Here is a 288,358-nt window from a genome sequence, read left to right as displayed (position 1 = left end):
GGGAAGGGATGTGGTTTCTCCTCCTAAAATCCACAACCAGCTCCTTCACCTTCCCCACATTGATGCAGAGGTTATTCTCCCTGCACCAGTCCACCAGATCTTTCACCTCCTGCTGGTATGATGAGTCGTCATTGTGGGATATCAGTCCCACTACTGCTGTGTCATCTGCAAATTTCACAATACGGCTGCCTGGGTGTTTGGCTGAGCAGTTGTATGTGAATAGCATGTACAGCAGGGGGCTCAGGACACATCCTTGGGGGGAGCCGGTGTTGAGGATGATGGGAGAGGACAAGATGCCGTGGATTTTGGCAGTCTGTGGCCGGTGTGTCAAAACGTCCAGGACCTAGTTCCAAAGGGAAGGTGTTAATCCGAACAGCAGTAGTTTATTGGCAAGAGTCTGTGAGATGATTGTATTAAACGCAGAACTGAAGTCCAGAAAAAGCAGCCTGCCATAAGAATCCCCACTCTCCAGGTGGGTGAGAGCAGTGTGGATAACTGACGACACTGCGTCTGATGTAGAGCAGTTCTTCCTGTAGGCGTACTGGTGTGGATCTATATTGAAGTCAATGTTGTTCCTTATGTGGACCATGACTAGCCGCTCCAAGCATTTCATGAGTATCGGGGTCAGAGCTACTGGGCGATAGTGTTACGGCTGAGGTTGTTTTTTGGACCCAAAAGCAGGCATGGAAAACAGATGGATGGATGAGAAAAAGATGATTTAATGAGCAACCTTTGGTTATGGAGAGTAGAAGGGAGGGAGGCTGGCACTGGCAAGGGGCAGGCAGGCTGGAGAGGGGTTGTGTGGCAGAGAGAGGCAGTTGGCTTGGTGTGCTTAGTGTGGTGTAGCTGAAGAATGGGCTTGCAGCTGAAGAACAACAGATGAGTGGGTTGACACTGGAGACCTGGGCACAGAAGAAGTTGTATTAGTGAAAGCACCAAAAAGAGAGCACATGAAAGTAACTCTACTATTGCTAATACTGAGCGGCCGAGAGTGTAGGTACCACTAAGGTGACAAGGAGAAAAACTAGAGACCCAGCCTGACAGTACCCCCCTCCCCCCTCAACGGGCCCCCTGGTGCCCTACCATCGGGTGGATCTTCAAAGGAGGAGAGAGGCAGCTTCAACCTGACAGCAGAGGGATTAATGATATTTCCAATTTCAAATGGACCAATGTAACGGGGTGTCAATTTACGGGACTCCACTTGCAGGGACAAGTCACGGGAGGAAAGCCACACTTTCTGGCCAGGTCGGTAAGTAGGCGCAGGGCTACAGTATGGGGGAGAGCTGCCCGAACCTCCCTCCAAATTCGGCGGCATCAACAGAGGTTGGTTTGGACAGAGGGGACAACAACCTTGTCCTCCTGAACAGGGAAAAGGGGAGGTTGATAGCCCAGAGATGCCATGAAAGGGGATATACCTGTAGCAGAGCTGGTTAGGGTGTTGTGGGCATATTCCACCCAGGGCAACTGTTTGCTCCAGGACGATGGGTGGCGAGCAGTGACACAATGCAGAGCTGCCTCGAGATCTTGGTTTGCTCGTTCCGTTTGCCCATTTGACTGAGGGTGGTACCCAGAGGAAAGGCTGAGAGTGGGCCCCAGAGCCCAACAGAAGGCCTTCAAGGCCTGGGAGGAGAACTGTGGGCCCTGGTCAGACACAATGTCCTGGGGTATGCCATGGAGCTTGAACACATGGAGCACAAGCAGGTTGGCAGTCTCTGTGGCTGACGGCAATTTAGAGAGAGGGACGAAATGGACAGCCTTGGAAAAACTGCCAACAATAGTCAATATTGTAGTGTTACCTTCTGAAGGGGGCAGGCTGGTGACGAAATCCAGTGCAATGTGGGACCAGGGACGGCTTGGAACCTGCAATGGGTGCAGCAGATCAGCAGGGGACTGGTGGGATGTTTTGCTGTGGGCACAGACGGAGCAGGCACACACGGAGGCTCTGGTGTCTGGGGACATGGAGGGCCACCAAAAGTGTTCCTTAATGAAGGCAAGGGTGCGATGGAAACCAGGATGGTAGGTAAGTTTAGATGAGTGCTCCCACTGTAGCACTTGGGACCTAATGGGATCAGGCACAAACAAACGGTTAGGAGGTCCATTACCTGGATCTGGATGGGAGCACTGTGCCTCTCAGACAAGGGTCTCAACCTCCCATGTTGCTGCTGTGACCACACATGAGGGAGGCAGTATGGTCTCTGACTGGGAGTCAGGTCTTTCTGGATCAACCTGATGGGAGAGGGTATCTGGCTTAGTATTATGGGATCCAGGTCGATAGGTGAGGGTGAAGTTGAATCTTCCCAGGAATAATGCCCACCAGGCTTGGAGGGAGTTGAGCTCTCTGGCAGAGCGAAGGTAGGAAAGGTTTTTATGATCTGTCCACACTACAAATGGTTGCTCCACCCCCTCCAGCCAGTGCCTCCACTCCTCCAGTGCCAGGACCACTGCCAGCAGCTCACAGTTGCCCACATCATAGTTGCGCTCAGCAGGAGAGAGGCGCTGGGAGAAAAAGGCACACGGGTGCAATTTGGAATCTTTCAGAGAGCGCTGTGAGAGAACAGCCCCCACTCCAGTGTCTGAGGTATCAACCTCCACAATAAACTGCAGCAAAGGGTCAGGGTGAGACAGAACTGGGGCTGTGGTGAATAGCTGCTTTAAAGTGGCAAAAGCAGCGTCTGCCTCAGAGGTCCAAGGGAAAGGAGTGGCAGTGGAGGTGAGTTGTGTGAGGGGGGCTGCCCCTCTGCTGTAGTCTTGGATGAACTGTCTGTAGAAGTTAGTGAACCTGAGGAACTGCTGTAACTGCTTACATGAGGTAGGTTAGGGCCACTCTGCCACTGCCTGGATTTTAGCTGGATCTGTCTTCTCTTGCCCCTGCTCTAACTAACTAACTAACCTAACGTGTTGAATGTGGTCATCCATGTGTCGGGAGAAGATTAGTATGTTGTCCAAATATGCAAAGATGAAGCGGTTGAGCATGTCTCGTAGGATGTCATTGGCCAGGGCCTGGAAAACAGCTGGAGTGTTGGTTAGGCCAAAAGGCATGACAAGGTATTCAAAATGGCCAAGGGGAGTGTTAAATGCTGTTTTCTACTCATCCCCTTCTCTGATGTGGATGAGATGGTAGGCATTGCGAAGGTCCAGTTTGGAAAACACTGTTGCTTTATTGAGAGGCTCAAAAGCAGAGTCAATGAGGGGGAGAGGATACTTGTTTTTGACAGTGATGTCATTGAGGCCACAAAAATCTATACAGGGACATAGAGTGTGATCCTTGTTTTCAACAAAAAAGAAACCTGCTCCTACAGGGGAAGATGGTCTGATTAATCGAGCAGAGGGGGAGTCATTGATGTATTTCTCCATGGCCTCCGTCTCAGGACGTGACGGGTTGTACAAATGACTGGAAGGTAAGGGGGCACCAGGGAGTAGGTCAATAGCACAGTCATAAGGTCTATGTGGAGGAGCAGGAAGGGCTTCCAGGGAGATGCCTGCTTGAGTAACGAGAGTTGAGTAAATGAAATTATCATCAGCTCCTGAATCCACCAGAGCCAAAAAGGGAATGGAGTGACGGTGCCAGAACAGCGTAGCATCAAACTGCATGCAAGAGGGAGAGGATGAATAAGAAATGGAGGTCCGGCTCATCAGGGCCCCTCCACTACCTGATGAGCCTAATCTTTTGGCTGGAGAGGATAGGTGGCGAGGTAATGGCCAGCCTGACCACAATACAGGCAGAGCCCCCTTTAATTTGGCGTTGACGCTCAGCTGGATTGAGACGGGCTTTCCCCAACTGCATGGGCTCTCCGGAGGAAGCTGGGGGTGAGGAGCTGAGGGAATGGCTGGAGGATGGCTGGCTACAAGAGCTGACTTGGGGGACTGAACTGGGCTGAAAACAAGAGATGGGAGCATGCAGGCGGGCGGCCTGCCTTCTCCCTCTGGCATTCACAAAGGTGGTTATCTAGGCGAGTAACCAGGTAAATGAGGGAGTCTAAACTACTAGTTTCATCCCTAGCTGCTAACTCATCCTTAATGTTATCATGATTAAAAACCTCCTGTAATGCAGTTTCATCCCACCCACTTTCGGCTGCAAGAATCCTAAACTCAATAGAATAATCTGTGACTGATCTAGAGCCCTGACGGAGTGGATGGTCAAACACTTTCCTTAATTCAGCAGTAAACAGAGTGTAAGAATTGCAAACGGGACACTCCCTCTCCCAAAGAGCTGTAGGCCACTGAGCAGCTCTCCCAGAAAGTAACCCCACAATGAAAGCTATAAAGGACTCATCTGTAATATATGTGGGTGGCTGCTTCTGAAACACGAGGGAACACTGCAAAAGAAACCGCGCACAAGCCCCCAGATCGCCAGAGTGGCGTTCAGGGGTCGGGATATGAGGCTCCCGGGGGAGGGGGACTGGAGCGGCCTGAGCTGGGGGAAACACAGGTGGCATGTCAGGGGGAAAAGCTGTCGCATCTGTAGCTGAAGCAGCAGAGGAGAGGGTGGAGAGCTGTTCCCATCGGCCAGAGAGCTGGGAAACGCTGGCTGTTAAGGTCTGCAGACTATCCACTACTTCCTAAAGACCTTTATCATGTTGACTGAGAAAAATGCCCTGGGAGGTTAGGGCATGGTGAACTGAATCCGTGTCTGCTGGGTCCATATTGACCAGATTGTTCTGTTATGGACCCAAAAGCAGACACGGAAAACAGATGGATAGATGGGAAAAAGATGGTTTGATGAATAAGCTTTGGTTATGGAGGGTAGAGGGGAGGGGGCTGGCACTGGCAAGGGGCAGGCAGGCTGGAGAGGGGTTGAGTGGCAGAGAGAGGCAAGTGGCTGGGTGTGCTTGGTGTGGTGTGGCTGGAGAATGGGCTTGCAGCTGAAGAACAACAGATGAGCGGATTGACACTGGACACAGGAGAAGTTGCATTAGTGAAAGAATCAAAAAGATGAATATAACTCTAGTATTGCTAATACTGAGCGGGCGAAGGTGTAGGTACCACTAAGGTGACTGAACAATCTGGCGATGAGTGGAAGGAGAGCCAGAGTATTTGAGCTGAGGCTTGACGAGCTGATTGTAGACAGGAGTGGAATTGAAGCCAGGTGCCAGGTCAGGGAAGCCACACCCACACACACAAACAGACAGGGAAAGAGGACACACAGGGCAAGACAGGGAAAAAACACAAGGAGAAAAACTAGAGACCCAGCCAGAGCCCTGATAGATAGTCATTCATGATTTTTGCTGCTGCACTTTTGGGCACCGGGATGATGGTGGAAGTCTTGAGACACACCAGCACCATAGCCTGGGAGAGTGAGATGTTAAAAATATCTGTCCATACTTCTGTGAATTCATGAGCACAGTCCCTCAACATCCTTCCCTCGATATTGTCTGGGCCTACTGCTTTCCAGGGGTTGATGTACATTCACAGCAGACATACTGAGGGGCAGCTCACCTGGTGGAACAATGAGCCTGGAGCTGGGGGAGGAGTTGGAGGCTTCAAGGCGGGCACAGAATATGTTAAGGGAATCTGGGAGAGATGGGTCCCAGGGGCATTCATCATCTCTCTTGCTGTAGTCACTGATGGTTTTTGTGCCCTTTCACATGTTTCGGAGGTCATTGGTGGAAAAATGACCCTGAATTTTAAGAGCATACTCCACCTTTGCTCTTTTAATTCCAGCCTCCACATTCCATTTCGCTGCCCTCAGTGCCGATGTGTCTCCAGATTTGAAGGCTGCATCCCGCACCTTCAGGAGACGCCGCACTTCTCCCTTCAGCCAGGGTGTCTGGTTGGGGCTGATGGTGATCTTCCTGGTGACTGTGATGTCATCAATACATTTACTGATGTAACCTCAGACGGCTGACGTCTTCCAGGTCAACCCTGCCCTCATAAGGGCCAATATGGACGGTGTGAGAATCAAGATTTGTTTTTAAGGTAGAGACTGATTGGTTCATCTATCCATCCATAAGGCCTTTCGGCCGTGATACAGTGGCTGAGATAATGTAGGGTTTATCCGACCTTGTATTTACCACTATAACCCTGCTGTAATGTACACATATCTATAATTTAAGTCTCTTTTGCTCACAAAGTAAGAGAATATTTACTAATAACATTTTTGAGATCCTATTAATATACAGATGACATAATTTTTTTGGGATGTGAATAAGTTTTTTTCATCTGAAGAGCCATTTCTAGTTTAATATGCTTTGATGACTTACATACTTTATCAGGACAGTGTTTTGACAACTGATACAAACCTTCGACCACTATACTCTACCAACATGTACTCACCACTTGGCTGAGCAGACTGATGTTATCTCTGGTATGAATTTGACAAAATTAGTTGACAAAACTATTCATTAAAGATGGTATTTTAAAGATAGTAAGTTTTATTAAATTATCTTGATTGAATTTAGATATGAATATAAATGCTTTTACAATGGCCATGTGAATAACTTGCTCAAAATGTAGTTTTTCTTCTTTGTGAGAGCAATAACCCTTTCAAGGTTGGTTCTCAATGTTTCCCTCACACTGAGGGCAGGCTTTCTCCATGATGTTTTGTCTGTTTGGCTCATGTAGCTGGATATTTCAATAGTGCCGAGCAGCACTGAAAAGAAATGTAGTTTTCATGTTTTAAAGGGCAAAATTAGCGGTAATGTTATCAACAGTCCCAACATAAACTATTGTTATTGAAAAGTGAATGTACAGAACATCCATGCACAGAAGAAATTGGCAAACAACACTCACCCCAGATATCTGAATGGAATTCTGGTTCACCACCTCAAGGACTCAATTATATTTTCAAGGTTGATGAAAGAGGAAACTTATTTTCTAAAAAGGCAATCCATTATATTGAATGTGATTGGCTCATGTGAAGGAAACTCTGCTATCATAACAGACTTTATCAGATTGTGTCATTCATATGCATATCTTTTAATGTTCTGATTGCTGCTCTGCATATTGCATCCTCTTTAATTACTTAATTTGCTTAATTTAAACTTATTAATTCAATCATCGCATCCATTTTCAATACTGCTTATCCTGTTCAGGGTCCCAGGAGTCTGGAGCACATCCCAGCATGCACTGGGCAAAAGGCAGTTCATTTAATCAGTGTTATCTAATTATTCACTATGCCTGATGATCCTGAGCGTTCCTTCCTGGCCTCTGGCCTGTCTTTAGCACCAGGGTCATACACTGTTTTATTGATTTGATGGGTTATGAAATTAATTTGGAAGAGCTGCAAAACATTAGGAGCATAATCTCTCGACAATAAAGGCTAAGTGAAAAATCTTGACGGAAAATATATAATATATTGAAACTATGCTGGCTAATTTCTAAAAGGCTGTTTATGTGTAAATGGCATCTGTGCTAGTGTCAGGTCATTTTTGTAAGGTTCACCATCTACACTGAACAAGAGGAAAACAGATAAATCTCTTGTTTGTCACCAACAAAACTGTATTTCACAGCCAATATCTGGCTGTTGATGTTGGTAGATGACTGTCTGACAATATCCATATAAATACAGGTTAATGACAATACTCTCAGTGCCTTCCATAACATTGAGGGGTTTAAAAAAGTTCTCCACTGATTTAGCATGACAATCCGATAATGCTGTCGGATTCTTGATGGACAGTTATAAAAAAGCAGAACCAGAGCTATCCTCTGTTTTATTCCACACATTACCCACAATGCAACTTCTCTGGATTCACTTGATTGTACAAATTGGAGTGTGCTAGCTTCACACCCCCAATTTTTTCTCTTTTTCAAACTTTTAGTCTTCAGCCCAGGCTGACCCTGATGATATCACTTAAGTCAATTTATCCGATCTTTCCCCAACACCTCTAAACAGACTTTGATGGTTTGAATAAATTCGGTGGAGGTTCCCTTCAGTGTCATTAAGAAGATTTTAAGTTTTAAGTAAAAAATAAATGGAAATAAAAGCTATTCAGGGTTTTCCACCAGAATTACTTGAAACATTTAGATCATCATGAGGTGGGGGGGAAATTTTGTTATTTAAAAAAATACTTGGTTATTTGCTTGTTTGGTTGATGGCTGGTGAGAAGTTTCTCATGTGAGTAGGGTTCTTCTCTGAGAATTTAGAGATTTATCATCACAAAGACAGAAGTGACAAAGTTCTGTTATACAGCCCAAAGTGTGTCTGAGCAGGCTTACAATATTGTCAGCCCACAAGCTCCATTTACTCTGGTTGCAATTAAAAATGAAATGTAAAGAAAAAGATTCATTTTCAAATGAACACTACTTAGTTTGGATGTACTCTGAGTCTCCAAACATTAGGAGGTCATACTTTATCGTACAAGTCCATGATTTTAGAATCATTTCTAAGACGTTTTTGGGAACAAAAATACACACTGTGTCAAAGGAAAGAAAATTAGACTTGACTAAAATTATTAGGATATTACACAGAAATTATGGATCCATCAAATAAAGTACTAACCATTGTGACTACTTTAGTTGCTGCAATGAACTATACTGTTGAGGTGACTTCAGGAAATTATGAAGTGCTGAATCACACCTGTGTGTTTCACACTACCACTGCAGTATGGTTAAATTTGAGATGGGTGACTCGAAACTTAAGTCACAGTGTAAAAACCGTTGTGGCTCGATTTTCAGTGGAATAAGATTTACATGCTGTGAAGGTGTCAGAAATCTGTTGTACAGCTCTAAAGAAAGGCCTGGTTAAATGGGAGAGAGCAGATGTCATTCAGGGCTATACTCCTGCCTCAGTGGGGGTATGCGGTGTGGGTCAGCATGCTGATGGCAGCTTGATTATGTTGGGACAGAGACAAAACATGCCTGCTAGCTGACACAGTGCAGCCCAGGCGGGTGAGCTTTAACCACTGGCTGAAGGTGCAGAGGTCCTATGTTCCCCCTCACTGTGCCAGCTGCTGCACCTGTCAGGTTAATTGGCTCAGGACAGGTTAAAGCTCATTCACTGACACACAGGGGCTTCATATGCATGGCTGTCCAGACTGATAACACACTTTTTTCTGTGTCAAGAAAAGGACAAAAAATGTTTGGGATTATTTAATGTTTTAGGAAACGCACTTATTTGCTTTTTGTTTGAGAGTGAGATGAAAAGATGGATATCAGGAGTCGGGATATGGTTAACCTAGCTTAGCATAAAGGTTGGGGAATACCAGTCTGGCACGGTGCAACGGTCAAATATACACCTAAAAAGCCTCCTAATGCACACAATGTATTTGTGTTTGTTTAACCTGTACAGTTAAGAAACATGTAAAAATGACAATTTGTGGTTTTGTGGATAGTTATGTGTTGGAACTATATAGAGCCAGAGTGGAAAAGTAGTAAATATGGTACACTCGTACTCTCTATCGTAAATAGGGAGGACACAGCAGGACTCTGGAAATGGCTCACTTGAATGGAATACATGTCTTCATTTTCAAATTCTATAAGTCAAATTTATTGATAAAGTCCCAAATCACAGCAGAGGTTATCTCAGGGCACTTTTCACATAGAACAGGTCTAGAATGTACTCTTTAATTTACAGAGACCCAACTTTTCCCCATGAGCAGCACTTGGTGACAGTAGCAAAGAAAAACTCCCCTTTAACGGGAAGGAACCTTGAGCAGAACTGACCTCTAGGTGGGCGGCCATCTGCCTTGACCAGTTGGACTGAGAGAGAAAGAAGGAGGGGGAGAGGGGAGAGAGACACAGAGAAGCACAATAACAACAACAATAATAATAATACAAATATAACTAATAATAATAACAGGCATTGGTGTCAAGCAGAACCACGACAGCATGTTGTCCACAGCCACAGTCCATGAAAGCCTACAATCCATAACCAGGTGGTCTGCAACCATGATCCATAGAAACCTGCAAGACGAGAGAGCCAGAAAACTCCAAGGAAGAAGCCAAGTTAGTAACATGCATTAATGGTACATGAATGGGTACAGATGGAGAGGGGGAGGAGGAGAGAGGAGCTCAGTGCATCATGGGAAGTCCCCCGGCAGTCTGTCCTGCTATGATATGTCAAAAATGTGTCATGAAAAAGGTCTATAATATAAGCTACCAAAAATTCCAGCCTTAGTAGATTGCCATTTGGTTCACTCCAATTCTCTATATAAGGTTGGTAACTTTTCAAAAAACAATCTAATATCTTGGAGAAAAACAAAAAAATTGTCACAATGAGGTTGCAAGGTTTAGTACAGAGACCAATATCAAATCCTGTGTTCTGTATCTAGCAACATGCACTGCACCTTGCATATTTTGAACTTTGGACAGAGCCTCATCCTGCCTCCGGTTTTCATGCTAAGCTAAGCTAATCATTACCTAACTCCAGCTCCACACCTAACACACAGACATGATATCCATTTCCTCATCTCACTTTAGGAAAGAAAGCAAATAAGCATGTTTCCCAAAAAGTTTAACTACTCCTTAAAGCTGCTATAATCAATGTTTTCGTAATAACTATGTATCAAATGACAATGAGTACTGTGAGAGTTGTGTCTTGCAGTGATTAACCTATAGAGAATAACCTGTTACAATTCAGCTCATTGTTTAACTGTTCGGCTGTAGCTTTACTGTTTTGGTTCACTCTCAGCACTCTTATAGTGTTGTTTTTGGCCACAGCAGGCAGCTGTTTTCAGTGAAGAAGCTCGAAAAAGCCACTGTACACTACCTGCTCAGCACCAAACAGCAAACAGACACAGTTAGCTGTAGACTAGCTGGTGAACACAGCGGAGCATAGCAGCTAAAGAGCCAGATATTTCCCTCAGGAGTTGATAGAGAGCAAAAACAGAGCTTTAAAAAGTGAATATTGGACTTAAATTCGCCAGGAGGACAGAAACATGAATCCAAATGAATGATAATGTTGCTCTGTAATTGCTGGATGTAGGAATAAGCAACTGTTACTTAACAAGTTTGCCACAATAACTTAACAGATATGTCAATGTTGTTTTCACAAATTGTTCCTTCTGCCCCAAAATAGGAAAAAAAGGAAAAAAAATAGTGATTTACTTTATTTGAAGTTAAGAAAAGAGAAACACTTTAATATCGAGCTGGACTGAGCCGCCTCAGACATTCCTGATATGCTTTATCAGTGGCTTCTGTGGACTGGTACATTCTCTGAATCGTCCTCTGGCTGTCTGTCATGCCTGCCCTTGACACGACACACAAGCTCCAACCTGCTCTCCACTCATACTTCAGATCCCTGTAAAAAGCTCTAAGAGCCTTGATGCAATTCTTGGAGAACGGAGTGTGAAATATGGATGTACATGTACAATCAACAAATGACCTTCAAAGGGTATATCAAGGCCCCTGAGAAACACTTCACACAGTTCACTCAGCAGTCACTCACAGGTTTCATTAATGTAATATCTCAATCATATCTTTGTAGTCTCACTTCAATTGTAGTGTAAATACTGATTTATTTCATGATAATATTATAAACATTGTTTATTTCATGCATGTAGGTATTACCTCCCCAAAACTATTGAAATGTTTTACTGCATTGCAGCAAAGACAGAAGCAAATGGTTGGTGACTATACATTGCTGAGATAATTAAGATAATAAGTGGGTTTTAATAAAGGTAACTCACAAAATAACATGTAATCCATCAACCTATATGACCACCAGTGATAAAATACATTTGAAAAGTAGATCTTTGCCTCAGCCCCAACATCCTTGTGGACAAAGACGTTGGAATTGGTGAACAGTGGACATGATTCTGCAGAGGTTAAATTTTTTTATTGACATAACAACAAATTGTGTTAGAATGTATCTGCAAAATGGTCACTTTCGAGGTTTTTCATTACTTTTTATGATATCCACTCCTGGCGACTAAAGCATGATTATGGTTGAAATGGTTAGGATAAAATAACTCAAACATGTGCTATGTAAGCACATCACCCACCTCAACCTTGAAACACAATTTAAAAATATGTAAGCTAGTTACATATCCTTGTACTGTAAACAAACATATTTCGTAGGAGACCGAATCAGAGAGCCCACATGATGGGGTCTAATGTTGCTTTCTTATGCTTTGAATCGTTTCATACTGAAGTCATCAGTATTAATAAAACATGTTCAAGGGGCACTTCACAAGTTTTACACAATGTCAGTTTACTTTTGAAACAGTCATATAATATCTTCTGTCACTGGAGAAACTTCGTCAAGTCCACAAAACTAACCCAGATGATGTAATAGTTTGGGCGTCTAAAAGAAATCCTGTGTTACAACTTGAAGGGGGGGGGGGGGGGGTCATGTAGTGTGTACTTATGTAGTTACGAGGCAAGGAGGGTCAAATGAAATCATGCTATTTTTTTGAATTATGGGAAATGTAGGATCCAGTGTTTTTGGAACTTGACCCATATTAGGGACTAAAAGTCGGGATATATTGGCCTCGGTTTGTTCTGGTGTTGACCATTCTTTCTTTCGTCTCATGTGAGTCTACCAACTTTATAGAAATGCAATACTAAATTGCTGGAGTACCCCTGTAGAGGAAGGTAACTGATAAGTACAAAACCAAATGTGTATGCTCACACCTATATGCTCAACACTGAGTGCTTTTAAAATGTAGATCTCCTTGGTTTAATGTTTCTGTATGGGCATATTTAGGTGTTTTTGACTTTTTTTTAGTTTTTGGATAAAATACGGCACGTTAGTCTTATAAGACAACAGTGACTACACTTTGAGAAATTAGTAACCTCCTTCTAGCTGACTAAGAATATTAAATATATGGCCATGGCGCAACTTTACCATTTGGCATTCTATGGTGCGCAACTGCACCATTTCTCCACTACCTTTCACTATGGCAATGGAGGTGATTATCAGTGCTCCAGAAATGGTGGTGGGTGGCGAGTAACTGAAGTCTGGAGTCTGGCTAACACCCATCAGGGCCTACATGGATGACATGACGACCATGACCACAACAGCACCATGCACCAGGCGCCTGCTAGGGAAGCTTCAAGAGAATATCACATGGGCCAGGATGAAGATCAATCAATCCAAATCAAGAAGTGTCTCCATCATTTAAGGGAAGCTGGCTGACAAAAGGTTCTTCATTACTAAGGAACACATACCAACTGTATCTGAGAAACCTGTCAAAAGCCTTGAAAGGTGATACGGCACATTTCTGAAGGACCGTGAACATGTCCTGGAATTGAAGCAGGATGTAGGCAGAGGCCTTGAGAACATCAATCAGTCCATACTCCCTGGCAAGCTGAAGCTGTGATGCTTGCAGTTTGCCCTGCTACCCCACTTGATATGGCCACTCAATGTATATGACATCCCCCTCACAAGAGTTGAGAATAAGGAGAGAATGATCAGCTCCTACGTGAGGAAGTGATTAGGAATTCCAAGGTGCCTGAGTAACATAGGTCTGTATGGAGCACTCAAGCTGCCTCTCTTGAGTCTTGCAGAGGAGTTTAAATGCACCGAGGCAAGGCTAGAGATGACCCTCAGAGTCTCACGACACAGCTATAGGAAATGTTGGACCATCCCTGGCAACAGGATGGAAATGGACACCAAAGGAAGCAGAACAACAGGCAAAGTCACCCCTCCAGCATGGTGATATTGCGGGCCATGTTCAACAGGGAAGAGGGACAGTGGATGAGATGGGAGATTGTTAAGAAAAGGAGGATCAGCTGGAAGGGCTTGTGGAAGATGGAGGTAGGCAGAATCAGCTTCCTGCTAAGAGCAACCTATGACATCCTTCCTTTGCCTAAGAATCTCAAACAGTGGCTGGGTGAAGATCTGTCATGCCTCCTGTTTTCAACTCCACCTACCCTCAGACCCATCCTCACTGGGTGCAAAGTGAGCTTCTCAAGTGCTGAAATGCCTGGTAGCAGCTCTTGAATCCAAGAGAACGATTACTAATGCCTTGGCCCCCAGAACATCAAGTACAGTTCTGAAAATATCATTTGTCCAAGAAGGTGAACAGGGACAGAGAAAGCTCCCTCCACTAACCAGAATCGGACAACTGGAAGCAGCCCAGGACTGGGAAATGCTGGCTGATATAGGCCAACATCCTACAGTCCTACCACCTTGATACAAGACCTGGTACACTTGTCCAACTCTCTGCTCACTGTTGTGGATATTTTGAGCGATGGTCAGCACCTCAGTGGAGAAAAGTGAACACGAGCCTTTGATGTCTTAAAGCTGAAAATGTTTATTGAAGCACTTAATCAAGGAGAACTGAAATAGCGAACATCAAAGTCATCTGCAACTCAGATGCTTTCTCTTTCCATTCTGCCCCCTGAAGGTCTGACCCTTAGTCTTTAACCTAAGCAGATCAGCCCACAATATGAAAAATTAGTCTAATTGGTTCACTAGTTTCTAAACAAGGAACTGCATTTTACCCATGTCAGTTCAGGTCATGTTGCATGGAACTTCAGGTCACTGTCTGCACATTCTGGCTATGCATTCCACCTATCTGTGTTGTCTAAGAAGGCCCTCTCCAACCTTGGTGACCATGGCAATGCTGATTTACCCTTTATCAGAAAGGTTTCTGCTTTCCCCAAAACAGACAGCTGGAGTCTCAAGGAGAGGAGAGAATGCCTCCTTCCTGCTTAAGAATTACAGTGTGACCTCAAGGCCCAGGCTTGAGCCAATGTAATCCAATTTGTAACCCCTAAAGATGGAAAATTCCATAACACTCACTGTCTACTTTGTAGAACTGTCAGTACCCTGGAAGGATGCTGTTGATGAAGCAAATGAGAAGAAGAGGCTGCAGTATGCTAAGATGGCAGCTGATGCAGAACAGCAAGGCTGGAGAGCAATAGTCCATCCAGTGGAGGTGGGTTGTTGGGGCTTTGTAACAAAATCCAAGCCCTGCACCAGACCAAACATCAGGGACTGCAGAATGCTGTAGCCAGTGGATATGGCTGAGGAGGAAAGACCCCAGCTGGACCCCAAGAGGATTGGGACACACACCTGGGTCTAATCAACCTGCAGTGGGCCTGCCTCAACAGAGGGTGCATTGTGAGCAAAAGGCTATAACACCAGATGATGCTGAGGTACTCAACTGATCATGTGTCTCAAATAACATCCGCTGGTGGTAGGCAAATCGACGATGTTAATCATGAAAGGTGCCAACTTGAAAACCCCAACGACAGACTGACTAAGTCCCTATCACTGTTTGTACACAACAGCAAGTTTCATTAGATTAGTGCAGAGGGCCTTATACAGGCACAAAGGATCAAAACATCACGTCCTATGTATTCAAATGATTCAGTCAGACGGATGGAATTATTCTTCGTGTAAAGATATCTCCTTTCATCCAGCCTCTCTGCTCCGCTTTCTATGCTTACTGCTCTGCAGTCTTCTGTCATGGACATGCATACTTGTAAAAGCTGAAACATTCTCCAGAAGAACTCTACCTGGGGAAATAAGGTTTCTCTGAAACAATAACCAGGTTTCTCATTTGCATGCCAGTATAGAAATCAGTTTACTGGAGAAGGCCAAATGTAACCTTAGTGCATGTAAACATACTGCCTGACACACACAGGAGTGACTCATTGACCTTTACTTTTTCAGACAGGAGCTCCTCCACCTCCAGCTGCTACTGTAGCGGTCTCATACAGTTACATGCTCCTTACACTGACTCCATTTTCTTTAAAAAAAAACAAACAACTGAACTAAAGTTTCATTATGAGCATCTGTGATGATAACTCCAATCTGTGAGATCTGGAAATTATATGAAAGAGATCGAAAATCAATCACTGGAGATCGTCAATGTGTAACAAATTCACTGGGCTGCAATTAACAATCTCAGACACACACACCCACACACACACACACGCACACACACATGCAGACACACACACACACACACACACACACACAGTGAGAGCACATAAATAAAGGCTGTTTCCATCTGTAGATTAACCCCTGGGCTGCCACCTCCCACAGAGCTATAGACAGCAACACCACATTTAACATGTCCTCCTGTGAGCTCTTCATTGAAAACCTCATGACAACCTATTTCTGTTTTTATCTCACTTTCTAGTGACTTCATTTCATTTCTTGTATTGTTTCTAGCTGTTCTATTCTTTAAATTAATGAACTCCCTGCTTTATTCCTGCTACATGCTGCTTTACATTCTGCTCCACGCTCTACCACTACCAAGTGCAACCATACACTGAGCGGCTCCCCTACAGCAGCTGGGGGGCCCTGTGCCTTGCTTAAGGGTACCTTGACACTGGTTGATGAGCTGCGAGTCATTTATTTTCTCTACTACGTGAGATCATTGCAACAAGGACTGAATTCATAATGAAACCTTTTATCAAGTAAAGAAGGTAAGTAAAATCCACACATTCCCTGCCCTGGGAGATGTCTAGACTCTCTGTGGAATGTGTTCTTGAGAAGCCATGCTGAGGATAGAGAGAGGGCAATAAAGGAGAAGAAAGAAGCACTCATTCACTATGCATCAGAACAGGTGGACTGACCTCTAGGAGGTAGAGCGAGACCTCAATCTCTGTGCGGAGACGTTGTCTGGCTTTGTTCGAACCAGTGCTGACTGGCATTCAGAGGCCTTCTCATCTTGAGTCTTAGAAGAACACACACACACACACTTAATGCCATTTGGCTTCAGGAACACACAGTGGACTTGAATACAGGGAACACATGTAATATTATTATTACAATTTTTTAGAACTTAGGACTCATTTTCATAGTTTGGAGTTTTAACCAGGATTTTCCAATTGCTGAGGTCATGACGACAACACTGAAAACAATGGAGGCACTCACTGACTGAAAGCACCTTTACAGTTGTACTATTTGTTAATTTCAGACACTTTTTATTAAAAAAAACATATAAATCTTACATGAAATGTGTGCATAGATGCAAACAAGTCCTTAAAACAAAGGATTCATGAGTGGCAGATATTCCCTATTTGTATGTAGCTATATGACACCGCTGCATGTACACTGCCTTTTTGGCCCTTGTGAAAGAGATTGTGGGTCTGTCTCAGTGCTCATACTTGCAGTATTTGGAAGTAGTCAAGTGCCTACTTTCATGACAAATTTTCATTTATTGCAGACAGTCTTCAAGTAAGTAAGACCATAAGACTGCAGAGGTTTTCCAGAGCTCATTGACACACTTGAATAATAATGACATCATGTCGCTCACACTAATACAAATACTGTACAAGGCACAGTCGAGTTCAGATGATTTGTTGAAAGGAATGAGTTGGATCAGCCAAACAGTATTACAGTCAAAGTTAGAGGACAGTAAAAATCACATATTCAGGATCTGAGAAGAAAAATCAATTAAATCAAGTTATATATAAGCACAAAGGTTTAGTGTACATTAAAGAGATATTTTGAATGGTTTCTGTCTGATAACATTTAAGAATGGAGGATATTTCTCAAAATCTTTGATCAAAGGATATGATTTATCTTGACAGTGTCAGATATGTGATATTTTTTTTAATCAGTCCCCTCAAGAAGAACAGATTGTTAATATTACATAATAGCCATCTGTGGAAGTTCTTCTAGACTTTAATAACATTTACACCAAATCCAACCTAAACCTCATCTTCTTCATGTCTGTAGACTATTGTTGATCCATAAATCAGCCAACAGATGCACTACTGCCAATAAGTGAACTGGTTTTGTGCAATATACCTTGTAAATTGTGGGATACACTTTGCTCTGTAGGAGAAGTGTGCATCAAGTGTGGGTTAAGCGCACTTTGTGTTGCTGTTGCATGAATATGCACTACAAGTGCGGGTATTAGGACCATGGATGTATTATAGGAACTGGATAGTGGACTCAAAGATGGCGCCCATTTGAATGAAAAATGCTTGCCTCCCACATGAGCCAAAAAAGTTTCTGGCTTCCAGGTTTGCCTCGTTTAATGGTATCAAATAAGGCACCTGTGACCACCACTGCGCACACGCGTGCACACATGCACACCCGCACACCCACACGCACGCACGCACACACACACACACACACACACACACACACACACACACACACACACACACACACACACACACACATTAAAAACACATGTTGTTATCCTGTTGTTTCATTTAGTGATGTTTTATTATACAGGTTCCTCATTTCCCAGAAATATTCTAAACTCTGTTGATTTGTGAGCATTTTGTACCTTTTAAAAACCTTTTTCAGCAATTGAAACTAGCAAGTGTTAGCAAGTCTTCCCAGGTTCACAGAAAACTAGTGATTGATCTTTCATTTTAGCATATTTTATTACAGACATGACCCCCTCACATGACCATGACCACCTAAATATGGAAGAATAAGTTCCTGCAATAGATTTTTTTCTTTAGTACTAAAGTCATTGGTTGTTTCTAGATACCAGATTTCATTAGTTGGCTTGCTCCCACCACGAGAAGACATCAAGATGTCAGAGCTTGACATCTTGACGTCAAGACACTGGAATCTTCCAAAGAAATCATCATGTTTGACGTAGTTGTGATAAGTGGATCAGGACGCAGAAGATGAAACTTTTGTTCCCTTACTCATCACAGGACCATCACCATGAGTCGTGTCAAATGTTTGCTTTAATTAGTCCCAGCCCAGCTATACATAGTGATAACAGAAGAAAATACAGTGGGGCTGTATAGGTTATGAATCAGAATGTCCCCAATTTATATCACAAAATAAATGGCAGTATTCAGTCACATTTTTGTGAATGTGTAATGAAAAAGCATGCTTCAACACTGCCCAGATGACTGTTAGTCATTACAGTCTAGACACAGACTGAAAAGCTTTTCAATTCTGTTATAGCTTCAGAGTAAACAAACTAGAAGTCTAAATTGGTTTTAGCTGCCTTGTGGACATTAATAATGCTCATTACACACTACAGGACAAAACTGTTGGATAAATGACAAATAAAGACACAACTTTGTTATTCTGACATCCTTACAACTAGTAGGGCAAAAATGTTAAAGGATAGGTTCACAACTTTTCAGGTCTGTTGTAAAACAACAGTCAGGTGTCCATATGAACAGTGAAAGAGGTTTACCTCACTGTAACCATTCCTCCTGTTCGCACTGGCTATTAAAAGATCAGATTCAAATACACTTTTAATGTAACTAGTTTGTTCCTTAGCTTCATTTTCCAGTGTCGGACAGTGTTTCCCTGTTGAGCTGCGGTGGAAGTATATAATCTTAGCACAAATAGTAAGGAAATTTGTGTTTGGTAGATTATTTCTTTGTTGTAACAATGCTTCTTGGCAATAAATCTTATACCGTTGGAAAGCCTGTTTATTTCCCTTTTAAATGGTGCCACATTTGTAAGGAACATGCATTTGTGGGATGAGTAGCAGAGCTGAGTATGTGGGCTGCGCGCATGAAAAATATGCCAAATCTTCTCTGCCAATGCCAAACAGCTTATTCTGCCATTGACTCTTGTTTGGTGGATTGGATGATTGAAGTTTGAAGAAACAAGACATTGGCAATTTAACAATTTATTTATTTAACAAACAGGAGCCTCAGTAGCATGTGGAAGAACCATACACAACCACAACAGCCTGGCACCTCCTCCTCATGCTGGTCACCAGCCTGGTCACACACTGCTGTGGGATGGCATCCCATTCTTCAACCAGCATTTGTTGCAAGTCAGCCAATGTGGTTGTGTTGGTCACTCTGGCACGAACAGCACGCCCAAGCTGAACCCTCAGGACTGCTGGCAGGCCATTCCATCCTCTCCACTGCCAAATTCTGGAGGTAGTCTCTGATAAACCCCACAAACCGACAAATGCTCCAATGCTTATGGAGAAGTAGATATCTGCTTCCATTAGCCAACACAACAGTTGGCTTGTTGTAGCAGCCCTGAAGGACTGTTAAGGACTGTTGTTAAACTAACGGGAGAATGATTCTGGACTGGGCAGCACAGCAGCAGCAAGACACTGCCAGGGAGGCTGGAGAGAGAACCAACCAGAGAAACAACCAGGAGAGTTAGCTTGTTGGTCATCGCTGTTAATGATATCAGACTGGTTAACCAGCAGCTACAAAGTTCTGTTAACTAACAAACAAACAGTGGACATGGATACTTAATCTCCATGAAAGGAAGAAGAAGTCAGATACAGCTTCTCTCTCTCTGTCTCTTTGGTCACTAATTTCATCTCTGATAGTTACATGTCTCTGTGGCTGTTGTACGAATTTATCTCCTTAACAAGAATGCAGCAAAGAGATGATATAATCTGCAGTAGGTAGTTTGCTTGTTGACGTTCCAGCAAGCTGTCTGGACTCATTCATTCATTTGGAATTGATCCAGTTTTTAATTGAGTGGTTGTTCAGTCAGCTGTTGATGTTGTGTGATTAGTGAAGCTTCATATTAGCTTCAGATAAACTTTTAAATACATTTTTACACAGAAGGAAGACTGTGGATTTTGGCTTCCATCACTTACATTGTAAGTGCATTATAAAGGGATCTTCTAATGGTCAGAATGAACAGGAGAAATGATTACGAGAAGAAGAGGATGTTTCATTGTTCATTTGGGTAAATGGTTGTTGTTTTAAGACAGACTTCAAAAATTGTGAACCTGTCCTTCAAGCTTGGCCAGAGGGTGGCTATAAAGATAAAAGATAAAAGTCATGCTATCACCTAAAAGAAACGTGTACATCATCCATACAATGGCTGTTTTGGGACATCTTAGACTCAGCTATTTTTGGACTTGACTCAGAAATCGTATTTTGTCAGCTTTAATGCCCTGACACACCAAACAACCAGTTGGGCATAAGGTGCTCTCAGGCCATGTGTGTCCAACTGTTGCCTGTTTTGCTATGTGTCCCATACCGTGGTGCTAGTTGAAAAGAGACCCATCTTGGCGTAGTCAGTGATTTCACCTGTTTAATGCACCTCCTTATTTTTTGCCTCTGCCTTTAATTTTTTTTCTGCCAAAAGCAAAAGGCTGACAGTACTGTTTCATCAGATTAACAGTGGTGTGAAAAGACAACCTCTGATTTTTTCATCAACATCCTACTCATAGTGTTATTTCCTCTCCTGCAGGTGCACAACATATGTGAATGTCAACAACCAGCTGGCTGTCAGATATAGTCTTTGTGTGTTCAAGCCCAAATTTACAGTTTTTCTCCATTGCCTACTCCAATTTGCACACCAAAAAGCACAGTTCTCTAAATACATACCTCATGTGTGTCATCTCTCAACCAGTTCTGCACTAAACACATCGAACACATTACACTCATTACAGCTAACACACACATTCATAAACTCCCAAACACTGTTTGCCAACAATTAACACAATGCATTACATTTCTTACAACAGTTGTCATCAGTTTTTACATGTTTTCAATTCAGTACCTCAGTTGGTTAAATTCTCTGCACACCCACACCACAGTGATCCTCAAATGCTGCTTAAGTGTCTGTTCTGTAAAAAGGATGCCTGGGACTCTCTCTTGACTTACACAATCTACAAAAACCAAAACCAACAATTATGTTTATGATAATGGTTGTTAGTGCAAGCATGTCTTTACATAACCCCTGCTCATCCAGCCACTGTCATTTCTACACCAGCTGAGTTGAGGGTGAACATACTTGGGTGTCTGGCCTGAACGTCACACATTCCCCAAAAATGAAGTACTGGTATCAATAAAGTAAACACCCATTTTTTAAAAAAAAAAAAACTTAAGACACAAAACTTCAGACATTTACTAATCCCAGTAACACCCTGTTACTTTTACACTTGGGTGCTCGCTGTCTTACCGGGATTAATGGAGGGTTGATATCGGTGTGGTCTCTGGTCTCAGCTGACAGATGCTCTGGAGGGAGAGAAACATGACTTGTGGTTATCCCAAAGTTGTTTTATTCACATGCTGTGTGTTCTTAGCTGGCCTGTTAATGTTAGCCAGGGGTACACCTACATTCAGGAGTCACCTGATACTAGTTTAGTTCAGAATCAAAGGGTGTGTGAATTGTGCAGCTGAGGTCAGGACTTCTAGAGTGCTGTGTGCAGTCACTGGGGCTATGCTAACGTTAGCTGTTGGATGGTCAGTTAATCCTGCCTGCATGTTCAACCACAAACTTCTCATTTTCCATTTCTACATGGATTAAATACAAAAGATGCAGCGTGTGGGTGTGGAGAATTCTGAGTTGTTTAAAGGAAACTTTGATGGAGCTGATAGCTGAGTAGCAAAAGTAAAGGAACGAGTAATGTAACATTTTACTTTTGCTGCAGAGTAATAAGTAAAGTAATGTAATTACTTTTACAGTAAGTAATATGTAATCAGTAATTAATTACAATTTTCAAGTAACTTGCCCAACATCGTTTTGCATACATCCAGAGTGGCCTCATTACTGCCAGTTGGGGAAACCAAGCAATTACCAAAACCAACTGCAATTTTAATGAGTGTTTCCCCTTTATCGGCCACATGGAGCACTGATGAGCTCATTCTAGCTTGCAGCATGGGAATGAGGTGAAGATGCAGCCCCTCAGAAGCAACTGTCTCCCACATAGTGGATGAAACAGTCCCAATCATGGGTAGTCCCGAACAGGGGTAGCTAAATGCTAAGACACATACATGTTACCATGAGTGCATTAAGGCACACATTAAACATGTGCTAAATGTTGGTGACTGACAGAAATTAATCAACCGAAGTGTTGCACAATTAAAATGTTTATCTTGTTGATGGTGCTGGATGACAAGTAAGGGGAAATCAGTCATTATAATTCATCCTCTGGGGACCATGAATGTCAGTACAAACACAATGGGCCTCATGCGAACACATTCAAACAGATTCAATTTTTCTTTTTAACATTTAGTAACATCTTTGTAAATGAAACTTCCCCATAAATGGAGTAGAAGCAGGGTTGCCTTATATGGCAATTTTAGGGGCGTTGATTATGCTAATGATGAAATCTAACAAACGTTCACCTCCTCATGAACAGGTGACATTCATCAGGCTGAAACGTGTGATTTTACTCCAAGTTTGTCCAGTTAGGAAAGTTTGTTGACTCTGACATGGAACAACTTCTTTTCTGGTTAGGTTCTATTTTTCAGTGTTAAGCATGAGGTGTGGGTTAAGGTGAACACTTCTTGAGAGACTACATGAGACAATGTTCTACGCACCACAAACAGACACAGAGCAAAGTGCTTTCCAGGAATCCAGAAACATGCTGAGCTCTAAGTATGGAACATAGCAGTTTTTTTCATTTTGGATGAGACGAGCCAGGTGTGTCATCAGTAACTGTGTTTGCATGAACTGCAACTGCCAGCTAAAACATCTGGTGGAACAGATGGTAGTCACGATGATGCAGAGAGTAGCTGTACCTCCAATCACACACACACACACACACACGTACACACACAGACCTAGTAATGAATGTTGCTGCCTCTCCATTAAGTTGTATTCCCATACTGTGTCATGCTCAGTGAAACACAGAGACAGAAGAATTGTCACAAGCATAAGGCTGTACTGTACAAACTGAAACAGAATGTCAACCCCCCCAACCCCCCAAACACACACACACACACACACACACACACACTCTGTCTTTCTCTACGTCAGTGTCTCCCATCTCTTTAATTTACTCTGGGCCTGTCTAGTCTGTCTGTTCAACTCACTTCCTCCTCTCCTTATCTGTCTGACTCTATTCAGCCCTATATATGCTCATTTAGCTGCTTCCTTCAGTGACAAACAAGTATACAATCACTGTGATGTTGACAATCTACTGTCCTGCTAACCTATCCTAATCTGTTAACCTGCTATTTAAGACAAGTTTTCCACTTTACTTTTGAAATGATATTACTGGGAGGTGTGTGTGGAGCACAGGTATTTGTGCTTTATAAATAAGTATATTAATATTATAGACTATAGCATATTACAGTGGAAACTGCTTGTAGTGATCACAGTTACAGTGATAAACCACTTATATGGATCAAAAAGCTCCGGACAGAATCATTCCTATACAAAAGCTGTTTAAATAATTAGCTTTTGAGTCTTTTCATACATGACAACATGACGACAACAAAAAATGTAAAACTACAACTTCAGGCTGGTAACCTGAGGCTGGTGCTGCGTGCACATTGAAATCATGATGGGAAAGAGAAAGTCATTTTCTCTCATGAAAAACGTTGTCTCCCTGAAGCTTATGACAATGTGCCAAAAACAAGCCAATGACATGCAGCAGCGAAACAACAAGCGTTTAAACAGCTGTACTGTACTGCAACTGTCCAGAAACCAGGATCTTTCCCTAACCCTAACCAAGGTGCTTTTATTGCCTAAACCAAACACACACAGGACTTAACACACAAACCCAAGTCCCTGGTTTTGCACGCCCACCATCATCCCAACCTCCTCCTTCCAACTTCAGTACAATACATAAATGTAGCAATTCATGTGTTCAAACACAATGCCTGAACATAATCCAGACAGCGATTACATATTGGGAAAACGATTCAGTCATATTAACGTAATTTCTGGGAGACAGGGTTGCCAGAACTGTTTGGTGTTTGCAAAGTGCACTGGAGCTGAACTCCAGTAACACAAAAGAATTGATTATCTGCTCTAAACAGGACTTTGCCACAGAGGAGGAAGGTTCTGTGTATCACAGAGGAACCTGCATGTCCTCTGGAGAAGCTAAACTCTGGTAGGAGCTACAGGTCACCTCTGGCTAGAAAGAATGTATATAAGAAGTAATTTATGACCGTGGACGTTTAGCTGCTCATCTTAGGAGCCGGCTTGCTTGCAACATCAGAGCAAAATTTCAATTTAGATAAATTGGCTACATACTCAAAATCTTAATAGTTTTTTCTCACCCAGGCAAGTCTCCAAACATAATTTGGTGACACAGAGAGAGTCGTAGAATAAACATTGTAACAGTTATGACTCAGACATGCACATGTGTAGCTCCTCTGTGTTTCAGACCAGCTACTGTGTGGTCCAGATTGTGAAGATGCTGCTCTCTCTCACTCACTGAACACGGAGATCTGTTGGTTGTTTTTTTTTTTTTTTAAATCTCTAAAGTTAGCAAATCTAGATACAGACTAGATACAGCTTAAATGGCTACTATGACTTCACTGCTTGTAATCAGGGTGCAATTTTTGATATCAGTCAATACTATAACATACTGGACAGATATGTATCAATATGAGGTAAACAAAGCTTTTGTGCAGAGATGAAACCGCATTGTAAATCATGACAAGTGATGCACAGAGGTGGCGGGGTGAAAACTAGCACAAACAGGCAGGCAGTGGTCTGATGTGAATCAAAGTGTATCATTTGGACCTCTCAGCCCTGCTGCCACTTGAATGTGAAGTGGAATGATGTTTTTGTTGTGCAAACCCATCAGCTTTCACCACTCATTGATGCCCTTCAGGAACATTATCAGCTTCACAACTTCATCAGTGCTGTGGAACAGCAAACTCGCCAAGTAGTGCCAGGAGACATTACTTCATCTCTAGCAGTTTTTATGAATCCCACAGCAAATTATGATTGCTTTTTTTCAAATAAATGGTTAATAGCCCTGCTATCAAGTGATGAAATCCAACAGACTTTTTTTTTTAACATATTACTGCTGCTTTTGCTACCGATAACAGAATTGCAGGATGTCATTTCTTGTGTCATCAGATTGCCTATGAACTTTTGAAATACTAGTTAACATGTGAAGCAGGGAATCCTGTGTGACTCTGTCAATGTGCACCACATTTAAATGATTTGAGGAAACTGTACAGGAACAGAGAAACATGCAATCTGGAAACCATTTAACATCTCTATACTGGTATCTGCATAAAAAATGTTTAAACAGAACTGAAGATCATATTTGGAATCTGCTCTGTCCTGCCCTTGTCAACCTGTGACATCATTTTTATATCTGCAGTTACAACTGAGGTATGATAAAGGTATAATTACATTAAAGCTGGAATGCAGGACTTTTGTCTTCCCCTTCTGGCAGTGAGAGTAAAAGGGGGGTGCTTGGCTGTGACTGCCTGACACAGGCGTGCAGCAGCTCTCATGTGCATCCTGAATGACAGGCACACAGAGAGGGCCAGTAAAAACAGATATGTTTTGAAGATCCACCGGCCCAAAAACGGATTTTTGACGGTCCACCGGCATTTGTCCCATTATGCCCGATTGCCAGTACACCACTGGCCGTAACCTACTGTTGTGGCTGTAAAATGGTGGATAAATTGTTTGGAGCATCACACAAGCCCTGAGAAATGACTTGTTTCACAATCAGAATTTGGTCCTATAACATTTGGTCTATATGAGCCGCACGATTAACGGCCAAACAGCTAGTGTGGGAATGTTGCACCCAACATGAGATTTAAAACTCTTTATACTGTGAAATACAGAGAGGCTTAATCAACATTGTGTGAACTCATTTGGCAAGGGCTTGAATGTAACGGACATTCATTTATATGTAAAGTACCACACCGCAGGTTTAAGGCAACTAAACTACTTGACTGGGGAAAATGTTGTCAGTGAGGGTTTGTTATGAAGCACATATGCTGCATCGCATTTCCTACCTTGGGTGGACACAACACATGCACATTTTTTTATTTATGAGAAACTCAAGCAGGTATATATCTTTCTCTTTGAAGAAGGAAGAACTTCCTGTCTGGTATTATTAGCAGGTTCACCTGAGTTGTCTCCACTGTGAAGGTACAGGTACTATACCTGTACAGTACCTGTACTATACAGGTACTATATGGGCTGAGTTTGGGTCTCAAGTTCATGCCTTTGCAGACTGCAGAACCTGTTAAAGGACGGGTTCATAACTGTTCAAGTCTGTCAGGACAGGATGAAAAATTAACCTCTTTCAGTGTTCATATGGGCACATGACTGTTGTTTTAAGATACACTTGAAATATTGTGAACCTAATCTTTAAGTATCTAGAAAGCTTTATTTTTCTTATGAGCTGGTGGACCAAACCACAGCTAAAATATGAGTGATTGGACTGAATAGTCAGGTGGCCAGAGGTACAATTCCAGTCCCTAAGAGGACAATTGTTTGCTGCCAGTTACCCATAATATGGCAGTGTATCAGGGCTGGAGTTCAATGAGACTTAGCTGGGCTCATTTCCACCATGGTCCATCCTCTCCCCTCTTCCTAACTCTCACTTTATCACAGATATTCAGTCTCAGCCTCTTCCCATTCATGAAATAAGTTTATAACTACTTTTACATTAACTACTTTTCCTCATTCTCTGTGTAACTGGTCACACCTCCACACACCTCACACCTCCAGCTCCTTCCTCCACCAGAGGACTCAAGACCCCCTTCCTGGAGCAGGCTCTACATGCCCTCCTGCAGAGTGATCTGCCAAAACCTGGGCCAAACCTACTAACTTGAATAAATTATGTACCTCATGTTAATGTGTGGTCAAATATCTTCTAATACAGTAAGACTGAGCAGACCAGCATTAGAAAATAGCAGAAAATTGCAAAAGTTCACATTTTCAGTGACGATCACTGAAGACAATGGTTATGGAGAAGGGCAAGCTGGTATATATTGCAATCTTTGTAAAAAACAAACAAACAAAATGAATTAATATCTTCTTGGTCTTTGATCTCTTATGTGTTTATATAAAAAACCACTATCAAGAACAAAGTAGAATATATACCTCAATTTTTGTTTTCCTCTATCTATGTCTGGTCTTCCTGCATTTTCAGTTTTAACTATGGTTTCTATTACAGTAATTAACCATTTAGACTGACTGTTGACCTGATTTTACCTGAGCAGTGGAATACTCCTGAAATCTATTCAACCAGGGCCCATATTCATCAACCTTCTAAGCATTATATTTAAAGAGCCAATTTAGGAGTAAAAAGGGGTGAAGAGTGAATAATACATACATACATACATACATTTATCAAAGGACTTACAGTGAAGTGTAAGAATATTGTTGAAGACATGCTTTTAAGGAAAAGTACAGTTTATTTTAGGTTGAGTCAAGAAATACAAATAATTCTTCACCAAAGTTATCTTGATATTGCATGATTTATAAACCTTTGACTTCGTGTGGTGGATTTAGATCTGTTAATTTATTGAGCTGCACAGGTGGTTGTTTGAAATTATAAGTAACTGATTCAGATTTAATTAATTTTTTCATTTACATTTTCTTAATTTGAAGATTTTTTATTAGACACAAAGAACTTACAGCTTTCAGTTGCTCTATAGAGTCAGTACAAAGATAATGTACAAAGTTGATCTCAGTGATCTTATCATACAAGTGTCAATACCAACCTTCATCATTGTTTGAATTGTTTTTGTTGCTATAAAAAGAAACAAACATGACTTATTTTAACATGTATTAAAGACAAACAGCGATTTTCCATCATGTACGCATGTTTTCTTCAAACTAAAATAGATCTCTGAAATGTTTAACTTGTCAAACAATAACATGCTGATCATGTTTCTTTAGAAACTTAATTAATGAGTTGAATGAACTCTCAGCAGTACTTTAATCCAACGAAATAAAAAATAAAATAAATATGAATCATGGTACAATAAAAAGTGTTTTTTTTAACAATTTAGTTTGATGATTAGAGAGGCTTCTTTCAGTAATTGGAAACGTTTCCATGCGTGTAGTTATGTCACTGCAGCAAATATCATGGGCATTTAAGCAGCAAAACTGAAAACTGTAATTATAAACTTGACAGGACAGAGGAAACTCTCCAGAGGAAACAGAGTTGAGACTTTTAGCTTGAAATAAAAATGTCGCGGGAGCTCTGATGAAGCTCAGGATTCATCCTGAGAGGAGGTTGTTTTATTACAAACTATTTCAATGTGTAAACCTGGAACTCCGCACCTCCTACTGAAGTCATGCTCCCATGGCTATGTAAGTGCTGAAAATGAATTTGTTGTCTTGCACTCAGAGAAAAAATCTTTCATGTAAAAATGATGTTTATCTGAAAGCTCATGAATCTTTACATCATCGTTTTGCATGAGTCCTCGTTTTCCCACAGCCTCTGCAGATTACAGCTACTAGAGATTACATGAAAGCAGCTTCTGCAAACAGTCAGATAAAGTGACTCTTATCAATTACACAAATTGCTTCAGATTACATATCGATCATCATGACCCAGACAGTCATTGTACAGTGAGTGTCTCTGCACTCTTTAAGACGAGCTACTCTTAACCAACGTCAGATACCTTTCTAATAGTTTTAAGTCCAAAGAAATTTGATAAATAGGTTTTATTCTTAATTCAGTGAGTGGGACTAAATGTAAAGAAAAATAAAAAATGAAGAAATTGAACTTAAGTCTAAAACCTCACATTAAGCGGTTTGATAAATACAGTACAGGTTGTTAGGAATCACAGAGGATGTTTGATGACTTTTTGAAAATCAGTAAATTTTGACATGTGAAGTCATAAGCTGATGAAGAAATGAGAGCAAATATCTTGTTTACTTGTTTACTAGTTCCCTGTCTTCCATACAAACTTCTTACTCTATCATCAGAGACATGTGTCTACAAACTGAGTACAAGTACACAGTCACATGTAGGGTTGAACAGGGGTATAATACTTCAAATTCAACAGCATATATGTCTGAACAATCTTAGAAACATATTTGTCTTTTTCTTCTTACTACTTTTTTCTTCTTTAAAGGCTCTGTGAGTGTAAACAGCCTCTGGTTGAGCAGCATCTGCTTCACCTGTGGAGAGTCAGTCCCTGACGTGTCCATCTGTCTCACCTTCTCTGGTTACACTGCTGCTATTGAACAGAGAATCATCTCTCACTGCAGCCATATGTCTGCTATTGATTCCTTCGGTCACTCAGTCAGTTCAGGCACTTTGGTTGGGCAGAAGGAGCTTTCGGTGTCAGCTGCTAATCAGTACCAAGTTACCCTGATTTGACCATAAGTGGCATCAATTACTCTTCAATACATGTAGTTTGCTTTAGCCACTGTCAGCAAACTGGATAGTAATTGATGAGAAGGTATTGGATACCAGGACATGTGGCACCAACATACAGAACCTCAACCACAGTAAAAAGTGTGTCTCCATCCATCTGTTTTATGTACATGTTCAGTTTGTGGATAAAAAAAAAAAAAAAAACTGATTTGAAACTGCAGAAAGAGGTTGAAATATCAAAAAGACATTTTTACACTTGGCTGTGGTGGAAAAGTTGGTGTGTGGATAAAAAGCAAAAGCAAACGTAAACAGAAGCATGTGACTGAAATGTCACTCAAGCTTCCACTGAAGAGACAAAAAAAATCAGATGTGTGTGGAGCGATGAGGAGACTGTAGCATTCCTAAAACGATTACATGAAACAAACAGAAATGTCACATTTCCATCATGTTTTAGCTTTGACTGCTGCTCTTTTAATGTTGTTTGTTGTCTCATCCTCTTCTTCTGCAATGGTTTAATGGCACTGACTGGAGAATTAGAGGCACAAACTATTTATCTCCTAATATTCATTCAACAGCAGTGGATGGACATAAATATTTCCTTTGCTGAGTTTATGGAAATTCGGTTAAATTTTGCACTAAATTTGTGTTTCATTTGACACTGTAGTTTAGGCACAAAGAGTTCCCAATTGAGCTCTATTAATTTAGCATAGAAGGATCCCTCATGAAATATGCCTAATGTGACACCACATTCAGAAAATTCAATACCGCTTCTTTAGACTGGTTCAAGTAGGCTCACAAGTAGGCCTCTTCACACTTGAGTGGGGTCCATTCAGAGCAGCAGGTGTCTGACTATAGAACAATGAGAAGAGGAAATGAAATAGAAGAAGCTCCATCCAGGCTCCTGAATTAGTGTTCACATGTTAACAACCAACTTTAATTAGATTGAAAGATTTAAACACAAAAGATGTGCAGTTTGTAGTTTTATTAAATGTTAAGCTTCCAACATTTTACACATTTGTATTATGGTTCAAATTTGATTATTATTGGGGATGTAGCATTATTGTGATTAGTTTTCATTTTAAACATAAAATCCTCAACATGCAGCCCCTTTTACAGCATTAAACTTGACATGTTTAGAGATTAAACTTGACATGTAACGTGTGTTGTGGTTAATTAGCATTTTTATAATTTGCAAAAGAATTCATACTTTGTAATACACTTCAAAATGTTATATTTAGCTACACTGCAATTCATGATCATTAAACTCCCCTCACAAATCTTGTGATTTCTGTCAGCCTTCCTTGTTTAAAGAAAAAATTGCAGCTGGTGGAATGAAAATGGATATTCTTACCAGATGTCTCAATTAAAACAAAACTTATATCAGTATCATTGTCACATTAGCAGTGTTCACCATTTATCCAGTTTACTGAATCGTTACATGAGGCGTATTATGCTACTAGTTAACCATGCTAGTGTGTTTGAGGTTTAATGTCTTTTCTGATAAGTTTTTTACTAGCAAATTTAAAGCTGCCAGACATCTTGCTGCTACTTGTTTAATGTCTGTATTATGAACACATGCTTCATGTGACCACTGGACAGATAAGTGTGTAGCCAAATTTTCAAGTGAGTGTATACTTCACAAGAAAATAATGTTTAGAAAAAATCCAATCTAAAAAGATTCCTGTATCCACATGCAGATGTACATCTAAACCAAAGTTTTATATGAATGTTTTATATTCATAAGCTTTATATGAATATACCATTTTAAGGATAATGGGAAATAATTGAAATATTGTGGATCTTTCCATTTTATTTCAACAACACCGTTGGACAGAATTCAAGGGTGAATTGATTATTTAAATTACTGACTTACTTTACATTTTTTGAGAGGCTGCTGCATCTGTTGCATCATCGCCGTAGTGATTTTCTTACCAGACCAGTTGATGCATGCAGTGCATTTGCAATTTATCCAATAAACCACAGCATTACAGCTACACTTATTTACATTTTTATGCAAAAGACTTTCATAATGTCCATGCAACAATAATATGTGGACAGCACCATATGATGCCAGCGGAACAATATGACAGTGTGAAAAAAGTACTTTAGATATCAAGATAACTACACTGACAGCACAGAGTGTCACTCATGATGTAATCAAACACTAAATTCTAATTTTTTTCAGAGAAGCGGTACAGTGTGAATGCTGTCTAAACTTTCCTGCTGCAAAAGATCAAAAGGCATACACACAAATGGAGCTTAGTGCAAGTTCAAGCAGGAAGACTATCTACTGCAAATGTATTCATTCTCACTCCTCTCTCTCCCCCCACTCCTGCTCTCATATCAGCTGATTAGGGGCGTTACTCTTAGTTAACAAATCAGATTCCACCATGATTTCCATCAGCCTACCATGTCTTAGCTGCCAAACTTTAAGTGTGTTCTTCTCTCTGACGCTGTCAGCTGTCATTTCAGTGCGAGTCGTCACAACCCTTCTCCACTCCAACCACCTCCACTTTATCACATCAGCGCCAGGTCTGAGATCACCAGAAGCCCAGAAGGCCACTCCTCTTCTCATCAACCAGATCTCAACATTCCCTTATTCATCACCACCACCAGTGTCTCCATCAGGGGGATATCCTATTCTACTATCACCTTCACTTCCCCCTTATAAATATGATGACATCATTTTTATCTTATTATGCATGCTCAAACATAGTATCGTGACTTATAAAATTGAAGTCTCTCCTGATTGAAATGACTATACGTCACTATACAAAATAATACAGGGAACCAATTGGAAAGCTTGTGCTACTCGCTATAATTAACACAAAAGATATCATGAGTAACAGGGAGCTGGAGAGTTGGAGTGTAACGCAACAGAAAAAACCAACACCCGTGATACAGTATACCTCAGCCACCTGGGGGTGGGGGTTGCTACAGCACCCTCAGCACCTCTACATCTCAGCTGTGGCTGAGGGTGATGTGTCTCACTGTGTACAGGGCTGTATGTGTATGTCACATGAATCAAACATCCCTCAATACTCACAATGACTTTTCATACATACAGATTTGGAAAAACCAAAACAGAACTGTATGACTAACAATGGATAATATCACTGGTTTTATCATGTAGGTCTTATTCTCTGTGTAAATTTTGAGTGTGATCATTATTCACCCAAACAGAAGGCTTCACAATAATGTCAGACAATTATGTTAAGTAGTGCATAACTACAGATGTTGCTTCACATAAAATGTGAGACTGTGTGTATTATAACTTTTGTAATAGCTGTAGGTTGAGCCACTGTTATATAATAGCGTGTGTGTGTGTGTCAGCGATAGAGTAGAGAGCAACAAACATGTTTTAAATGTGTGCTGGTAATCAAGTCAGACCTTCACCCCAGAGAGCAGAGAAAATGGGAGTCATAAGAGTCATTATTTCACTTTCTACTCACTGTCCATCCCCCCTCACCCACGCAAACACACAGCCCACCGCTCCTGGCTGTCAGTCAAAAGGCCACTGAGCATGCTCCGTAGCTGTTATTGTCCATGCTTTGACACCCGTGGCAGAACGCTTCATTGCAACTTGCTCGAGACTGGTGACCTGAGACCAAGTACAAACACACACATAGATCCACACACAGGCACACACTCACTCACTGCATGCACGTGCATTCCCTTACACACACACACACACACACAAACACACACAAAGGCCGGCTGAGCGTGACACAATGAGAGGGAAATTGAATCATTCAGTAGAAACTGGTGGGGATTCAGGGATTAGCAGGGATTTCTTTTCACTCTTTTGGGAGTGCTGCTTCTAGAAAACTCAAACAATCGGAATGTTTAGACCCCCGCACCCACCTCAGACCAGCCGGTCCACACCGCTGAGGTCCAGTGGTATTGGTGGGAGCTGCCCAGTCCAACCACAGAGCGGTAACCGCTGAGGGAAGTGTGTGTAAGAGTGAGTGATTGTGATATTAACTGACATTGTGCTGTGTGTTGTCATTATGAAACTCCGCAGTGACCTTAATCCAACAGCGCTAAAGGCACTTTGAAGCTTTCAGACCAACCTCTGACTCTCTCTCTCTTCTCTCTCTTAAGGTCTCTCTCTCTCTTCCTCTCTCACTGTCCATCTGTTGCCCATTTTTCAACGGACAGTTTCGAGGCCTGCTCAGCATTTCAGAGGCTTTAAACAGCTCTATTGTAACTTAGAAAGCTGGATTTAGACATTGAGAATGAGCGAGAAAGAAAGCGAGGGAGAAAGCTTGAGAAGTGTGAGAGAGAGAGAAATCATCCACATAATGCCGCAATGTTATTATGACAAAAAAGCCACTACAGCTCCCTTGGGTATTAAAATGACACAAAAGACACAAAAAAAGGAAACAAGTGGATAAACAGATTAAGATAAAGGGAAAAAGCTTTAAACCCTTAAATGACGTACCCGAATGGAGAAAACAAGTGGAGTGATAGGAAGATCAGCCATTTGGGAGATTAAAGTCTCTCCAGGTGGGATTAAATTTTTGAAGCGCCTTGTTCTATGAATGTTTTCCTGCCTGTACTGTGATGTCAGAGGACTTTACCAATTCCAGATGCCTACTTTGTCTTTCTCGTTATAATCTGCAGAGCTCTGCAGCTTAATGCCAATCCCAATGTTTTTAATTTGTCTTTTTAGAGGTACACAAAAGTATGTGGACACCCCTGCTATGTTTGTGGTTCTGCTCCATTAAAAATCTTCTCCATCAATACAGGGAGCAGGCTGCACTATAACTTTAATGTATTGCATGGGATGCTCTTGTTGAGCAGGGCTCAGATATTAATCGGCAAGTAGATGTTATATCATCATATATTAACTCATGAGTACACAGAGATACCCTCCAGGAAAATTAGACAGTAAAAAGAGGTTAATAAAGAGGTCAAGCGGGGACAAGGGACAAACATCAGCACGGGTTCAAAACGCATACGTATAGAAAATATTAGCCATAAGTCTCTGCCACATGAAGCAAATAAGGTCTTCTCCTGTTTTAACACTCAAGATTTGAGTACCCAACTTAAGGTCTTGCTTAGAATATTCACTCGATTGAAGCATTATCAGTGGTTATTAGCCTCATAGATATGGGTCAGAAGGGGCCTGCTACACCTGCTAGCAGGTTCAGAAAGGTGTTATCATCCATTGGTATGGTGGAGGTCACCTTTGAGTTACAGACGCCGTCTAGCGGCTGTAGTAATTTTGACTGAGGGAAGTGACGTAGTTCAACATACAATGACTCGATAAGATGATTTTTTCCTGACAAGGAAGATGCGGGTTGGCTCGCTTCGCCTCTGGGGGCGGCGGGCCGGGGCGCCGTTGCCGGTGAGGTGCAGCTTGGTGGATGGGAGGGGGAGATGAGTGAATGAAAACATCACCAGCCTCCCCCACCTAGACAATTCAACTTAATTATTCTTTTTAAATTCAAAAATGTCTCCATTCCTCTCCCTTTTTATTTATTTATTTTTATTTATTTACTTGTTGTTATCATTATGAATCTTTTTTTTTTTTTTTTTTTTTAACCACTGGCCCCAGTTGCTCTTGTACACTAACATACACACACAGAAATCCTGTACAATAGACTGCCCTACACCTGCCCTAACACACACATTTCATGTCATACGTACTTACATCTGAATTTTTCTTTCCTGCTGTTACCGCTCTAAGTCCACAATGCATATTTGTCTTATCACGCAAATACACGCGAATAAGAAATGTTCTGTTAACCTGAGTGATCATTGACTTTATTACTACAGCATATCTAACATTGCTGCTTGGCTATTAAGGCTATCACCAGCAGCCTCTGAATGCAAAGGCCTGCAGGGTTGAGTGGAGGTGTGTGGGGGTGTTGGTGTGTTCTAGAATGTAACCACTGTGAAACAATCAGAAAATAAAGTTTAATTTATCTGATTCACTGGCTTTCTTGCTACCACTGCTCCCTCTCTTCATTCACTCTCTAGCTCGCTCGGCCACAGCTGCTCTCGCTCTCGCTGGTGCTCTCTGCTCTCTCTTTTTCTCTTGTCTTTTTAAAAAAGAGTCGGGAAGCCGACAGCAAAATCTAACTTTACTTTTAACATTATCAAATGAAGAGAAATGTCCTCCCCTCTTCCTACTAACGTCTTTGTATTCCCTCATGGCACGCATTTTGACTGTAGCTGAAGTTATACCTTAAAAACAAGTCCAGTTCCTGGGATTCTTGGAATAGTGCGTTTCTGTTCCCAGGATAAAAAATGTCTCATTTTTGAGACAAATATTAATCCCTATTCCAGCTCCCTTTAGACTCTGGAGTTATTCCTGATGTCTGGAACGATTCTAATGTCATTCCAAATCCAAAGACCAGTAGACCTAAAATCCTGAATGACTTGCAGCTTATAGCATTAACATGACTAGTAATAAAAACTCTGGAGAAAACTGTTAAATCAGAAATTGTGGGTGTAACTGGTTCAGCTCTCAATCCTATGCATGTGTTTGCATATAAGCCTGGGAGAAGTGTTGATTATTATTTATTACATTATTTATTAGTTATTTATTTTGAACTCTGTACATGAACATTTAGAACAAACAAACACATACACAAGATTACTTTTTGTTGGTTTTTCATCAGCTTTTACTACAATGCAACCTCACATACTAGTAAAAAAGCTCATATCTTATTTGCATTTAGATCATCATCTCATCAGATGGATTATCAGTTTTCTTACTAATAGAACTCAGACAGTAGTTATGAATGGTCAACCATCTGAATCAATTTTAACTTCCACTAGCTCACTGCAGGGTTGTGTTCTTTCTCCCTTACTTTTTTATTTTGTATATAGATAACTGTCATTGGAAATATAAAAATCACCATAATAAAATTCGTTGGCAACAGTGTTATTCTGTCTCAGTCAGTCAGATCAATCACATGGACCCATAATGCAAGAGTTTGTGGAGTGGTGCGACAGATCTTTTCTAGATTTAAATATATCCAAAACTAAAGACACAATATTTTCACCAAAACACATAGACAGATGTTCCAACAATCATTCATGGCGTTCGTGTTGAAATCATCCAGACCTACAAATACTTGGAAACTGTGTTTGATGACATATTGAGATTTGGTGACAATACAGATGTTATTGTGAAAAAGGCTCAGCAGTGTCTGTACTGTCTTTGTAAACTAAACTCTTTGGAGTCGATCAAAGATTACTGACAACATCTTATTCCTCTTTTATTGAAAGTATTTTAACATTTTCACTTACCTGCTGGTTTACATCTCTTTGTCAAAAGGACAAGAACTGACTGCAAGGTGTTCTAAGCTCTAAAATTACTGGCAAAACACAAAGATCCCTAGTACAGCTTAATACTACTTAATACTATTACTCCTCTATGACTACATTAATCAATGACATCAGGAATGCCTTTTAGATTGGCTGTATGTAAAACAAACAGAAGGAAGTTCGGTTTTATTCCAGAAGCCATTAGACTTGTGAACAGCCACAGTGTGAGAAATGGTCAGTTTACCTTGTGTACAGACTGATAAATTCATGCACTTGCACTTTGACTTTTGTACCTTTGTGATCTTAGATATTGTTGGCCAGCTGTAGACCAGCCACTGCCATTAATCCTTGTATGTTTAAACACTTTTCTGACATTGCCTTGTTTGTATCTTTTAGATTTTATAAATGTGTGTGAATTAATTATATATGTGTACTTGTTTGCAAATCTGCTTGTCTCAAGTTGCCCCCTGAAGGATGAATAAAGTATTTTTTGAATTGAATTTGAATTAAACGAAAAAAAATAACTGAGTTTAAATAGTTGAAAAACTGTGTTACTGTCAAGGTCTTATCTCCATTGCTTTTATATTTTGCTAAGATTAATGTGACGTTATCTGTCTTAAGGCCTCTGGATCACAAACCTATGATGTACTGGAAACTTCATGGATGTAAAATAATGCGAGGTTCAGATGTGATAACAATTGACAACAGATCAACCTTCTGTTTAGCATCCTGTTGCCTTGCAGGTGTATCTTTTATAACATTCTATTTAACCAATACCAAAATGCTGATCCTGATCTTGGGACACGGGGATGTGGGAGATGTCTCGCTACATGATGATCTGTTGATGGCAGGACTCCTGCTACTACTTGAAGTGGATAAAAGGTTTACAGCTGATGGGATTTGTTGTTTGAAACATCAATGTTAGTTAAGGAAGTCTTACAAAAAACTTCTCTATAACCTTGTCAGACTCGGGGAAGCAGGAGTGGACCCAAACGCAGAGGCCGGAATACAGATATGATGAAAAACTCCTTTAATTGTGGATGGTCATGGACAGGCAAACAGAGCTGAACAGAACTGGCAGAAGAAACAACACAAAACGATCCAACAAGGACTGAACAGAAAACCAGAACTTAAAGAAACTGAACTAACAAGGAGATGAGGTGCAGGTGGGGAGATGGGTGGAGAACTCGAGAGGGGAATGAACATACAGGGAGCTGATTGGCTGAGGACACACAGGGAGCGGGGCAGGGCTGACGAGGCTAACACAGGGCAGGTGTGGGGAAGACAGCAGGGCAGGGCTAACGAGTCCAAATGCAGGGCAAGTGTGGAGGAGTACATGAACACACAAGGGAAACGGAACAAAAACCCAGAAAACAAACTCAATGCCATCTACACTAACCCATCCAAAACCAACCACAAACACAAACCCAAACACACAACCCAACAAACTAATGATGCAGTCCTCTAAAACCCACCACCCAAATCATACAAGAAAACCCTTATGAACCGAGGGACTAAACAGACGTGCAAAACCAGGAGACCCCACAGAACACAACATAAGACCAAAAAACACCCAAAGTCCAGGCAAGATGTGACAAACCTTATTTAAAAATTCTCCAGTATTGTACTGTTGTTCACTGTGGGCATCTCTGTCTTAATGTCAGGCTATTTTTCTATGCTGATTTGAATTTGATAAATTGAAGTGAGAGCTTGCATTAATGCACAGTGTGTGCCATGACAAAAGGGAAAAAATGCCTCAAAATGTGGAAAAAAAGACTTGCACAGAATGGACTTTCAGCAGATGTAATTGTGGTGAGCTTCAATAAAGACCAATCACGTTGGCTCATTTCACCCCCCTTTAAAAGCATCAGACAGTTTGATGGACTGCAAGGGCAGTCCAGGTCAGATTCTATGAGGAGAAGCTGTTCTTATCTTGCAGGTGCAGAATCTCAAAGCACAAATATACAGCACCACACAAGACCACTGAATGTACAAAACTACAAATAAGACAGAGCACCCCAAACAGTACCTCATATGTGTTACCGAAAACAGATGTTCCAAGTTAAATTTATGCCAGGAGACACTAAAATTAATGGCAAATGCAGATCCACTGATGTGTAAATAAAAAAGCCTAAAATAGGCACTGACTGAAAGATTTTCACTGAGCTGCCTCATGTTCCTCAGGCTGCAGTGATGGATTATGAATGCAGAAGGCTACACAAAACCAATGACTGTGTAAAAGAATTGGAGGGCAATTAATACAGTAAATTGTATTATAAAATATTTGATAAATATGGTCAACTGGCTTTGGTGCCTGCGGCTTGCTAAAATCCCTGTTTAATATATAGAATAAATATAATAAATAGCATGGAAAGCAAAGTGATGGTATGGTGTCACAATGCAAAACTGAAATCTGATTTGATCTTCTGCAGGCAGTAAGGCATAAAGTGACCATAGTGATCCACACCTGTCAAAAGTGAGATATGTTTTGAGTTTTAAAAGCTGGAATTAAACCCAAAGTGATCTATTTTACGTACATGGTTTAAGTTTGAAAAGCTGGAATTAAACCCAAAGTGATCTATTTTACGTACATGGTTTAAGTTTGAAAAGCCTGACTTAAAACCCATAGTTACTTTATTAACCCAGCTGTGTCGACTTTGAAAAGCCTGACTTACAAACCAAAGTAACCTTATTAACCCTTACCCCGTGTCCAGACCGCAAGCGTTTCAGACACGTTTTTCACGCGCATGTCACACGCAACATTGCATTGGAATCTATGCAGCTTTGTGCAGACTCACATCACTCGTGCTCAGTCAGCCGCACCTTATGGACGTAACCACAACCTGAATCGTTCATTTATGCTTCAAGTCTATTTTCCTCCATTTTAAACATGTCACTACAGTCATGTGTATTTGGCTCTGATCGCTTCCAACAAGTGCAAACCTATACTCAACACCTGAATGCCTCCAGTGTAGACACATAGATGGAGCACTAGCTGCTCCTCTGCTAACATGCTGCTCACGCTACGTTTGCTGTCTAGACACAGGGTTAGAGCCCGACAGACGCAATTCGTGTCTATATTCACATCCCTTCTTCTCGGTTGAATTGCTCATGAAGGATTCATCTCAGTAAGGTGAAGCGCATATCAAAGGAAATGGCATGACTTGAGCTTTACAACGATGCTAATTGCTTGTCTATGCAATGAAGTGCTGGTGAGAAAAATAATTTTGAATTGAAATCAAATCTAATCATAGTTACAATCTGCATACAGTTCTGCGTCCATCTCCACACCCATTACTCTTGTCTGAATTACTCATCATTGCATAGATATGGTGTCTTTGTAATGATGCTAGTCACATATTGTACATGCTGAAGTAATCACGTTATCAAGACAGATCAAATTTCTTCAAAGTAATATCTTTACTAATTTCTTCATCCATTTTCACACTCCTGCTTCTCGGTTGAATAAGTCACAAAGTCCCTATCGCTTTACAAAGTACCGTATATCAAAATAAACAGCAGAACTTAAGGCTGATTTATGGTCGGGCGCTCAACACTTTTGATAAGTGTCACTCAACAGAAATTACATATTTTCAGCAGAAAAAAGTGTTGCTCAACACTTTCCTTTCGAGTCGTTCATGATGATCCTGGAGACTGTATCCCCTTTAACATCAGCCTGGCAACAACCACCTTCAGCCCCGAGGCCATCGGCCCAGCTGCAACCACCTCCAACAACAACTCCATCTCCTTCAGCCCAGAGGCCATCAGCCTCAAAGAAGAGCTTCACTATGGTGATAGTTGACATGCTGCAAGAATCCCCATTACATACAGAAAGATTTTACCCTACAAGCATTGAAACTGGCTGTGTTTAATAGCTTAGTAGACCCTAACTGAGAGGGAGTTTGCCAAAAAAATGATAGACCATCATCACCATATATTATTCAGGTAAGATGGCTCACAAAAAGAAAATTTGAAACAGCAGAGCAGAATAAGCTACATTGTTTTTTCAGCCATAACAAGGAGCTAGCATGAATGGAAAATAAAATCAAGGAATCATGATGCCTTTACTAAAAATATGTGTGAGATGAACACTTGGGTTCCAGGCAAATCAGCAGGTGAGGGTAGATCAAGTTGACCCTGGAGAAGACTCTGGCTAAAGTGGCTATCTTGAAACACCCCTCCATCACTCTGTCTTCCATAAGCACCTATGTCCACCATTGTGAATCAGTACTGGGCGTCACACACTCCCATGTCTGAGCCTGTAATTCCCAGCAACAGTCTGTTGTGGGCCTCCGCTGGCTAAGATCCTCAGCATCATGGTGAACCTCTCTGACACACATATTGGAGTTTTGTGTGTCGGGGCATGAGCAACATAGGGCCAGAACCAGTTGAGTGCATCTCCTCGTCCATGTCCCGCATTTGTTGGACCAAAACATATTTACCCTGTAACTCCCTTGTTTCATGCAATGGATGCACTGACCACCTCCTTTTCTTATGCTCCCATTGTCTTCTCAGTAGAAGTAAGTTTAAAATCTCCTCCTCTTCAATTAACTCACTGATTTCATCAAATCAAAAGCAGGAGGATAAAAAGTAGCACAAATATATAAAACAAACAAGCTGTCAGAAGGATAGCTATATACCGATTGTAATGATATAATGTAACTAAACAAGCTGGTTGGAGGATAGTGTCTGGTTACAATGGAGACGACTGAAAAGTTGAAAGTTGAAAATGTAGCACGGTCCTCTCTTTTCTTGCGAGCGACACTTATCAAAAGTGTTGAGTGCCCTACCATAAATCCAAATCAAAAGATACAGCAAGATACAATGCAGCCAGAATCTGAAAGACCAGAACAGAAAGTTATTTAGTGGTGGACCTCTATTCTCTATTTTTATGGATCAATACAACATGAAGCTTACATAAAATAACTTAAATTCAAACTATGAAGATGAAATGTGTGCACCAGCTGCTGAAAATGAAATTGAGTTGGACTCCATCACTGGATTTACCACGACACCAAACACAACTATTTGCAAAAAAGGCTACACTGTTTGCAAATATGAATGTAAACACCCACAAACACTTTCATTTCATATGCAATGTGTTGAACAACAGAGACAACCAATAGAAAATGTCCAAATATGGCACTTGGACTACATGACATTCAGTACCAGTCAAAAGTTTAGACACATTTTCTCATTCACTTGAATGAGAAAGTGTGTCCAAACTGGTACTGTACTTCATATTGTCTTTTTGTAAATAACTGGACAGACAGATAAGACAGATAAAGACACTGGAGAATTATCAAACACAGCCAGATGGATGAATACATTTAAGGAAATAAGAGTCAGCATCATCCAGAAGGTTCAAAGAAGGTAAGAATAACACAACTCTGATGAGAGCAATATTTCCTTGCTGAGCAATTGGCAACAATGAGTGGTTCTATTGTCAAACTCAAATGACGATGACATAAATACGACTTCTAGACAATACAAATGTCTTGTTTATCTGGTTAGTAGGAAGCAGAAAGCTTCCGCCACGTCCATCTGGGCTGAGTTCTAGTGTTGTCCCTTTGTCTCCCGCAGACAAATGTTTTCAAGGTTTATTAAAGGGCAGATATACCAAGGCTAAAGCAAAAAGAACAAATAAAACTGATAACGCTCACTGGTTCTCTGAGGAAGGACCGACACAAACAAACTAGAAAGTTCATACCCTTGCCAAGACTGCACACATTTTTATTTTATTAACATAACATTTTTGATCTGCATCTGGGTCCAGCATCAAAATAGTAGACAAAGTATTGAACCAACATGTCTTAAAACAGTCAAGTACTATGGTAACAGACTTATGATTCATTTCCCAAATCTCGGATTTGTTCAGGAATTCATAAAGGTCTGGTGTTGTGCTCACTGGTTCTATTTCCACTGGTTGTGGAAACAGTTGACCAATCTGAACTTTGTAGGTGGGATTAAGAATGGGGACATCTTTCTGCATAGTTGGCTAGCTAGCCACATCCAAAACTAATAACAGAATATGGCTACAGAACAAACTTCTGTGTCAGCTGACATCAACAGACACATCACTTGCTACTCATTGGTTAGGACAAAGCTAAACAAATAGCCCTCCCTCCCAACATGTAATTGGCTAACATGAACATTGTGTCAGAATGAATGATGTAAAGTGAAATCAATCAATACTTCAAGCTAGCATTGACTGTCATGTCAGCTTTGTAATCTTTGATTAGACAGTTACTGGTATATTCCTAATTTTGCCAATTTTGAGCAGCTACCTTGGGCTGTTTTTGTTAACTGAAAAAAAGGGTTTGAAGAAAAGCATGTTTCCACAAATCCTGTCAGGGAATATTAGGGCTTTGTACAGGGATGAATTTAAGCAAATTTTTAAATGAGTTAACTCATAACCACTGAGTCATAGCCATTTAAATCTGCCATGTTCCTGTAGCACCAGCAATAGGTGAAATCTGCCACCCACACATGAAAGGCTGAGACTGTCCTCGCAAGAAAAATGACAGGATCAGTCATTCATGCTAGTGCCCCCAAACCACATATTTACATTCAATTGTCAGCGCCCTCTAGCTGCTGTAGTAATTATGAAAATAGCAAAGGAGAGTTATTGTAGAGCAATAAAGTATGTGGAGGAGGTGGAGGTGGATGGATGGGTAAACAAAATCTCAGACTTTAACATGGGTTGTTGGTGTTCACTTCCTGTTTCCAACAGTGAGTCAACATTATTTTTTTAAAAACCATGACCACGATCATCCCCTAACCTTAACCACACGGGTATTATTGTAACCAATGACAACAAAGATGCCATAACCTTAAGCAAGTAGTCATTCTAACCCAAACCATAATCTTACTCTAGACCTTATGAGGTGGTTTTTGTGCGTAAACCTAGCCAAACCTTAACTACAGCATTATCACATCATAAAACATATTTATTTTCCAACAGTGATTTGTAAGAGTTTTGGAAGGCACAGACAAACAATGTTGTCCTGCTGATCGAGGTGTCAGACGAGAAGACACTTCTATGTGTCCTTCTGGATTTCATGGACCAACCACATAGTTTGTGATATTTTGTCATTTAATTTGGAGGACTTGTTTGAAAACCGTCATCTTTGATTCCAGTTGGGCACTATTATTACATGCTATCTCCATTTGCCCCCATTTCCTGTCTGTCTTCACTGTCAACCGTCAAATTTAAGACAGAACTCTCTGAAATAACCTTCAAAGTAATAATTAAAAAACAAAACAAAAAACGCAGGGTCACAGATTTGATATGTGCTTGTCTTCTAAATTTTGATGTAATTGTTTATGTAACAGTTTACGGTGAATAAGTCATGTCTACAATCTAGCAACTCATCCTAATACACCACCAAATTTGTTCCAAATATATGCAAATTTGTACAATGCTTGCTTTGCTTGTAAGATGCTTCAGATAAAAGCATCTGACAAATGAAAAAATGTCAAATGTAAAGTTACAAATACAATGGATGACATTTTTAGGAAGATTTAAAATTTCCAGAAAATCTGTTTAGCAAATGTGCGCAGTTGATAAATACTGATGAATTTGTGTTGGACCAGGAAATGAAGGACACCCAAAAATCATTTGGCCCCACATCTAGCCCACTGACTCCACAGCTCTGTGCTCCAAAAAAACAAAAAAACAAAACTGACCCGGAGCATTGTCCTGCATAAACATTAAGTGTTTTAAAATACATGGTGGTACTTTGATTGGATCGTTTTTTGTTTTTTTTAAATCCAAATCTGCACCAAAAACTGATCAACCTGTTCCTTGGACTATAACCTAACCTTCCACTAAATCTCATTATAACCTGTTCAGTTGTTTATTTCCATATTCTAATGCTAACATGCAGGCAAACAAAAATGCAAACAAAATGTCTTTGGCGGAGGTAAAAATCAGTACCAGACACCGAATTAGAGAGTAAGTCAGTGCCATAAAATACAAGATATGAAGGCAACAGGATCACTGACTGCTGCTTATAGAGAGTGAGGCATATGGAACCATCACATTAATACACAATCTTAGAGAAATTACATTTACTCAACACTGGTGCAGAGAAAGATCTGCTGATGAGTTACTTATGATATACTTGTTAGTTGATTCACAGACAATAACTGGGCTTCTATTAAGAGAGTAACCTGGCTGCTATCTATATACACTCATAAAGGTCTGAATTTAACAGGACATGAACCTGATTGAACCATGATTTTATCTCCCAGATCGCAGATCTCAGTGCCATGTTTTTTATTCACCTTAAAATGTGTCCATAATTTCATAACTCCACATCTGACATACATTGAAAACCAAATCTGAAATTAAAATGTGTCTATGCTACACAGTAGGAAATATAATCCCTTAACCTCTTTAACCCTGCCCATCTCACCAGTGGGTCCATCCTTATAAATTCATGTTATGCCGTCAAGCATTTTCAAACCTGCAGAAGTTATTTCAGATTCTAGTCATGATATCAACATTTTCAAAAATGCCAATATGTCAAGCAGAATTTTGGAGAACTGTGTACGAAACTGCACAATATATCTAGATCTGTTGATTTCCTACAATCTAATGGAGCAACCATAAAAAGCATGGAGTTTTGGGTTTGGATACTGGATATGGTATCATAACTTTAATGAAATGTTGGAACAAGCAGATTCAAATATACAGCAGTGTTTTCCATGACTAGGCTGCAAATGTTCTAATTTTGGCTGACCGTCAAATTTAGACTTGAATTGTGATCCTATCCTTTAAATGTATGTAATATCATGTATCCTCATCAGTTTCACTGCAGTGCACTCACACTTCATAATGTTAGCTGTGTTGTAGAGACCTGTACATCACCTGACCATTGGTATTCTTTGTTAGGATCCTGCCTTTTATCAAATATTTACACCACAGTGATGATGTTGTCAGTGATAACAGCAGAGAGGGCTGAGGAAGAGGCATCAGCAGATGGGTATGGGCGGACTGAGGAGGTCATAGTGGTCCAGTAAGAAGTAGATGTTGTCAACATGGAGGTCTCAGCCATGAAAACACCCTGACACCTTGTCAAATCAACAAAAGCAGCTGTGGTGTTGCACTTGCAAGAAAAAAAGATCACCACTGACTGGGAGGGATGTATGGCAGTTTGCCCATTTCTCATGTTTACAATTTAGCAGTCAAAGTACTGTTTATCTGTTTTAATGATCTCATTTTAAAGTATATTTGCTGTGAATTTTCTGTTGTTGTTGTTGGATACATTGGACATTACATTATTATATTTAAGAGGTAAAATGAGAACCTGGAATACACCAGGCAAAGTATTAAATATTGGTCATTACTTACTGCTAAGCATATTTTCTTAAAAGTGTGTATTTTGAATGCCAGCTGCATTGCTCTGGCGATGGCAATGTGCATCAATTTGTGGGTTGGTCAACCACTTTGGTCCAAACTGAAAGATGTTGACAACTAATGGATGCATTACCATGCAATTTTGTACAAACATTCATGGTTCCCATAGGATGAATCTAATGACTTTGAAGAGCCTCTGACTTTTTTAAAAATTTTTTAAAATTTTTTTATCTTTATTTTGACACATAATGGATGAATTTCTATGAAATTTGGTACGCACATTCATGATCCCCAGAGGACAAATTGTAATAACTTTGATCTCTCCTCATTTTTAATCTAGCGCCATCATTTAGTCAATATTTCAATCAGGAGAGACTCAATTCTATGAAGTAAATGATGTTTATTTGAACAGCATGAAAGGTGAAGTAGAAAAGTCTTTGGAGATTAGACCCCATTGTGATTTAATCGGATATGAAAGGGGGAGGAGAATGCAAGAGTAGAATAGGATAACCCCCCTGATGGAGTCTAAACACTGGTGGTGGTGATGAATGGCGTGGATCTTAGTGGTGTAGGTTGCTGCTTCTGGTGAACTCAGGCCTGGTGCTGAGGTACGTGGAGGAGAAGGTGAGATGGTGATCGGGGATAAAGAGGAGAGGAGCAAGCTCCGGACACTCCGTGGAGGTGGATGGGGTGGAGGAGGGTCGCTATGGTTGCTCTGAAATGACAGCTGACAATGGCAGAGAGGGAAAGCAAATTTTGAAGTTTGACAGCTGAGCCGTGATTGGCGGTTAGAGGTGGTGGAGGAATCTGATTTGATAACTAGAAGTGACGCCCCTAAACAGCTGATTTGAAGGCGGGGCTAGCAAAGGAAAGTGAGTGAGTGGGAAATTAATGAATGGTTAAGATAGTCTTCCTGTCTGAATGTACGCTAAGCTCCATTTCATTTAGTCCAACATTAACCAAATATCTGCAAAACTAATGACATTTCTATCAGCCAGAACTGCACTTTGTGTCAAGTGCAAATGTTTGCATACTAACATGCTAAACACACACAGTAACAATGGTAAAAATAATACCTGCTGGCAATAGCATTGTGAGCATGTTAGCATGCTGGTGTGACCATTTGGCTCAAGTACAGCCTCCCAGAGCTACCAGCAGGGTTGTAGACTCAGTTTCTCATCTGCGTGCTGGAGTGCTGTGGCTTGTTGTTAGTATTTAGTTTCATTATGAGCGAGCAGTTTGTTTGCCCTCTGGCTAACAAATGAATTCCCAAAAATCAAAGCACACTGCTTCATCAAGGTGTAAAAGTTTAAAAGCCCTTATTATAGCAGCCACATGATAAAAAATAAGACCAACGCATATCAACCGCACATCAGTCCTCCTCAAGCTCAAACAATCACATACTATTACACCTATTTTGTATCACATTGTTGTCCAAGAAGTGCCTTCTCATATGTTTTTCATTAAGTTAACATATCCTAACATATTATATCCCAAGTTAACATATCCTAGATGATGAAACAGTCATCTGTAACACAGACTCCCAAGGCAGCCTGAAAAATAACATTTGCACACCCACACAGATGCTTTCCATTACCCTGGCTGATTAGAACTCTGGGAATATATATATATATATATATATATATATATATATAATGTATATATAATGTCACCAAACTTTATGGACAAACAAAAAGAGGTTTAAGTTGTCCCACCCTTATAGGTGCAACAAAACCAACCGAACGGAGAGGGAGTTTTTACATGCCCAAACAGTCCTGAAAGTGCGGTCAGACCAAATTGTGTCTGATGAAATGCACTTGTGTTTTGGGGCAAAGAGCGAGCTAACAGGCTAACAATATCATTCCACAAGTTGTAAATTCTACAGCTTTTGGTCAAATACTTTATTGTCATTATCCTCTATCATTGTCCTCTCATTCACTGACGCCAAACAGAGTCTCTCCTTCTCTGCTGCCTCTCTTATTTTGCCATGCAGTTGGATAACATTTCCTGAATGAAAAGGTCAATCCTAACCTCTCTCAGTTATTGGATAGCCTCATGATTTTGCACCTGAGATTTCAATCAAATTGAACTTGAGGTGGGTCAGTTCAAGTGAATACATCTCGCCCTGTTCCTCGTTGAGATGGGGGAGAATCCAGTGTGACCTCACCTTGACTAGAGGTCTAATCAGGCATCATAAGTGGAAAAACCTGTGCGGGTGGTCTGTGGATGTGCAGGGGCTTTAGATTAACAGTCATTTAAGTGTTTTTTTTACATTTTTATCCACCCTTAGCTGGTATCAAAAGATGTCTGTTCTTATATTTGATTGTAGCCTCTTCAATCTGTGAGTAGCCATAACATCTCCATTGTCTCCCTCAGTGTCACTGGAGCAGCCCAAAGTGTTTCTGTAATCACAGGTTTGTCTTGGATCTCTGACTCTGTTTAAGCTTAAATGTCTCAATGTTACTCATGCTGCTGCTGCTGCTGTGCCTCAGACACACCACTGTGTTGCAGCACAGAAAGCCATGAGTCACGCTCTGTAACACTTCAGTGACAATTGGAAAAGGTCATTAATGTTTTAACACAGTAATGGCCGCGCTGTCAGTTATCAAATGCCATTCGCAGCAAAAATGTCGCTTTTGTCGTCAGGAAAAGGCTGAATGGTGTCACCCAGTTTGTGTCTTTGATGAAGCGGCAAAGATCAACCTTCAGTTTCTGCCGCTCAAGGCGAGGGGGGAAGAACAAAGAGCATGTTAGATTGAGATGAACTCTAGTCAGCTGCAGCTCGCACTTCCTCCACGTGTCTGAAATGAATCATTTTACTTTGAAAAGGCAAAAATGAAATAAATATCTTATGTCAGAGTAGGCAAAGGAAATTTCAAAATCTTTCTGTCTCTTTAGTGTGTGATCAAACTACAGTTACAGTAGGCAGGATGTGGATCACATTTTCTGTTTATTGTGCCATTTCGCAGCAAAGGTTTGATCTGAAGCAGCAGATCACAGGGAGCTTCCCAGAGTCCCTGGGTACATCTGATTTGGCTGTGTTTCTATTGACAGAGCTACAAGTCTCAGTGGAGCTGCCTTTAATGGCATCAAAGAGAAAAGGCACAGGATTAAGAGGGAGGAAGGGGAGGGAGGGGAGGTAGGATCGTAAAGAGAAAAAATTAAATATACAGCTGCACTGGAGAAGAGAGATGACTAAATTGTTACTTCAGTGCCAACGCTGCAGGTCTGACTGATGTAACAGAATACAGCAGCGCAGCTCTTTTGATCTGCAGCCAATTGAATCATCACCTGAAAAGTAATCCTCAGCATGTTGTAGTTTTTCTATAATCATTTGTTGATAGAGCTGGGACACAGAAACATCCAGCTTCACTCTCACTTACACTGTTCTGCTCTGCTGAGTACTCATCAGTGTGTTGCTGAAGGGCATCAGGACTGTATTAATGCCCAGGTATGTTAGGCTATCTAGGAATTTTGAACTAACTCACTTATCTAACTATTGCTTCTAATTTGTTCGAGAATGATGCTCTGTATCTATCAAAGAGAAACAGTCTTCCTACAGCATCTCGCATGGTGTGCCGCTGTACAGCAAGCTTTCTAGCTTTTTCTTTCAAAGTTTCAATTGATAATTCTCTCTGCAGGAAGGATTTCCAGGCAGTAGCTGTGTGTTCCACTCTAAAAAAATACTTCCTACAAACACAGAAATCCATAGAATCTGGTGTAAATTGGCTCATCCTAAAATAAATGTGTTTGAAAGATTGGATACAATTTTTACAATCCAATCAGAAGATGAAAAATGTGTCATTTAAACACTCTCTCCCACCTATCCCACGTTTAATCTGGTCAAAAAGGAATGGGAAACACTCGTCTACTGAAGTCATGCTTGTTAATTTAGACTGATAAAATGGCTGAATTTGTACCAATTTGTTCCTCACTTGCAATCCGAGCAGTGGCTTTTAAAAGAATCAGACTGGGTCAGAAAATACTTTTGAAAGCTTCTAACCATGATTGTTTTGTCTTTGCAGGACTTATGGGTTATATCTTCTATTGGATGAAACAAAGGGAATAAAACATTGTCAGATATTCAGGAAAGGGATTTACACTTTAACAGTAATGCAACAAATTGTTATTTCAAGCAGCATCTTCCATTTGGCCTTTTTGTTTTTCATGTTTTCTGTAATATCCAATGCTTCTTATTCTGCACAAATCCTCCTGGGGGAAAATAAAACTCTTTAATTCTCTTCGCTGCTTTCCCCTTTCTTCACCTTTTGACTGTTTTTTTTTTTTCTCTCACTGTCATGTGTGAAGCAGTTCAAGAGATTAAAAAGGAGCTCTTTGCTTTATTTAACAGAGCAGACAAAGAATAACAAGGCAGCATCAGATTTGAAACTTTGGAAACGACACCATTTCCATAAGGAAACTTCAAATCTGCTGCAGAACAAAGGTGCCAATGAAACTCGCAAAATCCTTCACACTTGAGAGAGAAAAGGGGAAACAGAACACAAGAAGTTGAAGGCTGTTAGTGAGAAAGCTGAGCTGCTGATGGAAGATGCATAAGACTGCAGCGTTTCACTCCCATTGCTCTCAGTTTTCTCTTCTGTTTGAAAACACTGATGAGTCTGATAAGAATCTGTGAAGGGAATATCACAAGCAAGCACCAGAGGCACATAGCTAACCATATCATATAATATGAGTACATAAACACAAACACACTTGCTCTCAGTACCTGTGGACATAGCTGATTACCTCTTACTACAGCCTGCTAGAGGCAGCAAGTATGTTTTTTATCTGCTGTCTCTAATTGAAGACAAGACTTTGTCACTTATTTGTGGATCTTTGACAGAGTCGTTCAGAAATCAGCTTATGCATCTATATAAGTTAAGCAGTGGTGATGTTAATGTTGGACGTAGAGCCAGTCATATCTAATTGAAAGCAACCTTAATAATATGACAACTAATCATAACAGTGTGGGCTCATTGAGAGGAGGCCTTAAAGACACAAGAGCTAAAACAGCCTGTTTCAGACACAGAGGCTGAACTGAGCGGCTGTGTAAAGAGCCGGTATGAGATAAATAAGGACTTTTTAATTGTAAATCATGCAAAGATATTCCAGTAGAGCCCCAGAATATAAATATAGACCTGAGAATGTGCATGAGGGTCGTTAACTTGTTTCTTTTGGAGCTTTCAACCACATTTCACAGTCTTCATAAGGTTTCTCGCAGAGTTGGTTATGATTGTCTGTAGGTTTGTCATTATGGGGGATCCCTTTGACATTACACATAATTCATTTCATCCATTGTTAATATGAAAAAAATACCACATTTATGTAGCGTTCTGAGGGTGTAAGGAAGAGAGTGGGTGTACAAAATGCAAGACTTCAGATACCAGAGACCGAGGTTCACATCCTGAGTCCCTTGTGTTTAGGTTTAGACAAGAGCACGTTGGTTAAAGTTAGTGAAAGATTGTGGTTTCGGTTAAATGTCAATAAACACATCATGCTTCGAGTCACTGCAAACATTTTTCTGTATTAAACCAAGACCATCTTTACTCAACCTTATCCAAGTGCTGCCACTGTATAACCATAAAACATAACCAAAAACAGTTTAATAATGTTGCACATTTAGAAATTGTACTGCAAGATCAGATACTGTATAAAGGTTTACATTTTTAGGACACATATGTTAGAGACATGGGACATGGATTTAAGTTGGGCTGAACAATGTCGTAGCAATGAGTACCCAGATCACAGAAGTTAGTATAATGTTATAATTACTGATAGAAATGATGGACAAAACTATGAAAATAAGTTGTAAAAAATTGGAATTACAACTGATTTGTCTGACCTCTGTTGTATGTTTCCCTCATGCTTCATGCATCCATTCAGCAGAGACACCAGTGTGACATTACTGTTACTGTTTTCTGCTCCTCCCTTCAGTTTCCACATTACCCCCACCCCAACTTGATTTAGTCTTTAATTCTTCTTTTAATTGTTTTTTCCACATGCAGAATGTGATTCACGACCCAGGCTTTTAAAGCACTGTTTACTGCAGAAATACAGTACATATTGCCAAATGTGCTAAAACATCATGCATCATTACACCATGTGAAAATAACAAAACACATCAATTATTGACAGAGACTTCAGCGTAGGCACAGATGTCGGGGTTTAATTTGTTTGGATAAAGTAGCTTAGTTGTAATTACTGTTTCCTACCATCTTTAAAAGGAATTAGTGTAATGTGAAGTCTAAATCAGGGTGCACTGAGGAGTATCAAACGGCAACAACATTAAACAACATTTCAAGTTAAATGTAGTTTATGTCACAGCCTGGGTTTCTAGGGCAGTAAGCCAGGTGAGTGATATATCATTCTTTTGATCACTTTTACACCCCTGAGGATTTTGTTTTATTTTGGATTAAAGATCAGATTTCACACACACATCACATAGGATGTAGGTCAACTCCTGGTCTGTTGAAGCAGCTGGACTGACTCCAAAATTAAATATAATCCTTGACTTGGTATCAGAGTGAGTTATGAGCTGGCCTGTGTTAAAGTGAAAACACTGTCATATTTCATGGCCTGGATGTTTTTACATCAGCCAGCCTTTAATATCATTTCATTTCATCTTCAAATTCCACATCTACATGTCAACAAAGATGCATAGAAAATGTGTACTGGTATAGACATCAAAGTTCTTCTATCTCACTTATTAACATAAATCAATTTTGTATTTTTCTAGAAGTCATTATTCAGTATTAGAGTCATTATTTCCTTTAGATCAGGTATCATTTTTAAGTTATATGTATGCTTAAAAACGTAAAGGTCAGGACTAATTTTAGAAAATAAATGCGTTTCAGTAAACAAACTTGAGGATAATTTTAAATTGTGTAGTTCAATTCACAAATTCAAAAGAAAGGAATGGTCAGAAACAGTATCAGACAAATATGAAAAAATAGTTTGATATCCCATAATTCTTTGTGTACATGCTAAATCATTTTAGTAATTCTGTTCATATGATGTATTGATACAACATACCAGCGAGTATATGTGTAAATGTTTGTGTGTATATACTGTATGTTAATGTTTACATGTGCGCATGTCTTTATACATGTGAATGTGCATAATTCACAGATTTTTATTGTATTCATTTTTACATTTTTTTATACTGAGAAATCTCAACTGTCGGACAGATTACCATGAAATTTGGTACACCCGTTAATCGTCCCCAGAGGAAGAATCCTGCTGATTTTGATGGTCCCGACATTTCATCTAGTGCCATGAGGCTGACATTTGTGAAATGTCTCAACAACTAATAGAATAGATTGCCATGAAATTAGGTGAAGACATTCATGCCCCCTCAGGATGAATTATAATCACTTTGATCTCTGACTTTCCATCTTGCCATCATCAGGTCAAAATTTTATTTGTCTAATATTTTGGTTTATTACTTAATACCTGCAGAAATAATGACATTCCCATCCACATCAGTGACATTTTGTGCTTAGTGCTAATTAACAAAAGTAAGATGTTGAACATGGTAAACATTTTGCATGATCAGCATGTTCGTACCGTCACTGTGAGCATGTTAGCATGCTGATGCTAGCCCCTCTGTGCCCCAGACAGTCTTGTTATGTTGAGAGAAGAGTTGCTTTGATAACACTATGGCTTCAGCACACATCTGGTCTTGCTGGCTAAGCCCTTGGATACACTGAAAACTACTTTCAGTTTTTTCTATTATTTATTTTAACTTAAAAGTGCATTCCAGCATGCATTTCATGTTGCACTTCCATAGAGTTTGGAGACTCACAAGAGACAGCAAAAGCAAAGATATCTTGTATCCCCAGTATGGGTCAAGAATGGAAAAACATTGGATTCCAAGCCCAAGTCAAGCTAACCCAGATGACATCATTAGAGTTAGCAGACTTTAGAAAGCCCCACCCCCCCCAAAGTCATAGCAGACATCATACAACTGTTTTCTCAGGCTGAGTAGTCTTCCTGGTGACAAGTAAACTGACCGTCATGTATAAAATTGGTAGAGTGTCCTTTTTAAGGACTGAAATAATCAATTTAAAAAAGGTACACAACAGTATCAAATTCATTCTTCCCTGGGCAATACCCAGACATAAAAACAGAAATCAACTTTTGGTAGTAGAGAAAGTTCTACTTTATTCTTATTGACTGCAACATACAGTGGAAATCTAGGTATTACACACCATGTCTGGCATCCAGATTTTATAGAACCATAGTTAAATATGTGTAGACACCTGTATTGATTAAAACTAAGACAGGGGAGTGGGGTTGGACTTTGTGCTGTGGACTTGAATGCATATTTCAAGGGCGGCATCTTCAACCTACAACAGGATGTTTAATTTTTTTCTTAAAGCAAACAGTTTAATTCAAATAATTAAGATAATGCATTAACCTAAACCACATACTGTTACATTTAGACTCACTTCTGATTTCCAGAATTTCCCTCTCTCTGTGTATCCTTCCTGCTCTAATTTAATGATCTATGAACTAGCTTTTCATCTCCTTCGGGAATATGAAAGTGTAAATGTATATTCAAACATAAATAGAGGTGTTATGGAAGTTCTTCACAGCACAATGTGTGGCCCCATGTGGGTGTTGCCCCTGTAGCCTGGTGGGTGTCAGGAGGGGTGTGTTCATACACTCTGCAGCTTTATGTAAAAACAAAGAGGCAAAAAACTTTAGCTTGCGATCAGCTCGACTGCAGGATTTATTCTGCAGTGCTTGCCTCTACGCGGTTTAAGGTTCCTCTCAAGTGCTAAGCGCCCCCTAGCAACCTGTTTAAGCATCGCACTGACATGGTAACAAGTAGGGTACAATGAAATTTGGAATTTAATCACTATTTGACACAATAAAATAAAAAATATAGGGGTGTCTATTTTTAAACACATTTAACTTATTATTTTTTGCAATGAACTGTACCATAGTCCCAATTACTTTTAAAAATCTTTTTATGCCATTTTTACTTACTTTAAATACATTTTTAACCCTTTACACTCTGCATATTTATGTCTGGTATACGCAACATTTTTAACCCTTTACATGGGCAGCACTTAAACATAAAGTGCTGACAGAACATGAGAAACACAGAGTGACAGACAGACGAGAGTGGAGGCTTTGCAGTTACTCGCCGCAGCCGTCACAGGGGTAGTCATTAAGGTCCAGGGAAGACATTATCATGCATAAATAATGTCTATAAAAGAGCCAGGCTACAAGAAGAGAGATAGTTAAAGACACAGTGAAATAAAAAAAACAAAACATTTTCCTTGTTTTAATGTCTGTGGTAATTAAGTTATCTCTTGTTATATGATAAATATATGTCCAAAAATTCCTGTAAAATGTTTTCAAATGTTTGATGACTCACCTCGAACTCTGGCGCGTTTACAAAAATGGATCCAAGCAAATGTGAATTTGCGCGACTGGCTAACTGCATCCATCATATAAAACCACACTTGTTTGTCGCAGTAGCCAGCAGAGATATATCACAGTGGGAGGTGTGTGTTTGGAAATCAGTGGGAAAAAAACATTGTTTTCATATCTAAAAGAATGTGCCTGAGGTCTGACTCATTCATTCTCCCTTGTCCTCCTTCTGATCTAACAACATGGTGAGGGAGGTATATCTGGACACAAACAGTCCTCTACATCTCCCTTTCTCATTACTAAGTGCTCTGTATTGCACTGTATTTGCAAAGCCATGCAGACCAATCAAATCTGAAAGGTTTTATTTAAATGTCTCTTGTAATTGTAAACTTTCAACATATTCCATTTCACAGGGAAATACATCACAGTACAGAAACTAAAGACACTCTAACTTCCCTTTAACTGTGACTTTAAAGAAGAATGCTGTGGAATGACTGTAAACATAGATGTATAAATTATAAATGTAGGTTTCTGTGACAGAGTAAACTGTGTTGTCTTTAGCTCTAGTTTCTTCTCCAAAGCACTCTGGGGCAACGTTTGCCTTCAACTCTGAAGCTGCTATAGCAGACAGTGAAGTCAAATGTACTTAGGGTAACTGGTTTGTTCGTTCAGCCAGAATCCCCATACAGATCCATTTATTTTACACCGTGTTCAGGCCAACATTAGCACTGTGTCCAAAACACATGGCCTTTCAATTCATTTCAATGAGACCACTGTGTTAGGTCTGCAGGGGTTTTGCCAGACACACTGGCAAAATGGTTGATCCTGGCTCTTTTTTTTCCACAACACAATAGTGAAGTCATCTGGTTTCATTTTAGTTCTGATCCAGTTTGTTTTCACACTAGTATTTTAAATGAACCATGAGGTGCAAACAAGAGGTCACATGGACTGACGGGTAGCTCATTCAGTGGACAGTTTTGGTGAATCCCAAGTAGAGAAATCAAATTCCAAAAGTCAGATGGGTTTATTTATCCTCTGGTGTCACAAAGACCTCACAAAAAATAACTGATTATGAGCATTATTATTAGTCGAGACTGCAACTTTTGTATATCATAATAATGATGAACAGGTAGAAACAGGTTTAAAAAAGGCATCTTGTACTGCATGATACAAGCATGTCACACCTCTGTTTTAATATATCGGAGAAAATACATGCTGATATTTCCTATCATAGTTACCCAGAGATCTTGCATAATTGTATCAGTCACTTAAGGAATCTATTCCTTGACAGTTCCCACAGTTAAGCTTTTGAATTCATGCTAATAGCACATGTCTACAATTACGCAGTCCTGCAGTTGGTCTGCTTTGTGTTCACACCACAAATGAACCGCACCAGAACTCTATTGGAGCCAGAGTTTTTGAAATGGTCTGAAGTAGTATTATCGACTGCTTTTAGTTTTCACACCAGCCTCAACAAACCACACCAAAAGCCAACCGCACTAAAGTTAATTTGAAAACGAATGTGAGTACCCTTACTCAAACTGGACATCCTTCTTTTCTCATTGGTACCTGTACCAACACCAAAGTGTTATTTTCATTGTGTTCTAAACGGACAAGAAACCCTCACTCTTTTTTTGAGCTCTCAATCTCTCTGCCTTTGTCTTTCTTTGTCTCTCCCCCTTCTCTCTCATCCATTTAGAGGAGAATAACTTTGCAGCTTTGGTCCAGAACAGGGAAATGAGAAACATATCTGTGGGCAGAATGGCAGAATTCAAGCTTTTGCTCAGACCTAATACCAATGTACCTAATTGTTATTGATATCCTACCACTTTATTTAAGATGGCATCTTGTTAAATATACATAAATAATGTATGTTTATTATATCTATATTACATCTGAAGTGAATGACATTTTCAAACACTCATAGAAGAATGTTGACAACAAAACACACCAGGTAGTCATTTGCCGTTCAAGCCAAATTAACTGAACCATGTAGAGATCTGTAAATAAAGATATTATACATTATTAGGATTTAGATGTAACATAAGCCACTTTGAGTTTGTAAATGCACACTGATATGTCATCTATGTACATAATATTTTCCAGTTCTGTTGGATAAGTGTGAACTGAAGATGTCAGAGACACGCCGGTGCCGTCCACTGACATCATCTACCTGTTTCCACTGCTGGCTTGGCCTCCCCTCTCCCTGCTCCTCACACACTTGTTCCTGTGTCTCCTGTCTCTCCCCAAATGTCTGACATGCTCTCTGTATTTGTTTGCTCTCTCTTTTCACCCTCCTCCTCTGGTTACACCCTGTGCTGGTCTCCCTGACCACAGAGAATATATTCAATCAATACTGATACCCCACACCACAGGCTGCATGTTTGCTGTGTTAGGAGCTAGCTCTGGTGCTGGAGAGGTTGAGTTTTGGAGCACAAACAAAAATAGTGTAGCAGTGATATAAAACAAGAAAAATAACCATTTATCTACAAAACAAATATTAATTTAATGCAGTATAAGGAACAAGACCAAGAAAGTAAGTCCCATTATCCACCATATTCAATCCTTTGAACATTAGGCTTTTTATGTTCAGTGTTATGCTCAGTTTATTGTTATTTTCAGAATAAGATAGGCTACACAGAAATACCATCAATTTACATGTGAGTTGAGTCTAATCTTCATCACATCAGTGTATTCAGAATTTACTGAGTTGTAACTGAGAAAAGTTTGCTTACCAATGCAAATTGTATCCAACGGGTACAAAGGGTTCAGTTCAACTCTCACTAACCATGTCTACATCGTCCCTGGAGGGACTTGATGTGAAGACTCCAAAGATGAAATGCTGTCCCAAGAACTGTGGGATGAATCCATGTGTCCATGGTGATGAAACTCGCCCTGACCTCCCTGGTGTGTCCAGTTATTCTGGCCAACAAATTCCATCTGTTTGATTTAATGTCAATAAATAAAACCATAAAAAAACATTGCATTATCTTAGTCATATGCTGTGTCCCTATTCCATACTAACTTTATAAAGTATCAGTACACTATCTATCTATCTATCTATCTATCTATCTATCTATCTATCTATCTATCTATCTATCTATCTATCTATCTACATGTTAGATAGATATATCTCCTGTTGTACAAAATGGTTAAGTTATTGGAAAAGGACTTACCACAAAAACAGTGCACTATGACATATATATATATATATATATATATATATATATATATATATATATATATATATATATATATATATATACACACACACACACACACACACACAGTGGAAACTGCTTATAGTGATCACAGTTACAGTGATCAACCACTTATATGGCTCAAATGCTGTTTAAATAATTTACTTATAGTAATCAAGTAGTCTGTTAGTCTTACAGTGTTTATTTTGGGTCTTTTCATACATGAAAACATATGGAAAAAAATGAAACTAAGGTAATTCTATTTTCTTTTTACCTTACTCCCATGATACAAGTATGATGTGTATTTATGTGTATATATGATATGTCATATATAACTATCGTTTTGTACTAACAGGAAACAATGAAAAACACTGTCGGACATCAATCACACTGTGACTTTGGATGGTCTCTCCCTGTTCAACTTCACCAATAGAATAAAAAATGGTCAGAGATTTAATGAAGGAAAGGAAATGAGCTAGGTCAAGCACACAGGATGCCACTGCAACATACTGTAAAAGCAATGCACCTTTTCCATTTGCAGTATACTGTATACATAAACTGTCAGTGCTCTGCTCATTCTTTCGCTGCCATGCCTGTTGCCACACTGCTCACTCTGCTGCCCTGTTTTGTGACTACTGCTGCTGCTTTCAGCACCTGTCTCCTGGACAGACAACAGCGTGTGTAAAAGTGGGAAAAGCTCAATCTAAAAATTATCTCTAACAAAAGGTGTCCAACAAGGTTCCATACTTGGACCATTTAATTTTACTATTTATATTAACAATATAATTTCATCTGTAAATACTTGTAATGCATCTTTATGCAGATGACATTATTTTGTACTGTTTTGCTGAACACTAAACACTCAGAATTAAAACATCTGCAACTGTCTTTCAATACTGTGTATAATATGCACAGGCCTGTGAGCCTCTGCACCCTAAATACATTAATATTTTAGTCTTCTCAGTAGATCTGCAGGAACCTTTTTGACATCTAGAGATTGATGTCCTTCGAGCAGCTAAACAGCTAAAGTCTCCTGTTATCAGGATCTGATGAAATGTAGAGTTGAGTCATCTGCATAACTTTGATAACATCATACTCAGTCTACCACTTGGGAGTTTGAGGTATGGGTGGATCATCTCCATGAGGAAATTTATCAATAATACCAAAAATACCTCCTAACCACACATAAGCCAACACTCGACTCACTCCCAAGGATACTTTGTCCATTTGGATATCATCTTCATCCTACAGTCTTTCTGGGTAAGGAAAATTCTATATTTAAACTCTTTGCTCTCCCTGTTTTTTTTGGAGCTTCCAATATGTGAAGTTGTCCAGTTTAAAGAAAGTGGCAGGAATAGACAAAATACAAAGTGGACAAAAGAATGTAGAAGCTGCCACAAAAGCATCCTGCAACTCACAACCAACTTAAATAAATGCTCGTCAGGTATTTGTGGTCATTACTATGGGACTGTGGAATGATCAAAATTGTGTGTTCCTGCTTTATTCATTTGCTGATACTTACAAAAAGGAAGTGGGAACAGTGGAACAAGCCCCATTTGAGTATTTTTCGTTCTCTTTGGTAGATAGCAGGCAGCCAACATCCCTTGCAAGTCAACAACAAAGGAAGTGTCAAAATAAATAGCAGAATTCTGTGCTTTAAGGCTATGTAGGCAATAGCCCACTGTGTGTGCATTCAAGTGCTGCCAGTCCAAGTCCAGAGGAAACCTTTTATCAACCTGCTCCTTACACTCAAATCTTCCCCTCCTTTCTTTTTCTTCCTGCCTTTCTCTCTTCTTTCATCCCATCTCTCCTTCCCTTTGTGTCCCAGCACTCAAGCACACTCTGAGCCCTCTGGTTGAGAGCACTCTGGTGGAAAACAAAACATACAGCAGCCTTTCATGAACCTGCCCTTCAACAAGCCTTTTCTTTCTTTCCTTTTTTTTTTTTGCTTCCATGGGAAGGATTTTTATTTTATGCCTCTGAAATGGATTGGCCCACAGACTGAAGTGTATGTGTGTTTTAGTGTATTTGTGTGTGGGAGAAATCACTCTCCAGTGTGAAAATATAATTCAGATTGTGATAGAGTTTGAGGAAACAATGATGCAGTTTCAAACATATATAACATTTTTATTTTGTCAGACTGGGTTCAGGGTAGCTTGCCGAAATTCCTCTCCTCTCTCTCTTTCTCTATGTCTCTATGTTCTGTTTTATTGTTGCCTTTTTTTAATGCTAGATAAGAATAGTTCGCCCACATCAGCTGCTTAGCCCCATGTGCCACAATACCACGTGCCATCATTTTTGTTAAAATATATGAATTACTGTAATCTATAACAACCTACTTCGTTACTTTGAAAATAATAATTATTTTTATTATTTTATTATTATTTTTTGGATTATATTTATCATCAGAGAACATGTGAGAAAGTGCAATAGGATAATTATTGGTCCGATCTACTGTGCTTCTGTTTTGGAGAAGCATGTTGGCAGTGTGGGGCAGGAAGACATATTGGAGATACACACCACAGTGATGTATTGTACTTTTTAATAATATTCAAATGTGAAAGTCAGTAATTACAAGGGCTGCCCCCAAAACTTCAGTAATTCACATGATTAGTTGAGCCATCCTCAATTCAAACCTCATGTTGTCAATTGGATTTTCTGCCTATTTTTTCACTGTCATTGTACACTGAGTAACAAAGTATGGCAGGATATAAACAATACTTTGTTTCTTCTCCCTTGCTTCTGCTTGCTACTTCGATGCCCTGAGTTCCAGCACTGAAGCTAGGTTACAAATGAAATCTGCTAAACTTCAAGTGAACCAGACACTGGAACTGCTTCTTGTAGAAGAGCTGGTTCAACGTAAGCAAGAATAAGTTAATAATCCCTGTCTCCAGAGGAGAAATATATTCCACAGTTGTATCATTTACATACTGTGTCTACTTAACTGGCTAGCTAGCAACTAGTAAATGAATAGTCAGGAAACACCAGATTTTTGTGAGTTGTGAGTTTGGAGGGTGTGTGGACTAAAGATCTTTTAATCAAATCTTAATTCAATTTATCCCGACAAAGCATCAGGTTTTCGGTTTTGGGCCATTATGTAGCATAAACCCTTGGGCTCTGGGTTTTGGTTATTTTTAAAGTTAGCAAGAAATTTCTCTTATCTGACTGTGCTAATTGTCTGTGTCCATGCCTGCCATGTGTTGCAAACAGATATGCAATGCCTAGTGAGATAGAGTGTAGCCAATGTTTTGTTAATGGTCAGTAATGGATTATGTGAAGCATAAATAAACCTTTGGGTTGGACATGCGTCTCAAACTTTAGCAGTACCAGTCAGGTTCAGTCAGGTCAAGTATTGAAGATGTGTTTGAGTCTTAGTTTTGTCCATGCAGAATTCATGTGTGAACCCTGTGGCTTCACTGTGAGAACGGGACTCTTGGAGTGCTGTGTGTGGTCACCGTAGCTAAACTAGTTGTTGATGGTCAGAAAATGCCTCCAAACACTCAGCTGGCTGCTTTTGAAACCACAGTGTCTCAATTTCTATTTGTATACTTGTGAACTACTAAAGATGAAATGAGCTTTGGAGCTGTTGGAGGCAACTATGACAGAGCTGCAGAGTGACAGAGTGTAACTTAAGGAATAATGTAACTAAATCCCTGTACTAATGGGTTAGTACTTACATAATTACTCTTTCAATGAATAATGAGTACAGTACAGGTCAAAACATAAAAGTCATATATCTTCTAATGAGTTTGTGTGGTTTATGTTGCCCTGCTCACATTGCTTTAGATCATAAACTCTGAGCAGAGAGACCACAGACATTAAATGGTCGTCTTGTCAGGAGACACAGTCAGCAATACAAACAGTTAGTTGTGAGACTGTCCATTGGCCAAGCACATCAATCATCATTCCACAGGTTATTTAGTTTTCTGACCCCTGATCCATGATCTTTCATTGTGAACTCGACCCTCCACAGCTGGCACCTGGCCTTCTCTGTGCCACCCTCTCGCTCCACATACTCTCACTGTTTGCACATACACTGTAAGGGCAAAAGGTACAAAATATTTCCATCAGGAACCAATGATACAGACTTTTAAGGCTTAAATTGGCACAGTTGGCCAGTGCAGTGTTTTCATGGAGGTGCTAATGAAACATTGTGTTGGTGCAGTGAGTTGCAAGTCCGCAACCACATCATTACTGCGGGTGTGATTTTCCTGAGGTGGGTTTGGTATGAATACTTAATTCTCAGTGTGCAAGTTTTACTATTAATGCACTACTGCCCATGGCAGCCGCATCCTTCCTGTAGACACTTAAAATTTGGTTAGATTCACTAGGCTTCATTGTTATTCAGTGATAAAATACATATATTATACAAAGTTAAATGTTTGTATTGTTTTATTATAAGTCGCAATGAGAAAAATGCTAAATCAGTGTATTACGTTTTTCTAGCATACTATGAAATACGGTTCCGAGTCAATCCAAAGGATCATAACATGACTGATCCAGCCAGTTTTAGTGGAATGGTGGCTCTATAAAGCCTGATCCATGTCTGACCCAATTCATGTTGCACTCACATGCCCTCCAGACAAATAAGAGCGTTTTGTAATCTGGCGCCCCTATCAGAAGGGCAACATCTGCAACACTATGGTTAACGTCTGGTTAGGTTAAAGTACAAAAAACACTTGGTTGTTAAGGTTAGAGAAACATGTGGTGTAGGTTAAAGTTACTACTTCCTCAAAGTTAGGCCACCATCGTTGTCACAGCGACAATAATAACCACAGAGTTAAGGTTAGAGGACGATTGTAGTTACAGTTTTTAAAAAAACTGTTCTGACTGTCCTGTGGTTGGAAACAGGAAACGAACAGCAGTCTCCTGTGGCAAAGTCCACTGTGGTGTTAATGCCTTTATCCATCCCTCCAGCCTCTGAATAAGGAACATTTGTCAACTTACTGAATATAGATGTAATCTCAACTACACCACTGCTCCAGATCATAATTACTACAGCCATTAGATGGTATCTGTCATTTAAACTTAACTATAGGTTGTTTTTGGGCGACTGACATTAAGACTTGTTGTGTTGTTTTTCTTGGAAGGACAGTCTCAAATCTAAATATGTTTTGATTGCTTTACTAATAACTTTATTTCAATTATTAAATAATTAAATTATCAATTTAGTAAAGGCTTATGTTATGCTACAATGCACTGTGCAACTGTATTAATAGGAAAACATAAACAAAATATATATATATAAAAAAAAAAAAGGTGAAATTTGGCAGGTCAATACCTCCTTACTATAAAACAGGTGCCAATAGTATGGACAAGTATATGAAAAATACTTACACTAACACTTGTTGGTTTATGAAAAGGGCTGGACACCTCAGTAAGTTAGTAATATACTGTACATATATCATGTAAATTGTCAATTGTAAATGTATGAGAATATTAGGGCTGTACCCAGAGCAGAAATGAATCACCAGTTAAGCCTGAATACTCAGTTTTTTTAAAAAGCATTCTATTTTTTGCAAAATGCCAACAGCTTACATGTTTAGTGTCTTTGTTCACCATCTGTGATGTGAAAACATCGGATTAAAGTGTTAAGGCGCAACAGTGGAGAAAACTGAATTAAAAGTTCTAAACTTTGAATGAAACAAACCTTAGCGAGTTGTTTTATTTTAGTTTACTTGCAAATGAAATATGCTATATCATTAGAATTGTCTCACTTTGCCTAATATATTCATCATGTTGCAATTTTTGTAATAAACCTCTCCAGGGATTTCTACAGGTTTACTGAAATCTTTCACAGTCTGTTTACTGAAATTCTAGGAAACAGACAGGGGAACTGCTCCAATATGCTTTTCACGTATTTTAGTATTTTTCAACAGACAGAAACTAACATCAGAAGACGTTTTACAGCGGAGCAATATTAAGTGAACACGTACCTTTAATGACAACCACTCCGACTTGTCACTGCATTTGCATGAAGTTGAACTCTGCTGAACTTCTCACCGCTGACATCTCCCCACCAGCCCTCGCTCCACTCGCTGTCACTCCTCATCTCCCAGCAACCATCTGAAATGAAAGTTGGCTTTGTCTCTTTGTCACTGCTGGTGTGAATGCAGTTACCCTGCCTCTAAAGCTACTTTAATTGAATTTGATGCAGCATTTTATCATTCAGAAACCTTTTCTCCTGGAACTACTACTAAGCAGACCACAATACACTCACCTCTGGTGTCCAAATCTGTGGTTGGTCACATGTTATGAAGTCCTGCTGGTGACTGTTGACTGTAAAAGGCTTGTAGACTGCACAGAAGGAAAAGACATATGTCAGTCATGAGTGCATTTTCTTGATGTTCATGTTGACAGCATCCTTTTTATTGACTTGCAGAGTGACAACTTGTGAAAGACATGAACAGAGTGCAGTAAACAGAGTTTGGAGTCTTTATACAGTGTCAGTACTGTTGACAAGATCAGAGAGCTGCTTTCTTCCCTCTGTCTGTAAGAAAAGCAGATTTAAGTACTTGCTTCTATCACAGCAGGGTTTGGGTCACTTCAGGAGAATTGCATTAATCTATCATTTATAAGTCACTCATACAATGTGGTAAGAAATCCAGAATATAAGAAAACCCTTATCATAATACAACCCAAAGCCTCTATTCTTGTAAAAATTTAACGTGAAATACATGAAATATAATTGAGAAAACGCTCTTACCACAAAGTCCATTTAGTGTTTGGTCTGGAGCTTTCAGTCATATCACATGATCTTAATCAGCAGATGGAGTTGCCCAGGCATCATGGAATTGTTTCTGAGCATTAAAGAATAAGGCTGTTGATTTTCTGTTTTTCCTACTGTCAACAAAGCCCTATTTTCTCATTGTAAACAAGTCTCATGTCATCCTACTTAAAAGTAACTTACGAGTTTTCAAAGTCTGATATATCTTATTCCTCTGTGCCATAGACCCTCTGTTGGTGTCCAAAAACTCTCTGTAAACGGAACCGTGTTCCCACGCATGCACAGTAGCATCTGCCATACCAGGAATCTCATTCCTGAGGGTTACCATCTTATCACTGCTTCTACTCTGGAGCCGTTTCTAAACAAATTAGTAACCACACTCTTCAGGGCAAAGGAACATGTCACCCAGTGTGGTGGTGTGACTCACTGACGTTTTTAATTTTAGTTTTTAGACACCAACAGAGGTCTACAGCACAGAGGAATAAGATATATCAGGCTTTGGATACATACTCAATACTTGGCTCTGCACATGACATTAATTGATAGGAAAAATATAGAAAATCAGCTGAATCCTTTTAAGGATTTCTTGCTCACATTGGATTAATCGATCGCTGTTGGTGTCAGTGAACATGAACATTACATTCCACATTGTCAGTTGACCCTGTGTTTATATTATGTCATGACCTGGCTCAGGAAGTCACAACTGAAAAGGGAGACCATACCATGGCAAACATTTAAACAGAGAAACTTTATTGCGCAATAATAACCAAATTAGACCAAATTAAATCATAATGGAGGTGCCAATTAAATAGAAATAAAGAGGTGATGACTAATTAAAATATGAAAGTGAAATCAGTACTATGTGTGAGATTTTAATGGTGTGTGCATGTAAATGTATAGGTGTGTTTATGGGTGCGGAAAGCAGAATAACTAAACTAAATGGCATAACAAACCAAACCAAAAGGTGAAGGGAGGGCAGAGAGAGAGAGTAAATGATTACAGCTGTGGCTTAAGTAACTTCAGGACACCGGCCACTGAGTAACTGCAATTAGTCACCTACAGGGCAGAGACACAGATTAGAAACAGATACAAACTCCCAGATGACACCACAGGGGCCATCACAATAAATATACTGAAAGTTGCAGCTTTTATGCTACAAACAACCCATAATACAACAGTCTCTTGCTGGCTCAATGGTACTCATCCATCCAAAGAGAAACTCTGCTGTTGTGAATGCATAAATGTCTTGTCCTTGAGTACAACATGACTTTTTCAAATCTAATTTCCAGAAAGAATATTGTTTTATGTGTTATATCAGCTATGTTAAATTGTATGTTGGAGGAGGCCTGAGGTGTTTCAATTTTGATATCATATTTCAGTTATATAGCAGTTTTTATAAAACTTTTGACACCAAGTAAGGTCTGCTCACTGCCTCAAGACAGAACATCCATCCAACTGGTGATGTCCTGTGTCACTCCCAATGGATTGTCCTGAGAGAATCTTGAGGGAATAAAGTAGCTTAGTCTGATTCTTGAATTGTGTTAAGCTCTTGTCAAGTTGATTCTTGTCACCCCTGATCTTGACTCAGACTGCTTCTTGGACACCAGGGGCCTGTACTATAAAGCAGGATTTGGGGTTAGCGAGGTAAATTCAGGTTTAACTCTGGGTTTTCAGGGTTACAACAGTAGTTCACATTGCCATGGTAACTTATGCTGACCAGCTAACCTGCTCTGAAGCTGGTTAACTTCAGAGGATTGGATCACAACCTGTCAACACCTCGACCACTGACAAATCAGATCACTGGAAAAAAAAAAGGAGTCATCATTCCTACAGGATCCCGACATGGACAGAAGTCCTGAGTTTAAAATAAAGTGACAAGTAAAAAAGAGCGATATATTGTTATAGGTCAATAGAAACATTTTATTGTTAGCTGCATTTTAATTGTGCATACTTGATTTTATCCCCGGAGTGATAGCTGACAGTGTGGATGATTTTACGCTCTGACTCCATTCATGCATGTTGAATTAATAAATGTAATAAAAATATAAATAACTAGCTAAATGTAAGGGGTGGGGTGGTGACCAGATTGAGACGAATGGATGGAGGGCAGTAGTGAGTTCCGCAGTCTGACAGCTTCAGAGACTCCTGCTGGATGACAGAGGGACAAAAAGCAAGTGTGAGGGGTGGGAGGGGTATTCCACAATGCTTTAGGCCTTCTGAACAGAGCGTGTGTGAAAAATGTCCTGAATGGAGGGGAGAGAGACACCAATTTTCTCAGCTGCCTGTACGACTCTCTGTAGAGCCTTGCGATCAGTGGCGTGGCAGGTCCCATACCGGAGGGTGATACAGCTGGTGAGGATGCTCTCAATAGTTCCTCTGTAAAAGGTGCTGATGATGGGAGGGGGTATGTTCACCTTCTTCAGCCTCCGTAGGAAATGCAGTGGCTGCTGGGATATTTTGGCCAAAGAGTTGGTGTTCATGGTTCAGGAAAGGTCCTCTGTGATGTGTACACCAAGAAACTTGGTGCACTTTACCCTTTCCACTGTGGAGCCGATGTTCAGTGGGGAGTGTTGGGGGACCTTCTGGAGTCAACAATCATCTCCTTTGTTTTGTTAACATTTAGAGACAGATTGTTGTTCTTACACCAGTCAGACAGTTGTTTCACCTCCTCTCTGTAGGATGTTTCATTGTTGTCTCTGATGAAACACACTACTGTGGTATCATCAGTGAACTTAATGATGTGGTTTGTGCTGGATCTAGAGGTTCAGTCATGGGTCAGCAGCGTAAACAGCAGGTGGCTGAGCACACAGCATGACTGTGCTAGAACCGTTGCTGCCGATCCATACCGACTGGAGTCTGCTGTTGAGAAAATCCAAGATCGAGTCACAGAACGAGATGCTGAGTCCCAGCAGGGCTGTGTAATGATAATTGGAAATAAAAACAAAAGATTGTGTTTTATTGGGAAAATAATCCACAAACTGTTAATTGGCTCCCATAATTATAAATGCAACATTTCAGTCATTTACTACCTTTCCACCCTTTCCCATCCAACTAAATAACAAAACATACTCACCCTATAGTTAAGTCATATGTAATAATTCCTACATGTATTTTAAGCCTAAGCCTAATGTTAATATGAGGAAATTATTTCTAGTGTTTCTACATCTTATTCTGTTGTATGATTACAGGCTAATTTACATTTCACTTCACTGAGTATAACTTTTTGCTGTACCTAAAACAGAAGTTTTCTGCAGGTACTTGGTATCATTGTTTCATCGCATATCATATGAAGTACTTCATTCATGGTTCTGATGGTGTCACTCATAATTAACAACCCCGCCTCTTTCACATGAACGTGCTCGTAGCTGGAAAACCCTGGCTTGACTGAGCTAGTTGCTAACCAGCTTCGTAGTACTGGTTATCTGGAGGGCCAATGTTAGGCTCAGTGAAGCCTTATGACTAAAAGATAACCTGGGTATGCTGAACTTGCTTCGTAGTACAGGCCCCTGATGCACTTGATGATACAAACACAGGGTGAGAAGCTGCATGACAAAAAATAATTTCTAACCCCACAACCTCTAATCACTCTCTTCAGCAGATAGAGACTCAATCAGAACCCCAGAATCAAGGAAAAGGAAATCAGTGCAGCAATCCTTTAAAGGAGAGAATGAGCCAGAAGATTAATCATCTCTGATATAGGAGGACAGGCTGAGGGCAGTTTGAATGGCTGTGGCTGTGTGTGCATTTATATATACCATACTGTAGGTGGGTTTTTATAATTATCAGAAAGACTAAATCACTGGAATAGGGATACCTTGCTTTTCCTGTCAAAGTGCCAAGTTGTATAAACTAAACTTTCCTTCTTATTGAAATGTCCCCAGTCCCTATCCATTCAAAAACTGGATGGCGGTAGGACTGTGTGTGTGTGTGTGTGTGTGTCTGGAGGAAGGGAAATGCTACTGACATGTGTAAGGGGTCTTTGTCTAGTGGGCTGAAATAAAGCCTTTGAAGAAGTGGCCCCATGGCCTCAGTGGAGCCCTTTTTATTCACACACACACACTCTCTCTCTCTCTCACACACACACACACACACACACATACACACACACACACACATACATTCACAGTATGTGAATGTTGCTACAGTGCCACTACAGTGTCTTACATTGTTCACACTTGCCTTAACATAGTTGGATAGGTTGACAACTTTTGATACATTGCTGCCACAGGAGGACAAACTTGAGACTCTAGCACAGATGAAAGTCTTAACTTTTAGAAAAAAAAAACAAAAAAACTGTTTACAACAGAGCATAACATCTTTACGCCAACGTGGGAAGCCACCAATGTCCTGCATTTTATTCCCATAACTCTGTGTTACAATGGTATCATGGTGTTTATGCAATGAATTGTTAACACATCATAAAGAAAATAGTTGGCACAGAAGCGTGTGCTTTAGTGGCAGGGAACGGAATGTAGAGATAGACAGAGATAGGCTGGTGTTTTATTGATCACGTTAATGGCACCATAACAAAATGAGTTCAACTAGGATATATTTTATATAAATACTCTTCCTGGAGTCCAACAGACAGAAGGCAGTAATGTGCAGTAGCTGTTATTAAGGGAACATAAGAAGCACTAGAAAGTGCCCCTATCCCTCCAGCAATGCTGTACAATCCTCAAACTTTCTTATTTTCATAAGACATGTTAAAAAAGGACTTCACCCAAATAACAAAAAAAAACATTATCTCTCGATTTTTCTTTTAGAAAGCAATGTGAACAGCAGAGTAATCCATGTGTTTCAGTTTGGATCAATGCATTAAAAGTTCTTATTAATATCTTGCTTTGGTTGGGATGGATAAAATGAATTTGTATCCTGACCTTAGGTTTTCAACCTTTTTCAAAACTTCATGATTCAATGGTGGGCTCCGTTTTATTTTATGCTGCAGGAGTGTGGGATTTTAAGGATACCCCTGACAGTACTGCTGTTCAGAGTTGAGCAATGCATAAATTTACAACAAAGCGGGCTGTTGAAAGGGACATGGGAGTCATGATGGGAAGTCATGTCTTGTAAAGCATGGTGAGTTTGTGGAACTGACGTGTTCAGTTGCCAGAAGAAAGACTGACCACAAAGATCTTTAACTGGGATCGAGCACACAGTTACCCTCGGTCGTCGAGAGGTTGATGCAATATGTTCTCTTTCTGATTTACATTTTATTTTCAGGAATAACTTGCAAGATTTCAGAGTGTCATGCTGTACTGCGGTACGGTCTGATTCAGCAGCTTATCTGTGAATTTATGTGAAGATTATTGGGTAGCCTGTTACACACTCCTTTCAAATAGCTCACAACAAGAGCATGCTGACTCCTCACATGTTTTAAACAGAGAATACCGACTTCTGGCCTCTAACAGGTGATTTAGACTCCTGCGATTTAAATGCAACAGGCTGAATAATTCTTCTATAAGTCTATCCTTTTGGTTAACCAAGATCAGTGTGCTGCTAACTGAGATCTGAATAGGATATAATGTGATATGTGTGGTTGTCATGACTTTTAGATGTGTTTTATATGTCTTTGAAAAGTGTCATATGTGTAACTGTTTGTTTAATCTATGTGTCAACCTCTTAAATGGAGCTACCTAAGGACACAAAATTAATTTCAGTGTAAGATGACAATAAAGTGGTATCCTATCCAATCCTATCGTATCCTATCGTATAAGGGATGGGCACTGTTTGTCCAGGTTCTGAGATATCCGACTTACAACTGAGATTAATGGACTTTCATTTTTGTGATGCTCATACCACGAAAATATTACATTTCAAAAGTTCACCATCAACATGTCTTTCCAGAAATAGTGTGCCAGTTACTCTGGATACTATGAGGAGGTTTTCATGGGTACCAATACTGACTGTTCACAGTGAGGTTTGCGGATTATCTAAACCATCTTGACAGTGCTGACATTTGAGGGAAAGGAGAGCTGGACAGTCCAAACAGAGGAAGCCAAAGGTTATTAGATGTGTTGCACTATCCATTTTTATTTAATATTCATTTAATAAACTGCTCCACAAAAGAGGCATGGTTTACAGATAGTTATGAGACAAGAATCACTGGTGCAAATGTATCTCTTGAATAAACTCATTTCCCTGGTAGTGAACTACAGTGACTCATTGGCACTAGCATGTGCCTGGCTGGCTAGCATGTTAGCGTTTAGCTTGCTAGCTACAGTAGTTCATCAGCTAGCCTTGCGAGTCACTACATCACACACTTCCAGCACCTATTTTACAGGTGAATTTCACGATGTGACTTTTAAATGTGAACAGGGTATAATAACAAGAATAGTAGGGTTATAAAAATGTTTAAAAGAGAACCCCTAAAAAAAATACCTAACCACCTCTTTGCCTCTGCCTATTTCATTGACATCTATAAGTTCTTGATATATCATGCTAAATGAACACGACTGCTAACATATAGCTGCTTAACATCCAACTGTAAGTAAAATAATAATCATTTGAGGGTTTTAGAGACAACACTGACAAATGAATACTGAACTGATGCTGCCAGTAAACAGCTGAATGGTTGGTTCTGTTCAAAATTGGAGGGGAAATGGTACTTCATTACCCCCACATTTCACCATTGAAGATGAAAGCAGGATCAGATAGGTCAGTGGGGTCACTGTGGAGCTGCCTGGGGTTTCCCTCTCACCTCTGACAGATGGATGGCCTTCAGGCAGAGCATGTGAAGGGGCCCTCAGTGCTGACAATGCACACACTGCTTCCTTCCTCTGGGTGCCTCTGAACACACACACACACACACACACACACACACACACACACACACATACACACACACACACACACCACAAACACACACACACACACACATATACACACACACACACACACACACACACGACTTTGTAAACAGATTTACGTACCCACAATATGATGAATACCTGGTGCACACACACACACACACACACACACACACACACACACACACACACACACACACACACACACACACACTGAATCTTTTTCTCCCTCTTTTTTTCTTGCAGTCGAGTGTGATTGACAGATCACATTCTACCAGACACTGAATGCCAAACTGTCAAACATCTCAATGCTGCAGTTATGTCCAGTGCACTATTGTATGTGTGTGTGTGTGTGTGTATGTGTGTGTGCGTATTTGTGAATAGATTCCATTCATTCAGTTGCAAAAGTGTGTCTTTAGATTTAGATTTCTTTAACTCATGAATTGAACATATTAGTACTGTATGTTCATGGGCTGTTTTTTATTAATAGACATAAGCAATAATCGCTGATTGCCTGTAACAGTCCCTATATGGAAACTGGAGGGACTAATGCAAATGCCAGATTTTGAGTTTGAGTCTTTTTGTCATTGTGTGACCTTCTGGCAAAGAATGTCATTAAATCAAGTTGCCAATAAAAATTGAGCTGCCATAGAAGCAGTCTAGCTACACAAAGGGTATACTGTGTCCTCAACATAAATGAAATGAATCTCCATCCATCCATCCATTTTCTACTCTTGCTCTTGGGTGTGGGTGGTTGGAGCCCAGTATCTAACGATTACCAGTCTATCACTGGGATAGCACAAACAGATCAGTACATTCACACCTACAGGCAGGAGAGTTTCTTATTCACCTAAACCTACATGTTTGGACTGTGGGAGGAAACCCACACAGACACAGGGGAAACTTGCAAACTCCACACAGAAGGGCCCCAGCTGGCCACGAACAAAACCAGTTTCTTCTTACTGTTCGGTTCTAACCATTTGATAGATAAGACCTGATTCAGAACTATAAATTGATCAGATTAAAATCTTGATTTTTTGATACATAAAATCTATGAACAAGTTTAACTGGGGGATTTTTAAAATGACATGACGTGGTCAGCTAGTTTAGATCATTTCTTTAGAGATGAGTTTCCACAAACACTAAACTCAGAGAGCATATTAACCAGACAACAGCCAAACTTATTTATTTTAGCCATTATGGACATAACGTTAACTAGCTACAGCTTGTCTAATATACTGCTGATGTTTGTCATTCCTGCTTTTTGCTAATTAAAGGGAGACACACACGTACAGTACCACATAAGGGTAACGGTTTGATTCCAGCCTCAGATGCCTTTGTGTACCCCTTTCTCTACCCCGTGTCCTGTCTCTCTGCACTTTCAGCTATTGAATAAAGGCAAAAAATAATCTTTTTTAAAAAAAGATAGAAGGTTTAAAAGACATTAAGACATTAACTGTTTCTTCTAAATCATGACCTAAAGCTTTTGCAATGTTATTTTGTTAAAAATAAATAGCCATACTTAAACCTACACTCTTTCTTTTTTCGGCACATCATACCACATGATGTTTTTATGGCAAACTTGTTTGCTAATTGCCTATTTACACATCCAACAGAGCAACATTAGCATCCATTTGGAACCATGTAGTTCTTGTCCAAGAACTGTTTAGCTGCTAAATGCTCCACTATGTTAAAGCTAGTCACAACCCTCTGTCTGCAAATGTCTGTTTGTAACAACAAAACAATTAATGAGCTGAAAGACGTTAAATGTTCTGCACAGCTGAATTCCATATAAGTTTGTCATATAAACATATTACAATAAAAATATTGCTTAGTGCAGCTTTAAGTTTCAGGGGAATTATATAATGAGTGCCCTATAAGCATTCAATCTCCTATTTCACTTTGACATCTTAAATGACTAACATGTTTTGGTTCTCTTAACACACCACCATAACACTACTACATACATCTGACTTCACATAAAGGAAGTTGCTTGAATTGTGGTTGCAGGTGATTAGGATCAGGGGCTCCAAGCCATTTTGCAGTCAGGACTTCTACTTTTCTTTCATTTCAGCTATTTGCAGCATTTCTGTCTCCCCAAGATCCAGGGTGCTTAACATCCTCATCTCCCTTATCCTCCAAATGATCTTGCTGCTGTTGTGCCCATAAACTGCCTCTCCTTTGTATTTTGTTTGCATTAGGCTCTTTTTTCCTAATTAAAACTTTTGCCTTGTTGATGATGAAGCAGTTTCCTAGGGACAAAGGAATGTTTTGACTCATTCTGCTGTCTTGCTTTGTACAGGCTTTGTGCTCATTATTGAACGTCAGGAATGATGGCAACACTATTAGTTGTTGCACCAATTTAAAAGGAGCCCTATTAAAGAAATGTTTTTTGGAGACATACAGTTCAGTCCATAAGTATTAAAACAGTGTCCCATTTTCTGTTGGTTGGCTCTGAACTCCAGCACATTGGGTTTGAAATGAAACAACTATGGAGTTAAACTGCTTTAATTTGAAGGTGCTTAAATCCACATCAGACGAACTGCTTAGGAATGGAAGACTGTTTTGTACACTGTCGCCCCAGCTTTGGGAGGCAGAAAGTAATCATAAACATGAACTTAAATTAAGTCATCATATTAAATATGTGATAACAAATTCTTTCAGGTCAGTGACTGGCTGAAGTCTCTGAACCATGAAGCCAACACAACAAAAATGTGTCAATGTCACAGTTTTTACAGATTGTACTCTGTTTGTCTGCAGTAAAAAGCCTCTCGTTCACATTTGTTTTACGTTGTTTGATTAGGTGCAACCCTTTGAGCTAAGGATTGGGTATGGCAATGGGTTTACAAAAAGAATTGTCTCTAAATGTATAAAAACTTGAAAATCTTCAGACATGCTATTTTGCTCCACTCTCAATATGTAAAATGTAATTTACTGCAAGGAAATAATTTCATCCAGGCAGGAGAATAGTCTAGCACAGCAGTTCTTAACCTTTTTTTTTTTTTACTTATTTCTTAAACTCAAGTAATGTCTTAGTGTGGACATTATCCATCTTTTCGAATAGTTCCATTTGAACAATTTATGGAGGCCTGAAAAAGTGAAAGTATCCAGTATTTCCATAGAAGAATAAATATTCAGAGAGAAGTTAAAAGAAAAAAACATGTTTTTGTGTAACAGAAATATGGTTTTCCTTCTTTGTGAGATTCATTTTGGGACCCCTTGGAGGTTCCTGAACCTGAGGTTTGGAAACATTGGTGTAACACAATGAAGCATTAAGTGCAACTTGATGTAAGACAGCAGTGTATCTGATGTCCCAGTCATAGAGCAAATTCACAAAAATTGCAAAGCTAATGCATCTGACTCAAGAAAATCAACATGTATTTTACAAAATGTAAAATCTTGTGCTTTGGTGAATTTTTATTTCTTTATTTTACCATTTTTAGCAAAAAGACTCACATTGTATCTTTTGATTTATTGTCTAAATCTGCTGATAAATCTGCTGTTTCTTTGTGTATTAAAATATGACTGCAATCTGAATCAGAACCAGAATTGCTAAGCATACTAATAACTGAAATCAGATAAGATGAAGTCTAGATACAAAAATCTCGGGAGAATAAGGGTCCTGTATTGCAACAGTTTTGCCTGTGAGGACTTGGTATTTAAACAAACATCAACAGGAACATTTTTGGGCATGCTGACCTTATCTTAAAACCAAACTGTGAATAATATTGGAATTTCAGTGAGAAAGGCATAAAGTCTATAGAATGTAATGAAAAATAATGAGACATGTGAAGAGTTAGGGCCTCAATATGTTTTAAATTAAGTGCTTGTCGGAGCATCTAACAGCATCTGAAACACATCTTTTGACAGAGGGAAGAATTCTTTTGACGAGTAAAAGTCAAAGAATTCTCGTAGAGATATCACAGAGGCAATGGGATGCAGCCTAGACAGAAAGCTTTTTGCCCCATCCTCCAGAGTGGCCTCTCAGAACAGCTTGTGGTACAACCTAGTTTGCTTGAAGCACACTGAGGTCTTTAAGTCATGGGTGGGTGATGAGGGAAGACAGCCAGGATAAGGAGGAAGTAGGCGTTTCTCTCTTCATTCCATTGGCTTTCCACAATGACTGAACATTGAATGCTAACCTGCTGCTTCTTTATCTTTTCACACTGCAGAGCTCCTGCATTCTTATTCTAACCCCACCAGACAAAGGACAGGTAGGGAACATGGACAATAGATACAAAAGAATCAAACCTGTGGGTACATTGGAAAAAAAAATGTTGGAATGAATTTGAACTGTGAAAGCTTCTAATACTATATAATTATAGAGGGTAAGTGAAGGTTTAAGTGTGGTGTTTAGAAAAGAACGAGATGAAAAGGCAATATCAAACCATGTTAAGATGATGAAGTGATTCAGTCCATCACAGGGGGCAAATGCATTTCTTTATAATGGCTTTCCAAAAGAAAAAAAAACACAAAATGTCTGAAAAGGCAACTCAGCAGTGCAATCACAGTGTTTTAGTGGATTTACAACAGTATTTTATGACAGAAAGATAAGGGAATGACAAGCAGAGCTATAGATACATTTAAAAAGAAACTGTTATTTTCAACTTTTTCTTGAACTTTGTTGACATTCAGAATCTCATCTCATTAGATTTAAATTCAAAACTTTCACAATAAAATCTGTGAGATAAGCTCAAATTAATGTTCCATCAAAATGTTGTGACATTTTGGAAAAAGGTTCAACAGAATATAGATGATGGTTTGAAGATATGACTAAAATAGAGTGAGAACCCTAATGAATATTATGTGAAATACAAAAACCAATGTGGATACAAAACTGAGGAAAAAGTAGGTGGAATCTTGTGTGTAGGAGAAAATGGCAGCAAAAACAGCAGCTTTCATTATGGATGCAAGTATTAAGCATTTAAGCTTCCAAAGCCAAGTCTGCTGTCAGCTGGCGAATGCTGTACAATTGTCCTGTCAGATTGGAATCATTCATACCTTCCTATAAAACTGATTAAATGCAAACATTTCTATTCTCTTGGTCTGAATCAAATCAGAAAAAAAACCACACTGTTGGATATTTGTGCTGGTTCTGAGATCCTGAAAAGAGACTTTTCCCTGCTACTGGAAAAACTGAGTAACTGTCAACTGTGAAATTTACACACAATAGCAAATTTGAGGAAAGGAATTGAATCTTTTAGCAGACTCCTTGGCCTGAATACATGGCTGACATTGGCGTGCCTCACCCATGGGATAAATTTTATTGACAATTTCAATATCTTTTGGAACTGTAAAGATCGCTTTAAACCTGATGGGGTTCATCCAAACATCACTGGATCCAGACTCCTTGGCGCCAATCTATGTCATGCCCTTGAGATGCTAAACACAAACACAAATTTGTGCATAAGTGGGAGGAACAGTGCACATAGACAGACAGCCTGTAACCCCCTCTCTCTTAAACAATAACAGTGTTAATGAGATCAAGAGAATTTGTTGGGCAGCTGAAGGAAAATGGAGGAAAACAAGACTCACAGTTCACCGTAATATATACAAAGAAGCCATGACTGTCTATGACAAAGCAATACGTCTGGCAAGAAAGGATCACTTTTCCAAGGTTATTATAGAGAATACTAGGAACTCTAGAATATTATTCTCTACCATTGACCAGCTACTCAACACTGCCCCCACCACCCCACCTTTGCATCAAAATGTGAAGAACCTGCATTGTTTTTTAATAACAAAATAACATTTTAATTCAATTAGAGCCAGTATTGCTGCTGATGTAAACACAGATAAGCTCAGCAAATCCTGTAAAAATGATGTAACAGCTATTGTTAAACCATTACTAAAGAAACCCAACCTACATGGTAATGCACTGACCAGTTATAGCCCGATATCCAACATTCCATTCATTAGTAAGATACTAGTAAAGATTGCTTCAGTGCAAATAAACTCCTATCTTAAAGAAAACAATATCCTGGAGGAATTTCAATCAGGCTTTAGAACATACCACAACACTGAAACTGCTCTTACTAAAAAAATTGGCGACCTCAGACTAAACTGATGAAAATAAGGTCTCAATTCTCATCCTCTTAGACTCGAGCACAGCATTTGATACGATTGACCATGATATCCTAATCAATTGTCTTGAAAAGTGGGTTGGTCTTTCTGACTCTGTGTTAAACTGGTTCAGAACACTAAAACTGCTTTGGGGTTCCACAAGGGAGCTGCCTTGGCTGTTATTATTCTCATTAAACATGCTGCCACTTGGTGACATAATAAGAGAACACAATGTATGTTTCCATAGTTATGTGGATGACAAACTACTGTACATCTCTGCTTAACCAAATGATGCTGCAGCTGTAAACTTCATTACTACCTGTCTTCTGGCAATAAATAAATGGATGAGCAATAATTTCTTAAATTTAAATGGGAACAAAATTGAAGTCCTACTAGTCAGCCCCAAAACAAAAAGAGAAATGCTGTCTCCGGAAATTAACTCCCTGGATTAAATCTGAGGTTACAAGTCTTGGTGTTATCTTAGATTCAGATCTAAGCTTCAGGTCCCACATTAACAAGGTGGCAAAAACATCATTTCCCACCTTAGAAAAATAGCTGAAGTATGATCATTTATAAATAAAAAAGATGCAGTAAAACTGATTCGTGCCTTCATTTCAAGCCAACTTGATTACTGCAATACACTTTTTACTGGCCTCCCAAAAAAACCCTGACAGGCTTCAGCTCATTTCAAACTCTACAGCTCGGTTATTAACCAGAACCAAGAGGAGAGAACACATTAGTCCAGTTTTAGCTGCTCTGCACTGGCTTCATTTAACATTTAGAATTGACTTTAAGGTCTTCCTCCTTATATACAAAGCCCTAAATGAGCTAGGACCAAGCTACATCGCTAACTCCCTTGTTAACTGTCTGCCTTCAAGAACACTGTGATCATCTGCTGCTGGTTTATTGGAGATTCCAGCAACAGTCGAAAGAAAATCAGGGATGCAGCCTTTGTCAATTATACCCCAAAACTATGGAACACACTACTGAAAGATATCAGGGAAGCCAGCTCGCTAAATATTTTTTAAAAGAAAGCTCAAAACTTATCTCTTCACTCTAGCTTTTAACTAGCTTTTCTCTCAGTCTGCTTTGCACTCATGCACTACTGCACTTTTTTTAAAATGTTGAATTTTACTAATTTTATACATTCTATGTATTCTATGTTTTAACTTTGTTTTTACTTCATTATTATTATTATTATTATTATTATTATTATGTATTCTATTTTATGCGCCAGTTCCATCTTGTGTTACACATGGCAAAATACTTTCTGAGCTTTAGCTTATTGAGTCTCAAATTACCACCACTGAAGTATGCATTCTATGTATCATATTTTCACTTTACTTTATCTTATGATTATTAATATTATCACATGGGTTTTAATTTTTATCTTATGTACATTTACATGTTTTTATGTTCATTTTATGTCTTTGTTGATGTGAAGCACTTTATGAAAGGTGCTATAAAAAAAGTTATTATTATTATTATTATTATTATTATTGTTCTGTTTAAGGAGCACATTGCCTTATTACAAATGAATCAAATGTTGTGAACATCCGTCATATGGATGGACGGGTAACTCATCCATTTGACAGTTTTGTTGACTTTTAATTCTGAGATATCAGAGCTACACAGACCCACAGGGGGAAACAAAATCCATTTTCTCTGTTTACTTGACAGTAAATCATGCTGCAGTTAACTCTGATCGTATGCTTTATTGTCTCTGGTGGTGTGACTTGCCAAGAGCTCAGAACAAAATAAATAGATATTAGTTTAGACTGCATCTCCAGACTCCGCTTGATCCATCATGAAAAACAAAGAAGGCTACTACAAAAAGCCGGGAGATGATGAACCAGGTGAATTTGCATGGTTTAGATTAGTCTGTTTCTCATTACTTTTTGACTTCCCCTCCCTGTAATGTCTTAAAACCGCTGGGCACTGTAGTTTGTAGCAAAAGTTATTCAAACAAGGGTAGATGGATACGGAAGAAGAATTTCCTCTCATGAATGTGGTCACAGTGTACGGATTGAATTAACACCTGGCTGAGATCAGATCACAATGCAAGTCAGACCACGTCAAGATGTGGTCTGGTTGATCCGACTGCATTCCAATCACGGTGCATTCTGAGTGCATTTACACCTACATTAACAGGTGTTTTTACCTTATCCAGATAGCATATCCAGATATGCATTTTAAAGCCAGGTGTAAATGGGGTATTTGATTTTTGAAGATGTTTCAGAACTGAAGAAGCCTTTTGGATGAGAGGCAAAACATCTTCAAGGGTTAAGTCAAGTTGCTTTAGTCCTTCTGGATATAGTCAGTACTAAAGTTGCCAAACATATTCTTTCAAATAATTACTTTTTATACAACCTGGATCTTTTTTTTTTCTAGATTTGGCTATCATTCTTATTGATCATTATAGTATGTTACTCACCAGGTTAATTGCTGTGGAGATCTGTGGAGGATGTAATATTACTACAACACAATCCAAAGCAGTAAGCAACATGATTGAGTTTAAGCAACCTCCCAGATTAGCCACATTATATAAAGCACTTATTTGGTGGCGAAACTGAAAGTGAATACAGCCCAAACTGGTAAGTCATGGTAGATCAAAGAGGGACCAAGAACTGGAAAAATCGAATGCATGTTTACAGGGACAGAATGGGACCTAACTTAATGTGCCTTCATTTTTCTCCACTAAATACATTTCTAAGAACTGGTGGTTTGCACAACCTCACAGTTTGACTGCTCATGTTTCTTGTTGTTTTGGACTTTTAGTTCCTGTATCGATCCTTTCATGGTTAACATTCAAGACAAAGTGTTAAAAGGAGAAGAGAGACTGACATTCCCAATGTGTTAACCACAAGTCAGTTCATGGTTCCTCATGCAAGAGTAGTTTTGTCACAGTTGGAGCAAAGGTTGAATGTCGACCCGTAAGTCGTCTCACAATGCTCTGTGTTCTGTACAACAGCTGCATGCAAAAGTGATACAAACCTGCATCTCTTTTGTGTACTTTGGAAGGCAATCGACTTCACTGTGGTCAATGGAACTGAAGTGTTGACACACAGGACTCTCATTGTTGATAATGTCGAGGGATGGAGTTACTGTAGTTGAAGAAAATTAAGTTGGCAGGCACTGACGCACTAAACATTTCAAGGTGTTAACTGTCAGAATAATGAACACAATACACTCAAGACAAGACTTCAGTGGATGCAGCCCTAATCCAGGACTGTCACGCCCAGACCACAGACACTTCATTCACTCAGTGACTCATAAAATGTGTTATGAGAATGTTGAAAATACCAAAAAGAAACAAAAATTACTCTGACAGAGAAAGGTTTCATCCATTTACAGTATTTTGGATGAGACCATCAAATGTAAAATTAAAGACGAATGCTGCTTGGGGCTGCCACTGGTGGGTGGAAGCGACTATACAACAATACTACTGAATTAAACAGTAGTTCCTTTCGTATCTTCTCACCAGTTTGAGTTGCTAAGAAGATTTCTTATCATTGGGTGAGTTTATCCTTTCAACATTCTTCTGTTCTGAAAAATGTCTATCCAAGACAGTCATCCATAGTGCAACGGTTCTGGATCAGGGCTATGATGGATGGTTAATGGTTTCTTTACTGACCTGACAAAGATCCAATCAGATCAAAATATTGTCTAATTGAATAAAAAATGTGGTTTGGAGTGTAGGGGTTAATCATTTCTGCGAACAAAATATTTTATATTTTTGATTTAATTACATTTTTTATTTTGAGTATATTTTTAGAATGACTGCTGTTGACTGACTGACTTCATGAAATGACTCATAGAAAACACTGCCATTGCTACGTGACTATAAATTACTGTTACTTGCTGAAAGATTTATTAGTTTTGGCTTCTCACTTTCTTGTGCTGTTAGAAACACGATCCAGCTCTCTACTGTGTCAAGAACATGTAGAGCGAGACCCACACAAATTAGTCAGTAATTTAAAGTGTTTTAAATAAGGCACAGTGCAGATTGTAAGTGGATATAATATAAACTTAAAGCTGCAAGTTAAGGTTTGACAACAGTTGACACTTTTCATTACAGGTGGCAATTTGTTTTGGGAGGTTTTGCTGCACTAAAATAGATGTGTCTATAGGAAGTTAGACAAGCTGTGTGATTGCAAGACTGACAGGATTTACTTTTTTCTTGTTCCTGTGATGTGACATAAAATTGTTTTTAACGGTTTATTATCACCTGTACTGCAGTTGGCAAAGCTTGTTTTTTTGTATATTGTGATACATAAAGTACATTAATGCTATGCAACACTATAGCATTCAATGAAAAAATGATTGTACACTTGGATTATTGTGGTTCAATGCAAAAATCAAGACAGTAAAGAGCATTCTTCGCATACTGCTTTTAGGGGCATCACAACATGTTGTACATACAGTAATTCTATCTACAACATTTTCACTTGTAATATAGGATTTGATAGAATGACATGATAACTTCAAACATGTGAATACTGAGTAAAGAACTGAATTCTCACAAATCTGCACTTTCACAAAAAGTAAATATAACACAAATGAGGAGGAGTACTATTACAAAAGCACTGAACAGGATATAAACAACCAAAAGTTATGTTTGCATTCAGTGTTTCTCACCAAAATGCAGTGTGTGTAACATTATTCTCATAAAACATTTACAATGCTGATTTTTTTTTTTTAATTTAAACCTTGAATTGTTTATCCATGTTTGCTAGCACTTTCTTCTCTGCCTTTGGTGGCACATTGGTGCATGTTACAGTCAACTGTCAATCAGTGGAATATTGTGAAACCACTGGCAGGAATGTTTCTCATGTCGCCCACATGCGTACTCATGCACGTGCACAATACAAACAATACAGGGACCCACTTGTAAAAACATTGCTCCATAGCACTCCTAGTTGTCAAAAACTCCACAGTGTATCTTTAAAGATAAATCTACTTAGATTCAGAAAATAACTTTAAAAAACTGGAGAGTTCTGAATTGCTCATCAATTTTATACTGCTTCTGCCACATCTAAATCTAGTTTTTGGAGTGAGAACATCATGCACATACTTGTTTCATCAGCTTTTATAGTTGGTGCTCTGAAGCCCAGGTGTGGTATATGCACCCGTTGCTCTGATACACATAATACAAAGTCTCTTAATCATCTACAAATGGAATTTCAATATACCATCAGAGATTTCTTTAACTGTAATTTAACTCTTGTGATCTCTTGTGTGGTCATTATACCATATATTAAATGATTATGGACTTTGAATATAATAACTGAAACCACAAGAAGGCTGTATAAAGAGAACATTGAGTTGAAGGTAGCACAAGGGGTCAGACTGTGCTTAGGAACCATGAAGACATAGCAACAGCAAGGAGTACATGTGCTGTGTAATAGACGGGGTGAACAGCCCAGATTCCCATACACCTTATATACTAACCTCAGCATGACTCAGTGGCATGACAGGGGCATTGGTTCCTCATCTCCTGTTTTGTTTCCTATGAATACTTTTAATGCCTGCTACTGCATTTAGACGTGTACATTAGAGTCATATAATACTGTGTTATGCTTTTATGAGTAATATTTTAAGTAACAGGGGGAAAAATAGTTTTTCTCAGGTAGAGTTGAACCATGGTTTAAGTGAATATTTTAGAATCAAGATCAAAACTGTACGTTTACACTATTTTCTGAGCTTGGTGATGATATGGAAACTGTAGAAGCAGGATGGGGGTATGTAAATTGTGATGTAAACTGTGTAAAATGGATTTTTATAAGCAGTTAGTAATTAGTAGTTTGTGATGTGCAGCTTTAACACCTTTGCACTCCACAAAGTTTATCATTTTATATAACTTACTAAAACAGGTTGTTAGATCATCTCCTATCTGATTTTCCTATGGTACTGTAGACATAACTAATCAACCCTATCAACCTGTAATCGGTGTTTCTCTGTGAATCATCTGTTTTTTTGTTTTTTTTTAGCAAATGTTGGTGCAATATGACATTTAAGTGTCTTTAAATAATCACTTCACAGCTCTGTGGTTTTGTTGGACAATAGCCTTTTTAAATATAATTTGTAATATTTTTTTAAAGCATTTTTAGCATGTCCGACTCTCATGCTGTAGAGTGAGTTTTGCCAATGTGGAATGCATTTATTGTTAACAGTCATATTTCACACACACACACACACACACACACACACACACACACACATCCACACACACACACACACACACACGCACACACAGGTTTGTATTGGACAAAGCGGCAAGACAGTGTGAAAACAAATGAAGAGTTCCAGAAAGATTTCTCATGCCATCTCCCATCATGCCTACATGACACATACATGCACAGACACCCAGACGCGTGCGCACACACTCACACACATGCGTGCGCACACATACAGACACACACACACACACACACATACAGGGCCTCAGGCATGGTCTCAGTCCTGGGAAGCCAGTCCCAATTAGTCAAAACCAGAGTAAGTAAGAACATGAAATTAGAATTATGTGTGTCTGAAGTATTTGCATGTGTCCTCTTCACATCTCTGTTATGTTGCCACAACAGCTACATCTTGAATATGCTGTCATATTTTTGCCATAAGGAATTTTCTCTTCAGCCAACATGTCCTTGACAAAAATAAAGCAAGTAAAAGTAGATCAAGTCGTCAGCTGTGTAGCTGAGCTGTTCAGCATGTGACAGCAGTGTTGTTCAGAACTGTAGGTGTAAAACTTTGATATTCTACAAATATGGATCCATTTAGCTTTACTGACAGTTGAGTGTGAACTGAACGGTGACCTCATATGCTAATGATATACAGCCTTATCAGACATTTAATAACCTCTTCCAAGAATTCCCATTACAGAAACTGAATGACTTCAACTTCCTATGAACATGCACTATTATTAATGTCTGCAGAGTTCTCTTCACAGCTGAGGCTGAGATACACCTTTACAGCTGTAAAAAACAGACAACAACCTGCAACCCGAAATTACATTAACACATTGCATGACAAATAAATTAAACTCAGTGGGAGGTGAGGCTTTTTCATGTCTCTTAGCTGTGTCATCTCTTACGAGCACACGGAAGTTACACCTGCACAGTAACAAAGCTACAAGGTTCTCTTCAGACAGCAACAATATGATGCATTTCTACAATTTAAACTCGCCAATATAAAGCAGCAGCCCTAACCGGCACTACCAGGACCAGTTACAACCCTGAAATACTGCTGTTAAAGACATTTGACTGCACTTCAACTTCTGTTACATGACTCACATTAAGTAACACATGAGTACCTCTGCTATATTGAGTGATAAGTACTCAGAACTGTTTAATTGCAATGCTGTGCATGGGCAAGAACCCCTGATATTTGTGGTACAAATACACACACACACATACACACACACACACACACACACACACAGTGATTAATGGTTTTGCTTGTGTACCCCAGTGTGACTCTGTCTTGACTCTGCTACTTTATTGCGAGCGGTGGTCCACTAATAGCTTTCGGCAGCAAATGAACACTGGCTGCACGGCATCCATGTTTAATGTGACAACTACTGTCAGGGTTCATCAGCAGGCTGACACACACATGCACACACACACACTCACACACTGGCATGCAGATATACGCATGCACACAATACACACGACATGACACACATCAGCAGAGTACATGAACACTGAAATACACTCGCAGATGCATGCAGACACGTTTGCACATGCATAAACACATGTAAACACACACAGAGCACACTTTCACTCCCACTGTCTTCTATTAAATGCTCACATGGATCGTAAAATTTACTACATGGCTATTTTTCGATTGCTTCCGTTTTCACTGTAGTCTAATTGGAAGATTACATTTTCTGGGGGTTTCTTGTGTTTTTACATTTCAAACATGTTTGAGCAAGTGGTAAACTTGACTTCCTGTTACAGTTTTTTTTATGATTGCTTTTCATGCATGGTTCAATACTGAGTCTGCATCTTCAAAATATTTCTCAGTCAATTTTACCAACACACCGCTGGACACAGCAGTTCATTGTATGCACTAAGGCAAATCCTTCCAACAGACACTAACACAACAACTCATGTGTTAATCAGAACACACTGAGTTAAAAACACTAACAACAGGCAACTCATGATGATCTTTTTATGGCAGTCTGTGAAGTTAAATCACTTTTTTATTGCGTATATGTTGCTTTTTAATTGTCGTATAAGAAATGTGTATATTGTGTAAACAAACTTTATAACAAAATACAGATTTTTAGCTCTAGCTCTGTAGAAATGCAGCAGGAAAGCTTTCAGTGGGCTTTATTTTTGACAACAAACAGGTGTATTTTAATGTGATTATGATTTGGCAAATTGCTATCATAAATACATGTTTATGAACAGAAGGTGAAAAGAATTGAAGTGAGTACGTAAGCATCTGTTTTGCTGGTTGTTTGTGTTTGAGTGAGGAAAGTATTCAGAAAGTTTGAAGGCTATAGTCACTGAATGTTTTTTTGTGTAAAAGGAATGCAAATGTCATCACAGTTTGGTCCATAATTGTTGCTGTTGTGTTGACTGTGTGAGGAGTTTTGAAAATGCATACTCTGTATTGAACCATTCAGGTTATTATTCATATAAAACTGTGTTAAATCTATAACACTGGATTGATTATGTTTGATAATGCAATGGTCCAGTTGCTCTGCTCCCTATCATAGATTCTACAAGTGTGTGGAACTCTACCGGAGGGATGAACAACATTCTTCCAAAACATATTCTCTGATTTTATTCACATTTTTCCTGTAATTTAATTCCAATCTATATACCATAGCTATACTGATAAATGCAGAAACAATACACAGCAACCACAGATTGCAGACAGTCTTGCATATTTCAAGTTTTTTTTCCGTCCCATAAAGCTGATCATCACAACACATCATTAAATGTGAACTCTACAGTATACTTTATATCAGACTTTTATTTCCTGTCATTGAAATTGTCTGAAAACACTAAACACAATCCCACTGAAAAGATTATTTCTGGCATCATTTAACCATTCATCTATTAAATATAATATATTACAACCCCCCCACCCCTCCCCCCTAAAATCTGTGAGTGGGCTGAGATCATTTCCTTCTTGTCCAGTGCAGTTGTATTTAAAAAATACCCTTTTACCTAGTGTAATGAGACAGAGAGCTGTTTAACTGTTTCACATAATTCTAGAAAAGCCTTGAGAAAAGTTGCTTTACTTTAGAAAAAAAGTACATTTTTAAGTGGGTAGCAATTTTGTCATTTATTATATATCAAGAAAAAGAAGTTTAAGGTTAATGAATTTTACAACGTCTGCTTGCCTTGACTTCTCTTCACTTTCTATTGAGTAAAACATAGAAAGTATTAAATAAAAAAGTATAAATAAGTATTTTTATGTTCTATTATGTAAAAGGTATTTTTTGCTTTCTTTTTAGAAGGTTAGAACCAGAAGTTATAAAATTCACTAACCTATCTTCAGGTTCTTGATACATAATAAATAACAGTATTATTACCAACTTAGACAAACAAAATGAGTTTTATTTATTTGATCTGTGAGTCTGGAAAATATCCTGATAACTGATTTGGCCCAGCAGATATTTGTGGGACTAATCAGAGAACTGTGGGGAATGTTTGGATGACATGACTCACTGCCTTTTAGAAAGTGATTTTGCTGGATGGTTTTAGAGAAATGAGTTTGAAATAGTGTTGTGTTGATGCCACAAACTCCACATGATTCCAGACTTGCAGACAGTGCCTTTACATGGGTGATTTATGCAAGATATGTGCATCAGCATTAGCTGCTTTAAATAGTGTCACAGAGATAGAGGTTTAAAGGTGCACTATATGAGATTGGGCCACCTACACCAAAGAAATAGGGGGCAGCATATCACCAGAAAGCACATTCTCTCCCTAAAATTCTGGCAAAATATTTCATAGTGCACCTTTAAGGATAAAAGACAGGACAAAGGTTAATATGCACAGTAAAACCTTCCAATTACTTTGATTATCTGAGCATAAACACTGCTAATATTATTCACAGCAAATCCTCAGCTGAGGATCCTTAGATAATAGGTTGTCCCATTTTCTTTATTAGTTGGATGAAAATCAACCTTTGCCTGTCTAACTAATCTAATTACTCAGCCTACACATTTTCTGTATGTGTGAAATACCAAAGTGCACTACATAAACATCTAAACATTAATAAGTTAGAAAAACAGATCAGAATATGTGTTTAGTAGAACTTATAAATGATGTTCAATGTACAAAGGAGGGCTGGTTGTTGATTGGTCAGTTCACTACTTTGTCCATTACTATTACTATTGGATGGATTACCATGGAATTTTGTACAGACATTCATAGTCCCCAGAGAATGCATCCTAATGACTTTGGTGATCCACCATAACACTCTCATTTGTGGTTTTTAGTGCAATGTCATCAATGTTGGATGGATTTCCATGAAATTTTGTACACAGATTCATGTTACCTTTTTGGATGAACTGAAACAATTTTGGTGATCCCTTGACTTCTCATATAGTGCCACCATTAGATCAAAATTTCACTTTGTCCAATACTAATAACATTGTCATCAGCCTCAGCTGTTCTGTATTTGGAGCTAATCAGCAAATTATACCATTCTAATATGCTAAACTAAGATGGTGAACATATGTTGTGTACTTACTAAACATCAGCATGTCAGAATTGTTGTTGTGAATATGTTAGCATGCAGGCATTTTAGCTCAAAACACAGTTGTGCTTAAGTGCAGCCTCAAAGAGCTGCTAGCATGGATGTGGACCCTGAAGCTTTGTCCAGACATCAATACAGACGCTGGCTTGCACACACACAGTGGACAGGCACCCTTCCATACACACTACAATCAGGGGTCTACGCACGCAGACCAAGGATGGGGAGTACAGCATATACATACAGTACAAAGAACAAGCACTCAGTTTGCTTTTGTAGCACATGTGTAGTTGGGCAATTTTGGACTACTTCGTGGACATGGGCAGATGTTGAAATATATGTCATGTAGACACACAAGGATACTCGCAGCCATGCAGATGCAGCAACAATTAGCCTTTAGGTTTCCTCTTTGTCTTCTTCTTCCTTTCGTTTCCATTGTCTCATCAATTATGAGTAATCTTTTGAGTAAAGTCTGGTCAAGTCTACACCCCAAGCAGACTCTTTGGAAGTCAGCAAACATTTTGCTTGAGGTCCAATGTTAACATGATGAATTGTAGGTTTGGACAGCTCTAGATACTCATGGACTTTCTGTGAATGTGCCTGGTAAGTCTGGACATTTGGATTCAGCCTTGGTCATCTATTGTACAACCTACTTGAAATAATCTTACAATGATAAAAGCTGGCACTGCGAGGGTAATTTAGGCTGAAATTTACAACAGTCTCACCCTCAGGTCTTTACCTGCCCTCCAACCCTTCAAACTGACCCAGAACAGGGCTCCATTGATGCTACAGATTCTTGTCATGTTGTCTGCCTGAGAATGGACAATTTCTTCAACTATGAAGAATGGGAACTTTAGCAAAGCTCAACATCTGCTGTCCAACACACTCCATGGAGATCCTCACCAACCTCAATCCCCCTCCCCCCTCCCCTTCCACCCCATCCCCCGTCCCACTATACACTCCCTCTCCCCTAAAGGGCCTCAGGGATTTAGCACCATATGGATCAAATCCATTAGCAGGCACTTTCAGGCCCATTTATGTTAATGTTGATGTGATCAATGTTTCAGTCTGTGATTCATTTTAAACGGTTTCTTAATTAGACCTTGACATTGGAGTCAAGTACATCAGGGATGAAATCTGTTAAAACAGTAATGCTTTGGAATTAAAAGAGGAACCGTCAGGAGATAATGGCCTTTAACAGAAGTCAATAATGAAATTCTGCTATACATCCTGCCAATGTAGTGTTTATATATCTTTGGTTGTAGTGGTTTCCTTTTTCAAACACACAGCAGCTGCCTAACACCTACAAAAGTATACATGTGCTCAGATTAAACTTCATTTGTTTGTTGACATGTATTTGCATGAAGCATAAAGTAAAATTATGAGGCTGGCATTATTCTAGATTTAGTTAGTGACAAATAAGCCCATGAAAAGACCAAAAACAGCAATGCATTAGTTTATCTCTCAATGCTTTCTGACTTCCCTACCTTGTCTGTGGCTCTTAGCCCCAGGCACAATCTGTTTAAAACAGATCACAAAACATATAGTTTCATTTTTTCAAAAAGGTTCAGTAATTTCCTTTAAACAGCTTGTCACTGTAATTTTTAGCAAACATTATTCAAACAAGAGGATGCATTTGTTGGGGACTGAATTCAATAGCGAATTAATCCACATTTGGTGTCCTACTGAGTATTTCTGGCAGCAGGATGGTGTTTGTTGGATTGAGTTAAAACTACAGTTTGTGTATTCATGGTAATGAATGAACATACTACGTTCCCATCCGCCTCAGCTGTACTTTCTGTTAAGTGCTTATGAACTAATGTTAGCATGCTAACACTGTAAACTGTAAAATGTTAACATGGTAGCCTGAACAGTATACTAAAATGTCAGCATTGTTATTGTGTGCATGTTAGTATGATGACCTTAGCATGCTGCCTAGAGCACTGCTATGTCTAAGTACAGCATCACAGAGCTGCTAGCATGGCTGTAGACTCATAAGAGTTTTGAATAACAGAGGAGCACTATGGCACAGAGGAGGTCTGTGGATTATCCAGAATTACCAGGACGTTGTTTCTGGAGAGAAACTTGTCTGTTAAGTCTCTGCTCAAATCACTGAAATGCACTTTTTCAATGCTATGAGTACACCAAACAAAATTCCATTCACCTTCATTTTACTGGGGTGGTGACAGACATCTTAGTGAGAGATCTCAAAACCAACACTTCCTGCATAGATGTTCTTTTTTAAATCTGTTATTGTAATTTGTGTGAACTGACCATAATCAAACTACTCACCATAGACACGGTTAAGATTACTTTTGACTCTACCACCTAAACTCTTAATTTAAACTGGGAAAAAAAATCCTCCCTGATGACTGTTTTTTATATTGTGGTGATTTCAGTGCTCATTTTCATCCCAGCAATCATTTTCAAAATTTAAAACCATGAAAAGGGAATTATTTTGAGATAAAATTGACAGTTATGCTATAAGTGGGGTGAAAAAAACAATTGTGGCTAATGGAAAAATGTGTGTGTGCATGTGTGTGTAGGGGCAGATTACTATTAAAAACTAGTAATGTGCCTATCTATCCCCCTGTGTGCCGCCCCACCGCACTTATTGCATTACACATGTGAAAGAGCAGGAGTGTGTCTGCAATCCATCCTCAATTGGTTCACATCTGTTGACTTTGGAAATGGTTGATCTTAAATCTGATAGCCATTTGGAGTGTGTGTGTGTGTGTGTGTGTGTGTGTGTGTGTGTGTGTGTGTCTGTGTGCGTGGGTACATGCCAGAGGGGTGAAACAGCAGGGAAAGAGAGCCCCTAGAGAGGAAGAAAGACCACTTAGTTAGCCTGCAGGGGATGCTGTGTGTGTATGTGTGTGTGTGTGTATGTGTGTGTGTGTGTGCACGAGTGTGTGTGGCGTCTGTTTTAAGGCTTTCTGCAGTTTAGCTGTCCGTCTGTTGCCTTGTATGTGACCTCAGGGCTTAGCTTCTCAAATAGACAGTTTCATCAAACAGCTAGTGGGAATTGAGTTTGGACTATCACCGCTCTTATCTGAAAACCTCATAAGTTTAAGGTTGACATGGCTGTGTGGTGAGTTTCATCATTCTGTGACCTGTCAAAGCTGCTTGGATAAAATTGTATGTTTTCACAAATATTGCAGCTGATTTATACATGGAAATATATTAAGGCATTGCTGCGCTGCAGGCTGTTTTTAAAGATAACAGGTTGCTATGTATCTATACATAACATACATGATAAGTAGCAGAACAGTGAAACATTTTCACTGGCTCTTTGGTCTAAAGAATAAGTCTGGTGATATACTATATTTTTCTTATTGTCAGCAAATTCCATGAAAATATCAAACCAAAAAAGAATGAATCTACTAACAGGTATTGTGTGTGTATCAAAGCCTAATATATCATATTCCTCTGTGCCATAGAGTATATTTGTAATTATAAACACAAACTATTGCACTGGGTGACATGTCCTTTCATTACCATGAATACACACACTGTAGTTTATTTTGACTGAATCTCACAGATGTTTTAGAATTAAAAAAAAAAATGAAAACATATATTTAAAGATTTATTTCAAGGAACCAATGGGTTTGGAGCTGAGAGCCACAAACGAGGTAGGGAAGCCAGAGAGTATTGAGAGACAGACTAACACATTGTTGGTTTTCATCTTTTCATGGGGTTTGTTGTCAATAACCAAACATAGAATAATGCCAGCATCATCCTTTTATGTCAAAAAAGAAATAAACATGTTGTTGGTTTTGGTCTTTTGATGCTAAATATAGAATAATGTCATGCTTATTCTTTAATGACAAATGTAAAATGAATGTAAATACATTTAAAGAAAACAACATTTTCATGTAAGAAAGAGCCTTTCACGCATATGTTGGACTAATGTTTGACGGTTCAGTGGAAACTGCTTATAGTGATCACGGTTACAGTGATCAACCGCTTATATGGATCAAAAAGCTCAGGATAGAATCATTCCTGTACAAATGCTGCTTAAATAATTTGCTTATAGTAATCAAGTAGTCTGCTTACAGTGTTTATTTGGGGTCTTTTCATACATGACAACATATGGAAAAAAAATGTAAAACTAGGGTTATTCTAATTTTTTACTTTACTCCCATGATTCACGTATGATATGTTCATAGCGGCTACTTGCACCATTATTGCTTCGCAGTAACCTGTCTGCTTCTGGCTGGTGACCTGAGGCTCTTGCTGTGTGCACATTGAAAGTATTCAGATCCTTTACTTAAATACAAGTACCGATACAGTGCTTGAGTAAATGTACTTAGCTACTTTCCACCACTGGATGAAAGACAGAAGTTAAGGAGGAATTCCAAGAAAACTGCTGAATGTGTAGAAAGTGGAGAAGAAGAACTGATTCAAGATCAAAGACAGAGATAAGAGGAAAGAAGGAAGAAATAGACTCATACATGGGAGTGGAGTCATGGAGAAGCATAAATTCTGAGAAAGCAGATACAGAGGGAAAAGAAAAAAGAGAATTTAGACAGGATAAGGAGCAGCCTAAACGCCACCCCTCCAGTTGGAGAGAGAAACTAAATAAAAAAGAAAGTCTATTGAGTTTCCTTTCAAAAGTGGTGACAGAGCGAGAGAGCTTCTATTTCAAGTACAAGTGTGAGGGAGGAATTCTGGTGTAGTTACCCAAATATTACAGAAAAGGGCCATACTTTGTGTGTGGCACTGCTTCAATCCAAGAGGTGGTTGTTAGAAGTGAAACAGTTCAGTATGAATCATTTCATTGCTTTAGTAAGAAAAGTATAAAAACACAGATTAGGCCAAGATGGACTCATTGGAGTTTCTATGTGATTTGTCTGCAATGATACTGTATCAATGCTCGGTGAGAGGGGGCAATTCAGTAGTAAACAGTATAGAGTTTCATGGCATCAGGCTGTCCAGCATCCAGTGGCGCCTTAATGCATGGGCTTACCAGAGCCTCCAGGGGCCTCACGAGACATGAGCTAAAAAAAAAAAAACCCAAAAAACCACAGTACCCAGGATGTAGGAAAGTAAGCTACCTGTGATGCTGCGGCAGATGTGATGAGGAGTGAATCCTCTCACTGTGCTTCAGCACTCTTTGTAAAAACATGATTTACATCATTATGTCATGTTTGAATGAGGCAGCGCAGTTTGGCAGCAAGAGTTTTCATCCAACTCAATGGCTAGCTGTGTTTCCTTGTCAAAGTAAGGACATTGAAAAGGACAACAAAAATATCACATTGGACTTGGAGAAGTGGATCACATTGGACTTGGGAGACTTGGGAGTTTGTGTGCGTTGAGATGAACATATCGGCAGTTGAACTGATCATGTTAATTGGCGACTTTCAGCTGAGTGTGTTGTGGTTGCTCGTAGTGATGGCAACTGTTGAAAACACAAACACATAGGTGTCCTCGCAAATTCCTTATTAATTTTACTTTATGTACAAGTTTAATAAATATTCATTAGATTATTTTTATAATCTTAATAAGTTTGTAAATGAAGGAACAACAACAACAACAAGAAGGATTTCACATTACTGTCAGTAAAAAATGGCCGAGCCACTAACCCGATTTGATTATGGATGTATGATAAGATCTTATCATACATCCATGGTTTCGATACTTTAGAGTCATACGTTCTGGGAGCTGTTCACAGATTACATGGTCAGTGTAAATTTAGGCTACTATCCGTTATGGAGTATCAATCAGTCAGATACCCTATATTTAATACACAATTTGTCAAACTGTGTTATTGTGTTATCATTGTCTTCTATATGTTGCATTCATCACTCTTATTTCTGAAATTAATCTCTTTAAATGTTTGCTTGTTTGAGAGGAAACACTGCATCTCGCTGCAGTATCCTACTGATGATGCTCACAGGTTAAACAGATGAGACTGCTCAAAGCTGGTGACTAATGGAAGTGCATCCACCACACAGTTTGTACACAATATATTTTCCTGCACGGTGTGAGTCCACAGTGACAGAGCAGATTAAGTTTACTGTGAATATGGGTCATTTTTCCAACTGAAAAAGCACTGCACTGTTACTCTATATGTTTTGTTTCCCACATTAAAAATAAAGAGAGGTGAATGCTTCTTACTCAGCACACAATTTCACTTATGTAAATTGTTAACTAAGAAAAACACAGATTAGTATGTGTTGAAATCTCAGTAGGGAAAAGTTAAGGTATTGACAAGGACGCTACATGTTTTCTTGGTGTTTTCAACAGCTGCCGTCACTACAAGGAACCACAATGTATTCGGCCAAAAGTTGCCAGTTAACACGGTCACTAGTAGACACCGGCCTACTCGTCTGATAACCTAGCTTTGTCTTGACTTATTATTTACATATCGTCTTATTTTGGTGAGTTTCATATTCTGTTTGCTGATTAGGAGGGCACATCATTCACTGTTTGTCCATTGATGCTGCATGCTAAATTAATGTTGCCTTGGCATATTGTGAAGGGAGGCATGCACTTGGAACATGGGGGGTCCTCCAAAATGTCCGTAGGCCGGGGGCCTATAGTAATGTTGAAGGAACCCTGCCGGATAAAGATTTATACAACAATGTTCTAGCATTCACTCATTGAAAATCTGCAGGATCAAGAACAGGACAGGGTGAAGTAGATATTTATGTGCATCAGCAGTAAACACTTCAGAACGCTGGAGTGGCCACATCTTTGTGTGGACCGGTTTCTGCTTGACCTGAATTTTCTGCTAGGCCTCAGGAATATCAGAGGATAGAAGGACCATACTAAAAGACTTGAAATGAATAAAATACAATGTGTCTCATTTCTTACAATCACTGAGGACAAAGCACAATAAAATCTAATGCCGTCTGTCTTTATGATCCCCTAACATGCACCAAACAATACAGACAAAAACAAGAACAACGCACATATGCAAAAGCAGAGTGACACTGCTCACATGTTCTACGCTTGCTTCACAATATAAAACAGACTATAACTGACCGAGGAACCATCTTTTCAAGTCGATTTCAATTTTCTCTCTTAAAGCAAATTTAAACACAAAGGATTATTTTACTATACTCAAATAGAATAGAGAAATTTGTTTTTGCTCTTCAAACTCTTCAAGCTGAAAAATGTAACCTGTATTTTACTTTAACCCTTTGCAACGGAAGGATGCAATTTGCGTCATGATTTGTACCCTTAACTCTCAAAATCATATGTCAGTTCAGGACACACAGACATTATACACACACCATAAAAATCTAAAGAACCTCCTCTTTACAAAAATGTCTGTTTCTGTTCAGGATCAGCATCAGTAAATCCACTTTGAAATCAGAGAAAAAAAAGATACTTACCCAGGTAATCTTTTTACAGCCTCTGTGTAAACCAGAAGTGTTGAGAAACAAATGCAGGATGTAACTCTGCAGAGTCATGTTAAAAAAATTTCCTGAATGTAGCCAGTCATGTCCCTCCTGAGCTACTGTAGGTTTAGACAGGCCTCAGCCCCTCTTACTTCCGGCTTTTCGATTTGTTTGGTTTAATACATAAGCTGTACTGATGAGTTCTGGTACGCTGCTTTTCCTCTCTATCCCTGGTGCGACAGGTCATGATTGTTATGTGCAATACTCTGGTAGGTAGTAATTTCAGTTTTTTAAGGCAGTGCTGCTATGTGTTTTACCCTCTGCTTTATATTTCCTTTTTTAGCTGTTTTATTATGTGATTTTTGTTAGTGTTAGTTTCTTTTGTTACATTCTGCCAGCTCTTCGTGGCGCTTATTGCTTTCCCCCAAGAAATTAATAACGTAACGTGCTGCCACACGGTGCTAATATTGTGAGTTTAACATGTTTTCTGTCTATGTGTGGGTGCTGTAGGACCGGTGGTGAGTGTGGCTGCCTGGACGATGGGAGGTTTGGTGATAGAGTTTTCTCACCTGTGCTTCTCACCCCCATAATTGTGTGGTTGGTGGTAATTTTTGCACTTCCTTCACAATTTATTCTTTCCCTTTTGGTTTGCTTTGCGGCAGCGTGGTGAGTACTCCGTCCCAGCATAACTTTCTCCTCTCACTGTCGGCAGCTACAGCCAACCATCCTCTAGCACTCTCATTTTTGATAGCCTGTTACCTTGTTAGCCTATAGACAGTAGACTTTGCTTGTTATCCTGTTAGCTTGTTAGCCTGTTAGCCTGGAGACAGTAGAGTCGGTGCTTGTTAGAGTGTTAGCTTGTTGCCTGATGGAGGTTTGAGAGCGTCTGTCACAGCCATCAATCATGACATCACACCCCATTTTTACATCGTTGAATAACTATGTAAAAACAAATCTATCAGAAAAATGAGCACTTGGACAAAGATTAGCATGATAAGAATGACCTAAAATGACAGAAACCATCTCTGGGTCAAATGTATTTGACTTTACATTTGTTCTTTGATTTTTTCTTTTGGCTTATGTCCCATCCGCTAACATGAAGTAGGCGGGATTTATGACCTAGCCAGCCACCAGGGGGCGATTGAGATGTTTTGGCTTCAATTTCTGGGAACTATCCATATTTATATACAGTCAATGCTTAATATCTGTATCTGTATAGAGTGCCCTGCAATAGATTGGCCTGACTGGTGCAACAACCAGTACTGCAATATTTGAAACACTTCAAATACTTGATACATTTATGAGTCCAGACTTGAGTGTACTGAGACAACTCAAACATGAACTTCCCAGCACTAATTAAAAGTTGGCAGAATAAAGGATTTGTTACAGCATTTTTCATGTCTAAGCCAATATTGTGAGCCACTCTGGGGCCCTGGAACATGGTTTAGTCCACCTCTGCAAAATGATTTGTCTCCAACCACTGATAATGGAGACTTTAAAACAGTTCCCGATGACCGTGTCCTTCAAAAAAAGTGACACCAAGCAGCCAAAAGAGAAAATCAAGACAGAAACCAAAAAGAAAACGATCAAAAAAGAGATTGTGAGTGAAAAGAACTTGCAACAGTGTCTATATAATGTTGAAGGTGGCAGAAAGTTCATTACTGATTACCTCATTTACCACTAAAATGCATGTATTAAGTGCATTTTGCTCCAGGGCCCAGAGTTTGAAGCTATGCCCCTGGCTGTATGTAGCAGAAAGTTTAACAAAAGGGATGATGGGGATTTGGACACATGATCAAAAAGCTTCAATACTGGATATCATTTGGGGATATCAGAGAGGATGTCTCCCTTAAATTCTACCCCTGGCTGCATCAGATAAAAAGATTAGTAACTGAACTGACTAAATCAATCAGTAACACCATTTGGGTAAAAGACATGGCACATCCCCTCTTATTTTTAGCCCAAAGTGATGTTGGCTACAAATAGTACTACTGTTAGATGTCCTTAAGTATTGAAATAAAAGAATTATTCTTCCAACCATTGAGAATACAAAAGGGAAAACAATGTTAGAAATAAGGTATATGAAAACTCATCCACACATTCTATCTTATCTGGCCTATCCACAGTGGAAGCTGAGATCAATGTGTTTGATGAATCATCTGTTACAGGAGGGAATCCATATACAGATAAACATGAAAGTAAATCCAACCTCTGTCTCCTAAGTATTGACTAGAGATGAAATCCAGATAGATAACTAACCTTAGACACACACACATGTACGCACACACACACACAGACACACACAATCACAATACTAATCCATGCTATTAATATTTAAACACTGGTTTGGGTATCAGATCAGCTTTCATGTCTGAAGAGCAGTGTTGCAGGTAACAATTTATCCTGTAATGTGTAGTCAAACCACTTTTTGTTGTAAGTTAGTCAAAGGTTGGTCACTTTCATTTTCTATGCAAATGACTCAGGCCTATTTTGACACTAGCTTCAATTGAAGTCAATTGTCTCCCCACCTCATAACTTCACTGGACTGTTTTAAAACCTGTAGACTGTTGTTTCAATTCTTGTTACATTTGCATAATGCTTTCTTCATCGAAGTTCAGGGGCAAGATGCATAAACGATACATATGCACAAAAACCATGCATACGCCATATCCCGCACATAAACTGGTATTTATAACCACAGAATGTGCAGTGAGAATGTGCACACATCAGGCATACTTTAGACCAGGTGTACACATGTTTTTTCTTAGTGATCTGAGGGTGATGTGATGAGGTGGAGATGAAATATAAGGTGGGAGATGCAATCTTTTAGTAAAATATTGTTTGTTTAGGTTGATAACCAGCTGCACTGATTGTGTGATTTTTAAAAAGAATTTTTATTGGCATTTACCCAGGTATTTGTAAAATGCATTCATTTATGGTTAACTGTGGGAGTGGAAATGAGTCTTGTGCATGTGCGCCCAGTTCCCCAGTGAATGAGATTTATAAAACAGAACCATGTGTACACACAGCTTTATAAATCTGATGAAAAGAATGTGTATGCACATTTCTGGCTTTGTGCGTACACACAATTTTACTCATGACTCTACACAGAGTTTTATGCATCTGGCCCCAAGTGTTTAGTGGTGTTTGCAGGAAACAATGTCAACACCTGTTTTGATACACAGAGGAAAAATGTAGAACGATGTATAACCTTCAAGATGGACTTGAAGGTTATTCTTTACTCTTATTGTGGGATACATGAATTGTACCACAGTTTGGCTGGAACTGAGTACAGTTTCTTGGTTAACATCTGAGAACTCTGTTTGTTCAATGAATTGGATTATGAAATGGCATCAGAATAATAATTCTAAGTGTGACACATAGTCCAAGAATCACTGGAATCAAATACTCAACAAGACTTGAGATTTAGACAGGTTCAGCTGTATAAGTCAAATAACAATAATAATAATAAAGAGCAAGAAGAACATAGATGGGATTACAGGCAAAGAAGACATCAACAACAGTCAACCAGGTGGGAAAACAGACAACATAGAACACAGCTAGAATCAGTGCAAAGGGAAAGCTGGACTAAATACTTACAGTAGCTTGGGCTGTTAAGGGCCATCTTCCACTCATCCCATCACATGTGCATCAGATGGCAAATGAAGCTTAGTGAAAATGGTGACTCCCTGCAGCATCTCATAGGTGAAGGAAATACTACGCGCTCTTAACTGTGATATCAGTCAAGCCATGAGACACTAGAAGACAAATTGTGAATAATGCAAGTGATCCTCAAAGTACTGCTCTAAAGCTTTGGTTTTAAGCACACTCCCACATGGCAGTGAGGTTTCCGAGCAATAATTGCTGAAGACATACTAATCCTAAACTCAGGTGGCACCTGGAAACTCCTTTGGGGAAGAAGACACAATTACCCAGTGTTTTTCAGCAAACTGGCTGGTCCTCCTGTAATTGAAATCCTGTCTGGAGTGAACTTCTTGTATTTTAAAGTGGATCTCTGAGTATTTTCTGCTAGCAGAGCTGCTTTTCCTTTTATTGCATTTTATCAGCTCAGTGTGGAATTTGACTTGAAAATTATGGGAGTCAAAAATGTTTTGTAAATCTGATAGACGGCAACATGCTAACACCAACACAATTGTCCAACATAGTGTATATACCCTGTATCATTATCAAATAAGATGTAATATGAACAACAGCTATGTAAGTACCAGTAGTCTCCTGTCTATGTCCATGTCTACAGACATTCTATAATTTCACAATGGTTAAAACGTTGTCTAGAACCATGAGATAAATTAGAGGAGAACAGTGAATATTTTGTTCCGTACCTCCCTTGTTAATGTTCGTTCTGTCCAAATGGGGCCTATGTAGGAGTTATATTTCTTTAGCAAGAAGGGAATAAAGCAGGTGAAATTCAATCATCTCATGGTGGCTCTCAGAAATCATCTGTCTGACCTCAGCTGTCTTGTAATGTAATATGAGTCATCCTGCCAAAGAGATGTCCATTGAGGACAGTGGCCTCTATTAGGAAAGCCAAGAGGCTCTATGGAGATGCTGGTGTCCTTTAAACATACAGTACCAATCAAAAGTTTCTCATTCAAGTGAATGGGACACACCTTCCCATTCACTTGAGTGTGTCCAAACTTTTGACTGGTACTGTATGTCAGCCTTAAAATCAACAGATGAGAGGGTGTTAGTTCTGCTGACCAGCATCTTCTAGTGGTGAGCCTTGTCATGTCTTTCACCAATCCTGCCACTAGACAAGATGAATCCTGCAGAATCCTAGAATATATTGAATGCGTCAAATGTCAATGCTTTTTAAATTATCGCTCTCTACACTATTTGCACACAGCAACTATGGTATGGTATTAGGAAGTGAAAGTGATTGTGGTTACAGAAAATAAATAATGGTTAGGCTATATTAAAGGTGACTAAAACACTTAAGGTCAAGGTTTATGAAAGACCGTGGTTACGGTTTATTAAAATGCATGCATTACTTGCAGGTCAGTGACGGGACGTCAAGTACAGTCAGATGTGCTACATGCCCATTTGCCTCCACTACTCACCCTTATTTTCTATCTCACCACATGAAGGGCACACTAATCCCTGCATTGGCACTGAACATTGGCACTGGACATAAATTTCAAGGTGCTGAATGTACATAATTTCTAAGGATAATGGGCTGATTGTACAGGAAGATACATAATAGATGCACTGCTTGAAATAAAAGAAGATGCAGCATTTTTCTTCAGTTGCTTGTGATGCCCCTCTGATCATAACCTCATTCTTCCCAGCAGTGCAGGTTCTGGCAGGGCATTCTCATCGGGTTTATCAAATGTAAAGGGTGAAGGTAGACCTGTAAGGTAATGAGATCGGTCAGACTGACTGGGTTGCTTAGAGGTGGAATTCTCCTTACAGAAAGTAGCTGGATGTCTCTTTGTGTCTTTTTTGTGTTCTCTCTTGAAATTGTCAGCTCAAACAATTACAGTGGTAAGAGAATCAAGATCAGACAGCACCACAAGGGAGGCAAGCTCAGCTTTTACGAGATCAGACACACCATAGTGATAGGCATCAAAGAACAAAGATTCAGGGGTTTGGAAGTCAATTGAGCAATTAGATTCAACAGCCTTCATGTGTCCTTTCTTCCTGTCATCTCCCTCATCTCTGAGGTTAATCATTTAACATTTGGAAACACTGAAGATTGTTTCTAAAATTAGCACTCACCTGGGTTCAACTAGCAGAGTTATGATACAAGCAGCATGGGAGCACTTGTTGCTTATAGTGATTCCAAACTATTTTACTACTGAAAATTACCTTCACTTTTAACAAAAATGTTTCGTACCACTGAATAAACTATAAATATTTTCCTAAAGGCACAATATGACGGATGTAAGGTCAATCCATATCTCTGATTGGCTATTCTTTTATGCGATCAATCATGAGATGACTGGAGAGTTGCTCTTAAGGTATAGTTTTACACTTGGCTGTAAGTAGTGTGATTGTGGGCTGTCTGAGGCAAAAATTGACAATTGTGATAGAAACGTGGTAAAATCTTTGGTCATCAATCTAAAACGGTGGTCCTAGACGTCACTATGGGACTCGTCCACCAATGGCTGATGTGGAGCTTTGCCGACCAAAGACCGTCTGAGGCAAAGCTCTGACAGTGTCTGAAATTTAAGACCAAATTCTCACAATGGGCCTCTTTCACTAATATGTGCATAGAAATGTTCTTAATTGGCCTACAAAATAACTGCACACGCAAAATTACCATCCGATTCATGACGTGTACACCGGCCAATATTGTTGTTACCACCATGCATATGTAAGTGAATCAGAATCATTCTAAATTGACAGGCCCGTGCCTGCTATCAGTAATTATACAACAGGTAGTTCCGACCAAGCAATCTGATTGGTCAACTAGACATTTAGAACATGCAGCACACTTAGCTGTGCTCAAATGAAAAAAGCCTCATCGCTAAAAATATTACTCCACCATTCATTAGAACTACAAACCGTGATGTTTGCATACCTGTTGCAACACTACGTCCATAACAAAATAAAAAGTTGGTAAATGTGTAGATCTGTGGAACTGATCTAAATAAATCTCTACTGCTGCACCAGATGTGCATCATGTTTCGTCTCTGTCCACAACAGGCTGTGATGTAGCGACAGCAGAGCGTCCCTCCTTGTACCACTACTGAACTGTCAGGCTGTGAGGACACTGAATAGGCTGCTGGTTAACTAGCTGCATATATCACGGCCAAATCTGATGCTGCACATTCCAATATGGAAACTCTGATATGTAAGCTATTGTCATCTAAAACTGGGAACAGGACAATTTTAATATATTAATAATTTCACTACATTTATTATGATGGTTTATGGAACGTTTTAAATATTAATTTTGTAATTAGTAAATAAGTTGTGTATTATTAGCAATTTCACACTGTTAAATGTATATTAAGGCCCAATCATTTTTTAAATAATAGACCGTGGGATGTTTATGATTTATGTGCACGCATGGTCTAAGGCAGTTCTAAATTTGTTCGCAGGATAAGCACAAATTCAGGTAAGAACATGATGAATCCTGGATTTGTGCTTAAAACATTCATACGCAAGGTTTGAGCAGAGATTTGTGCGTACAAACTGTTTGTGAATGAGACCCAAAGTGACTACTGCTATGACCCATGTCTACAAACCAACCAATCAGACTACAACATGAAATGACAGAAAACACTGGCCGGCATGACATTTCATAAGTGCAGTTTTTTGAAAAAAGTTCACGGGAGAAAACACACTTGTTCTCCTTAATGCGTTCATGATACACACAAACCAAAATGATGGAGGTGAAATGAAAAAGAACTTTGTGTGACTTTGCTACATTTTCAAACCATCAGAGTAGCACAGATGGATGACATGTCTCTGCTTTCATATACTATTTTCTACTGACATCATAGCCCTAAGATTCACCACACATTCAGCACACAATCTGACAGCCTCAAATTGATATCATAGTCTGACACAGATTACTACCAAGATTTTATCATAGGCATCTGGCACAATGTGACATGCAATAACGTGATTGTTGTTGTCGCATAGTCTAAAGGCACCTTAAGTCACTTGATAAATATGTCATATTGCTCACACTCAGCCAAGAGCCCATTTCCATCTAGCCTCTTACTATCCATCTCACATTACAGTAATGAGGTCTTCCAGGGTTCTTTTTTACAATAAAATATTCTCCACCACATGGAAAGTAGTAGAAATCCTGACCATCACAATCATTGCATCATTGCAGTTGTAACAATATTTACTTTTCTCCATCAGAACCCTGTTCTGGTTTTCTAGACAAACACTGTTTGAATTGATTCAGTTACTTATATGCGTTCCCACACTGTTATTAACCCTGAATAAAAACTAGGTATTGACTTGACCTTTTAGTTACCTGTAATAATCATGCCAATACACTGGGTTGCATGCTCCTTCTCACCCAACGAAAAGAATAGCTATGCTTGCTGCATCATGATAGAATATATAACCTATAGTATAAGTATTGTGTCTGTCTTCTGGGAAGGATATTTCTATATAAGAGGTCTCCAAGGTGGCTGCGAGCTATTACTATAATGAATATTGTTGTCTTTATTAGTTAGTTAGATCATAATAGATTGTGCACTTTAATGATTTCTACACAACAAATATGATGACATAACTAGAGAAAACAATTTAAAAGATATGTTGTGACTTGAAAATTCTATAAAAATTATTATTATTATTAATAATAATAATAATATAACTAATATTAAAATATTAGTATTTAGTAAAGTAACTAGAAACTTTTTAAGGAAAATAATAGTAAAGTGTGTCATCTGAAAAGCAACATCCACTGCCTTACCTTTAAACAGAACCTCCTTAAAACAAAGGTATTATGTTCAGGTTATTAATGGAAAGTAGTACAGAATGTTAATTCTACCCTGAAATGAAACTTATCTAAATCATGTGCGAATAATATCTTTAGATGACCTGTTCTCAGAGACCTAGACCAAGGCTCCTGTGTTGACAGGCCAGAGAGAAAATATAGTGTGAAAAATAGATTTTTAAATTATATTCCGTGACTCATCTGAGGCCACAGCAAGGTCCTAGTCTCCTCTAATACATACAGAGAGAGGTACACTTGGACAGAGAGAGGGCGGCAACAGTATATGATAATGAGTATTGTTTATGAGAATATGAATTTAATTAGCAATTGATTTCATTTACAATGTTATGCAAATGTGTGAAATCACTAACTGAAGCAGAAGTAGGCAAGAAAGTAATTTAGACTCAGAAAAGGAAAAATATGCATTGAAAAACTTCCTCACTACCTACCTCTTGGAATGCACTGAACACAACAGGTTAGTGACATCTAAAATGTTGGAGCACTGAAAGGAAGATTGTTCCTTCCACTCAGTTATCAGTCCATGGGTTTACAGGCTACCTTTTTTGAATACTGATCAGCCTTGATTGCTGGTGTTCTTAGTGTTTGTGTGGTGTCATGGCTACCCAGGAACAAGGGGATGAATGTTAATTGAAGGAAAAGCACAATGAAATTTGACACAGAACAAAATAAGAGTTGAAATGCCTGAGGGTGGGTTTTTGGTTGTGCTCAATAATGCAATTTACACCGTGTGGTTGTTCCTTATGCAATGTATGTATGGGATGTATATATGGTTCTTGCGTTTCTTTTATTCCACTCTTTTTTTTGACCAATTGTTTCTTTTCATCAAAAGTTACACACTGTATATATAATCCATGTATTTGACAAGTTCTTCCATTTGTATTATTTTGAGACAACCCAGTCTCCTGATAGTTACATTCATATTTGGTTAAGTTGCACTGGCTAACACATTTTGGAGGATGAGGTAATGTCACCCACGATATGATTTTGTGTCCTTCTTACTCAGTGTTTTAAAGGTCAGAGATTTCACCCATTTTGAAATGTCTTGGTATCTCGGTATCACTTTCAGAGCTGTGACCGGTCAGGCTTCCACTTATGCCTTTTACAACATTTGCAGGTTGATAATGGCTTCACTCAACAGATATCGGGCATCTAGAACGAAAATTGGATGCAACAATTGCTTTATCTCACGTAGTCTGTCATAGTCAAAGACAACTGACGCAGCATCTGCAAAAGACTAGCATGTCAGAATTTTGTTGCCCTCTCTCGTTTGACCTCTACAATTATGTTTTACACTTCTACAATATGTTTTGTGACTTTGACCCATCACATAACTTCATATGCGAGTTGTGAAAGACAACAAGCTATGATCAGGGTCAGAGTCCAACATGTAGTCTGCTTTGTTTGTCTAGCGAGTCACAGCAAAAATGTACAGCTTTAAGATTGCCTAAACTGAAAACTTTATTACTGTTAGTCATTAGATCTACCTGACTTCAGGCTTAAAACCAAGGGCTTTGAGTTTGCACCTTTAGACCTCACTTCCACTGGACTGGATCTGTGGACACAAGGCAGCTCAGGAACCACAGGTGCCTTGCTTAGTTTTTTTGCCAATTTAGTCAGTTCAGCTGGTCGGTCAGCCCACCACTTTGGTCCAGATTGCAACATCTCGACTAATTTTGGATGGATTGCCATTAACTTCTTGAGCCTGGCATCATCATCTTATTTACAGCACTTTATGCAAATCAGAACCGAATTGCAGCTGCGCTCATTTACATTAGTAGTCTTAGTAAATACCCCACCACTTAAAAATTGTGGTGACGCAAAAGTTTTCACCCCTGACAGTAATTTGCGACAGGCTTAATAAATATCCTCCACAGTCTTGTTAGATATAGCATATGTAGCAAACACTGCAAGCTCAGTCAGCCCAATTCCACTGGTATACACCTCTGACTGCAGCATACTATATATGGCGATGTACTTATTATCATGTTTTTTGTGTATTATTGCTTTATAACACTTTATGTCTACTCTTGAAAGGTGTTGTATAAGAAAATGTACTTACATCCTCACTCATGCACTGCCTTCAGTTTATGATGCCAATGTTGAACCACCACATTGTGGACTGATTATGGGGCTCATCCCCATAATCAGGCATTAACCCAAGATGGTGTCTACACCAAAAAATCTAAATTTATGTTTTATCAACAAGGCTTTTTATCTGTAAGCAAGTCTCTGCTGACCGAAATATTTTTTTCTTTTTTTTTGCATTTGAGTGAAGCACAAGCATCCTGTTGTCAGGGGAGTAGTGGTACAACAGGATAGTGTCTTGGAGTTTTCCTTTACTCTTCAACACCCAGCACTCTTCTCCGAAAGCTTGTACACACAAATTCACACCATCCAGCTCAACAATCCAAAACTCAACCCCTTTAGGATTTCAGCCCCTACATATTTATTTTCCTTGTTTACTGAATGCTGTTCCATCGCTTTCTAGGTGTTTTTGATTGTAATTAATTCTGGTTGATCTGCCTTTTTTTGTCTGTTGTGTGATATTTAATGAGTTTGGTTAGACTACCAGTCCTGATTTGTAGCTGGGTTACAATGAAATAATGAAGCAGTGCTCACATGAAACATCCCTGGTTTAGTTGTGCAGCCCACCAGGCATGGAGATCAAATAGCTGCGTTGCCCTGGTCATATTATTTGATCTTGCTCACATGCATGCTCACAGAAACACATGCACATACGAGAGGGATACGTGTGCCCAAACTGCCCACCACTCCACCCCCTCCCCCCTCCCTTCCCAACCACCACACACACACACACACAGAATATGACTGAATAGGAAGAGGGGTTGATGTTGGCAGCTGTGGTTTTTTCCTGGAAATTCATAATATTTTCATTTTTTTATGAAAGTCACAGATAGCAGGGATCATTATACTTTATATATAGGGTGCATGAAATGTATAGATCTCTGGCTCTGCAGAGCAAGTTTGCCCCATAGTGACTTTGCCACTGTTCAGTCATATCCTATAATCCACTTAATGGCTGAAAGATTTACAGTTATAGGACTTGTAACTCTAAGATAATATCCATATATCTATATCACTGAAAATAATTAACTCATACCACCTATGTGAAAATATCACCTGTTGGTTTTTAGGTAGAGAACCCAGCAGCTGTCAGGAATATTCAGCTGATGCACACAAATGAGTAATTTCTGCTCTTTAATTATTTAAAAGAATACTTCCGGTTTAGAACAATTTAGGCTTTATATTCATAGATGAGGCTACAACAAAGGGTGATGGATCAGGACACATGAGCAGTCAGACAATCAGACAAGGTAAACAAATCAGTTTATCCAAGTGATCTGAACCACTTAATTTGGAGGTCAAACTGAAAGTGAGCGCACCTGAAATGTTGCTAACAATCCCTCATTGAACAGGAAAACTGTGTGTAAGCACAACTATGGTATTGAAGCACGAAGTCAGTCTGTAAACTTTGAGATGTTTTTACGTTGGACAGATTGGGTAATAATTTCACAGTTTTTTTTCTCTTCTAAATATATTTGGCTGCTCAACTTTTTCCAGCTCCTAGTGTTAACCTCATCACCTCTCTTTCAGCGTCATCACTGTGTTCCCAGATCTCAGCATTTGGCTTGGCAAAAATCTAAATGATTTTTATTTTATTTGTGCACACAATTTAGTAATTTGTTGTTGCTGAGTGTTAGCAGCTGTGTTTTGGTATGGAGATGCCTACAAATAATGGATTCATTCCTTCATATTAAAGTTGTTAGGTTATCACATTCAATCCATTTGTCTGTGACCATTAACATTTTATAAGGTAGAGTTTAATACGTTTTAGTTTAGAGTTTTGGATGGAGGTGCCTAGCTATACTTTACTACTACTACTTTACTACCAGCTATACTACTATTTTGCCTGTTAAACATTCCATTTCTTTTATGTGCCTTAAACGTATGTTACAATAAAATGTAAACAGTATTGTTGAACTTAATATTCTGTTAATTAATGCACACAAGTAATTTGACAAATTCTCCCAGAGGCCAAAATGTAATTTATTATCAAATTGTTACTTATCTAATTTCCTCATTTTATCTAAACAACAAGCAAGCGAATTCTTACATTTCAGAAGCTGTAACAGCAAAGGTTTGGCACGTTTACATTGATTTAACAGATTAATTGATTATCATAATTAAAAATCTTAAAATTCTCGGCATGAATGGGCTTGGTGGTACAGATGACAAGGAAAGGTTCTGCCTTTAGTTACATATTGTTCATCATAACTGGTTGCCATTATGGGCTGACTGAAAGCAATACTCCACTCCAGAGAGTTTGGGACATATGTATGAATGGGCAGTGTAGAAGCAGACCATGCTGCAGGAACAATTTGAGAAGTTTTGGATGCTTTTTCTTCTGTTTGTAATATTCTCTGAAGAATGCCCTTTAGAGTCTTTATTCAAGTCTACAGGAAACAAGTGATACTAAGATTCTGACACCATAAGAAGGTTTTAGGTGGAGTATCACCAAAGTAGATTCACATCCACAAGTGAGTGCGATTATTAAGCCAACCTGAAATTCAACAGCGGGCAGAACTTGTTTGGCTGGGTCTACTTTATCATGGGTCAGTGCATAAGCAGAGCAAAAGTGGGAGCAAAGGGGGCGGCCACTCCAGGGCCCATGCTCAGTAGGGGCCCCGCTAGGCATGTAGTGAACAACTACGTGGGCACATCAAAAAAAGGAGAACTTAACCTTCTCAGCTTCCTCTATGGTAGTTCTCTATGGTAGGTCTTATCACTATGGGTGTAATCCCCCCTCCGACCACAATGTGGATTGCAATGGCAGAGTGGCGCTGTCTGTATTTCTGCTCGTTTTAGAAAACTTCTCTGAAAACTTTATCCAAAATATGAAATATTCACGTCTTTTTATGTTTGTGGTGAATGAAACTTGCCAGACAAAGTTTCAGCTGTCTGAGGCTCATGAAGAGCTATTTGTGCTCATGCATGGATGAAGCCAGACTGTCCAACCTCACTTTGCTGTGTGTTGAGCGGGACATAAACACTGATAAGGACAAAGTGGTTGGCAGGTTTGCCACCATGAAGGAGAGGAGGATGAAGTTTTAAAAGGGGACTGTGATATGTACAAAGTTGTCAGACTCGGGGAAGCAGGAGTGGACCCAAACGCAGAGGCCGGAATGCAGATATGATGAAAAACTCCTTTAATTGTGGATGGTCATGGACAGGCAAACAGAGCTGAACAGAACTAGCAGAACTTAAAGAAACTGAACTAACAAGGAGATGAGGTGCAGGTGGGGAGATGGGTGGAGAACTCGAGAGGGGAATGAACATACAGGGAGCTGATTGGCTGAGGACACACAGGGAGCGGGGCAGGGCTGACGAGGCTAACACAGGGCAGGTGTGGGGAAGACAGCAGGGCAGGGCTAACGAGTCCAAATGCAGGGCAGGTGTGGAGTACATGAACACACAAGGGAAACAGAACAAAAACCCAGAAAACAAACTCAATGTCATCTACACTAACCCATCCAAAACCAACCACAAACACAAACCCAAACACACAACCCAACAAACTAATGATGCAGTCCTCTAAAACCCACCACCCAAATCATACAAGAAAACCCTTATGAACCGAGGGACTAAAGAGACGTGCAAAACCAGGAGACCCCACAGAACACAACATAAGACCAAAAAACACCCAAAGTCCAGGCAAGGTGTGACAAAAGTTTGTTAAACTGTTCAGAGTATTTTGTTCTATGGAGGATGGTAGAATACACAAATGGACTAACGTTACACTAAACTACAGCAGTCTGAGCAGGGACAACAACTGGTGAGTGAAACATCCATAATTAGTCTTTATTAACTTTAATTTTGGTTATGAAGAAATAAATCAGAATATTATATGAATCTGTTGTTTAACTCCATGCTTACTGAATCTTGGCACCTGTCTCTGTCACTGCACGTGACTTGTTGCTGTCTATTGGCGGTTGTGCTGAACTGTTCGTCAATCCGTGTATGTAGAGTACCATGTTCTGTCCTCAGTACTGAAACATTTGAATGCAACTGGCAACGTGTTTTCTTTCTTGTTCTTCAGAACAAGCTTGTCTCAAAGTGGCTTCACTGTATGTTTTCTTAGACATAGGCTTGCTTGGATCAGTAACAATTTGTGATTATGGATAGGATATAAATATATAATAACTTTATTAGAAGGGCCCTTTGAGAATGCTTCGCCCCTTGTCACTCACAATGAAGAAGTCACTCATGCAAAATTTGCAGCCTAATGCTGTAAAATGTTACACAGAAAACCTGTAAACTACAGCATTTTTTTTATTTAATAGACAAATGCTTCTACTAGCATTTCGAGGTCATATGTGAAATGGAAAAATCAATATTGCAGCATACATTGAACTTACAGTTCAACAGCTGTTGTATAAATATTACCACAAGACATTTCAGATACGGTAGTTCAACAAAGACGTAATGAAAACCTTGAAGGCTCTTAAACGCACATGAAGACAGTTGACCGTGTGGAGTGCTGAAAAATGTAGTACTTAGCTGCATGTATTTGCCAGCACAAAGGCCAGCAGTACAGGAGAGCTGTGTGTAACCCCGATCACTAATGAGTTAAATGTAAAAATTGTAAGAGGGCAGAAGCTTGTAATTCTCTCGGTGTAAACTTGTGGTGCAACTAGCAGCCAGTCAGAATGGACTCTGTGTTACATACAGGTAGCAGAGGCTACACAGTCAGATGAATGGTGCTATTGCAGGGGGAAGAGCTGCTGCAGGTCATTATAGGAAAAGTTTATTTTAACAACTGCATTCAACCTCAGATCTTTCAAACATGAGGTGTAATGCGTTGTGCTTTGTTAATGACTTGTATATGTCCACCAAGCTGACGTTAATCATGAAAACCTGTTGAATGAAAGCTCTGAATGCCTGAATTGGTGAATCGCGCTGCAAGCCATTAATGTGTGTGTTTGTTTTCCAGGTGCTAAGGTGGCTGATATTATGGAAAAATGCACCAGCCTCCTTGGCAAATATCCCAGTGCATGCAACATTAACATCCATGTTGGTTGCAACGACGTCTCTGAACAGAGGTCTGACATCTTAAAACAAGATTTTATCAAGCTTCTTGACTCTCCTAAAGACTGTGGCAGAAGAATTTTTATTTCCAGACCCCTTCTTCCTTTTAAACAAGGCATCAGTTGCTTCAGCAGGACTCTTGCCCTCCACACCTGGCTTCAGTATTCATGCCAATCACAGCACAGCGACAGCCCTTATAAACGTTTTTAATGATATTCATTTTAGTAGTGACTAAGGCAAGACATCAGTTTTAGTGCTTCTAGACCCTAGTGCAGCCTCTGACACCGTCGAGCACAGTATACTTTTACACAGACTGGAAAACTGGGTTGGTTTTTCTGGAACAATCTTAAAATGGCTGAAATCATACTTGGAGGGCAGGGATTATTTTGTTGCTATTGGGAACCATAATTCAAAACACATGCCCTTGACCTGCAGTGTACCTCAAGGGAAAATTCTCAGCCCCCTTCTGTTTAACCTACACATGCTCCCACTCGGTCACATCCTTCAGAACAACAACCTTGCCTATCATAGTTATGCAGATGAGACTCAAATTTACTTAGCTCTTTCACCCAATGACTACAGTCCTATAGAGTCATTATGCAAATGCATTGTGCAAATAAATACTGTAAGATGATGTCTCAAAACTTCTTGCAATTAAACAAAGAAAACACAGGTCATTTTATTTGGCAGCAAAGATGAGAGGTTCAGAGTTGCTGCTTACTTAAAGGACAAGGCACTAAAAAACTAAAGAGCAGGTTAAGAACCTTGGTGTTTTAACTGACTCTGACCTAAGTTTTAACAGTCATGTAAAAGCAATAACAAAATCTGCATTTTAACACCTTAAAAAACATAGCCAAAGTCAAAAATATAACACTGTGAGGCCTCTTAGATCATTAGGGAGTGGACTGCTAGTGGTGCTCATGGCAAAATCTAAACAAGGAAAAGCAGCTTTTAGTCATTATGCAGCACAGTGATGGAACCAACTGCCTGATGGTCTCAAGAATGCCCCAACCCTCACAGCTTTTAAATCCAGGTGAAAACCTTATTGTTCTCAAGTGCTTTTAATTTAATGTTGTAACTCAAGGTCTTCTTATTATTGTATTATTATTATTTTAATTTTTTATTTATTTTTATTCTTTGGCTCCTTTATTTTTTCTTAATTATTTTTTATTTCCATATAGATTTTATCTCTTTTATTTTGTTCTTTTCCAGTTGTTTTAACTTTGTATTGTGTTGCTTTAACTTCTCTGTACAGCATGTTGAATCTGCCTCTGTGTATGAAAGATGCTTTATAAATAAAACAGCCTTGCCTTTCAATATAAGCAAATTGTATTAAAACACATTCTGTATTCTTTTAAATACAGACTAATCTTTCAAAGCAAAGTGCATTCAAATCACTTCCATTACTTTAACATTCATGAAGAACCAGAACTAATTTCAAAGTCATGTTTGAACTTCACACAGCCATCTGAATGAAATTCCAATTTCTTAGCAATAGTTTTGTTTAAAGGTGTACTACCTAATTTTTTATAGGCCCAACAGTGGCAAAATGTTTTCCCAGATCAACTGTGAACTGCATCAAGTTTAAATCAAGTGTGAGGAAATTCTGGGATATGGGGGAATTACTGAGCACCAAATCAAAACAAAGAAACTATCTTCAAAGGAATAGTTCACCACTCTGAGAAATATGCTTATTTTATTTCTTGTTAAATAAGATCATCTCAGAGCTCACAGACTTTAGCTTTGCACAGACACGCTCGCACAAAACAGTCTCCCCAATCAACTGTGATTAAGCAAGAAATTTGCGTTATTGTCTACAGCTACACTTTTTTTTTCCATTTGCTTAAACATACACCAGGCTATCTACCCAAGCATTTCTCTGCATTTCTCCCACTCCATGTGTTTCTCGCTCTTTCCTGGTGTCTCTGCCATTTTTTTCTAATTCAACCCTCTACGGTTTTCTTCCTTACCTATGCCCAATTAACACAGATGGCACTGACTGATACCTTCAGTAACCAATCCAACAAGAAAACCAAACTAGAAGGCACAATCTGTTATGTTTTTTGTTTTTTTTTAGTTTGCCCCACTGTTTGCCTTCGATGTTGTTTAGAATTGGTTATTGTAACTACTTAATGAACCCTTGAACTATTTACATCCTACCTTAGTTATGATTAAATTGTCTTAATCTCAGTTAACTATTTTTCTTTTATTAAAACTAAATTACTTTCAGTTTAATGGTCTTACTAAATTTTCCCACCTGACTTTATTAGGAGCTAACTTGTTTTAATCCCTTCCTTTTACACCACGCTACACTTATTTTGTTAAAAAAAAAAAAAAAAAAAACTGACAGAGAATGTGTCACTGTCTGCTCTTTAGCCAGCAGCCTGCGCTTGTGCAAACTGACAAATACCTTGGTAGATTTTGAGAGACAAAACATAATTTTTCATCTGCTGAGGTTCTGTCCATGGTGTTGAAAGGTAGGCTTGATAGGTGTGCTAAACGCTAAAATAACTGTCCCCCATCCTGATGAAAATGCGTCTGGTGCGTGTATAAGTGCATACATATCCGCTTGCATGAACGTGTTGTACACTTAAGGGTCCCAGTTTGGGGGTTTGAAAATATGGTCATCCTAGCCCACAATCAACAATAATCCAGCACATAAATCCCCGTAAAACGAAAACTGGTCATCTTTAAACTTAGGTTTTTATACAGATTAAACAAAGACTAAACAAGACATAGTGTTAATAAGTCAGTTTTAGAGGTGCTGGTAAGCAGGATTTTTTTGGACAGAGCCAGCTGTTTTCCCTGTTTCCACTCTTTACACAAAGCTAGCTCACCATCTGCTGGCTGTAGCACCATATTTTATGGACGGATGTGAGATCGGTATCGATCTCTTCACCTAACTATTGGCAAAACACTGCAAAAAGCTATGTTTTATGTTGGTGTGCTACAAATTAGAATGTTTGGTAGCTGAGTGTGCTCAAATCTACTGCGGGTTCTGGTGATGAAGCTAACATATTCTAAAAGCTAACAAAACCCAAAATCATCAAAGTTTTCAAACTTGTGGAACACCAAAAATGCTGTGCAGACATTTGTGACTTTCTATCTCCCTTATTTCTTTCCCTAACTATAATCTCTGTAGTCCCTTGCCTTAATTAAAAAAAAATTCCATTACAGAAAATCTTCTCTCAGTTTCACAGGACATTTATGCAAACATTTAGCGTTTATGTCACTGCTGTACTCTGATTCCCACAGAACAGAGAGAAAGAGCAAACATGGAGGACAGAGATGTAAAATGAATGCTGACCTCATTCCTTCAGACAGAAATGATGAAAAGCTTCATCAGTGTCCTACTTCTGGGGTTTAGGTGTTACACTGTCATATTTACACACACACACACACACACACACACACACACACAGTCTTCCTTTATACTCATGAGGTCATTTAGTCGTCTCATTCTTCCTAAAGAACAGCCTGTGGAGCCTTACAAATGCATTAGAGCTGCAGTTGGTAACTTTGATCCACCAAAGGGGCGCAATTATTATAATTTTTAAGTATGAATGAACTTTTTCTATTAATTTTCTATAAATTACATTTTCCAGTCACTGAGTTCAGTGATCCGACTTATTGTATGATGAAAGGGCTCACATTGTTTCTTTTTTAGTTTAGAAGGCGGTGAGGGGTATTCAGCTGTTTGTAATCTGCAACCTCACAGCTAGATGGCACTAAATTCTACACACCAGTCCTTTAATGTACTAGCTGCATCTGTTCTCCTGAGCAAGATCATGGCAAGATCTTGACGGGGTGAAAGTTAAATGAATCAAATTCTACAATTCTACATGTAAGTGAAGACTGAAATATCACATATAACAACTGTGTGATGGATTGTTACATTTTGTACAGACATTCGTGATCTCCAGGGGATGAAGTCTAAAATTTTAGTTAGACTTTTTTTTACCAGCAGATAAAAAATACAGTAATATCGACTTTCGTACAAAATTTAATACAGATGTTCAAAGTTCCCACATGATGTATCTTACAGACTTTGGCGATCCCCTGACTTCCTGCAAGTTGTCATTTTTGGGATGTGAAATGCTATTGGATGTATTACCACAAAAAATTGGTAGGCTACAGAAATTCATGCTCTACACAAGATGTCTGGTAATAATTTGTTATCTTTTCTTTCAGGACTATCATCAGGTCAAAAATCCAATTTGTCCAATACTTTGGTTTATGACTAAAATCAGCATGTTAACATTGCCATTGTTAGCATGTTAGCATGATGACTACAATCATACCAACCTCTACCATTTTTACATTCCTCAGTCAACACTGTAACTAAGGATCAGACTAATCTTTGGACCTCAGCACTGCAGCCTCACAGAGCAGATGATGTGTAGAGTATTTTTGTCTTAAAACATGTCTGGAGGGGTCTTTAATGAGCCAAGTTTGTAAGTTGTATGTTTTCACTTTTGATAAACACTTCCTCCATGCTTCCAGTCTAAACCAGGCTATAGATGTCCTGGATCTATAAGATTTCTGTACTGGACAACAGAAATAAAACTGATATTGATCCTCTTATCTGACTCAGGGTAAGACAGCAAAATCCATCCAACTGCAGCAGACTAGGACTTTTAACTCTGACAAGCCTGTATGTTGCTTAGTTCAGGGAGGTTTGGTGATGTCATAATTTAATTCTCATCTAAACTATTTTTGAATACTGAGCATGCCTTGTAAAATTCAACCCTCTTTTACCTTTTCTGAAACATTCTGTAACATAACCGCAGGTAAAACTAGTCCAGTGAAATCTGACATCCCTGAGATTGCGGGTGAATGTACTTTTCTCCGAGAGCCACACACACACACACCACAGAAGTCATCAGTTGAAGTATAAGTGGCTGATCCACAGAGACATCCAGATGTTTCTAATATCTAATGTAGACAGATCAATCTCTGCATCTATATTCCATAACCGCACACCTCAGCCCCTCTGTCTTCTTGAAGCCCGTAAATCCTTTCGACCCGCAACTGCCACTCAGGTTTAGAGCCAGAGCAGGCAAATATTCTTTATAAATCTTTTATCGTTTCTTCTCAGCAGATATACTGGCAGTTCAGAAGCAGATCGCCTAATCCTGCCTCTGCTTGAAAGTTTGGGGTTAGCATGATTTTGGTCCACAGTTTACTGAATATGTGTGGAGGTTTGTGTGTGTGTGTGTGTGTGTGTGTCATGACAAAAGAGCCTGAGAATAGGCCACTGTATCTGTGGGATCGTACTGTATGAGCCATAAAGCCCAGTTAATACATAAATCCTGCTGATATTAAGTACTACACTGTGCTGTTGAGAGAGGGCCAGCTCAGCTCATATTTATCTTTACATAGACAGATACAGTGTTAGCTGCACTATATTGATGCTTCTGACCAAATACCCTCTAGGTTTGGTTTGGATATGAAATAATAAAACTGGAAACATTGCACTGCACTACAAGTATATAAAAAGGCTGTTTTTCTATTACTCTTTCAATTAACTTGAGTCTGTTATAATATAAAATGATAAAATGATCGTGCCAGGAACAATGATGTTTTTATTAGGGTTTTGAAACATTTCTGTTTTGTGGACTTATTTTTAGGTCTCCAAGTTCTCTGCAGTTCCAAGCAATTAGTTGTCAAGCTGTCACTTGACTCAGAGTACACTCTTAGAAGAAATGTGTTGAAAATGTTGACACTTACTGTTTAGTACTTTTTTTTTTTTAAATGTTGAGTCAGTTAAAATCAAACTGTTGGATAAAGTGAACTGATTTACACGCAGTTCCAGTATGTGTATATTTAAAATGAACAGTGTGTGTGTTTGCTCTTTCCACTCAACAAAAGATGTGTTACACTGGTCTGCTGAACATATTATGTGTATGTCTGTGTGACAGCTATTCAGTCTGTCATCTGATGCTAACTTAGCTGTCAGACTTGTCCAAGTAGGGTCACATGACTTTCAAACAGTCTACCTGTACCTGTGGTGCCAGGTTGCTTGTTGAAGTAGAAGAAAAAATTACCTGTTTTTATAATTTATGCATTTCATTTGTCTTTGATCGTCTTGAACTAATTTTGTGTTAAATAATGACACATTGGGTGCCCTGGTGGCACTAATGATTAAGTCGAGTCAAATTTATTTATAGAGCACATTTAAAAACAACAGGAGTTGACCAAAGTGCTTTATAGAAAAATGTAAAATACAGTTCAATAATTAAAACAAAACAAAATAAATAGATAAATAACTGTAGATTTTGAATTTTATCATGCTATTAAAAACTAAGGGGACTCAAAAGCGATTTTATAAAGGTGCATCTTTAGCTGGGATATAAAAGTGGTGATAGGTGGGAGGATCTGACAGCAAACTGTTCCACAGTCTGGGAGCAGCAACGGAAAAAGCTTGGTTACCTTTTGATTTTAACCAGAAACATGGAACAGAGAGAAGTAACTGATCAGAGGATCTGAGGGTCTGGATGTAGAGATGGACTGAGGAGACCAGAGATGTAGGCTGGTGCCAAACCATTCAGAGCTTTCAAAAGAAATAAAAGAATCTTAAAATCAGTTGTGTTTTTCACCGGTAACCGGAGGAGGAGGCCAGTACAGGGATGATGTGTTTTTTTTTTTTTTTGGTGCCATTTTGAACCACTTGCAGACGAGGACTGACTGCCTCCCACATGAAGGGAGTTGCAGTAGTTGAGATGTGAGATGAGAAAAGCATGTAAAACTGTCTCCAGATTTCCAAAAGAATGAAAAGGTTTTATTTTTGCTATTAACCTCGTAAAAAAGCTACTGCCAATGACTTTGAAAAACTTTTTCAAATTTTAAAGCAGGGTCAAATGCAGATTAGGGCATATGCCACATAACCACAATATCTGAAAGTTCAATTCCCATCCAGTCATCCCCCCCCCTCTCTCCCCACATTTTCCTGTCTATATCTCCACTACCACCATCAAAGGCTAAAATATCAATACATTTAGTTTGGGGCGGCTGAGGCTCAGGAGGTAGAGTGGTTCGATCCCCGTCTGCATGTCCAAGTGTCCTTGGTCAAGATACTGAACCCCAAATTGCTTCCAATGAGTGTGTGTGAAAGGGTGAGTGAGTATTAGAAACATTGTAAAGCATTATATTGCGCCTGATGAGCAGGTTGGCACCTTGCATGGCAGCCTCTGCCATCAGTGTGTGAATGGGTGAATGTTGTGTGTGTTGTAAAGCACTTTGAATGGTGAGTAGGCTAGCAAAGCTCTATTTCAATGTAGTCCATTTACTATTTAGTTTTTACAAGTAAAAGTCCTGCATCAAAAATCCTGCTTAAAGGTGAAAGTACATAAGTACTGTCAGCTTGATGTAGTTAAAGTATTGCAGTAAAAGTAGTGGTTTGGTCCCTCTGACTGATATATTATTATATATGACATCATTAGATTATTAATAGTGAAGCATCAGTGTTAGAGCAGCATGTTACTGCTGTAGCTGCTGGAAATGGAGCTAGTTTCAACTACATTGGAAACCACTTATATGGATCAAACAGCTCGGGACAGAATCATTCCTGTACAAATGCTGTTTAAATAATTCGCTTATAGAAATCAAGTAGTCTGCTTACAGTGTTCATTCAAAAAATTAAAATTATGGTAATTCTATTTATCTATTTTATCTTACTCCCATTATGCATGTATGATATGTACTTAGCGGCTGTGGCACCATTATGTTGCAGGGTGTGGGTGTGTTTATTTGTCACCACTGTGAAACAATCGGAAAATAACATTTTATTTCTCTCAGTCACCGGCTTTCTCGCTACCACTGCTCGCTCTCCTCATCCACTCTCCAGCTCTCTCGACCACTGCTTCTCTCTCTCTCTCTCTGTCTCTGTCTCAGCTCGCTCGGGCACATTCTCTCTTTCTCTTGTCTTTTTTATTCAAATGATTCAGGAAGCCATCAGCAGAGAAACTGCAGCGAGATGCAGCAGCAAAACAACAAGCGTTTGAAACAGCTGTTCTGTATTTTGAAACAGTCATTAAAATTCAGTAAATAGCGAAGCTGCCCATTTCATTACTTTATAGGTATGTAATTAATATACAAATGTCAATTAGATGGTAATCTGCATGAGAAATACAGATAAAGAAAAAAAAAAACAGTTAAAATAATCATTTGCTTATCGTGATCAATTTGACTCAGACAGACATGATCACTTTAAGCGGTTTCCACTGTACTTTATATACAGTTAGTTAGTTTAGCCCAGTGGTTCCCAACCTAGAGGTCGGGCCCCTCCAAAGGGTCAGCAGATTGCACTGACCTTTCAGTCAGTTTTTGGACTTTTTCTCTAATATTTGATTTTTGCTGAAATATTGGATCATTTCAACATTTACTGAAATGAAAGCATGTGAGAAGTTTAGAGGGAAAAATTTATTTTCCCTATTCCCTACTATTTGGTGGAGCTGTTAACAACTCATAGACATGTGAAATGTGACTCTGGCTACACACTGCTTTTTGTAAGACGTCAAAAGCCAAAAAGGTTGGAAACCACTGGTTTCATCATTAACAATGGCCCTGTTTACACCTGACATTAACATGCGTTCCGGGTGATCCAATCACAAATGGACAGCTCTAAGTACAGGTGTGAACGCACCCAGGACGCATTGAGATCCGATTATTAAGACCACATTCGTAGGTGGTCTGGGCCACATGTGGCCACATTTCATTCAGTAGTGTAAACACAATGTGTCCTGGGCCACACTGAAGGACCACCTACTCAACTGATGTCCTCTATTCTCCTGCAGACTAGGCACAGGAATTGAATTGCTGCCGCCTGTGTTCAACTTGTTTGATGACAGGATAAAAAAATGCATTATTTTGTTTTTCCGTTTTTTATGTGAATTAAAAAAACGTAATCCACCTCACGTTTCTTCCTCTTTAAATCAACAATTGGAATAGAAATTAAAAAACAGAACCAAAAAATAACTTGTTTTTCGCTTGTCTGTGTAAAAGAATATTTCAAATTTGATTTTCGTGAGGGGGCATACAATGCATTGTATATTTCTTTATCCTGTTATCAAACAAGTTGAGCACAGCTTTGGACGGAGAGTACACTCGCGCCGGTTAATGATGAACAAATTTGGTCTTTGCAAATGGAAATGATGTATGTGTTTATTTGCATATAGAGCGGGGAATTGAGATCTGATTACAAGTGGTCACTCAAGACGTATGTGGAGACGCATGTTAATGGCAGGTGGGTGTGAACAGACATACTTAGAGCTGTCCACTTGTGATCGGATCACCCACGATGCATGTAAATGCGTGTTGTATTTTAAAAGCTTGTTATATTATCCATTGTGTCAAATCTTCATCTGAAAAGTAACTTAAACTGTCAAATAAATGTAGCGGAGTAGAAAGTACTCTGAAATGTAGTGGAGTGGAGGTATAAAGTTGTATCAAATTGAAATACTCAGTAAAGTACAAGAACCTCAAAATTGTACTTAAGTACAGTACTTGAATAAACATACTTAGAATACTTTCCACCACTGCCTACTGTCCCGCACAGTTTATACAACTTTTTTCACATTTCACCTAAGCAGTAGTCACAGGCGTCGTGCCATCAACTTGAGGGCATGCCCCCTCAAATATTTGACACTAGATGGCTTTAGTTTCAATTCTATTTTCAGAGTTTTTAATTAGCCTTAATAATATAGATAAAATTTGCTTTTCTGTGTTTCAAAAGATCATGCCAAACGTGGACATGCTGTTTAACCAACTGCAGAAGAGGAATATCAACTCTGTCTACATCACAGGAATCATCCAGAGGTTCACTAACAGCATGCATGGTCAGGTGAATAATTATTTATCATTGGCTGAAGAAATGCTTATTATGAGAAAAATGTTTCAATCTTAAACAGTCTGTAAAAACATAAATATGCATGGCTGAACAAATGAGAGCACAATGACACAGTACACAATGACAGACTGATTTTATCTCTCCAGTAGGTTAGTTTCTGAAACAGTAATTGTGGATGGTAACTTGTGTTTTGGAGAAGGGATCATTCCTTCTCTGCATGGGGAATACAGTGGATCTGTGCAGCAGCAGCCCACAAAGAGACAGAGGACACTGGGACAAGGAGAACAACAGTGGCTGGCTACAGAGGTAAGCTGTTCTGTTTACAAGACACTCAATTAGGTGTTTTTACTTATTTAATTATTTATTAATGTGTAAAGATGTGTGAAATTATCCTCTGCTATGTTTCACTGTCTGCCTTCTTCAATTCCTGTGTAATAATGAGTTGGTTTTTTTTTATTCTGCCATGTGATAGGTGTGAGAGGAGTTCAAGGCTTGCAGTGGTGCACTGACTCTGTTCCAGTTTTTCATGGAGAACCTTCAGGGCACATTCACTGAGACTGTCAGTCTCCTCAAGATTCTCATCACCACACCCATGACAACAGAAGAATCAGAGAGGTGCCTTTCTACTTTAAAGAAGATCAAGATCTTCCCCAGGAATACCATGACACAGGATCGCCTGAATGCTCTGGCTATGGTCTCCATGCAGAAAAACTATCAGAAACATTCCTGACTTCAATAATAGGGTTATTGAGAGGTTTGCCACTCAGAAGGACTGAAGGGCAAAATTCCTGTACAAATAAGATGTCAGACACACACACACACACACACACACACACACACACACACACACACACACACACACACACACACACACACACAAACAAAAGTTCCCCTGACGCTATTTTTCTTTGTACATAGTTGACTTTAGCATAAGACATCATCCAGCTAAATATGTCACTCTAGAAATTCCTTATATTTTGTCTTAATAGTGTGTTTGCTAATATTACTGTATATGTTTCTGGAATGTGCACCAAACAAACACTAACCAGACTCAGTCTATAATCTAACGATGCATACTGTGCCTTCTATCTGAGCACATTAAGTCTGCAACTAATGATAATTTTCATTATCTATTATCTTATTTTCTTGATTGTTTTGTCTATAAAATGATTAAAAATGTGAAAAAGCCCCTTGCAATTTCTTAGAGCCTACAGTGACATCTTCAAAGTGCTTGTTTTCTCTAACCAACAGTTCACTACCCAAAGATATTTCATTGACTATCATATTAGACAAATAAAAGGAGCAACTCTTCACATTTGGGAAACAGAAACCAACAAATGTTTGGAATTTGTGCTTGAAAAATGAAAAATGAATTGAAAAATCACTCAAATGATGAAACTATTCAGTTCCAACAACATTATGTATAAAAATAAATACTGTAAATACTGTATTTCCTCAAATAGTGGCCGGGGCCTTTCTTTATCTCAACTGCAGAGTGTACCAGGCCTTTATTGGAAGCAGGCTTGTATAAGAGAGAGGCCTTTATTTCTAACTCCCTCTGTTTGATATGTTTGCTCATATTTTAGTACAAAGCCTCCTTGTTTTCTAATCTGCTTCCATTTGCTCTGTACAATGCTGTAGAAAATTCAGTCACTTGCACAGGTCCCGTATGGTACTTCAAATGTAGCTACTGCCATCTGGTGCCACTTGTACGTTCCTACAAACCACAGTTGACTGAGATATTAACACATTCATATAATTATAATAATATAATAATGACAAACTCTTCCTCTATAGTGCCTTTCAAAACCAGAGTTACAAGGTGCTTCACAAAATACAATATCATACAATATAGGTTTAGGGGAGGCTTTTCTAGAGTGGAGGTTAGTCGTTAGCTCCGCTAGCTGTGTTGTGGCGGCTGTCAGCAACTCCAACTGCTGGAATCGGCCCAGCAAGTCAAAGAGTAATGCTGAACTGTAGATTAAGTTAAAAAGACTCCAAAGTCATTAAGAACCAGCATTCATCTTCAATGTTCAGTGGGGAAACTATTTAATATCAAGAATTATAAATGGAGTTTGGCATGTTTGTCAAAGCGATAGCACTTCTGGAAGGTCATGACCATGAGGAGTGCCTCAACTCTTTAATACTGGCTTTAATAGTCACTGACTATTTCACAGAGCACTGGTATCCTGCAGTTTGTGTTAAATTATATTGGGATGGTTACTGAAACTGACTGAATATGGCACAGCCCCACCTAGAATATTTTTTAGCAGCTGCCACTGATTTTAATTATGAATACTGCTGAGTTATTGACAATTATTGATTATACCATGGTCTGGCTGAATACTCTTGTCTGATTGGCTGACAGATGTGTGTTAAAACCATTTAATGCATGCATAGTTCGACTCAAGTTTAATGACTGTTTGAAATTCAGCCGCTACCCAACTTGTAACCATAGCAACATTAAAGAGCACAGCTGTCAAAGCTTACTCCTTATGAAGTTTTGTAGAATGGGACGCAGCAGAGGAAACAGAGATGGGGGAGAAAGAAAGAAACCGAGTGAAAAACAGCACAAGGAAGTGACACCTGAAGAGCTTAAAATGATAGAGGAAGAGAAGGATGAGATTAATACAAAAAAGGCAACAAAATGGGCAGGTAATATACTGAGAGACTTTCTCTACCAAAAACAAAGGAACACTGATTTGGAGACATACTCTGTGGTTATGATTTATGACACATTACATGAATTTTATGCCTCTGTTCAAGCTGGCGGCGAGTACAGTGTGGCAAGTTGTCATGACAACAGTAAACTCTTGCTTCATAACCTTTTGATTCTGAGTGCAAAACTTTCAACAAAAATTTGCAAATGTTTTTTTTTCATATTGTTGGCAAATGTTGGACCATGGTATAAGCAGGATAATCCACTTGTAGGTGGGAGTTAAACAGTTTTAAGGCACTTCATGGAGGCAAACCTTCACGGAAGTTCTTCGCCTCTATGTTTTGCCTTAAAACCGTTTAACACACCCCTACTCATTGATTATCCCTCACTTAATCAACAATTAGTCCCAGCCCTAGTATTGATAAATTAAAAGATGTGTATCAATTTATTATAATATACATTTGCATGAAAATTATGCAATTAGTGTGCCAATGTGTCATTCAATGTGCTGAAGAATAATTATTTTTTATCATTGTGTCCTTAAATGATCAATTACTAATGCAATTCTTAAATCAAAATTGTGTTTAAAAAGACATTAACACTTTACTTTGTTTACTTTGTTACTGATGCAATTGTAATTATATATCTTTCAATTCATTTTTCCACATTTGCAGTTTCCTTTTAAGACTTTTAGCTATTGTCCAACCCAATGTCAAGTCATATTAAATGTTTTGTTTTTTTAGTTCTGATTCGGCAATTGCTTTTTATCTCCCAAAGTCAAATGATCCTTCTGACAATCCTTTGGACTTGAATTTCCAACAGAGCTGCCTGTTCAGCATCCAGTTAATGTATTTTTACTGCTGATGATATGACAATAGTGTAGCTTTTAGTACAAAAATGTAATTAAACTGTGCCCTCAAATTTCAAAGTGCAATCCAGCTGCAAAATGTGATAATCATTACACCCCTACAGGTTTAAAATGAAAAATTACTGAGTGCCATTAGCAGCTTGTTAGAGACAATTAACAATCCACTACAGTGGATGAGTTAAACCTGGTTGATTTTCAGATCTGACGTAAAAGAGAGATGTGTGAAAGTAAGAAATGTGACCTACTGGCTTTTAATGAGGAAATACACAGTATTTGACTTTGTCCTTGACAGATAAGCGCATCAGATTCTTCCAATGGCATATGTCGAGATTAAAAAAAGAGATCCGGAATTTTATAAAGTTGCACACAATGTGAGTCATGAAGCAATCACTTGCGCATACTTTCATCTTATTTACTACCTCTCCACAAATCAGATAACCTCTGGATCCTCAGTAAGCCTGCAGCAGATGGTTTATTTGGTACAAAGAGTGGGGGGCAAGAGCAAACACAGATGCAACCATTCTGTCAAAAACATTCTGCTATTTGAAGCTATTTAAACACCTTATGTCTAAAATGTAATTAAGAGGTATATACTATATGTATGAGCTGAATTCTTTAAAGAATAAAAAAATAAAAAATGACTGAAGATGTGATGAATTTCCTGCGTAATGACATTGTGGGTGTATGTGATGTGCTGTTGTGTGTAGCTTTGTATTTTGTATGGTGTGTTCTGTGTGTTTTTTTTTGCTTTGTACTGTTTGTTGTTGTGCTGTTGTATGTTTGTCTATGGATGCAAATTAGCTTTGAGCTAACTCTGGTGCAGTGCATCTTTAATGTTTAAAACTGCGCACTGTCCCAATCAATAAATCAAATCAAATCAATGTACTCAAAGACTTGTGTTTCAACAAATTCCACATAATAATAGCAAACTTCCAGGATTAAGATATTACCTGGGCACCGGTCAGACTTGAGTTATGAATTTAAATTCTCCAAACTCAACTTGATAAACAAAAATAAGAATAAATATTGGAGTTTTTACTGGATTTGTTGACATCAATGACTGCTGGCTTTCCAATATTACTATAATAATATAACTATATTCTTGCTGGAAATTCAGCAACATTTTTTGAATACATTTTTTGAGCAGTCTAATCTTACTGGAGATTTTTTACTTACAGTACATTATAATTAGGCTATTCAGAAATACTGTAATTCTGCATGTGAGTAGTACTATGCATGCTCTATGTCCAGAAGGTTTCAATCTAGCACAAATACCCATATATGAATGGATAGATTGTCAGGATTCCAGGGATATAAAAACCATGTTGATGGCACATTCTGAGCCTCAGTAATGTCAAAAAATGTATTAGAATTAGTATTTTGCATGAAAAAGTTAGACCATCTTCATGACAACGGAGCAAACGTTCTGCTCATCTGCTGATGAAGACTGTGAGATGTGTTTGAAAACAGTGGGAAAACCTTTTAAATTTGATGATGCTGTTCCAAAATACACCCAAAACCTTTTAATGGGCAAAAACTTCTTTTCACTGAATAAGACAACCGAAGGCTGGTCTGAGACAATGCAGCCCTGAAACAGCGGAGCAGAGCTTCACCAGGGAGGATTCCAGCATGGAGAATAAACTGCTGAATTAAGAGAAACATTCACAGAAGGTGGCTCACAGTCATGGAGTAGTTCATGGAGAAGGCCTTAGAGAATACAAATGACACCAAGAAGAGCTTGACACATGACAACATGAAGAAGGCTCCAATGATGACAAATTAAATTACTTCCCCTTGTGAAGCCGTATGATTGGAAGATGGAGAGTCATGAGCTATGAGCTGTGTGTGAAAGATGTCTACAAAGAGCGCAAGGACACAGCTGAGAGAAGCAAGAAGCTGAGATAAGAGAAGCAAATCCTTTGCCTCAGGTCAGTCTCTGCTGTCAGAAGGAGAATGGGAGGATCACAGCAACAAGGACATAGAATGAGAGCAAGGTTTGAAAAAGAGGTTAAGGCAGAGTGGGCTACTAAGTTAAAGAGAGGTGGCAAAAGAAGATGAGACAGTTTGAAGAGGAAGTGAAAGAGAAGGAGAATGAGATCAGCAGGGTCACTCAAACGAGGGAAGGCCCTGCTGAGTGTAAAGCAGAAATAGCTGATCTAGAGCAAAAAACTATTGTCACACTCTTGACGGGAGCTCCAGTGAGGAGATGGCTCGCAGGTGAGTTTGAAGAACGCATAAATTGGAAAAAGAAAAGCACAAGCTGGACCATAGACTGTACTGTATATAAAGATAGAAGTAGCGAGGTGTGACGTCACCCGTTGGTTTCATTGGAATCAGTTAGAAGCCCAGAGTTACAGCTTATGGTCAGTGCGATCTTTTCCGTTTGAAGTCAGGACCTTCAAATATTGAGTGCAGGGTGTCTCCTTTCACACTCTGGAAACACGCCCCACTACCTTGGACCAAAGCTAACACTAGCTTACTGGGAACATGGAGCAGTGCACCCTTGGGCTAACGTTAGCTACTTAAACTGAATTGTGCAGGTATCATAATCAGGTAACATTAAACTTAGCGAAATATTGAGACAATGGTCCGACTTAGTGTGAGTCTCGGAGCCAGGGAGAGCAGCAGGTGAGCCAAATATCAATCAACGCCAACGTGGCAGACATCAAAGCTACTATAAGTCTTTGAATCTTATTAACAGAGCAATAATTTACAAAATGACCACCAGAACACTTACTAGAGGGGCAAAATTTAGCGACTGAGACCATAATGTCTCGCTGAAAAAAAAATTTGATTTAGTATTTCTAGAGAGAAGTTGACGAATTTTGAATGTCAAATGGAGTCAAGAAATTATTGGAGCCATCATCTAGTGACCGTTGGTGGTCTTGCATGTCTCAAGCTGTGATAGCTGCTGCTTGAGCTAGAGGCCACATGGTCAGAAAATAAGGGGTTTGAAGAGAATGCAAGGAAAACAGAGGAATCTGATGAATCAGAGATCTTCTTGATTGAGCACACAGACCTACCTCAGCTACACTGCACTTGATTCTTTTTCTAGTAAAAATCACTTGCTGGATTTTAAGTTTCAGATTACCTCAATAGATGAAATAGCTCAATTCTAGCGAGGATACAGAGACGGAAAAGACTGAGTGCTTTTAGTCTTGGGCCACAAGCAGAAAAAATGTGACAATAAGATTCAAGGCTGCTTCTGCTTCTCAGGCCAGAAAGAAAGAGAAGAAGAAGAAGGCGGAGGATCTCTTGGGAAGAAGTAAAAGAGTAAGAAGCCAAGGTCAAGACCCATCCACCACTGCTGTCCTTCATCTCCCACTCCCTCTCTCTCATGGGCAGCACGGTGGCTCAGTGATCAACATTGTGGCCTCACTGAAAGAAGGTCCTGGTTTCCAACCTGGCTGAGACCTTCTCTGTGTGGAGTTTGCATAGTCTCACCGCCTCTGCATGGATTTCCCCAGTGTCCTCCCACACTCCAAAGACAAAGAAGTTGAATAAGACATCCTCGTAAATACTGTAAATAGTCCAATAAAGCCAAATAAAGAACTTAATCACATTCACCATTGTCTCTGTTTCAGAATATACAACAATATACTTATATGAAATAGCACTGTAGTTAGGGCCATTATGTAGTAATATAATGTAGTACTAGTAGTATCACTTGTTGTGTTGGAAAGAAAGCATTAGAATGGAACTGCTTTTAACTTGATGAGGGGTAAGGTACAAGCAAGCTAAGCTGCTGCTTAGGGTCCCAAATGGGCTTGGGTCTAGCCCTACTAGACTCATTAGGGACATTGTAACTGCATGTGAATGACTTTTTACTTTTATATTACAGATGTATTTATTGTTTTTTGTTTCAATTCAGTGTTTACTTGTGGATGTTGGAGTTGGATAAAGTCACTGCTATGTTTACACCCACCTGAACACACACTAATGGCTTGATCCCAGCGGTCGCGTCTGCGTCACGTTCTGACTCCAATGCGGCTGACAGAGCTGATTGCAGCCACTCTAGTCAATGCTTGTGATCCCACCTGATGCCCTACAGCTCGTTTCAGAAGCATCCCAGAAACGTCCCAGAAGCATCCCATACGCACCCAGTCTATTTTTGACGGAAGCCGCGTTAGATCAAGCTGGGCAGGAAGTCAGAAACAGAGACAGCACAGAGCGTCAGGTCACTTTTCAAAATAAAACACCCCATGCAGACTCCCAATCATATATCAGCAATAAACACAATTAAAACAAACAAATAAAGAAACCATTTATCTACATATCCTATTTACCCATAGTAGAAGCACAAAAATCAAGGAAAATAACCAAATCAACAAAATCTGAGCAAGTCAACAAAATTGGGCAGTTTATTTGTGTTGCTAGTGCAGTAATTATAGTAGCTTAAAGGTGCTCATTCGGCTTTGACTAGGCTGCCGTAATTACTATATTAGCAGTGCAACTGAATTTAAAAGGCGGATGGCTTGACCGCAGTCAAAACGCTCTGTTTCTGAATTGCTCCAGGTGGGGACAGGGCACCATGTGGAGGACAGAACAAAACTATGTCAATGCGTCTGGTGGGATCCTGGCCAATAACTTCTGAAAATGACGTCAGATAGGAAAGCACTTCTATGTATTGTTTTGGAGTACATTGTCCTACTATGTATTTTTCCCTTTAATTTGGAGGACTTGTTGAATGCAGCTTTAAAAGTCCCTAATCAGCCAGTTCTAATTTTAAGGCCAGTGAACTGGTAAAGGGCAGTTGTAGCAGTAACTTTATCAACCACAAAGCATACTGGCTTGAGTGTGATTCTTTTAGTTAAGAGGCAGCAGTTGAGCTGAGCTACAATACATAAATAGTAGAACATTTATTTGCTTTGAAAAGTCTAAAAGAAGTCTAAAAAAGAGCAGCAACCAACTTCATGTACAATGTTACAGTGTAAAATCATTTTGCTTTCTTTGAACTCAGGATGGTACTACAGAACAGGTCAAGGAACAACTCACTTCAAAAGCCACTTTGTCATTGCAGTATGAATGTACAGTACCCCAACCAAACAGTGGTAGTGGTGGAGAGTGTCACCCCCTCTGCAGTATTGCCACTGCAAGCCAGTAACATATCTTGTCAAGATGCAAGACTTTACTGTCTCAAGGGTCCTACAGATGGGGATGTGACCAGGTACTGAAGAAACTGGGCAAGATACTAGGTAGAACATTACAAACCATTCTTTGGCAAAAGGTCTTGTCCATTTGTCTCCCAACAGGGAGCATTAAAAAACCCACTGAGACTCTTCTCCCCTAGCAAAGAATGGAATACTGGGGTTAACTTTTGGTAGGAAGCTCCAGTTCCCCAGGAGTTCACCATTGCATCTCTTTGCCATGACATAGTGGTGGCCATGGCCATGAAGATTGTCCTCCACATCTAGCTCAACATCCCAGGAAAGGAAGTAGAGGCTGCCTACAAGGGGAACTGGCAAGTGAGTGCAAGGAATCAGATTTAAAAATCATGTAGTTATTCTTTAGAACCATTTTGGCCAAGAGGTTTGGGAATTAGAGCTCAATCCCGTCTGGTCTAAATGACATTTGATATCCTCTAATGATCCGTCATGAGGAACATCACTACAAAGGCTTTCAATATCCAAAGTGGCCATTGAATCAATATGATCCCTGTCCTCTATTCTCATTAGAGTTTTAATCATATCTGCTGTGTCCAGGATGAATGAAGGTAATTCATATAATTCTATGAATTTAGAAAAAATTGTCAGGCACTGAGCCTATGGCTGACACTGTGGGTCTTCCTTTTGGATTAAGTGGGTCTTTATGAATTTTGGACAACATGTAGAAAACTGGAATTCTAAGATCCTCTAATTTCAAATATTTCACCTCTTTTTTCGAAATCTTATGTTCTACCAACAAATATACCTCTACACTTGATAAAGAGCCAATCTGTGCTTGAAACATTGAACCTTTTCTGAATATAATTCCATAGTGTTGCAACTCCTTGAAAAGCAGTGATAACCAATTAGTAAATGTCCAATTGACCAGCAGTGGCTTTAAGTTTTCATACAGAGAGGCATGATGCAGAGGTAACATGCAAAGCACCAAGTGTGGCATTTATTATCTTCCATACAGACACCATGAGACACCATCACCAACTTACATCAAAAGCAGCTAGCTGCCTTATATACCCTGTAGGTAATTAGGCAGATCAGACCACTTAGAGGGGACCACAATCATATGAAATAATACATATTTACATAACATCATATAAAAATAGAATACAAAAAATAAATATTTACATAAATACAAAATCCTATCACTAAGCCAATAACACATACACTCAAGTAATCACATAAATCAGCATTGTTTGCATCTACTCCCACCCTCTCATCTCAATGGTTTGTTCCTGGAGCTCTTAAGCAGGTGCTTGGGCCTGCCCTGCCCTATTGCCTCCACCCCCTGCTGAGGAGACAACCAGGAACAGGTGAGTACTACCATTGTTCAAATTGACTGTTTGAGCTTAATAACTATAGATGACAGAGTATAGAAACATAAAATACTATGCCCTGAACGATGACTTTAACTGATTGAGGTTTCTTTTTTACACAGGCAGGATGGCCAGTCCCCCTTTGCTACCTCAACCACCTTTTTGAGCTTCCACAGCACAGAAAGTAACAAATGTTTGACTAACTAAATAAAGAATCCTAATCACTATGTGTGTGACTATCAGTTCATCTACTGTTCTTCCACATAAATCCTAATGAACCATTTAAGGTAATGGAACCCCTGGTCTCCATTACAGTAATCTAGTGCATGAAGTTGATAATTGGGCCTGAGGGTGGTACTAAATGAATGTCCAATACTAAAGTAGAATTTGGGGAGTGGAAACTCATTATGTTTAGGAAGAGTACATGCTTATAGACAAGAAACTCCTAAGGCTTACCTTGCAGAGCAGGTGGCTGAGTCTACCATTTTAGGCAATATTTCATCATGTGTAACCTAAGCTGTTTGGTTCCATGTGTGTAAGATGTCACTTTTGCCTGAGTTAATAAGACTATAAATATATGCTATTAAATGAAGGCCAGTTTGCAGGCAGTTTGACAGGCAACAAGGTAACTGCATGTCAACAAGGAAGCATAGCCTGCTGTTTCACAATATCATGTCAGCTTGACATGTAAATTAAAAACAGAAAGCAGTTCATTGAAAATTAAATACTGGTTGACTGCTGATTGCCTCCATTATCGTAGACAGTTTGTTGCCGAGAGTAAATAATCCATTTGTGATGATGAATTGGGTTTCTAAATAAATTAGGTACTCTGACAACATACCAGCTCAATCACTGCCTCAGTTTAGTTTTAGGTATGGGGTATCCAAACAGAAAACTCATTGTTGGACTGATCATAGTGTATGTTTTACAGGTCATTATAGAACTCAACTCCAAATTATACCTAATCAAGTTTATTTGTATAACATAATATCATACAAAAGATATTCAAATTGCTTTACATAGTGATAGAATGGTAGAAAATCACTACCATGTTAGATTTTGTTTTCACTGTTACACTAAAGCATATCATTAGGGTTAGGATTAGTGTTAGTAATCAATTCTGTGGTAGTCTTGTGTAAGCATTTACCTTGGAGCAGCTTAAAGAACAACATATTTTCTGTTGTTATTCTGACAGTAGCTTTATAGTGCCAGAGTCAACAGTGTTCAATCCAGCGTTGGATCCACATGGAGAGCCGGGGCTAACGTTAGCTGAGAGGCTAGCGGAGCGTTAGCCGCAGCATGGCCGGAGGGAAGCACATCCAGCTAGCCTCTGCTAGCCTCCCAGCTAACGTTAGCCCTGGTTCTGCATGTGGATTCAACCAGAGCACTGAGACCCGGTTTGTTCTTCAAGATAAAGTGGGAAGAAGAAGCGGGTCTGATGGGCAGCTTGAGTGAAGTGGAGCTTGCGGAGGAAGCACTAGGACCGTCAGGATGAAACAGTCCGTGGAGGGAAGCACAGTCAGGCGGCAGAGGAGATGGCAACAAATCGGCCTCTCATAATCGGCAGAAATGGCCGATGCCGATATTTCATTTTAGAGCTTTTATCGGCCGATACTGATGACATGCCGATAATATCATGCATGCCTTATTTGCAGTTATTTGTTCAGTGATCAGTTAGAAATAATGAAGGGAGGAATATTACAGGCAGAAACAGCCACAGTGATGATGATGTTTAATGAAGAGCTGCAGACAACCAGCATACCTCCAAAAGGTAAACTTCATATTTTACTTCGCCCTGCTGTGTAATGAAAAAACACTCAGCTTGCCATCTTGACTTGAGTCATGGCTCGGCATGAGTACCCCCAAATCAATGGAAAAATGCCATAGTGTTAGAGCAACAGAGCAGTGAGCTCCCACTGTGCGTGGAGCTGATGACCATATAAAGAAATCCGTCATAAGCCAACGTCAGCTCGGGCTGAAAGTAGAAAAAAACATTGGAAACCGAGCGTTCAGAGCAGTCTTCTACATACATTTACCTCATTATTTGACTTTTAGCCACGTTTAATATAAACATCCCGCATTGAAACATTATAAATATATAACTGAAAATAAGGAAAAGCACAATAGGTCACCATTAAAGGATTTAATCTCACCAGATTTTTCATAATGATGACTTCAGTTACATTGTACTGCAATAAGAGAACGGAGTGGAATTGTTTCAAGTTTCCATAGTAAAACTGTCAATTTTAATGTGGAAACCTGTGTGTATAGATTTATTCACCACCTTCATCTTCTCCAGTCCACCTCCTTATTCTATGATGTTAAGAAGAGCTGACTTTAATTTGGTGTGTGTAAATCTTATGATTGCACTGCAGGCAGAACATTTGATCTCCCTACTATTGGAAGGAGAGGAAAGTGGATTTAAACAGGAACAGAAAGTCTAACTCAAATGCTTTGTGTTCATACTCATATGTTCATGTATATACAGGAAGAAAAATCACAATCCCATGTGGCTTACATTGCCACAATATAGGGAATATCTGCACGGATCTAAATGCATTCTTACTTAACATTTATGTACTATGAAGCAATCCTTTGAACTGATGTAACTTAAACTCTGCTAGTTGAAACATGCAAATCAGCTTAAGATCATAATCGTCCGATTAAAGAATAACATGTCAATGAAACACTGAACAGTTATGACAATTTAGGACCCAAGGGATGAAATATTTTGACATCTTACTGCACATGTGCAGCACCGCACTATCTGATAACATGTTACCTATCAAGCCATAACTCTGCTGTCCCATCTGGGCCACATTAGAAGGTTTGGCCCACTTTTGGCTGTAAATGAGGTGAAAATTGAAACCTAGAGGAGGACATTATGCTTTGAGCCGGCGGACAGCGTCATACTGGAGGGGTTTGGTCATAGCTGTGCATCTCAGATGTCTCACGCCCAGTGACAAGTTGATTGTTTGGGTTTTAATCAAAAAAGCTTTTAAATGATTTTTATCTCAGAGGCTGGGATTATATATAACCACCCACAACTCAAGCACATTAGAACGATACAGCTGTTCTAACTTACAGGACTTGTTTTTCCTCTTAAGTGTGTGTGAGAAGGACATGCAGAAACACAATGTGAGATAATGAAAGACACATGACGACAGAAAGAGAAACAATAAATATGCAGAGAAATAATATGCAGAGACCTTTCTCTATTAATACCATGTACGGTACAGTTTGCTCTTAACACCTACTGAGTTACCACTTTAAGCACCATTGAACTGCTTGTACAGCCTGTTCTGAATAAGTGGTCGTTATGTTGGTGGGTTTTATAACTTCAAGCCTTGCATGACTTATCACCCAAAGGTATGAAAGATTATACTGTTTATTTAGCTAAGGCTCTTGTAAGATAAATGATAAATGGTTAGATCTCTGTAAATGCTACAGAATTCCATACGTGCTAAGTTTACATGTGGGATTTTTCTATTATCTTCATTATACTTGCATGACGCTGGCTGTGCCCCATTTCCTGGGACTTGTATAGTGCAGTGTCTGAGTTTTTGCGGTCTTGAAAAACTGATAAATAACAATTAAGATTTCATTTAAATGTGTGTGTGCTTCAATGTAAGCAATGGTGGCCAAAATCCACAGTGTGTCCACACAGTCATTTAAAAGTTGATGTGAAGCTTATATGAGGCTTCAGCAGTCTGAGTTAGTCATATCAAGTAGATATCTGACACATTAACAGTCTTTTTAGCGTCAAATTCCCTTTTTCTGTTTCCTCGGACAGTGTTTCCCTGCGGAGGAAGTATAGTAACAAAAAGAGTGTCCCCTCTGTCTGTCAGAATGCAGTGAAAACTTTACTGTCCTTCCAGATCACACACGTTGGTGAAGCTTTCTTTTTCATGTCAGACACAAAAACAAAATTTTGAAGAGGAATGGAAGGAGAAAACTCCCTCCCATAGCCATTGTTCCTCACAATAAAAAATTAGTCATAGTAACAGGCCCAAGTGTCTCACTAGGTGGTGAGTTGTTTTTATCCCTTTGTAATATTTGGTATTAGAGGCAGTGATAGCTTAATAAAACTCTCGCCTTGCCTCTGCAGCATGCAAAAAGCAACAAATTAAACACACAAATATCTTGGGAGGACTGTCCTCCTGTTTTTATTGGAAGGACAGTTTCATGAAAAGAGACCGCCCTCCCAAAAGCCACGGTGTAATTGGAACACTGGTATGTTGATTGTAATGTTGTGTGGATGACCAGTGTAAATTTCTATATGCTATATTGCAAACTTAAATAATACTGTAATACAGTGTAGAAAGTAGTGTAAATGGACTGTACTTGTGTAGCGCCTTTCTAGTCTTCCGACCACTCAAAGTGCTTTTACACTACGACCACATTCACCCATTCACACGGTACAGGTACCATGCAAGGTCCCAACCTGCCTATCAGAGAAAATCTAATCATTCACACACATTCTCACACTGATGGCAACAGGAGTAATTAGGGGTTAAGTGTCATGCCCAAGGACACATCGACATGCAGACTGGAGGAGCCGGGAATCGAACCGCCCATCTTCCGATTAGTGGACAACCCACTCTACCTCCTGAGCCACAGCCCCCCCTGTGGATGGCTTTGTCCAAACGATTGTCTCTAAACAAGATTCTTCATGTAGCTGAAGAATCTTCATGCATCATGAATTCTGCAGACTGGGCAGATGAGCATAATGAACTATAGTGTCCATGTTTAATGCTTTTATTGGCAGTATATAAGCATTTCATAAATGCTTTATAACACACTATAATGTAGTTGTATATATATATATATATATATATATATATATATATATATTTTTTTTTTTTTTTTTTTTTTTTTTAACTTTTATTTAAACAGGACTTCTGTCTAGATACATTATCTCTTTTACAAGAGACCTGGCCAAAATGGCAGCACAAGATATCGCATAGTTGCATAAGAACACACATGAGAGGTAAAACCTAACTATTTAAAACAATTATGCCATGAAACATGTTTTCATGTGATGCTTGAATGTCTGACATGAAGGCAGCATTTCCAGAATCAGAAACATCCAGTTAACATGTATAAATAACGGTGATGAGTTCTTGTTCCACGGTTAAGACGGAGTGTCAGCAAAATCTAAAACAATTATAAATGTGGACTGAACTAAATTTTTACTTGCTTTAAGGGGAAAGCATTTCTCAAGACAAAAAATCTAATCTGGTTTTAAAGTTATACATTTGAGTATGGTCACAACAACTGAAAATGCTCGATCACCTTTTGTTTTTAACAACTGGGAGCATGGAATGAAGAGCAGTGACTGATCAGCGGATCTGAGGGGTCTGGTGGTGGAATAGGGGATGAGCAGTTCAGACACGTAACCTGGTGCAAGTCCATGCAGTGCTTTTAAAAAGAAAAAAAAAGAATCTTAAAATCAATTCGCTACTCCACTGGTAACCAGTGCAGGCTGCAGGCGAGATAGGGCTGACTGACTGATTCCTTTATAGAGAGAACTGCAGTAGTCGATGCGAGAGGAAATAAAAGCGTGAACTATAGTCTCCAAATCTTTAACGGACAGGAATGATTTTAACTTTGCAAGTGATCCAAGATGGAAGAAACCAGTGCTGACAACTGAGTTGATTTGTTTATCAAATTTTAAACCAGAATCAAAGATAACACTGAGATTTCATATTGCATAGGACTTTACATTCAAGAGGCCTGAGAGCATTGATTGTGGTTGCGGAGTTGTTTGCAAGGCTGAAGATTAGGACCTAACTTTTATTCTGGTTTAGCTGAAGGAAGCTTTTTGCCATCCAGGATTTTATGCCTTCAATGCAGTTTAGAAGGGAGTTAATACTGCATGAATCACAAGGTTTCAGTGGGAGGTATCGTCCACATAACAATGGTAGGAGATATTATATTTTCTTAAAGTAGACCCCAAAGGAAGCATATGTAGGGAAAATAAAATAGAGCTTAATATGGAGCCTTGTGATTGCTATTATAATGGCTATTATATTTTTTTTAAAAAGAGGGATGGTTTTATTCTGCAAGAATAAGTGAAAACAAATGGTGATTTTGCTGGTCTTCAGTAGCTTTACTCTGGGTGTAACTGCCAACTGATCTGGCTTCGAACAATGTACAATATAGGGCAACGATCACAGTATTGTATAAAATCACAAAACTCATTAATTGATCTACAATTCTTATGACTAGTATATTTTAAAGAAAACAATATATGAACCCAAAGATTACAATAAATTAAATCATAGTACAAATTACTCTTTTCTAAAAGTTTACTAACTACTAAATCCCACAAGCTGTGCTAAATACAATGTATCTTAACTATATTAATAATGAAGCTTGATTCTGCACTCCCACATCCTATTAGCCCATGTGAATGTTTACCGTTGCTATGGCAACAAGTGACAGCTGACGTTAGCGTTAGTTAGCTTAGCTCAATCGTCCGACAAACAATAACATATAAAATTACAATTCAACATATTTAAACAAAGTCAACAACAGCTACCAACAACTATAGTCCCTACAATCTTAACTAATGTGTTGTCACAGGTTAGATTGTCAAAATTAGAATAATAACAGCTTTAATCCCTGATACACTAGCATTAGTGACAGTTGCATCCACTCGTATGCAGTTATCTAATGTTACAGTTCACTCAAACAATATCACGAAGCATAATTCAAACTATATAAACAAATTAACTATAAAGGGTAGACTACTGATAAAATCTGAACCACCTGCAAGAATAAATGAAAACAAACGGTGATTTTGCTGGTCTTCAGTAGCTTTTACTCTAGGTGTAACTGCCAACTGACGAACGCAGTGCCAACCAACTGTTTATTTACCCAGATTTGCTCTCGTGCCTTTACTCAAATCAGTTATGCCTTAAATTGAATGGGGGGTATCTGTATGGTATCTGTAAAGATTCAAAATCAATATCGTATGCATAAAATAATGTCACAATTGAGTGGGCAGAAACGCATAAATACCCTATATGTCACATCGGTGCATATTACTAAATACCCTATATGTCACATAGGTGCATATTACTATCTTGATAATGTGCCCTTAAAATAACAGTGAAACACTATGCCATGGACCTCAGACCATGTTTTTGTTGGTCAATTGTGCAATTGCTTTCTGCTGCTGCTTCTCCTTATTTTCAGACATATATATAATGTCACAATGTTGGATATTCATGTTAAAAGTGGCCAACGTGTCAAATAACGAGGTAAACATATGTAGCAGTAATCCCTGTGAGCAAAAAGCAGCAGCTTCAGACTGCTCTGAACGCTCGGTCTCCAGCGTTTTTTTCTACTTTCAGCCCGAGCTGACGTCAGTTTGTGACGGATTTTTTAGCGCTGCTAACGAAGCTCTGCTAATTCAGTGAGGAACACATTTTTACTTCCTGTAAATTCTTCACAATAATAGTTTCCCATTAGTCAGTCATTTAAAAGCTTTTAATTTGAAGCAGCAAAGCAGGAAATGTTTGGTTTGCATTGACGGTAAAGTCACACAACTCTGATACATAAAGCTGGCCAATCAGAACAGAGTGGGCTCATCAGGAGGGGGGCGTTAAAGAGACAGGAGCTAAAACGGAGTGTAAGAGAAACTGTGTATATTGAGGGGCTGCATAAAGGGCCAGTATGAGATAAATAAGGAGTTTTTTGAACTTTGAATCATGCAGAGCTACTCTTGTGGAGTCCACAAATAAAAATTTAGAGCTGAAATGAGCATAATAGGTCCTCTTTAAACGAGCAAAGATACTTGCGTTGTGCTTGGCGCTGCTTTGCGCCGTTTGCGCCGCTTTGCACCGGGCGTAAGATACGGCCCTTGGAGTTCATTCTTTTTACATTACACTGCATTCCTGCCTAACTGCACGAGTTATGGAGTTAAACCAGGCCTGACCTTTGATTTTTGCTATTCTAACTTTGTAAGGGGCAATTGAGTCGAGATTATCAGTGGAAGTGCAATTGAATACTGTGACCAGTTGATCTGTGCCCAGACCAGCAGGGGGAGCTTTAATGAGAGCAGTGTCTGAGAACTGCCTGGCAGTGAGAGGGGTAAGAGACCTGGAATAGTTTCCTTTCAGACTGGTTTTAGGAGTCTGGGAGTGAAGTGGAAAACATAATGGGCCAATGGTCAGATAAACTGACCTCATTTATCTGGACACTGCGGACCAGAATGCCAAAAGTTAAAATGAGTATGACCATGTATGTGAGTAGGACCCAGGACTTAACTGGGTAAGACTAAAAGAGTCAATTAAATATAGAAAATCCTGAGAAAGTGGGTTAGATGGACAGCAAATGTAAATGTTAGAATCACCTAAAATGAAAACGTTATCAGATTTAGTAACCATGAGAGACAAAACGTTAGAGAATTCATCAATAAAAAACTTTTTGAATTTAGGGGGTCTGTATATAGGTGTGAAAAGTAATGGAATTGACTGTTCAATCTTACACAGCAGTAATTCAAAACTTGTATATTCATCAGTCGACATGGGTTTACCGGTAAAAAGTCATTAAAAACAATAGCCAGGCTCCCATCATGGCCAGTAAGCCACAGAGAGTTAAGATATTTGTATTGTGGAGGACACAAAGAGCTGATTTCACCAGGTCTTTGCGAGGTCTCAGTGAGAAATAAAAAATTCATTTAATTCATTTAAAATGAAGGACTTGTTGGAGAGTGATCTGACATTTAAAAGCACCATTTTTGTGAGAGTTGTTGCCTGCACTCTAAAAAGTAATTCAGAGGACCTTTTCCCACTACTTAATTAAATGCATAGTTGCAAGATACAAATTCTAATTGAATGATTTAGATAAGCTTTTTAAATTGCAAACATTATTTTAATGAGCTGTATTGACATAATAATGGTCGTAATTAGATCAACTTCATATAAGTGTGTGTAATTTCAACTCAAATTCCTGCATTTAGTGCATGGCATATGGCACAGGGATACAGAGGACCATTTTAAGGTGAGTATAATTTCATTTCCAAACATCTCAATTGTGATAAGACCAATAGTGGACTTGTATACAGATGTTAGGCTGCAACTGCCAACACACAACTTGTTGGAATCTGTTACTACTACACATACCTAAGGCTCATATTTAGCAGTGTAAAGCTGGCCATCATACCCTTTAGCATAGCAGTGGATTAGAATGATAAAGTTTTATTTGTGAAATCTGCTCAGCTAGAAACTATTTGATTGGTCTACCCCAGGATCTGACTGCATGTATGTTCAGTATTCAATAGCCCAGTTTGTTTGGGTGAATTCCATCTCTCTTAAAAAGAGATAGTCAATCCCATGAAAGATTAAAATTGTCAATAAAACCCACAAGTGGACTGAAGCCAGTTGTGAAGGCCAAGGACTGTGCTGAAATGACCAGTACCACAGCACTGTGTGGGAATGGTACCTGAGATAAAAACAGATCTGCCACATTGTTTAGTAAGTTAAATCGGTGGTTAAAATCAGTTTTGGTCAGCTCAGATTGACGGACTGTGTCATTTGTTCCCATATGAACAATTATTCTTTTAATGGAGATCAGGAGTCAAGGCAGTAGACCCTGGAGCTTTTCCAGGATGACAGGGGCTGTGACCCCAGGGAGGCAGTGTGCGGGTGCATTGAAGAAACGTACACTCCTGATTATGGAATCGCCGGCTGTCAGTGTAGTAGGGGAGAAGAGCAGATGAAGGCCGGCTGCTTGTGATCGGTTAACTTTATGGGGGCAAAACAAAATAAACAATTTTTTTTAAAAAAATCATTGTGATACCCTCAGCGGATTGGCTACCTGGCCCTTCTTTCTGTGCATGGTACCAGCTTATACTGTAAGTGTAATGGCCTCTAACAAGAGACTTTCCTCTACGCTTACTACATATATATAAATATATATAAATAGCCCTAAAAATGTTGTCTCCTTTTTCTATTTTATTTAATTTTTGATGTGCTTGCTGGTTCTTCATAAAAAATAATTTTACTAGGTAAAAACTATTAACTACAGTTTTTAATACAACGTAAAGTAAATATACACTATTTATCTCTGAAATGTAGTGGAGTAGAAGTGTAAAGTAGCTTAAGATGAAAACACTTGTAAAGTACGAGTACCTCAAAATAATCCTTGAGTAAATATAATTAGTTACTTTCCACCACACAGTCATGGCCTGATCTGCTGATTAGGTCAAGCTGTTTTCGGTTAAGTAAATGGGTATATAGTCTATCCACTGAAATATGTAAAAGACGTATAAAGGCCACTGAAAAAGAGTGAACTACCAAATAAAGATCTTTCACCTTTTTAATGTGGAAAACAGGAGTTGCTTAGTTGCTTTAACACTGCATGGTTACAACATAACAACCAAACCCATCATGACACTTTTATGAGTTTACACTCACTCAGTTGACAGGTTTTAATTATGGGAGAAGGGTAAGTATAAATTCATAGAAAAATGTTTTTCAGTGGAAAAAACTAAGGTCTGAAAGACCAAACTTTTTTATTTTTACAATCAAAATCTTTATACATAAAATCCTTATAAAGGATTGCCAAAATTAATGCTGTTTTGTGGTTATGGCAACAGGAGTGATAAAAACAGTTGATAGTCACCGGTTCTACAAGTATATATATATATATATATATATATATATATATATATATATATATATATATATATATATATATATGGATTCAGTTCAGTTCAAAGAGCTGTAACACAGACGCAGCCAGTCATCTTTTCTGAATTTCATTTAACACACAGTATCCCACTGGGTGTTTGACTTGCATGGAGACGGGCATTATGTGGTATGCTGCCAGCTGATCCTACAGTCTGAATGATGCATTGGTCTGTCAACAGCATTATCTCCTTCATCAGTATGGTTCACTGCTGCACCACAGGCACTGGGAGATGGAAAGATTCCAGCAGGCCCATTCAAATCTTGCCAAGTGCACTGACAGTCTAACATCAATGAGACCGACGCAGCAAAGTGTTTATTGATAAAAGCTGTGTTCACCTCCAACTTTTTGCCACTGCCACAGGAAAGAACTGCCAAAAGTTATGGGTTTATAGATAAGTTTGCTTTTTCTGTTGCTTGAGGTGAGGAATGTTTATTCACTGAGATGAATTCTATACAAAAGATTGAAGATTAAGTCCCCATAACACATACCTTCTGGTATGTTGTGAGGGTGATGTGAATCTCACTGCATACATAAATATGTATGATAGAAAATTGGAATACTGTTAAATTTTTATTTTTAACTGATAAATTTGAAATTGAATAGTTCAACATTTTGGGAAATATGTGTACTTGCTTGCTTTCCAAGAGTGAAATAAGACAATTGATATCAATCTCATGTCTGTGTGTTAAGTACGAAGCTTGAGTCAGGACTTGGTTATCTTAGCTTAATACTGTATGCAAAAAATACACCTACACACACAACTCTAAAGCTGACAAATTAATGTTTTTTTATGTTTATCTGACTTGTACAGAAAGAAAAAAAAAAAAGATCTGTGGTTTCAAGGGGAGTTATGTTCAGGAACTATTACTTCGTGAACTATTTATTTGCCAATTTTATTGTGAAGTAACCACAAGAAATGCATTGTCTTTGTCAGATAGCATCACTGCTGTTGTCAGCTAGAACTTCACATTCACACTTTTAAATATTTCAAGGAGGAAAATTACAAAAAGAATCTGGCATCCCGTGCTGTAGCTCCTGATGCTGGGCAGAACATTTATTTGTCAAGACATGATCCCTAAAGTCACAAATTTTCAGCCATACATTTCAGTTTCCTCCTGCTTCCAGTCTTTATGGTACACTAGGCTAACCACATCTTGACTCCAGCTCCATACTTACACTCAGACACGAGGTTTATATAGATCCTCTCACTTCACTCTCAGAAAGAAAGAGAATAAGTGCATTTTCCACAATGTTGAACTATTCCTTTAAAACGCAGTGATGCTTTTGACAGATGTAAGATGTAAGAATATTGTGTCAATTAAGGGTAAAGAAGCAGCAGCTAGATCCTGGCCACGGAATAACCCCAAACACTTGTGTGCCAGCTTCACTTTGTCTTAAATTATTACCAGGGCAAAGGATTATTGGAACAACAAATGAATAAAACAGGGGACTACCCTTTAATGTGCAGACATGTATGCATGCATGCATTACAAGATGCAATTAAATGCAACAGAATGGAGGAATGCTGTTAATTCAAACCATTCAGTCAAGCAAAACTTGAATTTGAAAGTCATATGGGCAGGATGTCATAGCTTCTGATGTAAGATGAGGAAAATAGTGGGAGGAATGACACGGATCGTGCATCATCCCTCGCTCCCATTCGAGCTGTCTCCCTCATCATGCTCGACTGATCTCACCTTTTCAATCTCTTCTTCTCTTAAGATATAAATCCCTGGGAGGATGGCAGTTGCAGATGAGTTACGATGTGTGTGTGTGTGTGTGTGTGTGTGTGTGTGTGTGTTTGTGTGTGTCTGTATAGCGATAAACTGTATGACTAAGTGAAGTAAAGAAGAAAGAAATTGTGGAAATGGTAAATCTGGTTTAGGTGTGTCTGTCCAAACGTGTGGTTTGTGCATCACAAAGATGTGTGAGAATAATGTGAAACTTTTTTGAGATGAGGACAAAGCCTGACTACTGACACCTCATACACCAGAGGTGTTAAAAAGGTCACTTTTAACCTTTAACTAGTAATTAAAAATTCATTAAGTTCAGATGAAAGGTATTACACTACTCAGAATTTGCAGAGCTGCAGTTTAATGAATCGTGAAGTTACTGTGGGGTGATTAGCGCGGCAGCTTTACCATCACCGTCGTGTTAATATCACCTGTCCCCAGGTGAAAGCCCATGAAAACCTGTTAATGAGGTGCAACTTATCCAAAGTAAAACGTCACGATCAGCCATGTGTGCAGCCACCATTATTATTGTCACCATTCATTCAGTGCGCTAATTATGAGAAACAACACCTTAAGTGAACTACTTTTACTGAACCTAAAGTTGAGTGATGGATGGTTTTACAGGGCCGGAACTGGACTGGTGACAGTGTTACTTGTCTACAGTTTACAATAAAAAAGTTTCTCTGTAACATTCTTTCCCTTCTTTATTGGTGTATATGAATATGCATGTATGTCTACTAGTGTTTGTGGAAGACAGAGCTTTTTAGTTTTGGCTCTATTTGTCCGCTTATGATCAAAGTGTATGTCAGTTTGTGATAGTTGTTGACATGCTTGCAAAAGGTTATGTTTTTTCTTTTTTTTTTTCCTATGACATGAGCACAAATAATTTTAGAAATAACGTCTGAGTCATTTTCCACCCTGATCATTCCCTCAGGCAGACTTCTGAGGAGTGAGAGCTTAGTTGAATCCAGCCTATTAGCTCATTAGTTAAGGTAGAAGTCTACCCACGGAGTGCTATTGATCCCTTTTCCACCTGGTATTAACATGTGCTCTGTATATGGATGCCTTATCTTCTCACCCCACTTACGTGGGCAGCCACTCTGAGAAGGTAAGCACAATCTGGCTTCTGCAAAGTGGTGGTATGACAACAAGTGGTACAAAATAGTTCTGAGAGAGCATAAGCTAACACATAAGCTAGCAGCTGAAGGGCCTTAAAGGAATACTCCACTGAAAGTCTACTTTTTGAGTATTAAATATGCCTCACATTCCCCACATCTATGGTAAGTAGTAAAAGCACAATTTTTTCCTCACTTTCCTCATATGCACTGGTAATTGATTGTGTACAATTTTAGCACAACAGGACACACTATTAACATACTGCTACATAATACTTGGAGAGATCTCCATAATAATAAGAAAATGTTACGTTTGAGTTCAACACTTAGAGGTGTAGAAATGTCTCTGATGAATTTGAGCCAGACAAAGGCCTATTGCAACGTAGTTATTGAGATGATTAAACAGTCCTGGTATGTACTGTTCTCTAGACTTTAATGAAAATTCCTCTCTCCTCTCTCCCGCCTGCCTCATATTTACTCTATTACTGTCTGTCTCCTCCTCCTCTATCCTGTGCTCTGATCAGTGGGTTGAGGTGAAGCCATTCTTTCTTATCTGTAAAGGCCAGTGTGTCATATAAGCTGGGGTCATGCACGGCTGCATGCACCCACACATACACAATAACTGAAAAGCAGGGAGAAAATGCAGGGAAGGGTGAGGATAAGAAACCTTGTGATCAAATCAAATCTGTGTGTTGCATTACAATACTGCTTGTGCAAACATATGTGATAACTTCCAAGATGATTTGGAGTAAAGCACTGGAATTCCACCAGTATGTAAAATGGATTTTCATTACTGTTAAAGAATACAATATGTTGAATTTGCACTCGGCTATAAAATGATAGATACAGATGGATTAGGTGGCTATTTATGTAGAGGTCACAGTCTGAGGGTCCTCAACTGCAGTAAGGCCATACCAGCTGGGGCATGTAGTAGGGGTGTGCCCAAATACAAATACATTATTTGGCAGGGCACAAATAGTTTTTTTTTATGAATATTTGGTTCATACAAATATTTTTAAAATTATTTGTTTTTGTGAAGAAAAAAAGAAAAACATGTCAAATACCAGAGCGCAGATCAGTTACATCACTATCTCAGTCTCACTCCTCTGCTCCACTGTTACGTCTATTAGCAGGTCTCAACAAGGGGAGTCACATCCACCTAATACATGATGCACATTTCCTAATTTGGACATCACTCTCGGAGTTGGGAGTGTTCCCCAGAGATAAAGCTGAGCTACTGACACACGCAAAGTGTTCCCAAGGGACTCTCCATAACCTGTTGTTCCCCTTCTCCTTTCCACAAAGTTAGGTTGTAAAAAATAGGCAATAAATGAAAAGTGCAAAGTAAGAATTGCCTTTGAAGTTCCTCTCAACTCGTTATATGCTGTGCTGTCTCTGTGTTATGGGTGTATAAATAGGTAGAGGTCTGTCTGCAATGAGGTAATGAGTACAATTTTAACTCAGTACTCAGCGCGGTCGTCTATGATCTGGGAGACTCCAGTTCAAGACCTGGCATTGGTACCTCCTGCATAAGGTAGTTTATTCATGAACACTTACTGTAACAATAATTTTTAAAATTAAAAGCATAATAAAAACAAAAACAGGATTTTTAAGCCTCTTTTCACTTTTATTCATTGCTGCTGAGAGGTTTGGTGTGCAGAAGGGTGGAATCCTGGAAGTGCCAGGATGCCTTGAACACAGTGGTCATGCAGCTGATCAAGGATACCTTGAGGTGCTATGGCTGAACCACACTAATGCATATGGATCCATACCCCACAAGCTAGTGGAGGCAGCAATGGAGCAGCACCACATACTGGACTCATTTTGGATTATTACCACAGTTTCAATCAGAGAGTCACCTCTGGGGCAGTCACATCTGAGTAGCAATGGCTGGAAAAAAGGGATCATCACTGGATGTACTATTTCAGTGACCCTTTTTGCCTTGGCCATGAACATGCTGGTCAAGTCAGCCAACGTGGAGAGAAGAGCTCCAGTGACCAAGTTCAGAGTCCGGCAGCACCCCATCACAGCCTTTATGGGTGATCTGACAATAACAATAACACCAATGCCACGGTGTCCAGTAGATGGATGCCCCTGGGCTTGGAGAAGCTAATCACTTGTGGCTCTGATGAGTTTCAAACTGACTAAAACCAGGTCCTTGGTATTAAAGAGAGTAGAGGTACCATTACCCATAATGTAACTTGTCTTTACAAATGCGGGTGTGTTATGCTAGTGGCGGCTAATGCAGCTTCCAGCGGCTAGCCTCAAGCACAGATGAGGAGCGGGCTGCAGAAGTCTGGTAACTTCACTTCTTTCTTACTCCACACCCCCAGATTGTTTTCATTTTCAAACTTGTAGTCTTCAGCCCCAACCAACCCTGACTCAAGTGACATCACTTGGGGCAAATTATCAGATTTCCCTCTGGAGCCGCAAAAGGCTTTATACTAGGGGAGGGCCGGGACGAAAGTATCGGGGGGAGGTTGCAACACAGAAGTCAAGGACATGATGTGAAGTCCACATGAGGTACATCCCACTATTTAGTCTGCATCTGAAAATCAACCGAATCCTATCAGTTTTGCTAGAGTTACAGTTGAAAAACTGATATTTCACTCGGTAAGTAAAAAAATACAAAACGAAATGTTTTCTGTTTTCAAGCTAATGTTCACTTGTTGAAGATTGTAAATGTATATCATCTGTTAGACCTATATGTAGGCTAAGTATCAGTGAAGGTTTAATTTATCATGCAAGCCTATCTTTGGTGCTAGCCAGGGTAAAGTTGATAGAGACAAGGGAGAGACAAAAGTAACATAGTGTTACTTCTGTACAGATATTATTAAATATGTATTTCTTTGCTCTTTATGTTTGCAGGAAATGCCCAGGGTTAGGGTGAGGAAGACCGACAGAGGTCTCACCAGTCCAGATGTGACCTGAAAACAAACAACAAAAACACACACACACAAAACAATAAAATGTTTGTGCACCATCCATTGTTCAAGGCTACTTTGTATTATTTTTAGGCTGATGTTCTAAACAAGTGACTGGATGAAAATGCCCTTGATCAGTTTTACTTAATTGTTTCCTTTGTGTCTATACAACAGACATTTATAGGTTAATGGTAAAAAAAAAAAAAAAAAACTTGCCATGAGTGAAGCTTTCCATTTATTTAACTGATTATCTCTGCTTGATAACACACACATGATTTGAAGATGGGCTGCATATGATGGGTAAGGATTTGTGATGGTTTAAACATCTTAAATTCCAACCCAATATTATCCATAAATGAAAATGGTGATGATGCACTAAGGTGAGTTTGATGCATTGGACCAATTTCATACAATTTTGACATTTAAGATAAATTGATTTGAGAGTAGCATGGTCATTTGGAGGACTAACTATTAAGTACTTACTTGTTTTGTGGTCGCTTTATCCAATCTTTACTTTTGTCCAACGCTTGTGTTTCTTTCGTCCGACAGAGAACGAAAGTACAATGCGCAATGTCAATTTCCTGATTGTGTCCGACTTGTTTATCCATAATTTTAAAAAAAGTTTGGTATTGATAGAGGACATGTTTATGTTGTTCACAATAAAAATATGGTTACTCTAAACAAATGCACCTATGTGCAAAGAGGGAAATACAAAAAAGTTATACTTTCCTCCTAGTCCTCCCCTACTTTTTTCACATAGAGCACTTGGAAAGATATGCTGAGGTGTAAAATTGATGGATTTCCCCTTTAACTATAATTCAGTCGTGGAATGGATTATCATGCGATTGTAAAATATTTACAAAACAGTTTTGCGTATAGGATTTGACTCATCAGTCCCTACAAGGAAACACCAAGTTTATCACAGCACATAGACTCAGAGCCTGCAGCAAGTGACAGCAAAAAGAAATACACCACCATGATTAAAAGGGTGTCTTACATACTGTATATTGAAGTGAGAGGAGTATACCATATATGTTATTTTTAAAACAGTAATTTTTCCCCACGGGCAGTTTCTCCCATGCACTATTGATGGTATCTTCCCTTAAGATTGGCTGTGAGGTGACAGTGAACTGCAATCTTCACATCTCTCCACATGCACTCAGTTGGCCTCTGTAGCAGGTTTTAGCCCATCCACTTACTGACACTCAGAGACTTGACATTGCGCTGAAAGGATATTTTTCTATTTCCCACAAGTGACCTCAGAAACCACTCTGAGGTGGCTGATGTCACATATACTATGTCCATGTTCCTCTACAGACTGTTGGCTTCAGCCTTGCACTATGGTGAACAGCAATGAGTTCACCTTTGGGTTTGCATGAATACAATAAGATATTTTACATTTCCTCTGGTCAGGTAACTAGGGTTATTGTCAACCTCTTTTCTTGTGAAGGGTACTCAACAAATCCAGTTCTGGCCTTCCTGTGTTTCAGTGTAATGCTTATGCCTCCCTGTATTCCAAGCATTTTAATTATCATTTTCATGTAGTAATCACTCTGTGGTCCATTTTACTCTGCCATAATTCTGGGTTTGTCCACCAGGAACACACCAAATACTCACAAACACACAAAGGAGAGCCACATGTGGTGCATGACTAAAATGATTGCCCAGCAGAGGAGGGAATAACTTGTGCAAGTTATCAGAGAATTTAAGACTCAAGACTCACACACACACACACACACAGACCATCATCCCCACCATACTGTCCAGTAGGTCTATCCATCTTCCCCATATATTGCACTCACCTGACAATCTTCAGCTGATAAGGAAGCTGTTTTTCTCCAGAGAGAAATCCTCATACATCTCATCAGTCAGGACTGTGTGTGGGAGAGAGACACAGAGAGCAGAGGAAGATATTTAGTACTGGCACGAGTAAAAGATGAATTAGATACTGCAAAACTAGGTGTCCGTACCCAAGGAACCAAAAGACAACAGAAAGTGGAACATTTTTGTTTTATGATCTGTTTATTTTATAAGATTTAATTGCAACACATTACATAATCAATCAAAACACAGCTGGTAATTCAAATTTGAAGCAGAACAAGAAAATACAGCAATTACAATGGTATCATATAACACCTGCAATTGGTGCTGTTGTTTGTTTTAGCCGCTTTGGTAACTGGCACAATGTTGCAGTGATGCAGTTAACATGGCAGCCCAACACATGATGTCAGGCCATTCTCTGCAGGTGCTGGGTAGCAATTATCTGACAGATTTTTGTTCCATGAAGACATGGCTGCTTTCTACAGGTCATGCAGAAGGATTGTTGGTCATGGAAAAATAAAATTAGGGGGTTAGCAAAAGTCAGCTCTGTCAGGCTTTCAGAGGAAATTTGAGCTAAATTCTAAATGCTGACAGGCTCATAATAGCAATGCTAACATGCTGATGTTTAGAGGCTAATATTGTCTCATAAGCTAAGGCTGTCAAAGAATGTCAAATCAAATTTGATAGCAATCTATCCAATAGCTGAAATTTCACTCTCAAGTGTCAACCTAAAGGTGGCACTAAATGAGTCAGTGGGTCACCAAAGTCATAAGGATATCTGACTGTGAATGTCTGTGCAAAAGTTTGTGCCATTTCACCTCATAAATGTTGAGATATTTTACTGGGTAATTGAAAACATTGATTGCTGGTACTGCTATAGGAAGGTCAGGGGATCATCAGAGTCACTAGGATGTGATGGCTGTCAAGTAGGGATGCACGATGATATCGGCACGTCAACGGTATCGGCCGACAAAAGCTCTAAAATGAAATATCGGCATTCTTCTCCTCCACCGCCAGACTGTGCTTCCCTCCACGGACTATGTCACCCCAACGGTCCCGGTGCTTCCTCCACAGGCTCCACTTCACTTAGCTGCCCATCAGACCCACTGCTTCTTCCCACTTTAACCTGAGTAACAAACCGGGGTTCGGTGCCTCCCGGCTAACGTTAGCCCCGGCTCTCTATGTGGATCCAACCGGAGCACTGAGCCCCGATTTGTTATTCAGGTTAAAGTGGGAAGAGGCAGCTGAGTGAAGTGGAGCCTGCAGAGAAAGCACCGGGACTGTCAGGGTGAAACAGTCCATCGAGGAACTGCTATGTTCGGTTGCACAGATAGGAAACACCTCGGCTGCCAGGATGTACCACTCTGTTTGGAGAAAAACTTCTTTTTGGTTTATAACGGCGGTTGGCAACCAGCGTATTAGGTGCATTACCGCCACCTTCTGCTCTGGAGTGTAGACCAGAGATTAAATCCTACACATTAATTCTGTCTGTCTAATCAACTCAATGAAAACTCTACTGCTGCTCCCACTTGGCAGGTTCATTAAAGTTTCTGAGCTCCTGAACTCCAGTTTTCCTAAATTCTTCTTTCATATATTGCCTTTCTTGATCATACTTTGTACAATCTATGCTTGCATTCATAATAGTCTCCTCAGCCAACTGGAAAAAAAATATGTGCATATATATATATATATATATATATATATATATATATATATATATATATATATATATATATATATATATATATATATATATATATATATATATATATCAGCATCGGCAATCAACAACAATGAGTTGGAAATATTGGCATATCAGATATCGGCAAAAAATACAATATCATGCATCTCTACTGTCAATGCATTTAAATAAAGAACAGGTATCAACCTCACGGTGGCACTAGAGCAAAAGTCTGGGGATCAGTCATTAAGATTCATCTTGTGAGGACCATTAATGTCTCTACAAAATTTCATGGCAATAAATGTTTATTGTACTAGTCAGCAGAACTTACTATATATTACTCACCACTCTATTTCAAGCTACAACCAGCTCTATTTAGCAGCAGGATGACATTGTACTAGGTGGTTTGCAGCAGCCTGTGGTGCAGCCTTCAGGCTGGGAGGATCAGTGTAGCCGGCTTTGTGCCCTGGTGCCACCAATTCCACATGATTAAGAATTCATATTCATTTATTTTGTCACTCCTATTATTATTATTCTTTGTTTCTTATCTTGCTTAAGATTTGGAGATGATCATGCTCTCAGTTTTGGAACTACAGTTCCCAAAATGCACTGGGGGATATAAACAGGAAGTATAATGTTGCAATGGATTCAGTGAGATAGCTGTGGACTACAACTTGAGCTTTAATACTATATCTGTTTTTACATATTGGCACTGAATTTTTTATTACCAGTTCCTGTTTGCGATATAGCCATGGATGTACAGACAGCTATCACTGGAATACTTTGATACAGAAGAAAACTGTTACTCAAAATGTTGTGATTCTGAAGTTTTAGACTTACAGGTAGAATTTTTTATGGAGATTTCTAAGCAGATTCATGAATGTTTATTCGCAATGCATATTAGAGACGGTGATATTGTGAAGTGTAAGTCACACTGAATCTAGAAATCCGTGTTTCACGTGCATGTGTTCAGATTTTACTGGGCTATGACTCAAAGAAAGAGTACAAGTTTCTCTCTCTTTGCCCTTTGAAAACTATTGCATCATTTAAATCAAATTTACATATTCACTCACATAGTGACACAATTTTTACAAAGAGCCCCGTGATCATATAGTAAGAATTCTAGAGGGGCCAACCAGCTGCTCTACAGATACCATCTCATCTGTATTGAAAGCTTGATGCTGTCTCCCTGCTGGACTGATCCCACAGGACACTACATGCTCCCAAGCAAGGAGAGCCTTTGTGACCTGTTGTGCGTCATCTGCATTACTGTGAGGACTGTGCTATCTTTATATTTCACTGGGCGGCTCACGCCAGGGTGGTATACACAGTGCCATCAGGCAGCAGCTTTTGGAAATATGATTTGGTTTTCACTTCCTGGCTTACCTTCCTTTCACACATAACAATGTGGAGGTCTTAGCACCTCCTGAGACAGCTCAGAGTTATGTTGAGTGGACTGTTCCCCTGGTTCAGGAGAGATCAGAGTGTGACTCTGGTTATCACTGCAAACTAAACACTTCATCTAAGTTTAACGGTACAGTCCTCTTTCAAACAGGTGACTGATCACCTTCGTTTATGCTGCACTGATGTGATGAATAATAAGGCATTACCTGAAATGACTCCTACTGCAGGCCCCAGCTTTTACAGTAACGGCGGCAACTGGCAAAATAGTAGCATGTCAGCTGTGCCAAAGGATTCCTGGAGATGACTGTTCAAATTCTACTCAAATCACTACACACTTGATTATCTTATTGTTAGATACAACAGCAGTAGCAGGACTTGTTTACTGTAGTTGTATACCTGCTTTACCTGTACATTGTTTGGCACTGTCACAAGACACTATCCTCCATTCCTCATATAAGCTTCAGATAATCTTTGTCTCCCATCACTTATTTGGATGGGATCTTCTAATGGTCAGTATGAACAGGAGGGATGAGTCCAGTGCGCAAAACCTGTTTCAATGTTCATACGGGCACCTGACCATTGTTTTAAGACAGACTAAAATATCAATAACAATAACATAACATAACAATCCATCATCTATTTAAAATTGCCTTTGATTCTCCTCAGTTATTATCATGAGTTCTTGATTTCTTTCATGTCTGTAACCTATTTATTTTCATTTTATTTAATTATGTTTTAAATTTTTCAGTGAAACAATTTGTTTTCTTTTAATGCTCCATAAATAAATTGACGATTTCACTCTGTGGCAGTTATTGACAGTTTACATGTGGAAAATGGGATTCCTGTAAATATTTATATGACATTATTCATCAATTTATTTTATTGGTTTGATTGTTTGTCTCTCACTATTTTTTCATTCTTTCAGAGCTTCATTCTGCCAGTTTGGTTTTGTCTGCTTCCACTCTGACCACGTGGTGGTGGGGGCTTTAATAGGCGGCAGGTGGAGCAATGGGTGGGTGGGGGAATTGGGGAAATGTGAAGGATTTGTCACATATGAAGGAAGAGAGTTTATGTGTTCCAGTAACTTGTGTATCTTTTGTGTCCTGCAGCCTACGCTGGAAGGCTTCTTTCTCCTCATCTGACCTAAAGAGAATTGAAATGTCCTCAAACATGGCAGACTCCAGTCAATTTGCAGGTCATGGACTGGAGGACGGAGGAAAGAAGACACAAGGAGGCAAGGAATTGGAAAGATCCTTGGGTCACTCCACTGGATGAGCTGTGCCTCCAGGCATGTGCACTTCAAAATGATTCACATCAAAATGTTAAACGAAGGGCACTGCATGGTGCTATGCTTATGGTCCAGTGTAACGACACTGTCCAAACACATACATTTAAATGACAAAACTCCCTCTAAAACAAGAGAAAAACACAAGGAGAGCGAATTACAGAATCCCAGCACTGTCTTTTAGTTGTTCTTGTTTACAACACCAAAACATGACAATGAACAAAAGACAATACATGTGGAAATAATGTGTAATTCAAATGGGTTGTTCACAGTGTATTTTAGCACATTTTAGCTAATTGTTTGATTTTCCTGACCACAATTTTAATGTTTTGGTTCAGTCTCACTGCTCATAAACCCCCTGTACACTACATGCCCAGCACCAATAAGGGGACAAAGTAAGAGACATTTAGCAGGTAAACAACCAGATAGCTTTTATCAGGAGATGGTGGAGACCAGACCAGAGCTGAAAGAGAGTGAATATTGGATTTACATTCATCAGGTGAACACAAACACAACTCCAAATAAATGCTAATATTGCTCTGTGTCAGCTGGATGTTTAAATAGGCAACTGCTTACTAACACATTAGTCATTTCAACTTAATGAAGGTGTTGCATTGCAGCTTGTTCAGCTGCCCCCAAGTGGCAAAAAAGCCAATTAATGCAGATTTAAAAACCCTGCAAACTTATTTTCTTCCATGCCTTTCCAGCAGAGAAGCGCACAGTCTGAAGCGCATGGCGCAAGTATATTTAGGGTGTGTCCAAATCCACTTTTGCTATTTTAACAGCGGAAAAAATGTTGGATGTGCCAGGCGCATGGTTCAAAGGGGTTGTCCTTAGTCTCGTAATTAATCATTAGTGCATTTTCGGCGTAACATACAATAAACCAATCAGAATGTCATCTCCCATTCCCTTTAAAAGCGAGGTGCGCTTGCACCTCGGCAGATTGCTATTATGATGGCGCATTTGCCAAGTAGTAAGAAGGAGCGCTTCTCTGCAAAGGAAACAGATCTGCTTGTGCGCAAAGTGAAAGTGCACGATCCATAACAAGCACACTGCTGCTCCTTAACCCTCCTGTGACCCCAGACCGCCAGTTTAAGATCCTGTTCATTCATTTGTTGTAAATGTATTTCCGTTTGGTTTTTGAAAAGGTTTATTTTTTTAATGACAGCTTTGGTTTCTTTAAACTCGTTTTGTTCAGTCATGGAGTAACGGGTCAAATCAGCGGTGTTTTAATTGCTGAACGTATGGACACCTGATCACTGTAATCTCAAAAATGTTAAAGAATATTTGTTAAATATTGTTCAGAAATGAAATCATTAATTTTAATCATGTAAAGAATCATTAACACAGTTATCAGGACTTGATCAGCTCTCCAAGGTTCTGATCCTGCTGTTGGCAGCAGCTAGAAGCTGTGCAGATTTATTTCCTTCCTTAGTTTAATCATTGTTTTCACCTCATTTATTTCCTCATGTGTTCCTCATGTCATCATGTATTGATGCAGCAGGAAAGTCCATCTGTGTCTGACCCGTTGTTGTCTGTCTGTTGAAATACCTATGTGTTTTAATTAGACAAATTAAAATATGATGATGTACACAATAATAATATTTCACATTGAAATCACATCACACATCTTTTTATTTGTAATCTTTTGCATGTCTGTGCGCTACTGCGCGTCCTGTGTGTAACAAGCAGGGTTTATGTTGTGCACCAGCCTATGTAGATGCATATTACTATCTTTATAATGTGCCCTTAGAATAACAGTGAAACACTGCGCCATTGACTTCAGACCAGGTTTTTGTTGGTCAATAGTGCAATCACTCTCTGCTGTCTCAAGATAGCAATGCACCAACAATGCGCCTGACCACACCTCAAAGACCAACACACCAACAGTGTGGGTGCTGGACAGGAAAATGACAACTGCGTCGCTCTTAAACAACTAGCCACAAGGCCACACCTCCTACAGGTGTTTTCCTCCACTGCTCTGTGGAATTGTGAAGTGGGAGGAGTTAGTTAGGGCACCCTTGGTTCCAGAACTCAAAGTCCCATTCATTGTACCCATTAATAATGTTACATGACTAACAGGTGGAGCTCATCTAATGCTTGGATCAACATGAAACTCTCCTGGTTGAATAATCAGTACAATGATGAACTGAGTTAAAAAAAAACATCCGCTTCTTTAATAAAAAGTTGAAGGTACAAAACTGTGTATATAAAAACTTCAAGTTAACTACGATTCCCAAGGTGTATGATGGCAAGAAACAACCAATCACAGAAGTCAAAATTCTGTCACATGCAGCACTAATGGCAGGCAGAAGCTAAAGATTACAGTGTCAAGAAAACTGATTTTGCAATCCACCACATGAATCAGTTTACTTTTAATATCTGGGTCACTTTTGGTAGGAAGAATAGTTTACATTAGATAAAGTTATGGCTTCATGCAAAGTACAATACGTTTTTAGTGCCTCTGTAAAGTGAAGCCATCCATCAGGGTTCCTGCTAAGATCAGTCTTGGCGGTTCCACATGTAAAATCCAAAGAAGAGAGTGACACAGGTAGCCAGTCTTCTGAGTGCTAGTCTTGTTTGCCATGGCAATTATGCTAATGTGTGAAATTAAAGTAAAACTGAATGTGACAGTCATTTATTGATATTAAAATGCTCCATGAAGCACCGTTAAACTAGTATCCTGCAGGGCAAAGAGGAAATCATGGCCATACACCTGAAAGGACCTCATTTCTGAATTACAAATGGGCCGACCTGAGGGAGAGAGCCAGAAAAGAGAATCAAAAGGAGAAAAAGAATCCAAACCAAGGTGGAGAGAGAGAGAGAGAGAGAGAGAGAGAGCTAAAGAGTGACGGCCTCTCTAGCCTTGGGCAGCCTGCTACTGTAAAAGCTGTGATTTATTCTTCCGTCATCTCAGTAGATATATGATCTGAGTCTCAGCCTAGCCTGTCACACCACATACATATTGAGTGGCCCACAAGAATAGGGCGGGCTTGATTTATTATACAGCTATTTATTACACCGGGTGGGCTGAGAAGAGAGAAAAAAAAACATGAAGACAGCTCAAGATTAAATTTCCAAGTATATATCTGATGATAACAATAACAGGCAAAATAAATCAGAGCTAATCTGTGTCTCCTCATGTCATCATGGGATTTCAGCATCTTCTTTAATGGTGCAGCATATGTAGATTCATTAATGCAAATGTTACACCTTGCCTACTGTCCCACTCTCTGCCATCCGTATGGAGAATTTTTGGAAGAAACATTATCAATACAACGTAAGAGCAACCATATTAAAAACACAATCTGTTTTATGCTGCAACTCACTGTTGCAATATTGTTTCTTTGTCAGGTATTGTAGGAGATTGTCTTTAAAGGCCATGAAAACACATTTTTTCAATTAGTTTCTTATAACGAGTGAAACACACAATTTTCTGCTTTTCTCACTGGTTTCAAGTGAGTGGAGCTCAAGTTGATAAAGGTGATGTCACATATTTCTGTGCACCAATCAGTTTGGAAACATTTGAATCAAAATGTGATGACAGTGTTGTGAGGTTGTTTGTTTAAGTTGCCAGCAGTGTCGAACCACACCACAGAGCTCTGATGAAGCAGATTAACTGTGTTTTTGAGTGTTCATTAAAACTCTTCATGAATTATACCGGAATGTATTTTTCCAAACTTAAACTTTTATTCTTGATTATTTTGTTGGGAAAATGTAATGTTATCAAGAACATTTCAAACCACATTTTCAGGGGCTTTAAATGTATTTGCATATAATGTGTAATTCTAGACATTAAACCAAATGACCCAAATACAAACAAAACAAAAGTGTCCATAAATATGACACATAACATTGACTCATGATGTACTCGATTCAGAATTCACAAACAAGTACAAACACTGAGTTGCTGGTTTATTAGATATTGAGTTTTTTTTTCCTTCTAATATTCAGCCTACTCTAGCATTTGTTTCAATTAACAGATCCTTGTTAAACTCAGTAGCTATAACAGTAATTACAATGTACATAGCTTGCAATAATCAAAGAGTGGTCATATCTTTCTGTAAAGATTGTGCAAAAAAAGAAATCAAACTGTAGAAAACATGTCTGATTATGAAAAAAGCATTTACAAAAAACACTTAAAGCTGAAATAATCAATATTCTTATATTAATGAGGAATTCAATTACTATATTTAATGTGTTAGCCTGCCATTCCCATCAGCTCTACTGAGGGTTTGTTGCCTCTTTTAGCTCATTGTTTTGGTTTTACAGCTCACAAACACCTCTCTCAGCAGCTGAACGTTTTTAGTGAAAAAGCTCTGATAAACATGACCTAACATTCATCAGGTGGCCAGTAACATAATTCCAAATGAAGAATTGCACAAATCAATTTTTTTATTACTCAATGATCATTTTTTCACTATTAAGAATGTAGTAGCACAAGCAGTAACACTGTAGCAATAACTCTACTATCTTGAAAAGCCAAATCTTTGAATAAAGATGTGTTTGTAGGATGGATTTCTTTCTTGTGGCTTCTCAATACTGTTGAGTGAAGGTAATATGAAATGACAGTGTTCTAAAGTTAAGTCTGACTCAGAGTCTCCTGAAGTGAAGAAATTATTCAAATCAGGTGAACAACATGACAAGTGAGCAACTGAATATGATTCAGATTTGATGGGTTTGCAGGTAAAAAGTCACACTCCAACCAGAATGACACTATGGATGAAAAACAAAGAGGGTGCCTCCAATTTTAGACAGTTTCCCACTTAATCACTGTTCAAAGTTGCGACACGTTGCACTTCCAACCCTCCACTCAGATAAATGAGGACAGCTCTTGCGTGTTTTTTTTTTTTTTTTTTTTTTTCATTTTTGAACCACCTTAAATTAACTCTGAACATTCATACTGAAAGCTTAATTATCTGCTCAGTGAAATGTGAAATGTGCCACGTCACACATCTTCAAACCATGTCGAGTCTCCGGCTTTCCTATCCTCACCTGTGAAACTCCACATTTCAAATTTAAATAAATGGTTTCTTTTCTTCCTGTCACGATTGTGTGTGTGTGACTTATCTCCGAGGTGCAGCTGTGAAGAGAGCGGGTATATTTTTATTCCTCATATCTCTGAGAGAAAGATATATAGCAGGTGGAGTCTTGAATGTAGCACATGGTTTGCAGAGCATGTAGGTTGCTGTTGACGACAGCATTTCACAAGCAGGTAAAGGTGTGCTGTGCCGGATATGTCTGGATATATCTGGATATATTTGAACTGAGACACAGTTAGTCTGTCTGCCTGTCTTTCTCTGTCTCATCAAACACAGAGCACTCACTTTGGCAACAACATCTATCATTTGTCTCTGTATTTCCTTTCCATTTGTCTCTGCGGCTGAAAGCTCTATCAGCCCATCGTTCTGCCTCACTGGTGGCGTGGCGTAGCTGTGTTGTGGTAGCTAGTTGGTGCCCCTGCTGTTATTGAGAGCATTTTGGAATCAGGACATGGTACTTGGCACCAGGTAACAGCCTTTTTATGTGTGTTTCCCCCCCTTTTTCTTACCAATTTAGTTATTTCCAATTCTCATCGCGTACCACCGTCCCTGCTACTGCCAACCCCTACTGTTTGCCTGGCAGGGATGCAAACAACTATGTGAGTCCTCTGATACAAATGAGCTGTCTCACAAGTCAAGGGTCGCCTCTTTGGAAGATGGGTAGGCGACTTTACTGCTTTTCAAGTTGATTCCTATTAGTTTTATGTGTGTATATATGAATGACATTCAAATTTCCTCTGTCTTCTCTGTATTCAAATATCCCTCTTCATCCAGCTGCAAAAGTGCGCCACATGACGTGTATGGACTACAAATTTTTTCTCCTCATTTTTTGTTTGTGAGAAATGTAGCATTCTTTTCCCGAATTTGAAGGATCCAACAGATGCATCCTTCACAGCTCAACCTATCCCAGAATGCATTTTGCACCAACTGGCAGGCAGCAAAGGTGTAGATTTTGAGCCAGGCTAAACTGATGTCATTTATATAATAATATGTCACTTATGTCACAAGTTTTAATATTTTTTCAGGCAAGAAGGTAACAAATTAGATTCCCAATATGTGGCCAGTTCATCCAAATAACATTTTTTTGGCGATGTGAGGAGCTCTTTGGTGATTCAATGCTGGCTCTAACGTCTTTCCATGGCATTTTGAATATGATATAATTCTGTTTGGAAGATAAATGTTGGTGTCACAGATGAAATCTAACAATTGTAGCTGCCACATTAGTTTGTCTCTATATGTACAGATATCACCGCATTTCAATAAATATTAATGTATTTAAAGGTGCAGTGTGTAGAATTTAGTGGCATCTAGCGGAACAGAAATGGAATGTAGTATTCATAAGTATGTTTTAATTAGTATATAATCACCTGAAAATCAGAATAGTTGTGTTTTCTGTTACTTTAGAATGAGCCTTTTATATCTAGATAGGGAGCAGGTCTACTTCCACATGTTGCACCGCCATGTTTCTACAGTAGCCAGGAACAGACAAACCAAACACTGGTTCTAGAGAGTCCTTTTAAATGAACATATCAGTCTATATTAAATTATGTTTTACTTTATTAAGCTATATAACAGTTCCTAAAGGAAGACATGAGGTTGCAGAGCGAGGCAGAGGAGAGAGAGCAGAGAGAGAATGGACGGGCTCTTTTCTCTACTCAAGAGATTAGTTGAATAAAAAATAAAAAAATACTGAATGACTGAATTAAAATAAAGTCATTTTTAAATGCATTGTTTATTTCATTTACAGTGGTCTTTACAACTATTTACAACATAAATAAAGTACATAAGAAGTGGATTAACAGGGTGTCTGCAGGTCCTTAAAAAGTCTCAAATTCAATTTTATAAGTATTAGGCCTTGTGTGTGTGTGTGTATGTTTATTGGTGGTGCCGCTGGACCTGAATGGGCTGCCATAATATTTAATTTTAAATTTCTGGCTCTCTACTAGCTGTGTCCCAATCAACTGCAGCTGTCAAGGTTGCTAGGAGACAGGAGAAACAAAGGTAAGGGCAGGAGCATCAGGTGACGCAAATAGGAAATCCTCTGTGGACCAGACTCATAAAACAAAGCATCCTTCAAAGGATGCGCAAAGCCTTTACACTGTCTACAGTCTTGCATAATCTTGTGAGATTACCTCACCACTTGGGTTGGTCTGGGGGTGCACTAGGTCTGGATGGAGCAGAAAAATAAAAATGGGCTTGATAGTGTTATATATTATAATTTTTTAGTTTGGATATCTACATTATATCTAAAAAAAAAGAACATAACTTTATATATATATATATATATATATATATAATAACTATTAATATTATTGTTATTATATTGTTATTATTATTGTTGTTGTTTCTATAACATAAATTTAGATTTGAAGTGGTCTTATGATCAAAGTATAATAAAATAACAATAATAATCATAATAATAATTTAAAATGCTGAAAATTGCATTTTGTATGTTGTTGAAGACATGTTGATTCAACATACAAATCTTATTAAAAATAAATAATAATAATACATAAAAATATATTTTGTTAACCTTTTTACAACCATTTAGCATTAAACATAGTTTCAACATTTTTTCAATGTTGAAACAACAACAACTGACATTATTTCAACCACATTTCAACATTGAATGTCAGTCACGTGTTGGCAGTGAAGTTTGCTTTGCACTGCAACACGTTCGGATGTTGTAATCACAAGGCCAAACAAAGCTAAAGTTAGCTCGCTTAACTCTTCAGTTGATTTTGGAAAACTGAAAATTTCAAGTAGTGTAGAAGTCAACTATTTATTTTTTAAAAAGGAGAGTGAGTGAACCTTAAATGTTGCTAATAATCCCTTACTGCACACGTGTAAGTACAGTGAGGTCATAAATGAACCAGGAAGTCTGCCTATATAAATATGATAGATGTTCATAATAGTTTAGTTTAATTTGACCAGCTTTCTTTTCCATGTTGGTGGTCAGGACACCCATAAGAGTCTCTCATACTGAGAATAGCTGCAGCTCAGTACAGAAATGACCTGGGATGTGGAGGCGTCAAAGTTAGAATCATGTTACTGTAATAACCAGGTCATGTTCCATATCATATTCTGAATATGATTAATATCAAGATGACACATATCAGGGACCGGTGTGCATGTAGAGGTACTTATTAAAAGATGATGTTGCTGACATGACATTGAGCGGGAGTTGGGTGAAGTTAAGTTTGAATTAATTAAATATTATAATTGTTATAATATTATATTGAAAAGATGACTCCCTTCAGGGGTGCCAGTGGATGCTTTGCCCAGGGCACCAACATGTCCAGACAGAGCCCCGTTCCCATCGATACAGTATGTAGCACATTTAAGTGTGTATGAGTTTTGACATTTCACGGCAAAAACAATGTATTAGGTTAATGTTGAATATCAATTCAATCTCCAGTAAGTTTATGTGGTGCAATCAGTTAAAATGTCAGGCTGGGTGAATGATTTCCAAAAGAAAAGAAAAAAAAAACCCAACCTTTTAACATTCAGTCTTAGTCCTTTAAAATGTTCACTTTATCCACAACCGCTCCAGCAGCAATTTGGCAAGTGCTCAGGTCCACGATCCAGAGGTAAGTGGTACTCAACAGCCCTAAAAGATGAAAGAATGCGATTAGGACTGAATTACTTTCCTCAATGAGGAAATGGAGAGGAAAAAAATAGACCCTAAAGTAGGTATTCTCTAAAATAAAAGAGCAGCCTGAGGACTGGACGACTAAACCTTCTCCAAATGTGGGCAGACAGGACAGCTTTCTCAACATTATTTGAAAGAGTCTTTGGAGTTGGACAGGCCTTGTTGACCTCTCTGTCTTTGAGATGCAGAGGCAGCTTGTCTGACCAGACCAGACCCACTCATGCTGTCTATATTGGATACAATGTATGTCTAGCTAGTAATTATCAAACTTGAGCCTTGTGTCTGACCAGCAGCACTGCTTTCACTCTCCTCTCTCCTCATACATCTCACTTCATCTTATCCATGGCTCACTGTCATACATCTCCCCAATCATAAGTTCATTCATAAGTAAGCCCTTTCCTTCTTCTCTTCGTTGCTCATCTCATGTCCCCACCACCACCCATTCACCTCCTCTTTCCTCCACATCACTCAGGACTGCCAGACAGAGCACTCTGCCAAGATCTGCTTCAGACTTGGAGAACAAAAGCTGTGGAGTCTTTGCTGAAACTCTCAAAGAAATCCTGTTGCATCTTCTAGCTGACTAGTTGTGCAAATTGTGTATTTAAAAATGAGTGTAGAGATAAATCAGTACCTGATTGGACTGCATTAGGTGGTCAATATTTGCACCAATGTTCATTTCATCAGCAAAAACTATGACAAAAAATATCCGTTGATGATTTTTTTTTTTAATGAAAGTGGGACGAAAGCTAAATAAAAAGTAACCTTTAAAAATGAGAATTATGACAAAATGTTTTACATTATTCTCTCCTCCGTCAACGAATCAAAATTAAAAGATAATGTGAAAGATGGATGAATGGACAAATTGAATGAGTGTGCATTAAAGGGCCTCCTTCAGTAGCCAATAACATCTCTTGTTCAGAAGTTGATTTAGTTGTTTGACCTGTTGCATGACTGTTATTAAGAAGCATGTTGCAAGAAGAAGAAACAGATTTTTAGACTAAATTCATCTACAATCCACTGAGAATTTGACGAGAAGCAGTCAGTCTGTTATATCACTGCAGAGCATAGTCACATGGACACTGTGGGGGATATTTACTAAAGGGGACATATTCTGCACATGTCCAGGTCTATATTTTTAATCTAGGGCTCTACTGGAACATCTTTGCATGATTTGCAGTTCAAAAATCTCCTTGTTTAACTCATACTAACCTGTACACAGCCCCTCAGTTCAGCCTCAGCCCTCCTGTCTCTTTAAGCCACCCCCCCCCCCCTCCTGATGAGCCCACCGTGGTCTGATTGGTTAGCTTCCAGAAGCTGCGTCTCTGCCAACTTTCACCAGCTCCTGAGGCCAGGTCAACTATAAGAACTACTGGAACTTTGACCACCATGTCTAATATAGATATCCAACATCAGAACAGTACATGTATAAATAACAGAAAACACAAAAAGTGAAATAGGTCTCCTTAAGGATTTGGGTGCTAAACACTTAAATAGTGTTTCTCCTTATTAACCAAAGGGCTGCACTGAAGTTTTGCACCGCTAAAAGGTGTAAAATCTGCATCACTGTTTTAGCCGACACACACAAAAGGAGAGAGACTATAGCAGAGAGACAGTGAGAGAAAGAGAGAGAGAGATGCAGTTTAAAATACACATAACAAAGTGACTTTAGCAGAGCTCTCTGCTCAGCAACACAACAGAAGAGAATAGAATTGCAACAGTCTGTTATCTTTCACACAACTTGACCTCTCTGTTTCCCTCAGGTACCTCATATTTTCCCTGACTTTTAATGGCTCCCTAGCTCCAGTCCGGTATCAGCGTCCTTGACGGTAATTTGCGTCAAGCTTGGTAAATATTTCCCACAGTGTTTTAACACACTGCCTTTTCCACTATCCAACACATGCACACAACAAAGATGGCAAAAAGCTGTAGCCTCAAAATGCTTAGAAGACATAAAAATGAAAAATGCAACAAAAATGAGACCAAAATGTCTTTGGGTTTTGTTGACTAAAACTAACAAAAGTTAAAGGACTAATATTTGACTTAAACTAATACACATTTTGATCAGAAGACTAAAACTAAATCAAAATCAGGTGCCAAAATTAACACTGGCGATCTAGAAAAAAAAGTAATCCACTGAAGGTTATCTTTTGGCTTGAAGAAGTCAAACAATTTGGATGCAGTTAAGGTCAGATATAACAACATCTTGTTTTTTAGAAGATAAATTGATGACATCTTTATGGGGTTTACAGGTTCTGAGGATGAACTTAGGGCATTTAGTGACTATATAAATAGCACTCATCCCTCTTTGCATTTTACTATGGAATACAGTTGTGAAAAAATTCACTTTTTGGATCTTTTGATAACTGTTAATGAAAATAGAAAATTGGACACATCTATTTATCGAAAAGAAACTGACAGACACACCATTCTACACTCTACGAGTTTCCACCCTCACCATATGATCAGTAACATCCCATATGACCAGTTTGTGAGGTTGAGAAGAATATGTAGTAAAGAAGAGGATTATCAAACTGACCAGACACTCATTGATCAAGCTGTTGATAAAGCTAACAATGTGGATAGGGAAGTATTATTATATCCTCCCCCGAAACACATTGAAAACAGAGTAACTTTTGTGTCTGAATATTGTACGGCATCTATGCAAGTCAAACAGATTATAAACAAACACTGGAAAATCCTAGAATGTGACCCTAGTTTGAATCATTTGTCATCCTCTAGACCTCGTTTCTGCTTCAAAAGCGGCAGAAATGTCAGAGATACTGTTGTCAGTTCTATGTATAAGGAACCTACACAAACTAATTGGCTTTCTCAACAAGTGTATGGAAATTATAGATGTGGAAAATGTGCACACTGTTCAAACACATTTAATACCAAGACATTTAATCACCCTCATACAGGAAAGAAATATGACATAAAAGAATTCATTAACTGACTCTCTACACATGTCATTTACATCTTGAAATGCCCATGTGGCTTAATGTATGTAGGCCAAACAAAGCCCCATCTCAAGCTAAGAGTTGCTGTACATAAGGCTGCCATTAGAAATGGTGATATGGATTATGCCATTGCTAGACACTACAAAGAGAAAAACCATGGGTCGGCTACGTCCCTCAAATTTATCGGCATTGAAAGTGCAACCCAATCCAAGAGGTGGTAACTTGATTAACCAGCTCTTAAGAAGGGTGGCATTTTGGATTTATGAATTGAATACTATTGAACCTTATGGACTTAATGAAACACAGGACTTGAGTTCTTTTCTGTGATATGAACATGTTAACCATATGATACATAGTATTTGAGCTCTTTTCTTTGATATGAGTATGTAAACTTTATGAAACACAGGATTTGAGTTTTTGTCTAAGATATGTAAATATTAACTTCTCTCCACAGGCTATTTGGACTCTTAGGGAGAGATGAGCCACTAGGTCCCCTGGCATTCACCCTTCCCATTTAGTGATGAAGAGGGACAGCTGTAGGACCTGTAGTCCATTCTGCTTAGGGAGTTTTAGCCATCCTATTCAGTCAGTTGTTTACGGGATGTAATGAAGTTTAATTATATAAAATGGTGTAATACTTGAAACTTTGTGCAACATTAATCACGTCATGTTTTTTGTTATCTGTATATTTTCATTTTTGTGCCCTTTGTAAAATGTTCACTTTGAGAAAATGAAGACTATGATAATTAGTCATGTGACTCAAATGTATTTATCACACCTGTGAGTACTCAGCAGTTGTACTGAGCGAACCTGAAGAAGCTACAGGCGAAACGCGTTGTTCGCTCTTAATAAAGTCACAGTAAAGTCATTACAGTGTGCGGTGGTTAATTTTGATTTTCACCTTATATGTTCCTGCGACTGACCAGCACCTGTCTGAAAATACCGGCTGTGCATGGGGAGTTCTGTCCTTTCAGATATAACAAAGTCTATTTTAAAAAGTTTTACATAACAATTTTAATACTGTGAAAAAACAAATTGCAACTTGTCTGCAATCAGTTTTATAGGTATCATTTGTGACCCTGCTTTGATTAAATAAATAAAAGCCTTAGGGGAGAAATGTCTTCAATAAAATCTTTATTGTAAACATGGCATGCACGGAACTTGAGGCAAATATGTAGAGAGTATTCACAGTAAATTTCATAATATTTGAGTCTTAGGTGTAGGTGATATAAGTGGGCAATACAATAATGTTAGACCTATTATTATATTAAAAACAGGGCTGCCAACTTTTGACTTGAGCTTGGAATGAGATTTGTTCCCATTGGGAGGAGAGAGTGGGGGGGCTATTTTAGAGGTAATTATTTTTGTTCATAATAAAATTAGCATTAATTGTGGTAAAGTGACCCACTCAACCTCTTTCTGGCCTTGCTTAGTGCTGCAATGCTGCAATAACTTTACTAACCTTTCTCTATGTAGGCCAGCTCTAAATTTAAAACTGCTGGCTAAGGATCAGCGTAAATATGGTACAATTCTTATTCACTTTGGTGGAAATAACTCCTGATTATGATGCTTTTAATGCTTGTTGAAATGTGTTAAATAAATAAACTTCCTTGCCTTGCTTTACTGATCAGTTGCATAGATTACATACAGCTAAGGTACATGTATCAGTCAGTCACCACCTGCACTGCTTGAAGCTAAACTGCTTGAAGCTAAACTGTCACACAGTGCGGAGTGAGTTTGTAACACTATTTAACATTTAGTTTGGTAACATTAAAGCTGAATAGGTGGGGAAGGCGAAATATTTTGTCAGTGAAGGACTTTAGAGAGCAAGCATATGGCTATTTCTTGGAGGAAGTACCAGTGTAGTCCCAGTATAAATCAAAAAAGAATCAGTACAAAAGAATAGTTTGTTCATATTTTGCCAGCTCTAGTCCATTCCAACCCTGTAACAGTCATGTGCACATGATGCTTGTAAGGCACATATAGAAAGGTATCTTAAAGGTTAATATATACTGTATGTTGGACAGAGACGAAGAAACAGTCCGAGAGAGACAGATGGACATTCAGAATCAGAGAAACTGCAGCAGCCTGAGCAGATGGCACAATGAAACAGCTACTTGAGTGGAATCTTCTGGAGTTGCATTCTGACACAGTGGCAGCTGCTTCCTGAGCCCCCAGCTAGCACAGGGTAAATTAGGCTAAAAAGCAGGCTAATGTGTCCTAAAAGCAGGCTAAATGTGCCAAAAGGTGATCTAACACTAACACATAACCAAAACATGAATGAAGATCTGGAGCTGTGCCTAACATTCTGAGAATACTGTTCTGTCTAAAATGCTCATAGCAAGGAGTCCCAGCAAAAAGGGTTGTTTAGGAATACTGTGGAATAATATGGAACACTCTCTTCAAACCCACATTTGCACATCATAAATGTGGCACACCCCAAAACTTTTTTGTTTATTTTGATTTTGTTAGCCAATCACACATGTTTAAAGATCTTAATGATGTAAAATCATCTTAAAAATGTAGGTGACAGTAACATGCAGGATGGTCACTGGACTTATTTACTTTCCACTTTTCACTATTGGGGTTCCTACACACTTTATAACATATTAGAGTTTAAGTGCTTTAACTTCAAAAGAGTTTAAAGATATACAGAGATAAATTGTGTAATGTATGCAATGTAAAAGGTGTAAATTATACTGTTTCAAGATTTAGTCTAATTGTTTTACAGTGCAAATTGTTTGTTTTGTGTTCAGTGTGTTTAATTTCAGTATGATTTCAACCGATGCAGTATAAATAATACTATATCATTATAGTAGCCCTGAATCGCTTATGTACAGGTGATGAAGTGTACTTGAATGCTGCTTAAAGTAGAAAACTGTAAGAAGCACACCAGTAAATGTGAGATATCAACAGCTATGAATGTATTCTGTAGAATGTTGTAACACAATTGGCCTCTATTTATATCTACCTCTTAAGTCACAGTACTGGACTGAAGCAGAGACTGATACACAATGAGAAGTGTATGTATGTTTTGAGTACTTTATTTTGAATTTGATAACGAGATGCAATCTAGAAGATGAACTGAGCACTCAGTGTTATTTTTCAGGTCCACAGGAAACAGTCACAGACATCTTGGAATTTCTCTTTTATACTTATTCAGAGAACAACCTCCAATCTACACTCCTTATTTGGTCTGTTGCAAATTCTTTCTCAAGGTAACTCAGAAATGGTTGCCATATCTTGTAGAATTTCTAAGTGGAGCCACATGTGGTATACTTTAACTTTTCCAGCTTGAGGTGAGACATGACATCCCTGACCCATTGTGTGTGAGATGGGGGTGCTACTGATTTCCATTTAAGGAGGATGAGGCATCTGGCTAGGAGGGATGAGAGGGCTAGGAGTTAGGGAGTTAGGAAACAATACACTTCATAGGGCAGTTCCAAAAATACCAGTAACAGGGTCTGGATTTATCTTATCTTGTCCACACATGTGAGAGAACATCCTAGAAATGGAGGACCAAAATGAGCCCAGTGAGAAAAACATATGGAAAGGAGTGGCAGGGGCCTGATGGCATCTCACAAACGTTGGGTCAACGCCCGGATACAACTTGGCAAGTCTACTTCTTTCTACATAGGTGTAAGCAGTGAAAGACTTTGAATTGTAGCAGGCCACGGTGGATACAAATAGAGGATGAGAATATCAATGTAATAGCAGAGTGCCAGGCCCAATCAAATTCCTCCTCTCAAGAAGCTTTTAAGTGGCACGAAGGTAGGAGGGATAGAAAAGATAAGAAGTTCTGATGTATGAAATCTCGGATTTGGAGATATCTGAAAAAATGTGACTAAATTCTCAAAGGGGACAAACACATTATTGTGGAATAGATCTCCTACACATTTCAAACCTGCCCAAACCAGACACGAATTGTTGAGTGAAGGAGGAAACAGCGGATTAGAAATGACAAGCATGCATGTAATAGCCTGTTTGTGTTTAAAGTGAAGTCTAAGCTGTGTCCAAATCTTCAGTAAAGATTTTACAATCAGGTTGTTTGTGCAATAGCGTTTTCTCGGAGGAAGAGGAGCACACACGAAGGCCACTGAAGACATTGGTTGGCATGAGAGCTCTTCCATTAGGGACCACACAGGACCATCCCTCCTCCTAATTGTACACCAAGTAGGTTATTTTGTGAATATGAGCAGCCCACTAATTATACAGAAAATTAGGTAAGCCAAAACTCTTCTCTCTTCTGCCATTCAAGGAAGGCTTTGCATTTTGTCGAGAGTATGCGTTTCTCCATTGACAATGAAAGACTGGAACTCCTAAGGACACGTTCCATGATATGCAAGACCTAAAATCCAAGTTGCTCTACACTTCCAGTGACTTTGTTGAACAATCCAGCTCCAACTACATGCCCTACAAGCCCAGGAAATGCGGTAGAAGGGCTAGGGTTCCTGTGCAGCACAGAAAGCACAGGCACCGCACTCCATTACCAAGCAGGACACTCTCAAATGTGCTATCCTTAACCAACAAATTGGACGAGTTGGCCATGTTAACCACATTGAGGAAGGACTATGAGGATTGCTCAGTTATGTGCTTCACCGAGACCTGTCTTAACTCTGATACACCTGACTCCATGCTGCAGTTGGAGGGCCTCACACTATACTGGGCAGATCGCACTACCGACGACCATTGTATGTTCCCAGGGAATTTACATGCTTTATCTTGGTAGCTGTTTACATTCCTCCTCAGGCTGGGGCCACGGCTGCTGCTCAGCAGCTCGTGACCCATATCATGGACATAGAAAACTCTAAGCCTCGGTTTTGGTGTTGGGTCATTTTAATCATGTAAACTTGAGGAAAGTACTTCCAAGTTACAAGGAGCAAATCTTCACTGTCATGAGAGGTGACGAAATGCTCAACCAATGTCTCTATGTTATTCCATGGGCCTTTTACACAGTGGTGAGAGCTCCTCTTGGTGAGTCAGACCACAACACTGTCTTTTGATTCCCACGTACCGTCAGAGGCTAAAAACTGAAACCCAGCAAGAGGATGGTCAGGCTGTGGTCCCCCCAGAACATGGACAGGTTGAATGACTGTCTTCTGACAACTAACTGTGACACATTTAAAGAGGCAAATAATGATTTGGACTCTTACACTGATCTGGTCACCTCTTATATAAAATTTGTTGAAGATGCATGTATTTCATCTAAATCAGTTATGGTTCACAGCGATAACCATGGTTCACTTAATATAGTAAAGAATCATGGAAGAGGAAAAATGTAGCTTTTAAATCAGGCAACAAAGACCTCTACAAAGCATGCAAGTAAACTCAACTCTAATGACAACAGCAGTGTGTGGAAGAGCATGCAGTTAATCAGAAAACCATAAAACAAAACCTGTCATCACAGATTCTGACCCCAACCTGACTAATGAGTTAAATACATTTTACTAGAGGTTTGACACCAACCTGGTTCCACTGCCTTTCTTATCAGATCATGCTATGCCTCCATTTTTAAACACTGAACATGAGGTTAGGAACCTTAAGTGTAGGCAAAAAGGGTCCCAGCATGTTTTAAGTCAGCTGTTATTATTCCTGTGCCCAAAAAAATCTAACCCAAACTGCCTGAATCATTACAGACCTGTTGCCTTAACATCTGTTAATGAAAGTCTTTGAGCACCTGGACTGCAGTCACCTGTCTAGTATTGCCCTTGAGCTTTACCGCTTTGCATACCCGGCAAAAAGGTCTGTCGATGATGCAGTGTCTTTATGCTTGCACTCAGTTGTTAAACACCTTGAGGCACCTGCGACTTATGCAAGGGTTCTGTTTGTGGATTACAGCTCTGCATTTAATACAATTCTACTATCCAGTGTAAAGTGGGTGTATGGATGCATGAAATGTTGGTTGTAAAAGTAAAGGAACTTAAGTTCAAAACAAACTAATCTAACATGAAAGCCATGTGGACAGGGTGCTGCTGTTCAGCAGAAAAGAGAGAGAGACTCCTGGGCCGGCAGCCGTTTTATATCCTTTGGGCCACTCCCTCCAAAAAGAAAAAGTAAAAGAAGTAAAAGAAAAAATCAAATCAAATCATTCTTTTATGCTTTACACATACTCCCATAGGTTTATATTGGCATATTGTGTTAGTACAGGTAATTCTTCCAACAACACACAAATTTTGTGTAAAAACATTTTCTTCTGCTCAAAATTAGCTTATTTCTGCCTTCTTTGATTTAAAAATTCAATTCAGCCGAATCCTCTGCCTCTCCCTAATTGTGACGAAATAGGAAAGACTGCAAGGTCTATTTCATATATCAGATGTGGCCAAGTGTAAATATGAGAACACTGGCTAACCATAGCCTCAGTTTGTACCTCTCACACAACTGCTGGTAAGATTAGCAAATCTGATATGAGAAGGCAGAGAGGCAATGTCGTGCTACTCAGAGAACCGTAGTTATGAAAATGACCCAAAGATTTATTCTTTTTCTGTGGCAGTAAACACAACACATAGGCCCACTGATAACTAACTGTGCTATATTCAGAGCTCAACAAGATATTGACTAAAAATATAAAATTAAAAAAAATATATCTGACATAGTTATAAAAGTTATTTTTATCTGTAGAAGGTTAGCTAACTAAATGTCAATCACTCAAAGAGCTATGGCGAACTCAAAATAACTAGGCTCAAAGATTTTTTCCAGAAATTCTATAAATTGTGGCTGTTAAAGCTGTTTTCAACCAAAGGAAGTAAATTCACTCAAGTGGAATTTTTTTTTGAATTTTTAAAAAAAGTTGCGTTTAGTGTTTCATGTGTTATAGTCATGATCATTCGAAAGATTATATAGTACTTCAACACATCCTGAAGTTTTATACTGAGTTTTTCAGTATAGCAGCAAGTCATGTTTAACTGTCAGGAGTCATTGTCTGGATGATAGTAACAGCTTTCGTCCTGCCACTAATGCGGTCACACTGTTTGTGTTACAGCAGGCTCTACTCTGATCAAACCACTGCACCTACACTTTCCCAAGAACAAGGATGAGGACTGTCTTATGTGTGGGGAGACATGCAGCTCATCCTTGCCTGAGGAAATGTGGGTTCAGTGTCTCTTTTGGTCCGAGGCATTTACTGAGGGCGCAGAGCACTACATCTGTCACAACTGTGACAATGAATAAAAAAAGAGAATTTATGTTGAAATGTAATGTTATTTTTACACTTTTATACTGTTACATTTTCTTAAAAGTTATACTGTTCATACTGTTGTAAAATATTTGATGAAATTGAGAATTGAAATGAAATTTAATAATTTTTTATTAAGATAAAGGACATAATATGTTTGCAATTACATATTAGCAAGGACATTGTCAGACGTTTTAATAAAAACAAGACTAATATAAACAATTCAAGTTTATGCGTTGCACTAGTTTTGACCCATCCGTGTGTTACTTTTGTCCGAACTGACAGGGCTGAAAGTAACAATTTGCAACCTCTGTTCAAAGTCAAATTATACCAAAGTCGTCCTACATTTGTACAAAATAGCACCTGGTATTGATAGACCATACGTGAGTTGTTGATTACAATGAAAATTAGTTTCTGTCTGTAATGTTTATCTGCAAAGTGTTACTTTCATCCCAGTGTTCCCCCTATATACAAAAACATAATACAGTATAATATAATAGAAATTGTATGGTTGAAAAATAATGACATTATATATATTTGTTAGGAAATGGCACCACCACCTATTGCAGCTGAGATGCAGCATCGCTACAGGGCAAAGAGAGATGCAGACCCTGAGAGATGAGAAAAGTATCCGCAGAGAGAGAGAAATGGCAGCGAGAGACAGGGAAAAAGAAACAAATTACAGACCTCACTGAGCGCGAAAAGCATGGCCAACGAAAAAAAAATGGAGGGGAAGGAAAAGAGAGGTGAAAGCCAGAGAAAAGGCCAGGGCAGTGATACCGTCTCTGACAGCGACCCCTATTTCCCCTCCTGAACTGGAATCAATGGCAGAGTACTCGAAGTCAGGACATTTGTATGGTAGGATGGAGTTATTTGGTAAAAGTTTACAGTAAGTGCCGTTGTTTCATGCACAAAACACATTAATTACATATTAATTGTGTTATATTGTTGTGTTTTAGGCAAAGACAGTAAGGTCAACATCAGAAAAATAGAAATAAGAAAATCACTCTTCTTGAGGTATGATGTCAGCCGAATGACAATAGGTAAGCGAGAAACAGTCACCCCAAAGAAAAAAAAAGATGCAGAAGAGGCTGCTGACTGACACACTAAAAAAACCTATACAGGAAGTTACAATCTGAAAATACTAACAAGGTGTCATATTCGTTTTTCGATAGCCTTAGGCCATTTTTGGTAGTTACACCCACTGAAAGTGACAGGAAGACCTATCTATGTAAAACCCATGAAAATATCAGGTTCATGGCCAGCACCCTCTTCAAATGTGGGCTTTTATCCTCAAACAACCTTGAAGAGATGGCTGATGCAACAGTGTGCAAGTTGCTGCACTGCCTCTGTGACCATGGTGAGACCTGCCTCCATCAATGTCATTTCACTCACCCAATGGTCAATCGAAACATCCGCATTACATAAGGAGAAAAAGGCCATAATAACTGTCAAAAAAGAAGTGACCAAAATTGAGAATGAAGTTGTTGATCAATTCCAGGAAAGAATGGTACAATTCAGGCAACATCTGTTCAACATACGTTGGCAGTATAGGGCCTACAGGCAACTTAGAGAAGATCTCAAGGACCATGAATGTTTAATTCATGTGGACTTCAGTGAAAACTATTTGTGCAATATTTATGCAAATGAAGTGCAGTCTGTCCATTCTGGGGGATCCACCAGCAGCCAACCATGCACACTGCTGTAATATATACAGCAGCACAGATTTCCCCTTCGCAGAGACATGATCCACTGGCAAATTGGGCACACCTGGATCCAGTCCTGGATATGGTTCAGTCAAGGTTTCCCCAGGTGACTCAGCTCCACTTTTTCCAATGATGGGCCGGCAACCCAGTTCAAACAGAAAGGAAACTTATTTTTTCTTTCCACTGAGCCCTTCAAAAGAGGCTTTGATGTCAATTGGAATTTCTTTGAGGCCAGTCATAGCAAAGGGGCCCTGGACGGTGTTGGGGGGACCCTGAAGCGGTCAGCTGACAGGCTAGTGTGCTTAGTAGAGGATATCCCTGATCCTGAGTTGCTCTTTAACAAGCTTAAGATCCAGGAATCAGTTGTGGAGCTGTTCCTTGTCAGTGAGAACAGACAAAGAACAGGTGGTGAAGGAAATGCTGTTGGTAAGTGCAATTTTATCACTGTATTTCTGTCTTTAATTTCACCAGAGAAAAACATTATGAAAAGCACTCTGTACTCAATGTAAATCAAACTATACTCACCTGAAATAAAGAAGTACAATACAAACCTGTGGAAACAATGAAACGATTCAATACAAATGTATACTCACCTCAAAAAACAGAAGAAAAATTTCTTTTCAACACAGGTGAAGTAGTGCCTCTAGCAAGTGATTCATCAGATGCTCAAAACATTACCTGTGTTGAAAATAAATATTACAACTGAGGGCTGTTCTTAGTGTGCAGATATTTTCCTTCTTCATATTTAAGAGTGTATTGAGATTTGCCTTCCTGGGCAGTGAACACAAATGGCAATCCATGTCTTTGCAATTTGTCTATTGTCTTTTTTTAATAGGTGCCACCCTTGACTGCAGTGAAGGAAACCATGAAAATGCACCAGGTGAGTACCTTGCAAGGGAAAATCCAGTACAAGGACATAGCCTGTCTCTGCTTCAGTCTCAAGGAGGCAAGCCTTCAAGCTGATGTGGGATTAAATGTAAAATTAAAGGTTCCCGCAACTTCATGGCATCCAGAGGTCATTACCATCACCACATGGGTGACAGGTGGTGTATGGTGAAATATGATGATGACGACTACCCTGGCATCATCATGAATGTGGAGGATTACAACATACAGGTCAACTGCATGTATTGCAATGGCACCAATAAGTACTGATCAGCTGGTATGCTGATAATCAGGAACGGTAGCTGATCAAAGAACCACAGGCCCTCAATAAAAGGTCTTTACAGCTAGATTACTCAACATGGAGGTATACAGAAGAACAAATGTAGTCAAACCATGAAAAAGAGCATCACTGTCTATTAATGTTCCTCCCTGCAATTGGTTTGGTTGTGTTTGTTCATTACTTGGTAATCCTTGTTTGGTGTTCATGTTTTTGTTACTGACCCGATGCATGCATGTTGGTCATTTTTAGTTGGAAAATTAGAAAACTTTTTAGGTGCAAAGTCCCTGATTTGTAAATTACAGAAAATTCTGGATTGTGTATTTCTGTTATGTTGTATTTCTGGATAATTGTTCAAAGCTGGCAAAAGTGTTATCAACATACAGGTCCCCCATGCTACATATGCCCCCGTCATACCAAATTTGGAACACTTAGTCTAATGACAATGGTTGAAAAAGGTTATTGTTTACTACAGGTGAGTGAATAGAAATATTCTCAATACCCTGCCTCCGCCAGGTCTGTGAACTTCATGTGTTCCTTGTGGTCGAACTGCAGTGTGGCCGGATAGTATAGACTGAACTTGACCTTTGTGGCATGAAGCTTCTGTTTGGATTCAAAGAAAGCAGCATGTTGTTTGTTGATATCCGAGCTGAAGTCTGGGAAAATGTGAATTCTTGATCCATTGCAGGTAAGAGGGCCTCTCTCTCTCTCTTGTCAGCTCTTTCGTTTGAAAGTGATGAAGCTTTTACTATGAATGACCGTGATTCGTTGTCACCCTCTCCTGGTTTTGGAGCTGAATTTTATAGGCTCTGTCCACAGACAGCAATCTCACAAAACTTTCCTCCCCAAACACTTTGAGAAGTAGGTTGGTGATAAACTCCACTGGCCAAGGTCCCTCTGTGTTTTCTTTTATCCCCACAATGTGAATATTCTGCCTTCTGGTATAGTTCTCCAAGCATGTCCCCTTCTCTCTCAGCCAGTGATGCTTGTGATAATTTCACACTGCTCAGTCTTTTATCAAACTCCTTCAGTCCATCCTCCACATGTCTAACTCTTTGGCCATATACTGCACATACTCTGCTTTCAATAACAATTTGTGTTTTGTGTTTTTCTGTGTAACTGCTGGACACTATATGTCTCCTCCTTCACTGTAAAGTCTTTTCATGTATGTGCACTGGAGGCTTCTAGTTTCCACACACACTCACTTGTGGATCAAATTAGATCACAGTTGGCTCCAAACTAGTCGCTCATAGGTACAGTACATGTGTTAAACTCAATTTTAAGGTGAGCACAGAAACTCAGCTCAGCAGATAAATGTGAAAACAAACTGCACAAAAATCAGCATAGTGAAGAGAACAACATCACACTGAAGGATCAAGAAGCAAAACACATTTTTGAGTGGAGGGAGACTTTAAATTATAAAAAAGTAAGTACCAGTTTGTTAAAAAAATATATACAGTATCAGTCAAAAGTTTGGACCCACTTTCTCTTTCAAAGGAATGGGAAGGTGTGTCCAAACTTTTGCTGGTAATGTATATACCACCCTATTTGACTCCCTCCTTACTGCTCTCCCTTCTGCTATGTTTTTTCATATTTAAACAACAAGCTACCAAGCTAACAGGCTACAATTGCTAATGATTAAAAAAGAACATTGACAAAGATTTGGACTGTGCAGTAAATTCAGGACTGCCTGGTTCATGTGGATTATATATTCACAGAAGAGAGAACTTTCTAAGAGACAGAGGACACGGCCACCACCTGCACACTGACAGCTGTCAGCTGCTGGCTGGAACAGGATGAGTGTATCAGTCACCTCATTCTTCCAGCCTGCACTTCATAGCACCTGAGCTTTTTGTCAACAAACACAGCTCACGTGCATTTCATACAATTGTGCATCACCTCATTCCATGTACACCTGCTTGGCTTGATTGATTCTGGACTAATCCCAATACCATATGCCAGTGGTGAACTCAGGCTGTCGGAGGGGCAGGGTCGAAAAAATATAAAGGTCACCTGATACATTCAATGGACTCCCATCAGCAAAGAACAACGATGCATGTTTGGTAGAAAGGCTACGAATTAAGATTAACATTTCATAGGGTGATTAAGAATATAAGGAAAACAACACATTCATATTAAAAAGGATTTACTTTAGGATTTACTGTAGGAAAAACATTGAGCTATTAACATTTTGAGAATTAACTAGTCAGGGAAGCGAGAAGCAAGATTGTTAAAATGAAAGGAGAATTCTTTTGGCCATGGGTTTGTAAATGTTAATGACCTTGTTATGTTCAATTGGTACATCCCTCTCAATGGACAACAGCAGAAGATCTGAAAGCGTCCATTTCTAAGCCGGGTTTTGATCAGCTTCAGTTTGGAGAATGAGCACTCCACTGATGTGGTTGCCAGTGGTAATGCAACATATATTTTGAGGAGTTTTGTCAGCTTTGGGAAGACTGTGTCCATATCGTTTACTTAAGGCACATAAGCATAGCTTGGACATTACTGATAGGAAGAGCATAGGAAGAGAGGAACACCTTAAGTGCACTGTATTTCTCTGTGTCATAGAATTGGCAAACATCCTTGAATGATTGAGCAGCTCTGTCATTTGACATACAGCAATAGAACTGCACTAGTAGGATATGTTCTTACCTCAACCAAAGAAGTTGTTTGCACTCCTCTCCATTTGTTTGTCTGTTAGCAGGGTTACTGAAAGGGTTCTCTACCAGATTTCATGACAGGATACATTTTTAAAACTTTTTACTATGCTTAGGCAGAGGTTTAAATTCTACTGAGCATCCCTCTAATTGCTTATGGCTAGTACAAATGTACCTTTATCTGTCATCTCCTCCCTTGCTGCCTCTAACTGCATTTTGCAGATCCCTTTGTATTGTCTTAAATCTTCTGTTTCTTTTTGGCATTCTGTAATCATAGGGTAACCCTGGGCTGATCTTCCTCTCTACAAGTGCAAGTTAATCCAAGCTAAAGGGCTGTAAACACATTTTGAATAAAGAATACTCTAATGATTTCCTTTTAAGGTTCTACTACACCACAAGGTTGATTTCTAGTTCGTACCAAATATTTAGTGTAGAGATGGCTAAGTATCTATCCAGTTAGCTGCTATCCATCTAGCATATTGTTTTGCATGTTACACAGCTTTGGACAGACCTAACCATAAAACCAAATTTGAAAATACAGTCTACATTCATTAGTAATGCATCCTTAATAAAAATTTAATCCATAAACTTGTTTTAATTGCCAAAAAAAAGCCTCGCTATGTGACCTATGCCTCACAAATTGTCATAGTATCAAGGTTACAGTTTAGACTGCATTGACCCAAACAATCTAACTGTGACTGCGCAAAATAGTGAAATAGCACTGTACCAAAATCAACTGAATGGAATAATGTCAGCCACAACAACTACAACATGTATTTAAGGGTGCTTTATTTTCCTAATGGTCAGCCTCCATAAAGGATACATTCATTTCTACTATAACGGCCAGTTTACTCCATCATCAGGGCATCTTATAGGGCAACATATCTCATGTTCTTCAAAGGAAGGGCACTTCACAATGTTTTTCTCCCATACAGTTGTAGCAAGTATTACTACACTTGGAAATGAATAATAAACACGTGTGAAGTTAATAGGGGCACCATCTCAATTAATTTAACCTGCAGAAATTTTACATATAAATGAATGTCCATAAATCTCTCTGTGTTTCACAGTATACAGAGTTTTTAAATCTCATGTTCCTGCGCTGGCCATTTGGCTGTTTATCATGCGGCTCCTCTAAACCTTTCAAATATTATAGGACCGAATGGATCGAATTCTGAAATCTCTAGTCTTTTCACGGGGGTTGTGTGATGCTAAAAACAATTTGTCCACTGTTTTACAGACACACGAGTAGGTTACGGCCAGTTTACTGGATTTTGGGCATACTGGGACAAATCCCAGTGAACCATCAAAAAATACATTTTTGGGCTGGTGGACCATCTCTGTGCCTGTCATTCAGGGTGCGCATGCATGTGGCAATCACAGCCGAGTGCCCCCTTTTACACTCGCTGCCAGAAGGGGGAGACAAAAGTCCCACACTCAAGCTTTAATTAGGAGGAAAAATAATTGAATTAAATTAATCAGTCTCATACCTGAAAGTCATGAACTTTGAATACAGGGACTCCATTCTTCTGATATTAAAAAATACACAGATACAATGACTTGGCTATAAATCAAGATATTTTTTTTTTTAACCAAGAAGGGATATTGATGAATGGGAAACACTGAGTATTTATATATATATACAACTAAAATGAATGAATGAATGGATGGATGCATGAATGAATGGGTAAACTAAATTAACAAGCTATTGCCAACAGAATCATGAGGCTCCGCATGCAGCACAAAATTTGTGACTGTGTGGACTGTACGCATAGCAAACACTTTAACTAGGCATGTGCTAGAAAAGCAAACTTTAGCTTACTTGCGTAACCCTGGTTGGAATGCCTGTCCTGTCTACTTTATGTTTTGTATTCCTATCCTCACTAAGCTGTCACTTTTCTTTTTTCAACTTTTTCTTGTTGTTCAGCAACATACAGGAACTGTACTGAAAACAGCCCTGTGTAAAACAATACATGGGGATGTGTTGGTGTGGGTGTGTTGTTTAAAGTGCCAGTGAGACAATGAAATACAATCCAGCGAATCTGGTTGGAGTGACCGGTTATTGAATTTAAATGCTGATCAGAAAAACACTACACAGCGGTTTGTAATACTCACAGACTGGATTTTACAGCTCTGTAAAGTTATCACACTGCAGCCCTGTTTACTTGTGCGCACTTGTGGAACATGTCTGTGTCCATTGACCCCCTAAAAGTATGAATGGAACTGCATCCGCAGTCCGCGGGTAAGTCCACAGCTGTCTGTGGACGCAGATCGCAGAAAGTATGAGAAGGCCTTAACAATATATGTAATAATATCATCCCACATTCCAGACATCAGTGAATTAATTGGTAATTTATGGATATGTCAATATTGTTTTGATTTATTATTTTAAATTATTTCTAATCATTTTTAGCTATCTATTCCTTGCTTTTTTTTGTTGCATCTTATATAGTGTAAAGTGTTTTTTTACTTTGTGTTTTTGTGACGTATGATGTGTATAATGTGATATTGATGATGACTGTCATGCAATCTGAAGACAAATTTCTACTTTTGTGTGACAAAGGTGGACAATAAAGTTGTTTTGATGTTTTACTTTAATTTTTTTTTAATTATTTTCTGTCTGAACACACAATTATACCATTATAGCGCATTGTATAAGTGCCTTGATACAACAACTTCAGTTTCAATTTCTCTAGATATGTGTGGTTTGAATGGGAATTCTGTTGTACAGGACATTTGGCTGAAGTATTTGCTTGTGAACATTACCACAAACCTTTCACAAACTATTAATCATGATTGATTCTTTCTCTGAGCAAAATTGATTTCCTGTAGCCCCCCCCCCCCCCCTCCCCTCACCAAAAAATCCTTTTTAAAGACTGTTAGCATTTCTTGAGCAATGCAGTATACTGGAGGCAATATTCTTCCATTCATTTGCATTTTTGGCATCTAAAATTATTTGCCTTCTTTCCATATGTGGGATCCTCAGGGTGAATGATCTTTGTGTTTTTCAGTCACGATGATGAACCGAATCCATAATTTCCAAATATTTCCACCTTCGTATCCAGCAGCCACTTGATCCAACTGGTAAAAGCCACCCAGAGTAAATGGTTCAATTTAACACTGGAGCAGTAAATCATTCAGCAAACTGATCTATCTGCCAACCCCACTATAATAGGATAAATACATTTGGTACATCTGTGCCACAACCAGAAAGTAGCACTGCACTGCACTGTGTGTTTGTGAGTGTGTCTGTGTGTGAGATAGACAGAGCTGTTTAAGTAGCCTCATCTTCAACACAGAGCACTTCATTCTCCCATTTATCCATGCCAAGAAGGGTGAGGGTAGCACGCCAGGCGGATCCTATCAATTAATGAGATGTCAACAACCATGTCTGCATTATTCATGTGTGAACGCACACACAATCACACACAGCCATTTTGGAAGTCCTCGTTGGACAACGGTTGCTGAGAATGTTCAAATGCTCCTTTAAAGAGTGACTACACACCATCATTTTTTATGCTGTACACATGATCACACAGGTCCATGCAAGTGATTTTTCTTACAATACACATACTGTGAGTAAAAACGACTTTTTCTGTGGGAGGGATGACATTGTTCTACTCAGAACCATGGTTATACAAATTGCCTATAATTTAATTAACTCAACCTGGAGAGTAACATCATGTCAGTCTGAAGATGATACATGGCTCCTGCTTTGAAACACTGACCTCTGAACCTTGAACCTGGTGCATGTTTGAAGGTATGTTTAAATTCTGAATCATTTAGCAACAGGAGGGGCTACAGACATGGGACCAGTGGTTCTAGAACCCTTTGATGCACAATATGGGTAAAAAGTGACCCGACTGAGTTTTTATTTTCTATATCTTTGCAATAAATTAATTTCACCATTCAGTATTCCAGGTATTCCTCAATTAACTTGTTTTTGATCATCACAAATCCTTATTTTCATTTTTCCCTTCTTACATTTTGAATAAAACTCATGTTTGTATCGCCACCCATCTAATGTACAACATGGGTCAAAAATGACCCAAATTCATTCCCTATGTTTTTTCATGCATGGCTGAGTGTTTCTTTGCTATATCTTTGAAATAAATGTATTTTATCATTTCATATTCCAGGTATTCAGTAAACATCTTGATTTTGATTACCACTAATTCACTAATTAACACTCATTATTTTTATCTTTCCTTTCTTACTTTATGAACGAACATAAGTTTTGTATTTCTACATCAACTTTACACACATGGGTCAAAAATTACCCATGTGTATTCACTATGGAATATAATGGGAACCTCTGATATTTGGAACATATTTACTGCAGACAACTATTCACATGCCACACATTTAACAACTCAACATGGCTGCTTTTGCACATCTGATACGTGAAAAAAATCACAAGGATGTCAGTTCATCTGAGATAGTTTAGCTGGTATTGTAGAAATGGGTTTTTGAGTTGTGTTCACTGTTGGTGGGAGTTATGCAACCCTCCAAAGAGTGATTAAGGATCTTTTTTTTCTTTTTTTGTAATTATGGCCTCCACATGTTTGTTTAGCCAACTCGGGAGTATAATAAACTGTGTTGAAATAATTCAGGTTCATTGAAAAAGTCTAGGGGACTGTGTACAGGAAAACAGTTGGAGATAAGAGCCTCAATCAACTACGAATCCCAAACTGCATTACCTCAAAAAAATCAGCCAATCGCAAAGCTTCAAATTCTGGATTTCAAATTCAGTTCATCCGTGGGGCACGGATGAACTGAATCTACATCTGGCAGTGAGTGTAATCTACATTTTTTATTGAAAGAAAATCATCAAACACTTACATAAAACAACACAAATAATGTATCAGCTCAGAATACTACACAACACAAAGACAATGATTCAAACATGTAAGCTATGTAGTTTCAGTGATAGCAGCATCCATAGAAACTACCATGGTAAGGATAGAAAGACTTGAAAGAATCTTTGTAATAAATAACAAATTAAACATCATATACATTCACTGAATGAAGATTATCAAAATAGAATGCACATTTCTCACTAGAAATGTAATGCCAAAACTATCTTGAAATATTGTATTTTTCACTGAAAATAAAAGGAATGTCAACCATTTTTGTTTGTTTGTTTGTTTTTGCAGAAAGAAACTTGACAGTCACATGACAGCGCATGCCTGGCAGGACTTCTGCGCCTACTGGGCTCCACCAACATTGGCTCACTGAAATAAATGGGTGATAAAAGCCTCCTGAACCTACTAGTAGGTTTAGTTGGCCCCTAGTAGCCCATGCATTTGGGACAGATGTGTGATGATAACACCTATTCAATAGGCTGATAACAGTCAAATCGAGTAGCTAACTGGTTTAGAAAGGTAGCGGGTTAGGATTAGTCTTATAACCATTCAGACCAACACAATGCACATTAGCCAACTCTTACGGTTGGACTAGGGTTGGAGGACAACTATGTAACTTGGTGTAATTTATCAGGGAAGTGTATGAATGACACTGCAGACGGAACAACCACAGTGAGTTGCGTCATATGAATAGCTTCAATGCAGGCTGATCACATTTTGAGTAGACAGTTTAGTCAAATACCCCTTTCATATGTGTCTCTTGTATGAAACAGGTATCTGACAGTTAAAGTTTTATTGGGTTTCTTTTGGGTCAACATCAGAAAATAGTGAAAAATCACTATTTCCCAGCACCCAGGTGGACATATTTAAATTGCTTGTTTTGGCCCACCAACAGTCCAAACCACCAAAATATAAAGATTACCATCATGGACGATTAAGAAAACTGACAAATACTGAATTTTTTGCCTCATAAATTACCTAATGAATACAAAACTAAATCCATTGATTAATCAAGTAATTGTTTCAGCTCTTAACAGCAGCCTTTGACACAGTCCTCATCAGCTGTGAAACAGATGAACTATCTAGGTGACGCAAACAAGCCAAACAGCACAGGGCCTTTTAACACCCTGGTGAAGGCTCTGTGCTGGAACACGTTGACTAAACAAAGAGCACTAACTTCCAATTCATCAGATAATGTTGGCAAATTAGCTTTTCACATTTCATTCTCTTGTTATTTGAGCACCTGCAGTAGCTGACTGTTAACAGTACATTCTTTATACATAAAGCGTCTAATTCAGCAGCCTCTCAGCTGATCTATGTCCTCTCTCCCTGTGATTTCTTCTGCTGTATTTCTACACTGCTGCCTTTTTCAAGTCATGATTCCTCGATATTATGTTTTTGTTGTGGTAAAGTGGATTTCTACCACTTTATATCTACAGGAGGTATATTTGTATAACACATTAACATAATGTCAGGAGACCTGGTTTGTAGAAATTGTTCAGTTATACAAAGCTAGTAGAAGAGCAGAAGATAAATATCTGCAGCAGCATGCATAATGAATTATAGCAACATTTAAATTCTACTCCTTTTTGCTCTCTGCTATTTATTGGTTTCTAGAGCATCAATAAAAATATTCACTTTTTGCAAGTTGTATAGGAGCACCCAACCTCTTTAAATAAAATATCTGCTATCAAACATGGACATCTGTATGACTGTCTCAGTTATGTCGAATTAGTTGAATTTGCCTCACAATCTTAAGGGTAACTATGTTAGACAGAACTTTTCTGAAGCCAAGTTCACACAACTCAATTAATTTCAGTGGATTCCCTCGCAGGAGTAAATCCACGCAGGTTTTTCGTGTCAAGTTCAATTTTGGTGAACTCTGCCCAAGTAGCATCACTAAGCAGTAGAGTTGTGAAGTGGGAGGGTTTATTTCAGGCGCCCCTGTTTTCAGAAGTAAAAATCCCATTCATGTTCCCCATATACAATGTTTCGTTACTCATACTTGGAAATCCTCTACAGCTTGGATCAGCATGAAACTCTCTGTTAAATCCCCAGAACAAAAGATGAACAACTGATTTAAAAATCCAGAGTGATTTGGTTTAGTTTTAATTTCTGGCTCACTTTTGTGTCACAATCCTGTGTCTCCCTAACCTGCTGCCACTCCCTAAATGGCTCTCTCCCTCACTCTCCTTGTTTGTGTGTGTGTGTGATTGTCTGCAGGTGTGCTGGAGTCAGAGCAGAGCCACACCAGCTGCACCTCATCACAGTAATCAAGCCCTCTAAAAATACTCAGCCCTGCCACTTCCACTCTGCCAGATCGTAGACTCTGCTACCTGTTAGTGTTACTATGTTTCAAGCCAACTTTGTTGCCAGTTTTGCTATTTAGCATTTAGTTCTTGTTGCATGTGTCCCCAGTATTCATCCTGTTCTCTTGTTCCCTGCAGTCCTGTCTGCTCTGGCTCCGGTCCCTGCCTCCTGTTCCCTGCAGTCTCTTCTTCCCCATAGCAACGGTGGCCAAGGCTCATGGGTATTGTAGTATTGTTAGCCATCCGCCAAAATCACAGACCAAACATGATTTCTCAGAAACGAAATTGAAATAATTGAACTGGTGATCATAATATAAACTTACAGGATTGTTACATTATCCAGGAGAATCCTGTGTTTCTATGTTCAGTAACATTGAGATGATTTAAAGAAATATTTGAAATGGAAATACAGAATGGGGAAAAACCCTTCCGGAACCAGCAGCTCCTCCCACTTCGCAACTCCATAGCAAGCTGTCTCATCAGTGCTGCCTTTGAGGTCATGGAGAGCTATAGAGTCCAAAACGTAAGATGCTATCACATCTTATTAGCTTTGTTGCACTATTCACTTTGATTTAACCTCATTTAGTACAGTAAAATGAACAGTGGTTTGCAGACAATTATGAGACAGGAATTTATGGCACAAAGACATCTTTTGAATAAACTGCTAAGCTAGTGTCCCTTTAAAGACAATAACTTCTAAAAGGGTTAGCTCAGAGAGCTTTATTTTTCCTCCACAATAACTTTTTTACTATGCAAAATGGTGAGCAATTGTGAATAAAACACAAGGGACACCATGCTGACCATGAATTGCAACATACCTGGTTAGTTTCTGTTTGGGGACATTTGTTGCATTCATTTGCTGCCATCTTTCTATTGTCAGCTATGTCATAAAAAGCAGTGGTGGGATGTAACTAAATACATTTACACAAGTATTGTACTTAAGTTCAATTTTTTTGGTGCCTGTACTTGAGTAATTCCATCTTATGCTACTTCATACTTCCACTGCACCACATTTCAAGAGGAAATATTTTACTCCTAACTTCACTAAATTTATTTGACAGCTTGAGGCACTAGTTACCTTTCAATTAAAATTATATATAAAATATAATGACCTAAAGACATGAAGGATGTCAGGAAAAGACACTGAAAAGAATTAAAAACCAAGCCTTTCCCAGCCACAAATGGACAGTTGGAATTAACAACTTTGTTTTTCTTTTCAGATACAAACAGCTTGGACCTGGGTGAACCACCCTCCACTCACTATGTGAGTGTGTCTCTCTCCTCTCCTCTTTTTATTCACAATTAGTACCAAGGATAGTCAAAATGCTACTAAAATGTGTAAAATTATATATTTTGACTTGTCTAACCAATGTTAACCTTTATTAAGATATCCAATATGCAAGTGGATAGCTTTTAAATATTCTGTAGTAAAAATGATTCCCCTTAAAGGTATTATATGTAATTATTCCACATTAAAATGTCTAAAAACAACTAAACAATTTTCAAACCCAGAGAAATCTGTAATTTAATCAAAGTAATGGACTGTTTCATTTGGTCGCATGTCAATGGCGTCATACCTCCTCTATCAAAGAGTAAACACGCACAAGACGCATACGGCAGCGCTGTGTTTGTCCGCTACAATGGTGTCTACCAAAGAGTTACTTACACACATACAAGATAATACATCGGCATTGTGGTTGTTCCACAGAAACTGTTATAAATTGACTTTTATTTAGTTTAAAGCCACATTTTCATGATACATTTAGGTCGCTTTTAACTATATCTTTTGGCCGGAAGAAGGATTTTAGTCATTGGACGTCTGAATCTTAAGTTATCAGAGAAATAAACTAGGCAAATGTTAGCAGCAGCTCGGCTATCAGCCCATACCAGACGTCCGGTGGTCGCTGTACATCGTTGGAGAAAAACAATTTTTTTTTTTTTTTTAGGTGAAACAGCTTTATTCAGTGTTTTTACCTGTAATCTCCGGGTCCGTTTGTTCTGGAGAGGAGGAGATCTATGCAGGTAATTCGGCTCCCGGTAAAAACATCCCGAATGATTAACACTGGAGTAATCCTATCCCGGTGAAGCTGGTTATATAACAACGAAGACAACAACTCCCATGATCCCTTGCTACTTCACACAGTCATCACACTCCATCTTTTGTTATTGTTTTGATTGAGAGACCCCTAGCGGCTGAAATTACATATTGTGCGTTTAATACTAAGTAAATTTAGCTGATAATACTTTTGTACTTCTACTTCAGTAGGATTTCAAATGCAGGACTTTTACTTGTAATGGAGTATTTTTACACTGTGGTAATACTATTTTTACCGAAGTAAAATATCAAATATTTCTTCCACTACTGATAAAAAGGCAAGAAATGTCCAAAAAATGCTAAAACCAAAAACAATCGATCATATGTGTAATGTGAAAGGGATGCTTACAGTAACAAAGTCACTCGTTCTCTTTTTTTATCCGGTTATTTATTAATTCATTCTATCTTTATTTTTGATTCATACTTTTATATCCATGTAACTGCTGTATATATGAATATATTTAGTAAGTATAGTACATATACTATAACTACCTGTCTCTACATCACGATGACTTTAGTTGTATTAAGGGTCCTGTTCACCCCCACAGGTGTTTTTGAGATTTTATTTCTGATAAGACCACTGCTCAGGTTGAAGGTAGGTGGAGCTATGCTGTGAATTATGTGAGATCACCAGACTCCATACACTAATAAGAATGATAAAGGTTGCATTGAATCAAGAGAGATGTAAATCAAACACAGTCTGTACAAACTCAAAATGACTGAAGTCCCCCGTGTGGTAGACCGTGGATGTGCAGGGGCTGTAAGGGCGTGTAAATCAAAAGCCCTTTCTGACAGCAAGGAAAAGAACAGGTGTTACTAATAACATTAACAATGACTCTTTTCTAATCAAGTGACCCATAACAGTGAGCAAGCATGCATTATTAACAGAAGCACCTAAATGGAATACAGCCATCATTCATTCATTCATTCATTCATTCATTGTTCATTTTATTATTTATACCTGTGCTTTCTCTACTGTGACATGTCAAAATGCCTTCAATGAGAAAGGCCTATGGGTCTTAATTAAATCTGAATTATATCTATCTGAGAGAGAATGAGACAGATTTTTTACATTAACAATGGATCATAGCCAACCATGGACTGCTACATACCTGGTTGGCTTCTGGTTGGGGGCATTTGATTAATTCATCTCTTGTCATCTCTCTATTGTCAACTATGTGATAAAAGGGCAAAAATATGTTTAAAAAATACTAAAAACAAAAAAAGTGTAATGTAAAAGGGATGCTTGTATTAACAAAGTCACAGAGGATTATCAACCAACTCTGCAGCTCTACAGAACATTTTAGCCCCCATAGTTTTGTTCATTTGGTTATTTATTAATTAATTCTATCCTTATGTATATTGCATTCATTATTAATTTAGTCAAGTTCATTAAATGTATTTATATCATGGCCCATGTAAAAATACATTAATCTCAAACAAAGAGTTTTGAAAGGCACAGACAAATGATGTCGTCCTGCTGATTTGGGGGTTTAAAATAAATTGACTGAGTGGTCTGAATATTTCACAGAACTTTCTATAGAATGTCTACATTTTTCTGTTAATCTCTACAACAATCTGCAGGTGATTTTTGTTGTTCAATAAAGCCTTTTCTTGCCCAAAGCCAGTTCTAAACTCAACTGTTTCTGCATTCAAAGTTGTGTCACTGCTGTACAGCCTCTGTTCCAGTAGTCAGCTCTAATAGCTTTGACAACAAAACTGTGTAAATGAAACTATGTTTTTGCATGTGAGGGTTGTGTATATAAGATGTGTGTCTGTGCTTTTATCCATGCAAAGGTATTTCTTTTTTCTCTCACATTCCTTGTGAGTTAATATAGGCTGATATAGATTCTCAAATGTATTTTTCAAACTGTGCAGTGCAACAGCGCACAGCCATAATGTTAGGTGTTTAAGTTAGCTTGAACAATGTGCTTTTGTGGTGAAGAATGTAACCCTTTTATAGCTGTCAGAATTTTAAGATGTGAGCGAGATAAGCTGTTTAAGTTGTGCACGCGCACACATGACACACAGTGTGTGGCCACTTGTATGAATGGTCCGCTCAGGCCATTCTTTCATTTCGCAGGGTGATTCAGTTTGGCACTTAAAAAGAAAAAAAGGGAAAGGAGAGGGTTGGAAAAAAACAGTGGTTGACAATAGGCGCTGTGTGGAGAGAAGTTGTTGCCTGGAGGCTGAAAGAAACCACTCTGACTCCCAGGAGAGATGTTCCTTTTTAAAGCAAACTAGCGTCTAATTGGAAACATCACAAGGGTCAATATCATATCGGGGATCTGCCAAAGAAAAAGCTATGTTCCATTCCTCAAGGCCTGGACAGATGGCTTTTCCAACTCAGCTACAACTAACTGTGGCAGCCAGAGATATGAAAAAGAAGACACACTGATTTGACTTTGTTTTTTTCATTTTTATTAGCTGAGTACACAACAGGCTCAATACAAGCTTACTTCTTCTAAGAAGTACTCCTGCAGAACAGTTTTCACAAAAACAACATAAAACCCCAAAACATAGAGAATCGTGTTGCAATTTATTGAACTAAACCAAATGAAAAAGGACAAAAATGTTGATTTTGTTTAATCAAAGTTTTCATCGTCAATTGATCATTTTTTTGAGATCCTGCTGTTCTCTTCTTGACTTTTCTAATTCGAGAAAAAAACATCCAGCTAAACAATACATTTCAAATTATGCTAGACGTCCATTCTGTCTGACTTTCTTTGTTTCATCTCTCTGCCCTACAGTATCTGTGTTTGTCAATCTGCTTCAGTGCAGAGTAGGGTTTGTGTGATTTTGTTATTAGTGGGTGGGTTCATGGCCACTCTGCTCACGTGCGAACACTACTATTCAGTGGAGCACAAAATGTTTGTCTGTACATGGAGTTGGATTATTCATTTTCTCAAATAGAAATTTAACTAACCTGGAGGTTTGTTTGTTTAAAGGCCTGGTTATACCAGGATTTAAAACTGCAAAATTTTGTAGAAAATTCAATTAATTCCAATGGAATCTGAGAGTCCAAAATAGCTGTTATTAGCTGTGTGCATTCACTTTTATTTAACCTCCTCTGTTGGAGTAAACAATGTTCAAATCAAAAACACAGAAAAACAGCCCTGTTGTGTGTGTGTGTGTGTGTGTCTCTATGTGAATGTGCCTTCATTTGCATGAGTGGCAGCATGTGGTCGTAATGGTATGGTTTTTGCAAATATATGCATTGCATTTTTGGTACTTGATGCTCGTTTTGACATCACTCTTGCTACGGTAGAATCAGCACCTCCTTCTTGTGGGCGATGGGTCAGGAGAAGCAGCTGGGCGGGGGGGAGCGCCTGCAGAGGTAGGGTTTGCATCCTCCTGCACATTCACAACCATGCTGGCAGAGGCTGGCGTGCGGTGAAGAGCCTGCCGTCCTTTGATGGGAGGTGTCACTAGCTCCCTCCTAAGCTCTTCTAGGAACAGCCTCCTCCTGTGGCACTCCCCCTGATTCCAGGCTGGGTTGATCTCAGTCCACAGTACAAATGAGTCCGGAGACCTTCTGTCATCTCAAGTACCACACGCTTGCCCTGATTTTTTTCGGGCTGTCCATCAGCAGGTTTGCCAGTGTATATTTGCATATTCCAGGCGTAGCTGGTCCTGGCATCGCATGCTACCCAGATTTTTATTCCATATTTCCCTGTTTTACTGGGCATGTACTGTTTGAAGGCACAGCGACCTCTGAGGGGGACCAAGCGCTCATCCACAGTCACATCAATGCCTGGGTTATACAGCAGCGGCAGGTGACACACCCACTTGTCCCACACATCTCAAATGGCAGCAAAGTTTGTCTCGTTCACGGCGTGCTGGTCTTGTGTCCCGATCATCAAATTGAAGGACCCTTGAGATGATATGAAAAATCTTGAGAGGCATAGTAGCTCGAAAAATTGCCCTACCAGACTGGGCATGCCATAAACTAGCTGCTGCTTCTTTACTGGATCGGTATACGCCAGCAAGAATCAACAGACCCAAGTATGCCTGTAAGTCTATTTGGTCCATCTCACTCCACTTGTTGCCATATACACGTCGCCCCTCTCGGTTTGTCATCTCCAGAACTACTCTTTCAATTGACTCTGGCAGAAACAGCTCAAAAGTGGACTTTATGCCATCAGCACGAGACAGTGCATACCTTGTTGGTCCTCGTGGGCTCCTCTCTCTCTCTCTGCTCCCAACATGCGTCGTCTGTCACTGTAGGGATGGAAGACCAGAGCAAATTTCCATCCTTTGACTGGAAACCATATTCCATCTCAGCAGGTTCTTCTTCTTCATCAGCTGATTCTTCCTCCTCCTCATCAGTTGAAGCATGATCCTGATCATGTTCAGTGTTGTCCTTTTCTTCTGACACGTCGTCTTCTACTTCTACAGGTTCCTCCTGGTGTCTCTCCTCCTCAACAGGGTTCCAAATGAAGTCAAGAACCTCTGATGCAGTATAGTGCCTCTTCATTGTGCTGTCTCAGACTTAAATGTAAAAAGCCCCAAGGAAGCTGTACTTGTGAGCTCAGTTTGTTTACTTGTTGTTGTCTTGTCCCCATGTAGGGAAAGGCATATGAAATGAGTGATGTGAACAGGTCTACATATCTGTAGCTTTCTGTAGCTTCGAAATTGTGTGTGTGTGTGTGTGTGTGTGTGTGTGTGTGTGTGTGTGTGTGTGTGTGTGTGTGTGTGTGTGTGTGTGTGTCTGAAAGCCCCATATAGGGAAAGACAAATCACAGATTTTGATGAAATCAGGTTTACACACCTGTAGCTTTGAAGTTTTGTGTGTGTGTGCGTGTCCCAATAGTCTGACCTATTCCTACATTTCAACACCTAACAGTGGCCGGGTCAAATTTGACCCGGGAAGACCACAGATGCTGTAAATTTTTATAAAACACCCACAGTTTAATGAAATTCATTAATTTTATTTGTGAAGACCATAGTCAGGAACCATCCATGTTATTTTCAGGCAATTCGATTAAAGAAAACCATATTTCTGATATAAAAATATTTGAAAAGGGGTCAAATTTGACCCGAGGACAACAGGAGGGTTTAACATTTATTGACACGCTCCAGTACCAGACTAGAGAGACTAGACAGTTAAATGTATTTATGTTAACATTAGTTTACTGGGATATTAAATTTTCTTTCACTTACTCACTCACTCACTCACTCACACACACACAATTTTCAGATACAGCTAGATACAGTGTAGTGCTGCACTGTTCTGTCTGTCTTTTTCTCCAATGTTTGTTTCAATGTGGTCATAGATGTGGTTGTCTGTATTGGTGTATTTCTCTACACTGAGCTAAAAATGAAACAAGTGCACATAAATTTGTTAAATAAATATTAACACTATTTACTAATATTTATTTTTAATATGTCTTGATTTAAATACATATTAACAGGATTTATTTGCAACACATAAATAAACATAGGCCTTATGGTTGATAGATGAACCAATCGGTCTCTACCTTAACAACAAATCTGGATTCTCACACTGTCTATATGGTCCTTAATATAGATGAACTTTTGTAATATAACAAAATAACAAAACCGACTTATGGGGAATTCATTTGCTCAACCTTTAAGCCAAATCAAGACAACAGTTTGACTTATACATGAATCAGTCAGATGAATGAGGAATCAGCATTTTGTGTTTCATAATAACTGAAACTATCTGTCAATTTTAGTACTGCTACTACTTGTAGCTTTTGCAGAGGCAGAGCTACCTCATAACATACTGGGCTGATTTTTTTCTTATGAATGTCGTAACAATGTGCAGATTGCATTTGCATCTGCTGAGATCTGATCGCAATGCGAGCCCGACTATCTCCAGATGTGGTCTGGCTGATCTGATCGCATTCCAATCACAATGCATTCTGAGTGCATTTACACCTCGCATTAACATGTGTTTTTCCTTATCCAGATAACATATCTAGTTGCAAATTGCATTTTAATGCCAGGTGTAATTATCATATTCCAAACTTGCTATTGTGATACACATCTAGCAATATTTGAAACATTTATTCAAATAGTTTTTAATCAGTAGATGTGCTAATGTTTTGTGATTGCGATTACGGTTTAAATTCCATATACTCATGACTTATTTTGGTTTTATCTAGTAACTGAGCTTCAGCAGCGGCAGAAGCAGCAGCAGTAGCTGGGGATATAAACCATGGTGACAGAAAACAAATCACAGGGGCTGTAGAACACTGCACTAATCATTACCACTGTGCATCTGAGTTCTGTAGGGCTTCAAAGGGACTTCCAGCCATTTTAAGGATTCACATATGCTATTTCTGTAACACAGGACACTTCTGTCAATACTTAGGAAGATGCACCACTTTTCTCTGTTGCTGATGAATGGATAACTGGCCCTAGAATTTGTCACTGGGGTATACAATCTGGGACACTGTATTTGCTGAGTTCCAGAACCAAAACAAGGTTTAACTTTTTAGCAATACCACTCTATAAACTTTTTCATTTTGTTGCAACAGGTAACCTATGGCTTCACTAAGTCTCATTTATTATCTATGGAACTGCTCCTGATTTTACCTCGCAGTCACCTATCAATTTCAAGGGTTCTCTCTGAGATTTCCAGCTTGATAAAACACTGACTAAAGGGTTTGAGTGAACGCAAATAACATTTGTGAATTCCTAAACTGACTATCATTCTTTCTAAATTTAAGTTCGGAAACTGGAATCTGAACTGAATCTGAACTCTGAATCTGATTCATTTTTTATTATTCATTCTTATTCCATGTCTTCTGTTACTTAAAATACTGTTATTAATCCTTCATTTTCCCTGGAAAATATCAAACACCTGGGGTTAATGAATGCATTGTAATATAGTAATGGGGTTTTAAATGGTTTCATTGGGGTTTCTGTACAAATTAATGTGTTTTTACATGGTAGAAACACATTCAAATGTTAAAAGTAACATTACTGGTACAATCTAATTTTTACCTTAAAACAGCCTTAAAAATTAAGCTCCTTTAAGGTACCTATTAAGAGGTACATACCTTTAATCTTGTACATTTTAAGAGTTTCTTACCCCTTAAAGCCCTTTGCACAGATAATAATAATAATAATGTATTACAATCCATTAATGTATCCATTAATTGACCCAGAATCTAGGGCAAATGTATTAAATATCTGAAAACTGAATAAGAATTCCCTTAATGCAGTAAATCCATTAAAAATAGCTTAATATGTCACAATCCATTAATCTTTCCCTCAATTATCCCCTTAAAATCCCACTACAAATACCTTACCTACCTTACTATTGATGACAGAATGAATGGTGTTTGTAATTTCACACTTTGACAATTGGAAATGTTAGTTACCTACTATAACTAGCTAGTGGATTTATCCCTCGCTCAGCACTGAAAAAAATTTAGTCCATCGGGATACGGTCGAAGCAGGATATGGTCCATGCCACACCGGGTCCGTCCAGTACCACAAGCACAAATGCACCTACTTTGCAACAGTCTATATCCAGCCACTGTGTCATGCTTAATAGCGCATCACAGATTCTTGAATGAGCCCCAGTGGCACAGTATAGTAGATATTTACTATTCTCCCCACAAGGATGAGGGCTGGGCACAATAAACCTACTGCTGTGAGGAAGCGGATACAAAGGTTACTCACTGTAACAGTCCAGCGAGGAACAGTGTAGGGGAAAAAGGCAGCTCTCCATGTGTCTACATGCAGGAGAGAGAGCGCACAATTGAATCCTCCGATATCCATCACTCTGACACCATGCTCAGTACAGAGTGAGTCATAGAAAAGCGGGAGACATCCCACAGATAAAACTGAAATGAAAACAGGGGGAAGACCAGAAAGCTGCAGTGCAAATATCTTCTACTGTCATTCCTCTGTGCAAAGCCATGGAAGATGAAATTCCTCTACTGGAATACGCTCTGACGCCCTCTGGGGGGATCGATCCCAGCAGAAAGATACGCCTGTGAAACAGCCTCGCACAGCCAGTGTGACAGGTGTTGGACAGGAAGGCCCTGATATTGCTCCCTATAGTGCACAAACATGGCAAGTCAGTGCCCGCACCCGGCAGATGAGATGAGACATCTCAGACATCTCCTCAGATGTGAGGAAGGAGGGGAAGAAACCCTCTAAGGTTATCCCCCTCGACCTGAAGGAGCTAGTGATGCTTTTAGGTGTAAAAGCCAGGTTCAGGCACAAGATGGCCAAACTTCCATCACCCTGGATCTTGTGACATGACAGAGCCACAGTAAGAGCAGATAAATGAATAACTCTCTCGGCAGAGGTCATTCAAAAGCAGCACTGTTGGCAAAGGCTGAAAAGGAGCTTTAAGTAGCGCGCGTAAAACCAGCGCCTAATCCCATTGAGGAGCTAAAGAAAGAGACACTGGCCGATGTCTCTGCACTCTCGCAATGAACAGCAATCTGTCGCCAGCATAAGTCTTGACTGTGCTGAAGGCCAAATTCTTGTCCACTAGAAGTTGAAGGAACAACAGCACATGAGGCAGGGGGCATGCAGTGTGGTCCATGCCCCTCTCCAAGCACCAACGCTGGAAAGCTGTCCTCTTGGCTGTGTAAGACATTCTGGTAGAAGTGGTCCATAAAACCTTGAATAGTGCATACAAGATCCTGAGAGAGGCCCAGCCTCTCTAAATGTTCCTGTTCAGTGGCCAGACCCACAAACACTGGCCTATCATCAGGTAATTCCCAAGCGGCAACCTCCAGGGCTGAAAAATGAAGCCAATGCGGAAGTGCCAAAAACTGCAGTTCCTTGAATGGCCACTTGAGGCTCCAAAAGCGAGTCAATCTCCATAGACCTCCATGTTAAAATGCCCAACTTTACAGCAGAAATAAACATGTTTACAGCCTGGTACGAAAAATGGTTTGGGTCACTATATCTTATAGCTAATTTCCCCTTTCATGACAACTGTACGGGGGGTGAATTTTTTTATAACTCACCCGTTTAAATTTTATTAAGCCGTAAAGTTATGCATAATGAAGGACATGGCTGCTTTGAGTGACAGGTCCGCCAGTTGCTAGGTGGCTTGTTTCAGCCATTCGGCCTACCTCTTTGCCCATTTTTGATTGGCTGGGAGTTAGGCAGAGTCACGCACTGCCAAGATGGCGATGGCTGGAGAGGCTCGCTTTGAACTTCAAAACCACCCTTCAGAAACCAACGGTTGACGTCACAGTAACTACGTCCATATTTTTATACAGTCTATGGTAATTCCTGATTGCTCCCTCTGCTTGAGAGAGAGCATCTGCCACAGGAGTTCCCGTGGGTGACCTGACATCGGCCGCTGCAGGCATGGAAACTATGATGTGCCTGTCCACTCTGGGGCTATCAGAATCACTGATGGCTGTTCTTCCTGCACTCAGTCAGCAGAACTAGTGGGATGGCATACAGAAGCACTCTGAGCAACAGCAGATGCACAAACACATCCATTCCCAGCAGAGGATTGTCCCACATGCTAAGGGAGGAAGGGAGAACCAGAGAGCACAGTGTGTTTCCGTGTGCAGCAAACAGGTCCACCTCAGTTCTGGTGAACCTGCTCCAAATCTGTGAGGCCAGGTTGGGATGGAGGCTCCAGTCCCCCTGACGAGGGCCCCTCCTCGATATAATATCAACCCCCCTGTTCAGCTCACTGGGGAAATACATTGCTCTGATGCATGCGTGTGTGTGCCCCAGCACAGCAGCCATCTGGCTATGTTCAGGAGCTGCGCTGACCACACTCCTCCCTGGCGATTTACGTGGGCTGCCATCACTTTATCGTCTGTGTGGAGCAGCACATGCTGATTCTGCAGCAGTGGGGCAAAATGCTATATCACTTTCCACACAGTGAGAAGTTCCAGCATGTTTATGTGTTCCCCCACCACCTGTGATAAACACATATCTCCCCACCCTGAGAGAGATGCATCTGTGAACTCCGGACTTAGGACGCAGGGATTTCTCCAGTGGGCCAAATCGGGACCCACAGAGGGAGGGATGGAGACCATGCATCTCTGTTGAGGCATGGGATCGATGCGTAAGTGCAGCCATCTCATGTGGAGAAGGCCAAAAGGAATCATGACGTGCCCCGCTGACATCATGCCCAACAGCTGCGTGATGGAGCTGTCACAAAATTTTGAGGCATGACACGGCGGAGGAGTGCCTCCACTGTCTGCTGAAAGAGGAGGGCTCTCATGCTGACTGAGTTCAGTTCCACGCTCAGATAAACGACTTCTGGGAGGGGAGAGGAGAGCTCTTTTTCCAGTTCATCATGAAGCTGAGGCTCGACAGATGCAAAACCAACTTCGTTATCTGTAACATGGCTTCCTACATATAGTGAGCCAGCAATAACAGGTTGTCCAGATAAAACAGTATACTCATCCTCATCCTGTGTAATGGCGTGAGAGCCATCTCCACACATTAGGAAAAGTTACATGGGGCCAGAAAGTATCTAAACAGGAGACAGTTGTACCGGTACTGAATCCCCTGGAATGAGAAACGCAGGAATTTTCTGTGTTTTGGGATGATGGAGGTGTGAAATTACACATGCTTCAGGTCTATGGAAGTGAACCAATCACCCTGGTGAACACATTCCAGCACTCGCTTGATCATCAGCATGTGAAACGGTCTGTCTATTATCAATTTGTTGAACAGAGATAAATTGAGAATGGGTCTCATTTCCCCCGGAACCAAAAGATAATGGGAGTAAGAATGGAGAGTAAGTATGAGAGATTTTCCTCTCCTGGGGAACCCTAGAGATTGCATTCTTCATTAGGAATTCCTGCAGCTCTGACTGGAGAGTAAGGCAGCGTTCTTTGGATGACAGGACAGTTTCCAGTATCCCATTGAACCGTTTAGGGGGGGGACTTCAGTGTATAACCTTTGCTGATCAGTCTGCTCATCCAGCCGTCCACTGAACATACGCACTGCTACTCTGTAATGCTCTGAAAGCGGGCGTACATGTATTTGCTGTGCTGGGGTTACCATGGAAACGAGCCAGTCCAGAGCCCTCACTGGAGTCGGAAGTGCATGGAGAGCTCAGCTCAAAAGGGCTGAGTGGTGGTCCTCAGAGCTGGGTGCTGCCGGGGGAGTGCGTAATGCATGGAGACAGCAATGTCATGTAGCCGCAGTTTAGGAGGAGAAGGCTCGTAAACATGACATTCAGGTGCATGCTCCTACCCACCAAGGGATGAGAGAAGATACTGAGCACAGACAGAGGTGTGTGTGTGCACCGTCCACATGAAGCGCAGCAACAACGCTAGTGGGCTCATTATCACACATTTCGTCAGACTGTGTGGGGAAAAACTGTGAGTGTGTGACAGAAGAAATGTACTGCTTTGATGATGAGAGTCTGTGCTGCATATTAACGAAGAGGTTATGGGCTGCTGGCTTACACAGTGCGGGTGATGTGTGTTTAACAGCTACTGCTGTGTTGGGAGAGTCAAGGGTAGACTGTTTTTCCATGGGAAAAATGCTCTTTAGGAGATGTTTCAGTTTTATTTCAAAACAATCATCACCATAAGCATTTCAAGAACACACAACCCCAACACCCATCATTGTCTCCTGCTCTGCTTCCTTGGAGGCTCGAGGAAGGACCAGGAACAGGCAATGCAGCTGGTCTTGGAGCTCCGCTGAAGTGCCCTCTGTGAAGTGGGAAAAACCAGCTGAGGTGACAGTAGAGGCGGAACAGCTGCAGGGGGCGAGACGCAGCCCTGGCTGCCACGGCAGGACATCTTTGCTGTTGGTGCTGATTGCATCAGTCATGGCAGTCCTGTCCTTGGCCTAGGGGGTGCAGCAAGCACAAAGCAGGTTGAGCCCAGGTGACATGCCATCTAATGTTTTCCACCTCCTCCACCACCAATTTCATGGTGTCCACCATGGAGTGGAAACACAACCCGAACAACCTATCTGGGCTGATGGGTGCCTCAAGAAGATCCTTCCTCAATGCCTTGGAGGACTGCTGGAGCCAGAGGTTCCTGTGGACCATTGTCTACCAAGCTGCAATCCTAGCCTGGGAGATGGTGACAGAAGCACACAGGATGAGGGTAGCACTAGCAGCCTTGCTGACCTCCAAGGCCCCTTCTGGAGACATTGTAGAAGACCGAGCAACCAGCTTTGTGAGGGAGAAAGCCAGCACAGAGATGTTATTGGCTGCCACCAATGCTTGGAAAGCGCACTGGTAAGCCCGGTCTGACAGGCGGGCAGTCAGTCCTTGGAAGATAGCAGGACCGGGAACTGTCCAGACACCGTGTTGGCCCATCCCACACCAAAGAAAGTCATCAGGTTGGGCTCCAGAGGAGGAATGGGAGGACAGCCATGCTCCATAAATTCCTCCACCTTGCTGATGGGGACACAGGTGGAAACAGGTGCTTTCAGGTTCTTCTGCCACTGCCCCCTCCTGGTATTTCCTGATGGCCGGAAAACAAGGCCACACGGGATCTCATCTGTCCACCTGGACCAGTGGAAAATCCCTGCTCATCTCATCTGGGGGAGCGGCTTCCTGCGCCAGCGGTACCATGAGATTCCCATAGGCAGCTGCCTTCTTAATAATCTCCTGGAGCTCATGAAAGAGACTTCCAGAAGGGCAGTTGAGGTGGAGAAGGGGACCCCAAGGTCCCTTGGGTGAGCACAGAGCGAGCTGCCGTAGAACTCCAGCTCCCCTGTTGGGGAGAGGGAAGCTAGGAACGACCCCAGCCATCCATAGATGGAGGGAGCGGAGTCATTCGACTCCGACACTTTGAGCAAGAGGTCCTGTATGTCCAGAGGATCGAGTATGAGTCCCATACCAGCCAGACATCCTTGGCCACAGCAGCAAAAGCATCTGTTCTCCACTGTTTCTCGGCCACCAGAAGGGGGACAGGCAATGGGGCTGGTCGACGCCTGTGGTGTGAGAGCCAGGCCGGTGTGCTCTGGTCCTAGGCATGCCTCACAGCGGACATGTAGGTCAAAGCTCAAAATGTAGCCAGTCTGACATGCCTGGAAATTCTGGACACCACTCTCTGTAGAGGACATAGTTGCCCTTTAGGGGATCTATTTCCCTTTAGTGCTTGCAGTGGTAGCTGGAGAAAAATGGGAAGCGAGACCATAAGTGGGGCCCATCCTGCAGGTGGGCATGGACTAAATTTCTTTCAGTGCGTGCGGGCATGCAAGGGATAAGCCCACCAGCGATAGCCTTAGAGGGTGAAGCCTATACAAAATAGAATTGAATTTGTTTAATGAATATCTAAAATAGAGGTGATTTTCATCCATATGCAAATTAATTTTGCTGCATAGAAACCGAGCAGATGTCTGAAGAGCTCCTGGTGTATTCAGCCATCCCAGTGCAGAGCAGTAAATGCTAGTTAGTCCACATGTCTTCAGTAGCCTCCTGATGTGCTTAGACATTTGACCTTGAGGTATGTGTGTGTTTCTGTGTGTTTTTCTGCATGTGTGTGTAAGAGATAGAAAGAGTAAGAGACAAGACAGAGTGACAGCTGACAGCCCTGCAGGCAGTCAAACAGCAGACTCCCCACAGCGTGACATCCTCCAGTCAGCAAGCTCCGACACACACTGCGCCTCTTCATGTGTGTGATTGTGTATTTAATATCGTTCTTCATTCTTGACCCTTGTCTCTTGGAGACTCTAAAGGCTCCAAGACACAAGAGTTCAAAATACATGTGATGCTTTACAAATAGACTTCCATACTTGTTGTACTGCTGCTCCACTTTTGCTTCATTCCAGATAAATTGTGAGATAATCTTAGCTTAACAGCTACTGTTCCAAGTAAGATGCAGAGTTGGTCTTAGATTATTTGTCTTTCAGCCTCTTTTTGTGCAAGTTTGTGTCTCTCTTCATATCACTAATGCGGTGGTATTGTCAAATATCATGTTTGGAGCCAAACCAACAATGAACTGATGTACTTACAAGTATTGTGTGTGTATCCAAAGTCTCATATACGTTATTACTCTGTGCTGTAGACCTCTGTTTTTGTACAAAAACTATTGAAAAACATGTCATTGAGCCACACTGCTGCACTGGGTGACATGATCCTTCATTATGAAGTGAGGTACTGTGTTTATAACTGACTGAACAATATCTGTTCATTTTATTATGCAGATTCAAGTTTAAAATAATCTGAAGCATGTTTTTTTAATTAAACACTAGGGTAAATTCATCTATGTGTAAATGTTTTTTTTTAAGAATTTGCATTTTCAAATGAATTTTAAATATGCTGATGAAATGAAATATGCTGTGAAACACTACAAATATCAAACTGACTTTGTGACTCTGTTCAGCTACATTGTATGATCATCTATCTACACTGCCAATGATTACACCTTCTGCTGGACACATTCAAATACTTCCACTCTTATTACAGGTACATCAGTATGAACCAGCGCACTGATGAAATTTCTGAACAGTTGGAACAATAGTTCTTCACCACACTAAAGTAAAGCTCATTAGCGTGTGAGAGTTATGTTGAAGCGCTGCAGGAGTTTGCAAAGACAAAAAATGAACAGAAGAGTACAACATATTAATAAAGGAGGAGAACAGAACATTCTCCAGAACATCAGAATATAAGAGAATTTGCTCCTCAATACTGACGGCACTGCGATGGTTCACTATTATTGACACTCCAGACTGGAGTGGTGGGCTCTTTGGGATGCATGATGTAAAGTGAGGTTTTTCAATCATTCATTTTAGAGAGAATGTAAAAAGAAGTGATTAGAAATGGGGAGAGGTAGAAGTGGAGATAGAGAGAGGGTATGAGACAGAAAAAAAGCAGACAATGAGAGAGTCCGAGTGATTGAGAAGAGGAACAAAGACTGACTCAATTTACTCATAGCAAGATGAGAAATTAAGAGAGATGTGCTTCTGCCAATTACGTGTCCTATAAGTAATGCAAGTGAGCTCATTAGCTAAAGGGCTGAGTTTTCCACAGCGGGCCTCTCCACGCTGAGTTTCAGTGCTCTTCATTGAATGGCTTTAGATATTTTAATAGAGACACCCCACACAGCTCAACCATTGAGAGTCCACTCAAGAGTGCTGTTTTATAATGGCCCCTATTTGGACTCATTACAGGCAGTACCTTTTAATGCATAGTGTTGTACTTAAGGTAAGGTAAGAGCCAGGCTTTGTTGCAGAGCAGTGACTGCATTGTATGTGTATTGTACTGTCAGGAACAAAAAGGTGGTGAGTAATATGTGAGCGTGTGACAGAAAATGGATTTTCAGTGCAATGGGTCTTGATGGCTAATAGAAGGTCAATGTTTAGTGAGATTCCCATAATGGCAGCAGCACTTTCAAGTCTGAGATGCAGACAGTTGTAAACACACACAGGTTTAGCTGTTAGAAAAATAAAGTTTTATTTTTGCTTGTGCTGTAATATGATGTTACTGTGTTCAAGTTGTAAACATTAATTTCCTAGCTGAGCCTACAGCTAAACATAGCTCATGGTCAAAAAGCACATCAGCTATATGATACAAAGTGATTTGAATCATAAGTGGAGAAGCCCCCCGGAGTTGAATCTCATTTTGTTAGTTAAATTACCGCATTTTATATTTTAGTACTCTCATTGCGTAACAGCACAGCAGATTATAAACTTCTACAACCTTGAATTCAAAATCAACAAACTACAAAACTAACAATCGGATAGCTTCGGATACCCCCTGACACATTTGTGACATCAGATTTCTTAAAGTTTCTGAAACTGACGATCCAACATTCACTCCCACTTCACACAGCTGAACAATCATGATATATAAATGGGAATGAAGCCAGGATTGGACTTCTCTCTCTTGCTCTCCTTTCATATCAACAATCTGGTACAATGCTATGAATATCTTCCAGGACAGACTGTCTGAAAATATGTTCTGTTATCCCCATCCCCCCCCCCCCCCCGCTTTTCACTCCACCTTTCAGCATGAACGTTTGGAACAACTACCATATAAACTAGGGATGCAAATTATAAGCAATTTCCTTCATTGATAGTAGGCCACGTTAATTATCAATAGCCAATTAATTGTAAAATATATATGATTTAAAAATAAAATAACAGCAAACAGCTGCATCTTAGCTGCATCAGGACATAAATCCGAAGTGGTAACCTCTGCAGCTGAAAAATGAAGCCAATGCCGAAGTGCTCAAAACTGCAGTTCCTCGAATGGCCACTTGAGGGTGGCTCCAAAAGCAAGTCAGTCCCCATAGACTCCATGTTAAATTGCCCAAATTTACAGCAGAAATAAACATGTTTACAGCCTGGTACAAAAAAATGATTTTGGTGGCTATAGCTTATTTCCCCTTTCACAACTGGGGGGTGATTTTTTTAAAAACTCGTAAAGTTATGCTTAATTAAGAACGTGGCCACTTTGAATAACAGGTTGCTAGCCGCTAGGTGGCTTGTTTCAACAACGGGGCTTCATTCAGCCCACCTCAGCTCCACCTCTTTGCCAATTTTGAATTAGTTGGGAGTTAGGCGGAGTGAAGCACTGCCACGAAGGTGACGGCTGGAGCTGCCCTGACATTCATATTTTTTTGCAGTTTATGATAAATCCACATAGCAAAATTAGTCTGGCCCAGTGACGGGCCACACAGCACACACACTTGGCTCAAATACAGCAATGAATTATGGTCGACGGGTGGTCCAGATCTGGTAGCCAGAACATGGGTCACATATGGCCCATGACAGAGCCATATCTCAGCCACCTGTATGACCATAGCTGGCCCTGTTCTGGCTCAGTTTTGGACCAGACAAGTTTCAGCACTGGTTCCAGATGTAAGCCTCAACTAAACCTTAAGCAAGCCATTTCATTAATACATACACTTGGCATATTTGGCCCAGATGTAAAATGCCTCAATGACGACAGAGTTATGAACAAAAATGTAACATCACCTCTTTTCCAAATCCCACCCACTTCAAACCAGCGAGAAGAGCTCAGGGAAAAACACAATCCCAGAAATCCCTCAAGGGAAATAACCTCAACTTTTTTAACTTTGGCATAAAGTGTGTGTTCATCAGTGACAGTGAGAAGCTGGCTTAGAAAAGATGTTTTCAGGGCCTTACAGTTTGCACAGTATGAGGCAATGAGCTAGGACTGCAAGTAATGATTACTTTCATTATCAGAAAATATGGCATTCACAATTTCTTAGAGGCCAAGGTGATATTTTCAATTTGCTTATTCTAGTGGTCGAATATTTTAAGATGTTGAATTTACTGTCAAATATGATGAAAACAGCAAAACAGTAAGTCCATGAACCAGATGCACTCTGTACACAACTCTTGAACATCTATTCCATGTGTCAGTCCATGAACCAGTTGTTCTCTGCACACAACTCTCGAATGTCCATGCCATGTTTCAGTCCATGAACTCTCTATCCTGCCACCATCTCCATCCAGAGCCAGATGTAGCCATCTTTTGTTAGTAGAATCTATTTCTTGGTTCCAGATGTTAAGACGGTTACACCTCACAGCAGCTAAAACATACATGCACACATGGTTTAACTTTTTGTATCACCAGCTAATGTGGCGACTGGATTTTAAAGGACAGTTCCACTAAAACTGAACCCTGGCCCTATTGACAGACATTCTGGTGTGATATTTACAGGTAGAGACTATAATTTTGCAGATCAGTTAAGTAATGAGCTGGCACCATCCTCCTCCCAGGTTCCAATATGGCTCAAGGAGAAAGCCTATCTGAGTGTTGTATCGCACAGAGCCAAACAAAATTTATAAAAAGTCACATAAGTGCAGACATATGTCCCTTCCTTCATGTGTGGCTCTGTGCGATACAATGCTTGGTTTGACACCATTTCTTCAGGAAATGAGGACAGTATGAACCATGTGAACCAGTCATGGTTGCCTATAGGCTTTCTACTTAAACTGCATCTGCAAAATTATGCTCTATGCATTTAGATATCACACCAGAATGTCCGTCAATAGGGCCTGGGTTCAGTTCTAGTGGAACTGTCCTTTAAAGTACTCAGCCATTCTCAGTTTCCACTACCCAAATCAGTTTTCTCTAATTAAACAAAATGGAGTCATTATATCTATTTCAATGGAAGATAAAGCAGTTTTTCCTTTCCTTTCCCTTGCTCATCATCTCACAGCTCTTCTCTTCCTCCACTCTCCTCTCCTGATCCCTTCTTTCCATCTGCCCCTCTTCTCTCTCTACCCTCCCATCATCTCTTCTGCTTTCCTCATCTCCCCTCCTTTCCTACACTCCACTCCTCTTTTCCTCTATCCTCCTCTTCTCCCCTCCTCTTCTGTCCTCTTTCTATTTCCTCATTTTACCCTCTCCTCCCCTAAGAACCCAAACTATCAACTTAAAGAACTTTTGATGTTTCTTAAAAATATGAATGATATGTCTGTAGGCGCTGGAAGCCAGTCTTTCCATTTACTCCTCTCATGTTTATATTCTTCACCAAGGAGTTTGTGATCGTTTTGTGCATAATCCTCCAAACACACAATCAAATATCCGCCCCACCTCAAATAACATTTCTTCATTAGTTTTTTTCAGCAATGGTTTAACATTTTGGTATTTTAATCATCAAAGACTATGACTATCATAGGTGACACTAGCAAGTTTTTTTCCCCAAAAATCCAAATATTACTATTGTCACTCCATATTCTGTCTGATGACTGAAGTATCAACTTGGCAAACAAATAGTCTGGGCCGCATGCTATGGAGAGTTTTAAAGGGCTGATATATATATATATATATATATATATATATATATACACATATATATACACACACACACACACACACACACACACACACACACACACACACACATATATATATACATGAGTCATTCACATATAATACTAATACATATATATAAAATATATGTATTAGTTATATACCTAATTAATTAGGTGGGGGCAGAAACCCAAGCCCTGGGCCAGCCTTCTGGCCCTCCTCCAAAACACAGTTACGAAAAACTCTTGACTTACAGATTTTCCTTAGAGATGACATTCCTGATCAGTTTGTTGACTCCAGTCTGAAATCTGCCTTTTCAAAAGAACAAATGACTTAAGGGAAATATCTTGTATGGCCTTAAGACTACAACATAGAATTCTTGATATCAACCCTTAGTCTTGAGAAGGACAAACTGCGTGTTTGCTCACTAAAGTACAAAGAACTTCACTATCTTCAGCTGAACAGCACAGCAGTCTTGCTGTGAATGACTCATCTCTACCACCTTGCCATGAAGCTGTACATCAGTGTGAGCCTAGAGAGACAGACAGCTGGGTGATAATATCGCTGCGTATTCAAATTTGTGATTGCTGCAGTGGTGTTGCCTGGCAACCTGGCTGCGCTGCATCGACTTAAACCGCACAAAAGTAAACCACTTGGTGCCTGAACCTGGTTAAGTCATCATTAACCTTTCCTGCTGAAACATTTGGAACCAAAGAGAGCTATCTCAACCTCCACTCAATACCTGGCTGAGACCCAAAGACCCTTTTCAAACACACTGAACTGTTAGTGCCCTTTCTAGAAAGACTGGAACATCCTGCTCCCCTGAGTGACAGACCCAATCCAAGGACTCTCGCCATCAACCCCCTTTCTCTTCCTTGCTGCCCTCATCATTACATTGGACCAAATCCAGTATGAGCACTCTGAATAGATGCTTGAAGTGCTGTCTCAAAGTCTGCATCATTCTGTGCTTTTTATGCTCTATTATTGTAATAATTTTAGAATGTAAGATTAGAAAATATGTACTTTTGTGGCCTCAAATAAAGAGAATGCCAGAAGAAAGGCAGCCCTGGTCCCTGCTTTTCTGCCCATTCATACTTTGATCCTGTGTGGTACAAAATGTACAGAGACTGTTTTCGTTGGCATCTTCTTCTAGCCAGCCTAACAGTTGTCTGTGTCCTGGCTAAGCCAAAAAGGTCATTAAATGTGAAGAACTCTGTTAGAATCTAACATATACATCTTTATTTTCCTCTCCCATAACTGGGTTTTGTAGATTTATGCCTCAAGTTTTCTAATAGCAAACAGTGACAAAATTATAGTAGGATTAAAATGGATGGTTTGTACGAGGGGTGTGCCCGAACGAATATTTAACGAATATTTATTTTGGACAAATATTTTTTAAATGATTTGTTTTTGGGAAGAAAAAAAAACGTCAAATACCAGAGCATAGGTCAGTTACATCGCTATCTCAGTCTCTCTCCTCTGCTCCATTGTTACATCAATCAGCAGGTCTCAATGAGGGGAGTCACATCCACCTGCTACATGACATACATTTCCTAATTTGGACATCACTCCCGGAGTTGGAGGTGTTCCCCAGAGATAAAGCTGAGCTACTGACAAACGTGAAGTGCTCCCATGGGACTGTCCATAACCTGTTGTTCACCTTCTCCTTTCCACAAAGTTAGGTTGTAAAAAATAGGCAATAAATGAAAAGTGTAAAGCAATAATCACCTTTGAAGTTCTTACCTACATGTTACATGCTCTACTGTCTCTGTATTATGGGTGTATAAATAGGTAGAGGTCTGTCTACAATGAGGCAATGAGTAAAATTTTAGCTCAGTAGTCAGAGCAGTCTATGATCTGGGAGACTCCAGTTTGAAACCCAGTGTGGAGACCTCCTTCATAAGCTTGTTTATTTATGAACACTTATTGTAACTTTCTTTTCTCCTTTATTCTTCTTTTCTTTTACCGGAATACAAAAACAAATACAAATAATTTTGCTGCCTCATCAAATAAAGATACAAATACTGTGCTCTCTGCACATCCCTACTATCTACTCGCCTTTCTGTTAGCTCCACTAAATTTATGCAAATTTATGCCTTTTAATGTTTATTTTTACAGTATTGGTTGTATTTTTTGTGAATAATATGGGCAATGATAACATACTACGAGTCACTCATCAGGATAGGGAAATGGTCAATTCACCACTTTGTTAACTCTCCTTCTGCCTGGCCGGTCAAGGTTTTCAAATGGAGGAATATCAATGGAAATATCAGAATAAACATCGAGGAAAAGGTGGAGGGGATAAACACCAGCTACATTCCCAACCACATAGACAAGCAAGACCATCTCTGCATCCATCTCAACATCGGAGGAAACACAGAGATAGTGGGATTAAACACTGGCTGCAATCCCTACTACAAGGATCTTTTCTGTACAGCTAGCAGGATGCTAACCAATGTACAGGTGTTGAATAATAAACTGGATGACCTCCATGCCCGCATCAGTTTCCAACAGCATATCAGGAACTGTAATGTCCCTTATTTCACCGAAACTTGGCTAAATTCTAGAATACCGGACAGCGCCATCCAACCAGGTGACTTTTTTTCTGTACACCGATGTGATAAAACAGAGGACTCTAGCAAGAAAAAGGATCAGGGCGTGTGCTTTATGGTAAATAAGAACGGGTGTGACAGTGAGAAGATTAAAATACTATCCCGTTCCTCCTCACCTGATCTGGAGTTATTATCCATCAAATGCAGACTGCACTTTCTACCAATTTACATCCGTCATTATCACAGTGATCTACATCCCAGCACCTGCAAGTACAGAAGCTGCCCTGTTGGACCTTTGCAAAGACTTGAACTGCTCACAGACCGGGGTGGCTGTGACTCAGGAGGTAGAGCAATCATTCACTAATTGGAAAATTGGCAGTTCGATCCCTGGCTCCTCCAATCTGCATGTCAAAGTGTCCTTGGGCAAGATACTGAATCCCAAATTGCTCCCAAACGCTGTGCCATTGGTGTGTGAGTGTGTGTCAATTATTAGAAACTCCTCCTGATGAGCTGGTGTCTTGCAAGGCAGCCTCTGTCATCAGCGTATGAATGTGTGTGTGAATGGGTGAATGTGGCATGTAGTGTAAAGTGCTTTGAGTGGTCGGAAGACTAGAAAGGCGCTATATAAATGCAATATATTTACCATTTTAATCCTGATGCTGCGCTCATTGTTGCTGGAGACTTCAATCAGGCTAACCTTAAGAAGATTATGCCAATCAGAGGCCACCCTACAGTCTGCACTACATGACACAATCTGGAGTCAGGACACCACAATCGAAAGCACCGATGACATCAATGGATTCACTGAGTCTGTGGTGGATTCAATTTGTGAAACAACAGAAGAAACTGTACCCAAAATTACAGTTAAATCATTCCACTACCAGAAACCATGGACTTCCACTTACCAAAACCATGTCATGCCAACCTGCATTCTGGAAACATGGACAATTATAAAGCGGCAGCCTACAAAGGAGGAAAAAAGGGACTACAGGAACAAAGTGGAACTTCAATTCCAGGAGGGCAAGAAGCATGTGGCAGGGTCTAAGAACTATAACAGATTACAGAGTACTGCTGTACTCCCTGTACACATGTGACTGTGTAGCCACGTTTGATTCCAATGCCATCATCAAGTTTGCTGACAACACAGCTTTGGTGGGCCTGATCACAGATAACAATGAAAAGGCCTACTTGAAGAAAGTAGAGAACCTCACCCGGTGGTGTCAGGACAGCAATCTACTCCTGAATGTCAGCAAGACTAAGGAACTGATAGTAGACTTTGGGAAGAAGCAGAGAAGGAACTATGCCCCCCTTAATATCGGGTCTTCAGTGGGGAGGGTGAACAGCCTCAAGTACCTTGGTGTCCACATCACTGAGGGCCAGACCTGGGCACTGCATACTGACTCAGTGGTGAGAAAGGCAAGGCAGAGACTGTTTCATCTCAGACACTTGAGGCAATTCCAGGTATCCCCTTAAAAATACTGAGGAATTTCTATTCCTGCACCATTGAGCGTCCTGACGGGGAACGTCATTGCCTGGTATGGAAATAGCACCAAACAGGGCTGCAAGGCCCTGCAAAGAGTGGTTCATTCAGCTGGCTAGGAGAATCATTAAGGATCCCAACCATCTGGATAACAGCCTGCTTGCTTGCTGCTTTCTCCCTACTGCAGATCAAGAAGAAGGTACCAGATAGGCTGCGAGCTCAGGAGGAGCTTCTACCCTCAGGCCACTACGATCCTAAATGAGGTCACCGTCTACATTACATTCCACTGTGATTGTACAAATGTCATGGCAACACAACCAACGTTTGCGGTGGCTTCTCCTAGATCTGACTATGCAGTGTCTTTGTCCGTGTTTATGTCTACATCTGTGTCATCGTGTGGAGTGCAAGAGAACCATGTCTATGATCATCAGTTTCTTTTGGACATTGGCAACAAAGACTTTTGCTATGAGAAATACTGGCTGGAAGAGCTAAATCAGCTGAGCGAGCTTGGACTGCTACGCCTAGTGCGCCTAAAGGAGACCACGGCCTTGCCTGGAGCTGCACCAGAGAGGAAACGTTGAAAGTGGTGTGACAGGACGCAGAAGTGAGGCAAGTGCAGAGGAGTGCAAGCCAGACTAACTACTAATCCATACAAACCAGCATTTCTAACTATCATTCTGACTAATGTTCGTTCTCTGGACAGCAAAATGGATTATATAACTCCCCATCAGTGCTGGTCACTCATTGACATGCACCACCTGTCAACATCGAACTGAGACTTGTACAAGTTGTCAACATTGAACTGAAACATGCACTTTCTCTCTAAATGCACTTTGATGCACTGTGCTGCTAACTGTTCTTTTTTTTCTCTTGGAATTTATATGTTTTTATTGTTTTTCAAGAGAATTTTTAGATATACGTCTTTACACTTTCTGTTGTTGCACTGCTGTGGAACTGAGGAACAGCATTTTCTTTTTTTATGTATGCAAGTATACAAGAAAATGACAACTAAATCTTGAATCTTGATTGATAAAAAAACACTTTTTAACAGATTTGTTCGTGCTTGCATGCTTCTCTCTTTCTGTGTCACAAACACACACACAGGTACAATAAGAATATATAACTTAGCTTCATTAACATCAGCATACTAAATTTAGATTGCACAATTGCAAGATGTTGATTTTTGAAGGGTAAAAAAGAATCGGCTGAAAATGATCTCTTACAAGTCAGATGACAGTTCTAGTTTACCTGATCATGTCAAACAGGAGCACTTTGGTGTAGAGATGTTGCAGAAAGACTGGAAAGAGTTTTAAATTTGTTAAAATGTTCTGCCACAATCACATTCTGCTGCTATTGTCCAGTGTGCATTCTTCTGTATATCGGCATGCTTTCTCTCAAAGGTTATGAACTACTTTATTCAGTATCCTTACTACTACTGTATGTGTTTTTCTTTCAGAGTAACATCACTCACTCTTCTCATCACACGTCAGTGAGCACCATTTAAAAGAAATCATCAGAAATCAACTGGATACAAAGACTGTTGCATATATATATATTATTATGTACAGCATATTATGCTATATAAACAAGCATAAGAGTCAGAATCAGTGAGGCTGTACTTAGACTCAGCAGTGCTTTGACCTAAATGCTAAGATGCACAACAATGTAACCATACTAATGTTTAGTGGATGTATGACGTTCACTATCCTCATCATCTTAACTTAGAGTGTTGGCTAACATGCTAATTAGCACTGAACACAAAGTGTAGGTGAGGCTGCTGTCATCAGTTTTTACAGGTATTTGGTCATAAACCAAAGTATTAGACAAATTAAAATTTTGACCCCCGGTTAAGTCAGCGATCACCAAAGTGATTATTCATCCTGACAGGGACATGCATGCCTGTACCAAATTTAATGGCAATCCATTCAATAGTTGTCAAGAGTTTTCACTCAAAAACAAGTGTCAACCTCATGGTGACACTTCAAGCCAATTCAGGGGGTCACTGAAGTCTGTAGGATTCATCTTGTGGGGAACATGAATGTCTGTACAAAACTGCATGGATATCCATCACATAATTGAGATTATCATGGCCGTGGAGGCTAAATTAAAACCCAGTCTTCTGTTATCCTTGAAAAATGTCATTTGGAATAATATACCACACTTCTTTTGCAAAAAAATGGTATATACTGGTTTCTGTCATTAATATAATACATGTCAATCAGCACTGAGAATCTGTCAGTGTTATGTGCACAAACGGTATGATGAGAACTGTTCTCTATAGAGCTTCTGCTGTCTGGAATCTGCTCCCCACAGACATACAACACATCAAAAGTAGAGATTCTTTCACACAGTCGCTAAAACAACATCTGATGAATCCTATATAGATGTTATTTTTAGTTATTGTGGTTTTGGAACCTCTGATTTTTTTTGTTTTGTTTCTATCTACTTTGTTTTCAAGTTTTATTGTAATGTTTATTGGTGGATAAGAATACAGTATACTGTATACACTCACTGATCATGAAAGCAGACTTTTCAATATAATGTAATGAAAATGTATACGTTTCATAAAAGCAGAATCTATAGCATAGCTTATGTATTGGATTGCATTAGATTTCACAGGTGTTCTTAAGAAAGTGCTCGGTGAGTGCATTTGGCTTCATCACCAATGTCCTTGGATCACCATAACCCTTTCCTATACCTTGGTGCCTTTGAAGGATATTGCTGGAATAACCACCTAAAAAACATTGGTGCTGAATTTTAAAAGGCTTGTAATCTATAATATATTTATAATGATAACAGTCTGTCAGATAGTCCATTTATACCTGCTCAAACCAGGGGTACACATTACTATCGAAACCACTTGATTTGGAGGAAAACTGAAAGTGAGTGCACCTGAAATACTGGAAACTGTATGGGCATAACTATTGCAAGAATGGTGGGTCAAATCTGAACCATGAAGTTGGTCAGTAAACTTATGCAATTTTAATGTTTGGAGTTTGTTTTCTATAAGTATGGATATCCTATGGGGTTTGTTTAGAACCGCTCTTTAACCTCTGTCTAATTGTCTGACTGCTCATGTTTCCCGTGTCCCGTCTCCCATACAGTGATGTCACAATGTTCCCTGATTACTGTAACTTGGTGAGTACAACGTTATTTTAAGTGATGTGAATGTTGGCCAACACTATGTGAATAAGACCCAAGGTATAATAAACTGGAATCTTTCTTTAGTCAGTGTCACTGCAATAGTTTTGCAATTGTTTCCACCACAGATTTATATATTAAAACATATCTCAATGCACTATACATTATAATGTGATATTTTTTAATTTCCAGTCTGCTTGAATATAAGTGGTTATGATCTTGATGGTCAGAACATGAAACACGTTCTACTATGCTTTTTTCTTAGTTCAGACAGAATAATATTCCGTAACATCGCTTTTACAGCAGTTGATCCATCTTATTTGCTTCATATGTTGGCATACATGCAAGAGAGCTGTGTATGTGGCACCTAATCCCTTGAGATGTCTGCTTTCATAGTACAGCATTTTGATTTAATGCTCTTACTTTACAATGTTGGCAACTGAAATTAATTTAATTTAAAGGTATGGCAGTGATGATTTGTTTTTGTATGTGAATTAGTGCTCAGTTTATTAGTCATTACATTATAAGATTATTATCAATGGGGATTTTTATATACTCAGACATGTTGATGTAAATCTCATGGGGAAAAAAGTGAAAAATATGCCAATCTAAGACAAAGCGTGGGGGGGAGGTATGTGTTTTCTCTTTTTCTATTTAAACACCTGCATGATGCCACAGGAAGTTATTGATTCCACATGTGAAAAACATGCAAAATCAACAATTAAGCTTGTAATTCACATTGTTTAGTGAAAGTGAAACTAAAGGCTGAATCCTAATTTAATGCAGTCTTTTCATTTTCTTTCACATACATTCAATATACAAATTACAGTATATTTATTAACAATACAGAAAATTCCATGTTTATCTGTGTTTCTTTTTCAATGACTGTGTTATGTTCACAGTTTGCCTATTTGAAAAATCACACACACACACACACAGGTTCCCCTCCCTCTTCAATGAATATGTGACACTTCACATCCTCCCTGCCATTATGTTAATTCATGATAATTAGGTAGGCAGCGCATGATTTTTACACGCAACAAAAGGATGATAGCAGGTAATGACAGGCTTTCGATTCTTTCACCGTATTTTTCTACAAATGTGCGGAAATACTGCATTTACAGTGGTGCTTGTACAGTTGGCAGTAGTTTGTAGTGTATTGAAAATGTAGACAATGGAGGTAGTGTCTTTCTTTGCTCAGCTCAGTGTCTGGCTTTGCTTCCTGCTTTCTTACAGTGCCGATGCTTTGCTGCTTGCTCTTGCCTCTACTTGCATTTTTCTGCTGATATTCTTGTTTTTCTTCTGTGAGAAACTATGAGCAGCAGCTCCTGGATACTTAGAAATCACTGGGACTGAATGTTTTTGTACATGTAGTAGGTTATTGCCATATTTCAACATTTTTATGACCTCCTCATGAGTGCGGCCGCCCAACAGAACAAGTTTGTACTGCAACTGACTGGAAACGTGGTACTTAGCTAAAGCTAATTAGCAGCAAAATAGCCCCTATTCCTCAGATAATTTCCACAAACTTCTACAGAAAATTGCAGTGCTGTGAACTAAAATTCATCAGTTAGAAGTGAACATGGAGGTGAATGGACTGTGTGGGAATGGCACCACTTTAACATGGCCTCAAAACAGTGGACAAGATCATGCTAACACTTGGCTAATGAACACCAACAAGGCTACCAAGAAACAGGAGGGCTGTGTACTGGGTAATAAATCTGTGGTAGTGGCTAAAGTTGTAGTCCTATTTGGAACTCTTTTGGGGCAAAGCCTAAGAGTAAATCATTTACTTGGGAAATGGGAAGATGAGTAGCAGGCAGAGCCCAGCATGAGATTTGTGATGCTACCGGCTGGACTACATTATTATAGACAGCTGCGAAAGGGAGAGCTAGCAACAAACCTCCCAAATTGTCCAGTTGGAGAACAGATTTGCTCCACCTGTTGCAGGACCCTGGATCTCCGTCTGATGACCTGGATAACCTCTTATCTTCACACAGCAGGGTAAGGACTTAGAGTAACTCAGAAAGTAAAAGGTTACAGAGAAGGCTAACAACTGGGCCTCTACTCTGATTGTGGGTGACTTTGCTGTAAAAGATGTAAAAAGCATGTGCAGTAAGAACAACAAAATGGTGTATGTCCTGTGTGTCTCTGACATGACAGAAAGAATCATGCATATGATGGCTGCACACCCAACTGTGAAAAACTTCATGGTGCACATAGGGACCCATGATGTTGTCAAAAAATAGCTGAAATACGAGACTTTATTGATCTGTTGAACACATTCAGCTCTTTCAGCTGAGGTGTTTATCAGTGGCCCTCTACCACCAGTCAGTAGATAAGATGAGAGATTCAGCAGATTGTCAACACTGAACACATGGCTTTCAATGGCATGTACCATCCATTCACTGCACTTTATAACCCACCAACCAACCTGCCAAAAAAACCTCCCATGTTTGGAAATCTAAATATTGGCAGGTAGGGTTTGACCAATTTTCAGGAATCACTTTTGTGTGTTGTGAAGCCACTTAGGACAAATAAACCTTTAATATGCTGAACTTCCTTGTGATCAGGCTCTGGTTATTATTTTTATTGCTATGTTTGATTTTTTTATTGCCACATGTGGTCCTATAGGTCTTGGATCCAGGGCTATGGTTCACCACTGTTAATAAACAATACATGCTATAACTCACTGTATATTAAATGCAAGACACACATTTTTCCATAAAAAAGAGGCCTTTCTTAAACTCACAAATGCAAAGAACAGACTTGCGTTCACCCACAAACAATTAGTGTTTCGCTATACCCTAAGCTCAGCTGATTACTCTACAACTGTACACTAACAATGTAATGTCTATTTATAGTAATAAAGCAATGACAGTCCCCTTTCATACTGCTTCTGTTGTTTGTTTTATTTATTTATTCATTTTTCCAAAGGGCCTCTAAGTTTCACGAGCCACAAATTTTCTGTACATGATGAGCCAACGGCGGGAAAAGCTATTGCTTGTGGTTCACGTTTGATTTAAACAAGAATAAAGAATTAAGGTGAAATAACTATTAAGATCAAAGATGGACCAGGAAATGTTAGCAACTACCGTCAGTATACTTTACGGAGAAGCACAAGAGGAGGCTGTTGAGCTGAGGAGGCAACTGCAAGTGAGAACAACTAGGATGAAGAGGAGGATAGAAAGGAAAAAGTGTTGTGCTATCTTAGCGTTTGTCTCTGGCTATGTAAGTTATCTTATTAAGTTTCCCTAAAGCAGCACAACTGTAATAATAATGGAAAATAAACGATACGATACAGTAGATAGAAATGTTAAGGTATAAAACATGAATAACATGTGTGACAGTGACGCTGTAGGCCTGCCCCCTTCATCCTGCAAATTTCCAACCACTCAGTCTTACAATTGATCACATCAGTCAAGACTATCATTTGATACTGTTAATGGTGCCTCAGCACCACCTTGTGGTGAAATCCTGGGGGAGAAAACCTGAATGAACAGGTAAACAGGCAGAGCGCATAAGCAGCATAATACATGGAGATAACAGGTCAATGGTAATGTCCATCAAGGATGCCAGGAGAGTCATAGGCACAGCTACACAATCAGCTTTGTTTTATATGCGGATGTGTCTGGACTAAATAAATAGTTGTTTTTATACATCTTTACATATTTTTTTTTATAAAATAGAAATAACCATAATAGAAATAATGGAATACAAATGGAACAGACATTTTCATAATAGAGGCAATACAAGGAATAATGGACTAAATGATAAATGTGTAATGAGAGCCTGAGAAAATAACAATAAATATTAAAAGGATTATAATTTTATGTTATATGAAGAGATGTGGGAAATGTATTTCATTTATATGAGTAATGCCTTACTTTACTGATACCAGATGAAGTTAATTTTTGGTGAAATACTATAAAATTATGAGAAAAATCCCTAGACAACAGGGTTGTGAAATTGAGTTTTGAGTGTTTGAGTGTGTTTATTGCATGGAAAAGGAAATAACCAGTTACAAAGGATATGGTAAGGGCTTGGTAATACCATGGAAACGAACATGGCTTCCCTTTATAGTACAGTTTCAGCTTACTTAGTGAATGTCATGTTTTACTCAGTAATGTTGTGGAACATATACAGATACTTGACCCCTACAGTGAGGGGATCTGGTGGCTCTGTTATGCTGTGGGGGGCATTTTGCTGGCATGGTTTGGGTCGACTTCTACCCTTAGAGGGAAGGGTCACTGCAAATCAAGTTGTTCTGAGTCATCACCTTTAGCAACATGCCGTCAGATTTTTTTAGCCTTTTCCAATGCTGATTTCATAGCGTCTACCATGGTGTGGAAATGCCAAACAGCCCGTCCAGACTGATGGGTACATCGAGGGGGTCTCTCCTTGATGCTGCGGGGATGGAGGATTGTTGAGGCCAGAGCTTTCTGTGGATCATAGTCTACCAAGCTGCAACCAAGCCTGGGAGACAGCAATGGAAGAGCACAAGTTGAGGATGGCGCTGGCAGCCACATCAGGGGGCAGCTCTGTGGGCTGAGCGGCCAGCTTTGTCATGGAGAAAGCCAGCAGTGAGATATTGTTGGCCGCCACTGATGTTTGGAAGGTGCACTGATGAGCTCGGTCATCCAGATGGGCAGTCAGCTGGTCTTTGGAGGACGGTAGTACCGGCCGTCGTCCTGCCACTGTATTGGCTCATCCCATGCCGAAATAAGCTGTGAGGTAAGACTCCAGAGGGGGAACAGAAGGGAAGCCACAGTCAGTAAGACCCTCCACCTTTGTAATGGGAACATAGATGGAAACATTTGCTTCCAGGCTTTTCGGTTCCGCGGCCGCCCCTTCGTGATACTCCCTGATGCCGCCACACAGGTTCTCATCTGGCCGTCTAGACTAGCGGAAAATCCCCACACATCTCATCCGGGGAGTGGCTTCCTGTGCTGGCAGCAAGATCTTTTTAGGCGGCTGCCTTCTTAATAATCTCCAGGAGCTCCCAGAGGAGGCCACCTACCGCTGCCAGGGAGGTCGAAACAGAAAAGGGGACCCCAGGTTCCCCTGGGTGTGCCACCACTGAGCTCCGGCTTACCTGCCAGGGGAAGGAATGCAAGGGGTGAGCCGCATGATTCATGGACGGAGGGGGTGGAGTCGCCCGTATCCGGCCCATCAAACAGGTCCAGGATCTCCAGGGCTTCATCGACCACATATGAGTCTTGCAGCGGCCACACATCCTCAGTGTCCACAGTGTCTGCTCTTCACTGCTTCTCAGCCTTGGGTAGGAGAGCACAGTAAGGGCATGACAACAATGGAGTGAGAGCCAGGTCGGCATGCTCTGGTCCCAGACAGTTCTCACAGCGGCGGTGTAGGTCGAAGCTCCTGATGCAAGTGGACAGGCAGGCTGGGCAGATCTGGTCACTGTCCGCCGCTTTCTTGGAAGTCATAGTGGGATTGATTTCTCTTAGGTGCTTGCAGGTTAACTGATGAAAAATGGGAGCTGATTGTATGGTCTTAATGCAATTCATACTCAAGGTGAGACTGTGAGTGGGGGGATAAACCCCCTTGTGCTAGCCCGCTTTGAAACTGTGGTGATTATATAGATCATCTGTGCTGCTGAAGAATTTGTAGCTTCTTTGCAGCAACATCCATATCTGAAGCATTGTATACTGTCATGGCTACAACTTTGTGTTCTGTCAAAATCAACTTTATTGGCCTAGCATATGAACACATACAAGAAAAATACACTTAATGCCCTTTATTAAATTCCTTCAAGTCATTACAAATATTATATGAGTCTTGACAGACATGGATGTAAATGGCAACATGACTGGTTGGCAGAGGCATACAACCACAAGGTGGTATTTCTAGTTTTTTACCTGTATTTCATTTTTAAGGAATTAGAAAAGTACCAACAGCAAAAGTAACTAACACTAACTAACACATTAAGACAGTAGAAAACAAAAGTAACTTTCAAACATAGCCTCAAGAGGCAATAATCAGGTACAAGCAGATTGGGAAAAATCACAAAATTTGACATTTTTAGAGCAGAAGACCAGATGTAGATGACTTGAGAGATTAAAATGATGAAAGAATTTTGGCGCTAGGCCAAGCTGTTTTTGAGATAATTGCGAAAACGTAAACTCACCCGTTTTAAAAATGTCGTAGCTCATTGAAGTTTGTTTTCTACTGTCTTCATGTGTAAGCTTTTGCTGTTGGTATTTTTGGTACTGTTGGTACTTTTCCCATTCCTAAACAGTGAAATACAGATTTAAAAACGAAACACTGTGGCATCAATTTTGTTGTTAGTTGCCTCGCAACAGTGTTCACGTAACGCACAACTACTATTATACTTTATGTAGCTATTAGTAAAAAGTACAGACTCTCTGACTGTCCTTTTGTTCCAAAAGTCATACAAGAAAGCAAGGGAAGTACATTTAATAAAGCCCTGGAGGACAGGAGTGGATGAACCTGGTTAAAGAATAACCGCCTGTACAGGACGCTCTAAAAAGTAAAGCAAACGCACCCACAAGAAGGCAGGGATCATTACATTGGTCAGCACTACATCTGACAGTCTATTGGTTGGGGAATTTTGACAGGGTTATTGCACAAAGAATCTGAGAGCAGAGCAGAAATCTGAGAGCAGATGTTTTAAGAGCACACAGAAGCTGCCTGAGTGCGAGGAGAAGGGCTGAAGCTGGAGCAGGAAATCTGTGCACGCAAACAATATATCTGAGTGCAAGCATTGAGTTAGAGCAGAGGCAGAGCAAATCTAAGCACAAGCAGGGGCTATGTGAGTGCGAGGACAGGGTTTTGAGGGAAAGAATTAAAAAAAGTGAAATCAAGACAGGAAAAAAGCCTCATACAGCCTCTGCTAAACTTTAATTGTAGTCAAACATCAAAAGCTAAACAGATTTCCATGCTTTCTTGTTTCCCTACAAGTGTGATTTTGTTTCATGAGCTGCTCTGTGACTGGCAAGTGGAAAATTATGAAGATGTGAAGGTGCTATTCAAGGAATAATTGTCTGTCAAATGATGCTTAAAGTACACTAATGTCTGCTGTCAAACAAGTCATTTTATGTAGCAGCAAAAATCATCATGCAGCAGTTCCAATCTTGCAGACTGCATTCACTCACTCTGCCTGACATCTCTTTCACTCCCCTGCTATGTTTCACCTGTTAGAGTGGAACAACTTACGAGGTTATCATTCTTATTACTATTCTTATTAGTAAAGTTTAATGACTTAACATGTTTTCCAGACCGAGAATCTTGTTTACCATATAGCATTATAGCATTCCACTTTTTACCACAGGACTGTGAAGGTGGAAGAGAGACTCATTGCCACCGTGATGACCTTTCCAAAGCTGTACAACCCTGCCGTGAGAGTGTACAAAGGTGTAAATTGCTGTACACTTGCTTGGTGTATCAGGCTAGTACTTTGTACTACGATCAAATACGTCAAACAAATGGGCCATGTAGTGACATGCCCACACCTCCGCAGAACCCTGCATGTTAGTGCCGCAATGCCGGATTTTGTCTGAATGTGGCCTAAGTCTAATCAGCAGAGGTGGAAATATTTAGATCTTTTAATGAAGTAGAAGTAGCAATACCACAACGTAAAAGTACTCCGATACAAGTAAATGTCCTGCATTAAAACATTAATTAAAACATTAATTAAACAAGTATTAAGTATTTGCAAAATTTACTTCAAGTATTGAAAGTAAAAGTACTCATTATGCAAAATGTACTGTACATATATATTTTATGTTTGTGTCTGCCCAATATATATAACAAATATTACTCAGCATTATATTTATTATTATATATACGGGATAAAGATATGCAGAGCCTGGAAAATGTATTCAGCATTTTTGGAATTTTTCATGTTTTGTTGTCTTAAAACATTTAATCAAAAAGGATTTAATGTAGATTTTTTGACAACAGAAAGAGACCCTTTAATGTCAAGGTGAAAACAGATCTCTACAAAGTGCTATAATTACAAATATAAAATATATAGAATATGTCATCTGTTTTGCATGTAAAATATTGATCTGAAAAGTAACTAAAGCTGTCAAATAAATGTAGTGGAGTAGAAAGTACAATATTTCCCTCTGAAATGTAGTGGAGTGGAAGTTTAAAGTAGTATCACATGGAAATACTCAAGTAAACTGTACTTATGTACAATACCTAAGTAACTGTACTTAGTTACTTTCCACCGCTGGTAATCAGCCGGAGTGATTGAAAACATCTCTGTTCATAGGCAGGGCCTTCTTCACTAAATAGAGCATCACACTCCTATAACATTGTCGGACTCACCTTGAACAGTTTGAAAAAAGTTTTAAACATTTTAGAAAAATTATTACCCACAATCACTCAACTGTATAGATTCAGGTATGTTATGCTAGTAATGGCTAATGTAGCCTGGAGCTGCTAGCCTCTAGCAGAGGTGAGGAGCAGCTACACAGGTCTGGTAACATCATTTCTTTCTAACCTCACACCCACAGATTTGTTTAATTTTCAAACTTGTAGTCCTCAGCCCCAACTGACACTGACTCAAGTCACATCACTTGAGGCAATTTATCAGACGTTGCACAGTTGTTACTGCACCTTGACTACTTCTTCTGTCTACATCATGCATCCGGTGGCAAACATGGTTCTTAAAGTGGTACAGCATGTAAAATGTATGTTTTGAAGAATGGCGCTTGTATGGGATTTAAATTACATGATAAACAGTAGGTCATTGCAGCTGTAATTATTATCTGGGTGGGCGTGAAAAAGTATCCATGTATGTCCTTCGGACTGGAGACTGGAGACTGGAGACGTAAAATCACTGACCAGCACAGGTAATGATAAAGTCAGCCTACCTCCTCTAGAGAAATAAATCTAGTTCCAATGGGGCATAAAGGACAGGTTCACAATTTATCAAGTGTGTCTTAAAACAACAGTCAGGTGTCCATATGACCACTGAAAGAGGTTCATACTGGCGTCAGAAGGTTCCCTTCAAATGCACTTTCAATGTAAGTAATGGAGGCAAAACTCCACAGTGTGTCCAAGGTCATTTAGTGTAAAAATGCATGTAAAAGTTGATCTGAAGCTTATATGAGATTTCAGCAGTCATATCAAGTGGATATCTGCCACATTTACTTTTTAGCATCAGATTCCCTCTTTGTGTTTCCTCGGACAGTGTTTCCCTGTTGAGCTGCGGTGGAAGTATAGTAACAAAAAGAGGGAATTTGGCACTAAAAAGACTAACATTGAAAGATATCTACTTGATTTGACTCATTTGGACAACTGAAGCTTCATATTAGCTTCAGATAAACTTTTAAATACATTTTTGCACAGTAGGAGGACTGTGGATTTTGTCCCCCATCATTTACATTGTAAGTGCATCATGAAGGGATCTTCTAATGGTCAGTATGAACAGGAGGAATGATTTCAGTAAGAAAAACCTCTTTCAATGTTCATTTGGGCTCCTGACTGTTGTTTTAAAGACAGACTTGAAAAACTGGGAACCCGTCCTTTAAGATTCAACAATGTATCTTGGCTGGGGTCAATGTTGCAACCACAAATGTGTTCTGTCTATAGTGGTGAGTTAATTGAGTTTTCGAAAGGAGATTCCATGAAAGTACCCTGTGTTCCACAATGACAGAAGCCAGTAGGGATGAAGAACACGCCACGTCTGATGCAAACTGATGTAAATGCTTGGGCTGTCTGGTCTGTGGTGTGCAGTCACATACTGAGCTTATGCATAACCATGACACAGTGATTAAAATTTCAAGTGTGTGCTGGTCCAGAAAATAATTCTGCAGAACTCCATGGAAACAGAAAACTCTGATATGATAGCCCTCTATGATATTCTCTTATTATTACTTACTTTATATTAACAAATCAAATGTAATGCAAGACATTAAAAGTGTTATCTAAATGCTTGCGCCACGTACAATGAGATTCAATGAGCGGGCATTCTGTACAATTTGTTCGTCTGGCAGTGTGCTTCCTGTTAAGTTAATTTGAATGAAGTCACAGTATAATTCAAGTTAATGAAATCAGATAAACATCCACACACACACACACAAGCTTGATGGTCCGAATGTGAATGAGACAGACTGTTCTTACGCACACTCAGACACGTGCACTGAATCAGTGCACGCACGCACACACAGCTTCCTGTCTGCATACAGAGCGAGCACATCATTATATTTGTACGGACACTTACACTGACACTCCAAAAGTGAATTAAATACATATACCTATCATTTTTTTTCTGAATGAGACCATAGTGGGCACAGATGTCTTTCACAGAGGTGGACTGTGTTCAATATCAGATTACAAGTGAGACAGATATATTTCTACACTGCAGGTGTTGGTAAATCAAAGAAAGAAATAAAACAAAAGAGGAGTCCTAACTTACCATTATATTGGTTTGGCAGAATGAGAGTCACGCTATATGTTAACAACTCATTAGTTATCCACACTACTGACAAGCTAAGACATTAGCATTGTAGCTAACTAGGGAACTAATTTAGCAACAGATAAACTGTAAGCATGTGTTTCATTTTCTGTCAGTGTTTTACTGACAAAGAGAAAATTTTAGGGCAGTCGTTCATAACTGTTTAGCTTTTTTTTTTTTTTTTTCAATGGGCTATATGCCGCTCAACTACTGTGCCACTGAGTGCATGAGAGGAGGTGACTGACCATAGTAAGTAGCTTAAAGGCCCCATAAAATGAAACATTTCATTTTCCTAGCTTTTAATCCTGTGTCCCTGTGTTAATTGTTCATTTATCTCTTGTTATATGCCAAATTTAAGTAAAAAAAAATATCAGTATTTTTACATCAGAATCCCTGCCTTTTCTCTTCCTGTAAAACTGTTTCAAATGTTTGATGACTCATCCTGCATTCAGGGGAGTTTACAAAAGTTCAGCCAATCAAAAATGCAGCAGTAGTGGGAGGTTAGTGTGTAGCATAAGTGAAACTGTGTTCCTTGGTAAGCTGTGTTTAGGCAGGTGAAAGACAAATGGACAAACAGGCATAAATGACCAACTAACAGTATTGGCATCTGCAGATTTTTAAGCAATCTGTTATTGCTATCAAGAACCACTTTTTTGTCTGTTTGGCTGCTGCATGTATGCAAATGATGTATCGTAATGCATATGTATGCAAATTATGTACAATAATTCATTGTGCAAACAGCCGTGATTTGCCTCTGACGCATCTAGGTCACCAAAGTGGTACTCAGAAAATTTGTCCTGGGTTGGCAGGTCTGCATTCAAAATTCCACTGACATTTGTAACAATGCTAACTAAAACTACAGCCTTGTGTTGGCAAATGCTATGGATCTGAATGAAACTAAGTTACTATGACGCAAGTATCAGTGCCGCTGCATATGTACATTTTTATAGGAGCTGTAGTTGCTTTGCTTACCAAATAACCGCTGTTTAACTAAAAATCACAAAGGTTACAATAATTTCTAATTGCCAGTGCTGCAGTGGATAGCAGTTCTTCTTCAAATAATAAAAGTAAACACGCTTCATTTTTTCATTTGTTGATTGAGGTCCAATACATCTTGATTGAGAGATTTCACCAATTTGCAGAAGCTAGTGGAACAGTGGCCAGACAGGAAGTGATGTGATGACTTTGGCTCTCTATTTAGGTTATACAAAGAGGAGAAATTAAGCGGCATGGTTTATTATTCAAGTCATATATTTCACTTGCAAATGAGCACCTCACCATGAAGACACAAACCCCCCAAACACCAAATCTCTTCTGATCCGTCAGTCAGCACAGTTTATCTGTAATAAGCTGTGCTGACTGAAATTGGCCTATAGATGTAGGTATCTAGTTAGAAAATTACGTCACCTTTCATAAATGAGTTTCTGAGATGTGACTAAAGCTGTAGTCCCTTAACTCCTATCAGTCCCTTAACTATTACGTGTTGTGTATCAGCCTCAATCAGCTGGACCTGCTGAGATCTTTGGATTGATGTGAGAATAAGTCAGATCATCTGTCTGTTCTTGGCATTTAAAAGCTTACACTGGCCTGGCAAATTCAAAAGCAGGACCAAGACAGCGCAGAATGTAAAGAGGAGATCTATCTGTCTGTCTGTAATACATGTCACTTATTGATGGAATCTCTCTTTTATGTGACAGATGAATGGTGTGTTCTTGTGACACAAAAACAGGCTTCCCTAGGACTGTTAGTGGAGTTAACCATACATCACATTCTGAGATTCTTCAGGAGGCCTTGTGATTTAAATTAGGCACTGTAGTGGTGACCCGAAGATACACTGTATAAAGAAAAATATTAATGATGCTCTTTTCATGAAGTACAGTGAGAGGTGAATCCAGGTAAAAAGCCATTTCTCCTTTAAAATTTACTAAATATAAAGTCAACACAAAGGCAGGGATGCCGATAAAGAGGAAGCACTCAAAGCAGGAAAGAGATTTTGTGCTCTGAGATAATTGAGATGTAGGTTGTACAAAAAGAGCTATTACACATCTCCAGGATGTCCTTAATGAAGTATTTTGTACACTGAGGGTACATTATGGATGTGACATAAATAAATTATGGACATATACTCTCAGATGGGAACATTAATGCACATTCCCTTGCAGAACAGGTAAACATGCTTTTGTAAAAGGGAAAAATCTAAAAGATAAGGGTCAGCGTTAGGGTTAAGGTTAGGTTCAGGGTCAGGGTTAGGTTTAGGGTTAGGTTTAGGGTTAGGGTCAGGGTTAGGGTTAGGGTTAGGGTCAGGGTTAGGTTTAGGGTCAGGGTTTGGGTCAGGGTTAGGTTTAGGGGAAAGAAGTACTGTAGGTACAGCTCCTGTCACAATAAATAAATGGCTGCAGTTTTTTGAAGCTGAATTCTGTTAAGCCTTAACATGTCATTGTTACTTAACCAATCATAGACATTGGTTTGAGATTGTAGCGAACACAAAAATACTGAAGTGATGCTCATTCATGATGGCTGTGAGCTTCATACTCAGGCCAAACCAGATACATCAACCAAAGAATCTGAGCACTTTCTTTGCACCCTGCGTCTCTGTTGGCAGAGAGAAAACGTCAAGCAGAGCAAACCTGAGCGTATACAGTTTCTGTGAGCGCCAGATTAGTTTTAAAGTGACATAAACTAATGATTAGGCATCGAAAACAAAGACAAATGTTAGTTATTACCAAAGGCTTTTGTTGCAAAAAAAAGCTTTTTGTTTTGTTGATTTCTAAGCAGATTTATGGATGTGTATTTGTGAAACTTCAGGGAGAAACTTAATATGTGTATTATTTCTGTATATTCAGATTTGATTGAGTTATGACTCAAAGAACAATTACGAGTTTTGACGCAAATTGTTGCTCACAACTCACCCTCAGTAAACCTCTGGTTTACAGTCTATACAATTTTATATACGGGGCCTCTGACAGTGCTGATAATCAAGCCTTTCAGCCCCCTCAGCTAAAATATCAATGTCATTTTGTGCTACTGAGCAGAGAAATCTTATTATTGCATCTTTAGCAATGGGACTAGAAAACTACTCAGTAGAGCAGACGGCAAAACAGCAGAACAAGACATTTCCTAGAAAAATGCAACAGAACAGAATAACAGAGACAAGCAGAAAACAGAGGCGATAAAATCAAAGACAGAAAAGGGCAAAGAAGGAACAAAAGAATGTTACAAAACCAGAGAAGAGAAATGATGAAAGCAGAAAAAGGACAGGAGAGAGTACATGCAGCACAGACAGTGCACATCAGACATCAGCACAGTTCTGTCCAGTCATCACAGATGCAAATTGTACTCATAGATGATTACTGTCCATGACCTCTTGACCTCTCATTACCATCATCCAATGCAGATCAGGTTTAAATCACATTCGATGCAGATTTTCCCCTGGTTTAATCCCTGTGATTCAGATGAAGTGTATAGATTCTCAATAACCTCCGACTCATGATGGTTTTTTAACCTGGTCTCCCAAAAGATCCATAAAATGAGTCCTGTATCTTAAAATAGAGGCAAACCATATTCTCTGAGAGATAATCATAACAAGAAACACGCTGCATAGCAGCAGCTGCTTCACAAATACATCAGTAACATCCAATCACACTCACACAGGTGTACAGCACAGACATTATTAGCTGACAGTATCAACACTGTTTATTCTGATGCTCATGCTCATACCAACACAGCTCTCTCCTGCACCTCAACCTCCATCTGTGTGGTATCGTATAGTGTTGACTGAAGATTAATGTTCAATGAATGTACAGTATGTGTCTGTTAAGAGGGGTCCATTAAATCCCCGACAGGCATTCTGCTTGGATTCTTTGAGAGCTCCCTCAAACAGCAAAGCCTTTCCCACCAAATCTAACTGTATAACCATTTGCTATAAATGCTTAATTACTTGATGTGTCTGTAAATCTCAAGTGACTGAATTAATTTGTGAAAATGGCATTGGTTCACGACACATACTGGTGTTTGCACAAAATAATATGAGTCTATACTGACTCCCAAGGACAAGACACATACACAAGCATAAAACTGGCAAAGTCTGAATCAAGAAATGCAAATATGAAAGAACATACTGGAGAATGTGTGTGTTCATACTAAACACGAAGCAATGTGCATGTGTAGAGGTTGCACAACTTCATAAAGCACAAGTGGGTGCGGGTGCAGGTATTAAAATTATGATTTAATGTAATATAATTTTAAAACATACCACAATTTTAAAAAGTGCAGCGAATAGAGGAAAAAAAGGGAAGCAGGAAGAGAGTAACAGAAACAGATCAGTCATCTGAGGTATCAAGCCATCATGTCACAAATATGCCTCAAGAAACTTTACAATCTGTACAACATACGACACCCTCTAACCTTAGACCTTCCAATAAGGAAAACCTCCCCAAAAAACCCCTTAACGGGGAAAAAATGGAAGAAACATCAAGCAGAGTAACAGAGGAGAGATCCCTCTCCTAGGACAGACAAACATACAGTAGATGTGTGTAACAGAATAGATCAAAATAACAAAATGACAGTATAGAAAAACAGGACAACAGAATTATACTGTTGAGAGACTGTAAACACCTATGAAGAGATCAGGAGGGCGTTGAGCAAATTCCCAGTGCTGCCAAACAGAGACAGGACCTGTGCCTCCTCTCACCATGACCACCACATCACACAAGCTCAGCTACAGACACACACTACGACCTGCATGTGTAGCCTGCTGCCAGATGACCACTACTGGCTGTGCAAGTTAATATCATGATGTCTGACTGTGGGCTTCACTATGTTGTTTTATGAGTTTTTATTAAAAAACATTTGATCCATCGCAGTAGGAACTGTTTAATGAAAATGATGTTTGCCATCTCTATAGTACAGTGAGCAGTGTCCTCTTCATTATCTGACAGCCTTTTGCTAGGCAGAACACCCACACATTTAATCATCTGAGGCGATAATAAAGCTGTAATACGGAAATTGAAAGGTAAATTATATTGAGGGATCCTTAATGTAATTAATTAGAAATTATGTTTGAATGAATATTAATGAAGGAGGTAGCTTAGCTAGCTTTTCTAAACTAAATAGAGGTGAACGAATAAAGAAACATAGTAGTTTTTAAAGGTTTTTAGCCCTTTTACTAATTCTTTAAAGGACAGTTGTGCTATAGCCTTTGCTTCTTCACTGATTACCCTCAAAAGTGAGCAAAACTAGAAAAGCTACCAAAAAAGTAGCCTATTGACACCTTTGGATGCCTCCGCCTGTCAACTGACCCCCCAGCAGGTCACAACAAATGAGTCTCCCCACTCCACACACACAGTTTGTATGTTTCTGCAGTAGCTAGCTTAAGCTAACATCTGTATAGTCAGTGCATTAGCTGTGGAAATCACAAGGCAAAATGCAGACGTGCTCTTTAGGTGCTTTAGTGTATGTGTTATATGTGTTTTGTCTGTTGGGTTACAGTACATTAAAATAGTAACGTAAAGGTAAACTACAAAATTAGAATCCTCTTTCTAAATAACAATCCCACAAGACAAGTAAAAAAGTGCAGTATGAGCAATTCCCGGTAAAGTGACTTCCTTCCTCTCACTTGTACTCAGGCTGCTGGGTTTTGAAAAAGGTGAGTTTGGGCAGAGAGAAATTCACTGCAGCAATCAGTTCAGAGAAAGACAGAAGGATGAATCACTTTTTCTATGTTGGCAAAAGAGAGGAGATACCCAATCTTCTGGATATTTCTACTGAATCTATGCTGCTTTGGACACAGCTTTTGATGTGCTTATCTTGGACTGTGAAGGCAGGCCTGAATCACAGATAACGTCAGGACAGAACACTGTAGTCACTGTACAGCAATTCAATTTAACAGAGAGGACTAATAACTACTTTGTAGTGCAGAGTCCACAGTGAGTGCTTTGGTTAAATCTGAATTAAGGAGAGCCATCTTTTGATTTTCAGAGTAAAGTATCCAGACGTCCCTCTACGTCTAAATTTGGTTGCAAAGTCAAAATTGAAAAGACGTTTTTTTTTTTTTCAGGCTGTTTGAATGACTTGAATTCAACCTAATTATAATTATATCCTAATATATTCATAATTACTCTCAAAATAAGACATTTGAAAAAACGTGTCTGTGTGTCAGACAGAGAACCAGACAAGAGGTGAGTGAGATGGAACCTGTGGGAACTACTTTGCTTTTTCTATCTATTCTCAGAACTCAATATTCCATAATATATTTAAAATAGACAAAAAACAAAACAGTTAAATTGTATAAATATTATAGGGTGTTCCTTGATTATTTTGGGTTGCAGGTATAGCCTCCACAGGGATCTACAGTGTGAGTATTTCACTCGAATTTGCCCCTAAAATAGATATGTGTGAACTGGAAAAATAATTTATGAGCACAATGTGCAAGTGCATCACAACCTACCATAATCTTTTTTTCCCCTCGCTGCTAATCATTCAAAAACTAGTATTTAATAGTCAGATAATGTACAATGTTTATTAACAATACATGGCTCTCAACCTTTATTATGAATAATCATCATACATGTGGATCCATACGTTTTTTTTATGTTTGTCTGACGTTACCCAAGTTTCCAGATCAACTATGAAATATTACTATATTCTATTCTGTTCAGTTTTCCCACGCAAGTAAGTATTAAGGTCTAAATATGATTTCCTAATCACCGCCTATTGTGAATAGTCTGTTTGCATCCCTTTGGCCTCCATAAAAATGCACATTAAGTTATATTGGTATATACCAATCAACGTTGTGTACAGCACTGTTAGCTGAAACGCCCTTTTTGAGCCGTGGCCCTTCATGTTGAACTGTGACATGAGGCTTTTGGTCATCAGCCTGAAAGATGAGCTCATGAGGTTATCTTACAAGGTGTCTGCAGTTAATCAGAGATGACTCCTCACGCTTTTAAAGAGATGAGGAGGGAGGAGAAGAGGTGAGGTTGGGGAGGGGTCTTCGTTGAGCAGTCCCTGATGTTCTTGACTCCAACTTTACTGAACTGTCAAAGTGACAAGACTAAATATCTCCACTATTGTATCACTAAACAGTATTTGTAACAGATATTTCTAGCTCTTGAATGCCAGACTTGTTCAGTCAGTTTGGAAAAATGTTATCACAGTGAACTAACTTCATCCATTGAACTAACTATCGGCTTTTACATTTATTGTTCAAAGACCACATGTTGTGTGTAGCTCCCCGTGGCCACGCAGTTGGCCAAACACTGCAATTGCTTCCTCAAAATATTTCCTCTCACTATAATAAACTAAATACTTTTTAGCTTATAACTCATGCCTTAAAGCTGGGCTCAGACTACAGGAGTTTTAAAATCTTAACCCATTTTGAAATCGAGTTACATCGTGCACATTAGGGATGTGCAGAGAGCCCAGTATTTGTATTTGTATCTGTATTTGTTGAGGCAGCAAAATTATTTGTATTTGTATTCGAATAAAAGTGGACAGAGGCTTAAAAATCCTGTTTTTGTTTTTATTACGCTTTTAATTTTTGAAAATTAAAGTGTTACAATAAGTGTTCATGAAGCTTGTTCATGAAGCTTGTTCATGAAGCGTGTGTCAGTAGCTCAGCTTTATCTCTGGGGAACATTCCCAACTCTGGAAGTGATGTCCAAATTAAGAAATATGCATCATGTAGCAGGTGGATGTGACTCCCCTCACTGAGACCTGCTGATAGACGTCACAGCGGAGCAGAGGAGAGACACTGAGACAGCGATGTAACCGACCTGCACGCTGGCATTTGACATGGTTTATTTTTCTTCCTGAAAACAAATAATTTTTGAAATATTTGTATGAAACAAATATTCGTAAACCCCCCCACTATTTGTGCTTTGCTGAATAATGTATTTGTATTCGAGAAACTTCACAGATGTTCTTCTCTCTAATCTCAAACATGTATACACTACATGATTTAAAAATAATGGTGCATCACACACTACAGGATTTTATTAAGATTATTGTGCCAGAAGGAGCAATGCAACACCTCACGTGATCTCATGGGAAAGCAGATGTAAACAAAATGACAAGTGACATGGTGCAACAACTTGCTTTAGTAATGCTTTGCAGTGAGAAAAAAAACAAAAGCCAAACAAGTCTGGATGAAAAAATGGCTGAGGAGACATGGTCAACACGGGTCGTCTGTTCTTCAGCAAGAACTGGAGGTGAGATTTTAACTGTCAGTTTTAATATCTGTCAACAGTGGCATCAGAGCTCAAACATGCAATGTCTATGCAAACCTGCAATATTACAAATGAAATGGGTAAATATAACTGATAATAATACTGATAATTACAACTTTTGGAGGTGGGCACCTCTGTGACTCGCTGCTGTTATTATCTAAAGGCTGGATCCTATTCTTCCCTGCTGCTGCTGCTGCTGCTGCTGCTGCTGCTGCAGAGACCGACTCCTCCCATGGGTGCTATTAAAGTTTTACCAGATCTAATCCAAAATCCAACTGGACGGAAATTAACATTTCAGAAAGCACAAAGATGGTCCAGTTAGGAGAAGAAAGCCCAGCCGGTGACAGATCACAAAGGGAGGATAACTAGCACTGTCACATCACACCTCCACAGCCCGGCCACACACACACACACACACGGAGAGAGAAGTCTGCATTACAAAAAAAGAAAGAAAAGCTTTTCCCCTGAGATGTAGACACACCCTGCAAACATGCTCCAAAAATACTGAAGAAAAAGTGGAAGCCACGGCTCACTGTGAGAGACTGTCTCTCCGGTAAACGGAGGCTGAATAAGCAGCTGCTGCAGACCTTCCTGAGTTGGCAAACAAAAAGGGTCGGATGGTGCAAGCCCGCCAGTGCCTTTTAAAAATGGAGCCACAAACAAGATGCGCAGCCTGCCCGTCTGTCTGTCTTTGCTCCATTTAAACAGACCAACTTCACACTACAAACCCAGCTGGAGCCTAAGAAATCCAGTTTAACTCCACTGCTGGAGTACAATGTGCTAGCCAGGCTAATGGAAACCTAGCTTCTCAAGCTTAACGTTAGCTTGCAACTGATTAGCTCAAGTAAACTTCTGTCAAACACGTGTTTCTGTATTATCCAAATAAATTATAATTACTTGATATGGATTCGTGACAAGTGCGCACCAGCAAACTTTGGTCTTACTACCATGCATATGTTAGTGAATCAGAATCATTCTAAATTGACAAGTGCGTGCCCACTATAGGTAATTAGCATACTACCACACCCCCATTTCTCTATACAAGAAAAGCTCTGTTGGAGCAGTGCAGCAGTGAAGAGAGCTGTCACTCATTGCAAAGAGGGCCATGATGGTAAAACTGTAGAAACAGTTAGTGAAATACAAATAATAGTTTCAGACGTAGGAGACAGAAAAGGCAGATTTGGCTGGTAAACATGTCATTGGCACCACCATTTGAAGCCTGATGGTGAATCCTGTATACAGCCTGCATACCTGTAACGCCACTACCACACAGCATGTCAGTAACAAAAGAAAAAGTTGGTAAATGTGTGATGATGATTTCTGGATTACATTTTAACTATTAATCTTATAATTAGTAAATAAGTTGTGTATTATTAGCAATTTCACACTTTTAAATGTTGTATATTTAGGCCCAATCATTTTTTAAATAGTGGTTCTAATATAGTGTTAACATTGAATAAATATTGACTACATAATTTTTTAAGACTGTGGGACCTTTATGATTTGTGTGAATGCATGGTTTAAGGCAGTTCTAAACTTGTTCATAGCATAAGAACAAATTCAGGTAAGAGTATTGGTAAATTATACCATTCGTCTTCTAAAATATGCTTTAAACATGGATTTGATGTTTCCGAAAATTTCAAACGGGACATCATCCGCCTTTGAAAACACAGTCAGGTTGCTTGTACTATTCCTCCCTGCATTATTTCTAAGTGATCCACTCAACAAAGAGCTCCAAATATGTGCATATGTTGTTGTTTCAACCAGTTTTTAGCGCCACTAAAGAAGCTCTGCTAAACACAAAATATTATACATCAAAAATAACACTAGATTCTAGTGATGGATCCTTATAAATAGGTGAGCAAAAAGTTTGAAGTGAGGCTGGTGCCAGAGGAAAGACAGTATTGTTACATTAATCAGAAAGGCTTATCTTCATGGAAGAGAATTACAAGAAGACTTTTTAGGGGTTTTTTATTATTATTATTATTATTATTATTGTTATTTTCGGCCTAAAGGGAAGACCTTTATGGTAACTCATAGGTTACAGAAAATGTTACAAGACTATCAGCCGCAGCACTACCAGATATCATCCTTCCAGCCACACTGCTGTACTGCACCATCCAAGTGAGTCCCATGGGTGTATGTATTAAAATAACTGGATACCATGTTCCAAGGCTATTGTGAAACATAAAAAGAAAGTTCCTTCATGTTTCTGGGACCATAGAGTATGTGCATTAGAGTCTTTCTCTGGCAGAGCTGGCTGACTCCTCACATGAATGGCACAACAATAACTTACCTGTGCCGCTCTCATATGGCATCATATTAATGTCTCAATTTGGAGTGCATGATGGGACATTTTGTGCAGGATTTTTTTTTTTTGCACACACAAAATCACATTGTATAGAGAAGTTATTATATTGGAAAGAAGTTCACATGCACAATCGCTTAACCTGACAGAGTGTTACAGTGTGCCACAGTGTCAGCCAATGGGGGGCATCTTGGTGACCAGCTAGTTAAGCTGTATGCCACATAACCCTGGTTCAACTCCAGCTGAAAAGCACATCATACCCCTCTCTCAGTATGTATCTCAGCTGTCATTATCAAATTAAGGCAAAATACTAAAATTATCTTAAAAAAACAGTTACAAAAAAAAAAAAAAACCTTAATCAGATAACTAATTTACAATTGGCTGCTTTTTCTCTGTTCCAATCACTAGTAGTTTTATTGATCACTACGGAAAAAGGAATGATACCTGTCTTTTTGGACCCCAGCCATTCACATGACCTGCAGAACTGACTGTTGTCTAGTGACCACAAAGCCCTTGGTGTTTCATCACCCTTTAATGCAGATACACAATACTGTACAGCACGTGTATATCAATTTCCCAAAAGGTGGTTGCTCACGTGCTATGAGAGCAGTGATGTGACTGGCTGAGAGAGTATTTAATAATCACCACACCCGCTGATCTATATTCACCTTCACTCAGCCCTTTTGCACTTTGCGCTGCAGCACATACATGAACCAAAATAGCAGGTGCGCATAGAGACACCCACACTGTCTGTGCGCTCCTGTGTGCTGTGGAGGCAGCTGACCCCCAACATTGTCATTGGGAAACCAATGACAGACTTGTGCTGGGTCTGCCAAAAAAATAACAACGCCATCTACCACAGCTCCAACCTACAGGACTGTGTGAAGTCAGCAAAGTTGAGGAAGCAGGAGCAACACCTCTGCATTGTCGGCATGGAGTGTCAGGCACACCAGGACATGGTTACAAGCTGCAGGGCAACAGTTGGTATGCTGGGTGTCAAGCTTGGGCCAAATCCACCCTGTAGCCGAGACCTCACCATCCACTACAGCTTTATTACAACTATAATGTTTCAATGAACATATAGGGTGAATTGTTGTTAGTGTCACCTCCTCAGATTGTGAGGAAATATAACACAAAATAAATATTGCAAGAATAAAAAATGCAAGAATGATACATAAATCCATGTCAATGTGTGTGTGTGTGTGACAAAAGGTACTGACCAAGATGTATGCATAATTTATACACATATGATTAATAAATAATTGTATAATTAGCGAATCACTCTTTACTCATTCTTTCCTTTCTTGTCTTGTTTTGTCTTGTTTTTAAAGGTCTGTCTCCAGCCTGGACCAATGTACTTTTTAGTTCCCTGCAAGTGTGGTGTATTTGGTGTCTGTTGTGAGTGTGTGCCTCAGCAGGTCAACTACTTGATCAATGAGGGTCACTGTATCAGCAAGGGCTGCTGCACTGTGATAACTGTTCTGGACAGAACAAGAACAACTGTTTAAATATTAAATTATATATATATATATATATATATATATATATATATATATATACAGTACTGTGCAAAAGTTTTAGGCACCCTAGATGTTTAGATTCTTATCCATTATGCAATACCATCAGGGAGGTGTCTGACCGGTCCCAAATTTATTAATGACATGACAATGACCCCAAGCATACAGCTAGAGTCATAAAGAACTATTTTCAGCAACAAGAAGAATGATGAGTCCTGCAACAGATGGTTTGGCCCCCACAGAGCCCTGATCTCAACATCATGGAGTCAGTCTGGGATTACATGAAGAAGCACCTGAGATGGCCTAAATAATAAATCCAAACTGTGTTAAAGTGAACTGAGGAGAACTGCTGCTGTTTTAAAGGCAAAGCTGCTCACAGCAAATATTGATTTCATTTGAAAGAAGTTAATTGACAAATTAAAACAATTTATGGCAATATTTTTGTAAGCATTCTCACTTTACTTTTAGTGCCTGAAACTTTTGCACAGTACTGTATATTAATATTAAACATATTCTGTATTATTACATTAAATTACATGAACTTAGATTATATTACATTATATGAACATAATTTAGCTCAATTTTGTGCAAGTGTCTATATTTAATTATATATATATATATAAGTATCCCACATTAGTCTTCCTGTTATATCTAAAAATACTATATATTATATAGCATTATATGTACATAATATGTATTCATATTTTTTTTGTTTGGATATAGGCTTGTGCGTTTGTGCATTTACCTGTGTGTGTGTGTGTGTGTGGCAGTGGTGGTGGGGGGGGGGGGTATATTTAACATTTTCATTATAATGATTTAAATACATTATACATTACATTATTTAAATACAATATTATTATATAACATTATATGTACATAATATTTGTTCACATTCTATTTTCTAATATAGTTTTTTTTATTATTTGGTTAAGTTTGTGCATGTACCTGTGTGCACGTGGCTCCATTTTTAATATTTTATGTTATATATTTTTATATGATTATATTTAAATATACAATTATATATTACATCATATGTACAGTATATTTGTTAATATTCAATCAGTTGTATTCCATATGTTTTGGATTCTTGTCTACATGGGCTTCTAGGCCTGTACCTTGTATGTGCTCGTGTATGTGACCACGTGCACATATATGTATATATATATATATATATATATATATATATATATATATATACATATATTTGAAGGTATGTATATCACTTTAGACTATTTAGACTATAACTATTGTGTTCATTTTGACTTGAGTCTTCATAAATTTGTTTTAATCCATGTGAAAAATGGCTGAAAATGAATTATCTTTAATGCCCTTTTTCTCAAAAATAATGTTAGATGACAGTCAAACTTTGGAAGAGCATGTCTCATAGAATATTTGGTGTGGAGAGATAATGTTGATATTGCCATAAAGCTGAGACTTTCCTCTTTCTTAGATATAGAAAACTCAAAATGTGTTTATGGGTAAAAGTAACTCAAAATGATGCAGCAGGTCATATATACAGTATATGCTTTTGGAGCACTTGCATTAATGACTAACCCTGTCCTTTTTCTTTGGAGGACAGTTTCCAAAATAAAAGCTGAGTGCTAGGAATGTGACATTGCTAAAATAGTCAAATTTGTGTGTACAGTGTGTGTATGATGTCTGTGTGTTCTAGTTTAACATGATGATTTGAAGATTAAGGGGTATGAATTTTGATGCAAAGGGTTAAGACAAAAGTTGTAATAAACTGGATTTATCCTTAAATTGTACAGTGTCAGTAAGTTGCAGTTTGTAACATTTAGTTTTTCATTAGCAACAGTGAAAAGTGCTGTAGGAGTTTTTAGGTGATTCCTACGCTAGTAGTAAAATTAAGAATGACAAATATAAAAACAAAACTAACATCAGTTAGTTTGTCTGTCTGTTTATAATTGGCAACAGCAACTTAATTGCCTAATTAGAGGCATTGCTTCAAATGTGACAGTAATATTATTTTGATCTCTCTCTCTCTCTCTCTCTCTCTCTCTCTCTCTCTCTCTCTCTCTCTCTCTCTCTCTCTCTCTCTCTCTCTCTCTCTCTCACACACACACACACACACACACACAATGCTCCTCTAAACTTCATATGGCGTAGTTGAGTAGTTTTCATTGCATTTATTCATTATCTTTCAAACTCCAAAGCTGATCCCCAGTGCAGCAGTAGTAAGTGCACAAATATAAACAGGGGCATGCACATGCACGGCTGGCAGCCTGTCAGAGCTCTGAGCTGTTATTCACAGAGGAGCTGCCTCTGCCCCGATGATGGGAATTAACAAACGCTACAAGGAATTAGTGTTTCCTAGCACTGTACAAATTAACTCGTTCTGCTCCGTCTCTCTGCGATGCATGCTGCTCCTTGATACAACTCCATTTGGGTGCTATTTGTGTGTTTGTGGCTATGATTGTGAGTGTGTGTATGTGTGTGAGTGGGAAAAAGAGACTGTGTGTGTGTCTCTGTGGATTAACAGAAATTAGGCATGGCAAAGCCTGATGTCAGATGAATTTCTCTGGGTGATTTCGTCCAGACAGAAACAATATAAGGAGGGGAGACAGGCTAGATGCGTGCACGCACACACACACACACACACACACACACACACACACACACACACAAGTACTACTAGAGGGACTTTTTCTCCAAACATCCCCAGTGATGGTTTAGATGGACTAACCTTTCCAGAGGTCCTAGAGCTATGGGAGTTAGGTTACAACACTCTCAAAAATCTGACTCCAAAAAAGCTCACTTTAGACTTCAGATACATCCTATAAAACTTCATACAGACCACCCTCACACTACTGGTTTATGCAGGCACTTCTCTTTTTGACAAATATGTGACTTATGAGGTCAAAACAAACACTTTCACGTCTTTAAATTGAGTTATTATTATAACAAAGGTTCATGAGCAAGACTACGCCTCACTAATTCAAACTTCCGTGCATACCTATATAAGCGTGTCTAACCCCTTTTGTCTCAGTTCTCACACGACCTAACAGTTACAACATGCTTGCATCGCAAACGCTTACCTTCCACCCATGCTCCATGATCCACATTCCTCGGCAACATACCCCCCACGACTAGATCCAGCAGTATCAACGTGATATCTCCTTCACCACCACATCCACATGGAACCCTTCTCCTCCAGACGCCACGCTTCTGATCAGCTGGGATCCAGACGCTCCACACGCACCCATGCAATGGCCCACTCGGACGCAGCTCTTTTCCAAGCGATTAACATCTTCAACCGGATGTTTGCTCACCTCCGGCGAGCTCTCAAGGAGACGGTCGTCCCACTCCTACGAAACGATGATAAAGACAAACTTTCCAACTCTATGCAGACTCTACTTCCATCAACTCTCTCGCCAGCAGCTCAAATCCTCCCGCTCTTCCGGGTCCATTGTCCGCCGCCGGGCCGACACACACTGATGACGTCACAACGCCGCCTACTACAACAGAGCCCAGACTTCTTCAGCCCCGGCTGGAGGCCAGGCTGAACTCCAGATACCATGCCGTTTTGCCGAACGGACAACAAAGGGTACATCTCAAGTCTCTTAATTTATGTCTCCTTGCTACTCGCCTGAACCGGAAGTTGTTCCTGATGCGCCATTTTGACAGGCGTCCCAAGTTTCTGAATGATGAATTCACAGGGTTCATCAGGGTTATCAAAAAATACAGGTGCAAATAATCAATAAATAGTAGAAAGTAGAAATGGTTCTTAATACAAATTTCCTCTTTTCCTCTCTCCTCGCTTGGTTTCCTTGCGTCTCTCCTTGCATCCACGGTGGGAGGGACTAAGACGCAAGGAAAAGACACAAGTGAGGGAAACATGGATGCAATTTAAGAGACTTGGGATGCACCCAAAGCCAGGTTCTTCCTGCTCCTCTCTGCCTACACCTCCACCTCTGCTCCAGACGGCCGCTCACTTCCTGGTTCCCCGCCCAGCTCCTCCTGTACGCCGCACGTCGATGATGTCACGACGCAGCAAACTGCTTCAGCCCTCTCACAGGGCCAGGTCGTATCTTCCCCTATGCCTGCTCCCCCCCTGTCTGATCTGTCTTGTGTTTTTCGTCTTTTCTCTCATCCTTGTGTCCGCAGGCTGCACAATCAACCCCCCCACATACATCCCCCCATCCTTTCCTCTTCCCTTCCTTCAGCTGCACCTACCTCTATGCTTTCGACTCCACCCGCTCCAGCAGCTCCTTCTTTTATGTTTCTTCCCTCAGCCACCTCCGGTCCTGCTGTTACCACAGCAACAGTTGCACTGAGCCATGGTGCTCCCTCTGATGGATTTTCCATGAACATCCAACAGAGGTGACGTTCTTGCATGCTCCTAAGTGCCTTGCCTCTCTCCCGCTAACATCAACAAACAACCGGCATAATGACACAACAACACAATAACACAACAAAAACAGTGCTATCCGACTCTAAATACCCTGCAGATATTAGCTTTCCAGCTAATGAAACAGCTAGCTGTCTCCATCAACCACTACACATTTCAAAACAAAACACCCTTGCAATGACAAGTCACACATTCCTTAGCACACACAGCTAAAACAACATTATGTCATCAACAAAGGAGCAGAAAACAAGCTCCAGAGGGATAGCAGAACATAGCTTACCCCTGTTGTTTCTCCTGTGGGTAGTCCAAAGACTGTAATAAGCACACATTTCACAACAAAACTTGTTGCTGCCCGGCCACAACATGTTACTCCACGACCACATCTCGTTGCTCCTGGACCACAGCTCGTTGCTGCCCAGTCACGGCGTGTTGCCCCTCGACCATAGCTCGTTGCTCTCTGGCCACAGCTCGTTGCTTCCTGGCTACACCTCATTGCTGCCCAGCCACAGCTCGTTGCTCCCCAACCACAACTCATTGCTCCCTGACCACAGCTTGTTGCTCCTGGACCACAGCTTGTTGCTCCCGGACCACAGCTTGTTGCTCCCGGACCACAGCTCGTTGCTGCCCAGCCACAGTGGGTAGCTCCCCAACCACAGCTCGTTGCTCCCCGGCCACAGTTCACTACTCCCTGCCCACAGCTCACTGAGCCTACTGGTCTTTAGTAAACACAGTTGGTAAAAAAAAGAAAGTCAGTGGTTTGCAGGTTGGGTCACAAGCACCAGGATGTTGACTACAGCTGTAATGGCCACAGATGTCACTAATGAGAAGGAATTTCTGATTCCTACATATAGAACCTTTAAAACTCCCAGATCTATAATTCATATCTGCCTGAAGTAAGTGCAATACTTTAAATTCTGCACCCCCCATTCAGGGGTCAGATCACATTATCATTAATTGTGATTGGCCAGCTGTGTGAAGGTGAGAAAGGAGTCAGGTATTCAACATTTTTGACATAACTATTTCCGTTACTTACTATGTGAACAACAGAGTGCAGCACTCTGAATGTTTTCCAGGAGAGACTGTATAAAAATATGCGCTATTATCCCTGTATTTACACAATATCACATTTCCCCTGTCCCCCTCATTTCTTATATGACAGAAAGCTCTTTCTCCACCTTTGAATGTGACCAATCTGAACGACTATGAACACTTGATTTTCGATGTGGTTGGATTACAAGTCCTACACACCAGTTCTGATTGACCATAAACAGACCCTGAGGCAGCCCAGCTTTGGTGAACTGGCAGTCAGAAATGGACATAGATTTAATGTTACTGACGATTAGTCATTCTTCTTAAATCTTATTTGTCTTTTCACATTGCCTTTGTTTCTTTTACACCTTGTCTCAATGCCTTTTTGTGCTATCAATCAAACTCGCCTTATCTTCAGAGGGAGGGACAGTCTCATTTACTGTGGATGATACTGCTCCTGCTAAACATGTAATTTGATTTGGTTAAGTAAAATTTTTCACAGTAAAAAATGCATTTTACTCACAGAAAAACCAACCATGATGTGAGGTAACCAACCAAAATCTTCAATGTCATGGACCTGCTCTATGATTGTCAAGTTTAATGCAGCATCCACCGCCTCATTCCACACACTGACATTGTGACTGCTGTGCCACTGTCATCAGATTGGCTCCCACTGTCCTCAGCCTCATCGTCATTCAACGCAATGTCATCTAGTAAATAGTATTAATAAAACTCACACAAATAGCTGGACAGAAAAAACACTTAACTTCATATTAGAAATAGTATTTTTAGCCTAACATATAGTACTATCATTTAAGGGCTCAATTCTGTAATTAGTGTAAAATGAAGAAGCCTATTGGATGAGGAACTTCAAGAATCTAGAGCAGGGGTTGCCATTTGTCAATTGTGACTGACCTATAAGGAATGCACCATATTTTATTTGAATGGTTAATTTTGTTAATTTTTATCAATCAGAATCAGAAACGCTTTGCTAGCTTCATATGTCTGTATTTTTATTTTTATTCTATTCTAATATGTATTTTATTTGTATATTTATTAGTAGTCATTATGTTGTGTTCACAGATACATCAGGGGCTCTGTAGTTTTGGATAACAACTTTACAAACAAATTTTAATTTGGACAATAGAATTTTGTAAAATGATTCCACAATATGACAACGTTACCACAATCCTAATCCACTGAAAGCTGATAAATTAGAATGTTGAATTATTTCCCAGCCTTAGCTTGGAAAGTTTTGTTGACCACTGGATATGGCAAGTTGATATGCTTTTGACTTAGTATCTAGAAAGAATAAGAACATACTCACAACACACCTAGAACTGCTAATTGTAATGCAAATATTCAATTTCAGTCTCATCCAGTAATTTCCCCTGCATGGTGGAAAGATATCCTTTCTCCATTGATATCAGCAACTTGGAAATCTTGGCCAATTGTGTTGTGGGAACCGACATCTCGGTGGACACAGATGACCCAGGAAATCTGCAACTTGATCAAGTTTGTTGTTTTTTAAATTAAGGTCATTGAAAGTGTGGCGACATGTTTCCTGAGTTGTGTCAGTCTGAGGTGCAGGGGGCTTTGCTCCACACTGGCTTGCATGAATATGCAAACAGACCTGTCCTCTGTAGTGGCTCATTGATTTGTGTCTCACAAACAGGAAGACATTTGTGGCACAAACATCACATTCTGTTCTTTTACTGACCAGTAGTGATATAACATTAATCATGCTTGGCGTAAGCATGACTGCAACCTTTCTGCCCCTTCTCCCCATGACTTCAATTTCAGAGCCTGTGTTTGGCCTTTGATAACCCCACGGCAACATCTTCATGGAGTGTTGTGTTGTCTCTTTCCCCAGCACATCTGCGATTGAGCACAATGATTTGTACAAGTGTAACTTTTGCAAGTTGACCATAGTTCTATGTGGTGGCCTCCTTTAGGCTGCAAAAGGCACTTTCAGCAGATTTCACAAGGTACTGGTGAAGTATCTGAATATCTTCAGTGAAGGGTAATGTTGATGGCTTGTTATACCTTGCATCACTCAGTGTATTCAGGGCACTGTGAGACACTAACTCAGACGACTTGGATATGTACAATTTTTTGAACATGTCAGTGGACTTCATCAGTTCTGCATCTTCAGCCATGGGGGCCCTACAATGAACGATGTCACAGGTTTTCCAGGGTGTATGTCTCAGTTTCAGAGCAAGACTTGGTGTTTGGTATGAGTGTTCGTCTTCATCAAAACCTTAAACTTTCTCAACTGCTTGCACAACTCTCTGGAAATTGGAGGGTTTGACGGTCTCTTCCAGGTTATGTACAGAGAACTCCATACATAGACATAACAACAAACGTCCCACTTCACAGAGCTTCTGTTGCATGTATTCATACTTTGTAAGGTCTTATCTGTGTTTGTTGTAGAGAGGGCAAACTGAATAATAGAGAGGTCATATTTTCACACAACTGAGGCGATCTCATCCTATTTCATCACATTTGGGAGCTTTCACACTCCACTTGAGATCTGCTGACAGAATACAGACTCCAAACTACAGCCAAACCCAGTACTTTGGCTCTCCCAGGTTCTTTATTCACAACTGTATTTCCTGGCTTATAGGAGCATCTGCGGACATTAAGAATATGTACATGCCTTGACAGTACATACAGTGAATAAACTTTCCTGCCAGTTCTTTGGCCTTTGGTGTTCGCTTCACTCAGTGGTTCCCAAACTGGGAACTTGTGTCCTCAAGGGGGGCCCAGAGTTACAACAGGGGGGCGCAACAACAGAACGGCCAATCCTCATAGAAAGTGTTTTTAGAAATGTTTTTGACATCTGTCACTTGTGCGTCTCTCTTAATATTCATGCACTTGACAGACACGCTTCCATTTTTTCAAACATATCAATCCACACTGACTAGTCTATTTTTTTCTCCTCTGTTACATTTAGTGAAGTGTAATCTGCACAGACAGCAGTTCAAAATCACACAAATATCCCGCTGTATATCTGTTTTGAACTTATTAATGGTATCTATATTGATTGATCAGAACTCCCGGTCTGCCTGTTAGCTTGCCAGTAATGAAACTGGCATTCATCATTCAACTTACCTTCTCACTGTTGACAACTGTATCCATTTCACATGGACTGCAGAACTGATTCTCAGTGGCTATCTACAATAGAGAACAAGAGCAGATGGGTTAAAAATGAACACAGTGGTCTGTCTGTGTTAATTTGTCCTTTTCCTTTAAGAGAGAGGATAAAAATAAGTGTGGAAATACAGCTTTAGAAGTTCTGTCAAGAATGTCTTGCAGGATTTTGGAGATTTAGAGATAAAAATAATAATTCCAATAATAGCACCAATAAGAAAGTCTGAAAGGATTAACATAACACATTAACATGCATTTTCCATATGCACACAGAGAGTACTTTTTTTTAATGATATGCCATTCATAAGTTTAATACTTAACTTTTAATACTTAACTGACACAATGACACAATAAGCTACGTCAGAAGGTAAAGATAAAAAAACATAAAAAAGGTTCAACAATGCAATCCAATAAAGTGTGCAAATGAATTTTCATTTCCAAAGAACTGAGGTGTGACTGGGTGATATGGCCAAAAAAATCAAAGACCTTTTTTCCTACAATATCCAAAAGGCTAAAAACATTGATTGAAACATCTAGTTTTGTAAATGTGAGTGTAAAATACCCGAGCAAGAATAATAAAGGGCGGCTGAGACACTTGCAAAAGTGTCATTGTTGTTTGTATTTAAAATAAATATGTTGTTATCCAGAGCCAGCTAACCATACACATTAGGGGGAGAAAAAGCAAACAAAGCATAAAACTTTATAAAAGGGCACAATAAAATCTGGTGTTTAAAATGTTCTGTAAAATGTAATTACATAACCAATCAAAAAAGTACAATTGAACTTAAGAAATAGAACAAGTAGGTATTATCATAATATCTTGAGGACAGAATGTTCCCTGTGTAACAATATGAAAAAGTATCATGGCTATTTTCCTGTGAGCACTTTGAGGGAAAGAAATCCACTCTAAAAATCTTTTTTAGTTACTGGACAGGTCAAATGATTACAGTCTGTCGACTGTGAAAACTAGAATCTTCCAAAATAATCTTCACTTGATTTCTTCATTGGTTATCTATTGGTTGGTATTGGTTATCTATTTCCAACCGACTTGCTGGGATGGTGACACTACTGGGTTGCAGTGGCTGGAAGGTTTTTTTGTTGAGTGACTTTGTGCCTTTATAGTTATTAGATTTGCCATGATAATTGTTTAACAAGATGCTATTTTGCATTCCATATATTACCAGTGTTTGGGTCGTCATCCATCAGATGTAACTAAACAACTTACCATACACATTGGATTAACATATAAATCAAATGCAGGTTGTCCAGATACTCTTAAAAACAAGCGATGCCACAATCAACCCCAACTGGAGGCAGGACCCTATAAACTGTATGGGCCTCACAAGTCATATTTCTGTCATACACTGCTTTACACACCCAAAGACACTATACTGACTTACATTCTGAAAAGCATGTTACAAGAAAGCCCTTACATACCATTGTCCATATAAAGCATATCACATTCAGGCAACAGAACACACACACACACACACAAACAGCAGTAATGAAACATGTTGGTCAATATGACGTTTTCCCATAAGTAATGGGATGGAATGGATTTAATTTACCTTTCCATCCTTATTGAAAGGACCAAGCACTGGACTTCAGGTTGCTCGCAGCCATCTGAGTCCAATGGTGTCAGTTGTCATCTGTAACAGATAAAGTATGGAGGAAAGGGAAAAGAAAGAGACAGGTACTGGGAATGCACCAATCAAGAGGATATTTAGGATTTGAATAGAATACTTTGCTTTAAACCCCACCAGATTATTTTGTGAGATATAGACAAATACTGCAAGATTTTAATTAAAATCTCTCTTTTATCAGGATATACCTCTTCAAACTCTTCAACTGTGGATGGAGAATATGTGTCCCCAGAATCTCTCAGAGGCATTTCCTCATCAGGACCCTGCAAAATGAAAAAAAGATATTATCATAAATATCTTATGACAACAGGATTTTCCCCGTGTAACATTATGCAAAAGGTAACATGGCTGTTTCTCTGTGAGTGCTTTGAGGGAAAGAAATCCACTCGGAAAATGTTTTTTAGTTACTTTACAAGCCAAATGATTATAGTCTGTTGACTATGAAAAAACTAGAATCCTCCAGAATTATGTCTGTCCTCTCAACAAGGATGGAAAGGTAAATTAAATCCAATGTCATGCTGAATGACATTACAGCAAAATGTCAAATCAACCAACGTGTTTCATTGGTACTCTGTGTGTGTGTGTGTGGGTGTTCTGTCGCCAGTGTGTGATATGATTTATATGGACAATGGTGTGTAAGGACTTTCTCCTAACACGCTTTTCAGAGTGGAAAAGGTATGCAAAGGCTATCATGACATTTTTTCTGAGTGCTTCAAGGGAAAAATCCACCTTGACCTCAATGCAGGCATATTACGACAATTGAAACAATGGAACTGACTGAAAAGGTTGGGTTTTTACTTGGAACAAATAACTAGCCAACTGTCAATACTGTGTAATTATTCAAATCAGGAACATCAAAATATTTAACATACAAGAGAGAGGAAGTAGAAGTAAAAGGTTAAATATGCTGACAGCTACTATTTATAAGTAGCTTCACAACTTTAATATCATTCATTATTCAACACATTTCACTTGTCAAAATTTTTGAGCAGACCAGTTGATGCACCTGCAGACACCTTTTTTTTCCATAGACTTTTAGATATCATTTGAGTACTCGTAGAGTGCTGTAATGTGGATGGTCCCTCATCATGTTGCCCTTCCAAAGACTTCCCTGCAACTTTCTAAAAAGAGTTTAACAACAAATATCAGACCAATGAGCTCAAAATCTAATCAGTATCTTTGACATGTGTATGTGCCAGTGTATATCTTTTTCACTATATCAATTAATAATGTGAATAACTGTCTCAAACTGAAGCTTGATGGACAATATACAATATTTATGTGTGTGAAATTCTCTATAGTTTGAGCATTTTCTTTATGAGAACAATCAAGTAAAGAAATGACCAACTTGCATCTCTATGGCCAGTCTGAATCACTATAATTATAGATGATCTCCTCTACTGGACTTATGCCTCATGCTGCAAACAAACACAGATGGGCCTCCTTTGCACAGTTAATTACTTCATCTTGGCATAAAGGTTTATATGGTCAACATTTACAAGTCTTCCAAGTGACCATCCTCCTTTGCTGCATCAACACTAGAAAAACACAAGTACAATTCATTTCAAATCATTCTATTCATTTGAGTATAAATTAGCCTGACTAAGGGGCCTTCTATTTAAAATGTCTGTATGTTCAACAAACTAAAAGTAACATATTGTTTAATTCTGTTAACACTACGCATCAACATATAATACTCACCACCACAGTTTTCCATTAAAATGGAACTCAAACATGAACACCTTGAGGCGGTCGCGGTAAATTATCTGTCTCCTCTCACACTCTTCCTTGCTTGTTAGCTCACTTCTATATTCCAAAACAAAGTCTACTCTTTCAAACGGAACAGAAGTGAAGATGCCACAACCTAGTGACAAGGAGAAAGGTGACATATTCAAAATTTAACAACACTTAAACAATCAGAAGATTCAACGTACCTTTAAAGGCACTGATATATTTGATATCAAGTCCCACTTTGTCCCTTTCAGTAGCAACATAAAATGTAACATCTTCCTTTGGATTAAGGCGTCTTCTTTGCATTTTTTACTGTCAAAGCCTGGAATACCAAAGAAGATGACTGCCAGGATTATGGTCAAAAGCTAATATTTGGATAGAAGCCAGATGATGTGCTCATCACTGTACCATTCATATTAACACTGCTAAACAAATTAATGTTTTATCACCTACAGTAAGTTCATTTATGCACATATGCAAAAAGATATACATGGCCCTCTCTCCCCTCCTAATAAAATTTTGCCAAATGGTAGGTGAAGTTTACATTACAATAAGACTGAAACAATTATGTCTGTATTTTGCAAGATTCCCTGCCCCGAAAGTGTAGCATCACCTTTGAAATATGCTTGTGGGAGTCAGCATATGAACAACATATTCATAGGAAAAAGATGACACTTTCTGCAATGTATAGTTGTGCTGGACCACATTCGATTTGACTTCATCCTTCCTCATGCTGCTTTAACATTGCGGGCCCTATTTTAGCGATCTAAAGCGCATGGTCTGAAGTGCATGGCGCAAATGTATTTAGGGTGTGTCCACTTTTGCTATTTTAACGGCAGAAAAAATGGTCGATGCGCCAGGCGCAGTTCAGGGGGTTGTCCATAGTCTCCTAATTAATCATGGGTGTGTTTTAGGCGCAATAAACCAATCAGAGTGTCACCCTCCCGTGACCCCAGACCACCAGGTTATGATCCTGTTCATTAATTTGTTGTGAATGTATTTTGTTTGGTTTTTGAAAAGGTTTATTTGGTTTCTTTAAAATCATTATGTTCAGTCATGCAGCCACCGCCTGAAGGGTGCGCTGTTCCATACACTGGGATACACACAAAATCAGGTCAAGTGGTAAAAAAGGACTTTCAAATAAAAAGAGAAACTGTGTTATTTAGACACTGAAAAATGCAGTTACACTCTCTGAATTATGAGGACATTATGTTAGGACATCATAGATTATGAGGACACTGGTCCTTGTATATTGTATAAGTATTTGCAGTACAAAATATATGCATGTGCTCAAACACACTGAACTTCAAAAACACATCCTCTCTTTTACTTTAACAGGACTGTACATCAACATATGCTCTGTGTGTGTGTGCATGTTGTTCCTCTACTCACTCACTCACATACACTTCTCACCCAGGAAACAGAGAGGTCCATACAATCAGGGATGCCCTTATCTGTCATGTGGCAAACACCTGGCAGCTTCTTAAAGCCAAGAGGACAAGGACAGATAGCCTCTCTCATGGACAGATGCAGCCATTCATCTCAGGGAAAGGTACATAGTTAAAACCATTATCTACACATCACTTGAACTGAGTATTGCCTGAACTTGAGTTTATTTCTTAGATCCCTTAATTTAGCTGCAAGTAGGCCTATGAGGCCACTGGAACTCATAAAAAGCCCATATTAAGCAATGGAGATGTGCATTTAAATCTAATTTCATTGTGTATTCCCAGTTATGACAGGCCTATTTGAGTGTTCTGAAAAATAATTGAAATGTGGGCTTAAAATGCTTCCAACTGTATATATAGAAGGCCAGTATTTCCCAATCAGAAGAAACCTGTACGTGGGCTGCCGAGAAACTTAATCAAGGAAAACAGACCCCATAACACCTGTGTATAAGTGCAGCCAGTTGGTACCTGTGGTTCTTAAATCTCATCTAAGGAGCAGCTCGGCTGCTATGGGTGTTGGTGTTAATATTAATGAGCTCAAATACTTTTTTGTGTGAAATAAATAAAACATGTGGAAAGGATTATGAAGAAAACATTTGCATAGATTTGAAACATGCTTTGTGAGATAATATTTAATGCCTCAGATACCTCAGATGAAGAACCATAGAACTCTGTTTCAAGTTTTCAGAGGGACAATGTTTTCAAATTATTATCTGAACATGGTAAGTTAGCGTTGTGTTCATTTGTATTTAAAGTTATTTGGATTGACTTTACAACTGATAATACATGGGCCACCTAAAAGAATTTTCAAAACTGAGTTATATGGTTCTTCATCTTAAGAGTTCAATTACTGTATACATATAAAGCAGAAAAGAATTTACTCTCAAATAAAACAAACAAGTTTATTTTAATAACTTTAATACACAGTCACACATTGTGCAGTAGTACAGTTAACCATTACAACTGTGTAAAAACATATTGCTTCTGTAGCAATCTTAAGTCTCAAAGGTGGGCCAAAAAAAGAGAACCCTCCCAAATGCAATTCACAAACCTTAAAACATGCATTCTTTAAAAAAAGTGCAACTGAAAATGATTTCACATTGTGCTACTCCAGTGACCTTGGATAGTGCCAGCAACATATATAAAACTGTCTTTTATTTGCAGTGGAATATGTCCAGAATCTTTGGCGTCTTGATGGTACTGACCTCTTAAACTGAGATGTGTCATTTGGTGAAGAACATCTGTCACCATCTACTTCCAATGAGCCATCTGCTTCCACGGAGTTTAGCCTATCTGGTGACTCTGTTATATTTAAAAAGAAAAAGTTATCAGTATGTTTCTCATTTATTTTTCAAAACTTCCTTTCCCCTCCTAATAGTAGTTCTAGGAATCACTAGGCTTCATACTAACAACACAACTGTTGGAGAGATAACGTTAATGATAACATAACTGCTGGAGATATAACGTTTAATAAGACATAACTGCTGGAGATATAATGTTAATAATAACACAGTGGAGCGCTCTGCCTGTCCCTCATGTTTTTATTCTCATACATACCGGGTCTTACCTTCAACACTGTGGATGTAAGCTTCAATCCGGTTGCTGTATCCTTTTGTTTTTTCATCCTCCCGTTTATCAATTTGGTCAAAGGAAAGCGATGGTAAAAAAAGTCAACCATCTCGCCATTCTCGCACAGGCTTTACCTGACAGTGTTCAAGCTTCCCACCCTGAGTGTGATGTCAGAGGAATATGGCCACCGTGTCAATATGGTGCATTTGAGCGTAAATATATGTGGTTTTGTATGGGGCCAGAACAGTGACATTTGCATTTTGGCATCGAAAATAAAATTTGGCATTGAAATGAAATATGCACTGAAAAAAGAAACATGTATTGGCATTGATAAAAGTTCCACTGAAAAATAAAACAAAGGCATTTTTAAAAATTACAGTCTTTCAATCTTATTATCGTATTTTATTTTGATATTTTTTGCATGATGATTTTTCAATGTCAATCTTAAGATTTTTTCTTCATGTCTGTCTTTTTTCAGAGACAGGTTTTTTTTTTTGCGGTATCAGTATTTTTTCAGTTTCAACTTTCTCCTTTTCAGTTTCAACTTTCTGTCACAGTTTTGGCATAGGGAGGCAGGCCCTTGATGGACCTACATTACCCAGTGTGCCTTGTGATGCGACGCAGATTGGATATCCCAGAGCGAGGTGTCATGGCAGAGATTTTGAGCCAGACTGTTGTAATTTTCACTCTAGGACTGTTAACATCTCATTTTATTAAGATTAAATATTTCTTCAGGCAAGAAAGTAACCATGTAGATTCCAAATCTGTGGTCAGTTTATTCAAATAATAATGTTTGTAAATCTGTTACGACATTTTCGGAGATGTGAGGAGCCGCTGGCTGGGTGAAAGCAGCCACTCATCTCAGCTGCTAGCAGCGTGAGTCCTGCGTTGTCATCCCGGGGAGAACATGATCCGATGAATTGATCTGTGCAGCTCTTTGGTGATTCACCGCTAGTTCTAATGTCTCCGTAGCATTTTTGATATACGATATAATCCTCTTGGAAGATAAATGTTGGAGTCACAGATTAATTGTAGCTGCCACATTAGTTTGTCTGAATGTAGGTTACAGTGAAGCTTCATGTTCTTTCTGGACAGAGCAGCAGCCTCTGGGGCTCTTTATGTACAGATATCACTACATTTACATAAATACAAATGTATTAAAACAAACAGACCAGTATTTATTAAATTTTGTTTTATTTTATTAAGCGTCTTACTGTCCTCAGAGGTTTGTACTCCGGAGTCGAACTTACCCAGTGCTCAACATACTGGCGTCAGAATAGGGGGGGCAATGAGACTTTTTGTGTCCCCACTTTCAAGTGTAATGGTAATAAAGTGGTGACGTCTAAAGCCAGGTATTACGGTCACAGCAATAATGTCTACTCTAAAATGTTGAACCTTTAAATCCAATCCTAATCAGAACATAGAACACAGTGAGTAGCCTACGATGGTTTCAAGTTCAGACTAGTTTAAATAATTTAACCACCAAATACAACACTTGGCCCTATTTTTCGTGATAGTGAAATGACCAGTGCAAGCAGCATACAGATAGTTTGGTATTTCCCTGACCTTGAAATTTGCTTTGCCCATATGTGTGGTGTTGTGATGCACAGCACTGCACGCACAGTGAACTGCTAGGAGGAGACGCACAAATAGGCAACACAGGACCATGTCTTCTTCTGGAGCAAAGTGACTCCACTGCCACTTGGTGATTTTATCAACAAGCGCAAACTAAATACTTGCTTTAAATGTGCTGTAATAATGGATTAATGCCTAATAAAAAACAATGAAACATTCTCTAGCCAAAATGGGCACAGAAATACAAATCACTGACACGGTGATGTCACCCATTGGACTCCCATTTGAAACGCAGTTCACATTTTGACTGTCGCCATCTTGGATTTTTGGAGCCAGGAGTGACCATATTTGGACAAGAGGGTGGAGCTGAATCCTATAGCTAGCTTCTAGCTTGGTTAGAACGGTGCCTTACAGTCTATGGTTAACTGTGATCATGCTAATGTTAATTTTTGCTAGCAAAAAAAACACTTAAAACTATTAAAACAAAAGGTACTTACCGGAAAAAAATGAACATCCATCTCCTTAGAGGGTCTTTTAGTACAACCAAATGCTGAACAAGACTTTTAGGTGACCAAAATGTTACAATTAACTTTCATGAACTGAAATAGTGATGGCTATGGCTATACTCTACGAATCTGTGGTTACGCCATGGTTACGTTACCTAACCAATTTTGTCGCCATGGTAGCAACTTGCCTGTGACGCCACCCACCTGTCACTCAAAGCAGCCACGCCCTTAATTATGCATAACTTTAAGCCTTAATCAAATTCAAACAGGTGAGTTATATAAAAATTCACCCCCATACAGTTGTCATGAACAGGGAAATTAGCTATAGAGACCATAACCATTTTTTTGTACCATGCTGTAAACATGTTTATTTCTGCTGTAAAGTTGGGCATTTTAACATGGGGGTCTATGGGGATTGACTTGCTTTTGGAGCCAGCCTCAAGTTTCTCAAATTCAAGGAATAAAGCTCAAGTGATGTGTGGCCAAATATATGTTTCCCCATCAGAATAACAGTGGAAATGACTGGAGTGGCCTTGTGCTGCAGTTTTGGACACAGTTCTCTCCAGGTTTTGAATTTGGTCTGATAGGGGCTGTTGGCGTTACTTCAAATGTCTTCACATGGTCTATATCAGTAATGTCTTTATCAACACTTCCTACCTGGCATGGCGCACTGCACAGTCAATCTCCTCTGATGAGCTGAGCCTTTGCAAATCTCAGCTACCTGCTCACCAGCTTTGTTTACCGCAATGTCACAACTTGTTTCTGTGCTCATGTCGGTGTGATATGGGGTATTGTCTGAATGTTTCTCACTTTCAAAGTCAAAGAAAATCCGACTTCCTACCAGTTCAGGCATTACGAAAATGTCGTTTTCACTTCCTCAAAATTCTCCATGACATAAATCTCTGTTGTTTTACAAAATATGTCAATATACTATTTGTAATGTGTTCCTACCCAACTCTGCACCATTGGAGTATAAATAAAGTTCTACATAACTGCATGTTATAATTATAATCATTGATAAAAATTCAAGGATTTCAAACCAGAAGATGAAGACAATGAGCCCTGATGTTTCAGTTTCAGATATATATATATGAAAAACAAGAACACTAGAAAATATTTGACCTACAAACCAAAACCACAGCATGATGAACTCTGTTGTTCAGTAGTGATAAATTATTAACTAGTTCAACTGAAAGTTTGATTTGGGTTTAGCTCAGCAGATGGGGTGAATATATCAATATTCACTTAAATATGGGTGACATGCTCACATTCTTAGGCCAATTGCAAATGGAGATCGTTTCCCTTTAAATGATGTTGCTTTGTGTGAGAAGAATGACAGCAAAACAAACAATGTAACCTGGTAACCTGTGTCATGTTCTCAAATCCTGACTAGTTGTTGGTATTAAAACTGTGACAGGGAGCAGAGCAGAGCCTTGCAAAAATATGCATAATGGGATGGAACTGGGATTCAACTGAAGGGGGAGGGGGGAAACAGACACACAGAGGGAGAGGAGAAAGGAAAGTAAAAGAGAGAAGGTCAAACAGTTCTCGTTATCCATAAAAGAAAAATGGTGCATAATAATTGTTTTGGGGCCTGGACAAGACCTGCTGACATCAACTTTCACACTTTAAATTTAACCTGTACTTTGGGACTATGTGTAGTGTGTATGTGTGTGTGTGTGTGTGTGTACTCTTCATGCTGAATTCTGTAATCGCTGGGCATTTTGTATTTGTAAATTGGTAGAGAAGGTTTTTTTTCCCCCCAGTCCCTCTCGGAAATGAGGGTGGCACAGTGCTTGGCTCAGTGATTAGCACAGGAAGAAGACTCTTTCTGAAAAAAATGCAAAGAACCAAGTAAAAAATTAAGAAAAGAAAAAAAAAATCTGAGGTCTATATTACTGCATTTACAGTGCTTTACTCCAGCCACCCTCATACTGACTGGTACTACAGTTGACTCTGACACCATTATTTTTCTGAATTACGAAGCAATGTCACAGTCACCCACCAACCCCCATCCCTGACATGTAAGGAGAGCAATCAATTTTTTAATTGTGTGGAGGCTTAGTTGTAGCCCTGTAAAGCTTGACACATGAAATCATTATCAGAAAACTCTATTATTTTAATTGAGGTGTTTATTGAACCTTTTGACAGAATCAATAACTATGTATTTTGCTATTTTAATTGTATTAATGATTTTTTGGTTGTTTGATTGTATTTGTGATAGATCAGGCTTGTATGCCAATTTATTTATTTCAGTGGGGTTTTTGTTAAAAACAAAAACACACATTTTTTATTGCATTTATTTATTTATAATTTCCATCCATCCATTTTCCGCTGCATTTCTGAGACCGGGTTACGGTGGCATCAGACTGAGTAAGGAAACCCATCCTTCATGCCTGCAATGCCCTCCAGCTCCTGGGGGCATCCTGGGGCATCCTGGGGGATCCCAAGGCATTCCCAGGCCAGAAGAGATATGTAGTCCTTCCAGCATGTTCTGGGTCTGCCTCAGGGTCCCTTACCAGTTGGACATGCCTGCAACACCTCAAGAGGGAGGCCTCCAGGAAGCATCCCAACCAGGTGCCCAAACCACCTCAGGTGGCTTCTTTCAGTGCGAAGGAGCAGCAGCTCTACTCCTGCCTCCCCCTGGATGTCCAAGCTCCTCACTTTATCTCTAAGGCTGAGCCCAGACACTACCCAAAGGTCATGACCATAGGTGAGGATTGGGATGTAGACCAACTGGTAAATTAAGAGCTTTACCTTTGGCTCATTTTGTGATGACACAAAATGAAAATAATTAGAGTGTCTGAAATCTCAATTTGTTGCTCACTACTGAGTAAACGACTGACTGTCTGTTATATAGGGAGTAGTGAATAAGGGACTGATTTCGGACACAGCCGCTGTCTTGCTGGCGAATATCTTGTCCAGCCAGTCACAATCACAGCCATAGCTAATGTGGCCATAGCAATAGCCATATAGCTACAGCAATAGCCACTGCAATAGCCACAGACACAGCTATAGCCATAACCACAACCAAAGCTACAGCTGTAACCACAGCCACAGCTACAGTAACAACCACAGCCACAGCTACAACCACAACTACACAGCTACAGCCACAGCTACAATAACCACAGCCATGGCTACAGCCACAACCACAGCTACAGTAATAACCACAGCTACAGCTTCAACCATAACCGTAGCCACAGCCACAGTCACAACCACAGCCACAGCTAAAGTAATAACCACAGCTACAGCTACAACCACAGCTACAGTAACCATAGCCATGGCTACAGCTACAGCCACAGCTACAATAACCACATCCAAAGCTAAAGCCACAACCATAGCCACAGCTACAGTAATAATCATAACCACACCCACAGCTACAGCCATAACCACAAAAACAGAAATAGCAATAGCCACAGCAAGGGGTGCGCCTACTCAGTCACAGCCTATGGTTATGACTGCAGTTGGAGCTTGGCTTTCCACACCTTATTTTGCCCTGTTAAATGTGTTCATATTCAATATAAAGTTACTAGTTCTTGATGGGCATTGAAATTTGAGTGAGTAAAACTTTTAAATTGCACTGTGTCTATTGTGCCTGGCTTGCTTGCTTGGCTCATAACAAAATTCTCATCTTAAAATATTTGTAAAAAAAAATAAATAAATAAAAATAGCAATTTTAATCTAATCATACCTTTCTCAAAATTAAATAAAGGACCTCTACTTCTTGCATTGCAGTGGTAATACACTAGAGGGCACCTAACATGTGCCAGATTGTATACAGTAGGTTTTTCGTGTAATGACTGATGTTGTTGATGACGTAGAGCTTTCAGACACTATCAAATCAATTTATCAAATATGATACAAATAGCGTTATAAGGTTAATTAATATGCAATGACATTGAAACATTATGTATGAATGAAGTGTTTCATCCATTTCTTAATCGTGTGGGGACTATGGGTGCAAATTAGCTGTGTCAATGTTGATTATGTGCAGTGTTCCCTATAATTAATTAATTAAGAGTGGTAGCTGAAAGTAGTAGAAGCAGTGCAATGTTCTTTTTGGTTTTGTTTTGTTTTTTGTAAATGTGAAAAGGGAACGTCCAAAAAACTGTTAAGTTGCTCTTTAAAGAAACCAACATTGACTATCGTTCACTTGGATCCATCCACTCTGACCTCCTCTCTTAGAGGTTTTGCAGCACTATAATGGCACTCTAGTTCCACTTGTGTTCCTGACAGACAAGAGTTATCATTTACCTCGCAGCTAGAAGTCTTTGTCAGGGAAACACAGTTAGTTTTAGGTATCTGAACAAATGACATAATAATGTGCCTGTCTATATGAGTTAACCCTGTCATAAACTGGTGATCTGTTTAGATTGTTCTCCACTTCAAACTGAACAGAAAACAAATAAACCCTGAAAATAAGATGGTAAAAAAAGTAAAAAATCACTTCAGCCTTCTTCATGGTTTAAATTATTCTTCCTGTGTTGCTTCATTCTACTTTTTTAGAGATATTACCCTCTTTTATGTTTGGTTAATGGCAGATAATTATTTTAATTGTCTGTTCACAAAAGAAAAGATCACCTCATCACCTGCCTCCCTGATAAACAGGATGTGATACATCCCACAGGAAGAGCTGCCGCGATCAAAGTCAGCCATTCGAGGCATCAGCTCATGGTGATAATGGATTTAGATAGAAGCTGCACCTGCAAACCAAAAAGCTGGCCTTGCTCATATTTCACCCCTTCCTGTCCCACATGTGACATCACTGCCTCTTCGCTTCCTGTTCTAACTGTCACGCCGTCGGCCTCAAGGACGATTTGGACACTGAGGCTCCCAGGAAACTGTCTGTTTCCTGACCTGATAGAAAAAAAGTCCAGAGGTTTAGAATCAAACAGGAAATGGGACACAGGAGAATGCAAAACAGGACACTCGTTTTTATAAATGGAAATATAGAAAATGGTTGTACTAAACATTTCATTGTATTTATCCAGGGAAGTTGACTGATATATTTTTTTTCATGAACATAGACACCATAAAGACATAACTGGCGGATTGGTCATCTGTGGATTTCTTGGTGGGTCATTATCTAGGCTGCACAATGTAAGAAGACTGAGGGTCTGTAGTAAAACTTCAACATTCAACAACATCAGTATGCCAACATGTTTAGAAGGAATAATGTTCACCATGTTAATCATCATTGTTTTAGCTTTTTAGCATGCTAAAATTTGCCAATAAATATTAAATGCAAAGCTGAGGATGATGAGAATGTCTACTTTTGCTAGTGTATGGTAATAAACCGAAGTATTGCACAATTTGAAGTTTTGACTTGATTTTGTTGTTGAGACACTTCACAAAAAAACAAAAATCTTTACCTTGTGGTAGAACGAGAGAAAAGGTAAGGGGATCGCAACCCATCCATTAGAAGTTGAGATATTTCTGTCTGTTAGACCAAAGTATTGGCTTAACAGAATGACCCAGACATTGTTATCCCTAGCATCATGCTGCTAGTGTGGCTAGAAACAACATGGCGGGGGTGCAAAGAATAGGAAAAAAAAGTTAAAGCCTCTATAAAAGAGAGATATACAATGGGAAGGTTTTGCAGCTTAAGTGGTAGCCAAGAGGGAACAGCGACTAGATAATGTAGGTTTGGTTGACAGGATTATGTTATTTAGCTCCATCTTCTGCTGTGGTTTCATCATAAATTCTAATATGCTAATTAAACCACATATCTGAGTGATTAGCTTAGATTTATCTCGCAGAGCATCTTTCTTACACAAGAACTTTATTGTAATAAATTGTGCTTGTGCTGTGTTTTAAGCTTACTCTCCAGCATTCTAATACTGATAAAATATATATAAGATGATGATACACTGATAGTGTCCAAACCAAAATGTCAAACTATTCCTTTAATGTTCAGTTTGTATAAAAACTCCAACTTTAGTTCTGTGTGTGGTGTGTGTAGCAGTGGTTGAAGAAATATTCTGATCCTTTACTTAAGTAAAAGTAGCAATACCTCAATGTAAAATTATGCCATGACAAGTAAAAGCCCTGCATTTAAGATCCTACTTATGTAAAAGTACAGTCAGCTAAATTAACTTATTTTTTTAAGAATTAAAAGTAAAAGTAATCTATTTGCAGAAAGTCAGCCCCTGAGACACATATATTAAATTAGCCGGGTATGGGAAAAAAGTTCTGCCACACAGAGTTTGAGTAATTTTTCAGACTTTTCTCTAAACTTTGCTTTTTGTGAATTATTGGAAAGTTTTACTTCTTTGGGCCTCAATTAATTATATATTTGGTGGAACGGCAAACAACTCAAACATCTGTAACATGACAAGGAAATACAAACAGGAGTTACAAGTCAAAATGTTTGGGAACTGCTGGTTTAACCTTTAACAACTTCTTGTATTTTATAAGCTTTTAATCTGAAATGTAACCACAGCTGTCAAATAAATGTAGTGGAGTAGAAAGTACAATATTTCCCTCTGAGATGTAAAGGGGTGGAAGTACAAAGTAGCATAAAATGAAAATAATCAAGTTAAGAACAAGTACCTAAAAACTGCACTCAAGTATAGTACTTGAGTAAATGTACTTTGATACATTCCACCACTGGTGGGTAGTTATTTGGTAATTTCTGAGAATGTAATTTGTTGTGGTAGTGTTATGGTGGACTGTATGATATGAAAATGAGTTTCGATTAAATCATCCACCTCACAAATTTACAGATATAAAATTACAATGTAATCTGATCCGACACAGTATTTACAAGATTACATAATTACTTCACTATCGTCATTATCAGTATATAATAGTGAAAAGGCATTTTTGTGCAACTTGTGATAGCTAATTTAAATAAAATCCCTTTTACTAGTCTTGCACAGTGTAACATGGGGCTTTATGGATAGTGGTATATGCCCAGTCTGTCCCTGCTATCATACATGATTATAATGTGTTGAACATGTCGTGTCTGTTGTGCTGAATCTGTATAAGATGTAGGACAAAAAGCCCATTAAGCCATCAGACAGACACAACCCTATGTTTTATGAACCACAAAGAGGTTTTGTCAAAGGATAAGACTAGCCTGTTTTCTGGCGTGGAGATGGATGGGGTGATGTTGAGGAAGAGGGGGAGGGTAGGAAGATAGTGTAGAAGGCCAAAGATGAGGATTTTTGATAACACACACACATGCCACACACATTAACAGGCACTTCTCTGATGACCAAAGGCTGGACACGTCGGCACCAGCAGCCTGTGTGGGTGTTGGGCGTGTGCAGGTCAGAGTGGAGGGAGACAGAGAGGTGATGAAATGAATTTACTGTGAAAGGCTTCAGCTCAACACTGTCCTCATATGGTGGAGCAGAGAATGACACAGACTTCTTCTTGTGCCTAACAGGAGAGCTTTTAGTAAATGGTTTCCAAAAACCAAGAGTCTATTCATTTACATTTCACTCACACAAATGATCACTCTTTTCAAACTGGACATTATTATCCCTGTTTTTGCCCCTATGACTCTTGATTGTTTTCAGAGTTTCTTACTTCCCCCAGTGGCTAAACCCACAAAGCTGGCTCATTTTTAGCCGATGCAGATCACCATGGTAACCAATGCTGTGCAGCTAACCTGCTCCACAGCTGATTCAATTCATAGGACAGGATCAAAATGTGTAAACAGCCCACCTACTGACCAATCAGCTCTCTGGACAAATGGAGCCAGTGCTCCTACAGGGCCCCGACAGGGACAAAAATACTGCAATCACTAGAATAAAAACAGAGCTGCATAAAACATGATTTATAGTATTAGAGGATAAAAAGTCACACAAAATCAAAACCTCACTCACGCTGTAAAACTCTGACATACACTACATGTACAGTATGTGGGAACCTGGCGCTGTATTCACAAGACACCCTAATGCTAAAAGTAACTCCTAACTGGCCAAGATAGGAGACTCTACAAGACTCATGTAGAGTCTGTCTTGCTTGTTAGCATGTTAACATTTACTAATAAGTAGGGATGTCCCAGTCAAGTTTTTCTCGCCCTGATCCGAGTCCATTTAATATTGCTGATATCAAGTCTGATCTGGTACTTATATTTACATAGCAGCAGAGGATATGCAACACTGATTTAATCTAATGTACAGGAGGCTGTAATGCACAGAGAAATGCAGCAATGTGCCCACAAAGGCAGGGAAGAAGAAAACTGTAAGCTGGTAAAGATGTAAACAGTACATGATTTAAAATACTTTTAAAAAATCAGGTCGTCAAGCATTTTATGAGGACAGAAATGCATTCAACACTTTTGTTAGACCTCAAGGATATAAGTACACAATGCATTTTGGTGAGTAACACTCTATATTAGAATAACGTGTTTATAAAAAGAATCACATGTCGCTTTAAATTTATCAGCTAAAATTATTAATATGATATGAATAAAGGTTTAACTGGAGAATGTGACTCGTGAAATAGACATGACACAATCCACTAGAGAGAAGATGTCTCACTCTGTTGGAGTTGCTGGAACTACAGAAACACTCGTAATTGAACAGCAGTGTTACAGAGTGGAGGTTCTTCTCTCACAAATGATCTTTGGCTGAGTACAAACACACAAACTGATAATAGCCAAGTTTCATTATAGACTGTCATCAAGTTATTCACGTAATTCAAATGAATTAATCACAGCTTGTATGATCTGCGGCCATTGATGTTTGTCATTTTAACTGGTGACAGTTACAGTGATTCAACTGCTTGCTATAAATGCTTGGTACACTACCAGTCCTTGTCAATGAGAAAGAGAGAGTTTGATTTTAGTGAATCTGTGTATTTTGCCAACCAGGCATCAGAATTCAGTCACTCACACTGGTGTGAACCTCAGGGTAGTGAACCAAAGTTAGTGCCAATCCATCCAATACATGTGGAGATATATCACTGGATAAGTGAAAGTTTTGATCTGCTTGTGGCAGAAAAAGTCAGAGTATCACCAAAGTCATTACATCCTCTGGGCACCATAGATATCTGTAACACATTTCATGGATATCCATCGAATAGCTGTCAAGACATTTCACTAATGAACAAAAATGTCAACCTGGGGCATGTTTCACAAAATCAATTTGCAAGCACTGTAAATTGTGCCAGTGCACTGTTTCACAAATGATTGTCACTCACAAACTGCAAGTTGTACAGTCCTCTCACATGCTCATGCATGGGTCCCAAGTTTATTTTGATGAGTTCAAAGTTTCAAAATGAACATGACAGGAGATTATCTTCTGTTGCGAGTGTGGTGCTAGAAGGAGAGTCAGAGAGTCAGTCACCAAAGTCAGTAGGCTTCATTCTCAATGGACCATAGACATCTATACACAATATTACGGCAATGCATCCTATAGTTGTTGAGATATTTCAGTTTGGACCAAAGATGTGGATCAACAGACTGACATTCCCATCCCTAGAGCCACACAGCGGGCATATAAACATACAAACTTTCAAAAGCATATTTTGATTGCAGACAAGTTAATAAGGATGCAATCAGCCCAACAGTTCAAAACAATCCAGTAACACCAGGCATGATGACTGGCACAACTCACCATTACTTGGACTCTAGAAAAACACTAAGCTGTCTGAGAGAAGCAATCATTAAACCAAAAACGCAATCTTCTGACACCACTTTGTGGATTGTGCTGTAAAATCGGTGCTGTATGTAAAATTTCCTCATGAAACAATGAAGATTTATTCTTTTACTGGAAATAAATATCACAGTATGAACATGCAGATGGTGTCTGATACAACATACTTACCAAGTCAATATTATGGTAACACTGTACTATACCTTTTACAATACCTGCACATGTCAACTCCAGTAGGTTAAGAAGAGGGATAGATTGTGGTTATGGCAAATGAACTATGTTTATGGTATGGGTATGATTAGGCAACAGAAAGGCTTGGTCAAGCTTACAGATAAGCCAACAATAATTGGAGGTCTGTGAAGGCACATGAACCCAGTCTCCTGCATGAAAGTCTGATGTGCTACACACTCACCCACCGGCCTGACCTCTATGACCTAGCTTTCCACATCACCACACAAAGGACACACGACTCCCTGCATTCTATGCTGTGTTCCACAGCTAGAAAAAATGGGATAATTTGAATGGGAGCTTAAATTAAACTAGTATTGTAATACAGGCATCCAAATACATAGAATCACTTATGTTTTCAGAGAGAATGCTGCTCCTTAACAGAAAAATAGACCCATCTTCAGGTGACAAAAACACATTCTAACAACAAATCACTCATACTGTGATTGTCCCTTCCAACATCCAATTAGCTATTGTCTCAAACCTGTCTACACAGCGGGACTGATATATATTATTTTACCGTATATGAGATCATCGTCTCTTTATCTGCCACCTGGTATCACAATCATCATCATCATTATCATCATTATCACACATAGTTGTTATTGTGAATTTACTGCTTGGGTTACTGATGTTGGCAGTCAAAGGTTTTAAAAATAACATGACTTATCACTTGATATGACCCTAAATAGGATAAGCACTTTATAAAAAAGATGGATGGATGGATATATTAATGCATTCATCTACATTTATAATAATTATAGTAATTATAGTACCCCTGGACTGTATCATGTTGTACAACATGTTTTTTTATATAGAAAACAAATACATTTTTTTGCAATAAAATGTGTTTGTTTAGTGTTACTGAGCAATAAATTGTGCTTAAGTTTAATCCTCGGCTTGAGTTTACCCATTGCCATCAAAAGTAAAACTGTATATTAAAACAAAAACAAATCGATAATTGTAATATGTAATATCTCAGTTCCAGTAAGAGCAAAATAAGCTTTTTAGCCTGTGCAGATAGCTAGCCAGAAAATTATTTTTCTTATTATTTTTACATTTTTGACAAATTAATGGAGGATAACCAACATAAGTCAAACTAATGTGTTAATTCTATTGTTTTAAATTTAATCTAATTTTATATGTCACCCTGGCATGCCATATATTGTTTCAAGACATGTTAGAATATTCAGAAACACCACCATTTTGCATGTGAGCAGCACTATAAATGCTCTAGGAGATTTTTTGGGATAAACAAAAATGTAAATTTAATTTTTTAATGTTTTTGTCTTTAGTCCTGAAGTTTTAAATACAGCCCAAATCTCCATTTATAAATGAATAGTTCCAATCCTTGATTATGACTGACTGAGCTGCATCCATAGCTGTTGTAAAATCTATCTACTAAAAGAAGGAATCTCTGTCTGTCCTGTTGTCCTGTCCTGTTCTGTTGAACCGTTCATGGGCAGGGCAACTGGCTCTGCAACTGCATGTCATGATCAGAGCGGTACGACTCTGCCATGAGAGATACGAGGGGACGACATCTCTCTTCATTTGATAACGTTAAAAGTCAGGCTTTGTTTGTTTTCAGAGAGGGTGAGTGAAATGAGTGCATGAGCGATTGACAGAGAGACAGTACTGGAGAGTGTTCTCATTCATACAATGCTATCTTCTGATTGTTTCATGGTAGTTACGTTCTATAGCACAAATAAAGAACCATCAAACACTCAACAGGTGATTAACTGAGGAGACAGATGCTCTTTTGATTTAATTTGGACATGAGACATGTTTAATATTAATAAGCTTTGGATAAACAAGTGAACAGTGAGCTGCTCTGTGTCTAAGTGCAACGGGGACTGTTTGATATGAATACTGTCACATCACAGTGGAGTGGAGCTCCTGGGCTTTGACTTGCTGAGCGGGACAAAGGCACGCTCCTCTCAGTTAAACTGCCCAAGAGAGAAGAACAAGCATACACAGGTTAAAAAAAAACAGAGGCAGAGGCAGTAAAACTATTCAATAGGAGCGCAGACATGCTTGATTGGCAGCAGAGTCAACCTATGGAAGGCCGTAAATTGCTTCTACGGTTCAACCTCAGTTTAGTCTCATTGGTGAAGTCTCTGTCTGCATTTAAACCATTTAACTTGTTAAATCCCTATCGTTTCAATTGATATGTTTGTCAGTTGATACATAGATTTATGATTCTTGAGGAATAATAAGCAATCGGCCCGTTCCGAACAGGCACGTTTTGAAAGGGTACTGCACTAGTACTCTATAGACACACACCTGTGACTGCATTACAAATTACTGTGCCAATTAGTCATCTATACAAATTGTTTAAAAATGTCAGATTTTGTTGTGAGTTTTGATTTACTGGGTGGGCTAAGCGTGGATGAATGGTGGACAGACATGGACAGGATAGACGAAAAAGATAAAAAAGAAAGGAGGAAAATAATGAGAGAAAAACTGAAGAGCGGAAAAAGTCAAGAAACAAAGCGAGGACCATTAAGCAGACTATGTGGTCCTTTTGCTGTTTTCAGATTTGGTGTGCCGAGAAAGATCTAGCTATTAATTTTAAAACAATCACCAAAATGGAGCTAAACTAGACTCTCTATCAGTTTTATGCCACTGTGAAAAACAGGAAAGGTGAACCCTATGGTTTCAGCTGTTATCTTGGCCAACATGCGGGGCTTAACCTAGAGGTGATGCACTGATGTACCTAGTTTATCACTAGCAATAACTTTGTTGGAGTAGTAAAAACCTTTGCCGAGAAGGACGCAACAAAATATCCCACCACCAAGTGTTAATAGAGGCAGACTTTTAGAAAATCAAGCACTCTCAGGCACTGAATCCAAACACACCTGAGGGTCTTGTCAACAAAGTCTGGTTCGATGTGCAGCTGCATATGGGATGCAGAGATAAAGAGGGCATGTGTTAAATTGGATACAAATGCAAAAGCAATCAAGATACATTAGCTAGGAGCACAAAATGAAAGCCTGTTCAAAACATATTTAATTGAAGGACATGTCAGCAATATCTCAGCGCTTAGTGGCATAGCAGCTACACAGCTATGTCCACAATGATTGTATCAGATGGTTTTGACTGGCTGTGTGAGTGAATTAAAAGCAAAGAACCCCAGATATGCGTGTGTTGCAGAGGAGTGCTGAGATGGGAGGATCTGTAGGGCACAGCACAGGAGCAGGATGACCAAAACATCTGGACTAGCAATGATTGGATCAGGGGATAACACACCCATTATCACCCTCTGTTTCCTCTAGGCAGCTGAGCCAAAGATCACACCCCAAATATCAGAGCATGAGTTAATGGTGTCAGGAAATATCTAAAGCCCACTGATCTCTGAGACACAGAGAGAGATGAACAGCTATGTGCCACACACTCTCTAGCCAGGCTATCAGTAAATGATGGTTTTAAACACACAGCTGATTTTGGTTTCATGCACAAGAATAATCAACAAGTCCTCCAGAACAACAAATAGAAGCATTTTCTGATCTGTTGCCTCTATCAGTAGGCTGACATCATTTGTCTGTGCCTTCCAGAACTATTTTTATTTTATACCAAATTACTATTGGAAAAACTGTGACCACACTACTGGTCGGCTGGTGCATACACCAAAAAAAGGTTCTAGCTTCCAGGTTTGCTCGCGTGTTGTGCAGCGCACTGAATATGAATTGGCCCCGCCCAAGAGTTCCTGCTCCGCCCCTATACACTTTACACTTTGGTGACATCACAGATTTTTAAAATGCTTTTCTCAGCCTGAGTAAAGCTTTACAAATATAAAACCTTCACGGATCAAAAACTCAACTAACCAACACAAGCATGCTGGTAGTGTGGCTAAAGGTCTGTTTAACTCAACAGGAGTAACATGGCCAGATCAGCCAATCCAGTGGAGCAGCAGCCTCCTCCCTTCTCAGCAAACCCACTGCATGAGTAGAATTTTTTTTTTTTGCTATTTTCAATTTCAAAATATGAAGAAAATAATATTGCATTGATCTCACAAAGGAAAACTGCAGTTTTTGAAAATTAAATTAAATTTCCCAATTTTCTCGAATTGAGTTTATTTTCAGATGGAGAATTCAACTGAGTCACACAGTATCACACAAACTTCAGAGACCGGTTGTTCATTTTAACTAGAAGCAGTGAATTTGTGCTGTTCAAGACTCTCTCAGGCAGCTTCAGTCAGCAGCAGAGAGCAGAGTTTGTGCACTCCTTCACACTTTTTCTGAATCCCTTCATATGATCACAACTGCTGTTATTAAATTATGAGTATCGTCTCATTGGGAGAAAAGAGAAAATGTACACCACAAAGTCTGTCATAGACTTGCACTTCACATTACACAGGTTGCACTCAATCAGCCGCTCTCCACTTGATAAAACATACCTACCATGCGTGACACCTTCATTCATGACCCTTAAATTCCATTACATGAAACCAGCACTGTGCTTTTCTACTTCACTGTTATTGCTTTATCTCTCCGTTTCTCTTCTCCCTTGCTCTCACACCCCATTCCACACACACACACACACACACACACACACACACACACACTCTCTCATTGTGGGCGGTACAGTGCTCTTCTTCAGCTGCTGCAGAACTTCCAATACCGCACAGGAGCTCATGGAGATCAAAGACATGATGTAGTTAAAAAAAAAAGAAGATGATGAGGGAGGAGAGAGAAGGAGGGGAGGGATGTGTAGAGAAAGGGGGTGTAGATAAGAAGAAGAGACAGAGAGAAAGAACAAAGGTTAGGGAGAGTGAGGGCTATATGAAGAGGATGAGAGGGGAGATTAAAGATGGAAGGAGAGAGGAGAAAATCAAAATGATAAGAGGTAAAGAAATGGAGGAAAGAGCTGTGTCTACACCGCATCAGCTCAAACTGCAAACGTTACAAATGCAATGTCCAACTATACAGTACCTAGACGTATGTCTTTAATCTCACTTTTAAGATCCATGTGGAACATGTGGAACACATGTGGGACACCTATCAAGCAAACTGAAGGTCAAAATTGGATTTTTGTATCGAAACAAATCATGTTTCTCTTCTGCTAGTCAGAAGACGATTGTACAATCTACAATTATGTCTGCATGATTGTACGTCATCACAGGTGATAAATTCCTCACACACCATTGCATCTTATATGAAAAGGTGGGATGGTCCTCCTAAACAAACAGAAGTTTATTTATAAGGCTCTACTGCAAAAACTGCCTCATTACCTCTGCTCTCTGGTTACATTCAAATTCAATACTTACAATGGCAGGTCACACAGGGACACTTTAACATTAGCTGTACCTTTGTTCATGATGAATTTGGAAAAAGTGAGTTCAAATACTATGCTACATGTGAAGTTACACCTCTAATTTCACTTGAACATTTTAAAAAGGCTTGACTCATGTATTTTCAATTCCACTTGTGATTTATTTTCTTAATGTGAAATGATATCTATCATGTGTTTGTGACTAATCTGTCCATCTGTCTGTATATGTTTATTCTTGTATATAGGTCTCTCTTTAAAAAGAGATCTTAATGACTCAATCAATCAATCAGTCAATCAATCTTGAATTGATTGTAACATGATCATGATCAGGAAACTTGAAAAAGACATTAAATATCTAACATTTATTAATTATAGAAAAGACAAATTTTATATATTTGTTAGATGTCAAAAAATATCCAACATTAAATTAATGCATATATAAAATAATGCTAAATACAGTTAAAATCAAACATTAAAAGAATGAAATGGTTCATTAATTATTAAAATAACATACAGCAAAGTCCAGTTAAGAAACAACACTGAAGAATTAAATAAATAAATACGTTCATATGAAATAGTGGATTATATTTAGACAAGTGTATATACAGAATGTACACACTTTCATTTGGAAATTATACTTGATAGGGTTGAGAGGGTTACCTGTTACTAATTATGCATTCAAACGCTTTCTGTCTCATCTTTAAGTTGTGTAGATGGTGTTTAGTTAATACATGAATCCACTGGCTAACTGCTCTTCTTCAGAATGGTAAAACAGAATAAAATACTTAAATAAATGAAACTTCCCTTATGTTTATAGATGAATCAATGTAAGATTTATTAAATATGGAAAATACCCTTTTTGTATATTTGCTAGATGGTGAAAAACATCCAACATGAACTAAATTAGTAATAACCTCATACATTATTTGAAAACTGGAAAAATAACATTTACCAAAAGTTGTGGAAGACCTTTGCTAGAAATGTAAACATAATGTGGAATCAATGCTGGAGAAGAATTAAACATTAAAATTGAAATATGAAAATAAATGTTTGAAAACTTTATGTAATGTTTCAATTTTTGAATTATTAATCAAATAACACAGAAACAATTGAAGTAAAGAAAAATAACTAGGAATTTGAATGAATGTGAAATAATTGATGATATTTAGAATACAGTGTTTGCTAAAAGTGGGATTCCAGCATGCTTATGGTGTAAACATAACTATAGTCCACATTCAAACTCCCTTTTGACCCATCAACAGGCCCCGCAGTGGGTATCAGGCTGTGCTGTCCTCTGACAGGTGACACCATTCTCTAACCTGACCGAACGTACCTTTAAGCTGTTTTTAAATCCTACTCTAGTTCAAGAAAAGAGCAGTTGTTCTGTGGCATGACTCTGTCTTATATCTACATTATATCTAAACTACAGTGGCTGGCCCAACTGGCTTGATAGCCATTTTCATCTGAATGCCATGGCCCACTCAGTTGTCCAACCAGCATCACTGTATAACTAGTTCCACTAACCTCATTGTAATGACTGGCTTGCAGGCTGCAACAAAGGAGACGCACGCCCAAACTCAGCGATAATAAACTGAAATTTATGAAAGTAAATAACAATAATTGCAATGTGATGTGGAAGTCAGTATCAGTGGTGTTTGAAAGTGTATGGATGTGTTGTCAGTGCAGAACAAAACCAAAAAGGAAACGCAAAAAAACAACCACAGCTTGGTAAATGGGGAAGGGATCAGAGAGGGTCTGGAATCAGGGCAGGCGGGCTTAAATACATTCTGGGGCACTGGCCAGGTGTTCCCACTTAGTACTCTAGTGACACATCGGCTCCATCGACCTGCAACATACAGACATAAACCACAGGACCAAAGGCAACAGGCGCTGGCGCCGTCACACTTATCAATAGCCATTAGCCCTCTTTCATGAGAAACTTCTCTTGAATTGTTCATCCTGTTGTCCAATCCATTGTCAACTAACCATCATGGAGGTTGTGAGCTTTCTTATTCTGATTTGGGTCTTTTTTTTCTTTAGAGGTTGTTTTGTCTACAAGAGTATGACCAGCCTGAAAGACTCAAGTACAGCCCAAAATGTCACTCAATGCTGTAATTCCAGTTTTGCAGCAATGGAGCCAGGCACTGTTATACTAGAGATTTTGGAAGGAAGACCTTGGAATGTACCAAACTAGCACCAGGACTGTTCGGGTGAAGAAGATGGGAAGGAAGGGAGGATTGTGCCAGAGACTACAGAGACAAAATCTGTGCCGCATACCTCTGTCCTCTATTACTGTATGCTCACTAATGTGCCATCTTTAAGGAATGTGACGGAGGACTTGACAACAAGTGTACAGTTTCTGTCGGAGTACAGGAACACCTGCATCCAGCTGCCTCCACCTCTGACCTTGAAATCAACAGTTTTGGACAGCTCCCAAGATTGAATTGGGACAACGCTTGCTCGTGTAAGACTGGTTGTTTGTGAAACAGTGTGCTGCCCCAATACTGAGTTTGTAACTGTGTCTCTGCCCCCCTTTTATCTGCTAAGAGAATTCCCACAATTATTTATTACAGTTGTTTATATCCACCCTGTGGCAAACATGGACAATGCACAATCATCATGGGAGTGATGCAGTGTTTTCAGAGCATATCCCCTGATGCACCTGATATTATTAAGGATGATTTTAATTGTAAATCCATGAATAAGTCCCTTAGTGATTTTTTTCAGTACCTTACCTGCCCTATGAGACATGGTAAGGTGCTGGATATTTGTTATGGGACTATCAGGGGAGCCTACAAATCATATTGCAAAGCTCCTCTAGGCACCTTGGATCATAATACTCTTCATGTAGTTCCAGTCTGCAGAGAGAAGAAACAAAGAGGAAGGGTGTGGAATGAAGACTCTATTCAGGAACCATATCAATGTTTTGAATGTTCAAATTGGGACATTTTTAAAGAAACCTGTGAAGATTTAAATGAACTCTCTGGTCATTCCTCACAGAATGTGTTCAATCGTTTCTAATAATAAGTCTTGGGTTAGTAAATACCTTAAACAGCTGCTGAACCAGAAAAAAATGAATGTTTCATTAGGCAGACAGCACTCAAAAAGGTGAGGTCCAGAGGTGTGTTAACAAGCTACACTTAAAATAGAAAGACACAGTCAAATCTATGATTGGACTGCAGAATAAAAATAAAAGTGTGGTGTGTTCTATTATGCATGACAGTGAATTTACTAATTAGTTAAATAAGTTGTCTCTGAGGTTTGACACACACAAATTTAATCATTAATCACTCTCTGAGTTCCAAGACATGGTTGAGGGCTTTAAGATACAGATAGATGAAGTCAGAGTGTGTAAATCTTTCATTCTTATTTAGGAAAGGAAAAGTCCTGGTCTTGGTCCACATTGTGGATAAACTCCTGAAAAGCTGTGCCTGACAACTGACATTTTTTCATATATCTTCTTCTATGGAACAGCAGAAAGTAGACTTTGGAAGGACTTTGTTGTGGTTGCAGAAGCTAAACTCACATCACCAAAATCATTAAATAATTGTCTCCCTGCAGGCATACCTCCCTTGTAATGAAAACCTTTGAAAACAAGGTTTTAGCCATGATTCTGGACAGAATGGACCCCTCCAGTTTGCATTCAAGGGCAGGAGGAGGGTGGAGGATGCTGTTTTGAGGCATGCGGAAGGGAGCAAAAAACGTGCAAGACTGCTTTTCATTGATTTCTCCTCAAGGTTTAATTTTATTCAGCCCGATGTCCTTGCACATAGGTTGCAGTCAAATTTTAACATAGAGTATTTGCTGTTTGATTGATTTTTTGACAGAGACCAGAGAGTTGGAGTGAATGGATCTCTGTCTAGTGCTCATCTTCCACAGGGTCTCCTCAGGGCTGCATCCTTCCTCCTCTTTTATTTGTCTTGTACACAAACAACTGTCAGACTTTTTTATAAAGACAGGTATGTTCTGAAGTTTGCAGATGACTCAGTAATAGTCAGCTTCTGCAAGGTGAGGAACAGAGTCATGGCCCAATGGTTCAGTTGGTGTCCAAAGAGATGTTCACTGACTTTGGCAGCAGACCTAAATTGGCACCATTGTCACGGTGTTGCTGAATTGTCCCAACACAGATTTTTATTGATCTCAAACAATCTTTGCCATTTTATCTACCAGGTTTGTGTGAAAAGTGTGTGTGTGTGTGTGTGTGTGTGTGTGTGGGTGGGGGGGGGATACTTGACTTGATCTGGCAACCCTCAACTTCAAGTTGTACACATTGTTGACTAGCTGCAGCCTGACTGACAGTATCAGAAGTAGATTCAGTGATGAATGAACGGTGGAGAATCTGAAGGAGTTTGTATTCATATTTTAAATGTTTTAAACTTAACACGATTGAAAACGTCTTCACTGGACATAACTAAACTAAATTTCAGGCATTGGGTGTTATTAGCTCATTTGTGATCATTACTCAGACATGTCATTTTATTACACAAATGTATGACTGCGGATGAAACTTCTTCTCAAAGCGAATTAAGACATCAGGCCCCTTTTAAAGAAGAACCAAAGTGTCAGTAACAGCTGAGCTTAGCTACAATAAGAATGTTCTGTAATCAATCCAAACATTTACTATCTCTTTCGGCATTATTGGGGGAAATATTTATATAACCCCATTCCTCCCCTTTTCCATGAGTGGAAATGGATATGGTAAATAAGCCACAGCTTGTCCTACTGATTTGTTTGTGAAGATGTTGCATCATTTCATTATGAAAATCCTTTCAGCAGCAGCCTGCAACACAGAGACACACAGACAGGTGTGCTGCAGCCTCTCAGGTGAGCTTTTATGTCATTTTATAAGATCTGGCCATAAGTTCAGGAGCTGAATGAAAAATAATACAAGAACAGGTTTTTAAAGATATCGAACAACAAACTGAATGAAGCACAGGGCTACAGAATCTCATGTGAGGTTTGCAAATGGTTTACAGCAGATAGTTGCTTTAAACAGAGCACATTAACTACAGAATATTATACTGTATGTTTATTAACAGTTATCGTGAAAATCTATCATGTCATTTTTTAATATTAATGTTCTCAGATTTACATCAATTAATAAAATGTAAAATATCGCTTGCCTGTTTCGGTTAAGTTTTATCAGCAAATACATATTTAAAGTCACATTTTTGCAGTCCAGCTCTAACGGATGCATATGAAAGAGAAAAGAGAGATAGAGAGCAGGTGCACATACACAGCTGTCCAATAAAAAAAAAGTCCCAACCAAAGAAACAACCAAATTAACATGCTTGACCACATCACCATATTATGTTAAGCTAACCAGCATGCTGACAACATGTTAGCGATAAATTAAACCCACTAGCATGATGCTCTGCAGGTGTCAGTTATCATACAGTGCCATGTTTTTCTCTGCCTGCTCTATACTGTACCTTAAATGTATTAAGAAACTCATTTTGTAGATAGTTTAGGAGAAATAAGACTTTTCCAGAACACTGCTATATTTTCCTGCATTGAAATTCAGCACATGAAGGCTTGACGTTGTGCCAGCTGTTGAATAAGCTACGCCGGTTTATAAATCTGACCTTAGCAGTGAAATAGAATTAGAGCGTCTGTGTAAATAAAAGAGAAATAGAGACAATGAGAAATTGTATGTATGAATCCCATTGCCAAAAATCAAGTATGCATGCTGGCGAGAACTGAAACTTAGCGTCTTACATAAACACACACGCGCATACACACACACACACACACACACACACACACACACACACACACACACACACACACATAATCTCTCCACCAAATGTCCTGGCTGCTGGTTTCTTCTCAAACACCAAGCTGGTTGCAGCACATGACGAGCTCTTTAACAAAAATAAAATGCCCTCACCATGAAAATCTGGGGAAGCATCAGGACTCTCTCAGTCAAAAACACAATATCTGAATAATATTACTTCTCATTTTGTATCTATTTATATTTGCAAATATTTGTCATTAAATTCTAATAAATCAAACCTTTTTACACCACTGCAGTATGTCTGTTTTGGAAAAATCAAGCACAGAAAAGAAGGAAATACCACTGTCCCATTCTATCGGGAAAGTGTTATAAGTGGTGGAAGAACTGAAATCTATTAGCAAATACTCCATTACAAGTAAAAGCATTTAAAATCTTACTTAAGTAAAATTACAGAAGTATTAACAGCAAAATGTACTTACAATATCAAAAGTAAATGTATTCTTTATGCAAAATGGCCCTGTTTAGTGTTATATTTATCATATATATTTTTGGAATTTTAATATTCATTCATTGACATATACTGTAAATGTAGTAAGCATTTTAATGTTGTAATACTGTCAAGGTAAATCTAATGTTAACAACACTGTTGGGTACTAAATTAATAAGAATGCTTATTTTATAAACTGACCATATGTTTTACATATAAAATAATGTTCAGAAAAGTAACTAGTAACTAAAGCTATCAAATACATGTAGTGTAGTAAAAAGTACAATATTTCCACTGAAATGTAGTGCCTCCAAAGTAGCATAAAATGGAAATACTTAAAGTACAAGTACCTTAAAATTGTACTTAAGCACAATACTTGAGAGTAAATGTAGTTTGTTGCATTCCACCACTGAACTGAGGAAAATGAGCTGTGTGATTGGCCTCGCTGATACAACTAAGCAAAGCAACATTCTGGAGTGCTTTTTTGTTGACAAAATAGCAATGATTTCCTTAAACCAGAAGACCTTATGCTGCTACCAGTGAGGAAAGAGGGAATGTTGTTGCTAGCATGTTGAATTTTGATCAAACAATTGAAGACCAATGCCTAAACTGCCTTATTTGGTGCAGATAATTAAGATCTCAAAGACATTTCCATCAAAATGATAATGAAGGACACCAGTGGACAATAAGATAACTGCAAGAGCAACTGCTCTATTGCTGAGAATCCTTGCTACTTAGCACAGTAAGGAGTGACATACCCACTGTAATCTGTCATTATGTGCGTGTTGATTTCTGTTGCTGCTTTTTTGCGCTTCAACTCAATTTTCATCTGTTTACATTGCTCAACTACAGTGTTGTGTGTTGGGCTAAAAGTGCTGCAAAATGCAGGTGACCTACACTTAATACAATGCCTGAACACATCCCTTGTGAACCCAGATGGAGGACTGAAGTTGCTGCTGCTGCTCTGATGCTGTGCTGCTTTCACTATGCTGTACAGATTGCTAAAATCCTTTGAGGCAAAACTGTGATTTGTGATTTTGGGTTCTATAAATACAATTGAATTACTTGCATCATACGTGTTATATTTGGTTTTACTTGATTTGCCAACTAGTCATATATTCATAGTTATGTGAATAGGTCACAGCCTCTCTTTCTCCAGTTCGCCAGTCCTCCCACCATTCAATGGGTGCTGGAGACTGGAGACTGTCATCTCCTCACACAGACTGCTGCTCTGATGACTTCCTCCTGTCCTGTGCGTGAGCAAGAACGCCCCCTGCTACTGATTGGCTGGAGTATTGTTGTGTGGCTTGCTCCAAGCCACTTTGTTTACATGCCAATTTACAGAGCCAGTGCTGTGTATGGACAGTCGATTTTTTTTCAGCGCACACACAGAAGGGCCAGCTAGCGGACTGTGAGGAGATATTTGCTGAATTTGAAAAAAAAGTTTATTGGATCAGAACAGCTGACTAAGGTCTCAGTATGCTTCAAACAAAATGCTTAAAACACCTTTTCAACGGTGAAGTTGCCATTTTATACAGCAACTGGCCAGGTGTGCAGAGGTGTGAAAGGATGCTGGGTTTGAACTTCTTTCATTTCCCACACAACTGCTCCCAAACTTGTCTTCTATACAGTGAGACACCATGAATCCCTTAAGGGAAGACTGGATAACAGCACAAACTTTCCAGCACTTTTATCCGATTCATCACATCTCACGCTGTGTCGGCAGGTTTTTCATCCTGCCTTTCAGCGTGACTGTTCCAACAGGTATAAATACTTTTGCCTTTAGACGTGGTTGATTGGTGGTTGAAGCATACAGACACCTAGACCAATGATTACAGTTCGTCACGGAATTAAAGGTATACATACCTTGATGAACAACCCACCACTGTGCACAAAAAAGAGTGATATAAAACGCTTTCCATCAAAATTTGACAGGTCCCAATAAGATTGTGCCAACTATCCTTCCTATTGAACTATAGTAACCCCAACGTCATCCAATTAGATCGTTTTACATCAGTGGCTCTTGCCTCTGACCAATGAGAGGATGTGGGTGGTACTAACCCTAACCAATGAGAGAGGAGAGGGTGGTGTTACCAATAACACAGTACGTATGAATGGCTGGATTAACCTGAACCATTTCAATGATGTTTGGGGGAGAAGGATGCCCAACATTGAACATTCATGATGTAATGCAAGGTAGTTCATTGAATCCTTGACAGCTTTTGCAGAGTATATGTGGGCAAAAAACTGAATTCTGTAGACTTAATGTACTGAGAGGTTAACAAAATATAATGGGGAAAACTTCCAATCATAGGATGGAAAAAAAACAAAAACAATAGACAAAGGTAGTGAAAGGTGAAAGGTTAACCAGAATTAATTGGAAGCAGGCTAGCCATGGGGTGCTATGTGGGAAGGTCCAGAGACTGTCCACCTATTATTTTTAACCACAAAACATTTTTAGATTATTTCAATGTTTTTAAGACATTCTATTTTATAATAAAGTTTACAAATGTATACTTTTTTTCAGGGATAAAGCATACACATACTATACATTCATGCCCTCTTTCACACACACTCACAGTCCGTGACATTAACAACAATATCAAAAACCGGCAGCAATGCTCAGACTATATGAAATTGAATTAAATGTCTCAAAACATGCAGTATAATTATACACCACTAACTGGAAGACACTGATTGTGTGCAGCCATAGTCTTGGGTTGTTGGAGTGTACAACTGCCCTGATCTCTTACTCACTACCACTGAGTGAAAAGAGAAGGAAAGAAAGAGAAAAAAAATCCTCATCAATGCAAATTAGAACCTGAGGAGCCTTGCTTGACTCACGAGTTCTCCAGAAGCCAAAATCACAGGCTTTCACTTCCAAATCTTAGTTGTCATACATGTCTACAGATGCTCCATATTAACAAAGGATAGTCAGTCACATCCTTGGATTAGTCTACTTCACACTCAGCCTGCCACAAGAGAAAATAAGGTTTCTAATTCTGCCTGCATAATTGCCTGATTATAATGATCTTCTCTCTCCTTCTCTAGCTCTGGCTTTTTTTTTTCTCAGTTTCTGTTGCTGTATGCACACACACATGCACACAGACAAGAGGATGACTTCATAATGGGAGTAAAAGGTAATTGGGAAAACCGTACAATATAGGATGGGAAGTGTGAAAACCATAGACTTAAGGTGGTGAAAGATGAAAGGTAGTGGAAGGTGAACAGGATCAGGCTAACTATGGGGGTGATCTGTGGGTAGGCTCAGACCCTTTGTTATGCTAACACCCTATCTGAGGACTTTCAGGGAGTCATCATTGCACTGCTCATCTTGGGTCTGCATGTCCTCAAGACAAACATTAAAATATGTCTTTACTAATTTGTGTCATCTTGAAAAAAAATTTGGTATTATTATTATTATTATTATTATTATTATTATTACTGCTACTACTACTAGTAGTAGTAGTATTATAATTATTATTATATAATGTCCTGATGGTTTATTTTGTTTGTTTATTTTGTTTTAATGAAGTATACATGACAAGGATTTTTTAATTATAAAAACAGTTATTTCTATATCTTTGCAGGTGCATGTCTAAATTGAGAAAAAAAAAATACAAAAAAGAACACACACAAACACTTCTCTGATTTACCTTCTCTCTCCCTCTCTTTCTTTTTCGCTCTCATTCCCTCTCTAGCCCCGCCTTTATTTCTCAGTGTGTGTGTTGCTGTATGCACGCACTCACACACACTGTAGCCTAATTCTGATATAAATTAGTCTTCAATTGAAAAGTTAAAAAAAAAAAACCTGCATTCGTATTTTCTGGTGCTGCACCAGCATTGTGCAGTGTTTGTATTTAATCTGATCCGGTTTCTAGGCATATCGATCCAACGTGAAAGTTCCTATTTGTTAATCATCATATCTGTCTTCATTGCTGTTAAACATCATCAGTCATCATCTTCCTGCATCAATGGCTCTTCCCGACAAACATCTACTTCAGGTTATTAATCTAATAGCTGAGTCTCTCAGTGGTGAACACAAGAGGCTCTTCCACTTGTGTGAAACTTATAACAATAATGTGGCTTGTCTGTTTCTGGCAGAGCTCGTGCTGCAATTGAGGCATTATGATATCCTGAGGAAGGTGGTCAGAACCAGCTGAGATGAGGTGGAGAGGATTCTGAAGCACAGGGAGTTTCTGCCAAGATTGAGGAGAGATATGCTTTAAGACATCCATTCTCTGCCTCTGAGCACCATCTAGTTGGCCTCGGAGGCAGTGGTACTGCCAAATAGTTAGATTAAAATTATTATTATTATTTTTTTGATCATTTACAAAGCTAGTTATTTTTGTATCTAAATGTGCTCAAAAACTCAAATAAATAAAAAACATCAAATTAAAATGCATAATTTCATTGACCAGTTACGTTTGAATATCACCACATCATCAGGTAGAGACAAACGTGTGGCGCCCCTGTTAGCTAGCTAATGTTCCATCGTACGCAGTGACACAAAATGGATCGGTTTTTGAAACGAAAAAGTGATGTGGGAGAGAACCTGCACCCATAAAAGTTCCAAAATGGTGGTGAGGAAATATGATCCTGAATACATTAAATTCGCATCCATAATGAATGGTGAAATCCTGTCCAATCAGGCGCTAAAACCATCGAAGCTCCAGAGACACTTAAACACAAAGCACCCAGGATGTGTTGGGAAGCCAAACTAATATTTCTTAAGGAAAAGGAACGGGCTTCAGGCACAACAGAAAGTCATCACAACATCAACAACTCAGTCAAAAGCCACTTTGAAAGCTAGCTATATGGTTGCTGCTCATGTAGCTCATAGCAAGAAACCCTTTACGGTTACAGAGGAGCTGATTTTGCCTAGCGCTGTGCGTATGTGCTACTCTGCATGTCAGCCTCTCACTTGATGACTTGATCTAATTATTTCCCAAAAGCAAGCCCGAGTGTCTCACTGAGGGTAAGCAGAATATTTATTTTGGTCATTACAGCTGACAGTGGCAAAACACATATTTGCAGCACAGTTTACTGTTTCTCCTTTTTTTTTTGTCATGTTACGTTTTTTTCTCTTTTATTTGGGAAGGTGGTCCTTGGAAATTTTTTAACAATCAGAAATGGGCCTTGGGTTACAAATGGTTGAGAACCCTTGCTTTGAGATATCTGATGAATCATACATATTTCAACAATCCAAGTTAACATACATGTAGTTCTTTTGAATGATCATTGTTTCCCTCACTGCAGAGTACTTATGGCTAAGTGATAATATAAATAAAAGAAATAAAGATCTGAACAGTGTGAAATCCTTGTTAGGTAGCACGTTACCTTGTGAAGAGATGGACCATTCAATGGTGAAAGAATGAGTGTATACTGGTTACTGTGTGGGTGGGGAGTTTTGGTGTTGTCACTTGACACAAAAAATGTCAAAACCTTTTTTCCTTTTTGCATGTAATTATTTTTAACAAACTACATTAATTTTGCACAGCAATTTTACTTTGCTTCTTTGACATGCTGTGACAGAATTTTTTGGATGTAATTACTGAACCAGAGAAGCTGGATAAAATTTCATCTAAAAGGCTGCACTTAGTAGAGGAATGCTTAAGAAACACTGGCAGGGTTGATCTAGCCAAAAAAGTGAATATGTACAAGACATCAGGTAGTGTATTTTACTTTTGCCTTTTAATATTTTATTTATAGAGTTAAGCAATAAAATGCTCCTTGACAAAATGTGAAATGAAAGTAATGTTTGAGGGTGGTGAGCTGTTTGTAACATTTATACATACAGTAAAGTCAGTAGGCAATGTGAGGGGAGATGAGGAGGGATGCCATCCCCTTGTTAGCAAAATGACCAAAATGCATCCTACTTGTTAACCTGCAGAGAGAGTGCAGGTAGTTTAGTTGAATATTTTTGTCTAGTCTGCCTGACTCATTGATCCTTCATCTGACTGAGGTTTGCGCAAGTTAGAATCTATGGCCCAGACCATGGTTCTGAAATATCAGTAGCCTAACTGTGCTGTGTATTGATAAATCTATGATGCTGTCCTTGGTGCTGAAGTAGCAGACAGACTTGTAATTGCGCCTTTTTCTCTCATTCCCACCCTTCTATCAATTTCGTGTTGGATCTGTAATATTCTCTAAACTATATTGTACAAATACTTAATTCTATACTATATTGTAGCCTATATAGTCTATAGAGTAGTGTCACCTTCATGATCAAAGTGACAAGTTGCAACATAGCAATGGAAGAGAGAAAGAGGATCATAGAGACATACTGCTGCCTGTAGTATTCCTATAATATTCCTATGATATTTCTATGATCATTCAGTAGCGTCTGTGGTGCTGAAAACACCCCCCCAAACCAAGCCACCTCTGTAACTAAATATTTTAGGGAAGACATGACTACAGATATAGTTTTAACTATAGATGTAACCTAGGAGTGGAGCAGGTAATGTGATTGAAGAAATTAACCTGCACTGACCACACCACACTCAGCTGCTACAGTTACATAATTCAAGGTGAAGTTCATAACATGAAGACTATGGTGTGTTTTGAAAATTAGCATTATTCAAATGTTCAGTGTCCACATCCAGTAAAAGAATAGGCCTACACAAAATATGTATTTAGCCTAATAGCAGTTCTATTATATTGAAATTATAATCACAATTAACTTTAACCCTCCCACTGAGCTCCCCCCTCTGTTAAAAATGAACAAATCACCTACTGAGTAAAGCGAATGTGAAGTATAACATTTTTACATATTATTTAGACAGGAAAAATGCAGAGAAGGAAACTGATAAAGAGGAATAAAGTAGAATACTTGGCACAGGAAACATATGATCTGATCCCAACCAAACACTGTAACTTCACATGTACAGTGATCCTAAAGCATCCCAAAAGCTAATATGAAAGTCAACTCATTAACCAACCTATACTTCCATTTGCAACAAAAGTGACTGATATGAACAAATAAAAGTAGAACAGTTTACCAAGTACTTGAAATTATACTTTATTACTTATATTTACTTGTATGTCTCTCCATTTACTCCTTTCCTAGTTGTATGTAACATCTGAACAACGTTCGTGTCAACAGCAAAGGTGCAGAGTTCCTGTGAGTGAGACAGTATATAACAGTTCATGCTTATTATTTTTTTTCTCTCATAAATTTAATACTTCTGAAAAACATCTGCTCTTTAGTTTCCATCCCCCACCCCAAATAGCTCCTTTTCTCCACAGCAAACAAGACTGGGACAGTCCCTCCACATTGGCAAGACAGGCATGATATTAGCAAATTATAACAACCAATGTTCTTACCAGAGATGTAAGTCAAAATACCCATTTCAGGACAATGGAAGTCCTGTTGGCAACTATTATTTAATATCTACCCAGTAAATGGTAAATGGACTGTACTTGTATAGCGCCTTTCTAGTCTTCCAACCACTCAAAGCGCTTTTACACTACGAATCACATTCACCCATTCACACACATTCACATGCTGAATGGGTACAGCGGCTACCATTCAAGGTCCCAACCTGCCCATCAGAGAAAACTAACCATTCATATACTGATGGTACAGCCATCAGGAGCAATATGCAGTTAAGTATCTTGCCCAAGGACACATCAGCATATGGACTGGAGGAGCCAGGAATCGAACCGCCAACCTTCCGTTTAGTGGACGACCTGCTCTACCTCCTGAGCCACAGCAGAGTTGGAAAGCCCCAGTTCAGTCATTGTATTTCACTTTGATATTCACTTTGATATTCACCTTCATATTATTACTTTCATTTCAGCCACAGAAAACATCCCAGCGCCTGCATACAGAGAGCAGAACTGTCAGGTAAGGTTTGTGCCGATAACTTTGTTCTTTGTTGTATTTTTCAACATGTATAATTATTTAAGTGCATTAATGAAATGTCTCTTCTTGCTCTTTTGTGTTGCCAAGTCCATTAGATTGGTACAAATTTAACACTGATCTCAGAGGAGTATGTGTTATCATAGACTGTGTGGGGTAATGATGGAAGTAAGAGCCACAGTCAGACTATACCACTAAAAAATTATGTTTGATATGAATTAGAGCTGAAACAACCAGTCCATGAATCAATGAGTTTACTGATATAAAATTAATCTGCAGCTATTTTGATAGTTTATTTATCATTTTAGTCATTTATCAAAGAAAAAATGATAAACTTTCCCTGGTTCCAGCTTCTCATTTGTAAGGATTTGAAGCTGTTCTTTGTTTCATATGATAGTAAACTGAATATTGGGGATTTGGACTGTTGGTTGGGCAAAAAGCAATTTCAAGAAATTGTTAAACAGACAGCCCTAGTCTGATGTGCTTTTTTAGTGACTTATCACCAGTGTAAAACTTGAATGCATGGTTTCATCTTTCCTTACTCACTCAGAGATGTTGGAACATACATTTAAGACTCTTCACTTCAGTGTAGTCCTCCGCAAATCACTGAGTGTGGATGACACTCTTTCAACTCTTAGAGGGATTTTTAGACAGAGAGAGAACCATGGAAGCGATGGCTTCATCTGTTGCATAATTATCCGCGGCACAGCCAGTCATCTCCTGGCTACAGACTCATACACTGCAGGTCTACGTCTTGACATGGTCAGACATCTTTTCACTGCAGATGCATGCCCCATGCTGGCTGGCAGACGCAAACTCTTCTTCATCCAGACGTACAGTGTCCCCGAGTTCCAGCTCTGTGCCAGGATGGAACATCGGGATGAGGATCTGGAGACAGATGGGTGTGATGGGCTGTCCAGCTATTATTCAGTCCCTACAGACGCAGACGTATACTGGAGTCACTTTTGGACTGATGAACATCAACTCCAGCCAGGACAAGGACATCATCACTCCGTTTACCTGAAGGCTCTAACAGAGGCCACGTGATACATTTAATATTGATAAACTTTGAATAAAGCAGCACTCAATGAGCCGCTCCGCTCTGTGCAGGGGAAGGGCGGAACTTCAGGGCTCTGCAGACAGACTGCAGTATGTCAGAGAGAGCAGAGACGAGGCGTGTTAGAGTCAGAGAACAGTGCTCTGAAAAGAGAAATTAGACAGCTAAAACAGAGCTTTTAATCAAGAATGGACAACCTTACCCCATGTCTAGACAGAAAGTGGAGCGTTAGCAGCACGCTTAGCAGATCAGCACTACACAGGAGGTGTTCAGGTACAAGCACTCAGAGCCCAATACACAATGACTGTAGTTACATGCGTAAAACAAAGGAAATACTTCCCAGAGGCAGTTCAAAACCAGTTTGTCTCATACGCTCTGAGACGGCAGCGATTGTGAAGCGCCACTACAGATAAAGCACAATTCTTTGTAGCAAACATACCCACTCAAATCCAAACTGAAGGAACAGAAAATAGGAACGATCTAAGAGCGCAAATATGATTGATCCACTTTATTTTAGGATGCACATTATTTTATTTTTAAATAAAGTTCTTATTTTACTTGAAATGAGCATAAAACATTTACTATTAGAGTACTTGTATAATAGAATGTTAGGTTCTTTCATCTTGTTGGTGTATATACTCATTCACACCTTACATCAATTGCATTAACTTCTCTATGCACTGAAGTAGTGGCTGGAGGCCAAGTAATCAGCCTGTTCCAACCAGGCACGTTTTGAACAGGCACTGCACTGTGTATACTTCTTCCTACTCCTTTTCAAACATGTAATATTTAATTTGTGTTGTTTATGAGAATTTTTTAATGAGTTTGTTGTATAGGTTTATTCTTGATTTCATTTTATTGTTACTTATTCTTACAGATAAAACTTCTAATCTTTCTTTTTTTCTTCTTCTCCATATTCTTCATTAAAAAATGTTTGCACATCACATCACACACATCATTAATCGTGATTAATTCACTTCGTACATATTTTTAAACTTTTGTTATCTATTATCTAACTTTAAATTTTTCTTCCCATATTTCCACAATTTAACACCTTCTCTTGTGCTTTCACACTTGTAGGTAGTGTGCATTCATGTTTTTAAACTTTGTTGGGGATATTTTTACAATTTTTTCACTCAACTTTTTATTCTTTACCAGGTTTCTTAAATTAAACATCTTCACTAGTGTTTTCTCTCTTCTGTGTTTCTAGTTTATAGTTATAGATTGGGTTTACTTTTTATTTCTTCTCCCCATGTTTCCAAACTTAAATGCATTCTCATGTGCTTTTACACTTATAAATAGTGTTCATTCATGTTTTTAAACTTTTTATTTTTTTACCAGGTTTCCTAAATTAAATGTCTTCACTTGTACTTTTACACATGTAGATAGTGTTCATTCACATTTTTTAAAATCTTTTCCTCCCATATAACTGCATACTTTTACCTTTCACCTTTTGTCTATTTTAGGTTTTTTGTCCCACCATATACTTTGCATTCATTGTCAAGGATTCATTGAGCTACCTTGCATCACATTTTGAATGTTCACTGAAGAACAAAGGTGTAGCCCTGTTCGACATCCCCTACCCCCTTATTGCTTTACATCCTCTCATTGTTGGAGGGCAGGGACGAGACACGGTGACATAGAAGGATCTGGTTTTATGACGTTGAGGTTACTAGAGTTTAACAGTAAAGCAGGACTAACGGTGAGGTGGCGCGATCTGACTTGGACCTGTCAAAATTTGATGGAAAGTGTTTTGTATCACTCTCTCACAAACACAAGGAGAATCATCATCACCTGATTTCAAGATTGTGAGAAGGAAGCTCTCCATAGTAACTTGTATCATACAACTTTTATACAAACAGTACACAGATATAATTTTATGCAAAAAAAAAACCTAAACAGGCATTTATTCTAAACAGGCCTTTTTTTTACTCCCTGCACTCCCAAACCCCTCCAGCACCGAGTATGAATGACCAGCTGTCACAGTCCTGATCTACCAAGCTGGCTCTCTGTTAAGTCCTACAACTGTTCACTCGCAGTCTAACTGAACGTCTATCAGCAGCATGTGGTGGCAATGGAAACAGAGCATTTTGTTCCCTCCTTCTGTACAGATTGTCCAGTCCAGTCTGGCGTTAGTTTGTTAGAAACTCCCCCCTGCCTCTCTTTCACGCCAGAAACCAACAGAGCAGGTGTCAGTGCTGATGTCTTCCTTGCAAGGCAAATATGACTGTTCATTCTGAGGACTCAGTAGAAGAGTGTAGAAATTACAGAGTCCATAGTTTGGAGTTCAGATAATGATGCATCTCTCTCTTCATCCTTCTCTCTCTGTCTTTCTGTCTGTGTTATTACATCAGTCAGATTCTCTAAAGCCACAGCACTCATATCAGAAAATAACAGCAACAACTAGCAAAAGAAAGTGCAGCGTCTTGAAAGCAGTTACGGGTTCACGGTCTCTTCTTATAAGCAGGAAACAGCGAGGCATGATGGAAGTTAATGAGCTGTCGCACTCTGTTCTCTGCAGCGCTCCAGGACAGGACTTAATGGAGAACCGCACTCTTTTCTATCTGTCAGTCTTTAGAATTTTTCTCGCTCTTTCCCTGCGCCTTTCATTTTTTTTACTCCATTCTTAAGACTGCACTCCTCTCTGGTTTTCTCTCTCCTCCCCATCTCATTTGTCGCTGCCTCCCCCCACCTCCCCCCCGCTTCCCCTCTCTTTCCTCCTCTGACCTTCTCTCTCCGCCCTCAGCATCAATTTAGCTTGTTTGATGAGAGTTTGCAAAGTGGATCTGGACAGAAAGCAGCTGGGGATCCATGTCAAGGCTCACCTCTCTAAGCACTAACACGGAGTACTGCCAAAGCACCACTTTTCACTTCCCAAGGATAAAGGGGAAATACATTTCTGCAGAGGGAGTGCCAAAACTGGCCAGGTGACTACACCATTAGACTGAAAATCATTGAAGAAAGGTCTGGTGCAGTATGAATGGAATTAGAATTCCTTAAGGTTTTGAACACCACAACACCATTGGAGTTATCAAAGTTACTCAAATCTTCATAGTATCTGGGAGCCGCAGTGAAACCTGAATTTCCAAGTTCTTTTAAAAAAATAAGAAAACGTCATTTAAAATCTGACTGACATTTGTAATAACGCAAATAAATAAAAATCTAACCTTGTAAACATAACCTTTCTCCACAGTACGCCATGTTGTTCACTCCATATGATTAGATCAGGGCCCTGTTCTTCGTATGTGGATAACCGGATTCTCCAGATTAAAATGTTGATGTTGATTTGAATCTGGATTTTCTGGTTCTTTGAGTTGGCTTAAAATTCATCTGTGACTGTCATAACATTATTGACAGTTAGCTGGATCATGACCAACACATTTTAGGGTGAACCCCAAACATGAACTCATTTTCAGATACAAATACTTTATCTAGCTGTCTTAGATTTATAATGAAAGAATGTTGATATAATTATAAATTTTAGATGAGAACATGCAGGTTATTGATAAATCATTATGATCTGTTGGTGTAATTATCACATTTTATTTTATCATTAAAAGTTACCTTTACATTCTCCTGAGGTGCCACCCTTTGCTGGCGACTCTGCCACCTGTGCATCTGTTGTGTTGTTTTTATGTGTTTTTAATGATTTTTAACAATTTTTGATTGTGTCAGGTGGATTGGATCTTGATGTCAACTTGTCTGAAATCAAGCTGAAGACCAGAAAGAGAGTCTGCAGGGAAAGGGGTCCAAGTCAGGAATAGCTGGTGGGGGTATAAACCTGTGTTACCCTCCATTATTATGGGGAATGTCCGCTCCCTGGTTAATAAGGCAGATGAGTTGACAGCTTACTTGAGGTATGATTGCCTATACCGAAAGAGCAGCCTACTATGTTTCATGGAGACCTGGCTGTCTGACAGGGTACTAGAATCCCATGTGAAAATGGAAGGATTTTCACTACACAGGATGGACAGAGACCCAGGGAGGACTGGCAAAAAACAGAGTGGCAGTGTTTGCCTTTACATTAATGATCAGTGGCATCATCCTGGTCATGTAACGATGAAGGAGAGACTGTGTGACCCAAACATTGAGCTGCTTGTGGTAAGTTGCCGACCTTACTACTTGCCCAGGGAGTTCTCTAAAAGAATATAGTTCTCTATATAAAAATCTTCTCTAATAATAAACCTTGGGTGACAAGAGAGGTTAAAGCTGCTGCTAATAGGAAGAAAACTGCATTCTTCAGTGGTGACAAAGACAAGATTAAAATTGTTCAAAGGGAGCTAAAAGCAATTATCAAACAGGGTAAACGTAACTGTAAGGAAAGGGTTGAAGGACAGATGTCCAATCGTAACACAAGGGACCTTTGGAATGGCATGAAATCTATTACTGGC

At 39.2% G+C, this 288,358-nt stretch overlaps 1 protein-coding gene and 3 long non-coding RNA genes across 4 annotated transcripts; 2 read left to right on the top strand and 2 right to left on the bottom strand.

The window, feature by feature from the left end:
* Positions 1 to 64,945: 64,945 nt before the first annotated feature.
* On the bottom strand, positions 64,946 to 65,758 carry LOC121908626. Its single transcript, XR_006099281.1, has 3 exons — positions 65,695 to 65,758; positions 65,209 to 65,285; positions 64,946 to 65,054 (listed from the first exon to the last, which is right to left on the bottom strand). It is a non-coding gene; the product is annotated as an uncharacterized LOC121908626 (long non-coding RNA).
* A 107,974-nt stretch (positions 65,759 to 173,732) lies between these two features.
* LOC121908625 lies at positions 173,733 to 247,998 on the bottom strand. The gene is made up of 6 exons (XR_006099280.1): positions 247,890 to 247,998; positions 247,072 to 247,146; positions 246,809 to 246,889; positions 245,202 to 245,264; positions 175,778 to 175,803; positions 173,733 to 175,623 (listed from the first exon to the last, which is right to left on the bottom strand). It is a non-coding gene; the product is annotated as an uncharacterized LOC121908625 (long non-coding RNA).
* Positions 186,073 to 187,682, top strand: LOC121908624. The gene is made up of 4 exons (XR_006099279.1): positions 186,073 to 186,274; positions 186,384 to 186,466; positions 186,658 to 186,768; positions 187,466 to 187,682. It is a non-coding gene; the product is annotated as an uncharacterized LOC121908624 (long non-coding RNA).
* A 6,965-nt stretch (positions 247,999 to 254,963) lies between the features above and the next one.
* Positions 254,964 to 284,008, top strand: LOC121908229 (CASP8 and FADD-like apoptosis regulator). Its single transcript, XM_042428088.1, is given in 5 exon segments — positions 254,964 to 254,967; positions 256,222 to 256,425; positions 283,009 to 283,064; positions 283,066 to 283,078; positions 283,461 to 284,008. Coding segments are annotated over 5 exon segments (774 nt in total). The 3' UTR covers positions 283,958 to 284,008.
* Positions 284,009 to 288,358: the final 4,350 nt, after the last annotated feature.

This window comes from Thunnus maccoyii, chromosome 12, assembly GCF_910596095.1.
Source record: "Thunnus maccoyii chromosome 12, fThuMac1.1, whole genome shotgun sequence".
Lineage (NCBI taxonomy): Eukaryota > Metazoa > Chordata > Actinopteri > Scombriformes > Scombridae > Thunnus > Thunnus maccoyii.
This window is presented reverse-complemented; position numbering and strand designations above follow the sequence as displayed.